This window comes from Carcharodon carcharias, chromosome 20 (genome assembly GCF_017639515.1).
Source record: "Carcharodon carcharias isolate sCarCar2 chromosome 20, sCarCar2.pri, whole genome shotgun sequence".
NCBI lineage: Eukaryota > Metazoa > Chordata > Chondrichthyes > Lamniformes > Lamnidae > Carcharodon > Carcharodon carcharias.
This window is the reverse complement of record NC_054486.1, coordinates 72,596,018-72,884,375: the sequence shown is the minus strand read 5'-3', so window position 1 is coordinate 72,884,375 and position 288,358 is coordinate 72,596,018. Positions and strand designations below refer to the sequence as shown.

The window sequence follows — 288,358 nt, the reverse complement described above, 5'->3', positions numbered from 1 at the left end:
ATCATGTGAATTTCGAACATTCCTGAAAAACGATGGGATCAAGCAAATTCTCATCTCGCCTTACCACCCATCCTCAAATGGTGAAGTGGAACACTTTGTACAGACATTCAAACCGCCATTTTGAAGGGGGGGAACACAAACAGATTGGAAGTTGAAGCTGAACAACTTTTTGATGATGTATCATAACACTCCACATTCAGCAACAGGCATATCTCCTGCTGAGCTGATGTTTGGAAGACGACTGCATACCAGAATGGATTTGCTGCGTCCAGATTTGAAAGGAAAGATTGGTTCAAGGCAACTTGATCAGAAAAGGTCACACAACACAAGTAAACCAGATTGTGGTTTTGATCTGGATCAGTCTGTTTGGATCTGAAATTACTATGGGACCAAAGTGGCTTCAAACGTCAAGGACCACTGACCTATGATGCTGAATCTTCCTGTGGAATCTAGAAGAGACACACTGACCAGATTAGAGAAGCCAAACCCAAGGAACCAAATTTCCAGGGATCTCCAGTCACAGTGGATGATTTCTGGGAAACATCTGCTCCAGTCGGTGAAACCCGATTTGATTCAATTGACAAACCTGTAGCACCTGTAGCTGCAACTGTTGAACCTGAACAGGAACAGGTGGAACAGCAGAACCTTCTATTTCTCATCAAACAAACTGAGATACCTAAGCCAACACTCCTCCCTAGGCCAAAGCAAATCTGCAAATCGCCTGACCAATTTGTTCCTGGCTAAAGGGGGAGGAGATGTGATGTTTGTGTTTAATGTTCATGCTTCTTTGTAAAAGGACATTTTAATTAAAAATTGTTATATAAAACCTGCCAGTAGGGTGTGCTAAGTCCTGGATGCATTGCCCTCTGGTGGAGAATAAAGAATAAAGGAACCTTCCGTCTTTCAAACGGGAAGTGGGAGTTCAGAAGCAGATAGCTGCGTGTGTATTCGTAATTGTTAAGAAGTGACAAAACACTTCACTGTCTCTTGCAACTCTACGTGATTTTTTGCCACATGTTGTTGCATCTCCAGCATGTGTGACATGGCTGTTTCCAGAGGCTCATCATCAGACTAAGACTCAGCAGGTGCTTGATCTCCAGCAGTCCTCGGAATGCCAGACCTGTCACTGCCACTGACTGCAGAGGAAATGTGTCAGTGAGGTGTTCCCCAAAATGTGACCCCTGAGCCTACTCTATAACTGGGACCCACCAGAGCATGTGGCCCTGAGCTGGTGGAGGGTGCAAGTGAATAAAGTGACATGTCTTCTTCTAATGGCTCCTCAGCTTCCTTGTCTGAGGTGGCCTGGGGCTGGGGCTCATGTTGGGTCTGGAGGTATGGCTGGACCTGCGGTGCCTGTAAGAGAGAGCAGATAGATTTAGCTCACGAACAGACTGATGACAGCATTGCAAGTCACTCACTCAGAATGTCAGGATGTGATCAACCCATACGTACTGGCTTGCTGGGAGAAGCCAATCTCATCTTCCCCACAGGAGCGATCTCTGTCCTCGCCCGCCAAGTTGGCTGCATTATCCTCAAATTTGGTTAGTTCCACAATGTCGTCCCGCCCTCCTCTAGTCTGGGATCTCTCCCCCTTGTTGTGGGTAAGCTTGGCCTGCATGAAGACAAATAGATGGAATGTGATGAGAAGAGATGGAGGAGAGGTTGGGAAGCATGCATGCCTGCCATGTGTGCTGAGCACTCCCCAGTAAGGGCTGAGGCTGGAGTTTGTGCAGCATGATAGATGAGATGCTGGTGATGTGAAAGTGCCTGAGAGACAATCAGTGGTGATGTGTCCTCTGTTAATATTGTGAGAGATGGCTGAGCAGTGTGATCCTTTGAGTGCATGATGCCATTATGAGAGTGTGAGATTGGAGTGAGCTGAATATTGATTTATCCTGGCAGAGCAGAGGAGATCATTCGCCCTCTTCCTACATTGGATGGCGTTTCTCGGGCGGATGCCTGATGCGCTGACCACCCTTGGTATCGCCTCCCAGTCCGGCAAGGTGAGGTCAGTGGGCTTCCTGGAGCTATATCTGGGGTAGAGAACATCTCGGTGTTGTCACACACCATTGATGAGCACCTCGAGGGAGTCATTATTGAACTTCGGGGCAGCTCTCTTCTTTGACACAGCCATCTGGAAACATCTTCTCCCTGGACTGGTCGGAGTGAGGTTGGCGTTTAAATATGGCGCCCGGACTTTATGGCGTCCATTAGGTGATTGCAGGAAGGATGAATCAGTTCCCGACCAGCCAATGATTCAGAGAGAAACTCACCTATGCATAATTAATTAGTTTCCAAGCGTGAAACTGGACTTTATTTCCCACCATGCCTCCCAGCGGGAAACACACCACGAAACTTACCTGCTGTGGTACTTATTTCAAAAATGGAAAATTCCACCCTATGCTGCCAAAGCAATGGTCACTCTGTAGAGTTTTGAGGGTAGTGGGAGCAAGCAGAAAAGTGTCCGCGTGAGGCTTCTTGCACATGGCTCCCATCACCTTGGTCAAAGAGCAATGTCTCCATATGCCTTCATGTACAAACAGAGAGGAACACCCATCTCCATTCTGGAGACTTAGTCCAGTGGTGGGCGGGAAAGTTGGTGTGATTCCTGCTGGGCAGCAGGGCAGGTGAACACGCTCAATCTTTTGCTTTTCAGCTCATTAATTATGCATCACCGAGAAGCTTGGCGAATCTCATGCTCGCCTCGCTGTTACAGCATGAGGTCGAAGGTACTGGCACCATATTTAAAGGACGTCATACAGATATTCACTCCTTGCAGGCCAGGAGCTCCACACTCTCCTACAGTTGGCCTTCTAAGGTATCCCTTACCTGGAAGTGGTGCAGTGGGAATGCCATGTCTAGACAGAGGCTAGGTGAAGGGCTTAGTGCTAACCTGCTGGCTTTCAGATGGAGGGAAACCTGTAAAAGACACGTACACTAAATTTATCATTTAAATTCATTCATACATCCACTGAGACATCAATGACACAGGCTGCAGGCAAGCCTGCCTTGGTAATGGCTCTCATCCACATGAGGAGAAGGTGGGCCAGTCACTGGTTGACACAGGATCATAAGGAGCAAAGCCTGAGCAGCAAGAGGCAGTGGGGCCTCTATAAGGTCAAGGGGCTGGTGAACATGGACCACTGCAATGGTGAGGATTGGCTCAATGTATCGCCTGCCAGCAGTGCTCTTATCTAGAGATGAGCGAAAGGCAATGCTGGACATGCCCTAGTATGTCCCAAAATGTGGTTGCTCACATCTGTGAGCTTCTCCAATATAAGCTGCAGCTGTAAGGACTCTGTAGTGCGGAGCTCCTGGCCTACAGTGAGTGAATGCCTGTTCGACGTCCTTTAAATATGGTGCCAGGACTTCGGCCCCAAGAAGTAATGATGGGGTGGGCATGAGATTCGCTGAGCTCCTTGGTGATGCATAATTAATGAGCTGGAAAGCAGAAGATCGAGCGTGTTCACCCGCCCTGCTGCCCAGTGGGAATCATGCCAACTTTCCCACCTGCCACCAGACTTAGTCTCCAGAATGGAAAATTCCACCCTCCATTACTGCATTTGAAAATGTTGACCAAGTATTTTTAGAAATCCATAAGACCATAAGACGTAGGAGCAGAAGTAGACCAATCAGCACATCGAGTCTGCTCCGCCATTCACTGGGATCATGACTGATCCGATAATCCTCAACTCCATTTTCCTGCCTTTTCCCCATAACCCCTGATTATGATTAAAAATCTGTCTACCTCAGCCTTGAATATAATTAACGACCCAGCCTCTACAGCCCTCTGCGGTAAAGAATTGACTACCCTCTGAGAGAAGAAATTCCTCCTCATCTCGGTCTTAAATGGGCGACCCCTTACTCTTAGATTATGCCCTCTGGTCTTAGACTCTCCCACAAGGGGAAACAACCTCTCAGCATCTCATCTCATGCTAACAAAGCTTCCCACCACCCTTTCCTTCCTGCTTGTCCTTTCGAAAAGTCACATACCCCTGAATATTTAGTTCCCAGCTTTGATCTCCTTGTAACCACATCTCTGTAATGGCTATAAGATCATACCCATTAACCCCTATTTGTCTTTAACAGCACTTTCCAACCTAACATCACCATACGTCTCAGTTTCTAGTTTTTATGTGGAGAATTTTGGAATATTTTGGAGAATACTCTCCAACAACATTCAAGAAGCTCAACACCTTCCAAAACAAAGCAGCTTGAAAGACCAGCACCCCATTCACCACAGTAAACATTCATTTCCACCACCGCCAAGCAACACAGGCAGTTTGTATCATGTATGAGGTGCACTGCAGTGATTCAACAAGCCTCCTTTAAAAACACATTCCAAACCTGCAACCTCTACCACCTAGGAGGGCAGCAAATGCATGGGAACAGCACTTCCTGCAAATCCCTTCCAAACCACACACCATTTTGACTTGGAGCTACATTGCTATTCCTCCACTGTCGCCGGATCAAAATCCTGGAACTCCCTCCCAAGCAGCGCTGCAGATGTACCTACACCACATGGACTGCAGCAGTTGAAGAAGGAAGTTCATCATCACTTTTTCAAGGGCATTAAAGGATGGGAAATAAATGCTGGCCCAGCCAGCAATGCTTACATGCCATGAATTCATTTTTTTAAAAGGGAGATTGTTGAAACAAAAAACCAAAGATTGGGGCCAGTTAAAGAGAAATATTGATTGGAGGGCAAAAATTAACAGAGAAATTTAACGATAGAGAAGCGTAGAAAATAGATGAAGATATTTTCCAGGCATAGAAAGTTGGCGTGTGACCAAAACAAACATTTGAAGACTGAAGCTCAGACTAAAGAGATAGATTTGGAAAGAGATGGATGAACAGTAGGGTTACCAACTGTGATTAAATGTATTCCTGCAGGTTTTGTCACGTGACTTGCCCTCACAGTCCAGCCAAAATATCCATCCTTGTGGCATTTTGCCTTCTTATGCCAACTGGAAAGCAAGAAGACTCGTTACCCAATTGGATGAGGCTTGATTGTCAGCCAAACAGCCAATTTTTATATCTGGTAGAGAGATGTTCAAAGGAAATGACAAAAAAAATCCTTTTTAATGTCCCAGTGATTTTTCTCCAGGGTTGTCCAGTGTCCTGAAGATTGATCTTCAAGTCCAGGAGGCACCAAGCCAATCCTGGAGGTTTGGAACCCTAGTGAACAGATAGATACAGCCAAACAGATAAAGAGGTTATTGCATAGAAAAAGTATTTGTGAAACAAACAGAAAGGGCCTGCAGCAAGAAGCAAACAAATCAACTGACAAAGGTCAAGGCACAGACAGAAAGGCTACAGGGGACATGCAAAAATAATCTAGCAGAATACTACAATCAAGGCACAGAAAGGAAAACCAAGGAACACATAAATATACATCCAAATATATGGGTATCTAGGTAACTATCGGCAGAGATATGAAGCACAATAACAAGCAAATTTACAAAGATCCAGAGAAGATCTAGTCACAAGCGAAAACACAAAGTGAGACAAAGAGTCAAATTTTAACCCATGCAAAACCCATCCACTTGCAGAGTTAAAATCAGGCCCAATAACAGAGTACAACATACAAGAATCAAGGAACTTTCACATATCGGAGAAAAAATTTCAAACAGAATGGAAATTTTCCAGAAGAGGTACAGAACTCACAACAACATAATAAGGATGACACGAATGTCAGGTCAGTGAGGGACTCAGTGGGCTGAGTTTTTGTTCTTCGGTTCCAATCCCAACATTGGGAGGAAATGCGGGAATGGGAGCCCACAAATGCCAGTGCCAGCACCCAGAGGATGATTTGAGGAGGCAGCTAAGTAAGTTGCTGCTTCCAGAAGGCCCCCTGTGAAGAATTTTCAAAAAGTTAAAATAAAAAGTGCCCACAGTTGCCACACCATCACTGTAGGAAGGGGATTAACTTTATTGATGAAGCACTGCAACTCCCCCACCCCCAGCCTGCTGCCAAAAGGCCACCCCCATTCATCATCCACTCATCAGCCTCAGTGGGTGGCCCACATGCCAACCTGAAAATTCTAGTCACAGTGGTCTTAATAGGCCCTTTGATTGGGTTAAATGGCTACCTGTAGGTCATGAACAAGCAACAATCACCACTTTCTCCACCTCCGATGACCCCCACCCTCCACTCCCACTCCCCAAAGCAGTCTGGTCCAAAAAGGCCCAGAGGTGGGAAAATGCTGGCAAACTGGCACACCAGCTGGTAGTGGGAAATTGCTGGTCTGCCTGCCTCTGGTCTCCTCTCTGCAGCTGAATGAATATTCAGCCCAGTGAGTAAAGCCATGGGAGACCAACGGTGTAACATTGAAATCAGTAAGTGTTATCACCTGCCTTCATTTTTATAAATTGTGTCCATGCGCCCATTACATGCATAATCCCCAGCAACGCAAATGAATGCCACTCTAATAAGGTTCTCCCATTCAGAATAGCCACCACATTCAATCAGCCTCTTCCTGAGATCCCCACCACCATAGGTGGCACTCTTCAGACAATTCATTTCACTTCATGTGATATCCAGAAATGGTTGAAGGGACTGGATACAGTAAAAGCTATGGGCCTTGACAACATTCCAGCTACAGCATTGAAGACTTGTGCTCCATAACTAGCCATACTCTTAGACAAGCTGTTCCAGTACAACTACAACAGTGGAATTTATCCAACAGAAAACTACCATTATGTCGTGTCCTCAAAAAGCACAAAGCTAACTCGGCCAATTACTGCCTAACAATTTCCTTTCAATCATCAGCAAAATAATGGAAGGTGTCATTCACAGTGCTATCAAATCGCACTTATTCAGCAGCAATCTGTTCATTGATGGATTTCACCAGGCCTATTCAGCACCAGACCTCATTATAGTATTGGTCCAAAGATAAAGAAAGGAGCTGAATTTCAGAGGTGAGGTGAGAGTGACTGCCTTTGATGTCAAGGTAGAAGTTGACCAAATGTGGCACCAAGGTATCCTAACAAAATTGAAGTCAATGAGAAACAGGGGAAACTCTCCATTGGCTGGAGTCACATTCAGCACAAAGGAAGATGGTTATGGTTGTTAAGGGGCCAATCATTTCAGCCTCAAGATGTCACTGCAGGAGTTCCTCAGGGTAGTGTCCTAGGTCCAATGATCTTCAGCTGCTTCATCAATGAACTGTCCATCAATATAATGTCAGAAGGACAGATATTCACTGATGATTGCACAACATTCAGTACCATTCGCAACTCCTCAATTACTGAAGCAGTCAGTGCCCCCTGCAGCAAGATGGGGGACAATATTCAGACTTGGGCTGATATGTGGCAAATAACTTTCATGCCACACAAGTGTCAGCCAATGATCATCTCCAACAAGACAGAATCTAACCATCTCCCCATAACATTCAATGGCATTAGCATCACTGAATCCCCCACTGTCAACATCTTGGCATTGCCATTGACTAGAAATTGAACTGGAACAGCCATATAAACACTGTGGTTGCAAGAGTAGATCAGAGGCTGGGAATTGTGCAGCAACTCACCTCCTTAACCGCCCCCCCCTCCCCCCCACCCAAAGCCTGTCCATCATCTACAAAGCAAAATTCAGGAATGGAATGGAATGCTCTTCAATTCCCTGATTGAGCGCAACTCCAACAACACTCAAGAAGCTCGATATCATCTAAGACAAAGCAGCATATTTGATTGGCATCCCATCCACCACCGTAAACCTTCACTCCCTCCACCAATGACACACAGTGTCAACAGTCTTTACCAACTACAAAATGCACTGCAGCAAATTGCCAAGGTTTCTTCTACAGCACCTTCCAATTGTGCGATCTCTAACACCTAGAAGGGCAAGGGCAACTGATGCATGGGAACACATCCACCTGCAAGTTCCCCTCCAAGTCACTCACCCTCATGACTTGGAAAAATATTACTGTTCCTTCACTGTCATTGGGTTAAAATCCTAAAACTGTCTAAAAGCACTATGGGTGTACTTATACCACATGGACAGCAGTGGTTCAAGAAGGCAGCTCACTACCACCTTCTCAAAGGCAATTAGGGTTGGGTAATAAATATTGGCCTTGGAACACCCACACCCCAAGAACGAATAAAATAAAGCCTTAATAATAATAATATAAAAACAAAAAACTGCGGATGTTGGAAATCCAAAACAAAAACAGAATTACCTGTAAAAACTCAGCAGGTCTGGCAGCATCGGCGGAGAAGAAAAGAGTTGACGTTTCGAGTCCTTATGACCCTTCGACAGAACTAGGTGAATCCAAGGAAGGGGTGAAATATAAGCTGGTTTAAGATGTGTGTCTGTGTGGGGCGGGTGGGTTGGGTGGGGGGAGAGAAGTGGATATATATATCACCAACTTCAACACCTGTGTTCTTTTGTTCTGTTGTCTGTGACATCTTTTGATGATCTGCTTCTATCACTGCTTGCTTGTCCCTGCACCACCCCCCTTACTTCTCTCCCCCCACCCAACCCACCCCCCCCCCCCCACCCCCAACACACACACCTTAAACCAGTTTATATTTCACCCCTTCCTTGGATTCACCTAGTTCTGTCGAAGGGTCATGAGGACTCGAAACGTCAACTCTTTTCTTCTCCGCCGATGCTGCCAGACCTGCTGAGTTTTTACAGGTAATTCTGTTTTTGTTTTAAAATAAAGCCTTGTTCAGTCAAATAAACCCTTGACAAAGGCAAAATATCATGGATGCTGGAAATCTTAAATAAAATTTAAAAATGCTAGAAATACTCAGCAGGTCAGACAAGCATCTGTGGAGAGAGAAAAGAGTTAACGTTTCACATCTATGCCCTCATCAGGACATAAGCCTGTGACATTATGGTGGTTGGATCGTATATGCCCAGGGATCCACAATTCTGCCTACCAGGTGCCTGGGAAGGGGTCAGAAATCTCTGTTCCGTTCCAACTCTGATGCTACGTTGCTCTGTTTCATTTCAACCTTTATTTGCATTGGTATTTTAAAATATGTTTAACCTTTGAAAAAAAAATTCCGGCCTCAGTACTTTCTGCCTTCCCGCTCCTTCCACTTATCCCATGTTCCACTCCCGCTTAAGCCCACTGTTGAGCCTTTATGTCCGCAGCCCCCTGCCGCTTTGCCCTCCACAACCTTCCCACGGTATCCGCCCTTTAATTTGCAGCACCCAGCGATCTGCGGTCGCCAGCCAGGGTTCAATGCAGCAAATTTCAATACGGGAACGTGCGCTGGCCGCAGCGATAGGTAAGGAGCTGACGAGCTGCTAGGCTCGGATAAGGGAGATTGAGGGGAATGAGGAGAGGAGGGAGGAAGTCGAGGAACATATTTGCATATTAGCGGGTACAGACTGGTCTTAGGCGAGTGAATATGGACAGAGGGCAGGATTTGGGATCTTTGTGGGGTTTTAGGAAAACCTTGATTGGCAAAAGAAACAACTGCGGTAAAAAAAGGAAGGGGGGGGGCGAGGTCGCAGATTTCAGGGAATTAAACGGAGGCGGATGTTGCAAATTTAAGGAGGATGGGTGAGAGCTAAAAACGTGCTGGACGGAACCAGAAGGTTCTGGAGCGTCAGACAAACCTTAAGAATTAGGGAGCAGCAAATGAGCAAACAAAAGTGATAGTAGCTAGACAGAAAACTTAAAACAGAATGGCCTAATCTTAAATTTAACTAAAAGGTTCTTGTCATTTTGGAGCAAACTAATATTATATTTTTAGTATAATTCTTGTAATCCACAACAATTTTCTCAATTGTCAAAAGGCAGGAATGCACCTTTTAAGATATATTGAAACATCAGGTAGAAGCTGCAAAGTGTTGGAATTCCCCAGATGGAGGTGGTCCCTGGAGGACCATGTTAAAGTCCAAAATACACACGCTGATTTCCTCATTCTGGTCCAGCGCACTCAAATCAATGTTCCTGTCTCACCACACGCCTGCCAATAATGAATAATGAAAGCTCATCTCATGATCAAATGTCACGCCAAGGTTGTGTCACACCTGGCTGCGATCCTGGCTCCGAATTTTAAAAAATATTTACAGCACCACCCTATGCCGAAGACCCTGTTTCTGCTCTGATCTCCACCCCCACCCCTCAATCCTTTTGTGCAAAAGCCTTCTAGAACATATCTACAACTCGTGACACTTTGAGCTGGAATAAAATAGCCCCAGTTCTCAACTATCATTCTCCACTACAACATTAAATTGATTTAAAAATATCCTCGTCTAATCCCCTGGTTCACCTCCATTTGATATTTGTTACTTGAAATTCCTGGTCCACTCCCACCTGTGTCATAAATAATCTAATAATATTCACAACTTTTGGTTCATTAATACATTTTGTTTCAACCATGTTGCACGTATTCCTTTTATTCTAATCCTGTTCAATTAGATTAATAGTTTGCCAGGAAAGCATATTTTATTGCCTGCCTTTATTTATTAATGAATATACAGGAAACCTTTTCAATAAAGTGCCCACTTATCTGCCTTAATAAATTCACACATAAACATTGGATTAAATGTCCAAACTAATTTTTATCATATGACCACTGTTTTAATGCAATTGATTAATTTAATTCATGGCTCAGTTGGCTGGATGGCTGGTGTGGATCAGATTGGTGCCAACTGCATGGAGTTTGATCCCCGTTCTGGTTGGACTGGACTCACCCCCTTGCCCTACTCATAGTGGAGATCGCTGTGCTGTGGGTCAGACTTGCCTTCAGGCAGAGAACTGAAGAAGATGAGACTTGTAATTGACAAGTTCTATTGAGTTAGTTTGGACCACTGTCACACCCCTCCCGCCAACCCACTCAGAGAATTTTCTGCTCCTCTGTGCCTGTTGAAGCAGTTACCTATCCTCACAACTCCCTTTGCGGAGGATTACCTATTCTTGTCTTGCTCCTATATCCTCAACAACAATAACTAATATAAAAGCAAAAAATTGCAGATGCTGGAAATCCAAAACAAAACCAAAAATAAAAATATGTGGAAAAACTCAGCAGGTCTGACAGCATCAACTAAATTTGTACAGCATCTTTAACATAATAAAATGTCCCAAGATGTTATGTGACCAAATATAACACTGAGCCACATAAGGAGACATTAGGGCAGAAGAACAAAAATTTGGTCAAAGAGGCAGTTTTTAAAGAGTGTCTTAAAGGAGGGAAGTGAGGTAGACAGCAAAGAAGGTGAGGGGTGGAATTCCAGAGCTTAGAGCCTGGGTAACTGATGGAGCAATAAAACATCTGGGATGCTGAAGAGGCCAATGTCAGAGGACCGCAGGTATCTTGGAGAGTTGTAGGTTCAGAGGAGATTACAGGGAGAGGGAGGATGAGCATTTTAAAATTGAAGTGTTGCTTAACTGGAAACCAGTGTAGATCAGTGAGAGAAAGGTGGGGGGAGTTATCGGGGGTGGTGGGATGAATGAATGGGATTTGGTGTGAGTTAGGATGGGATCAGCAGAATTTTAGATAGCCTCAAGTTTAGAGTGGGTAAAATGTGGGAGACTGACCAGGAGTGCATTAGAATTATAAAAACTGAAGGTAATAAAGGCATGGATGAGTTTTCAGCGGAAGGTGAGCTGAGGCAGGAGCGGAGTTGGACAATGTTACAGAGGTGGCCATGGTCGGTCTTAATGAAGTTGTGGATATCCAGTTGAAAGCTCATCTCATGATCAAATGTCGCACCAAGGTTGTGAACAGTTTGATTCAGCCTCAGACTGTTTTCAAGGAGAGGAATGGAGTTGGTGATTAAGGAGCGAAGTTTGTGGCAGGGACCATAGTCAACAGCTTCAGTCTTCCCAATATTTAATTAGAGGAAATTTCTGCTCATTCAGTATTGGATGTCAGACAAGCAATCTGATAATTTAGGGACACTGGAGGAGTCAAGAGAGGTAGAGCTGGGTGGCATCAGTGTACTAATGTGTTATCATATGATGTCACAGAGGGGTACTTGTAGATGAGGAATAGATCTCTGTGGAGATACCAGAGATTAAAGTGCCAGGGTGGAAAGGGAAACCATTGATGGTGATTCCCTAGCTGTGAATAAAACCAGTTGTGTGCAGTCCCCCCTAGCTGGACAATAGTGGTGAGGCATTGAAGGAGGATGATGGAATTAACTATGTCAAAGGCTGCTGACAGGCCAAGAAGGATGAGGAGATATAGTTTACTTTTGTCCCAGTCACATAGGTTTTTACTTGAGACTTTGATAAGTGCATTTTGGTACTGTTTTATGGGTGGATTGGAGGGATTCAAACAGTTCTGAGAAAGATAGGCATGGATTTGAGATGCGATGACACGTTCAAGGATTTTGAAAGGGTGTTGGAGTTGGGTGGTAGCTCGCAAGATCCAAGGAGTCAAGAGTTGTTTTGTTAAGCAAAGGGACGATGACAGCAGATCTGAAGAACAGAGGGACAACACCTGTAGATAGAGGATCATTAACAACATCAGCTAACATGGCAGCCAGGAAAGGAAGGAAGTTAGCTGATCAGTAGTTTTATAGAAATAGGATTGAGAGCAGGAGATGGGTCTCATGAACAAATGAGCTCAGAGAAGGTGTGAGAAGAGATAGGAGAGAAACTCAAGAAAGATACAAGTTCAAAGCTAGGGCAGAGGGAGTGCCTTATAGGAAGTTTGGCCTGGTAGGCTATGGGAAGGAAGGGAATTGTATACACAGTGGACCGGATAGTCACAATGTTGGTGACAAAGAAATTCATGAGCTCCTCAGACTTTTTGTTGGAGGTGAGGGTGCAGAAGACTGGGGAGAAGGTTTTAAGAAGATGGTTCAAAGTAGCAAAAAGAAGCCAAGATTTACCTTGGCATTCCAGGAGGCTCCTCGAATAGTAAGGAGCTGTTAAAGATGAAAGCACGACCTGACATTGCTTTATGTGATCCAACCATGTTTGACAGAGAATGGCTAATCAATTGTCCATCAGAACCAATCAAGTCTGTGTCCTTTACACTTAAGGGGATGGGGATGAGAGTCATATCCTCCTCATAGCCTCTCCCTCACCATTTCTCTCACCGGGTGGCTGGTGATAGAAATGATGTTCTTTGCAGTCTGGGGCCTAGGCACATCATTGAGTTGCTAACAGGGAGATTTATGCTGTATTTAGCCATGTTACACCTAATTGAAAATGTTTTATTTAGCATTGGATGTGTTAAATGGGAAAACATTTCATTCCCCACTGATATAAGTGCAAAAATTGTGTTAAAAATAATGATTTGATAGAAATATCATATTTAATTCTATATTTTTTGTCATAAATAATAAAGTATGTATCATCATTTTAAATTTAAAAACTCCAGATTACAGAAATGAAAAGATGTAGGAATGGTGTTAGATAGATGTTCAGCTGGTCACAGCTTCAGGATGTAATAAGCTTTTTATTTCTTCAGCCCAAATTCCGTAAATGAATAAATGTGTTTCTTATCTCCTGTTATTTCTTATTCTTTGATGTCAAATGTCAAAAGTACATTTTATTTGCATAGAATTGATTTGAAGATTTTTATTTAGACACAAGAGATGATACCATCAAATCCTAAGAAAAATTGGCCCTGAAATTACATTATGAGATACTAGCTCATAAAATGCATTTATTTGTAATTCTTCTCTGTTATTTTGGCTCAAGAGTTAACCTATTTGCAAAACAGTAGGTTATTGCTGACAATAAAATAATGGAGCGAGTAATTTTAGGCAAAAAACATTAAGCATTCACTCATTAATATAGCATAGCATAATTTCAGGGCTGTTACGCTTAACAATGTAAACCAAACAGGGTCAATAATCTAATGAAACACCTGAATATTATCAAATACTTGCAACATTAATTTAGAATAGGATCTTTCTTCAGTATTTTTGATCCACCTCACTATTTCTGTATAAAGAATGTCACAACAGCAGAAGGGTTGTTTTGTCAACCTTTGCCTGAAAATTGAATTCCAATCCACATTACTAAAAAGCCTACAGACCTTGTCAAATAACATTCCTGAACTCCAGCCTGGCAGGAGAATTATGCTCTGGCCACACAAAAGCTGCAATCGTCTTTGATTCACTGAGAGATTATTAACAATGGTCACTAGTTTAAGAGTGCAGAATCAGGACAAACCACTACTCTATCATATTGAATGAAAGTATTAATTTCAACAGTATATTATGGAGATTTACATTAGGATTTGGTATTTGAATAAGATTTAAAGGCTTTAAAAACAGACACTTTTGAAGTGCCAGTAGTATTTAGAAATGGTAGTAGTTCTACTGTAGCCACATTAATTACTTTGGCTTTATGGTGACATTCACAAATTTTATTCCATAGCTGAAGCAAATGTGGAGTTTGGCTGCTGAAGAACTGCTTTGGAAAACAGACACTTAATTCAGAGCTACTTGATTTTTCTCAAAAGAAAATTAAGTATTAAACATTCTGCATGACAAGAATTCTCATTGCGATCACAGTAGTGATGTTCATAATATAGGAGAAGGCATTTGTGGCTCTCAGAAAGCATCTGGTTGTCGCAGGGTGATGTTGCATAGTGGTGTTAAAAATAATTATTTGATAGAAATAGCATATTAAATTCTATTTCTATTTCTTGATCTTCTATTTTCATTCTTCTTCTCTTCACTGTGAAGTGAAATATAAAGAACAAGAGTCTTATTTGGAAGTATATGCCAATATCCGAATGAAAAGGCTCGACTAAAACAGTAAGACCTCTTGATACCAATTTTGTTTCCTTCTTTCCACTACTGAAGGCAGTATATCAGAAATCAGTAGTTTATTCATGAAGAGTACTTCAAGTACAGCCCTGCATCACTGTATCCCTCTAGTAACGCACTGCTTTGTGGTGTTCAGCAAAAAAGTAGCAAAAATTACTGCTGTACAAGAAATGCCATTGATTCGCACTGGAAACAGTACCAAGAAAATGGCAATTTAGCTGAATTTAAGCTGGGAAAAACTACACTAGGTACTTTTGGGTGAGATGGTGTGCAGTGGAAACATCACTGGACTAGCAATTCAGAGGCCCTGGCTAAGGTTCTGGGGACAAGGGCTCAAATTCCGTCATAGCATTCAATTAATAATCTGGAATTGAAAAACTAATTTCAGTAATAGTGACCATGAAACCATTGTCAACTGTCATAATCTGGTCCATGCATGTGCTTTAGGGAAGGAAATCTGCCGTCCTTATATGTCACTCACAGCAATATGGTTGACTCTTAACTTCCCTCTGAAATGGTGTGGCAAGACATTCAGTTCAAGGGCATTTGTGATGGGAAACAAATGCTGGCTTGGCCAGCGACACCCACATCCCATGAAAGAATAAATTTTAAAAACTTGGCAAGGGACAATTCATCACTCAACTGAACTGATTCACAAGGGAGTAGGCAGATGCCACTATCATGCTAGGGTTACCAGCTAAGGAAACTTACTTCTTTTTATAGCAACATAGGAAATAGGAGCAGGAGTAGGCCATTTGGTCCCTGCTCCGCCATTCAATTAGATCAAGGCTGGTCTTCTATCTCAATGCTATTTTCCTGCACTATCCCCATGAAATCTATCGATCCCTGTCTTGAAAATATTCAATGACTGAGCCTCCACAGCCCTCTGTGATAGAGAATTCCAAAGATTTACCACCCTCTGAATGGAGAAATTGCTCCTCATCTGAGTCCTAAATGGTCTACCCCATATTCTGAAACTGTGTCCCCTGGTTCTAGATGCTGTTCACATAAGAACAAATACTTTGCAATAACAGCATATAAGACAACCATGAATGACAACTATGTTAAATTAAAGTAAGCAAAAAATTCTTTATAAATCCTGAAAAAATGCAATATAACTAAGGCATTGGAAACAAGTTGAAGTTAGTATTTTCTAAACAATTTTTGACTGGTCTGTGGAGAAACATTGTACATTACTTTTTTCACATCATAATTACTTTTCTAAAATCCCAGTACAGTCATTTATTCAGTAAGTTTGAACTGTACAGACTAGGAAATCCCAAATTCAAACCCTAGTCTGTACTGAGTTACCAAATCTCCACTTAAGCATTGGTTAGGGCACTACAGTTGATTCCATATAATTGGTTAGGGTTCTTGCTCCTGATATACAAAGCAAAATGTGCTTGAAGTAAACAAGTGTAGCTGTTGAGTTAGGTCCATGTTGGATTCAGTTATGATAGCACCATCTGTAATACATGATTCACTCATGAATAATAGCATCCAAAAGCAAAAGCCTGCAGATGCTGAAAACCTAAAATTAAGATCAGAAAATGCTGGAAACACTCAGCAGTTCTGGCAGCATCTTTGGAGAGAGAAACAGAGTTAACATTTCGGGTCTGTTACCTTTCATTGGAAAATCAGAATAACAGCATGGGTGCAAGGTACTGAAATATGCCTGGGCTATGTAACTGTTTCTCAGCAAGTGTTAATTATCTTAGATAGGGTAAAGAAGGAAAAAATTCCTAACTTTAGAGGGAAAAAAGAACATTTTGAGATCACTGCTTCTATTCTATTATCACATGCTGCCTGTGAAATTGGATCAGGCTGTAGGTGGCTACCATTTGTTTGATCCACCCATTTTCAAGATCGTTGTGCTAATGAATATTCAAGAGTGCTGTTCTATTAAATTCACTAAAAAAAGGGTTTCTTTTTAATCAATATAAATGTTAATGGTATTCACAAATCCTTCATCAATATCAAAAAAGTAATGAAGTGTCTTACATTATGTGATCTCTACTTTCTGTAAGTTGTTTTCGACCCTAATTCCTTTGATCAACACATGCTGTACACCATCTGTGACTTAGAGATAGAGAAAGCGATTCTCCCTAGTAAATGCACAACAGGGCGATCTCATTGATGCACCTTATTTTAATGCAACTGTTGCAATGAGATTATTAAATTTGGCTCTTTCACAAGTTTCAATAATTGTAATTATTTTCAAAGCTAAAACAATTAACCACAACAGGATTGTTGTAGATTTAACTGCACATTTATTCTAACATATTCTTACACTGAAAAGTACTCAAGTTGGTATTCACAATGGTCCAAAATATAGTTACACCTGTTCACAATACAGAACTATTTCACAATTAGCTCAATTGAGAAGTTAAATAACAATAACATCCATATAGAAATATTTCAACTTTCAGATATATGAAGTCAAAAGTCTTTATCTTGAATTATAATACTTAGGATATTGATATTTATATATTTTCTCCACTTCTGAAAACACTGACTTGAGCTGGATTCCATCCTCACTCAACATCCACACATTTATTTTCCAGCGAAAATCAATGAATCATAATCAATGATGGAAACCTTGATTGATTTTTGTCCTATCTAGCCCAGACTAATGTTGTATGCCTATCATAGCCCTAGCTAAAATAAGCTAGCTCAGCATGAGAAATAGATCTTGAGACCTTCTTAATTTATAGGCTCAGTTTCACACTAAACTGTGTACTTACCAAGTAAGTTGCTATGACAGCAGAGTGTTATATTTTTGTTAGATGCAGATTGCAAAATTTTCAAAATCTCATTCTATTTATTAGTTGATATCCTTCTGGGTAGGTTAAGTTGTGCTATCAGGAAGGTTTAAGCTAATTCAGCAGGGGGTTGCGTACCAAGATGTAGTATTTAAAAGTAGAAATAAGATACATAGAGGACTGGGAGGGACAGATTTAGAAATAATAAAGATTGAGGTGGGATCATAGAAAATACAAAATTGTTTAATGTTAAGCTAGGAGTGCAAGTTTTTAAAAGCACAAAGTGTGATTAATAAGGTTGGGGGTCGGTTAGCTTATTTGGCTGGATGGCTAGTGTGTGGTGCAGAATGATGCCAACTGTGTAGGTTCAATCCCTGTTTCAGCTGTGGTAGTTCATGGAGGCCTGCCTCCTTGCCTTGTCTCATGCTTGATGTGCAGTGTTGCCCTTCAAGCTAAATATCTGCTTGTCTCTCTAACAGAGAGATGCCAATGGCCCCTCCTGGTGAGCTTCAGGAGTAAAGGGCCGCATGGGAATATGATGTAAGAGTGATAACTGAGACCTGATTCAAAAAAAAGGTAGGATTGGATGCTTAATATTCTTGGGTAAAACATATTTGAGAAAGATGGGGAAGTAAAAAAAGAGGGATAGCAGTTTTGATGGGGAAAAATATTTCAGTGCTAGAAAGAGAAAATATCCTTGAGGGGAACAAAAACAATCTATTTGGTTGGAGCTAAGAAACAATAAAGGAGCTATTATGCTCTTTGGTGAAGTTTATAGGCCAGTATATAGTGGGAAGGAGATTGAGGAGGAGAGTTGCCAAGAAATTACTAATAGGTGGAATATCTACAGAGGAGTGATAATGCTATAGTTTACCCGAACAAAAATAAAAATAGCTGGAAAAACTCAGCAGGTCTGACAGCATCTGTGGAGAAGAAGAGAGTTAATATTTCGAGTCCGTATGACTCTTCATCAGAACTAAAGAAAAATAGAAATGAGGTGAAATATAAGCTGTTAGAGGGGGATGGGACAGGTGGAGCTGGGTAGAGGGCCAGTGATAGGTGGAAGCAAAGAAGAGATTGCCAAAGATGTCATAGACAAAAGGACAAAGGAGTGTTGACAGTGGTGATATTAGCTAAAGGATATGCTAATGGTGACATTAAGGATGGAAAGCAGGACGAGCAAGTAACAGATGGCCCTAGTCGGGTAGGGGTAGGGGGAAGGGATCGGAATAGGCTGAAAGGTGGAGATAAACCAATGAATGGAAATAAATTTGAAAATAATAATAAAAATATTAGAAAAATATATTTTAAAAATATATAAATTATTAGGAAAAGGGGGATTGGAAAGTGGGTGGGGATGGAGGAGAGACTTCATGAACTGAAGTTGTTGAACTCGATGTTAAGTCCGGAAGGCTGTAAAGTGCCTAATCAGAAGATGAGGTGCTGTTCCTCCAGTTTGTGTTGAGCTTCACTGGAACATTGCAGCAGGCCAAGGACAGAGATGTGGGCATGAGAGCAGGGTGGTGTGTTGAAATGGCTAGCGACAGGAAGGTCAGGGTCATGCTTGCGGACAGACCGAAGGCATTCCGCAAAGCGGTCACCCAGTCTGCGTTGGTCTCTCCAATGTAGAGAAGACTGCATTGGGAGCAGCAAATGCAGTAGACTAAATTGAGGGAAGTGCAAATGAATTGCTGCTTCATTTGAAAGGGGTGTTTGGGCCCTTGGACGGTGAGGAGGGGGGGAGGTAAAGGGGCAGGTGTTGCACCTTCTGCGGTTGCATGGGAAGGTGCTGTAGGAGGGGATTGAGGTGTAGGGGGTGATGGAGGAGTGGACCAGGGTGTCCCGGAGGCAATGGTCCCCACAGAATGCTGCCAGGGAGGACAAAAGGAAGATGTGTTTGGTGGGGGCATCATGCTGGAGTTGGCGGAAATGGTGGAGGATGATCCTTTGAACGCAGAGGCTGGTGGGGTGATAAGTGAGGACAAGGGGGGCCCTATCATGGTTCTGGGAGGGAGAGGAAGGTGTGAGGGCGGATGTGTGGGAGATGGGCTGGACACGGTTGAGGGCCCTGTCAACCACCGTGGATGGAAAACCTCGGTTAAGAAAGAAGGAAGACATGTCAGGAGAAGTTTGGAAAGTGGCATCATCAGAACAGATGCGACAGAGGCAAAGGAACTGAGAGAATGGGATGGGGTCCTTACAGGAAGCAGGGTGTGAGGAGCTGTCGTCGAGGTAGCTATTGGATTCGGTAGGCTTGTAATGGATTTTGGTGAACAGTCTACCACCAGAAATTGAGACAGAGAGGTCAAGGAATGGAAGGAAGTGTCAGTGATGGACCATGTGAAAATGATGGAGGGGTAGAAATTGGAAGCAAAATTCATAAATTTTTCCAGGTCCAGACAAGAGCATGAAGCGGCACCAAAGCAGTCATCAATGTACCAGAGAAAGAGTTGTAGGAGGGGGCCTGAGTAGGACTGGAACAAGGAATGTTCCACATACTTCATAAAGAGACAGGCATAACTGGGGCCCATGTGGGTACCCATAGCCACACCTTTTATTTGGAGGAAGTGAGATGAATTTAAGGAGAAATTGTTCAGTGTGAGAACAAGTTCAGCCAGACGGAGGAGAGTGGTGGTGGATGGGGATTGTTCGGGCCTCTGTTCGAGGAAGAAGTGGAGAGCCCCCAGACCATCCTGGTGGGGGATGGAGGCGTAGTGGGATTGGATGTCCATGGTGAAGAGGAAGCGGTTGGGGCCAGGGAACTGGAAATTGTTGACATGATGTAGGGCATCAGAGGAATCGCGGATGTAGGTGGGAAGAGACTGGACAAGGGGAGAGAGAATGGAGTCAAGATAGCAAGAAATGAGTTCCGTGGGCAGGAACAGGCTGACACGATCGGTCTGCCGGGACAGTCCTGTTTGTGGATTTTGGGTAGGAGGTAGAAGCGGGCCATCTGAGGTTGGGAGACTATGAGGTTGGAAGCTGTGGAGGGAAGATCTCCAGAGGAGATGAGGTCAGTGACAGTCCTGGAAACAATGGCTTGATGTTCAGTGGTAGGGTCATGGTCCAGGGGGAGGTAGGAGGCAGTGTCTGCGAGTTGACGCTCAGCCTCTGCGAGGTAGAGGTCAGTGCGCTAGACAACAACAGCACCACCCTTGTCAGCGGGTTTGATGACAAAGTCAGGGTTGGACCTGAGAGAATGGAATGCAGCAAGTTCTAATAATTTATATATTTTTTTAATATATTTTTCTTTTCCCACCTATTTTATTTTCAAATTTATTTCCATCCATTGTTTTATCGCCACCTTTCGGCAGATTCCGATCCCTTCCCCCTACCCCATCCCCACTAGGGCCATCTGTCACTTGCTCATCCTGCTTTCCACCCTTAACGTCACCATTAGCATATCCTTTAGCTAATATCACCACCATCAACACCCCTTTGTCCTTTTGTCTATGACATCTTTGGCAATCTCTTCTTTGCCTTCACCTATCACTGGCCCTCTATCCAGTTCCACCTGTCCCACCCCCCTCTAACAGCTTGTATTTCACCTCATTTCTATTTTTCTTTAGTTGTGATGAAGAGTCATACGGACTCGAAATGTTAACTCTGTCTTCCTCTTCACAGATGCTGTCAGACCTTGCTGAGTTTTTCCAGCTATTTTTGTTTTTGTTTCAAGATTTCCAGCATCCGCAGTATTTTACTTTTATCTTAGTTTACCCTAATGTTGAATGGGACAGTGATAGTGTAAAGGCAGAGAAAGGGAGACATTTCTGAAGTGTCCAACATTCTATCGTCTTTTTCTGTGTTGTTTTCTGCCTTCCTCAACACATGCTGTACAATTTATTTGACTTAGAGACAAATTGATCACACATAGTAAATGCACAACAGTGGAATCTCATTGATGCACCTTATTCTAATGCAATTGTATCTAATACAATAAATTTATTAAACTTAGTTCTTTTGCAAATCTCAATAACTATATTTATTTTCAAAACAAAAACAATAAAACCCCAAAGGGGTTGTTGAAGGTTTAACTGCATATTCATTCGTATGTTCTTACAGTGAGAAGTACTCAAGTTGGTATTCATAATTTCGTTGATCAGTATGTTTTCTGCACAACAAGGAAGGAGGCATTGCTAAATCTAGTTCTGGGGAATTAAGTGAATCAAATAGAGAATGTTGCAGCTGGAGAGCACATCCAGAAAAGTGGTCGTAGTATCATAAGATTTTGATTAGTTAGGGAGAAGGACAAGAAACAACCTAGAATAAGAACACTTAACTGGAGGAGGTCTAATTTCAGCGAATTGAAGAAGGATCCTTTCAGGGAAAATTGGAGTATACTGGGATGCAGAATGTAGTGGAGTAATTGGAAACCTTTAAAGCAGTGCTTCCCATACTTTTTTCCCATTTTGATGCCTCAAACTTGATGGGATCCCAGAGTGAAAATTTAGGTGTACAAGAGCTGTTGAGTGGAGAGTGGCCTTTAGTTGTTGAGAGCAGCACCAAAATAAAATAAAACAAGTGGGTAGTAAATACTTAATACTGAAGTGCACACTATAGCTTTATACATATAAAAATCATGTTTTTAAACGTATCTGTTTTGTGAAAATGTTATCTTATTCACTGGGCCTAATGATACACATAGGTATACATGTTGCGACACAAATCTCAAAATCTGGCAATGTGGTTGATAGTGCACATCTAATCTCCAATGTGACACTTCTGAGACTGCTTGTGCAAAGCTTGTTCACTCCCCTAACTGCCCCTCCCCTCCCAGCGAACTGCGAGTCAGGAAAAATCAGGTGCACACAGGGCAGACACTGAGGCTGCCTATGCAAAATTTGTTCACCCCCCTCCCAGTGACCTGTGAGCTAGAAAAGAAAATTGGGTGCGCTTACAGGACTCACTGAGGCTGCCTGTGTGAAGCTTATTCACTCGCCTCGCTGCAAATTGCAAGCCAGAGAAAAAAATCAGGAGCATGTATCATGGGACCTCGGAACTGGTCTCAGGACATTCCTGACAGAGTCTCTGCTCCACGGCAGCCATTATGGCCTCGAAGCTCGCGGACCCAAAATCTCATCCCGTAGCCCCACTAGGGGTCGCGACCCATGGTTTGGGAACCTCTCCTTTAAAGAGCACACGATTCAGGTACAGTCTAGATATATTTCCACAAGGGGGAAAGGGAGGGTAATCAAAGCCAGAGCTTCCTAGATCATGAATGAGTTAGAGAGTAGAATGCAGCAGAAAATAGAAGCATAGGACAAATGTCAGCATGAAAATACAAGGCAGAATCAGGCTAAATATAAAAAATACAGAGACAAGTGAAAAAGGAATAGAATTGGAAGCTAACATAAATGGGAATTCAAAGGTGTTCTACCGACATATTAACAAGGGTTGTTAGAGGAGTGTTGGAGTCTATTAGGGACCAAAATAGAGATCAATTGATGGAGGCAGAAGGCATGGTTGAGATACTAGGTGAGTATTTTTCTTCTCTGTCTACCAAGGAAGAAGATATTTGCCAAAGCTATGGTAAATGCGAGGGTTGCAGGGATAATGGACGAGATAAAATTAGATAAAGAGGTACTAAAAAGGCTAGCAGTACTTAAATTGGATAGTTACCCAGTCCTGATGGGTTCATCTTAGGTTACTGAAGGAAGTAAAGAAATTGCAGAGATACCGGCCACACTTCTTAGATACAGGAATGCTGCCAAAGGACTCAAAGATTGCAATTGTTCAAGAGATGGAAACGGATAAACCTGGCAATTAAGGCCAGTCATTTTAACTCAAGTGGTGGAAAAGTGTTTAGAAATAATATTCCTGGAGAAAATCAACAGCCACTTAGACATAGGCAAATAAAGGAGAGCCCAGATAGGGGTGAAGAGCAGCAATGCCAACTGCTTTTTTCCCCTCCCTCAGCTAGAAACTAGGAAGCCAATATTGGTATTGCAGGTGAAACTAATTCAGCACAAGCCTGCTTTTAAATCTGGCACTTGCTGGTATTTATGGTGCATTAACACACATCCAGTACAAAAGCCCACTAAACCATTGGGAAGTCCATAGGTTATCTTTTTTAACAAGAGAATTGAGTTAACGGATCATGGAGAAAGCTATGTTGCAAAACTAGCCCATTTAAAATGTTAATTTTCATTTCAGTCTTTGTATCAATTTAATGTAAAATATGGGACTCTATTTCTTTATTTTGGAAACTTGATTAAAATTTAAATGGAAATAAAGAAATGTTAAGGAGAGCTGGTAGCTACACATTGAGGCACATCTAACAAACAGATCCATTTTAAAGTCGGTTTTTTTTGATGAATCTTAACTTCACCTTCAGCCTGTGTCACAAACTCTGTTCTGACCAGTTCTGATAAAAGGTGATTGATGTGAAACATTAACATTTTTTCTCTCTTCACAGATACTGTCTGAGTTGCTGAGTATTTCCAGTGTTTCTTCTATTTATTTTTTCTCCCTTAGCCCTGACAAAATCCACATTCCTGGTGACTGTCTCAGGCTGAATCACCGATTAAAATTTCAGTGTTTGGTTAGACCCTGAACTGGGTTTCTGAGCCCATATCTTCTCAATTGCAAAGACTTCCCACTTCCACAGAAAAAAACATCAGTTACCTCTGCCGTTACCTCAACCCATCCACCAGTAAAACCCTTATAAATGCCTTTATCATCTCCAGACTCAATTATTCCACTGGCAGGCTCCATTCTCCACCTTTCAGAAATTTCAGCGCATCTAAATTGCTGCAACTTGTATGTTGCACCAGATCCCACTTGTCCGAGACCCCATCTTCACTGACCTAATTGGATCCTGAAGATCCCACTCTCTCACATTTTCACTGGGGTTAAATGATTGAGCCATATGTTCTTAGGGTTCTGTTCTCTTGATAATCCAGTTGTTATGCAACGCAATATTTAAAAAAAGGCAATATTTATAGTTTCATATCGAAAAACCAATGACTACTAGAATTGCAATTTTTTTGGTGAGTATTGTCACCGTTTCAGGAAGTTCTTGCGCAGGCTCAGTTCCAAAATTGTTTCAAAAGCTACTATATTGGCTATCAGGATTATACTGGAGTCAGTATTTGATAAAGACATCTATTGTTGTTTCAAACTGCATCCTGTTGTTATACCATCAAGCACCCAATGCAGCAAGAAATACTGTGACAGTGTTTGCATTGAAATCAGTTTTTAAACAAACATTTTTTTAAAAAACACAGGCATAGGCAATAACTTATTGATGTCACTGAGGCACCAATCATGTCATTGTCCACTTATTGTTTACTGATCTGGTATTCCAATTCCAGGTTAATGAGTCTCCTTGAGCAAACTATAGTTGTGAATATACAATAGATAGCTTTGCTACATTTCCAGCTTTTGCCATAGTAGTACATAAAATACATCAAATATTACAAAACACGGACTTTAACATGTGCAGTTATCCACTGGATTCTAATTATAGACTTCAATGCAACCCCAAAACTAGTTACTCTGTTGGAAACACATCCTATTCCATATCTAAAAAGAACTTCTTGCAACTCACTGGTTTACAGTGGAACTCTAAACATGAAAGAACTTCACACTCGAGCTTTCAAAACCTTTGAATTCTTGTCTCAGTAGCCATAAACAACGAATATAACAGCTACCCTTGCACTCCCTAATTATTTTTCCTGAGAACAGGATCAAATGGTTAGTGAGATTAAGAGAAAATATACCAGAACAAGGTCAAATGATTCTTCCCACCAAAGTTTCATGTAATTATCATTTCAGGATGTAATATTTAATAACTTCGATCTTAGATTTTAAGTCTTCTTTCTGGAGGAATTGTTGAATATATTAACTTTATACAAAGCTGAGTTAAGGTCATTGTAGTACAATATCATTTTTATTTATCCATAGGTTGTAACAAGCCCCTGGGTTCAAACTCTCTATTCTCTTGATGAGGTATATATTCAATTCTAGTGTTTTATAAATCATAATATATATCTGGAGTCAACCCACCCTAGGTTTTCACTACATCTTTCCCAGTTTTGTCCTGTGGTGGAATTCTTAACATGGAAAAATATTTTGTTTTGTTGCATTGTCTCAGTTAGGTATCTTGTGATAGTGTATCAATTCCAAGAAGGGAAATTTTTATTGTTAAGGAAAGTCATGCTGGCTCTAAATGAGTCACTGATGCGGATAGGAAGAACATGTTTGCAATTTGGGTGATTTTTTTGCAAGAACACGTTTCTGGTTTTCTCAGGCCTGTGGTATTTCTTTTTACTGAACTGATTCCTTTTTACTGAACGAAGAGGCCAAATACCACAGCTTTATATTTCCTTTTGTTTACTGTTTGTGAAGAACTTGACTGCAAATATAATGCCTCTATTCAAGAAAGGGAAGACACAGAAAGTGAGAAACAATAGGCCAGTTAGTCTAACATCTATTATTGGAATCTGGAATCAATTTCTGGAATCCATGATGAAAGGTGAAGTAGCAGGACATTTAGAAAATCATAATATAATCAAGCAAAGTCAGCATGGTTTTATGAAAGGGAAATCACAGTCAACAAAATTTATTGGAATTTTTGAGGATGTCACAAGCAGGGTGGATAAAGTGGAACCAGTAGATGTAGTATACTTAGATTTCCAGGAGTTATTGCCATCCCTAATTGCCCTTGAGAAGGTGGTGGTAAGCTGCCTTCTAGAACCGATGCAGTCGATGTGTTGTAAAGCTCCCACAGTGCTGTTAGAAAGGGAGTTCCAGGATTTTGACTCAGCAACAGTGAATGAAGTAATGCTGAGGACCTCAGGAGGTGGCCATCCACTTGGCACTTCTGGCTGAAGATGACTGCAGAAGCTTCAGCCTTGCCTTTTGCAATGATATGCTGGGCTCCCCCATAATTGAGAATGGGGATAATTCTGGAGCCTCATCCCCCAGTTAATTGTTTGATTGCCCAACACCATTCATTACTGGATGTGGCAGGACTGCAGAGCTTAGATCTGATCCGTATTGGTTGTGGGATCACTTAGTTCTGTCTGTCACATGCTGCTTTTGCTGTATGGTATGCAAGTAGTCCTGTGTTGTAGCTTCATCAGGTTGACACCTCATTTTAGGTATGCTTGGTGATGCTCCTGGCATGCCCTCCTGCACTCTTCATTGAACCAGGCTTGATACCCCAGCTTGATGGTAATGGTTGAGTGGGGGATATCCCAGGCTATGAAGTTACAGATTGTGGTTGTATACAATGCTGCCGCTGCTGATGGCTCACAGCACCTCATGGATGCCCAGTTTTGAGTTGCTCAACCTGTTCAAAATCTATCCCATTTAGCACAATGGTAGTGCCACACAACATGATGGAGGGTATCCTCAATGTGAGGATGGACTTTGTCTCCACAAGGACTGTGTGGTGGTCACTCCTACCAATACTGTCATGGACAGATGCATCTGCAGCAGGCAGGTTGGTGAGGATGAAGTCAAGTATGTTTTTCCCTTTTGTTGGTTCCCTCACCATCTGCTGCAGACCCAGTCTAGTGGCTACGTCCTTTAGGACTCGCCCAGCTCGGTCAGTATTGGTGCTACTGAGCCACTCCTGCTGATGGACATTGAAGTCCCTCACTTGGAGTACATGCTGTGTCCTTGACACCCTCATTTCCTCCTTCAAGTGGTGTTCAACATGGAGGAGCACTGATTGATCAGCTGAGGGGGTGGGGGGGAGACAGTAGGTGGTAACCAGCAGGCTTGTTTACCCAAGTTTGACCTGATGCCATGAGACTTCATAGGGCCTGGAATCAATGTTATCAATGTTAAGGACTCCCAGGGCAACTCTGTGCAGCCAACTCTGGTGGGTCTGTACTGTTGGTGGGACAGGACATACCCAGGGATGGCAATGCTGGTGTCTGGGACATTGTCTGTCAGGTAATTCCGTGAGTACGAGTATGTCAGGCTGTTGCTCTACTAGACTGTGGGACAGCTCTCCCAACTTTGGCACAAGCTCCCAGATGGTAGTGAGGAGAACTTTGCCAGTTTGACAGGGCTGGGTGGTCCTTTGTTGTTTCTGGTGCCTAGGTTAATGCCAGGTGGTCCATTCAGTTTCATTCCTTTTGGACTTCACAGTGGTTTGCTAGGCCATTTCAGAGGGCAGTTAAGAGCCAACCACATTTTTCTGGGTCTGGAGTCACATGTAGGCCTGGCCACGTTAAGGACAGCAGATTTCCTTCCCTAAAGGACATTAGTGAACCAGATGGGTTTTTACGACAGTTGATAATGGTTTTGTGGTCACCATTAGGCTGGCTTTTAATTCCAGATGTATTAATTGAATTTAAATTCCACCAGCTGCCATGGGAGAATTTGAACCTGTGTCCCCAGAGCTTTGGCCTGAGCCTCTGGATTACTTGTCCAGTGACATTACACTACGCCACCTCTGTAATAATGAAATAGTATGGTCATCTGTTGTGGAGAGTAATGAAGATGGGACTGCCAGAAAGAAAAGAGGAAGGCCTAAGGCCAGTTGGAAAGAAGTGGTGGTGAGAGACTTAAATGCAGTGGGACTGGAAAATGACAGGAGGAGGTGGACAGGAGAAGAGTAATCGAGCAGCATTGTGGCAACCCCAAGTACAATGGGAAAATCTCAACGAGTGACTGTTTTCATTGGGGGGGGGTGCAGTTCGGGACATCAAAACCATCCCAACCTCTGTTTCCCAACCCCACAGGGAATATCCAACCCAAAGAGTCTCCGAAGTGATATGGATAAGTGAGTGTGCAAAAATTTGGCAGCTGGAGTATAATGTGCCAAGGAACTGTGAGGTTTAATTCATTTCAATATGAAGAATAGAAAAGGAAAATATTATTTAAATGGAGCAAGACTACAGAATGTTGCAGTACAGAGGGATTTGGGTGTCCTTATACATGAAACACAAAAGGTTAGCATGCAGGTATAGCCAGTAATTTGGAAGGCAAATAATTTGTTGGCCTTTATCACAAGGGAATAGAGTACAGTATAAAAGTAGGGAAGTCTTGTGACAACTGTACAGGCTGTTGGTGAGACCACACCAAGAATACTGCATAGTTTTGGTATCCTTATTTAAGGAGTGATATACCTGCATTGCAGGCAGTACAGAAAAATTCATTTGGTTGATTCCAGGAATGAAGGGGTTGTCTTATGAGGAAATGTTGAGTAGGTTGGGCCTATACTCGTTACAGCTTAGAAGAATAAGTGGTGATCTTCTTGAAACATAAGATGCTGAGGGAGTTTGACAGAGGAGGTGCTGAAAGGATGCTTCTCCTGGTGGGGGTATCTAGAACTAGGGGGGTGTCTCCCATTTAAGATGGAGATGAAGAGAGATTTCTTCTCAGAGAGGCGTTAATCTTTGAAATTTTCTGTCCCATAGAGCTATGGAGGCTGAGTCATTGAATATATAGGGGGGGTCAAGGGTAATGGGCCAGGCAGGAAAGTGAGGTTGCGGCCAAGATCAGATTAGCCATGATCTTATCAAGTGGTGCAGCTAGCTCGAGGAGCACCTGCTTTTTCTTATGTTTATTGAACAAAAATATCCACCAAATCTGCCTACTCAAGTCATTAAACTTAAATGTAATTTATTATATGTTAAATATTTTGGGACATTTTTGTGACATGACAAACTGCAACATAAATATAGATATATCTTTCATTCAAACACTACCTATAATTTTGTTTAATTGTAAAATAAGGGGCTATGGTATTACTGCGTTATCTCCACAAAGCAAGAGACTTGTAAATCCTCTAGACCATGTGAATGAGCTCCTTCAATTCCACATTATATCTTTTACAAGAGTATTGAAACATCAAGGGTGGGGGAGTTGGGAGCTGGTCTATTTCCATTAAAAACAGGTAAATCATTCAAGTTTATCATTTTGATCTACTCTGATTCTTTCAATTCTGCCACTGAGCATTTATATCAATCATTTAGTGAATTATTCTCTAGTTTTATCCTATTTAATACAATAATTGTTCCGGAAACCTTTTCACGATTTTTGTTCCTTTAGCACCATAAAAGGATAATATCCTGTATTACCATTGTGAGACATTCATCCATGTTATTATTGCCTTTAATGAATAATTTTATACTATTTTCAACAAAAAAGGGAAAAGTAAAAACATCTGCACATACAACTTTCGTGATTTTTTTTCCTGAGAAACTTTTTTTTTAATCTAGGCCTTTTTTTCTTTTCTTTTCCAATTTGTTTTAAAAACATCTTGCTCCTAAACTCAGTAACTCTTACAGAGGTGACACTTCATCAACTTCTGGTGTCTTATCTTCTGATGAAGAGCCATACGGACTCGAAATGTTAATTGTGTTCCTCTCCACAAATGCTGTCAGACCTGCTGAGTTTTTCCAGCTATTTTTGTTTTTGTTTCTGGCGTCTTAACCGTGGCCATTCTTCATACATGATCTTGGGTAGTGATTATCCCTAGACTATTTGACTGTGTAGAATATTACTACTAAGCGTGGCCCTTTCCTCATGCGATGACACTTAAATACAGTTTACAACTTGGATTAATAAACAAAATCTGCTGTCAACAATGTACAATACACTCTTAAAATATTATCAGAGTCTTAGTGGACAACCAGGTCCAATCAATATGGGGCAGTATTCAACAAAGGTAATAGGATTCATAATAGGTAATAGATTGAGTTCAACATCTTCAGATCATGAACTCTCTCCTCCATCCAGATCCCCTTTCCGATCCCCCTTTTTTCTAATAATTTATATATTTTCAAAATATATTTTTCTTTTCCCACCTATTTCTATTATTATTATTAAATTTATTTCCATCCATTGTTTTATCGCCACCTTTTAGCCTATTTCGATCCCTTCCCCCTACCCACCCTACCCCCACTAGGGCCATCTGTCACATGCTTGTCCTGCTTTCTACCCTTAATATCACCATTAACACATCCTTTAGCTAATATCATCACCATCAACACCCCTTTGTCCTTTTGTCTATGACATCTTTGGCAATCTCTTCTTTGCCTCCACCTATCATTGGTCCTCTATCCAGCTCCACCTGTCCCACCTCCCTCAAACAGCTTATATTTTACCTCTTTTCTATTTTTCTTTAGTTCTGAGGAAGAGTCATATGGACTCGAAACGTTAACTCTGTCTTCCTCTCCACAGATGCTGTCAGACCTGCTGAGTTTTTCCAAATATTTTTGTTTTTGTTTCAGATTTCCAGCATCCACAGTATTTTGTTTTTATATTTATATAAAGGTAATGGCATGTTGTGCTCCATAGCAAAATAAACATTCATAAACACATACCAAAACAGCATATCAGTCAGTGGAATCTTTGATTAAACTGTACAATGCTCTGCTCAGACCATATCTGGAAAATGCCTCTGCTCTGGTCACCATGGCATAAGGTTAGCATTCTGGGTCGAAGTCCTAATCAAAGAATCGAATACATAATTTGACCACATTGCTGCACTTTTCAGGCTTTCAGATCAAATATTAAAATGAGGCCCTATACCCCTTCCCAAGGGGATCTAAAAGATCACATGGCTCTATTTGGACAGCAAGGGTTCTTTTGACGTTCTGGCCAGTTATTTATCTCTCAAACAGAGCTCATCGATCTCGTTGTTATTGTGCACAGAAGTGACCGCTGTGTTTCCCTTTATAACAGCAGAGGCTACATTTTAAGAGGACTTCATCAGCCGTGAGGTGTTTTATGACATTCTTGAGATTGTGAAAGGCGCTGTGTAAATGCAGGATCTATCTTCAGTATTAAATCAATGTCTTTCTCCCTTGGGCTATGTATTTCGCCGTCATAAAAGGACGAAGTCGAAATTAACGTAGTCTATATATCTTTGAAGCTGCTTATGTAACTGTACTAGAAACTCGTCCATGCCGCAGCCAATTCTTCTAGAAACTTGAACTGACCCATTTCACCCAACATTAATAAGAGACAATAGCCCTCAATTTCGCAACCTCTCTCACACACATGATGCAATCATCATTCAGGCACTCAACCCTGGCACTGCTCAGCCAATTGAAACGAGTCTCCGCTATCGCGAGGTCGCCTCCTCCTCCTTCACGAGCTTCCCCCTCTCAACCTAACTTGAGAACTGTGCGTGATGACGTCATTATGAATGACTGGCCGCCGGGACCACGCAGAACAAAAGCCCCAACGGCGGTTTTCCAATGAGAAAGCCAGTAGCCGCGCAACGGCCAATGGCAGCGGGGACGAGGGGCGGGCCCTGGTTGTCCCATCAAGTTAGGCTGAGCTGTAACTAACTGGCGTCGGTACAGAAAGGCGTTTTTTTTGGTTTGTGGGGTAAACGTCGTGGAGGTGAGCGTGGGGATGGGAGCGGAGCTGGAGGATGAGCTCGTTAAACAATTTACTGGGGCCGAATGACATGAACTAACGCGGCAATTAAGGGCGTTTAGGATTCACGTTGACTTTGTGATTTTTTTTTCTCGCCCACAGATTCCCGCAAACGAGGGCGGCTCGCTCCACCGACGGGCTTTTTATTTGTTGCGCACAGAAGGTGTTCGGCGTCTCGGCACCGTGACGTGCCGTCCAGTAGTTCACCATATCCAAGAGCGATTAGGCTTGTGTTTATGTCTTTGTTTTGTGAAAACGGTAAGGTTTCGAGCTGTGTGAATAGGGAGGGATGGCGGTTGGTGACTGCGAGATGCTGGAAGAGCTGGACGCGAGGTTCTCAAAATGGCGCCCTGCGGCCCGGCTGGGACAGAGCGCGGTGGTGGCGGCGGCTCCCTCCCTCTGTCCGTGTGACGCACTCTGCGCCACTCAGCCTGACTACTCCCAGCTCATTACAGGAGAGAGCGGCGGGCTTCTTCTCGAGTGCCGCAATCTCGCCGCCTCTTTTCTCCCCCCACCTCCCCGTCTGAACCTCCGTTATTGGGCGGCTGCTTCGAGCAGTCGGTTTCGGAGAGCGGAATATTTTTCGCTGCCCTGCAATGCGAGGAGTGCGCATGGCGGCGCTGGGCAGTGACTCACGTGTTGCGGAGGCTGTGTTGCTGCATCAGGCAATGACTCAGCGTTCGGCCGCCACCTCCCTTTTTCTTCAACCACCCCCACCCCTCTTCCCCTCACGAAAATGCCACCTGGCCGACCACGTTTAATGTGGTAAAAGGCTGATTCCGCCGTCGGCTCAAGTATTCCTCTTTATCGGCTATTATCTAAATTTATAAATATGAAGCGTAACGGGCTTTTACTTAGCAACTTTGGAATTTGACTGAAGTGAGCACTTGTGCTTTTGCGCTGTGATTTTTTTTTAATCCCTTTGAATCCTGGTAAATGCCATGTGGCTAATTTTATAATAAAAATCTAGGTGTTCGGGGAGGTTACAACTTCTCTCTTCTCCCTCCCTCTCTTCTCTCTTTCCACCACCCGCCCCCCCCCCCCCCCCCCCCCATGCATGTTAGTTAGGGATATCAATTCATTTTAAAACTAAGATTTATTTTGCTTTCTGACTTAAAGAAACAAAATCTGCTAAAGTTATTTGGTCTCTTAGAATAGTGAATGCCTTTTTAATGTATATTCGTACTCTGGCAAATGTTGTAATCCTTAGATATTCATTTGTGAAGGGTGTATTATAGGCAGTACATGCAACTTATGTACTACCAACCTAATCTTTCCCTCTCTCTCTCTTTCAATTACAGAGCTGTTGCGCAGCCGTTGGCACCTGTGTCGGGGAAACCTAACCAACAAGTGGGGAACTTGCAGCCTAAGTGGCGCAAACTTTTTCATGTCAGAGACCGAGTACACTTGCAATTGTTTATGTCATCCATTCTTCTTCAGACAGAAGATACCAAAAAATTCCATTCAAAGATCTTTTCACTTTACTCATAAATCTAATAGTAAACCAGAATGGCTGTCAACGTCAACCGCAGTGTTTCTGACCAATTCTATCGGTACAAAATGCCCCGTCTGATTGCTAAGGTAAGAGTGATTGGAAGTGTTGGGAGTTGGTTTTAATTTTAGATCTTCATTGTAAACTAAAATGTGATTTCTTTTCCCTCAGGTCGAGGGCAAAGGGAATGGAATAAAGACAGTAATAGTCAACATGGTTGATGTTGCCAAGGCGCTTAATCGGCCTCCAACGTGTAAGTATATTTAAGGTATAACCATCTGTTCTAGAATTCCAGCTTGTTCCAAAGTAGTCCATCTCTAATCTGAGACCTTGCAGATCAAGAAAATTGACAATAACAGAATTGTATTAATAGATATGTAGAAGAGCCCATGGTTATTCAAATCTTAGCTAACATTAGATTCTTATTAGTTTTTGTGCCTTTTTTTAACCAGTCACCTAGTTCATTTCGAAGTTGCCATTACAAATCTAATCTCCAACCATAAAGTGGATTGTGCACTGTCTTCCCTTTTCTCTGCTTTACTAAATGTAGTCAGGTGGTTGGACTGTGCCACCTATTGGTTGTTTTAAGTAATGAAAGCAAAAATTGAAGGACTGCGATAAGCTGGAGAGTGTAGACAAACTGTCGAAGTTATTCCATATACAGTAATGGTTGAAAACTGCCACATAGCTGTTGCTTACGGAGTTGCACCTTTCGAGTTTCCCATTGATCTGTCCTTGGATCAAAAATTGTATTTTTTTTAAGGCTTTTTCAATCAGCTGAAACCATTTTTTTTCCCCATTCTTGGCTTGTGCACATTGCTGGAAAGACCAGTATTTATTGTCCATCCCTAACTGCCCTTGAGCTGGTGGTGGTGATCCACCTATTGAGTGGCTTGGTAGGCTGTTTGAGGGTAATTAGGAGTCAACCATGTTTTTGGATCTGGATCGCACGTAGGCCAGACAGAGCATTGGTAAACCAGATCCAATGTAGTATCATGACAACTTGCTATTTTCATGACCATTATTAATAAAACCAGCTTTTTAAATATTTTGCACTAGTACTGAAATTTTTAGATCTGAGTATTTTGTAATCACATTTGATGCGTATGCTGAATATTTGGCTATCCATTGTATAGGTTAATGCAGAGGTGTTCCTCAGCTGTGGAGCACTTGCTTTAAAGCATTTTAAACCCTTTATTGCATCACTACTCCAGGCACTGATTTTATTTGCCATTGTTCCAGCATTAAGCATACCATTCAAAATATCTGGGGCCTGCAAACCAAACAGAAACCTGCACAATGAGATCTAGACTTTAATGGCTGTATTGCTGGGGATGTGAGGGCAACTTGTCCAGTTGTTTCAATTTAGATTGCCTTTATTCTAGTAGTAGGTTTCATGCATGAGGTAAACTGCAATTTAAAATGAATTGTTTCCAATCCCTCAGACCTCTTATCTTTCTACAAATGATTTAATTCTGGTTGCTGCTCACCCTCTAGCATGAGGTGCACAAGTTAGTTATACCACTCTTGCCTTGGCTGGGGTTGAGGCCACTTTTATGTTCTAAGGTTTGAAAGCTTGAATTTTGTTGTAATGCTGCCTTGTGTTTAAAGTTTGTTCTTACTTGCATTTAAAACCTTATGTAGATCCCACCAAGTTTTTTGGTTGTGAGCTGGGAGCTCAGACCCAGTTTGATTCAAAGAATGACCGTTATATTGTGAATGGATCTCATGAGGCGAATAAGCTGCAAGACATGTTGGATGGATTCATTAGGAAATTTGTCCTTTGTAATGAGTGTGAGAATCCTGAAACTGACCTGGTGAGTATGCAATAAGAATGAAATCCTATTGGTTAGCACAGAACTTGATGTTTTAAAGCAGTGAAAGTTTCATGAGTTGGTTGTATCCATTCTCCCAGTTTCTCAGTCTGTCTCATCTAATGATGCAACCTTCCACACCAGCACTTCTGATATCTTCCTCAGTTGAGGATTCCTACTGTCGCCAGTGGGGTACCTCCACTGTGATCATTTCATGTACTTCTGCTCTTGCTCTCATTTTTGCTAGCTCCAGTGTGATGCCACCACCAAGCAGATCTTCTCCCCCTCTCTCTCTCTCTCTCTCTCTCTCTCTCTCTCTCTTTCTCCCCCCTGGCCCCTTCAGCATTCCAAAGGGACTATTCCTTTTTGACACCCTGGTTCACCTCTAACAACCCATCCCTTCCCAAACATGAGGCAATACCTGTCCCCTCACCATCGAAAGCTTTAAGCACTTGTTCCAAACATTAGTATACTGTATTTGCTGTTCGTGGTTCTCTACATTGGAGTCCAAACGTTGACTAGATAACAGTTTTGCACAACACCCCTGTTCAGTCTGAGAGAATGATCCTTAGCTTCCTGTTGCTAGTCATAATTCTTTCACCTTGTTCTCCGCTCTGACATTTCTGGCCACAGTCAACTACAGTGCTCCAATGAAGCTCAACTCGATCTTGAGCAATACCTTTTTTGTCTCTATTCTACAGCCTTCTGGACTCGAGTTCAGCAACATTAGATCATTGTCTCTGTCTTGACTTTCTTTTATCCCTTTGCATTCAGATGGTTGCTATATACCATCCACACCTCACCTGGACACAACCTTTGTTCCTTTACTTTGGATTTTGCATCGTGAAATCTTGGTTAATCTGTGCTCCTCTATATTGCAGACCATCCCGTTTTGTTCTTTCTGCCCCTTTCCTCCCACTTCTACTGGTTTAAACTCTTACAAGGGTCATTGGCTCGAGCATCTCCAGAATTTATCTGTTTTATTTCACATTTTCAGCATCTGCAGTATTTTGTTTTTGCGTTTACTTGTAAGTAGGCTACATACGCTCCATGCTTACCCAATTTTCCTCCATTCAAGAAGTTGATATTTGCTGCGTCAAACCCTTGAACAAAGAATTGCATCAAAATTATAACATGGTTATTTTCAATTTTTAGCATGTCAATCCAAAGAAACAAACCATTGGTATTTCTTGTAAAGCCTGTGGATACCGAGGCATGCTTGACACGCGTCACAAGCTCTGCACATTCATTCTTAAAAATCCACCTGGTAAGTAAACAAGAATTAAGTGCAAATCCTGATCCAGATTTTGATTTAAAATATTTGATCTCTGGATTTATCACCTCCAGAAAATGGAGACAGTGGTTCAGCCAAGAAAGAAAAGGAAAAGAGGAACAAGAAGGGCAAAGACAAGGAGAATGGATCAGTATCTAATTCAGAATCATCCACCCACAATGAGTTTGATGCTCCAGAGGCAGTGGTAATTAAATTTTATTTTACTAAGTAAAGAATTATGGAACATTTACAGCATAAGGAGGCCATTCAGGCTGTCAAATCTGTGCCAGCTTTGCAAGACTAATTTAGTGAGTCCTACTCTAAGGCAGGCCTGCAAATGTTCCTCTTCAGATGCTTGTCCAATTCAGTTTTTAAAGCTGAGATTTTGAATCTGGCTCCCACACTTGAGCAGTGCAGTCTAGATCCTTATCACTTCCTCAACCTGCCCTGTTACAATTAAAGATTTGTGCAGATACATACCCAGGTCTCTGTTTCTGCACCACCTTTAAAGTTGTAAATATCACTGCACTTCTCTGCATTAAATTTTTCTTTTGTCATGTATGTGCACATAGCACCAACTAGTCTAGTAGCAGTTTCTTTCAACTTTTGTATCATGACCTTGCATGGGTGGGAGATTGCTAAACTGGCTGTTAAATTCCCAACATTAAGTTGGGGATATGCCCCAATCAAATTCTTGCATTCATTCTAGTATGCTGTTTAAACAACCTAGTTTAACAGTAATTCCAACACTTGAACACAAGTTTCTGGAATAAGAATTTAATAACCTTCTCTCTCAGGATGGTGGTGATGATGATGAAGACTGGTGTGAAGAAACCACAGAGGAAGCCCAAAGGCGTCGAATGGGTGAAATTAGTGAGCATGCTAAAAATTTGACACTCAGCGATGACCTGGGGAAACCTTTGGAGGAAAGAGTTAACTTATTCTACAATTTTGTCAAGGTATTAGTTATCTCCTGTGCATGGATTGTAAGGTACTTTTTGTTTCTGAATTTATTTGAGGGTTGCATTTTTCTGAGCAATTTACCTTTTGGCAGCACTCCAAACTAGTGATCTCTACCATCTAGAAGAATTAGGGCAGCAAACGTGGACACCACTTGTAAGTTTTCCTACCAAGTCTGTCTCCATCTTTCAATGCTGGGTGAAATCCTGGAGCCCTCCTTAACAGCATTATGGGTGTACCTACACCACATGGACTGCAGAGGTCCAAGGTGGCTTGCCACCTTCTCAGGGCAGTTTACAAATGGGCAATAAATGCTGGCTTTGCCATTGACAGTTGCATTCCATAAATTTAAAAACTTGAATTTTAGGAAGTCACTTGACCTGCAGCATCCATTTCACTTCTAGTAATGTGGCTACTATTACATGGTTAATGTCAGTGTATTAGCCCAGTTTTTTTGGTCAGCAGTGAAGTGCTTCTGGAAGTTACCCACAAACATCTAGCAATCTGCGTAGCATGGATTTCACCATCACATTAATTTGAATCTGGAGTCCATTTGCAATGGAGAATTTCCTCGGCCATCAAACCAGGGAGTAACGACACTGGTAGAAACTGAAATTTCAAACTGTAATAACTTAAATTCTTACTGTAATATTTGACACTAAAATTAATTTCCAGGTTGAGGTTCTTCAGTGGTATTTAAACCTTAAATCTTGTTGATCCCCCTCCTTGACCAGATGTGGCTTTTTCAGGAGTGGAGTTCTGTGTAGCATAGGTGGGCATTCTTGTTTTACAATTTATTTCCATCTGCAGAGACTAAAAGAGGAGCTGCAAGAGCAGTTTCTGGTTTCAACATTTTACCAGTTATGCAGATTCCAGAAGTTGTCATAAACTGCAGAATAACCAATAGTCATGGAATCATTATAGGATGTACTATGCTAGTGTTTCTAAACCTACCCAGTTTCAACCAATGATAAAAGCTACTTGCTATGGTGAATTGGCTATAAATTATGGTTTCTATAGATTTCAACACCAAAGCAGAAATCAAGCAGTTTGTGTTGAGTTTTTTTAGTCTTCCACATCTGGAAAACATTTGAAATGTTGAACAATTCTCAAATGTAATGGGCAACTTTGTCTAGGAGGTATGTGCTGACTGTCTTATTTTGTTGCAGCAAAAGAAAGAAGAGGGCATGATTGACTCTGCTGATAAAGACCTTCGATCAGAAGCTGAAAGGCTGGATGTAATAGCTATGGGCCCCCTCATATTGAGCGAGCTGCTTTTTGATGAGAACATAAGAGAACAAATCAGGAAATATAAACGGCACTTCCTGCGTGTAAGTGGTTTTCCCTCTAAAACTGAACTAACAATGTTGCTTTATAGTTTAATCGTGCATGACAAACTCTGCTTTCCATTAATAGTTCTGCCATGGTAATAAAAAGGCTCAAAAGTATTTACTTGGTGGCTTTGAGTGTCTGGTGAGAATACATCGGGATCAACTGCTGCCCAGAGTTCCACACGTCCTGAAGGAGCTGTATGATGCTGATCTCCTCGAAGAAGAGGTCATCCTTGCTTGGGCTGAAAAAGTAAGTTGTGCAAATGTTTGGAATTTTAAATTGCTGCTTCAATTTTGGTTAAATATAATTTCAAGTGCTGGGGACAAAGATGCTATTGCTCAATTAGGAATAGATTTCCTATCTGAAACTGAGCCATTGTAGAAAAGAGATACTTTGCAAAGATTCTTGGGATTTGCTGGATGACAAGCATTCTTTTTGTTTTTCATTTGGGCTCCTAGCTTTGTCTTTAGTTGTAAACTGCTTGCTACTTAAATTCATCCTTGTCAATACATATTGGCTATTGCTTGTGAATTTCTGTAGTTTTAGTTTGTTGTGCTGATCAGAATTTAATTTGAATCAATCATACACAGGTATCTAAGAAGTATGTCCCAAAGGAACTTGCCAAAGAGATACATGCAAAGGCAGTTCCATTTATTAAGTGGTTAAAAGAAGCTGAAGAGGAATCTGAAGAGGAGGATGAGGAGGAAGCTGATGCAGATAAGGAGGTGGAGGTAATTATTTAGAATTTGCCTTAATGTTCATAAGTTGCATGAGAATCAACAGCTAACTTGTGTAGACTCTTGAACACTAACTTGGAAGTTGGAATACAGTTGGCAAATCTAAACTTCTAGTCCCAGCACATCCATCAGTAGCATGAGTAATTGCATTAATTTGCAACCACTTTCACAAGTTGGCTTAGGCAACTCTGCCCTTAACTGTAAAATGTCCCATATTTCTAATAGCTTCTGTACATTGAATTTATGTATAATTTTTTTACAGGTGGTTTATGACAGCTCTGCAAGAGAACTGAAAGTGGAAACTGTGAAGCCCATTAAGACAAAAGAGGAAGAAGATATAGATATTGATGCTATTTGATATATTGCTTACAGGGGGAAAAATTCACCTTTAGCTATCTTGCAGTGGAGAAGTCACAGTAATGAAGAAATATTCCTGTATTGCAACTGCTGAATTCAGTCTCTGCTATTCAAATTCTACAATGATATTGCTCTAGTGACACTTCACTACCAGCACCTACCAATTATGAACTCTTTAAGACAGTATGTCCCAAGTCTAAGTGGTAGAATTGGTCCTGCTAATCTAACAGTTGTCTGTATCACTTTTTCTCATTGCTATTGGGTAACATTTCTGCATTTACTGCACATTTATACAGGGATGTAAATTACAAATTAAAGGGGTTTGTGTTCTGTATTCTATCACCTGGGTTTTTATTCAGTGCATAATTGTAACTTGCCAATGATTAATTTCAGGATTTTTTTACTCCCTTACAATGTAAATGGTTCATGTTGATAAGGCTGCCTCAACAAATGCCTAACCATATGTAAGACTATATTAATAGGCTATTTGATTAGAGGGCATTGTAACTGAACTTAATGCCCAATGATTAAAAACTAGGTAGCAAAGTCAGTTACTTAAAATTGAAAAACTGATCTGTGCATTATTGGTAAAACAGACTTGGATGTTGGGTGAATGATTTGTTTAGCAGAGCGGTGTTCTATTTGTGCCACCATGTCCATATACCATGATCTGTTCAGGCCACATTTGTGTAACTAGCCACAAACTTCAAGTCAGCCAGCAAGTGGAGTTAAAACCTGATCAAGTAGGTTATCTAATATAAACAATAGAAATTCATTTTTTTGTAGTGTAACAGCTGGTACTGATGGACATAATGTAATGAAGGTCTCAAACTTTAGGTGGGATTGCTTTTCTGTGGCATAGGAATTAGGTGTTTTGCAGTTACTTGGAATCAAAAGTATAAGTATATAGCTTAAATGCACTTTGATTCTGTGGTCCTTTTCATTTCCAGTTGTTTTGTTCCTAACCACCTCATAGCATGGTAGTTATTAAATCAGTTAATTGTCCCAATGATTTTAGATCTGCCTTGGGCAATGTACTGATTTTGCATTTTGAATTGCAATTGTATTTTTGAATAAGACCTCAATTTTAACCAAAACAGCTTGGAAATCTATCTTCTTGGAGCTGTCTCATTGCTGTGAAGCCTTATGTAACTTTATAAACTGATGCAAGGAACTCAAGTGTTGATTATTTGTTTCTCTGTGCTTAGAACTAAATCCAACTTGATTTGGGGTATAGCATTGATGTAACATGGTGGCAAAAACTGGGAGAGGAGAAAAAATAGATTGAGATCGAGAGGCTGACTTCAAATGCTACTTTTTGATCTGCAGATGGAAGATTGTGCGTCCTCCTTAGTTAAATGTAATACTCTGGCTACTGGAATGTGGATGATGGCAAAAACAAACTCATGAATTTGTTTAATCTACTTGTGTTGTAAGGTTAGATGTTCACTACCCAGCCAAAGATATCAACTAGAACCAGTGGTCCCACAACTGATCTCTTCAGCAACTACTGAGAGAGATCTTTGGGAGTAGGAACTTAGGTTCAAGATTGGTCTATCCTACTGAGTCATACATTGGTCAGTTTCTTTGTGGCTGTACATTAGCTTTTAATGTGATTTTAAATCTATCCTATCCAACTTGGAAGGCTATCTCAATTTCCAAGAGCAATTCCGCTCTTTCCCAATTTGGATGCAGGAGTGCTGTGAGTTGTGGGTGTGTAAGCAGAGTCCAAATAAGGAATCAAGTTACACTGCAAGCTATACTAAAGCCTTTTAAATTGCCATGTTGCCTTTTCAAAGGTACCAAATCCTCTACCTTAGTCTTTTTTGAAAAAGCAGTTTTTTTTCATTGGCTTCCAGGCTCTGTGAAAAAACTCTTTACTGTGAACATATGTATCATTAAGGACCTTAATCAGATTTTGCTCCTTTGCTTGTCCTGCTGATGAACATTTTCACTAAGTTGGAATTGTCAACTACAAGGACTTGCTTCTTTGAATATTTGATCTTAGCATAGCAAAGTAAACATGCACCAAAACATGGTCACTATAGCCTTGGCCTAGACAATTATCCATCTGACAAGAATTAATCTTGTCGTGTTAGGGACTGTAGTAAGCCCTTAGTTTGAGGATGTTATTTTGTAGTGAAACCTGACACACAATGGCTTTAAATTTCAGATATAAATGTTGCTGAATATCTACAGCCTGGTCTTGACATATGTTGAGCCATCCTTGACTTTGGGTCATCAGAATTTCAGATGAATCATAGAGCATTTGAGTGCAGAACCAGCCAAAATTCGATCAATTTTCAATTATCTTCTAATTTTCATGTAGAAAAATATTGCATGTAAATAAAGTTAGCTTTGGTTTCATGAGTCACATGTAATGTCATTTTTTATCTTGAGAGATTTCCATAAAGACAAGTACACCACCTTTTTCCATTTCACTACACGTGAGCATCTTCCTCCTCTGTGCTGTGCTGCCCACCCACCCACAACCAGGGACAGATGCATATTAGTTGCTATGTCTGTTATATAGTATAGATCGTGGAACTCATTTTAAATGCCAATAGAAGTCATGGCCTTAATCTAAGCAAAGCTGCCTGGATTGTCTGCTACCTGCAGCTGGTAATTTCTGATTTACATCTATACATGAAACTTGTAATTGTCTTACTGTAGGCAAGATCACCATGAATAATGACTTGGATGCTTAAATCCTAATCTTTGCTGTTTGTAGCTATGTGGTTCCATATTTATACCTCCCATTTTTATCCTACAAGGTTGCTGTCAGAACAACTGTAGGAACAGAAGTAGACCATTTGACTCCCTGATACTGTTTTATCAAATTTGACTGGCTAAGTTGTATTTACTTGATGTTTATCCATCTTTTCACCATATCCTATTATACCCTTGCCTAACAAATTATTGATAGTTTCTTTAATCTAGCTTCTTACAGCCTTTTGGTGGGGGGGAGAAAGAGCTCTATCCAATTTCCTCCAGAGAAAATGACGTCTTTGCATGAGCTATGTTGAACCCTTTTACCATTTTTTAATGCTTTTATTAGCTCCTCCCATATTCTGTTCCACGACCTGTCTTTGCAATTTAACCTTTTTAAACATCCTATCATTCTAAATCTACACTTTTGAGGCTTTTTTCTGAAATCTCATTCCCAGAAGCGACAGCATTGGAATCTGTTGAAGGCTCCACTTTATATAGACTTTGATTTTTGCACTCTTCTATGCTTTGATTTTTTTTGTGCACGTGATACCCAAATCTTTTGTTCCTTGGCTCAATATCTAACTTTTTAAAAGTTTCATCCAAAGTGAGTGACCTCACTTGCCCCATGTTAATCTCCATCTGCCACAGTGAGGTCCTACTTATCCCTTTGTAATTTCTTGCTCCTGCCTACATAATTGACCTGTGCCTCTTTAGTATCACCTGCACAATCTGAATTTGCATCCAAGTCAACATGAAAAGTTGTAGCCCCAGTACAAATGAACAACACTACTTGTCATATCTTGCCAGTTAGATTTATAATGTCTGAAATTGACAATGGATTATCAAACTATATGCCTAATTCTGTGCTTCAATTTTGAGGATCTTGTGAAAGCTTGATTATACATGTCTAAAAATTTAAATAACTAACTTAAGATTAGCCAAACGTAAGCTATCCATGGTTACTTATTTTCTTAGTTTTCCTTTGTACCATTGAAATTTTGTCCCCTCTGGTGTGAAACAAGATGCAAAACACTCGTAAGCCTGACATTTTCTCATCCATTAGTCTAGGCTATATCTTGCATGCAGCCACATTTCACTTTATCCTTAACATTTTAAAATTGTGTTAATACTTGCATGTTGCTTTCATATTTCTTGTTGTGCCTCATTTCCTTTATTACAATGTCACTTTTAAAACTTGCTGGATTTCCTTTTAGCCTGATGTCTTTTACCTTGTTAAAAACATTGGTACTTGAGTACATATAGTGAAGACATTATGGGTGTATATTGGTTTGGATTTATACCAAAAACTTTGCTTTTCACTGTAGGTTTATCCATCAATAGTTCAACTCCATTTACACTGATTTGTTTCTCTTGCCTTTGAAGCATGCCTTAAATTTAAAACCTTGGTCTACAACACTTCAGTTGTGGTCACGTTGTAAGTTATTCCCTTGCTGACAGATTGAGATCTAAGTTTGCTTCGTTACTTACTAAATTAAGTGTGGCCTTGTCTCTTGCCGGTTTGAAACATTGTTCTGGAATACACTTAAGAAATTTTGTTACCCATCTAATTTGAGCTTCCCATTATAGCCACTTCTTTTTGCCACAGTTTCCACTACCTGATCACCCATGTTGAAATCCATTTTTTTATTGCAGCAATGCTGTTTTTAATCTATTTCTATTTCCCTAGTTTTCCTGTCCTTACTATTGCAGCCAATTTTTTTTTAAATCTCCAATTGTGCTTTTATTATAGTTAGCTTCTAATAACTACTACATCATATCCTTTAGCCTAAGTTTGCTTCTGCCTAGTACACTAATTCATCTGAGAAATAGAACACACAAGGTTTGATGTGATTGTCCCCATCCTACCCATGAATCCTGAGTGTAGTTCTTAGTTTTGGAAATTGTCACTGGCTATTGCTGTGTGCAAAAAGTTTTTAACAATACAAGATCCCAAAACTGCAATGCAATAAGTAAATATTTAATATTGGTGGAAGGATAAACGTTAGACAAGTCACCAAGAGAACACTTTGAAAAGTGCCATGGAATCTGAATTTCCAGTTTTCATGTTTGTGTGCCCTTTTATCACAGCCAGATACTGTTACCACTATGATTGTTTCCACAAAAGGCAAAAGCTCAACTTGTCATTGTGCTGGTTTTGTGTTTATATTGTATCACATACTTTTGAGTGTTTCACACGTTTTACCCATTGACTACAGTAAACTGGATGAGCTGTTAATTTATTTGTTTTCCTTCGAAGTCTACCTTCAAACCCTGGTTTGTGACTCTCCCTCCCCCTCAAACATCAAGTTTAATTAAAAACAAAAAAACTGCGGATGCTGGAAATCCAAAACAAAAACAGAATTACCTGGAAAAACTCAGCAGGTCTGGCAGCATCGGCGGAGAAGAAAAGAGTTGACGTTTCGAGTCCTCATGAGGACTCATGTTCTGTCGAAGGGTCATGAGGACTCGAAATGTCAACTCTTCTCCGCCGATGCTGCCAGACCTGCTGAGTTTTTCCAGGTAATTCTGTTTTTGTCAAGTTTAATTATATGGTTACACTTCCCAGCATCTTCCATCACTGAGTAATGAACCAAAATTAATCTAGCAATCGGTGCACCTAGTATAGCCTCAAATAAGAGTAGGTGTAGACAATAGGGTGCCCAAAGCCTCCCTCAGCATTCAGTAGAATTGTGGCTGATCATTCCACTTTCCCACCCACTCAGATTTTTGGTGTCTTGGAATCGAAGGATACGTCAGCCATAAATACAATAAGCAATAGAGCATCCACAAATCTGTGGGGTAGATAATTCCAAAGATTCTCAAACTCCTGCGTGGTGGTGGTGGTGGGTGGTTGGGGGGGTGGGGGGGTGGAATTCTCATCATTCCTCATCTCTATCCTAAACACCCCTTATCTTGAGAGTGTGCCTGTGTTCTAAACTTCCCCATCTGGGGGCAAAACTACTTGTTGACACAAGCTCCTTTAGCACATCTTGTATGTTTTAATGAGATCACCTCATTCTTCTGTATTCCAGACAAAATAGTACCAATTTTCTAGGCGCCTCATCATCAGACAACCCTTTCAGCCTAAGGATCAATCTAGTGAACCTTTGCTGTATTTCCTCCAAGTTAAATACATTTTTCCTTGGATAAAGAGATCACAACTCAGCACAGTTTTTTGCCATCTCAAAGTGACCTCTCCAGACAGTTTATCAGGTATTTTGTTTATACTGGTGGATGATTCTCAGTTAAGTAGATCTATAATATAAAAATGAATTGTACATACATATAGCAGCATTATTCTATTTTGAAATCCTGGTGACTTCTGTATGCTTTATCTTCAGATCATATCTGATCAAGGGGAGGCACCGGGGTTGACTGAAGGAGCAACTGTTTTATTTGAATCATATATTTACAGCAGGTACGGTAGCAAATGAGGAAGAGACGAGGGCTCCAACTACATTGGACAACTCTCAGATTCACCATCTCGACACTGCTTCACTTTATTCTAGCTCACTAAATCAGTGCAGAAACACATCAGTGGACTTTGTGCCACCCATTCTACATGTGAAACAATCAGATGAGCACTGCACAGATGTGCAGGAGGAAGGAACAGTGATAGCAGCTGCAGCCACTTCCTCTTGGAGAAGCAAGGAGACACTGATTCTCAGCACCATGCAGATGGTGAACATCGAATGGCGTCAGCAAAGCAGCAGTTGGCTTCAGCAGCAGTGTCAAATGTGTGAACATCTGTCAAATTTTCCAGAGGCAGTGAAGTCCCATGTGCAAATGATAGAGGTGTCCATCCATGCCATAAGTGTTGCCAATTCTCTGACTTGTAAGTGCATTGCGTCCTCTATTGAGTAAGTGGCAACACTTATGGAGAGATACATGGAGTTTGGCACCGTGGATGCAGGGGCTGCAGATCTCTATAGCATAGCCCCATCCATGAGATCTCTGGAGCTACCCAACTAGAGGGGAACATGTGCAATTGCAGCAAGACTTCTTTACTCTAATTCCCTTGCATGCTATCTTTGTTTTCTGTATGAGTACATCCAAGTCTGAGTATCACCATATCACCAATTAGAAGTTTAATGGCTTTTAAAAATAACCACTTTCCCACATACTCCATTAGCATAGTGGGTGTATACCTATATCATCTAAAATGCAGCAGCTCAGGAAGGTGGCTCACCTTTCTGTTCAAGGGCTATTGGGGATGAGCAATGAATGCTGATACCATCCCTCAGTCTCCTTAGTACCCCCAAAATCATCAGCTGACCTCTGCACTGAGAATTTCAAAGATTCACAGCTTCTTGAGTGAAGAAATTTCTTCTCCTCTGCCCTAAATGGCTTTATTCTGAGACTGTGGCCATGTGTTCTAGATTTACCAGCCAGGGGAAATATTTTCTTAGCGTCTACCCCCTCAACTCCTTAGGAACTTTTATGTTTCAATTAGATCTCTTCTCATTCTTCTAAACTCCAGGCGATTATAGGCCTGGTCTACTCAGTCCTAATAAGATAATCTTCTCATTACTGTAATCTATCTAGTGAACCCTTATTGCACTAACACTAGGCAATTATTAATCCATCCTTGGGTAAAAAGACTAAAACTGCACACAACTCAAGTGTGGCCTCACCAGTGCCCTGCATAATTATAGTAAGACTGCTTTATTCCTATACTCAATACATTAGTGACAAAAGCTAATAGATCTGCCTTCCTAATTAACTGTGCCCACATGTTACCTGTGATTCGTGTACAAGGATATCCAGGACCCTCTGAATGCAAATATTCCCCAGCCTCTCTCCAAACAAAAAATATTCTATTTGTATTGTTCCTACCAAAGTGAATAACTTCAACTTTGCTATATTACATTTCATCTGCCATGTTTTTGCCCACTCACCCAACCTCCCTCTGCAACCCCTCAGTATCCTCTTCACCACTTACTTTCCCCAGATTCACAACAATGTGGTTGACTCTTAACTTCCCTCTAAGATGGCCTGGCAAGCCTCTTAGTTCAAGGGCAATGAGGGATGGACAACAAATGCTGGCCTTGCCAGTGATGCCCATGGAAGAAAAAAAATTGTTTCGTCAGCAAGCATGATGATCAGTCCAGCAAACTTTATCAGTCCCCTAACTGGAGGGGAGGAAAGAGATGTCAAAGCAGGAAGAGGTCAGCCACTCAAAATGACACTATCACTTCCAGATGGAATCTGATGGCACAACTTCAGCACCGCTTCAGCTGCTGCCATTTCATCAGTAATTCCCAATTTTCTAGTTCATCACCAATCCTCGGTGCTGTCAGATTAACACTGCTCACAGAAAAAGCCCACATTCTAGAAAGATAGACAAAGCACTAACCACATTCTCAATCAGTCTTCATCCATCAATGAAGAGGCAATCAACAAGGCTTTCATCAACTGCCCTCATGTTGATCCTCCCATCCTGGTAGAAATGATGACTAGCAGCTAAACTGCTAGAGCTGATGATATCCCAGCTGAGCTCTGCAAGGTTGGAGGTCAATGCCTGTTCAAGAAGCTCACCAAACTCAGTCAACTTGCTTCCACAAGAATACAAAGATATCTTGGTTGTCTAACTGTACACATGGAAAAAAAACTGAACAATCATAGCGGAATCTCACTCCTTTCCAGTGTCAGTAAAATCTTCACCAGAATCTTTCTGAACCACTTACTGTAACCAGGATCTGATGCCAGAATCTGCACTTTCAGAAAAGATCAAGGAACCACTGATATGATGTTTGTAGTTAACTCCAGGAGAAATGCCAAGAACCATGTTTGTTGACCTGATCAAGCAAGGCTTTTGACACAGTTGGCTGTGAAGGCCTTTGGAAGGGAATGGGGAAATTTGGTTGTCTGAGAAATTCATCACAATGGTTCGATAGTTCCATGACAGCATGCTCACGTGTTCTGGATGATGGTGAGTCATCTGACTCATTCTCAGCCACTAATGAAGTTAAACAGGACTGCATGCTAGTACCAATCCTCCATGTTTTTCTCCACTATGCTCTCCAATGCCTTCCCTGATGGTGATGCTGGCATCAAAATCAGATATCATGTGGACAGAAAGCTGCTCAACCTGAGACAACTCCAGGCAAAGATCAGGGTCTCCAAGGACATTGGCAATTTCATGTTTGCCAATGACTGTGCACTAGCTGCTGGTTCAGAGCTGCTCCCCAATTCATGTGACAACTTTGGCTCTAGGCAGCACAAAGAAAACTGAAGTAATGTACCAGCCTGCTCCAGGAAAGCCCTATCTCAAACCAAGGTTTCAGTCCATGACCAGAATCTGTCAGCAGTGAATAAGTTCACTTATTTCAGCAACACACTCTGATAACCTGTTGATGATGTTGATGATGAAATGCATGTAAGAATTGCTAAAGCAAGTGTATCCTTTGACAGACTTTGAACATCAGCCTGGGAACAAACAGGACTAAGTCTGCCTACCATATTAACAGTTCATAGAACAATTCTCCTCTACAAATGTGAGACTTGGATTGTGTACTGCATCATACCAAGAAGCTCAACGATTTTCACTTGAAGAAGATCAGATGGCAGGTCAAAATATGAGATACTGAGGTGCTCACCCAAGCTGCCATGCCAAACATCCACATGATAATGAGACAATCACAACTGAGCAGAACTGGTCATGTAGTCAGAATGCCTGACACTCACTTATCAAAGCAAATCGTCTTTGGAGAGCTTGAGACTGGGTGCTCATGGTGGTCAAAAGAAGCACTACAAAGACACTCCTGAAGCCTTCACTTAGAAGTTTGATATCGATTTCAAGTCCTGGGAGAAGCTCGCCCAGGATCACTGCACCTGGTGCAACCAAATTTTAAAAACGTATGGTTTCCTTTGAAACCAACTGCATATCAGAGGCAGAGAGAAAATCCCAAGCCAGCAACTCGTCCAAATCTCAAATTATCTGCAGTATCCTGTACTATTTGCAGTAAAACCTTCTGGGCATAGATCAGCCTTAGCAGTCACCTATGTACCCACTGGAACTCTACCAAACACATGGGTGATGGACATGGTCATCTTGGCCTCAATGTGACAAACAAGAACTCTCTCATGCAAATACACTTATTACAGTTCCAGCCCGCAGAAATCCAACTACGAGGAAGGAGTTAAAGAATCATAATGGTTTTCACTGATGTATAGAGAGCACTAGTGAGATTAAGGGAAAGGGAATGTGCCATTCCTCCATAAAGAGTAGAGTTAACTGCTTTGGCTCAGGTGTCTAGGGACTAAATGTCAAGGATCCAGTCTTTAAATGATCAATGATTAGGGCATTGATTTTGTGTAGAGCCAGTACAGATGGTTTCCAGGCAATTAGTTGAGATGATGAATAAGTGAGAGGACTCCACTACCTGCATCTGCAAAACATTGCGTGAAATTGCACAGGATCTGCAGAACACGTTGGAGACATTAATGGTCCTGGAGATTTCTGAGTTCCAGAGTAGAAGCTAACAGTGCTGTCACAAATGCTTTGAACAGGACACTTCTAACAAGCTTCCAAAACCTACAGGGACTATTTTATCTGTGACAACACTAAACAGTGGTATCTTGAGAATTTCTGTCCAGTTAAGATTGGGCTGTAAGGAGCGATTCTGCATCTCACTGTTTCTCTAAAGACATCATACCAACCTCTCCAATGCATGCATATGAAGGAATTTCAGACGTAGGCACCCCTTTGCCATCTCGAGAGGCGGCTTAAAAGTGATCCCTTTGGAACAGCTGATTCACTGAAACATGGATATTTTCCAAGAAAACCACTGCTCAATCTCTTTGCTAGTTCTTTGAAGAGCTTTCTGAATGTGGACGCTAACTTACTTGCTCTAACTCAATAAATACTTTTATTCAGTTGTAAGTAAGTTGAATAGATTTTCTGGCATCTTTGGGTGAATGTTGATTCAGAAATAAACATGATTTTGATTTCATTTTCATATATACTTGCAGCTTTTGGAAGTAGCACGATGATGGGGGAACCTTTAGGCATCTGTCTCGAAGAAATTGACAGAAGTCTTGGACAGGGAGTGACTTTTTGAGTGTTGGGAGAAAACATACAGATACAAAGCGATTTTATTTGTCATGTCAACTTTTATTTGTATAATACAAACCAAATGCTGGAAATACTCAGTAGGTCCGGCAGCATCTGTGAAGAGAAAGAGTTAATGTTTCAGACTGATGACCCCTTATCAGAACTCATTAAAATTTATTTGTAGAAGCAGTTGAGTGCTTCCTTCTCTGGCTGCTGGCTGTCCTGATCTATGTTCCCTCCTTCCTGTAAGCCCTCCTCAGGCTGTGGGGAAGGGCAAGCCTCACACCTCCCCCTGCTCCATCTTCATCTTCATCATCATCCTCCTTCAGCTGCAGGAAACAGAAAGCCTTTCTTCAGTGTGATGTATGCATCAAGTAATCATGATTACGGAGACTCTAAATGCCATACAACATAAAATGAATAAGCAGGAAAAGACCAGCTGGTCCGTTGAGCCTAGTTTGGAGTGTCACAATTCTACCCACCAGCACACACATCCAGCTACTCAAATTAGTAATCTAATCCGGGAAAAGAGCTGTCCAACATGTAACCTAGCCCTACTGTTACATTGCATATTCAATTGACCTCTGATCGACCCTAACCCATCTAGGTAAAGTAGCCTCTTAAAGAACATTTTTGTATACCTCTTATGAAATCATTCTGAAGTCTATGCATTTCCAATGGGAATCTTGGCCAGTTCTTCCCCCTGTAATTCAGCTCCACCAATACCTGTTTACCTCCAGCCAGTTCTCCTGCTTTGCTTTTTCCATTGCATACTCAGTGGCCTATTCCCTAGTGCCTAGATTTCTACCTCTGCTAGTCATCTTTCACCTATTATTGGCCACCAATACTCTCCTGTCTGTCAATATGTGTTCTTGATCCCCATCCTGGCCGGTCAACTTCAGACCTTTATGTGGGACTATCATTACTCCCTGTTGAGCCTCCCAAAAACTCATTGCAACATATTCTCAAGTAAGGTTTAGGAAAGTCCATTCAAACAGAATGCTCAACGCTAGAGTGGTCAGAGCAAGACTCTCATAATCCATCCCAGTTTAATACAAATCACCATCGAATCATAAATATTCAGCATGGAGAGAGGCTATTTGGCCCTCAAATCTGTGCAGGCTCTTTCCCACTCCCCTGCTTTTCCCCATATCTCTTAACTTTCTCTCCTTTAAGTCTATCCATTTCCCTCTTGAAGGATACTATTGAACCTGTATCTATCACCGTGTCAGGCAGTGCATTCCAAATCCTAACCACTCAGTGGGTAAAAAGATTTTCCTCATGTTGCTTCTGCTTCATTTGCCAGACCCCTTAAATCTGTGCCCTCTTGTTATTGACCCTTTCACCACAGGAAACAGTTTCTCTTTACTCTATTTAAACCCTTCATGATTTTAAACAGCTCCAGCTCTGTCAAATCTCTTCTGAGCCTTCTCTGCTTTAAGGAGAACATTCCCAACTTCTCCTGTCTCCCCTCATTTCATTACCCTCATGAAATCCCTTATTTCTAGAACTGTAGTAGTAAATCTCTTTGATAGCCTCTCCAAAGCCTTCACATCCTTCCTAAAGTGCAATGCCCAGAATTGGATGCAATACACCAGCTGGGCCTGAACTAATGTTCTAACTTTTTGACTTATGTACTCTAGGCCATTATTTATAAAGCCTAGGATCCTCGTTTGTAATGTGACAATTCCATACCCTCCTAATATATAGGGTCAATTGTCTCAGAATAATTTTTCTCAATAGTTGCTGTTTTTTTCTCCTAAAATATCATCTAAAGTATCATAAAACCTGTTAATGTTTTTAAGAAGCTTTGGCAGAATTTTACTGGGCTGAAGCTGGGGGCCCGGTTCCTTGGTGCATCCCACCACCGACCAGCTTCAGGAGATACACGTGGAAGGATGGATCAGTGGCACACTCCTCAGAGGCGGTCAGGGAATAAAGGTTGTTAAACAGCCAATTGTCAGATACTCTTATATTTTTTTCTGATTTTACAAATGACACACAAGATACTCTGAGGCTCCGAGTCATACCTACTCGAAGGAAACGAGATCTGAGCAGCAGTTGAGTTATGCAGGAATTAGCAGCAATACTATGAAGCTGTCTGCAGGCTGTATCACGAAGAAGAGACATGATTGGAGGCATTGCAGAGTGTTGGGCCATAGTGAAGAGCTGCTGGTGCAAATTTGTCTCTCAGGACCACAGCAGCCACTGGAGGCAGGACAATGTTCTGAAAGCGTCAGGGTCATCACAGTGGAGGCATCATTTGGTTATGGGATCAATGCTTTTAGACTTTGACTCCTCCAGTAAGGTGGACAGTGGCACATGGAGCACCTGTGCAGGAACCAGGGGAGCTCCAGCAGGTTGGGGAAGTCATTGGAAGTGGAGGAGGAGAGTGCATGGGGGAAAAAGCCTTATGGATGCAGAAGGTGGTATCCAACTCAAGACAGCCAGAAGCTCAGCTTCATGGAGATGTCACAGTGCAAATGTCTATGAAGACCAAGGCTCTCTAGGCTGTTGGTGGCTGAGCTCTGGAGTTGATGCCCAAGCTCTGGAGTTGATGCCTGTTGTGTTAAGTGAGGTTGGCACTCAACATTTTCACCTATGGCTTATACCAGGGATTGTTTGGAGATCTATGTGGTATCTCTCAGTCAGTGGCCCATCACTGCATAAAGGAGGTTGCTGATGCCATGTACCATCAGGTTGAAGTATATCAAGTTGCAACCAGTCAGGCCGAGAGGGCAGTTGGCTTCAGGGCCACAGCTGGATTTCCTCAGGTACAGACAGTCATTGGTTGCACATAGCTATCAAGGCTCCCTCAGAGCAGCCAAGCACCTTGGCAAACAGGGAAGGGTTCCATTCCCTCTATGTTCAAGTGGTCTGCAACCACTAAGCAGATCATGCAGTTTGTGCAAGTTTTCCAGAAAGCTGCCACAACTATTGGACAGTTCCAATTGTCTAGGCCACCTTAGTAGCAGAATTGGTGGGCATTCACTGAACACGTGACTTCTGACCCCTGTACGCAACCCCAACACACAGACAGAGGATATGTACAACTGTTACCGTATGACTACAGGGGCCATCATCAGATGCCTCGATAGATTTGGGGGAGCCCTGCAATATGCAACATCAAGGGTATCCTGAACCATTGTCATCTGCATTGTACAACTGGTGCTCCAGAGAGGAGTAGAGTTGGAGCCAGAGAAAGATACTGAGTGACAGCATCCTCAGTAGAGGATGAGCATGAGACACCTCAAGGGAGTACTAGCCAGTGAAGATGGTGCTCTGAGGTCCAGCTCACTTTGCAGTGACATGCAAGGCAGGAAGACTCATGACTCTGTGATCAGCAGACATTTCACATGAGAACAAGTGCAAGGGCAATCAAACCAAGAAGTTCTCTCCCAGAGGCAGCCTTGCTGACCTTTCATAAGAGGCCTTTACCATCTGTCTGTATCCGTCAATACTGTATGGCAAGATCTTCTGTCAACCGTTCATGTATTTAATTCTACATCTGGGCACAGCAAACTTGTGCACAAAAATAACTACACATGTCATTATACATTGAATGTCAAAACCTTTAAATGTTAAATATTAATGCCTTCTGCATTTAACAAATTATCACCCAGTGAAACCTTAAATGCTAATCCATGCATTTAGGCGCTTGTTACAGTAACTTCCATGGGGTGCTCTCCAAGTGCCTGAAGTTGATGAGAGTGCAGTTTTCATGTTATGGTGTGTCCTTTGGGTGCCTGAACCCTACTGGGGCCCAGAATGTTTGGGGCCACTTATATCTGTGCAGGGGCTGCCTCAGTTATTAGACCAGCATGCAGTTTGGTGTCACTATCAAAGAGACCGAGAATCCACCTTCAATGATTTAAGCACTTTGAGGGGATTCCCCATTGCCTTAAGCCTGCCCCACATCTACCTTTTCATCTCCACATGTTCCCCTCTAGTTGGGTGGCTCCAGAGATCTCATGGATGGGGCTATGCTATAGAGATCTGCACCCCCCTGTATCCACGGTGCCAAATTCCATGTATCTCTCCATAAGTGTTGCCACTTACTCAATAGAGGACGCAATGCACTTACATGTCAGAGAATTGGCAGCACTTATGGCATGGATGGACACCTCTATCATTTGCACATGGGACTTCACTGCCTCTGGAAAATTTGACAGATGTTCACACATTTGACACTGCTGCTGAAGCCAACTGCTGCTTTGCTGACGCCATTCAAGGTTCACCATCTGCGGGGTGCTGAGAATCACTGTGTGTCTTCTTGCTTCTCCAAGAGGAAGTGGCTGCAGCTGCCATTATCACTGTTCCTTCCTCCTGCGCATCTGTGCAGTGCTCACCTGATTGTTTCACATGTAGAATGGGTGGCACAAAGTCCACTGATGTGAGTGTTTCTGCACTGATTTAGTGTGCACTAGTCTAAAGTGAAACAGTGTCTTGAGATGGTGGTGCATCTGTGAGCTTTCCAATGTAGTTGGAGCCCTCGTCTCTTCCTCATTTGCTACCGTACCTGCTGTAAATACATGATTCAAATGAAACAGCTGCTCCTTCAGTCAACCCCAGTGCCTCCCCTTGATCAGATATCATCTGAAGATAGAGTATACAGAAGTCACCAGGATTTCAAAATAGAATAATGCTGCTATATGTATGTACAATTTATTTTTATATTATAGATCTACTTGACTGAGAAGCATCCAACAGTACAATTAAACAAAATACTTGATAAACTGTGTCTGGAGAGGGCACTTTGAGACGGCAAAAAACAGGATGTTAAAGTGACTGATTTTGGGAGCAATTTGAAGTGGTAAAATAAAGAACATTACACATCAAAGTGTTGTATCCTAAGTAGAATATTTATGAAATTATTTGATACCATTTGCTAAATAATTCAAGTGACAACACTAATATACGCACAAGTATTTATACTTTGTCAAATCTGCACCGAACTTTACACAGGTTTTAGTAAGCATTTGTCAATGTTGTTGTAGAACAGCAGTGTAACCAAGATCAAAAGAGGTCCAGCTCTTTAACAAAAAAACAGCAGTAAGGAAGATCATAAGATACTTAGTGATGAAGAAAGCCATTTTAGTTTGACCATCCAGACTACTTTACCCTTCCTTCCGCCCTCATTTCTGCATTCTAGAGTTTTCACCTCTACTACTCTGTCTGAAAATCAATTCCAAATGTTGATCTCTGAAGAAGAGTCATTCAGACTTGAAACATTAACTCTGTTTCTCTCTCCACAGATGCTGCCAGACCTGCTGAGTTTTTCCAGCATTTTCTGTTTTTATTTCAGATTTCCAGCATCTGCAATATTTTGATTTTATTTAAATGTTGATCACTCTGTTTTACATAATAGGATACTACATAAGATCCAAACCCATGTTAGTTGGAGTCTCCAATGCCTAATGGCATGAAGCCACCCATTTCTTGCATTGCAAGATAATTTTAAAAGTACTGGGTAATTTGTTGCAAATGCACGCAATAGTCAGATACATTTTTAATTTCTACCTCCATGTCTTGGCAGAACTGTTGCGCAGCACCAGCAATAAGTATCACATTAAGTCAATAAAACAAAAGTAATAATAAATTCTATAATTTTTATACAGAAAATAATACTTTGTTACAGGTAGTCTGTAGAAGTGAAAAGTTTGAGACCCTTAATTTAGAATCATGTTTAAAGCATTCAAATTTGCAACAATACCAAATTGGAAGCAGTGGCAAATGGTGAATATCAAGGCGTACAAATTCTAAAGGATCTTGACAAGCTTGATCAGTGGATGAAGAAACGGCAGTGCCAATTTAAAAAGGACAATTTAATGTTCTGAGATTTGGCAGAGAGAACGTTGTGCTAAATATTAATTTACTTGCGGTATTGGTGCAGGACAACAACTTATGTTTGTATAGTGCCTTTAACATAATAAAATGCTCCAAGGTGCTTCACAGGACATTATCAGCCGTGTTCTCCAGCTGTTAAAAAAGCAAACAGAATTTTGGGATGCATAGCAAGGGGTATACATGTCAATCCATAGAGGTAATTTTTTAACGTTATTTAGACCTGGCGAGGGCACATTTCAAGTACTCCATGCCGTTTTGCTCTCTCTACTTCATAAAGTATATTCAGTTTTGGGAAGGGCTACACAGTTGATTCCAGAACTTGAGGGAATACAGTAATGTACGAAGAAAGACTGAGTACTTTGGGTTTTTTCTCTCTTGAAAAGTGATGACTGATATAAGATGAAGGATCATCCACCTGAAACATTAACTCTGTTTCTCTCCATAGATGCTGCCTGACCTGCTGAATATTTCCAGCACTTTGTTTTTATTTCAGATTTCCAGCATCTACAGTATTTTGCTTTTGTATTACGCAAACCAAGGTTGTAATTCCTGTAAGTTATAAGGTTAAGGGGTAATTAGATTGAAGTTTTCAAGGTATTTGTTCTTTGTATTAAGGGGAACAAATTAAATAGAAAGAAACTATTTCTGCTGATTGTAGCGGTAGGACGATGGGCGTAGTCTAAACATTAGAGCCAGATGTTTCAGGTGTGAAATTAGAAAACATTTCTGCACACAAAAGATGATGAAATTTGGAATTCTCTTCAAGAAATAGCAACTGATGCGAGATCAATTGTTAATTTGAAATTTAAGATTGATTGATTTTTGTTAACCAAAGATATTAAGAGATTATAAGTTATATTGCTGATTAGCCATGATCTCATTGAATGGCACAACATGCTTTAAGGGTTAAATGACCTACTCCTGCTCCTACATTCCTAAAATTGTGGCTGAATCTTCAAAGTCAAAACAGGCATATTTCGCCAGTTAGTCATCCAAAGGTAAAAATCAACCTCAAGGGACTTGGGCACCATGAGATTCTTAGGCAATAGCGTAACCTCTCCAGGGGAGGGGCAGTGATAAGATATCTTAAGTTAAATTACGTTCAAATATGCATTTACGATGGTTGCTTGAGGCTCATTTTGAATTCAGATAGTATATTTTCAATTTGCCATCCAGGCATAAAACTGGTGATGCAGGGATCATTTTCCCATTGAAATGAGACTTGCGTAGTTTCTATAACAGGCGGTATTTCTGCGATGCCAGTTTTGATTCCAAACTGTAAGTTGAAAACCTAACCTATTTCCCCTCATAGTGCAAGTTTTGACAGCACTTGGCCAGGCCATTAGATGGAGCACTTCCTAGTAGAGAGCTGTAGTTCAACTCCAATTGTACTCGGCACAGAAAGCAAGATCAGATTTTTGTTGCATTGTTGGAACAGTTTACAGAACTGCAAGTGTTCACAGCCCACACACAAGATAGATACAAATAAAGGTGATTTTAGCAAATTTGTTCAGAATTTTAAAAACTTATATTCCTCTATTGTATCAAATTACCTCTTGAATAAACAAATTTTTCATCTCGGCTTTCATACCAATATGTATTATGACATATTGGTATATGTACCAACATAATATTCCAAAGGGGCAACCTTAACCATGCACATTCAGCACAAACAGGGCAGGCAGACAGTTAAAATTGTTAGGTGGTTTACCTAGTGACATTCCATTCCTTTATCGCAGTGTTCCATTTCAAACTGTTTTTCTGAGTAGGTGGGAAGGACATCTACCTACAGCTCCTACTTTAAAATATTCAGATTGGATGAAATTATTGGGAACCTGACTACTAGTTTATCTAGTACCCTGCGTGCGGAAGCCATTGCAGCCATTCTGCTAGGTGAATCTAGCGGGAAGTAGATTCGGTGGCAGTGGAAGCCCAAACAGGATGTTTTAAAACTTTTTTTTACACTTCCCTTGTGGAGTCAGGAGGAGTAGGATTTTCCACAAGGAAAGTTTGAGTCACTCCTGCCCCAGGATCCTTTGGTCCCCGGAGCAAGCCTCCTGCTGCCAGACAACTGCCATTTGCCAGTTTCAGACAGGCAACGAACTGAGGACATGCTGATGAAGCCCATGAGTTAAGATCACTTGTGCTTCTCTCTGCCAGGGTCAGAACAGTTTAGCACCTACTTTGATCTCTGCCTGCCTGATTGGAGTTTGTGTTGATACTTTAACAAAGAAGTTCTTCTGACACTTTGAAATCTTCTTGGCTGAGGCATGAAGCACCATGACAGCCAGTAATTCTGATTGCAAGAGCTAAAAGAATATTTTACACCATATTTAGTGGTTATGATCACTAACACTTTATTAAAAAAAACAATTTATTACGCCTCTCTCTTTTCTATGCTTAAATGTCAGGAGTAGGAAATGGAACCTATTTCCACTTTCGCAACTAATCAACATTTGCCAATCCCATCATGGGCTATGTGAAGGGTAAACTACCATTAGCTACTTGAATCCTGCAAGAGCAGCCCCATTCCATCAATGTGGTATTTTTGTTTCCTATGCCAGTCATCCTTATGATTGTTCAAAATAAACAATGGAGGGGATTTGTGAAGCATTGGTGGCCCCTTTAAAATAGTCAGTGAACACAGCACAGTACACCAGCAGATGCAAAACAGGCTAATGCGGTGTCAATTTTTAAAATGGGTGACAGTTCTTGGCAACTATGCACTCATCTGGATTGGTTCAATACAAGATAAAGTAATGTAATCAATTAGCAAGAGTAAATTTTGAGGTTGAATAAGCCTGCAAACAGCAATCAGGATTCAGAACTTGCCCCATAATCTTGATTTATTTTCAGCAACTGATAATCTAATTAGATAGTACACTGTTTCTAATCTTCCAAAAAGAATTTAAGAAAGTTCCATATGAAAGGTTATTAGTTATATTTAAGTTTCAAGTATTGGGAATTCAGGATAAATCTTGGAAATATATTTTTAAAAATTGGCCAAAGGGTAGTGAGCTGTGGGCACTAATTAATGAGTTGTGTAGCATGATGGGAAAGCTGAGAGAGCTGCTGGAATTAGTATTTTAGTCCCTATCGTCTTTCATTTAAATCAATGGCTTAGAACCAGAAACTCATTACAAATTGGTCAAATTTTCATAATACCAAAGTAGGAGACACAAATCTGGAACTGAACAAAACATAAATGGGTAGACAATGTTGGATTAAATATATTGCAGGCAAGTGCACAGAACACAAAAATGGACACTGTAAGTATCCATGAATGGTGTTGACATAATTAGGGATGAAGTTGAACAAGATCTAGCAATCTTAGTAAACTTAATGTCCAATATGTCTTTTTAAATCTTGTTTTGTGGGAAGGCTGCACTTATGATTCATATCTAGTTGCCATGAGAAGCCTGTGGTGGTTCTCCTTGAACTGTAGTCCTTGTGATGATGATGATGCTCTCTCAATGGTGTTAGGTAGGGAATGCCATGACATTGGCCTAGCAATAATGAAGGAATAGTGATACATGTCTAACCAAAACAAAGCAGAAAACAAAATATAGAATGGTGAATGATATAGCCCAAACAGTACAGTGAAAATCAGAAAGAGTTGTGCTCAAACTGTATATTTCTCTGATCAGGCTACACCTTTGGTACTTTTCTGGCTATCCTGCCAATGAGGCAGATATGCAAATACTGGAGGCAGCAATACCTTTGACACCTCCAGATACGCTCCATCGCTCCCTTTGCAGGCAGCCTCCCATCCTCTAAAACTTAAGCTCATCCAAAGCCCTGCTGCTACCCTTTTCTTATTCTACACTAAATTCCACTCACCCAGTACCCCTGACCTTGAGAGCTACATTATTTCCCAGTCACTCAAATGCTTCTAATTTAAAACTGTCATCCTCATCTTAAACCTCTTCATGGCCTCAACCCTCTCCATCTCTGTAACCTTTTCAAGTCCCACAACCTCCCCAAAACTTTCTCTTCTTCTGACTCTGATCCTTGGTGCACTCCCTCATCTCATGAGGCCCCGTGATCTCTCCTAGACCCCACCGCCTCTGATGCTTTAAGGCCTTCCTTAAGCGTAGCTCTTTGACCAAGGTTTTGATAACCACTCCTCTCATCTCTCCTTCTTTGTCTCGGTTTTCACTTTTAGCTGATTCAGCCTCTTGTGAAGCACTTGTGTCAAAGGCATCAAATAATTGCGATTTGTCAGAGGTAATACAAGGAAGAACATGCGTCAGACGACTGAGGCATGCGGACCAATTGGAGAAATATGGGTTTTTCAGCATTTAAAGGAACCAACCGAGAGGTGACCCAGATCTTACAGTGTAGGATTAAACGACTATTTCATACAGAAGGCTAATCTGACCCGATTCAGCGTGTCTAATCAATTTTGCTTAAATATAGTTGTCTGTTTATGAGTATTTTAGTGAGAATGCAACTGAGCTCTGTTGACTGAAAGGGACTTACACTCCGTCTCAACTTATTTTTGTAAAAATAAAAAACAAGCAGATACAAGCGTAGATGAAAGAAAGGCAGGAAGCGGAGCGATGACACGTATATTGTATATGGTTTCTGTGCTGGGGGCGCGGTGCGAGGGGACAGAAAAGGTAACCCAGCTTTGGAGAGTTTTCAAAATGTAGCCGCAATTCCACATCATTAGGCGAGTGTGTCCACATCTCTGAACCATTCAGCTGGTTCCAAACGGCCGGCGAGTTTAATAACGAGTTAGGCCGCCCCGCGGGGGCTGACGATGTCTGTCTCTCTGTGAATTCACCCACTTCTCCTGGAGGTTGTATGAGGGGGAGATGCTCTGGGTCGGTGCCAGGCTGTGTTCACTCGGTTAATTTGCCTGTCAGTGTGAGGTTTCCCCCTGACGCAGTGCGGCCCCGGCCTAGCCTCCTCCGCCCTCCGCCCTCTCCCCTGTCCCGGCCCAGCCTCCTCCGCCCTCTCCCCGGGCCCTCACCTGTCTCCCTGCCTGCCGTCCGCCTCCAGCCGCCCTTTCCGCTCCCGGCAGCCGGTCGGTGGGTGGGTAGGCGGCGGCTGACGCGTTTCCTGCCACTGCTCTGGGCTTGGCGAGCAGTCGGAGCGGGGCGGCCATTTTCACACGGACCCCCTCCTCCTCCTCCTCCCACCCCTCCCCACCCCCCTCCTCCTCCTCCTCCCACCCCTCCCCACCCCCCTCCTCCCTCCTCCCCTCAAACCCCCGGTTCGGCTTCCCTCCTCTCCGGCGGCCTGTGACATCGCTCCCTCCCTGCCCCGCGGTCTCCATGTTAGAGGGCGAGGAGCGGCGTCCGAAACGTCCAGTCTTTCGCGTCCGGAGCCCTCGGGGCCTGGAAGCTGTGCGGCGGTGGCGGCGGCGGCCGGTGAGCGCTGGCCGCTGAAGCCGGGCCTTGTTATTGAGGCTGTGGCAAAGTGAGTTACCGGGACGGTAGAGCTCGGCGATCGGCGGCGCCGGGAAGCAAATGCACTTGAATATCTCCTAAATCTCTTTGCACATTATCTAGATGTTGGAAAAATGTGGACGGATCTAAAGGATATTCGGCTTTACTAGGCGTGTAGACGCTGCTGGATGTCACTAGGTACGAGATAACTACAATCCGCCGGGCCCCGACTTCAGTTGCCAGCCCATTGCCTGTGAACATTTCGCCACTCATGTTCTGTGGAACCGAGTCTTCTACAATTATTTGGGCAACGGTGTTAAATTGAAACTAGGAGGAAAAGAAAACAAAATGTCTACTCGAACGCCATTACCAACAGTGAATGAACGCGAAACAGAGCATGTAAGTAATCTTCATTAGGGTGAAAGAGACCCAGGATGAGGGAACATGGAATATCGTACCCCCCCCCCCCCCCCTTAATTTGAGAGACTAAAAGCCCAACTTGGCCTTGATCACGGAATGAACTTGGGCCATGGTTTGCAAATGTTCTGCCGGTCAACTGGAACAGTTGGGCTCTTTTGAAAAGCTTTTCTGGAGGGGATTTGGGTGTCCAGTTTAACTCGTTCACATCCTGCTGATTTGTGCGCGTCTTTGCTTTCCACACCCCTCATTGTGTCAACATGGCAAAGGGTAGCTGACAGGTTTGGGGGGGAACATCGCGGAGATGTTAGATTTGACTGAATTCGTTGAGTGTCAAGCGAGCAGCTAGTTCACATTTACGGGATTGACAGTTAAAAAGAATTGAAAAGGAACCCGTTTATTTAAAACAGTGGCTCTTTATTATGCCTGTCATGGTTTCACATTAAGCCTATTTAAAAGGAATGTATTTATCAAGGAACAGTATAGTAGTTAAGAGCTAAACTTTTAAAGCCCTACAGTTTTTCTACTGGCCTTCATCTTTTAAAATAGGGTAGCTTGCCTGTTGCAACTAGTATGGCGATCAGAAGGTATTACAAAAACTTGGAGTTGTATACTTTCAGTGTAGTCCCTCATGGAATTGAAGATGATCTATTACTAATTACCATGCTGGAAGATTGATTTTAAAAACAAGTTCCACTGTTAATACAAAAGCTACTTTTATACACTGAAGATCATAGGGGACATTGAGTATGTTAGTGATCGGTTCCGTTGTTAGCGTAAACTAGTTTGGCATTTGTTATAACCAAGGAATTGAGTAAAGCATAATGGGTGTTTGTAATTGTCCGTTTCAAGTGCAAAAACATCCAAGAATGCAATTACAGGTTTTGTCCTTGCAAATTTATTTTGTCTGGAGAACATTGAGGCATATGATACAGAGGTGAAGAATTTCCATGTATGTATTCACATTCTCAAGACAAAGTGCTTCGCAGCCAATGAATTACTTATGAAATATAGCCACTTTGTTTTGTGGCAGGCAGTTTGCACACAGCAAGGCTCCACAAATATCAATGTGACTACATAGTGAGTTGTTGTGGAATGAATGTTTTGCAGGACATTGGGAACTCTCTTTGGAAAAAGTGGTCTCAAACCCACAACCCTGAATGAGAGGCAAGAGCTAAGCTAACTTAATGCCCATCATTGGTAGTAGTGGAGGTAATTTGAGATCACACATTTGCTGGTGCTGCTAGTGGTTTGGTTAATTTAAGGTGATGGTGTAAGGGGAGAGAAATAGGAATTTTGAAAAAAATAATCTCGTGTACCATTGAAGTCTGTTCTGAAAGAGTTTGCAGGAAAAAATCATTTTTTTGGCAGTGTTTTTCTATGCTGAGTATGTTTAGGATATGTATATTGTGTGTGTCTCTATTTTTATATACATAGCGGTTCAGCTTTTGAAGTGTAGTTACTTGTAATGTGGGGAATGTGCCAGCTGATTTGTCCCAACAAGGCCCTACCAACAGCAGTAAGGTAAATGATGAGCTAACCTGTTTTAGTAATGCTACTTGAGTGGTAAATGCTAGCTAGGACACTGGGAGATCTCCCCTTTTTAAGTTTTGTAAATTTTCACAGTTACACCCAAAGCTTTTGTCAAATATTCTTTATCTTTTAACTAATTTTATCTAAATATATCTGGATAGTAATATTAGGCTGTATCAATTCATCCAGTTAAGTGGCCTTTTTCAGCCTTCTGAGATGATGTTTTAGATTATCCACTGTATTACCCAGTAAGCTACTTGATGCGATTTTGAGTTACTTTGTCAGACTGAGGCTGTGCTCAGCATCACCTGGCAAAGAATAAAGATACAGGTTTTGATTTGTGAATTTGGCCAATTTATGGTAGCTCATGGGGAGACAGTGGTGGAGTGGTAATGTCACTAAACTAGTAATCCAGAAGCCCAGGCTAATGTCCTTGGGACATGGGTTCAAATCCACCAAGGCAGCTGATGATATTTCAATTCAATTCAATTAAAACTGGAGTTGAAAGCTAGTCTCACTAATGGTGACCATGGAACTATCATCATAAAAAACCCATCTGGTTCAGTAAGTCCTTGAGGGAAGGGAATCTGCCATCCTTACCTCATCTAGCCTCATTGTGACTCCAGACCCACAGCAAGGTGGTTAATTCCTAACTGCCCTTGAAATGGCCTAGCAAGTCACTCAGTTCAAGGAGAATTAGGCCTTGCCAATGGCACCTACATCCTATGAAAGATAAGTTTAGAAAACTGTACATATCTGTAAGCATGAGAGAGTTGGAGCAGGGGGAATAGCCTTATTGACAACTTTTTTTGCTGCCAAAGCATCACCTGCATCTGATACCATCTTTTTCCTCTATGCTGAAACTTCTTTGCAGACCCTGTTTATCTCCTTGCCATCCTTGCCCATCTCCATTTTCCACATTATAATTGATGCAAAACATAATGCCCCTCGTTGGCCAACGGTCATTATCCCAATCAATGCCATCGTTGTCATTTTTCTTATGACCCATCAAGTTGATTATAGGAAACTGTGGGCTTCTAAAATTCTCCATTGCCTTGACCCACGCTACCTTTACCAGTGAACTAATCCAATGTCAGCCAACTCCACATTCCACATTGACAGCTGCTTCTTGAGCCACAGGAATGCAGGAGCTCTTTCTCCCAGCTTCTGTCTTACTACATCTTTTAATGCTTTCTTAAGATTCTTCCCAGTACTTGTCCCTTGTTGTGTTTACTCATAGTCTGCCACCCAGGAAATGCTTTGAAGATTCTTCATACTAGGATTGCTAGAAATTTCTGGCAAAGATATTTCAGATTTAATTTAAAATAGCACACTGCAGAAATTTCAAATTTCTCCTTTCATGAAGAGCAGAACAAAAGCTTGACTAAAGAGATAATTTTATTTTTGGGCTAAGTTTGGGCTGAAAGGTATTGCTTTCAAGGTACATGTCAATAATGCAATAAGCGCTCACGTTTTTAATTCCTTAAATTCTTAAAACCTAGATTTCCGACTTGGGTTCCTTTTGACATTTCATTTTAAAATCCTGACGTTTTTAAACTAGTATCCTTGTTTTCCTCCCCATCAGCACACTTCTCATATGGATAGCCGCTCAGAAGTTTCATCTCGGTCAACCCGCTCGGTGGGAGCTCGATGCCGGAATTCAATTACGTCCTGCGCTGATGAGCAGCCGCACATAGGAAACTATAGGCTTCTAAAAACCATCGGCAAAGGAAATTTCGCCAAGGTGAAGCTGGCTAGACATATCCTCACTGGAAGAGAGGTAAGGTGGTCTGCAATGACCTAGTTCATTGATTTTTGTTTTGTATGTTGGACCTTCACTGGTTGAATTATTCCTTCTATTATAGTTTAGAATTTCTTCTTATTTTTAAGTTTTAACATTCTTTTTCCTGGCTCAATAGCAAATGCTTCTGAGCCCCTGCTGGTCTTAAGTCAACCTTTAGCAAATATGTACAAGCTGTCTTGGGTGCCTTTTTCTGTTTCCTCTTCTTGCTTATGAGGAAGTGCATACCTTTCACTAGGTGCCTCCCATTACGATGGAGTTGGGAAACTCACCATTTGAAATTAAGTATAAACCAGCCAAATACTGAAATATTTTCATTTATACTTTTTAAATAAACTGTAAGTTATGTGTGTATCTTCAGAAGGTGTTGATAGAGTATCCCCTAAACCTCTCATAAAATAGTTTAGTGAAAGAAAAATCTGCAGTTGAGCCTTTTTTAGACAGGTCACATATTCTGGACATCACCAAGAGTGCTTACTTTCACATCAATGACATTAGCTGCCATCATTTTCAACTCTCCTCCGTCTCAGATGAAACTCTCATCAGTCCCTTTGCCACCTCCAAATTCAGCTTCTCCAACATGTTCATTGACAGCCTCCAAATGTCATAAACTCCAATTTATCCATATTTCCACTCTGTGCCCTATCCTGCACTAAGCACCTATTGCCCTCATCTTTGTTCACCTTCACTGTCCCTATTATCTCCTCACACGTTAACCTGAAAATTGCCATACCTGTTTACAAAGTTCAGAGTACAGAAGCATAGTGGTTATGTTAATAAACTAGTAATACAGAAGCTAGAACTAATAGACCAGAGATATGGATTCAAATCCTACATTGGCAGGGGAATTTAAATTCAATTGTATTAAATAAATCTGGATATAAAGAGCTAGCATCTATAATGGTAACCATGAAACTTCTGGATTGTCATCAAAATTCATCTGATTCATTAATATCCTTTTAGGGAAGGAAATTTGCCAACCTCACCCAGTCTTGCTATATGTAACTCCAGACCCACAGCAATGTAATGTGGTTAAATTTTAGCTCCTCTGAAATGGTCCAACAAGCCACCCAATTGTTTTCAAGAAGGTAGTTGACCACCGCCTTTTCAAGGATAATTAGGAATGGGCAATAAATGCTGGCCTTGTCAGTATCCCATTATTCCCAAATATTCCATGATTGAATGCAAAAAAAAAACCCTTCAAAACCTTATCATACCTAACTTCTGGAAATTCTTTCCTAATCTTAGATACCGCTCACATCCTTCATACCTGTCGTACTGTTTATTCCCACCCTGAACTATCATCAGTTGTAGATCCTACAGCTTTCTTAGCCTGTGATCTAGAAATGCTCTCCATAAATACGTCTAACCTTGCTACCTTTTTCTCTAATGAAAACATTCTCCACCATCTATCCTCCTTTCCTAACACTTGCGTAGCTACTGCTTAGGGTTTGCTTATGTACCCCCTTATATGAACTATCTTTTATCAATAAAAATTGTTTTTTTTAACTGTATAAAATTTGTAGAACTAGCTGCAATGTTTAGTATGATTTATTTATAATCTACAGTACAGAAACAAGGCACTTAGTCCAACAACTTAATGGTAGTATCAATAAGTTCATTACAAAAGTCATGGTGTAAAAAGCCAATCGGTCCATCAAACTCGCCGCTTTAGCACATTACTCCCCAGTCATTTTATTTTGAGTAATCACAATGATTTTGCTACTCTTGCGTTACTGCAAAATTTCATTAACTCCACTGCCTGTACTATTCCTTCCTGGAATAGTAGTATGTTACACCACATAAGGAAGCCATCGGGACAGCGCTCGTTCTCTGCGCAAACTGTCTACCTATTTCCATTCGCCTGCCCTTTCGCATTCATTTTTTCTTTTTCAATATTTATCCACTCCTCTATTAAAAATTATAACACTGCATCAGTCACTCTGATTGGTAGGAAGTGCCATTTCCTAACAACACTTTGATATTGCATTACAATAGTCATTACACTGCAAAAATACTCCAGTGACTATTTGGGCCGCCCTGAGGTCTTGAAAGGTGTTAAATAAATGCAAGCTTTTCTTGCTTGCTTGCTTTCTTTTTGATGAGGGATAATTCTTTTTGAATTCTTTGTTTGTTATTTAATGCACACTGTTGTTAAATCCCTCCTGTCTGAAAAACATTCATTAACCATGATTGATTTATTCCAGCTATTTATCAATCTTTCAGTAACAAGTCCTACTTTGTGTACTTTGAAGTAATTGTCTAAATTTGGGGTCCCTCTTTTTCTTGGACGGCTTGGAATTAATGCAATGAGTAGTTGAGCTCTGCAGGTCAGGAAGATCCTAAGCTCAAGCTCTGGTCCTGGCTGAGTAGTTTGATTTCATCTGATTTGGTTATTGACCTCAGCACCCTTAGCTTTGGGAAGGGAGAATAGGGCAGGATTTCTGCTGCAGAAAATGTGTTTGTAGACATAATGTAAGATCATGATATATAATAAGAATAGGCTGTGCTGTGCCCATGTGTTTTATTTTTAAAAATTCTTTGATAGATGTGGGTGTCGCTGACTAGGCCAGCATTTATTACCTATCCCTAATACCCTAACAAGGCTCAGTGTTGAGGCCTAATATGTTAAAAGTGGCCACTGAACAATGTACAAGTATTTGAGAGTGTTTGCCTATGTTACTGTACTTTATTTCAGGAGATGGTGGGAGAAAATTAATTGAGATGACAATGTACTGATTTTATTAAGCTTACTGCCACCAGTACCAGCTTCCCTAATGTTTCCTCATAGGATGGGCTCCATGGTATATGAAAGATATTAAGACTTGGGTAGGTACAATACAGATTCAGTAGGATGCTGCATGCTATGAGGAAATACCAATTTAAGGAAGGACTTGGGGAAAATCGGACTTTTTTCATTAAAACAACAGATTATTAGATGATATTTATGATAGGATAGAAAGCTGGTTCCAGTAGATGATAAAAGTATGGGCTGTCGATTTAAAGAGATTTATGAAAAGAGGGCAGGAGAGCTCCTTCACAAATAATTGTAAGGCTGTGGGCTTCAATTCCTGGGTCAGTGGTTGAAGCATTCAAAATTACACTGGATAAGCAGATGAAGAAAAATGGGAACAGTGTGCGTAAATATGATATACAATTATCAGCTCATGTGGAGGATAAAAGTCACCAAGGATGGATGGGTTGGACCCAATGGCCTGTTGTGTGTGGTCACATTATGTATTTCAGTATTGCTGTTTCGTCATGCAATTACAGAACATTGTTCGTGATGTGGTAACCAAAGCTGTGTGTGATATTATGAGACTCTAACCAATACATTGCACAACCTTGGTGGAACTTCAATAAACTGATATTCTTTTGTTCTGGTGATTGGATCCTAGCATTCTTAAGTTCTTTGCCACTGATTATTTGACCCAGATGCAACACTCTAAATGTAGTTGTATTTAATTTTGTTGGCCCCATTTTGACCAAATGCATAACTAACTCCATTCCTTTTCCAAATCTTTATTTGCAACTATTTTTTTCCTGCAGCTTAGCACAATTTTGTATCAATGATAAAATATGCTTGTATACTATTTAAACTACCACCGCCATTAGCAACGACAGACCTAAATATCATCTTGGCACTGTATAGCTCAAAATGGCTCCTCTAGCGTTCACGTTCATGTTGTATCTTGGTTAAAATGCAAATGTTTATTAAACACTTTAAACCTGTATGTATGCAATATATTTCAAGACAGAAATTGAGACTGTATTGTTGTTGTACTCTGTTGATTCCCTATTAACAGAAACAGAAGTTGCATAACTCAAACATTAAATTAGATTTAAAAAATCAAGTTTTTATTCATTCCTAAATTTTGTTCTTCTAGGTTGCAATAAAAATTATCGACAAAACACAGCTGAACCCCACCAGTTTGCAAAAGGTAAGGAATTGTGGTTGTTTTGGAAGCACCTATTTTCTTTAAATTTCTTTTAAGGTCTATTTGTACTTCATTATTTTACTGTGGCTTGGTGTATGCTGTGAATATAGCTATATTTCAAAGCAAGCACGTACACAAGCCTGCTTGAAATAAACATTGGCAGACTTGTTTTGTGATGCATGTTTTTTTAAAAGAAAAAAACATTAAAAATCAAGAACCTAATGCCTCATAACGATTAATTATAGCATACAAGGTTGAAAAACATGGGTGTGTTTTGTGAGAAAGGAGAAAGTATATTCTAAAGGTTGAATGCTGTAAAGCATTTTGATTCATTGTTATATTGTCTGTGACACAGGTGATGAAAGAGTGTGTTTTAAAAAATTCGTTCACGGGATGTGAGCATTGATCGGAAGGCCAGTGTTTGTTGCCCATCCCTAATTGCCCTTCAGAAGGTGGTGCTGAGTCATCTCCTTGAACCAGTGCAGTTCATTTTGTGTAGGTACACTTGCTATGCTGTTAGGAAGGTAGTTCCAGGCTTTTGACCCAGTGACAGTGATGGAGCAGTGATATAGTTCCAATTCAGGACGATGTGGGTAGCTTGGAGGACAGCTGGCAGGTGGTGGTGTTCCATGTGTCTACTGCCCTTGTCCTTCTGGGTGATAGAGGTCATTGGTTTGAAAGGTGCTGTTGAAGGAGAATTGATAAGTTGCTGCCGTCCAGCTTGAAGATGGTACACACTGCTGCTACTGTGCATTCGTGATGAGGTGTTTAAAGTGGTGGGTGGGGTACCAATCAACTGGACTGCTTTGTCCAGGATGGCGTCAAGCTTCTCGAGTATTGTTAGTGCTGCAATCATCCAGGCAAGTGGAGAGTATTCCATCACACTTGTGCCTTGTAGATAGTTGGTAGGTTTTGTGGAGTCAGGTGGTGCATTATTGGCTGCAGAATTTCCAGCTGCTGAGCTGCTCTTGTCCCAATATTTATATGGCTGGTCAATAATAACACCCCCTTCACCCCTACCTCCCAACACCATGCTAATGGTGGAAAATTCATTGATGGTAATGCAATTGAACATCAAAGGGTAATGATTAGATTCTCTTGTTGGAGATGGCCATTGCCTGGCACGAATGTTGTTTTTCACTTATCAGCCCAAGCCTGAATGTTGTCCAGGTCTTGCAGCATGCAGGCACGGACTGCTTCAGTAGCTGAGAGTTGCAAATGGGACTGAACAGTGCAATCATCATCAGACATCCTACTTCTGATCCTATGTTGGACAGAAGGTCATTGATGAAATAGCTGAAGATAATTGGGGCCTGGGCCATTACCCTGAGTACTTAGGGCTAAGTTGATTGATCTCCAGCAACCACAATCATTTTCCTTTGTGCTGTGTCTGGCTAGGGATGCAGCTAGTCTTCAGTACTATAGCAGGGATGTTGTCAGGGTCCATAACTTTATTGCTGGATCTAGCGTGTTCAGCTGTTTCTTGATGTCACGTGGAGTGAATTGAATTGGCTGAAGACTGGCAATTGTGATGCTGGTATCTTCAAGAGGAGGCCAAGATGGATCATCCACTCGGCACTTCTGGCTGAAGATGGAAACAGATGCTTCAGCCTTTTCTTTATCATAGACATGCTGGATTCCATCATCACTGAGGATGTTGTGGAGCCTCCTCCAGTTAGTTGGTTAATTGTCCACCAGCTTTTGCCACTGGATGTGGAGCTTTAATCTGATCCGTTGTTTGTGGGATTGTTTATCTTTGTTTGTTCAGCATGCATGCTGAACAGGAGAAGCAGTATGTAGTCATGTGTTGTAGCTTCACCAGGTTGGCGTTTCATTTTTAGGTACCCTGATGCTGCTTCTAGCATGCTTTCCTGCATGCCTTATTTGTATGAGGGTTGAACCCCTGGCTTGATGCTAATTGTAAATTGAGAGATATGCCAAGCCTTGAAGTTACAGATTGTGGTTGAATACCATTCATCTGCTGTTGATTGCCCACAGTGCCTCAAGGGTGCCCGGTTTTGAGTTGCTAGATCTGTTCTGAATCTGTCCTATTTAGCACAGTGGTAGTGCTATAAGCAAGGCGTCATCAGAGATCGCCTACAACACTGGCAAGAAAAAAGGTACCAGCAGAGATCATCACGCACCGCCGGCAAGAACAAATTCATCTGCAGCAGTTGAGGTAGACTTTGCCTTTCCAGAATCGGCTTGTTCAGCCATCAAGAGAAGTGCAGCAGATGATACCATCTGACATCACCAAAGTTTTGAAGTTGCCATCATCTCACAGGTGGAAGGATGCTAATCAATGTTACACAATATACTGGGGAGATATCCTCAGTGTGAAGATGGAACATTGTCTTCATAAAGATTGTACAATGACCCTACCAATATTGTTGTGGGCTGATGCCTCCACAATAGGTCGATTGGTGAGGGCAGAGGTAGGTTTTTCTCTCTCATTGATTCTCTCACTATCTGCCTCATGTCCAGTCTGGCAGATCTGTCCCTCAGGACTCAGCCAGTTTAGTCAGTAGTGGCGCTACCAAGCCACTCTGGATATTAAAGTCCCCAACACAAGAGTACATTCTGTGTCTTTGCCACCCTCAGTGCTTCTTCCAAATGATGTTCAACATGGAGGGGTACAGATTCATCAGCAGAGGGAGGGTGATAGGAGGTAATCAGAAGAGGTTTCCTTGCCCATGTTTGACTTGATGGCATGAGACTTTTTGGGATCCATAGTCACTGTTGAGGACTTCCCAGGGCTACCCCCTCCGAACTGTATATCACTGTGCTGCCACCTCTGGTATGTCTTTCCTGATAGTGGCACAGGATATACCCAAGAACAGTGATAGAGGAGTCTGAGACATTGGCTGTAAGGTATGATTCGGTGAATATGACACTGTTAGGCTGTTGCTCTCCCAATTTTGGCACGTCCCCAGATGTTAATGAGGATGAGTTTGCAGGGTCAACTGGCCAGAGTGTGCTTAGGCCCTTTAAGGTGCTTTGGTCCATAATGTGGTCCAACCAGTTTTATTCTTCTTTGATTTTTCTGTCATGGTTTGATACAACTGAGTGTCCTGTTAGACCACTTCAGAGGGCAGTTAAGAGTCAACCACATTGCAGTGGATCAGGAGTCACATATAAGCTGGACCAGTCACCAGGATGGAAGATTTACTTTCCTAAAGGACTTAATGAACCAAATGGGTTTTTACAACAGTCTGATCACCATTACTGAGAGCTTTTTAATCCATTTTTATCAATTAAATTTAAATTCCACCAGTTACCTTGGTGGGATTCAATCCCATGGGCATAATTACATGGCCCCGTCGCAGTGAGCTATTTAAAAGTCCATTAACTTTGGCAGGACTATAAAATCCCGCCGGTGTAAAATTTCACCCCACATCTCCAGAGCATTAGTCTGAGTTTCTGGATTACTAAATCCAATAAATTTAACATCGTGCTACCTTTCCCACAATCACGACAAAATTGCTGAAGTTAGAGAGCAAACAGTGTTCTTACTAGGATAAATCCAATAATTCTGTTGTTTAGGTAGGACACATGGAAAAGATTTCATTGACGTCACACCTTCAAATGAAGTTTTTTTTTACTGTGACTAATAATGTGTGTAAATTGTGAAATAATTTGGTTTTGTTTTGTGTAATTATTAAGTATGTCAGTTCAGAACTTTATGTACTTCATTGCCTTCAGACTGGTACAAGGAGAATTGCAAGGCCTTGAAACCAAATTAAGTTTAGCCAATCATAGCACGGTACAGCACAGAAGGAGGCTATTCTTCACATCATAGCATCTCTTTAAAAGAGCTATCCAATTAGTCCCACACCCCTGTTCATTCCCCATAGCCCTGTATGTTTCCCTTTTCAAAGTTACTATTGAATCTGATTTCATCACGTTTTAAGTAAGAGAGCATTCCAGATCAAAATTTTGCATAAAAATATTTCCTTGTGTCATCTCTGGTTCTTTTGCAAGTCACCTTAAATTAGTGTACCCTGATTACTTTTTTTATTCATTCATAGAAACTAGGAGCAGGAGTCGGCCATTTGGCCCTTCGAGCCTGCTCCGCCATTCAATATGATCATGGCTGATCATCCAACTCAATAGCCAGCTCCTGCTTTCTCCCCATACCCTTTGATCCCTTTCGCCCCAAGAACTATATCTAACTCCTTCTTGAAAACATACAACTACTTTCTGTGGTAATAAATTCCACAGGCTCACCACTCTTTGGGTGAAGAAATTTCTCCTCATCTCAGTCCTAAATGGTCTACCCCATATCCTCAGACTCTGACCCCCTGGTTCTGGACTCCCCCACCATCGGGAACATCCTTCCTGCATCTACCCTGTCTAGTCCTGTTAGAATTTAATAGGTTTCTTTGAGATCCCCCCCTCATTCTTCTGAACTCCAGTGAATACAATCCCAATGAACTCAATCACTCCTCATATGTCAGTCCTGCCATCCCAGGAATCAGTCGGGTAAACCTTCGCTGCACTCCATCTATAGCAATTACATCCTTCCTCAGATAAGGAGACCACAACTGCACACAATATTCCGGGTGTGGTCTCACCAAGGCCCTGTATAATTGCAGCAAGACATCTCTTCCTGTACTCAAATCCTCTGGCTATGAAAGCCAACATACCATTTGCCTTCTTTACCCCCTGCTGCACCTGCATGCTTACCTTCAGCGACTGGTGTACAAGAACACCCAGGCCTCGTTGCACATTCCCCTCTCTCAATTTATAGCTATTCAGATAATAATCTGCCTTCCTGTTTTTGCTACCAAAATGGATAACCACATTTATCCACATTATACTGCATCTGCCATGCATTTGCCCACTCACTCAGCTTGAACAAATCACACTGAAGCATCTCTGCATCCTCCTCACAGCTCACTCTCCCACCCAGCTTTGTGTCATCTGCAAATTTGGAGATATTACATTTAATTCCCTCATCTAAATCATTAATATATATTGTGAATAACTGGGGTCCCAGCACCAATCCCTGCGGTACCCTATTAGTCACTGTCTGCCATTTGGAAAAAGACCTGTTTATTCCGACTCATTGTTTCCTGTCTGCCAGCCAGTTTTCTATCCATCTCAATACACTACCCCCAATCCCAAGTGCTTTAATTTTACATGCCAATCTCTTATGTGGGACTTTGTCTAAAGCCTTCTGAAAGTCCAAATAAACCACATCCACTGCTTCCCCTCATCAACTCCACTAGTTACATCCTCGAAAAATTCCAGTAGATTTGTCAAGCATGATTTCCCTTTCATAAATCCATGCTGACTCTGTCTGATTCTGCCCCTGTTTTCCAAGTGCTCAGCTATCAAATCTTTTATAATGGACCCTAGAATTTTCCCCAATACCCACGTCAGGCTGGTACTGGTCTATAATTCCCTGTTTTCTCTCTCCCTCCCTTTTTAAATAGTGGGATGTGGGCTTTGCTGGCTGGGTCAGCATTTATTGCCCATCCCTAGTTGCCCTTGAGAAGGTGGTGGTGAGCTGCCTTCTTGAACTGCTGCAGTCCACAGTGCGGTTAGGAAGGGAGTTCCAGGATTTTAACCCAGCAACAGTGAAGGAACGGCGATATGTTTCCAAGTCAGGATGGTGAGTGACTTGGAGGGGAACTTCCAGGTGGTAGTATTCCCCATCTATCTGTTGCCCTGCCCTTCTAAATGGTAGTGGTCGTGGGTTTGGAAGGTGCTGTCTAAGGAGCCTTGGTGAATTCCTGCAGTGCATCTTGTAGATGGCACATACTGCTGTTACTGTGCGTCATTGGTGGAGGGAGTGGGTGTGGTGCCAATCAAGCTGGCTGCTTTGTCCTGGATAGTGTCAAGCTTCTTGAGTGTTGTGGGAGCTGCACTCATCCAGGCAAGTAGGGAGTATTCCATCACACTCCTGACTTGTGCCGTGTAGATGGTGGACACCCTTTGGGGAGTCAGGAGTTGAGTCACTCAATGCGTGATTCCTAGCCTCTGACCTGCTCTTGTAGCCGCAGTATTTATATGGCTAGTCCAGTTCAGTTTCTGGTCAATGGTAACCTCTAGGATATTGATAATGGGGGATTCAGTGATGGTAATACAATTGAACATCAAGGGACGATGGTTGGATTCTCTCTTGTTGGAGATGTTCATTGCCTGACACTTGTGTGGTGTGAATGACACTTGCCACTTGTCAGCCCAAACCTGGATATTGTCCAGGTGTTGCTGCATTTGGACATGGACTGCTTCTGTATCTGAGCAGTCTCGAATTGTGCTAAACTTTGTGCTAACATCAGTGAACATCCTCACTTCTGACCTTATGATGGAAGGGAGATTGTTGATGAAGCAGCTGAAGATGGTTGGGCCAAGGACACTACACTGAGAAATTCCTGCAGTGATGTCCTGGAGCTGAGCTGACTGACTTCCAATAACCACAACCATCTTCTTTTGTGCTAGGTATGACTCCAACCAGCAGAGAGTTTTCCCCTTGATTCCCATTGACTCCAGTTTTGCTAGGGCTCCTTGATGTCAAATGTGGCCTGAATGTTAAGGGCAGTAATTCTCATCTCACCTCAGGAGTTCAGCTCTTTTGTCCATGTTTGAACCAAGGCTGTGATGAGGCTTGGAGCTGAGTGGTCCTGGCAGAAACCAAACTGGGCATCAGTGAGCAGGTTATTGCTAAACAAATGCCACTTGATAGCACTGTTGATGACCCCTTCCATTACTTTATTGATGATGGAGAGTAGAATGATGGGGCGGTAATTGGCCGGGTTGGATTTGTCCAGTTTTTTGTGTACAGGATATACCTGGGCAATTTTCCACATATCTGGGTAGATGCCAGTGTTGTAACTGTATTGGAACAGCTTGGCTAGGGCTGCGGCAAGTTCTGGAGCACATGTTTTCAGTATTACTGCCGGAATATTGTCAGGACCCATAGCCTTTGCAGTATACAGTGCCTTCAGCCATTTCTTGATATCACATGGAGTGAATCGAAATGGCTGAAAACTGGCATCTCTGGGGAGGCTGAGATGGATCATCCACTCGGCCCTTCTGGCTGAAGATTGTAACAAATGCTTCAGCCTTTTCTTTTGCACTGATGTGCTGGGCTCCTCCATCATTGAGAATGGGTATTTTCGTGGAGCTTCCTCCTCCAGTGAGTTGTTTAATTGTCCATCACCATTTACGACTAGATGTGGCAGGACTGCAGAGCTTAGATCTGATCCTTTGGTTGTGGGATTGCTTAGCTCTGTCTATTACTTGCTGCTTATGCTTGTTTGGTACACAAGTAGTCCTGTGTTCTAGCTTCAGCAGGTTGGCACCTCATTTTTAGGTATGCCTGATGCTGCTCCTGACATGCCCTCCTGCACTCGTCATTGAACCAAGGTTGAACCCCTGGTTTGGTGGTAATGGTAGAGTGGGGGATATGCCGGGCCATAAGGTTACAGATTGTGTTCGAGTTCAGTTCTGCTACTGCAGGTGGCCCACAGCGCTTCACGGATGCCAGTTTTAAGTTACTCGATCTGTTTGAAATCTATCCCGTTTAGCATGGTGGTAGTGCCACACAACATGATGGAGAGTATTCTCAATGTGAAGGTGAGACTTTGTCTCCACAAGGACTGTGCGGTGGTCACTCCTACTGATACTGTCGTGGACAGATGCATCTGCGGCAGGCAGGTTGGTAGGATGAGGTCAGGTATGTTTTTCCCTCTTGTTGGTTCCCTCACCACCTGCCACAGACCCAGTCTAGCAGCTATGTCCTTTAGGACCTTCCTGCCACTGGAAACAGTTTCTTCTTATTTACTGTATCAAAATCGTTCATGGTTCTGAACCTTTCAAATACCCTCTTGTTCTCCTTAGAGCTAAGAAGATTAACTCCACCTTCTCCAATCTTTCCATAACTGAAATCTTTCATCCATGGTGCCACTCTAGTCAATCTTTTCTGTTCCCCCTCTAAAACCTTGATCTGCAAAATGAAGTGTGGTGCTCAAAATTGAACTAACTACCTTAGCTGAGACCTAATTCTCTGACTCTATTAGTAAAGTCAAGGATCCTGTATTCATTTTTAGCAGCTTTCCCAGCTGTCCTGCCACCTTCAAACATTCTCTGTTCCTGCACCTCCTTTAAAATCGTATTGGTTGGTTTATATTTCCTTCTCTCATTCTTCTACACAAATGTATCACTTCACACTTTGCTGTGATAAATTTCATCTGCCGTGTGCCTGTCCATTTATTAACCTGTCTAGGTCCTCCTGAAGTCTGTTACTCTCTACATTGTTTATTACATTCCTGAATTTTGTGTCATCTGCAAAGTTCAAAATTATATCTTGTATATCCATGACAATATATATATATCAAAAAAAGTAATATGACACTTGCGCGTTGAGTTTCTGACAGGAAGAGTTAATGCTCTCCATTTTCAAGTTTTTATTGGCATTTCTATTTATTAAAAATAGAACGTACGCAAATGCACATCTTGAATGTTTACCTTGAACCTTTCGTTAGACAATTAAACAAAATGTCAATAAATAAAACCATAATTAGGAAGCTCATGTAAAAGACTGTAAATTATCCTGTTCTCTAATTTCTTTGACTTAATTTGTTAAAATCTTCATGTTTAACCAATGTACAGACCTTATGTTTTAAAAGTGAAAATTTTCAACAGCATTGAATGTTCAGAGATATTTAAAGCAGAAAATTGATGGAATTCTCAGAGGGTTTTGGACATTTGCCCACATTGCAAATACCATATCTTGGATATCATTGGGTGCAGGCAATTCTGCAAGGGTAAGGAGAACAGCCTGATGTTGTGGTACATATGTGAACCAATGACATAGTCAGAAAAGAGTTGAAGTCCTTAATGAAGGCTTGAAGTTTGATGAGAGGAGAGTTAGGGGGAGAAGGAATTGTTGGTTTCCTCTTTCTCACCTGACAGAAACTGGTTCTTGCTCTACTACAAGGAAAGGAGCTAGCTGTTTGGTGAATATCTGGTAAGTGGGCAAGTTCTATTTTATCCCTAAGGTTTAAAATAGTACACAATTTGACGGTAAAGTTAATAAAATATATAAGAAAGCATCATAAATAAGTGATTATAATTAAGTAATTATTTAAAACACATTAAGAATGGCAGAACATGTGATGTGCCAAGGCTGCAGCATGTGGGAGCTCCTGGATAACATTGTGATGCAGGGCAAACACGTCTGCAGTAAGTGTATGCAGCTTGAGGAACTTTGGCTCAGGGTCATTGAATTGAAGGCTGAGTTGTAGGCTCTGCAACACATCAGGGAAGGGGAAAGTTACCTGGATGCTTTATACCAGGAGGTATTCACACCATTTAGGGTAGGGTCTTCTGATTTGGCCAGTGGCCAGGGACAGGAGGGTGTGACTGCGAGTGAGGCAGGTAAGGGAACCCAGAGGGCAGGAGTGTGAGCCTTTGCAATTGTCCAACAGGTTTGAGGTTCTCTCAGTTTAATTGGATGAGAGTGGGGACTGCAGTGTGGATGAGCAAACTGACCATGGCACCATGGTACAGGAAACTATCCAAGGTGGTGGGGGGGAAGCAATAAGGAATGTTGTGGTAGTAGAGGACAGTATCGTAACGGGGATTGACATTGTTCTCTGTAGCAAAGAGCAAGAGTCCAGATGGCTTTGTTGCCTGCCCGGTGGCAGGGTTTGGGACATCTGCTCAGGGCTGGAGAAGAACTTGCAGTGGGAGGGGGAGGATCCAGTGGTCGTGGTCCATGTAGGTACCAACAACATAGGCAAGGTAAGGAAGGAGGCTCTGTGTCGTCAGTATGACACACTAGGCACCAAATTAAGAAGCAGAAGTTCAAAAGTAATAATTTCTGGATTGTTACCTGAGCCACATGCAACTTGACCTAGGACAAGTAAGATTAGAGAAATTGTGTGGCTCAAAGACGGGTATAGGAGAAGTGGGTTCCAGTTTGTGGGACACTGGCACCAATATTGAGGAAAGTGGGATCTGTACCGTTGGGACAGTCTACACCTGAACCGTACTGGGGCTGGTGTCCTCATGAGCCATCTAACTAGGGAAGTGGAGAGGGTTTTAAACTGAATAGTGGAGGCAAGGGATCAAATTTGGGAAGATGTGGTAAACCGAAGAAATAGAGACAAGGCAAGAGAGACAGGTAGTAATGTGGACAATGATAAACGGACTGTGACAGGAAGGGACAGAGAGCACAAATCTAAGAGTAAATCAGCAGATAAGGCTTGATGCTACAAAATTAATAAAGGCTTTGTATCTAAACACATGTAGCATTCGAAACAAAACAGAAGAACTGATAGCACAAATAGAAATAAATAAGTAAATAAGTACGATCTGATAGCCATTACAGAGACATGGCTGCAGGATGACATGGCTTAGGACCTCAATATTGAAGGGTATGTGATATTTAGGAAGGACAGGAAGTTAGGAAAAGGTGGAGGGCTGGCTGTTAATTAATGATACCACATTAGAGAGGGATGACTTGGGTTCAGGAAACCAGGATGTAGAAGTGGTTTGGGTTGAGATGAGGAATGATAAAAGCAAGAAGTCACTTGTGGGATAAAAACAGAAAATGCTAGAAAATCTCAGCAGGTCTGACAGCATCTGTGGAGAGAGAAACAGAGTTAATGTTTTGAGTCCGTATGACTCTTAAGAGCTAAAAAGAGCTTTAAGTCACTTGTGGGAGTGGTGTACAGGCCCCCTAATTGTAACTACACAGTAGGACAGAGTATAAAAGAAGACTTAATGAGAGCTTGCCAGAAAGGCACAGCAATAATCATTGGTGATTTTAATCTACATATAGACTGGAAAAATCAGATGGGCAAAGGTAGTGTAGATAAGGAGTTCATAGAATGTTTTTGGGATAGATTCATAGAACAGCACATTCTGGAGCCAACCAGAGAGCAGGCTATAATAGACCTGGTATTGTGCAACGAGATGGGATTAATTGATGACTTCCTAGTGAAGGCACCCCTAGGTAACAGCGATCGTAATATGATTGAATTTTACATTTATTTTGAGGGAGAAATGAGTGCGTCCAAGACTAGTATTTTAAACTTAAATAAGGGTAATTATGAGGGCATGAGAGCTAGCTAAAGTGAACTGACAAATGAGGTTAAGGGATATGTCAATAGAAGTTCAGTGACAGATATTTAAAGGGATATTTCAGAATACACAGAATATATACATTCCAATGAGAAATTAAAGTTCCAAGGGGAGGCCCCACCATCCGTGGTTAATTACAAAAGTTAAAGACAGTATCAAACTTAAAGAAAAAGCATATGATTATGCAAAGATAGGTGGCAGGTCAGAAGATTGGGAAGAATACAAAAAAACAGCAAATGATGACAAAGATTAATAAGGAGGGAAAAATTAGAGTATGAGAGAAAGCGAGCTAATAATGTAAAGATGGATCGTAAGAGTTTCTATAGATATTTAAATAAATTTAAAAAGAAACAAGGACCCCTTGTTTCAGCAGGAAACTACAGGCCAGTTAGCCTAACATCTGTCATAGGGAAAATGTTAGAAGCTATTATTAAAGAAGTGATAGCAGGGCACTTAGAAAAATTCAAGGCAATCAGGCAGAGTCAACATGGTTTTATAAAAGGGAATTCATGTTTAACCAATTTATTGGAGTTCTTTGAAGGACTCACAAGTGCTGTGGATATAGGTGGATGCACTGTAATTAGATTTCCAGAAGGCCTTTGATGAAGTGCCACATCAAAGATTATTGCGAAAATAAAAGCTCATGGTGTAGGGGGTAATATATTGGCATGGATAGAAGATTGGCTAGCTAATAGGAAGCAGATAGTTTCTGGTTGGCAGAATGTGACGTGTGGTGTGCTACAGGTATCAGTGTTGGGGCCTCAACTTTTTCCAATTTATATAAGTGACTTGGATGAAGGGACTGAAGGAATGGTTGTTAAATTTGCTGACGACACAAAGATAGGTAGGAAAGTAAATTGTGAAAAGGACGTACAGAGGCTACAAAGTGACATGGATAGATTAAGTGAGTGGGCAAAGATCTGGCAAATGGAGTATAATGTGGGAAAATGTGAAGTTGTTCATTTTGACAGGAAGAATAAAAAAGAAGCTTGTTATCCAAATGGTGAGAAATTGCAGAGCTCTGAGGTGCAGAGGGTTCTGGGTGTATTAGTGCATGATTCACAAAAGGTTAGTATGCAGGTACAGCAGATAATTAGGAAAACTAATAGAATGTTATCATTTACTGTGAGGGGAATTGATTACAAAAGTAGGGAGGTTTTACTTAAGTTGTACAGTGCATTGGTGAGACCACATCTAGAGTAGTGTACACAATACTGGTCTCCTTATTTAAAGGAAGATATAAATGTGTTAGAAGCAGTTTATAGAAGGTTTACTAGACTAATACCAGGAATGGTTGGGTTGTCCTATGAGGAAAGGCTGGACAGGTTAGGTTTGTATCCACTGGAACTTAGAAGGGTAAGAGGCGACTTAATTGAAACCTTTAAGATCCTGAGGGGTCTTGACAGGGTGGATGTGGAGAGGATGTTTCCTCTTGTGGGAGAATCTAGAACTAGGGGTCACTGTTTAAAGATAAGCGGTTGCTCATTTAAGACAGGGATGAAGAGAAATATTTTTTGCTGAGGGTTGAGTCTTTGGAACTCTCTTCCTCAAAAGGCAATGGAAGCAGAGCCTTTAAATATTTTTAAGGCAGAGCTAGATAGATTCTTGATTAACAAGGAGGGTGAAAGGTTATCGGGAGTATGGAGGAATGCGGAGTTGAGGTTACATTCAGATCAGCGATGATCATACTGAATGGCAGAGCAGGCTTGAGGGGCCAAGTGGCCCACTCCTAATTTGTGTGTTTGTATGATCTACATGGGGTGCTGCTGCTATAACACTTCAGATCTCAGCACTTGCCTTATCACACTACGCAGCTGAGTACTGTGCATTTGTTTGGCAAAGGTCATCACACCCATCTTGTGGGCGCTCAGCTGAATGCAACAATGTGCATCATAAATGGAACCCTCTGTTCACCACACCTCCTCTAGCTTTCTCTCTTCGCAAACATCATCCCACCGCACATCTGCCGACTGACGAAACCCACAAGCTGTTTGAATCCATCCATGCTGCACCTCACTTACCACTCTATGATGACATTTCAACCCACCTTCTGCCTGCCTTCCATCTCAGCGATCCTTACGGAACACCCTTCCTGAGCAAGATATGCCAGCAGACATTTGTTTAGATCAAGGAATGAGAAATGTGGGAAGCCACTAATGTTTTTTTTTATTAAACCCCTCCTATCGAATGGCAAACTTTGAACTACCATGGCGAGTCTGGTCCTTGCTAAACAGGTTCAGTACCGACCAAAGGCCCTGTGCAGTCAACCTCCACTGCTGGGGCCTCAGTGTAAACCCCTTGTGAATTTGTACAGCATTATTTGTGCCTTCTACTTACTGAGGAGTTTCTCCTCTTCAGACTAAATGGTGAACTAATCACCTTAAACTCCGCAAATGAGGTTATTGCTTGGCTTTGGGGGTTTACATTTGCTAAATAAATAAATTTCTCACTTGGAGTTGCATGAGTTTATAAGTTACAACCAGCATGTATTTGTTAATGTTAAGTTGTGCCTGACTAATGTAAGTTAGTCACTTGAAGGAACAGAGGGTAATCAGTAGATGTTCTATACAACAACACCAGTAAATTAGGGGGAGCTAAAGGACTTGCATCGTATCCTTATTTTCAAAATGGTCTTGTTTGTACATTAAACCAGATGAATCAAATATTCCTGCAGCATTCCTTTTCTCACTTTGACATGGGATCATGCTTAAATCTGGAGCCCTGCCAGCAGGATATAATTTTAGTTCATTTTCTGTTTATTAGGTTCCTTATTTCTTTGTCATTTCATGGCCTTTTACCATCAAAGAAGGGATGACCTAATCCTGGAATCTGCTGCACTGGCAGCCTGCACAGTGTGAGGTGACTGCTTTCAGGATGGAGCACTTGGAAGATCCCAGCCAAATTGTGGTGGATTAATGTCCTGCAGACCTTCTCTCTGTGCATTGCAGCTGCTAATGTTTGACGTGCTGGAGGTTGCTTAGGGGTTGCTGGCAGCTCATTGATACTGGATGTACTGGTGAATTAGGGCTGCCAGATCTGGTTTGATGCATTCCTGGAGATTTAACCACATGGCATCTATATAAGCTATATCTGTAGTGCCAGAGAAACCCCTTCAACCATGTGATAGAGCTGTGGAAGCATTTCATCCCAGAGATAAATGTCTCCATTACACAAGCTGTTTTTGCACCTGCTGCTACTTGCACTTACCCGCTTCTCTGCTGTTTTTAAACTGTAAATATAGTTTGTGCTTTGAAAGCTGGCCATTGTTTGCAATTTTTAAGCGTTGTGGTTTCAAGGGGCAGTTTGTATCCAATATAATGTAAGTTATTTGGAACTGTCAGTAAGTGCCTGTTGTTTTGCAAGGTTTGAATTTTTTTGATGGTGTCTACTTGTACAGGTTTCACTACATTGACTTTCAAAAACCATTTGAAAATGTACCACATAAAACATCTGGGAAAACAGAAGCATATGGTATTAAAAGGATGGTGGTAACTTGGGTACTTAATTGGCTAAGAGTAGAAAGCAGAAAGTAGTGGTGAAGAGATGTTTTTCTGATTGAAGTGAAGTATGTAATGGGGTCCCTAAGGATTCAGTATTAGGACATTACTTTTCTTGTTATGTAATTGTATTGGACTTGGGTAAAGAGGGTACCATTTTGATACAAAACTTGGCAACATAGTTAATGAGCAGAATAATAGACTTCAGGAGCACGTTGATAGACTGATGAAATGGGCAGATGCATAGCTAATGCAATTTAACGTGAATAAGTGTGAAGTGATACACTTTGGGAGGAACAGCATAAAGATGCAGTTTAATCTAAATGATGCTAATATTGAGGGGGGTGCAAAAGCAGAGGAACTTGGGTTGCATATTCAGAAACCTTTGAAGATGGCAAGGAAAGTTAATAAAGCTGTTGAGAAAGTATATGGGATACTTAACCTTGTAAACTGGGACATTGAACCCAAAGATAAGGGATCTTTAATGTCTAGTTAGTTCACAGCTGGATTATTTTCGACAGTTCTGGGCAGCATACATTTGGAAAGATGTCAAGGACCTGGAAAAGGTAGAATGGAGGTTTGTACAATTATACCAGAGATAATGGAGTTCAGATATATGGAAAGATTGGGGAAGCTGGGTTTGTTCTCCTTAGAGAAGGGAATGTAAAGGGGAGACCTAATAGAGGTATTCAAAATTGTGAGGGGTTTTAATAAAGTAGGGAGAAACTGTTTCCTTATCAACTGGCTCAGTGTTATGTAATGGCAAGTGGTATGCACCAGGCTGACTAAATCCCAGAGGGAAACTTGGCCACGCTATTGCAACGATTTTGCAATTTTTATTTATTACAAAAAGATTTCTGCATCGAAGTCAGAAATAACAAGTCCGCTACTGCCTTTAGAGATTTTAAATTAAAACATTTATTAACAGAAGAAATGAAAACTTAAGCGCACAAGATTTCCTTTACGCAGTTACATTTTGTTTTATAACAGTTCCCACAAGATTTATACTTAACTAGACTCCCAGCTGCACACAGGCAACAGTCCAAAATAGATTATTAATCTATAAAAAATCCTGCAAGATTAGCACAAGCACCCACTGTTGCTCTAAGGGAGGTATTTCACAGCTTCTCTCTCCCTCTCACTGGACAATGGACTCCTAAGGCTTCTAAAAACCCTTGCACTCTGGAACAAGAGGCTAGAGGCTGCTTCTTCACAAGCATGTTTCACACTGTCAAGAACTCACATGGCCACACCCTATACAAGCTTTCCATCTCCTTCTTTAAATATATTTCCCCCCTTTTGATCTGTAAATCCCATTGTTTCCACCTGACTTTGGAATTTATTTTTTCCAGAATATAAAACTCTTTTATGTTGTGATTATGGCCAGCACTTCTGGGAAAAATAAATGTAATAACTTTACAACGTTGTAAACATCTTACCATGTCCCTTTAAAAAGCCAACAACAACTTGTCCACTTGTCCAACAATGCAAATTCCATTTTAATTAGATAAAAGCAAAAAACTGCGGATGCTAGGAATCCAAAACAAAAATAAAAATACCTGGAAAAACTCAGCAAGTCTGGCATCATCTGCAGAGAGGAACACAGTTAACATTTTGAGTTCGTATGACTCTTCAACAGAACTAAGTAAAAATAGAAAAGAGGTGAAATATAAGCTGGTTTGGGGGTGGGGAGACAGGTGGAGCTGGATAGAGGGCTAGTGATAGCCAAAAGATGTCATAGACAAAAGGACAAAGAGCTTTGAAGGTGGTGATATTATCTAAGGAATGTGCTAATTAAGGGTAGAAAGCAGGACAAACAAGGTACAGATAGCCCTAGTGGGGATGGGGTGGGGTGAAGGGAAGAGATCGAAATAGGCTGAAAGGTAGAGGTAAAACAATGGATGGAAATATATTTAAAAATAATGGAAATAGGTGGGAAAAGAAAAATCTATATAAATTATTGGAAAAAAAAGGGGGGGATCGGAAAGGGGGTGGGGATGGAGGAGAAAGTTTATGATCTAAAATTGTTGAACTTAATATTCAGTCCGGAAGGCTGTAAAGTGCCTAGTCGGAAGATGAGGTGCTATTCCTCCAGTTTGCGTGGAGCTTCACTGGAACAATGCAGTAGGCCAAGGATGGACATGTGGGCATGAGAGCAGGGTGGAGTGTTGAAATGGCAAGCGATAGGGAGGTCTGGGTCATGCTTGTGGACAGACCGAAGGTGTTCCGCAAAGCAGTTACCCAGTCTGCGTTTGGTGTCTCCAATTTAGAGGAAACTGCTTTGGGAGCAGCGAAGGCCGTAGACTAAATTGAGGGAAGTGCAAGTGAAATGCTACTTCACTTGAAAGGAGCGTTTGGGCCCTTGGATGGTGAAGAGAGGGGAAGTAAAAGGGCAGGTGTTGCACCTTCTGCAGTTGCATGGGAAGGTGCCGTGGGAGGGGGTCGAGGTGTAGGGGGTGATGGAGGAGTGGACCAGGGTGTCCCAGAGGGAACGACCCCTGCAGAATGCCATCGGCGGGGGGGAGGGGGGGGTGGGGGGGTGAAGGGAAGATGTGTTTGGTGGTGGCATCATGCTGGTTGGCAGAAATGGCGGAAGATGATCCTTTGAATGCAGAGGCTGGTGGGGTGATAAGTGAGGACAAGGGGGACCCTATCATGTTTCTGGGAGGGAGAGGAAGGTGTGAGGGCTGGTGCGCAGGAGATGGGCCGGACACAGTTGAGGGCCCTGTCAACCACCATGGGTGGAAAACCTCAGTTAAGAAAGAAGGAAGACATGTCAGAGGAACGGTTTTTGAAAGTGGCATCATCAGAACAGATGCGACGGAGGCGAAGGAACTAAGAGAATGAGATGGAGTCCTTACAGGAAGCGGGGTGTGAGGAGCTGTAGTCAGGGGAGCTGTGGGAGTCGGTAGGCTTGTAATGAATATTGGTAGACAGTCTATCACCAGAAATTGAGACTGAGAGGTCAAGGAAGGGAAGGGACATGTCAGAGATGGACCATGTGAAAATGATGGAGGGGTGGAAATTGGAAGCAAAATTAATAAATTTTTCCAGGTCCAGACGAGAGCATGAAGCAGCTCCAAAGCAATCATCGATGTACTGGAGAAAGAGTTGTGGGAGGGGGCCTGAGTAGGAATGGGACAAGGAATGTTCCACATACCCCATAAAAAGACAGGCATAACTGGGGCCCATGCAGATACTTATAGCCACACCTTTTATTTGGATTAAGTGAGAGGAGTTTAAGGAGAAATTGTTCAGTGTGAGAACAAGTTCAGCCACACGGAGGAGAGTAGTTGTGGATGGGGATTGTTCGGGTCTCTGTTGAGGAAGAAGCGGAGAGCCATCAGACCATCCTGGTGGGGGATGGAGGTGTAGAGGGATTGGACGTCCATGGTGAAGAGGAGGTGGTTGGGGCCAGGGAACTGGAAAATATTAATATGATGTAGGGTGTCAGAGGAATCATGGATGTAGGTGGGAAGAGACTGGACAAAGGGAGAGAGAATGGAGTCAAGATAGCAAGAAATGAGTTCCACGGGGCAGGAACAGGCTGACATGATTGGAATGCCAGGACAGTCCTGTTTGTGGATTTTGGGTAGGAGGTAGAAGCGGGCCATCCGAGGTTGGGAGACTGAGGTTGGAAGCTGTGGAGGAAAGATCTCCAGAGGAGATGAGGTCAGTAATAGTCCTGGAAACAATGGCTTGATGTTCAGTGGTGGGGTCATGGTCCAGGGGGAGGTAGGAGGAAGTGTCTGCGAGTTGACGCTCAGCCTCTACGAGGTAAAGGTCAGTGTGCCAGACAACAACAGCACCACCCTTGTCAGCAGGTTTGATGACAAAGTCAGGTTGGACCTGAGAGAACGGAGTGCAGCAAGTTCAGAGAGAGACAGGTTAGAGTGGGTGAGAGGAGCAGAGAAATTGAGAACTAATGTCATGTCGATAGTCCTCAATGAAAAGATCAAGAGAAGGTAAGAATCCAGAGGGAGTGGTCCAGGTGGAGGGAGAATATTGGGGGCAGGTAAAAAGATCCGTTGAACGGGGAGAGGACTCCTGCCCAAAGAAATGAGCAAGGAGACGAAGGCGGCGGAAGAAGAGTTCAGCATCACGCTGAGCCCAAAATTAATTGAGGTGAGGACATAAGGGTATGAAACTAAGTCCTTTGCTGAGCACTGAACATTCAGCATCGGAGAGGGGCAGGTCAGGGGGTATGGTGAATACACGGCCAGGGCTGGGATTGGAAGATGGAATGGGGACAGAGGGACAGGCAGGGGTGGAGCGTCCTGGATGGGTGTTGGTGTCGATAAGTTGTTGGAGCATTTTAATTAGCTTGTCCATTAGCATTTCAAATACCTGGTTTTTACACTTAATCCCTTTGATGATTCAAACCTTGCAGTCTGATGTCTGCAGTTTACTTAAATTATTCACACACACACACACACACACACACACACACCTGCTTTAAAGTATCCCACAGTAACATCCTTTACACTTGGTGACCAGATGTGTGAAGGATTTAAAATATTTAGCAAAAGAACGAATGGGGCTATGAAAACACATTATTTGTCGCAGTGTTGTTTTGGCCTAGAATGCGCTACCTGAGAAGTGATGGAATCAGATTTTGTAGGAACTTTCGAAAAGGCAACTGGTATGTATCTGAAAATAACTAGTTTATGTGGCTATTGGGTTAAATAGCAAACTGGACTGGTCTTTCAAAGAGCTGGTACAGGCACAACAGGCCAAATGGCCCTCTAATGTGCTGTATGATTCTATGATTTAACTAGTATAATTAATGCAGTTAAGATAAAAGCAAAAAACTGCAGATGCTGGAAATCCAAAACAAAAGTAAAACTACCTGGAAAAACTCAGCAGGTCTGGCAGCATCTGCAGAGAGGAACACAGTTAACGTTTCGAGTCCGTATGACTCTTCAACAGAACTAAGTAAAAATCTATTTTTATTTTTGTAATGAATGCGGTTGCCTGTTTAATAATTTGATTAGAGAAAATATTGAATGAAATGAGTAAAATTATTCCATTTATATTTTTGTCCTTTGGGGTTCCTCATGGTAAGTCAAAGGATGTGCTGTTTTATACTGTTTTATAAAGACAGGAACGTCACATCATAAAAAGCATAAAGCATTATTTTGTTGCTGAAGTGCAATTGTGTATCCCTTTAATACTATAGTACCTTAATTATTAAGTAAACACTGATTAAATTCATTCAAAGATCCATTGCCCTTTATTCTAGTGCTGGGGACCCTAGCTTTGTTTATGTCAAACAAAGCATACAGACTTTGTAGTTCCAGTATTTTCTGTCCCTGGTGAGTTTATGTACATTACAAATGACTGCCTTTGTTTTTTTATGCTTTTTTAAAAAATCGTGACATAAATTTTGCAATAGATTGCATTGCATCTAAATTGCAGTAGATTCCATAATTTAAGTGTGCATATGTAAACTTGACCTAGATTTTGTGATCAATGGCAAAGGGGCGATGGTCTATGCTGGCCTCGAAGAAAGCTTCCCTTAAAGATTTAGTAGACCCTGAAGGGTTGATTTCCACTTTTTCATTATGGTGCCATCTATAGGGGATCTGTAATTCCCAGGAACAGTGATGTCATCCAGCTGCATAGATTGAAGAATTCTCACAAACGAGATCAGGAAGTAAAAGGTACTGATGGTCACTCACATTTTATTAATTTTACAGAGAGTAAAATAAAGATTGGGGCTTTCACATAGGGCTAAGGTAGAACCTGAAATGTCGTAAACTCTTAAAAATATATACATTTTTAAAAAATATATACATTTTTTAAAATCTCTGGAATTTTTATCATGGAATGGAGTGAATACACTCCAGACTTCTAAAATTAGCGTTTCTAGGCCAGAGAGGTTATTTAGAAGTTATTATCCAATTGAAGAATTCAGTTACACCTCATTCAAAAATGCTTAACGTTTTCAATGATTTTTACAAGGAGCACAATGCATAATAAGTTGAAGTTCACATCAAATCACTGAATGCTGATTTCATCTGCAAAAACCTAACAGTGCATCCTGTGGAGGAGCAGGGTATCACTGACAGCTGGTTCTGGATTTCTGCATTTAAGTCAACATGTGCAGCGCCAGAAGTTGCTGTCAGTTTTACACAGTAATGATGTGAAACACTGACAATTACATGTCATTACAACAGCAAATTTCATGCCTATTATATAGGTCTTAAAAAGAAGTCAGAACCAAATGGTTCAAATCCTGCCACTGTTTTTCTGAGCAATCAAATTGCTCGAAATTGTTTTTGGAACCTCTCATTCTGACAGCTTTCTTTTTACACAAGCTCATATATGCAGCGTTTAAATAAGGATTCTAACTTTAAGCTATAAAAGAAAATACATAGTCACACATTGCTTGATTAAACTTAACTATAAAATCATCTTTTGTGACTTTAAATAGCTTCGTTAACACTTATCAATTGCATTCTCAGAGCGATCACTGAGAGCTCAAATCTGGTACCATCTACATCTGCACTTGTAGTTCCCACCATGCTGAAGTATGAATTTTTTCATAATTTCCAAGCATAATTTAGTTACAACTTGAAATTTGTCTTTAACCAATCTGTAGTAGAATTTGAGCTTTTTTTCCTCTAAATGATTCAAAATCCAGATGGGGAATGAATTTCAAAATCTTTTTCAGATAAAGTTTTGCATTGACTATCAAGTGCTTAATTTTTACTTCAGAGCAAGAGAGCCGAGCTTCGAGAGGAATATAAGTGTTGGCCTCCATGCTTTCTTTTGTTTATAATGATTAAAATGCTAATTTTCAGAATTTCTTAATACAGATGTCAAAATCTGTCTTAGTTAAGCTGTAACTGTATTTAACTTTTTTAAAAAATGATTTGCAAACCAGCTGGGGTTTGTTTTATGCCATTTTCCCCTTCCTAACAGCATTGTGGATGTACCTACACCACATGGATTGCAGTGGTTCAAGAAGGCTGCTCACCATCACCACCACCTCAAGGGATGGGCCTAGCCAGTGATGTCCATGTCCTGTGAAAGAATTTTTTTAAAAAACTCTGTTACAAAGGATGTGAACATACATAAGGGTACATGTCCCTGGCAAACAAATTTGGAGATTATTTTTGAAGAATTTTGCCCAGAGTCGGTGAAACAGTTATTCAAGCATTTCGCATGAAAAGAATTATCTTTTACATAAGAGAAAAGGACATAAACACAAGAGCAGGACAAAGGGAATAATTAAAGTATTATGCCAAGAATTCAGAAACCATTTGTATCTGGAAAATATAATTTATGATGATGTGCAAACTTTTTGTCTAACTGCAGTGGGTAAGGTAAATAAGATTTATTTTCCAGGAACCCATCACTTCAAAATTATTCTCCAAATTCTTTGACCAGAGATGTGCACCCATATTCATGTCCACACTCTTCATAACATCATGAGTAATGCCATGGACATCACATAATAAAAAGATACCTCTTTTACTTATTGCCACATTTTTAGTGTTAAAAACAGAAAGCCAGTTATTTCATCACATGTTCTGATCTGTAGCCTGAATAACAATTAAACTCTTCATCTCACCCAGTCCTCTCTTAACATTAGTTGAACATTTGATCCTTAAAGCAACACACACTCCTTCACTCTAGCAGCTGAATAGAACATTACGTTGTATTAACAACCTGTCATTATAAAACAATGTATCATCAGATTTACCATGAGTAATGCCACAAGGAGGTTTGTTAGTATAATGTATTACAAATGGCAGATCTGCATGCACTTTTGCTGACCATATCTAAGGTGTGGTACGTTAGCATCATAATTTGTTATTGGGCTCAGAATTCATATTCTTAGAACAAATTAGAATACCAACTATAAGGGTTGATAAGTTAACAATTTAAAAAAGCAGAAACTGAACTTTGAATCATTTAAATTTTTTCAACCTTTTACTAGGGCAGATCAAAAGTCATAGCTGAGAAGGAACCAAACTCTCCCAATCAAAGGGTTTTTGATAGTCTTTGTCTGTCATTTACCACCTTAAGTTCAAATATAAATAAAGATCCTTTCAAAAACATGGTATATTGAATTTACGTTTTTAGTATTTTGGAATCTTTTCATTGTTTGTATTCCCTCCTCTCTGACAAGCCTATGGTTTTATTGTTTTCTTGCAGCTATCACCTACCGCACTGATCAGCAACCTTTTTTACCTGAACAGCCTTTTTTTAAAAAAACTGTCTAAAATAAAAACTATTGTGAGCCGCAAGATAAAAATTCAGCATAGTACCTGTATTGAATTTATGTATCAATATAAAAAAAATTAAAATAGACCTTACTCTGAATTATTGCTTTTTTTTTAACTTTTTAACTTAATTTTGTCAGCAAAGTCCTCTAAAATACATTCAGAATAATTTATAATCTCAGCTATAATCATAGTTGTCACAACTATAAAACATTTTCCTCCAACCAAAGGCATTAACTATAACTATGGTTTGGCTATACCATTTGAGTAGATTTATTTAGAGCTAAACATTTGAAGCCATAAAGTGGAGAACAATGATTAGCCTTTTATCCCCACAATAAAAACACGGCTCTTACTTTTCTTGACTTAACTGTTTTAGCATTTTTTCATGTTACTGTGATCCAACCTGGAGAAGTGTCTGGTGTAGTGGTAATGTCACTGGACTGGTACTCCATAGGACCAGGCTAATGTCCTGGGTATATAGGTTCAAATCCCACTATGGCAGCTGATGGAATTTAAATTTAATTAAAAAATCTGGAATTGAAAGCTAATCTCAGTAATGGAGTCCAAAAAACTATCGCTGATTGTTGCAAAATCCCATCTGGTTCACTAATGTCCTTTATGGAGGGAAACTGCCATCCTTACCTGGTCTGGCCAACATGTGACTCCAGATCCACAGTAATTGACTCTTAACTGCCCTCTGAAATGGCACTCAGTTCAAGAGCAATTAGGGATGGGCAATAAATGCTGACCTTACCAGCAATGTCCACGTCCCATGAAAGAACAAAAAAAAACTGGAAATTATTGAGAGCCACAAGTAGGTGTTAAAGAGCCACAGGTTGCAGACCCCTGACTTAGCAGTTTGTAGTTTGTACTATGCAGTTGGAGAACCTGTCACAATATGCTTATGTGGGGAAAAAACTGTCTCCTTTTTGCTCAAATTCACAATCAAATTCCCTATTTCCTTTTCATTGGCTACCTCTGCTACTTTGAACCCATTAAATTGTTCCCTCACTTCTCTTTTTGACGCCATGTTTCACTAACTTATTTGCTATAACCCACTCACTGCCCCCCACCCCACTCCATCTCTGTAGTTCCCTCTTGGATCTTTCTTGAGAGAAGTAAGAGAGCTGCAAACTGACGTTTACCTGACACACATCCATTCTCATCAGCTATTGCCAGATTTTGTTTTGGCTTCAAGCATTACCATCACTCTCTTCACTGAAAACTGCTCATTACTCCACCATCAACCCAGAGGACAAGGACAACCAATATTATTTTTTCTCCACACACTACCTTCTGAAACAATTTTCTCCATCCCTTTATCCACATCTCCAATCCATGCAAAAAATTCTTACATTTCTTTGTCTCTAAGACCCTCTTTATGCTGCCACTAATGCTATCCCCTTACTATTTCTTTCCCCTCCACTAAATACCATTTTGCTGACCTTAATCAGAGGTTTTCTTTTCTCCCACCTCTCCATGTCTTCCCCACACTCCTTTCCTGCATGAAAATCTCCACTTGCAATTTGATCCCTTTCCTATTCAACTGCTCAGCTTTTCCAGCTGAATGGAAACTATGGCAGAACCTTGCTTGGGCAGAGTTGTCATCCTCATGTCCCTTAATCACCATCATCACCCCAATCCTCAAAAAGACCCATACCCATCTCAGAACCTCCTTTTTCTCTCTCAAATCATCGAACCCTCAGTTACGTGCTCATCTATCATAAAATTCATTGTTTCAATCCTTTCAGTCCCATTTCCACCCTTCTTTATTGTGAGCTGGCCCTGGTCAAGTCTCTGATGACATTTTCAAGTGTGTTTCCTTACTTGATCTTTCTACAGTATTTGATCAGGCGGACAACCACACCTTTTTCAGTTACCTTTCCTTTATTGTCCAAAACTGCCTTTGTCTGATTCCATACCTACTTATCTGAATGTAGCATGCACATCTCCAGAAATTGCTTCAATTTCTACCCATGCACTATCACTTTAGAACCATCCAAGGATTGCTTCATCTGCCCTGAATCCATTTCTGTGCTACATCTTGCTCACCCATCGTACCTTTCTATTGTGCCATGAATCCTCATCTTCAAATCCCTCTAGAGTAGCACCCTATTTCTGCAACCTCATATCCCTCCTGCACTTTTCAATCTGTTGCCTGGCTTTTTAATTGTATTCTCCTTTTGCCTCATCATTGGTAGCAGAGGCTTCAACTGCTTTGGTCCTACTCTCTAAATATTTCTCCCCAAACCCCTGTGCCTTTCCATCCTCTTTCTCTTCCTTTTGAAAACCTCCTTCAAATCTACCTTTTTACATTCTCCTCGTCTCTCCTTCCATGGCTAAGTGTCTATTTTCCCCCATCTATCTCTGTTTGTCAAGCATCTGCAAGCATTTTTACATTAAAGATGCTATTTAGATGTAAGATGTTGATGTGGACAGGGCACACAGAGATGTGAGCACTCAGTTGTTTAATAATGATATATTCAAGAACCCTAGGGAGGTAGAAATTGGATGGTAATTGGAGAGGGGCCAAATTTGAGGAGAATGACTTATATACAAAGAGCCATTAATAATATTCGTAAGCTTTGGGATAATGAAATATAATTGTATATTTAGGTGCCAGATGAGATGATCGAGGGGTTGGAGGTGGTACTTATGGAGCTGTGACCTTGTTAAGATTGGAGGACGAAAAGGTTACAGTGCTGGGGGATTATGAGTACAGTGAGATGGAGTCAGGGACCCAGGATGTGAATGAGAGAGTTTATCACTGAGAAGAGTAGCCAGGGATTGTCCTTAGTCTCCAAGATGATCCTAGAGTGGTAGGAGAACTTGGTGGCAAAGAGAGAAAGTAGAGTATTGGTTGAGATGTCAGATCTGGTTGATGGATGACCAAGCCATGTGGGCCTTAAAGATGAGGGTGGAAACTATTTGGTGAATATTGAGGCTCAATGGAAAGAGGACATTGAAGGCAGGGAGTTTTTAGCAGGCCAACTGTGTGAATACATTGTGGTGAAACAAAGGTGAAGAAAATATTAGTGGATAGTGAGGTTTGATGTGCTTTTGAGTTGGGATTATCAGGCACTTAATTCTATGAATCATCGTTATTATGATTTCATTGGCTTTTTGTTTTGTAATTAGGACAGATAAGTCATAATAGTAGAAGGTACCACTCTGTGGGAAAAGAATAGATGTTGTAATGCAACTCCGTTGACACTCTACAGATATGCTTTCTATTAGTTGTGTTACAATCCCAGCTGATGTTACTACTGGACAGGTCATATCCCAGAGTGAAACCTGGCTTGATAAATCCTAACCTTTTAAAGAAACCATGGAGCTAAATTACTGAACAAATTCACAGGAGTCTGCTGATGAAACATTTATTGAATAGGAAAAATGAACAATGTTACACCAGACAAAAAGGTTGGAAAGATCTCGATATAAACACAAGAAAATGATTCAAATATTCACGATTCATTCACACCAGCTATGTCTTTACCAATACATGCAAATACTGAAAGATAAAACAATTTACCATATCTATCTTATACTCTAATATTCAGGATAATTATGTGGTACATGTGAACTAACTGGCGAATTGTGGTCAGACATAGCACACTCCAAAGTAAATGACAGGTGCGACCAAAGCAGATTTTATGGATTTCTCAACAACCGACACAGATGCTTGTCACACTGTGAGGCAACTGGTCTCACTGAAATTCTGCCTTTCTCTTGAGGTTTCCAAGCTCTACATTTGAAGAACTCACCTTGGAATTTTCTCCACAAGTCGCTTCCAACCAAGTGCTTCAAGTCACTTCAAAAAGAATCTACCTCCAGGGTTTCAATCTCATCTTCTGAGATTCCTTTCTCTTGGATCTCTGAGTGCACACTCGCTTCACCTTCCAAGCTCACTTTCGGATCCTTGGCCGTGCCTAGCAGAACACCAATGCTCCAAAAGGTTACCTGTGCCTTTATGGCCAGCACGGACTCACCAACCTTCGGCTTAGATCTTCAGGGCTTCCCTCAAGCCCACTTTGCTTCGAGTCTTTCCTTAACATGGAGCTCTTTTCTCTGCCCCTGCATTTATCTTGATTCAATGGGATCTTTCACTGATCCCTGTCTTTGTCCTTGCCTGGGACTTCTTTCTGTTCCACTCCCGGGTTTGGGACTTCTCCCTGTCACCCTCCCCATGTCCTGCACCCTGGGACACCTCTCAAATGGTGTTCCTTGTTCAGGTCACCTGATCTTTTTGCACTGTTTCACTTTTTTTTTCTTCTGCACATGTGCAGAGGGCCGAACCTCGGATGCATCTCATCCAGTCCAGGTGCCTTATCAACTCTTAAGTACAGACAGCTTATCCAATACCGCGACCTTATTAATTTTAAACCCTTCAAGTGTCTGAATAACCTCCTCTTTCACCATGTTCTGCGCAACATTCTATTCCTTGGTAAGGAGAGATGCAAAGTATTCATTCAATACCTCAGCTATGCCCCATGCGTAAATCCTCTTTTTGGTCCCTAATTGGCCCCACTTCTTTTACCACCCTTTTACTATTCATATACCTAAAGATAACTTTTGGATTTCCTCTTATATGCTACTAGTCCCTTTTCATACTCTCTCCTTGTTTCTCTTATGCTTTTCCATTTCCTCTCTGAACCTTCTACATTCTTTCTTGTTCACGGTGGTATTGTCCACAATCTGTCATAAGCAGACTTTCTCTTGTTCTTCTTAATCTCAATCTCTTTTGTCATCCAGAAAGCTCTGGATTTGTTTGTCCTGACTTTCCACTTCATGAAAATATACCTCTTCTGTGCCGGAACACACTTCTCTAAAGGCAATCCATTGTTCAGATGTTGTTTTGCCTTTTATTCCAGTTGATCTGGGCCAGATCCATTCTCACCCCAGTTAAATATTCTTACTCTGGTTTTTTCCTTGTCCTTTTCCACAACCAACTAAACCTTATGATACAATGATTGCTGTCCCCTAAACATTCCCCTACTGGTACTTGATCTACTTAGCCCACCTCATTTCCCAGAACCAGATCATGCAGTTGGACTGAAAACATACTGACGTAGAAAAATTTCTTAAACACCCTCTAGGAATTCTCGCCCCTCTCTGCCCTTTTCACTACTACTATCTCCGTCTATTTTCAGATAATTAAAGTCCCCATTAAAACTACTCTATAATTCTTGCACCTCTCTGTAATTTCCTTGCAAATTTGTTCCTCTACATCTTTCCCACTGGTTGGCGGCCTATAGTCTACACCAAACAAAGTAACTGCATCTTTTAGTGGACTTGCTTAATCTATGAATCGTATTAAAATCACGTTAACAGCTCATTTGTAAATACTGCTTAAACTTAAACTTTGCTAAAATTGCTAAGACTTCAATGACATACCCATGCTGCGATTTTACTGCCTCTCAAGGGTTCAATTCAACTTCACAATCTCAGACGTAATATCCTGTCTTCTCAGCATGCTAAGATTAACAGCATCAGGGATTTAAACCATAGGCTCTGTGGTATTTTATTCTTTTAAAGCAACTGTAATAAATTCCGATACTTTCCTTAGGTTTAAATTGGAGTCTCAGTTCGGGAACCACTGTTCTCAGCAGGCCTCGGAACTTCTGTGCATGTGCGGGCTGGGAAAGGGCCACACAGGCGCAGTTAGTTTTTTGTTACGTTCTTTAGGCTAAGATCTAGCCCTGTGCACTTGCGTGGAAGAAAATGAAGTAAAACAGCATGAAATGCAGGTCAGGTGACCTGAACAGGGAACACCATTTGAGAGAAGGTGTCCCAGGGAGCAGGACATGGGGAGGGTGACAGGGAGAAAGGATCTCTTTAAATCTCTTAAAACAAGACAGCATGGATATAAGGTAATTGGCAGAAGAAGCAATATTGACATGAGGAAAAACCTTTTCACACAAGTGATTAGGATGTAGAATGCACTGCCTGGGTGTGTGGTGGAGGCAAGTTCAATAGAGGCATTCAAGGGGGAATTGGATTCTTATCTGAAAAGGAAGAATGTGCAAGACTATGGGGAGAAGGCAAGGGAGTGGTAGTAGGTAAAATGCTCCTATGGAGAGCTGGCACAGACATGATGGGCTGAATGGCTGCCTTCTGTCCTGTAACAATTCTGAGAGTCTGTGATACAATTATTTAAAACTTTCTAACTCGCTTCTTTCTATTTTGATTGATTTTCAAAATGTTACATGTTAAAATTAGTGTTTCCAAAATTGGGTAGTTAGACATGGAAGCTGAATGCAGGAAGAAGACTATGAAAAGCAGTGGTGTAATTTGTGATTGAATATGTATCAAGTATATTTCTCATGTTGTTTTATTTCATATATAGATTTAATGAAAGACAGCTGGAGTGTGTATGCAGTTGGTAATACAGGTTCTAAAAGTACAGCCCACTGAGCAAAAATTGCATCAGCTGTTTAAAGCATGGATCTATTCTTCCCTTTCATTACTCCATAATGAATCACAAATAGTCGTCATTTAAAAGACCTAAATACTTTCAGACAGCATTTCAAACAGCCAAGTAGAGGAAATGACAGCTACATTGTTTACTTAAATCCAGCAAGGGTAGTTCATGCAACAAAATGTTTTCCTTTTGGGTAATTGCTTCATTGATAAGACTGAGCAAAAATTCCAAAATTAGATTGGCTTAATTAATTTTTACATATGTGCTCTGATTTTGGTACTACAAAATAGGTTTGAGAAGAACATAAATAGGAGCAGGAGTTGCCCACACTGCCCATTGAGCCTGCTCCGCAATTCAGTATGATCATGGCTGATTTGGGCTCTTTGAGCCATTTAATTTGATCATTTAATTTGATCCCTGCCCTTCACAGCTTATAACCCACGTCCTCATAACCTGCAGTTCTGTTTGTTTGAGGTGTTACTCTGGATTTAAATGTTCTGCAGGTGCTTTACATACCTCTATAATGTCCACCAAGGCTCTTTCGGAGGGTGAAGTGACTGGTTAATCCTCAGGCTGGATCAACCAAGTTGTTCTGTTTTGCACTGTTTGTCAAGCCTGAATGGAACAAATGTTTAAGCCAATTTACAGTCTCTGGCTGACATCAGCTAATTTAATGTAGCTTGGAGGATAGAGCCTAGTACTTTTCCATTCAGTGTATATCGTCTAGCCATTGCCTTATCAGCTGAACCTTGGGGCACAGGAAAGGAGGCGTTTATCTCTTTAGGCTAGGTGTGAACCACAATGCAAAAGGATTCACAGCCTTTCCCTTAATGCTTTTTAAATTTATTTTTTATAGTTTTATTGTTTCTCATTGCTAGGAAATTTCAGAAATTACCTAAGCTTAATTTATTGCTATGCACTAATGCACATCAGTTGCTGTCAGGCTCTAGCAACCCATTGACATATACATTTATAAGCTGCTCTTTTCATTCTGATGCTGAAAAACATGCCTAATATGGAGGAGTTATATCAGTCACACAGCTTTGAAATCTTAAGGTCTCTTCCATTTCCCCACTAACCTGGCTTTTGGAGTTGGTTTTTAACTAATGAAATGGCAATTTTTAAAAGTTGTTTTTACTTTCAAAGTAGATGGTAAGAGCAGGAAAGCAGAAAAAAAGGATGACAGTAACAAAAAGGCCAGGATAGAGTTTGTGGGTGTGTTAAATCTATCTATACATTAAAATTGGTACATGAATCATATGCTCCAATATAGAAATTGATAAACATTTCCTATCGGGTTTCCAATGCTGAAATGTCATTAGTTTGCTATCCCTACTTTTTGTAAAGCATATGTGTCCCTTCAGTAGGATGTTCCAGTGTAGAGAGAGCACCAACTGGTTGTCACGGATCTGTCACACAGTCCAGTTAAACTTGCGCATTAAGTGAAGCTTGAGATGCCGCCACATCTTTGCCTCACAATCACCATGGCACCATCAAAACCTCAATCTATCCAGACCATAGCCATGACTATACCCTCTCCACCTGTAAGGATTAAGTGCCACTGCTCATTCTAAGTCCTTTTTTAGCAAATGGATTTTTAGAAACACTAAATAATTGTAAGTTTGAGATTGGGTTCTAGCTGCCCTCCTTGATTCCTTGCTCCTGCTAACCAGAAATGGGGAACTTTTAAAAAATTAAACATAGTGTAAAAGAACAAATGTGATAGCTTGAACTGATTACACATCTGTTGCAGCTCTTGTTGGTTTTGAATTATGATCTACAAAATGTAGAAAATGTATTAAGTTGTGGGGCACAGACACCCATAGAGAATACATCCTAATTTAAATTCTTTTTACAAAGTTAAATTTTTGAAGCAAATTTAGTGTCTAATTTTAACCCTTATTACCTTTTGGATTTTGTTAATGGTTAACATTTATAAGTATTTTAATTACTGACACCATGTAAGACAAAGCAGACAACTTGCTCACACCCCATTCACTGCCTTAAACATTCATTCCCTCCACCTCCAGTGCACGGTGATAGCAGTGTAAACCATATACAAGATGCAGTGCCAAGCCTCCTTTGACAGCATTTTCCAATTCCACAACCGTTTCCACCTAGAAGGACAAGGGCAACAGACACTGGGAACACCACCGCCTGCAAGTTCCCCTCCAATCCACATGCCATCTTGACTTGGAGCTACATCACTGCTCCTTCACTGTCGCTGGATCAAAATCCTGGAACTCCTTCCCTAACAGCACTGTGGGTGTACCTACACCAGATTGACTGCAGCTATTCAAGACGGCAGCTCACCCCCACCACCTCGAGGGCAATTACTGATGAGTAACAAATGCTGGCTTTGCCAGCACTGCCCACACCCCATGAAAGAATTTTTAAAGACTGTGAAATGACAAGAGAGAGAGAGAAGACATAAGAACATAATAAATGGAAGGAGGTGTAGGCCATTCGGCCCCTCAAGCTATCCACACCATTCAATAAGATCATGGTTGATTTGATTGTGACCTCAACCACACTTTTCTGCCTGGCCCCCATAATTCTTGACAGCCTTGTAGATCAGAAATCTAGTTCAGTCTTGAATATGTTCAGTGATCCAGCTTCCAATGTTCCCTAGGGTAGAGCATTCCAAAGATTAACGATGCTCTGAGAGAAGATGTTCCTCTTCATCTCCTTCGTAAAGGGAAACCCCTTATTCTGAAACTGTACCCATTCATCCTAGATTCTTCCGCAAGGGGAATCATCCTCCCAGCATCTACCCTTTTAAAGGCCCTTCAGAATCTTATGTTTCAATAAGATCACCCCTCATTCTTAACTCCAATGAATATAGGTCCAACATGCTTGACCTTTCCTCATAAGACAGCCCTTCATCCCAGGAATCAATCCAGTGAACCTACTGTAACTGCATCCAAAGCAAGTATATTCCTCCTTTAAATAAGGAGGCCAAAAACTGTATGCAGTACTCTAGACGTGGTCTCACCAACAAATTTTAGCAAGTTGTACAGTTGTAGTAAGGCTTCCCTACTTTTATACTCCACCCCCTTGGAATAAAGGCAGTATTCCATTTGCTTTCCTAATTATATGCTGTACCTGTGTGCTAATATTTTGCAATACATGTTTGAGGACACCCAGATGCCCCTCTACTACATTCTGTAGTCTCTCTCCATTTAAATAATAATTTGCTTTGCTATTCTTCCTACCAAAGTGGATAACCTCACATTTTCCCACATCATATTCCATCTGCCAAGTTATTGCCCATTTACTTAACCAATCTCTATCCCTTTGCAAACTCCTTGTATCTTCGTCACAACTAGCTTTCCCACCTATTTTTGTATCATCAGCAAATTTGGCTACAATTGACTCAATCCCTTCATCCAAGTTATTAATATAGATCATAAATTGTTGAGGCCCCAGCACTGATCCCTTTGGCACCCCACTAGTTTCAGTTAGTCCATCTGAAAATTACCTATTTATCCCAATTCTCTGTTTCCAATCAGTAAGCCAGTACTCCATCCGTGCTAATATATTACCCCAACACCATGAGCTCTTATTCAGTAACTTTTTATATGACACCTTATCGAATGCCTTTTGCAAATCTAAATATACTGCATCAGCTGGTTCCCCTTCATCCACCTTGCATGTTACAACATCAAGAAGTTCTTTAAGAATCTTGTCAGACACAATTTCCCTTTTATAAAAACATGTTGACTACATTTGATTGTATTTTAATTTTCTAAATGTCCTCCTACTACTTTAGTAATAGATTGCAGCATTTTCCCAATGATAGATGTTAGGCTAACTCATCAAAAGTTTCCTGTTTTCTGTCTCCTATTTTTGAACTAGAGATATTATATTTGCATTAAAGCAAAATACTGCAGATGCTGGAAATCTGAAACTAAAACAGAAAATGCTGGAAAAACTCTGAAGGTCTGACAGCATCTGTAGAGAGAGAAATAGAGTTGATGTTTCGAGTCCATATGACCCTTCCTTAGAGCTCTGCTTTTGTTTCAGCTTCTTGAGTGTTGTTGGAGCTGCACTCATCTGGACAAATGGGATTAGATATCTGGTATTGGATGGAGGGGGAGATTTAGCTGCACTTTGGGGATTCGGCATTATGGCAGCATTAGAGTCGGGGCCTTGGTTTCGGCAGCAGAACTGTAAGGCTGTTGGAATTTGGTAGCTTGGGAGAACCAATCTCGTATCCATCCGGAGTTCCCAAGGCTCCTTAGACAGCAACTTCCAAACCCACTACTGCTACCACCTAAAAGGACAAGGGCAGCAGACAGATGGAACACCACCACCTGGAAGTTCCCCTCCAAGCCACTCACCATCCTGACTTGGAAATATATCACTGTTCCTTTGCTGTCACTGGGTCAAGATCCTGGAACTCCCTCCTTAACAGCACTGTGGGTGTACCTACACCATAGGACTACAGCGGTTCAAGAAGGCAGCTCACCACTACCTTCTTGAGGGCAATTAGGGATGGGCAATAAATACTGGCCTAGCCAGTGATGCTCTTATCCCATGAGTGAATAAAAAAAATTTTTAAGCTACATCTAGCATTTCAATGTACAATTTATTTTCTGCTTTAAAATTGCTTTCAAGTGGCACACTTTCTTCCTATAATACTTCGTTGATAGGGGCAACAGCATTTTTGATGAACTGAAGTTTATGGAGAATGTGGGTTAATCAAGTGTGTCTCAGTCTTAGGCAGTCCCTCAGGATCAAGGATGACTTGCTTTCACTCCAGTTTGATGGGTTCCGAGATGACTGATAAAGTCCAGTGTGCGACCTGCAGACTCTACCACATGCAGGGCAGATGTTGATCGAAGGGCTGGGTAGATGAATTGTTTGAAAGCTTGTGTGGTCTCTCCAACACCTCGGCTGCACCTCTGTACGTTCCCGACAAAGTGTCTCAATGTGTTTGGTGCCTTCCCAAATGAGCCTTCTTCATTTTGATTGGTCATAAGTCAGGGACACCCAGAAGCGGTGGAGACATTTGATCTCTTCACGGATGCTTTGAGGGCATGCCTTAAGCATCTCCACTGTCCTGGGAGTCTCCTGCCACGATCAAGTTCCAAGTAGAATAGTTGCCTCGGGAATCAGATGTCAGGCATACAAATGACATGTCCCATCCAGCAGAACTGGTTTTGAGTAAATAGTGCCTTGATGCTGGACATTTTGGCTTGCGAGAGGATGCTATTGTTGGACCGTCTTTCTTGCCACAGGATTTGAAGGATTTTTTAAGGGCCTTGCTGTCAGTTGTCCAAGTTTCTGAGGCATATAGGAGTGCGGGGATCACTGCTCCCCGGTAAACCTTGACCTTAGTCTCATGTTAGATCTCAGATAACCTTTTCCTAAGTCATCCAAAGGTTGAAATGGCACATTGCAGGCAATGATGAATGTCGTTGTTTATGTCTGCCATTGTCGAAACGAGGCTCCCAAGATAAGGAAAATGTCCATGTTTTCCAGGATCTCACCATGTATTGGATAGTGTTACGCAGATGGAAGTAGATGATCTTTATAATGTAGAGGATGTGTTTTAAAGGTCACCTGGGTTCATATAGGATGACTATGCTGCAAACTATCTGTGTAAATTTGAGACAGTGAAGGAGGGGGGCCAGAATTGGTTACAAGTATACAGAGATAATGATGGAAGCTGAACATAATGGTATTGTTCATTTGAGTGTTTAACTGGAGGAAATTGTTGCTTGTGCCATCTGATAACCAAGAGCACAATATACTACAGAAACCCTAGTGGAGTATAGAAAGTGCAGGAGTGATACTAGAATGGAAATTAGGAAAACAAAGAGAGGGCATGAAAAAATATTGACAAGCAAAATCAAGGAAAACCCAAAAATGTTTCATATATGCATAAAGAGAAAGAGCGTGACTAAGAAAAAAGTATGGGTGATTAGAGACCTAAAAAGTGGATGTGGAAGATGTGAGCGTGGTTTTTAATGAGTACATTGCATCCCTCTTCACAGAAGAGAGGGATGATGTTATTGTCGATGAGGAGGAAGAGGAGTGTGAAATATTGTATGATATAAACAAAAGGAGGGAAGAAATATTAAAGAGTGCTTAGCATCTTGTGTATAAATCACTAGACCTAGATGAAATGTAGCCTAGGCTGCTATGAGAAATAAGGGATGAAATAGCAGGGGCTCTGACCACCGCCATTTGTCAATCTTCGCTGGATACAGGCATGGTGCTGGAAAACTGCTAATTTTATCGTTATTCAAAAAGGCAGAAAGGGACCAAACATTTCTAGCCCGGTCAGCCTGACTTCAGTGGTAGGCAAATTATTGGAACAAATTCTGAGGGACAGTAAAAATTTAGAAAGGCTTCGATTAACCAAGGACAGTCAACATGAATTTGTTGAGGGAAGATCATGTCTGATTAACTTAGCTGAATTTTTTTGAGGAAGTAATGGGTAGGGTTGATGAGAGTAGCATTTGATCTAGACTACATGGATCTTAGCCAGACTTTTGACAAGGTCCCACATGGCAGACTGATCATAAAAGTCTGAGAGCCTGTGGGATCTAAGGACAGCTGGCAATTTGGAACCAAAATTGACTCATTAGGAACCATAGAGTAATGGTGGACAACTGTTTTTGTAACTGGAGGGCTGTTTTTAGTGGGGTTCCACAGGGGTCAGTACTAGGTTACTTACTTTTCATACTTACTGGAGTTTGAATGTTTGACAGCTCGAGACGGCCATTTTTTATTGGAGCCTCCTGACTTCAAGACCTACGATTATGCTGTTCTTGCACATGTAATATCAAACTACTAGGATAAGATAGTGCACGTGTGAGGCGAAGAACTCTGTCGTGCAGCTGGCTTACAAGAAAGCTGACTGCAAGTGAAAGATGCATTCAAGTCACTCTCAAAATCTAAGCTACTGTACAAGAGTAGCTATAACTGCCTATAAAATGGAATGGATCTGCATGGAGAAAGTGATATTAGTATTTTAAAGTTCAGCTCAGGTAAAAACGGATGGATAGTTCAGTCCTTGTATCCTCCCTAGCTTTTAGATGTTGTCGCAAATCATACTGTTGGCGATCTGAAGGCATGCTGCTTTGCTTCTTAGCTTGGAAATAAAGAATGATGTAGCATACTTTAAAAAGGAAGGGTGAAATTTTGGAAAACTTATGGAAAAAATTCAGAATTAAATTTTCTCTTGCGTTTCATATCCACCTTGAAAATAACACGCACAATCTGTTTCTTTAATGACTACGTTATGAAATGAGTGTTGGAATGTTTTAATTTCTATGAAAGAAACTGCAGTGTAGATTGAGTTGTGACTATTTGTGAAAACTAGTTGTGTAGAATGAATTACTTCCAAAATATATCAATGATGTAATGAGGTCATTGAGCAGGCACATGGTACTGCATTTTAAATTTGTATGTAATTTATTAATGACAGAATTAATTAAACTCAGTTTCTGATAGAAGCAGAGAAGGGAAGCACATGTACTTTATCAAGCCTTTTATTTCCCATGAACATCCCAAAGCATGTCACAGCCAATGAATTGGTTTTGAAGTATAGTTACTGTTCAAACGATAAAGAATGCAGCAGTCAATTTGCGTATGGTAAGGTCCCACAAATTGCGTTGAGACAAGTGACCAGATATTCACTTTATATGATAAAAACAAAAACAAAAAAACTGCGGATGCTGGAAATCCAAAACAAAAACAAAAACAGAATTACCTGGAAAAACTCAGCAGGTCTGGCAGCATCGGCGGAGAAGAAAAGAGTTGACGTTTCGAGTCCTCATGACCCTTCGACAGAAATTGAGTTCGAGTCCAAGAAAGAGTTGAAATATAAGCTGGTTTAAGGTGTGTGTGTGGGGGGCGAAGAGAGAGAGAGAGAGAGGTGGAGTGGGGGTGTGGTTGTAGGGACAAACAAGCAGTGATAGAAGCAGATCATCAAAAGATGTCAACAACAATAATACAAAAGAACACAAAGGTGTTAAAGTTAAAGTTGGTGATATTATCTAAACGAATGTGCTAATTAAGAATGGATGGTAGGGCACTCAAGGTATAGCTCACCCACACACACACCTTAAACCAGCTTATATTTCAACTCTTTCTTGGACTCGAACTCAAGTTCTGTCGAAGGGTCATGAGGACTCGAAACGTCAACTCTTTTCTTCTCCGCCGATGCTGCCAGACCTGCTGAGTTTTTCCAGGTAATTCTGTTTTTGTTTTTGATTCACTTTATGTGGTTTTGTTTGAAGGATAGTGGAACCAATTGGATAGCTCTTTAAAAGAGTCAGCATAGGCATGATGAGCCACATGGGTCGCTTTCTAAACTGTATGATTCTAATCTGTGACTAGGACTCTGGGAAAACTCCCCTTGTTCTCCAGATAGTGTTGTGGAATATTTTACACCCACCTGAGAGGGTAGACAAGGCCTCAGTTTAATGTCTCACTCAAAAGAAAGCAATTCCAACAATGCAGCAATTTTGACAGTGCAATAGTTTCTAGATTGGGGCTTGAATCCACATCTTTTTGACTTAGCTGAGATTGCTACCACTGAGCCAAAGTTGAAAAGTATGTGCAAATTATGCCTCTTATTTGCATACTATTTAATTGCAAACAAACTTTACTAAACGCTGTAATGCAAATTTTGATATTACAATATTCTAAAATTACTTTGAATTTTTTTTCCAAATTTTTGAAGTAATAGCTTGTTTGGAGAAAAGCTATTGTAGAAGTTTCACTGATAGAAGGTGATCATTTGCTCATCAACATTAGGTCTGATTCAAAGCTACGTATCCTTTCTAATCCCAATCCTTTCCCTGTATGTTTGCCAACTGGTTGAATTTATTAATGGGGTAGTTGAAGTTACTATAAACAAAAATATTTCACAGTATACTGGAAGATGTGTTATGTTGACTTAGCATCTATGCAATTGAGACAGCTGGTGGTCTTTTTTTCTACTGGCTGTTAATAATTATCAAAGTATGTCCACCATTGCCCATTACTTGGGTAGATGGAAACTTTGTTTTAGAGAGGATATTTTCTCTGTTGGGCTCCTACGATTGTTCTTTGATAATTTACAGGAACTATAGCAATAACTACATAAAACCTAAAGTAAAACAGGTATTTCAATTGCCAATTCCCTTATGAATTAGTGGCCTCACTAGGTGCAGTAGCATTATATTGGCTTGATACTTATTCTGACTTGTTTCAAACACCTACGCTTTGATTAATGTTTACAACTGCGGTATCACTTCAGATATTGTAAAGTTTATAGCACGAGTTGCCTGACGGTTCATTTATTAAATGCAGTTTCTACTGGGAATACAAACCAAGATGATTCCTTGTTCAATTTTTAGCCTCTGCTAAATTGGTTGACCTTGGCCGGTAGGAATACTATATTTGGGCTGGCATGCCTGAGTCAAAATGTGTGCCCCTCCCCATTGCTGTCCAATAATCACAGGTGAAGCCTGTGTGGCTATCAGGTGTGGACAGTTTAGGCATGGTTTTTTGCCTCCTGTTGGATTGTCTGCCAGTAGTCATTGTTTAAGCATCTGCACAAAGGATGACTTGAAAAGCATCTCAGGAGGAGTCAAAATGCTTTAGGACAGAGCAGGATAAGGAAGAAAATTGACAAAAGTAAAGAAGAATAATATATGCGATGACACTTGCATTTATATGGTGTCTTGAATGTAGAAGACCATTCCAAGGGGTAAAAATAGTACAGGTAGTAATCTTCAACCATTACTTATTTTGTAATGCCATGCCTACTGAATTGATGGTAGAGCTGCTTTATGTCCAGAAACAATGTAGCTTTAAGTAAGCTTTCTTGCACACGGGTAGAGTTCTACTCATCAGGATCAGCTAACCAACATCTGTATAGAGCTATTTTTTAATCTTTGGAGACAGCAAATAGTCCAAGCAAGTCTTTGAAGAAGAAAGAACACATAGCATTTTTCACATCACCAGAGTGCTCAAAATTAGTTTTTGTTGTGCAGGCACAGTGGGCAACACAACAGCCATTTTGTGGCAGCACTGTCTCACAAATTGCACACTAATTTATCACCACATAACCTGTCTCTTTTGGTGTTGGATTGAGAGAAGGATGTTGTCCAGGATATCAGGCAGAATCCCTACTCTTTGAATAGCGAATGGTTTTCTTTGTGGCAACCTGACAAGTAAGGCAGCCCTCAGTTTAATATCTTCATCCAAAGGACTGTATTTCCAATAATGTACTCTTTAGTACTGCATTGAAGTGCCAGTCTATATTATGTGAGGCTCAAAGCCACACGTTCTGACTTTTGGAGGAAAGAGTTCTCACAAAAGGCCAAACCAAGAAATCACATGTTTGTTATTTTCTTGGGTCAATAACTTCAGCGGAAAAAATAAGTATTATCTGCACGTCACAAGGAATTTTCCCTCCTTCCCATATAATTTTGTCAATTTGGTACTCAGTATTTGAATTGAGAATACTTCAGATCTGAATTAGATTTCCTTTTGCAGGATCTTATTAAAAAATCTTACCATTGCCTGTTAATTAGGATTAAAGGTGTTTCATGATCTCCTCTTTCACCACACTTTCCCCAATTATCCAACCAAATAAGTACTTATAAGATCCTAGGTTAGAACATAATGGCTTCAAATAGCTGAGGAATTCTCTTGAATTGCTCTTAAAAGGGCAATGTTCTACTGTTTCATGGCAATTGCTATTATTTTCTTTCCTGTTGAAATGGTGCTCTACTCATTTGTATGTAAGATTTGAACCATGTCAAATGCAAGGAGGGCCTACATGTTGTTATGATCCCTATGGGGGGAACTGTAAACCAAATGATGAAATTACCAACAAGATTCCACTTTTTGTAGCTTTTACTTTAACACGAATGGGAACCAATGCAAATTTAAACATGAGTTAACAGGCAAATTCTACTTCAAATAAAAAGATAATATTCACTTTAAATAGTGGACACAACAAAGATATGTTTTACGCAACCACAATCACCCCATCACTCCCTGCATAAATGTGGCACTACGTAACTATGCAGTTCTACAGCATGCTGTTCATTATTCATGCACGGTAGGTCATGAGTTCTGTCAGACAATAACTTTTACCTCCAAATTTCATGGTTATGATTACTATCGGCAAGCTATCCACAGATCCTCTATCCCTTGGATAACAGCAGTCCTAATGGCGTAGTTTTCCATAATTCCTTTTCAACCAACCAGTAACAACCCGGTTCACAGTATGGCCACTTCTGGGAAAATTCACAGCTCTTCAGCATCTTCGAGCTATTTTCACAGCTTTCCAGCATTTTAGCAAGCTCACACGTTGCCTCCAAGAGCTCCTGTCTCCTTTTCTGCCATACAGAAAAGCTGATCTCTTCCCGAAAGTGAATAGCTTCTTCTCCTCACAAGAGTTTGGTGTCTCTCTGCTTTCTCTTTGTGTCTGCACCTGTGCCTTCACACTCCAGTTCCTCTGCTTGTAGTTCTCCTTTGTGTCAGCCACCCACATCACAGATCACAGTCTTTACAGTGCAGAAGGAAGCCATTAGGCCATCAAGCCTGCTCTGGCTCTCTGAAAGAGCATTCTACGTAGTCCTGCTCCCCTGTCTCACCGCTGTAACCTTGCACATTCTTTCTTTTCAGATAGCAATCTAATTCCCTTTTGAATACCTCAATAAAACCTGCTTCTACCACCCTCTCTGAGAGGTCGTTGCAGGCTCCAACCACCCTCTGATGAAAAAATTTTTCCTCACATCACATTTACTCCTTTTTCCAGCTATTTTTAAATCTGTGTCCTCTAGTTCTTGACGCTGTCTTGAGTGGGAACAGTTTCTCACTATTTACTCTGTCCATATGACTCAGGATCTTGAATACCTCTAAGAAGTCTTCTCTCAGCTTCCGTTTCTTTAAGGAAACCAGTCCCAACCCTTCCAATCTGTCCTCATAGCTACAGTTCTTTATCCCTGGAATCATTCATGAGAATCTCCTCTGTACTCTCTCTAATGCCTTCACATCCTTCCTCAAGTATGGCACCCAGAACTGGATGCTCTACTCCAGATGAGGCCTAACTAGTGTCATATACAAGTTCAACATGACTTCCTTATTCTTGTACTCAATGTCCCTATTAATAAAGCCTAAGATACTATATGCTTTATTAATTGCTCTCTCAATCTTCCCTGCCATTTTCAATGACCTATATACATATACACCAAGGTCCCTTTGTTCCTGCACCTCCTTTAGAGTTTCTCCCTTTATTTTATACTGTCTAACCATATTCTTCCTGCCAAAATGAATCACCTCACACTTCTCTGCAATGAACTTCATCTACCACTTGTCTGACCAATCCACCAACATGTCTATGTCCTTTTGAAATTCAAGACTATGCTCATCACAGTTGACAACATTTCCAATCTTTGTATCATTTGCAAATTTTGAAATCATGCCCTGAATATCACATAGGTCATTAATATATATATCAGGAAGTGCAAGGGCCCCAACACTGACCCTTGGGGAGCTCCACTACAAATATTCTTCCAATGTTAAAAACACCTATTTATCACTACTCTCTGTTTCCTGTCACTCAAGCTAATTTCTTATCCAAGTGCCTACTTTCCCTTTTATTCCATGAGCTAGAATTTTGCTCAAAAGTCTGTTGTGTGGTACTGCATCAAATGCCTTTTGAAAATCCATATAAACCACATCAACAGTGTTGCCCTTATCAACCTTCTCTGTCACCTCCTCAAAAAACTCCAAATTAGCTAAACATGATTTCCCCTTATTGAATCCATGCTGGCTTTCCTTAGTTATCCTGCACTTGTCTGACTGACTATTGATTTTGTCACAAACTATAGTTTCCAGAAGATTCCTTACCACTTCAAAATGACTGGCCTACAGTTGCTGGCTTTATCCTTGCCCCCTTTTTGAACAAGGATGGAATATTCACAATTCTCCAATCCTGGCACCACCTCTGTGTGTAAGGAAGACTGGAAGATTATCACTAGTGCCTCCTCAATTTCTACACTCACTTCCCTCTGTACCCTTGGATACATCTTTTCCGGTCCTGGTACCTTACCTGTGTTAAGTAAAGATAGCCTTTCTAACACCTCTTTCTGATTTGTAAATTTTTCTAGTGCACCAGTTACCTTCTCTCTCACCTTGGCCTGGGTAGCATCTTCTTCCTTTGTAAAGACAGATGCAAAGTGCTTGTTTAATACCTCCACTATTTCTCCTGCCTCTACGTGCAAGTCCCCTTTTTTTATCCCTAATGGATCCTACTCTTTCTTTTACCATCCAGTTATTATTTATATGCTTATAGAAGAACTTGGGATTCCCTTTTATGTTAGCTGCCAGTCTCTTTTCATGCTTTCTCCTTGCTTTCTCCTTGCTTTTCTTGTTAATTTTTTTCACGTCCCCTCTGGTCCTTCTATATTCAGCCTGATTCTGCATTGTATTTTCTACCTGACTACTTGTCGTACGAGCACTTCTTCCTTTTCACCTTCACCTTTATCTCTCTCACCATCCAGGGTGCTCTGGAATTATTTGTCCTACCTTTCCCTTTCAAAGGAATATACCTTGATATTGCCTGCAATGCTTTTTCTTTGAAGGTGTCCCATTGTTCAGCCACCATCTTTTCTGCCAACATTTGATTCCAACTCACTTGACTCTGATACATTCTCACCCCATCGAAGTTGGCTTCCCCCCAATTAATTATTCCTGCTCTGGATTGTCCCATGTCCTTTTCAATGGTGAGCCTGAACCTTATGATACAATAGTCACTGTCCCCTAAATGCTCTCCCACTGCTATTTGATCCACTTAGGCCAACTCATTCCCCAGAACCATGTCCAACAGTGCCTGACCTCTCGTTGGACAGGAAACATACTGTTACCAAAAATTATTTTGAACACATTCCAGGAACTTTTGTCCTTCTTGTCCCTTTGCACTATTCCTATCTATGTTTAAATAATTGATGTCCCCCCATTATAATTACTTCATAGTTCTTGCGCCTCTCTGTAATTTCTTTGCAAATTTGTTTCTCTACATTTCTTCCACCAAGTGGTGGTTGATATACTACACCAATTATGTTGTTGCACGTTTTTCATTCCTTACCTCTAGCCAGAGAGATTCTGTCCTTGACCCTTCAGGAGCATTCTCCAGTATTGTAATGCTATCTTTAATCAATACTGCCCTCCCCCCAACGCCCCTTTTCTTCGTTTCCTGTCTCTCCTAAGAACCTTTTACCCAGGAATATTTAATGTCTAGCGCTGCCCTTCTTTGAGCCAGTTGTCTGTTATAGCAATAATATCATTATTCCATTTGTCAACCTGTGCCTGTAGTTCACTGATCTTATTAACCACAATCCATGCATTGAAATATACGCACATTAACCCTTATTTACGCTTGTTTACTTTTCCCCCTTATTCTGGCCCCATCTAATGTCTGACTATTGCCTACTCCAATTCTATCAAACTCTCCAAGTATTCAATTTACCTTTATACTATTCTCTGATATATCACCCTTATCAGTTAATACTTCTCTACTTCCCACTGCTAGTTTTCCTCCTCACTGAATTTCCCCCCAGGTTCCCATCCCCTTGCCAATCTAGTTTAAACCCTCCCTAATAGCACTAGCAAACCTCCCCACAAGGACATTAGTCTCAGTCCTGTTAAGGTGTAACCCCCCCTTCTTGTACAGGTCACACCTGCCCTAGAACCGGTCTCAAATGCCTCAGAGATCTAAAGCCCTCTCTCCTACTCCACTTTTCCAGCCACATGTTGAGCTGCTCAATCTTCCTATTCTTATGCTCACAGCACATGGCACTGGGAATAATCCTGAGATTACTGGTCTTGAGGTCCTGCTTTTTAATTACCTTCATAATTACCTAAAATCTGCTTTCAGGACCTCACCCCTTTTCCTACCTATGTCATTGGTCCCAGTGTGGACCACAACCTCTGGCTGTTCACCCTCCCCCAAAAGAATGCCCTGCAGCTGCTCTGTGATATCTTTGACGCTGACACCAGGGAGTCAACATAAACATTCTGGAGTCATGTCTATGGATGCAGAAACTCCAGTCTGCTTCCCCAACTATGGAATCCTCTACCTCTGTAGCACTTCCACTCTTCCTCCTCCTCTCCTGTGTAGCTGAGCCACCTGAGGTGCCACAAACTTGCCTCTTACCACAGTCCTCTGAGGAACCATCTTGCTTACTGGTATCCAAAATGGAAAAACTATTAAAGAGAGGCTATCTGCCTGTTTCTCTTAAGTACTCTGATAGTCACCCATTTCCTCTCTGCCTGTGTACATATTAGTAGCGGTATGACCACCCCTCTAAATATGCTATCCACATAATCCTCAGCTTTGCAGATGCACCACAGTGACTCCAGCTGCCACACGAGTTCTGCAACCCGGAACTCAAGTTTCTGGAGGCTGGTGACACTTCCTGCAGATGTAGTCATCAAGGGCACTTTGTGTCTGCACAACTTCCCACATCCCACAGGATGCACCTTCCACATGGCCAAGTTGCTCTGGTATACCTTAAACTTTATATAAAGTGTTTCCTACAGTATGGTATAATACAATAACTCACCTGTAACTCACCAATCATCTCCTCTGTGCCGAGTCCGGAACAGCCTATACTTACCAACCAATCAACTTACGGGACTCCTGTGATGACACTTCTCGATTTTATCTGTAAATTCCCGGCTCTCGTTCTCCTGTGCTTTATGGCCTCCTGTGACATTCAATCAGCTTCTTCTCCTGTAGCAAAGTAAGAGCCAGCTACTGGAGGCTGAGGAAAGGTAGAAATGAAAGAAGCACCCCCTTCCCCTCTTCACCGAACTCCTTCATTCAACAAACCCCAACTTAAGCACTCTAATGCACCCACAGCAGCACTCCAGTGCAGAAATGACTTCCTTGCTAATGTCCTTTCTGGTGTTAGTGTTTCCAGGTCAAGGATTGCCTGGTCACATGGACCAGTATCTCTTCTTATCCAAGAAAGGCACAATTGATTCCTTAACAAAAGATGCAATCCTTTAAAAGTCCTTTTCAAATATTCTTGAAAGCAATTACAGATTCCACAACCTTTTAGAAAGGTTACAAATATTCCTTACTGCACTGTTTCCAGCGTCACAATGTACAGTAGGTAATCTAATGTGCTCATAAACATTGTGTTCCTCAGGCTATTGGTTTAAATTGGATCCCCTTTTTAATCCTGGCTCTGGGTGAGGAAAGATTAAGATGCAAATGAATTAAGTCCATAACTTGTAGCAGTGGATGTTTGCGAAGGAGCAATCCTAGAATAAAGTGTTATTATCTGTCCAATGAATTAATTCAGGTTGCAATCAACTCAACAAACACTATGTAAATTTGCCTTGATATGAATTTGTTTTGCTGCTTAAACAAACTGTTTTTGGCAACTATGTATAGGTTGTGAAATCAACTTCATTATTCAAAATAGAAAAGATAACGTTTCTGAAAAGTTTCATGTACATGGCTGGAACCTGCACAACTTATCTCCACTGATGAGTTATTTTAAGCTGCTAGCTAAATTTTTCTTTTGCCAATTTAAGTTAGATTCTCCGATGACAGTGACTACTCCAAAAGTACTTAGTAGGCTGTAAAGCACTTTGGGTTGAAAAGGTCATGAAAGTTCCTATAAACATATTAATTCTTTCTTAATTAGCTAATAAAACAGTACCAAACACTGGAATTTTATTTCAGGACACCTACTCTTTTAATAGGCCTTTTGTGTTCCTATTTTTGGTGGAAATACAGATTTTTGGTGAAAGTTCTCACTTATAATGATGTATACAACATTATATGTTAGGTTACCTGCTTTGCAAAAAGAAAGTACACATCATAGTTAAGTTCAGAATCTTCTGTAATAAATCAGTATCGTGCCAGTTATATAACTGTATAACAAAAGATGCTGGACCAGAAGTTACCGTAAGTGGTAAATGGGCAGTACCCACCACTCATTGGACTTAGCTCCTTTCCCTTTCATTTCTGTGCTTTTATAGAAACATAGAAACCAGGAGCAGGAGTAGGCCATTCGGCCCTTCAAGCCTTCTCCGCCATTCATTATAATCATGGCTGATCATACAACTCAATAGCCTGCTCCTGCTTTCTCCCCATACCCTTTGATCCCTTTCGCCCCCAAGAGCTATATCTAACTCCTTCTTGAAAACATACAATGTTTTGGTCTCAACTACTTTCTGTGGTAATGAATTCCACAGGCTCACCACTCTCTGGGTGAAGAAATTTCTCCTCATCTCAGTCCTAAATGGTCTACCCCATATCCTCAGACTGTGACCCCCTGGTTCTGGACTCCCCCACCATCAGGCACATCCTTCCTGCATCTACCTTGTCTAGTCCTGTTAGAATTTAATAGATTTCTATGAGATTCCCCCCTCATTCTTCTGAATTCTAGTAAATATAATCCTAATCAACTCAATCTCTCCTCTTATGTCAGTCCCGCCATCCCAGGAATCAGTCGGGTAAACCTTCGCTGCACTCCCTCTATTGCAAGAACATCCTTCCTCAGATAAGAAGACCAAATCACAATATTCCAGATGTGGTCTCACCAAGGCCCTGTATAATTGAAGCAAGATATCCCTGTTCCTGTACTCAGATCCTCTGGCTATGAAAGCCAACATACCATTTGCCTTCTTTACCGCCTGCTGCACCTGCATGCTTACCTTCAGCGACTGGTGCACAAGGACACCCAGGCCTCGTTGCATATTCCCCTCTCAATTTATAGCCATTCAGATAATAATCTGCCTTCCTGTTTTTGCTATCAAAATGGCTAACCTCACATTTATCCACATTATACTTCATCTGCCATGCATTTGCCCACTCACTCAGCTTGTCCAAATCACACTGAAGCATCTCTGCATCCTCCTCACAGCTCACCCTCCCATCCAGCTTTGTGTCATCTGCAAATTTGGAGATATTACCTTTAATTCCCTCATCTAAATCATTAATATATATTGTGAATAACTGGGGTCCCAGCACCAATCCCTGCAGTACCCCACTAGTCACTGCCTGCTAGTCAGAAAAAGACCCGTTTATTCCTACTCTTTGTTTCCTGTCTGCCAACCAGTTTTCTATCCATCTCAATACACTACCCCCAATCCCATGCGCTTTAATTTTACACACCAATCTCTTATGTGGGACTTTGTCGAAAGCCTTCTGAAGTCCAAATAAACCACATCCACTGCTTCCCCTCATCAACTCTACTAGTTACATCCTTGGAAAATTCCAGTAGATTTGTCAAGCATGATTTCTCTTTCGTAAATCCATGCTGACTCTGTCCGATTCTGCCACTGTTTTCCAAGTGCTCAGCTATTAAATCTTTTATAATGGACTCTAGAATTTTCCCCACTACTGACGTCAAGCTGACTGGTCTATAATTCCCTGTTTTCTCTCTCCCTTTTTAAATAGTGGGGTTACATTAGCTACCCTCCAATCTGTAGGAACTGTTCCAGTGTTTGTAGAATCTCGAAAGATGACCACCAATGCATCCACTATTTCAGGGCCGCTTTCTTAAGTACTCAGGGATGTAGATTATCAGGCCCCGGGGATTTATCGGCCTTCAATCCCATCAATTTCCCCAACACCATTTCCCTAACTTCCCTTACATGGCAATTTTTCACAAGTGAGACATTAAAAGGGTCTGCCTCCCTGTATACATCTGGGTGCTACTTGAAGAGGGCAAGAAACTGTGTATCTCCTTAACCAATTAAACTGAAGAATTGTTAATGGACAATGCAAGAGCCTAAACCAGGGTGTGTAGTAAGAATAGTGATTTTAGTGGCCCAGACGTTATGGTGGTAATGACAGTGAAGCTGTCAGAAATAGATATGCCCTAACTTTATGTGGTAAGTTTAGACTGTGGGTCGTAACTTCAGACTAGCGTCGGAAAGTACTGGCCCACAGGAATTAGAAGAAATACCTACTCATCTGGTCTTGAAAATTACGTTCCCACTTCTGTTTGCTAGAGCTGCTTGGGGACTGCATCAAAAGACTCCTCGTAGCGAAGTCAAACTCCAGTATATTCAAGGAGGTCACGCCCTGTTTTTTATGGCACTTTCTGCCGTAAAGCAGGTAAGTTTAAAGGGCCAGGAAAATTGACAAGCCATGGGGAATGCAAATGTCTATGGTAGGTAACTAGGATTTGGGGGGATGGGGATGTTGGAGGTCTTGGGGCGGAGGGGGATGTCGGAGGTCTTGGGGCGGAGGGGGATGTCGGAGGTCTTGGGGCGGAGGGGGATGTCGGAGGTCTTGGGGCGGAGGGGGATGTCGGAGGTCTTGGGGCGGAGGGGGATGTTGGAGGTCTTGGGGCGGCGGGGGATGTTGGAGGTCTTGGGGCTGTGGAAGACGTCAGAGGTCTCGGACGGGTGGGGGTCGGTGGGGGGCATTGGAGGTCTTGGGGCAGCGGGGGCGTTGGAGGACTTGAGGCGGTGGGGGGGGCGTCGGAGGTCTCGGACAGGTGGGGGGCGTCGGAGGTCTCGGACGGGTGGAGGGTGTTGGGGGGGCATCGGAGGTCTCGGGGCGGTGGTCTTGGTGGGGGTTGTCGGTGCCCTCAGTGGAGGTTGTCGGAGTTCTCGGGGGCGGGGTAGGTGGTGGTGTCGGAGGTCTTGAGCAAGGGGAGATGTGGGGTGTCGGGGGCGGGGGAAGTCCCGTGGAGGGGGTGGGCTTCGGGGCGTGGAGCAGTTTTTACGATAGTTGCTCAGAAGTTAGAAGAGTTTTTAATTCTTCTAATTTAGTTTCTGAGTACCTATTGGTGTAACCCCAGTGGAACCACCCAAAGTTTGCGATTTAAACCGGATGGTTCCTAGCGCAGCCCAGTTGTCCAGAAGAATTGTGCACTTCTGCCATGCAACCCTTCACAGATGAATTCCCCAGTGTTTCTTTGTGGTACCCCCCCCCCAAATCCAGTGCTGAGGAGCTTGGAAGTTACAGGCCTGTATCTATGATGCAAGTGGAGGAACTTTACACCATTCAATCAGTTTGACTGGGGAGCCAGACAGTGAAATTCCAGTTTTATGCTGCTCACAACGGAGCATCACATTTCTGACAGAATCTTCTGAATTTTTTGCTTTTAAAATGTCTTTCTACACTCACCTGAAGTTGCAGTCCTATTTGTGCATAAATGGCAAGTACCATTTTTGTAGTAAATTCTGCCTGCTGTCTTTGTGATCTCCACCTGGCCTGAAGTAACACTTTTTGTTTAGGCATTTTTGTAAGGGATGCACAGCAGTGATGGAGGGTAACAATGTAACTTGGGACTTCCTCAGTAGTTCAGCTTGTTAAACACATTGAATAGCTGAGTGAAACAGACCAGTGCCACCACACTGCTAAGTGAGTTGATCTTGCCTGCATTGTGGTAGTGATACTAAGATAGCTATTATAGATCTCTTTAGCTAGGGTTTCTTATTTTCAGAACAACACTGATACAATGGCACTGACTTAATTTAATTTTTGGCATCAGTGTTTGCATCATGCTCTGAGACCATTAAGGGAGAAAGAAAGTTGAGGAGGAGCGATTTGAATTAAAAAAATTACATTTCCTCATCCCTCAACAATTATACCCTCTTCTTCCCTTCATCCCACAGCACTACGAATTTGTAAAATGTAAGTTCAGACAAATCTCACTAGTTCAGGATTCCTCACAGCGACAAAAGCAGTAGGGAAGAATTTGGAGCAATGCCCCAAAAGCAGTGAGAGTCACTATTTTGAATCAACCTGAAGCCGCCCAGCCCCAGAATAGTTTACCAGCTAGGTGCAAATCCGTATTTAATAACAAAACTGTCAATAATTATGTTTGCTCAATGTGTAGTCATCTAGCCAAAGGCTGTCACAGATCTTGTTTTTCAAAGACTTTGATGCATCCAACAGTGAAAGGTACTCATATATTTAAAATCAGAGAACAACAACTGATTTAGAAATGTGTAGTGTCAAAGCCAAACTGAAGCTTGGTTTACAAACCTTAAAACACTTCCACATGTAGTGGACAAATGCATGTCTGAATTTTGTAGTAACTTTTTTTTGCAATTTGTTTTTAAGATTTATTAGATATGTGCCAATTTGATTAAATTGTACTGGTTAAAGTAACTGTCTTAAGGAGCTATGTTTAAAACTACAGGACATCAGTATGAATGAGCATTTCTAGAATTTAAGTTGTAGAAAATCCTCTTCGTAAGAGAGATGTGACAATTATGTTTATAAAACCAAACAATAGTGTATATTGACTGGCATGATCTGCACAATAGTTCTTTGGAGTCATGATCCCAAAGGGCGTTGCCTCTTGCGAGGCACTTGAGTAAGGACCCAGGTCTTTGTCGTTAATGAACTGCAGTTAAGAATATTTTAAAATGAGGTGTCAATCTTTTGATCTTAAAATCCTCATTGTGCCTGGTACAATTGCAAAGTTATATAAAAAAAAAACTACAATTGCAACAAAAAATATTTTGCACTGTTTGCATTGCCCTTAGCCCTTGAAGTTCATTTTTAAAACTTACCCACTTATCACTATTCTTTATACTCCAGGGAGTATAGGAACAGCAGCAATGGGTTGTAATTGTACAATGCATTTTTTTAACACAAATTCCTTTTTGGCACAGTTATAGGGGTATCTCTTTCCCAATTAGATGGCTATAATTGTGCTTTCTTTAGTTAGATGTATTTTGTTATGTTTTGATCAAACTACAACTTAAGAGAAAGGTGTGGTATTTCAGTCATGAGAATGAGCAACATTCAGAAAAAAATTAGCTGTTCAGTGCTCTTCTTTCCAACAGGATTTCCATTTGTCTCTTCTACCTTGTTCGCCTTTGCTTTCTATTTCCCTTCTCATGTTTGATCAGATATCTGGAAAAAAAAATCCACTTCCACAGCGGGTTCTGATGAAAGGCCACGACCTGAAACATTAACTTTGTTTCTCTCCACAGATGCTGCATAACCTGCTGAGTTCTCCCAGCATTTTTTTTTATTTCAGCTGTTCTGTGTGACCTGACTGAGCAAGATGTATGACAAGGAGTAGTATTCAAGAACAAAATGAGAGGGTGGGGAAAGTATGTTCTTGTCTATGGAGTTTAAATTTAAACTACACCTGTGCATTGAGCCCTTTGTAACTCTTTCGAGTACAAACCCGCTTCCATCTGTTTCAGATGAAGTTATATTGCTTCATAGTTTGCCATTGTGAGATTTGAACTCTTGATCTTGGGGTTACAAGCCCAGTACCATAACTGATGTTTCATCAGTCGTACCCACTCTTTGTAATTTTTCTTCAGTCAATGCTCATTTTCAAGAAATTATCTTTAAACAAAGTCCAGACAGATCACAATAAGTGACTAAACTCAACCGTTCTGATTTGTATCATTTTATCATGCAAACTACACCTTGTACAAGCACTTTAACTCCCCTTTTAGCATAAACAAAAAAAAACACTGGAAATTTCCAGTAATTTAGTTAGCATCTGGAAAGAAAGATAGGTTAATGTTCCAGTGGGGCCCTTCAATAGCCCCTTCTCAAATGTTAAACTATAATTCTAGTTCCAGTACTAACTGTTTGCTGCGAAGTTGCAGCATTCTCTAACTCTGGCTTTAAATTTTCAGCATTCAAGCATTCTTTAGCTGTGCAATCAATAAATTATTGCATTTAAATGTCAATGTAGACCAGAGCTTCTCAATCAGAGGCCTGTGGCCCACTAGGGATGTACACAAGTATTTTAGATGGTCCACCAGCAGCTTCCTGTCCCCACTGTGCAGACAGTTTAAAATAAATTTTAGTACCAATTCCTGAAGGTTATAGCATTCAGGGTGCAGTTTTCCAGCCCTCGGTCACTGATTGACATTTGTGCGGTAACACTTTAGACCCGGGCACCGCACAGGAGCTGAGGAACTGGAAGCCACAACTTAGTCCCAGAGCCTCATGGTCATAGGTCTAGTGATGTGTTGTCAAGGAGATAGTGTCCAGTCTCATTGGGCACCTTCCACTCAGCTTGTTAACAATGGACAAGAGATGAAACAGGGACTGTTGATACGATAGGTTTCGTCAGCACTCATCAGCTCCAGTGACAGCCTACCCACCTCAGAATGACAGGTTTTTTTTAATTCATTCATGGGATGTGGGCTTCGCTGGCTGGACCAGCATTTATTGCCCATCCTGAGTTACCCTTGAGAAGGTGGTGGTGAGCTGCCTTCTTGAACTATTGCAGTCCATGTAGTGTAGGTACACCCACAGTGCTGTTAGGAAGGGAGTTCCAGGATTTTGACCCAGCAACAGTGAAGGAATGGCGATATAATTCCAAGTCAGGATCGTGAATGACTTGGGGGGAACTTCGAGGTGGTGGTGTTGTTCCCATTTATCTGACGCCCTTGTCTTTCTAGATGGTAGTGGTCGTGGGTTTGGAAGGTGCTGTCAAAGAAGCCTGCAGTGCATCTTGTAAATGGTACACACCACTGGTACTGTGCGTCAGAGGCGGAGGGAGTGAATGTTTGTGGACGTGGTGCCCGTCAAACTGGCTGCTTTGTCCTGGACGGTGTCAAGCTTCTTGGGTGTTGTGGGAGCTGCAGTCATCCAGGCAAGTGAGGAGTATTCCATCACACTCTTGACTTGTGCCTTGTAGATGGTGCACAGGCTTTGGGGAGTCAAGAGGTGAGTTACTCGTTGCAGGATTCCTAGCCTCTGACCTGCTCTTGTAGCCACAGTATTTATATGGTTCTTCCAGTTCAGTTTCTGGTCAATGGTAACCCCCCAGGATGTTGATAGTGGGGGATTCAGTGATGGTAATGCCATTGAACGTCAAGGGGTGATGGTTGGATTCTCTCTTGTTGGAGATGGTCACTGCTTGGCACTTTTGTGGCGTGAATGTTACTTGCCACTTGTCAGCCGAAGCCTGAATATTGTCCAGGTCTTGTTGCATTTGGACATCGACTGCTTGGTTGGGCTTAGGGCATTACCCTGAGGATCTCCTGCAGTGATGTCCTAGAGCTGTGATGACTGACCTCCAACAACCACAACGACCTTCCTTTGTGGTAGGTATGACTCCAACCAGCAGAGAGTTTTCCCCCTGAATCCCATTTACTCCAGTTTTGCTAGGGCTCCTTGATGCCACATTCAGTCAAATGCTACCTTGATGTCAAGGGCAGTCACACTCACCTCACTTCAGGAGTTGAGCTCTTTTGTCCATATTTGAACCAAGGCTGTAATGCGGTTAGGAGCTGAGTGGTCCTGGCGGAACCCAAACTGATCGTCAGTGAGCAGGTTATTGCTAAGCAAGTGCCGCTTGATAGCACTGTTGATGACCCGTTCCATTACTTTACTGATGATGGAGAGCAGACTGATGGGGCGGTAATTGGCTGGGTTGGATTTGTCTTGCTTTTTGTGTACAGGACATTCTGTGCAATTTTCCACATAGCCAGGCAGGTGCCAGTTTTGTAACTGTACAGAACAGCTTGGCTAGGGGCGTAGCAAGTTCTGGAGCACAATTGTTCAGTACTATTGCCGGAATGTTGTCATGGCCCATAGCCTTTGCTCTTTCCAGTGCCTTCAGCCGGTTCTTGATATCACACGAAGTGAATTGAATTGGCTGAAAACTGGCCTCTGTGATGCTGGGGACCTCCAGAGGAAGCCGAGATGGATCATCCACTTGGCCCTTTTGGCTGAAGATTGTAGCAAATGCTTCAGCCTTATCTTTTGCACTGATGTGCTGGGTTTCTCCATCATTGAGGCTGGGGATATTTGTGGAGCCTTCTCCTCCAGTATGTTGTTTAATTGTCCACCGCCACTCACAACTGGATGTGGCAGGACTGCAGAGTTTTGATCTGCTCTGTTGGTTGTGGGATCGCTTAGCTCTGTCTATCACTTGCTGCTTATGCTGTTTGGCATGCAAACAGTAGTCCTGTGTTTTAGCTTCACCAGGTTGACACCTCATTTTTAGGTATGCCTGCTGTTGTTCCTGCATGCGCTCCTGCACTCTTCATTGAACCAGGATTGACCCCCTGGCTTGATGGTCAGCTAACTTGTGCATAACCAAGCCAGGATGAACATTGAACCTGACATGCATGTTTGCTTTTGAAATTACCTTCATGTCTTGACAGAATTGTGGCTTAGCATCAACTTCACATTAAGTAAGGAAAAGGAAATATATCTATTTAATTGAGTGACCAAACTTAATGCAGTACAGTTTCTTGTGTTTAATTATAATTACCCCACCATTGTTGGCCGTGCTTTCAGCTACCTAGGCCCCATTCTCTGAAATTCCCTCCCTATACCTCTCCACTCCTCTCCCTTGCTTTCTTCATTTAAGACAGTTCTTGAAACATACCTCTGGACCAAGGTTTTGGTCATTTGATGTAGTATCTCCTCATGTGGCTTTGTTTTATAATGCTCCTTGAAGAGCCTTGGGATATTGTTGTGTTGTGTTACAGGGTGAATGGCATTTTTATAACACAGGAGGGGGACCTCAGAAGCAAGAAGTTGAGAGTCTGTGGCTTAGATAACACCCTTAAACTCGTAATGCATTTATTAAATGAAAATTCCAATTACAGTTTAAATGTTAAAGTTGTTTTTTGCTACTTTACAAATTGGCCTTGAAAATTAACTAATGCAGACTTCAGAAAATACTGCTGATCATAGATTTGTTGCCATACAGAGGTGTTGAGTGGAAGCATTGTCATGGCAGGTGGATGGAAGAAATCTTCAAAGTTAATGAAGAGCTTCAGCTCTTCATTAACTTTGAAGTCCGCTGTTAGAGTTGGAAAGAGAGCGCCCTTAACGGCCAGGAAAGGTGTCTGCTATGCTGGGCAAAATAAATTTCAGTTGTTTATAAACCTGATGGTCTCTTTTTAGCTAGCAGTTATAAGTTTTGATTAACAGTTGCACACTGCAAGTAAATAATGTCCAGTGTTAACAGTCTGAATTTCGCAAGATTCTTCATGTGATTAAGATAATTTCATTGAGTTGCACATTTAATTCTGTAGAGTACATCTTCACAAGAATAACAATATAAGGAGAAAACAACAATTTATACCAAATGAGAAGAGTGCTGATTGGTTGGCAAGTGGATTCTGATTGGTAGAGGCATTGCCATGGAGAATACAACAGCGATGGTGACTGACAGTTAACTGCCAAGCATTGTTTGAAATTTAAACCAGGCAGCTTGACCCTCATTGGTCAAGGTATTGCCCTGAGTCAACAAATGGCTGTCACTTATTTTGTTTAGCTGAAACAGGCACATGTGTGGACATGTTATTTTTGCCAGCAAAGAAGAGGGTCCTGTGTATTAATATATGTAGATTTCAGTACATGTAAATATGCCACGCGGTGAGCCCGACAGACAATCTTAAATTGGTTGTCAGTGTAACCCTTAGCACGCTGAGGATTAGTTAACTAACGTTGCCCAATTGCGGAATCACATCTAATGTTGGACACTCATTTGAGTTTTGCAAGCACAGGCTGGCTGGGTATGGTCTGTTCTCTGCCTGTTGCGAACAGTGGAAGGGACCTGCTATTTGATATGATCCGCCAGTCTTGGGGACATACAGCCTACGAATCTAGCATCACACTGGTACTGAAATTCATATACCACACTTCTCATTTGTGTGATAGGCAGAATGTCTTTTTGGCATGTTGGCAGTATTCTGTTAGTGGCGAATTCCACTCGTGTCGCTACTGCATTGTAGCGGCGTGAAACAGCTAGCTTCACCTTCGCTCAAATTTTTTAAGATATTGCCCCACCAGGATAACCTGAGGTAAACTGGGCACTTTTCAGTGTGTCCACGTATGTATGGGCTGCCCAAGACACACAAAAGTGATGTTCATTTGCGCCCTATCTTATCTTTGACTGGTTCTGCACAACATGAATTGGCCAAATAGTTGGGCAAATTGTTACAGCCAGTTTTGAGCAAGTTTTCCACGTATAATGTGAAGGATTCCTTCACATTTGCGAAGGCCACACATGACTTGCATTTCGATAGCAATGCTGCTATCGTCCATGTGTTTATTTGATATTTTTAGCCTATTCACCGATGTTCCACTTAAGGAAGCCATAGATATTTGCGCTGTAGTACTATATCATGGTGATCTAGACCCGCCACCATTGCGTGAATCAGTATTTATTGAGTTTATGAACGCAGCAACTTGCGCAGTTGATTTCAGTTTTAATGACACTATGTATGCCCAAATAGATGGTGTCGCCATGGGATCCCCTCTAGTTCCAGCTTTCATAAAAACCTTTGTTGGTCCATGAGAAATGTGTCTTCGACTGAATGACACCTAACTTCCTACCTTCTCACATCTCCAATATGTGAATGATACGTTTGCTTTATTTAAATCTGCAGCACATGTAATAATTTCCTTACATGTCTTAATGGGCTCCATCCTACGCTTAAATTCACCTTTGTAATGGAGCAGTCAAATGACCTCCTCTTCCTTGAGTTGGGCGCGCAGTGTGGTGTATTTGCATTTACTGGAATCTACATATATTAATATACTGGGCCCTGTTATTTATAGACAGAAAGAATACGTACATACATAGTGCCTCTTTCAGCTGAACAAAATAAGTGACAGCCATTCGCTGACTCATTTCTCAGGGGAATGCCTTGACCATTGAGGGTCAAGCTGCCTGGTTTAAATTTCAAACGGTGCTTGACAGTTAACTTCAGTCACCATCACATTCTCCATGGCAATGCCTCTACCAATTAGAGTCCACTTGCCAACCAATCAGCACTCTCTTCTCATACAGTATAAATTGTTCTTTCCCCCTTACATTGGTATTGTGAAGTATCTTGATGAGTGCAAGACGAAAAGCTTCGACATGTCTCTTTTTACAGCAATACTCAAGTTCTGTACTGCCAAACGACTATAAAGTATATCTGTGAGATGCAGAGTATTCAAGTGGGCGAAACCATTCTATCATTTTTGCTATCAATCACATGATGTTGATTTTGCCGAGCACACAAACCCAGTGCTTATATTCAATTTCCTGTCCTGTAATGGGGAAACATTAACCTTTTTTGTCAGTTACAGTTTTGGGTCTTGGGTTTGTTTTAACATTCTATGTTCTGAATATGTAAATAAATTCTTTATCCATGGTGCTTGAGTGACTTCAGAGATTCGTGTTGTTGATTCAGAAAAATTTAATATGTACATATACATTATTGTTCTCTGCATTTAATGGCTCTCTGAAAATTTGATTGGAATGTGAAATATTATGCCAGCATTGAATTATTGCAATCTGGATGGATCAAGCATAAATTCTGCTGAGGTGTAGCAGAAATTAGTGAATCATCTGTGTGTATGTATAAACTCTGAAGCCTAAGCTGATGCCTCATTAATTGTGTTCACTTTGTTTAAAGAAAATGGTGATCAGTTTGAAGTTCTTCAGTGGTGAGGCAAATTAGGACAGTGCTGGATGTTTGTATCTTTTGCATTCTATTGCTAAGAATGCTAAAATGAAAGGAGCACATTAAAGCAAGCAAAAGTGGATGGTTGAAAACATTATTTAACACTGGGTTGCAGTTGCTATACAAAAGGATTATAATCTTTGGTTAGAGCTGCCAAAGTTAATTTTAAACTTGACCAAGAAAGGTACTTGGCAAACCCTAAAGATACAAGAATAGAATTTGTTATGATATATGAATCATCTGCACAACCAGTCACTTGATCCTTGCATTGACATTCAAGTAGAGGAGGTTTATTTTGGATGACAATCAGTAGCAGAAATCCTAGTTATGATCTTCCACCAGCTTTTTTTATTCATTTATGGGACATGGGCATCGCCGGCAAAGTTTATTGCTGCTTTCTATTGGCCCTTGAGGAGGTAGTGATGAGCGTCTTCTCGAACCACTGTCAGCCACGTGATTTTGGTACAGCCACAGTTCTGTTAGGGAGGGAGTTTGGGGTTTTGGCCCAGGAATAGTGATATATTTCCAAGTCTGGTGAGTTGCTGTAGTGCACCTGGTAGATGGTGCATGCTGCAGCCATGGTGCACCGGTGGCAGAGAATGTGAATGTTTAAGCTGGTGGGTGGCGTGCCAGTCAAGCAGCTAACTTCGTCCTGAATGATGTCAAGGTTCTTAAATGTTATTGGAGCTGCTTGGCGAAGGTTTGTTAACTAAGTACAGGCTTCAACTCAAACCTGCGCTCTGTGTTCAGTATGCCTCAGTGCCACATCCAGTGGTGAACTTATACCTTTAACAGAATCTTCCAGCCCTTCAGTTAACTGCGTGGCCTCCTACAGTAACAGAATCAAAACAGCCACCAAGGCAGAGCTCATGTTTCACAAAGTTTGTGAATAGCCTGACTGGATGAACCCATCAATTGACCTTGACATCTTATTGCTAACTCTACATGTAGTTAAAGGACTATTCATTTTATTCAAAATATATGCTACTGTTGGCAACTTCCTAAGCTTTTTTTTATTAGTTTATGGGATGGGGGCGTTGCTGGCTAGGCCAACATTTATTGCCATTTCCTTGAGAACTGAGTAGCTTGCTGTGCCATTTCAGAGGTGAGTTAAAAGTCAACTACGTTGCTGTGGGACTGGAGTCACATGCATGCCAGATCACGTAAGGACAGCAGATTTCCTTCCTTCCCTAAAGGACATTAGTGAACGAGATAGGTTTTTATGACAATTGACTATGGTCATATTAGAGAGATTTTTTTTTATTGAATTCAATTCCACTATCTAACATGATGGGATTTGAACCCAGGTCCTCAGAGCATGACCCTGGGTCCCTGGATTATTAGTCTGGTGACAATACCACTACGCCACCGCCTCCCCGGTAGTAGTAGCGCAAATACCTCAAATGATGTAAGAACACTAAACTAAAATGGTGTCAGTAAAGTACATGGTTTACATTAGAAGCCTCTTCAAAATTGCATAGTTGAATCGATGTACATTCTGATAATTAAACATAATTACAAGCTCCAAAAAATTGACACGGTTTTGAGGAAAAAGTTGGTTTAATTAGATCAAATCTAGAATATTCTTGAAACTATTTGCAACTTTGTAACTTGAATGATTTAAGAGCAGTGACTTTTCTACTTTTTAGCAGTCAGTTGCTTTATTAATCTTTATTCATACTTGGGATGTGGTCATCACTGGCAAAGCCAGCATTTATTGTTCAACTTTAGTTTGCCTTGAGAACCTTCCTGAATTGCTGCAGGATGGCCAAGGTGCTCCCACAATGATGTTTGTTGGGGAGTTCCTGGATTTCAACACAGTGGCAATGAAGAAGCAGTGTTACAAGTCTAAATCAGGAAGGTGTGTGAGTGAGGGAGACTTGAAGGAGGTAATGATGTTCACAATCAGTGGCTGGCCTTGTCCTTCTAATTGGTGAAGGTTATAAGTTTATGGTGGTGCTGAAGAAACTTTGGTGAGTCACTGCAGTGCGTGGTATGCAGATGTTGGAAGGACTGAATGTTTAAGTCGTTAGACCTGGTGATGACCAATTGCTTTGCTTTGCCCTGGATAATATTGAGCTTCTTGAGAGTTGTTAGTTGTTGAAGCTGTACCCACCCAGGAAAGTGGGGAGCTTTCAATTGGATTCCTGATTTGTGTCAAAACCTTCTATAACCTTATAAACTTGTATTAAATTTGCTCTTAGCCTTCCAGATCTGCTCCTGTGGAAGTAGTGTCAGTATTTCAGCACAACTTTTTGGGTCCAGATGGTCACCACTTGCACCTGGGTTTGAACCTCCACTGCCTGTCTGATGACAGAAAGCCTTTTCATTGATTACCCTGCTATCACATTTTTGTTAGCAACCCTTCAATACTTATTTTTAATAATTCCATTTTGCTTAAAAATACTTCACTCAAACTTCCATTAGTGCACTTAGTTAATCTGAAATTACAACTTTTCAAAGGGCACTTTTTTTTGCATTATTTTGCCAAAATACAGAATGCTATATTCCTATAAAAAGTTTTGGATTAGCAAGTCATGAAAGAATCACAAAGTTTATTTTTTCAAATGATAAAATCCTGTAAAGTTAGCAGTAAAATGATCTTAGTATTAACTCTGTTTTGGCACTAATTACAGATGAGATGCAGAGTGAATGTGACAGCACCATGCAGCTGCTTGAATTCTTTGAAGTAATAATCTGGTGTACTTAATATATCTACAGGTCCCCTGTAATGGTTTAGGCAGGTGGCAGAGACTAACATAGTCCTATGAACTGGTGTTTAAATTAACGTATAGACTGTGCGCTTACAAGTTAGAATGAGATACCGTTTCAGTGTAACTGAAGATTTACATGATCCTAATTGGTAATTGTAAGAAAGCTGGATGTTTTATTTTTGTATGTGGATGGAACTATTTACTGCATATTGTGATGGCCCATGTACCTTTGGGGAAAAATCTGCAGTTTATATTGGGGTATTGGTCCCTTTAAGAACTATTTATCTCTGAAGATGATTTCTTGTTTTAAAAAAAAACTTGCTTAGTGTGACCAAAATACTAGTTCATGATATGTGGCTAGGCCATTTATTGCCCAACCCAAACTGCCCTTGAGAAGGTGGTAGTTAGCCACCTTCTTGAACTGCTGCAGTCCATGTGGCTGTTAGGAAGGGAGTTCCATGATTTTGACCCAGGAACAGTAAAGGAATGGTGATACGACTCGGGAGCAGGAGTAGACCACTTGGCCCTTCGTGCCTGCTCCGCCATTAAATAAGATCATGGCTGACCTGATTTCAACCTCAATTCCACATTCCCACCTATCCCTGATAACCTTTCACCCCCTTGCTTATCAAGAATCTATCTACCTCTGCCTCAAAAAATATGCAAAGGTTCTGCACCACCGTCTTTTTGAGGACGAGCGTTCCAAAGACTCACTACCCTCTGAGAGAAAAAATTTCTCCTCACCTCTGTCCTAACTGGGCAACCCCTTATTTTTAAAACAGTGGCTGGCCCCTGGTACTAGATTCTCACCGAGGAAACATCATCTCCACATTGACCCTGTCAAGACCCCTTAGGATCTTATATGTTTCAATCATGTCACTTCTTCCTCTTCTAAACTCCAGCGATACAAGTCTAACCTGTTCAACCTTTTTTGTTAAGACAGCCCACCCATTCCTGGTATTAGTTTAGTAAACCTGTCAATGCATTTACATTCTTCCTTAAATAAGGAGACCAATACAATACACAGTACTCCAGATGTGGTCTCATCAATGCCCTGTATAACTGAAGCATAACCTCCCTACTTTTGTATTCAATTCTCCTTGCAATAAATGATAACATTCTATTAGTTTTCCTAATTACCAGCTGTGCCTGCATACTAGCCTTTTGTGATTCATGCACTAGGACGCCTAGATCCCTTTGCATCTCAGGGCTCTGCAATCTCTCACCATTAAGGTAACATGCTTCTTTTTATATTTTCTGCCAAAATGAACAATTTCACACTTTCCCACATGATACTCCATTTGCTAGGTCTTTGCCCACACTCTTAACCTATCCATATCCCTTTGTGCCCTCTTCACATCTTACTATCCTACCTATCTTTGTGTCATCAGCAAATTTAGCAACCATACCTTTGGCCCCTTGATCTAAGTCAGTTATATAAATTGTAAAAAGTTGAGGGCACTCCACATGTTACAGCTTGCAAACTAGAAAAAGATCCATTTATACCTACCCTTTGTTTTCTGTTAGCGAGCCAATCTTCTATCCATGCCTATATGTTACCCCCTACACCATGAGCTTTTATTTTCCGCAAAAGCTTTTGATGTGGCATCTTATCAAATGCCTTCTGGAAATCCAAATACAATATCCACAGTATATGTTACTACTTCAAAGAACTCTAATAAATTTGTTAAACATGATTTCCCTTTCACAAAACCATGTTGACTCTGCTTGATTATCCTGAAGTTTTCCAAGTGCCCTGCTATAACGTCTTTAATAATAGCTTCGAACATTTTTCCCTCTGACAGATGTTAGGCTAACTGGCTTGTAGTTTCTGCTTTTTGTCTCTCTCCCCTTTTGAATAAAGGAATTACATTTGCTATTTTCCAATCTAATGGAACTTTCCCCAGATGTAGGAAGTTTTGGAAAATTAAAACCAGTGCATCAATTATCTCACGAGCCAATCTTTTAAGACTCTAGGATAATGTCCATCAGGACTCAGGGACTTAATAGCACGCAGCTCCAACAATTTGCTTGCACCACATCCCTGGTGATTGTAATTTTCCTGAGTTCCTCCCTTTCGTAATTTACAGCTATTTCTTGGATGTTACTTGTATCCTCTATAGTGAAGACCAGTGCAAAATATCTCTTCAATTCATCTGCTATCTCCTTATTTTCCATTATTAGTTCCCCAGACTCACTTTCTATAGGACCAATGCTCACATTGTTAACCCTTTTCTTTTTTAATTCACTATAGAAACTTACTATCTGTCTTTATATTTCTAGCTAGCTTTCTCTCATACTCTAATTTTTCCTTCCTTATCAATAATTTGATCATTCTTTGCTGTTTTTTATATTCTGTCCAATCTTCTGATCTGTCACCCAAGTTTGCGCAATTATATAGTTTTTCTTTAAGTTTGATACTATCTTTATCTGTTTTAATTAAATATGGATGATGGGTCCTCCCCTTGGAATTTTTCTTTTGCATTGGAATGTATCTATTCTATGTATTAGAAAATACCCCTTTAAATGTCCGCCGCTGCATCTTTATTGACCTATCCCTTAATCTAATTTGCCAGTTCACTTTAACTAGCTCTACTTTCATACTCTCATAATTGTCCTTATTTAAGTTTAAAATACTAGTCTTAGTGATATAGTTCCAAATCAGGATAATGTGTAGGTTGGAAGGGAACTTGCAGACAGCGGTGTTCCCATGCATCTGCTGCCCTTGCCATTCTGGGTGGTAGAAGTCATGGGTTTAGAAGGTGCTGTTGAAAGAACCTTGGTGTTTTGCTGCAGTGCATCTGCCACTGTGCATCTGTGTTGGAGGAAGTGAATGTTGAAGGAGGTGCCAGTCAAGCGGGTTGCTTTGTCCTTGTTGGTGTCAAGTTTCTTGAGTGTTGTTGGAACTGCACTCATCCAGGCAAGTGGAGAGTATTCCATCTCACTCCTGATTTATGCTTTGTAGACGGCCATCAGGCTTTGGGGAGTCAGGTGGTGAGTTACTTGCTGCAGAATTCCCAGCTTCTGACCTGCTCTTGTAGCTGCAACATTTATATGGCTGGTCCAGTTCATTTTCTGATCAAAGGTAACCCCAGGATGTTGATTTTTTAAAAAAGGTAAACAAGAGGTTAATTACAGTGATTTTCAACCAGTTTAGTGTAGAACAAGCTGGCTGCAGGCAACATCTCTTTCAAGCGGAATTCAATTGAAATTTTGTGTACTGACCAAAGGGTTTAAACCCTTTGATAGTTGAAGGACTGTACTGAAAGTGAGTTGGACTTCTTGGTTAGCCACGCTGGGGAGAGAGTGAGAGAGTTCCTAGGTGCAAGACTTCAGAGTTAAAAACATTAACATTTGGGAAGTCACCACTTGACTTCACAGAGCCTGTCGACTATCCTCAAAGAATAAGCCAGGAGTATGATGGAATACTTTCCACTTGACAGGATGAGTGCATTTCCAACAACACTCAAGCTCGACACCATCCAGGCAAAGTAGCCTGCTTGATTGGCATCCCATCCACCATCTTCAACTCTGAAGAAGAGTCAAAACATTAACACTCTTTCTCTCTCCACAGATGCTGGCTAAGTTTGCAGACGATACAAAGATAGGTGGAGGGACAGGTAGTATTGAGGAGGCAGGAAGCTGCAGAAGGATTTGGACAGGTTAGGAGAATGGGCAAAGAAGTGGCAGATGGAATACAACGTGGGGAACTGTGAAGTCATGCACTTTGGTCGGAAGAATAGAAGCATAGACTATTTTCTAAATGGGGAGAGAATTCAGAAATCTGGAGTGCAAAGGGACTTGGGAGTCCTAGTCCAGGATTCTCTTAAGGTTAACTTGCAGGTTGAGTCGGTAGTTAGGAAGGCAAATGCAATGTTAGCATTTATTTCGAAAGGACTAGAATATAAAAACAGAGATGTGCTGCTGAGGCTTTATAAGACTCTGGTCAGACCACATTTAGAATATTGTGAGCAATTTTGGGCCCCGTATCTCAGGAAGGATGTGCTGGCCCTGGCGAGGGTCCAGAGGAGGTTCACGAGAATGATCCTAGGAATGAAAGGCTTAACATATGAGGAACGTTTGAGGACTCTGGGTCTATACGCGATGGAGTTTAGAAGGATGAGGGGGGATCTGATTGAAACTTACAGAATACTGAAAGGCCTGGATAGAGTGGACGTGGGGAAGATGTTTCCATTAGTAGGAGAGACTAGGACCGGAGGGCACAGCCTCAGAGTAAAGGGAAGACCTTTTAGAACAGAGATGAGGAGAAACTTCTTTAGCCAGAGAGTGGTGAATCTATGGAATTCATTGCCACAGAAGGCTTTGGAGGCCAGGTCATTGAGTGTATTTAAGAACGAGATAGGTAGGTTCTTGATTGGTAAGGGGGTCAAAGGTTATGAGGAGAATGTGGGAGAATGAGGTTGAGAAACTTGTCAGCCATGATTGAATGGTGGAGCAGACTCGATGGGCCAAATGGCCTAATTCTGCTCCTGTGTCTTATGGTCTTATGCTGCCAGACCTGCTAAGTTTTTCCAGCAGCTTCTATTTTTATTTTAGATTTCCAGCCCCCGCAGTATTTTGCATTTATATTAAAGAACATTAGAACCAGGAGAGTTCTGACCTGAGGTCGCTATGCTTAATGACCCTTGTGTTGAACTTGGCGTCCACTATCATAGGATGATTGGAGGAGATTTGAAGGGATAACCTTATGAGCAATAAGCAGATGGCCCAAGATATCTCAACCCTTATACAAATCTTTGAAACAGTACTCAGATCAAGTGGCCAGTCCTCCAATTTCTGGCGAGGATTTGACTTGGGTATTTTGGAGATGTAAGCCAAATGGGTATAGAAGGAAATTTGAGTTAAGTTCAGTTTAAAGTATAAGCAACTTGTATTTGTTATACTTTTAATATCTTTAATGTAACTGACTATTTAAGATGGCGTCTAACTATTAATATTCATGTTCCTTGATTTTTGTACAGTAAAATTATTTTGTTTTAAATAGTGAACCTTATGTCTTCATTCTTTTAGTAGATACCTAGGCTCTTGGATTTCCAAAAAAAAAGAATCACTGGCCTCTACCAAGATCATAACAATACAAGCATTATTTTTTATTTGTTCACAGAATGTGGTGCTGCTAGCAAGGGCAACATTTATTGCTTATTCCTGATTGCACTTGAAAATGTTCAGGTGAGCTGCATTCTTGAACCATTACATTCTGCGTGGTGTCAGTACACCCACAGTTCTGTTAGGCAGTGAGTTCAAGGATTTTGACCCAGTGATACTGAAGGAGCGGCGATAAATTTCAAATTGGTGTGAGACTTGGAGGGAAGCACAGGCGGAGATGTTTTCATGTGCATGCTTCTTGTTGTTGTTCTAGACAGTAAAGGTTGTGGATTTGGAAGGTGCTGTTGGAGAAGCCTTGGTAAGTTGCTGCAGTCTGTCATGTAGATGATGCACACAGTAGCCAGGGTGCCCCCCTGGTGGAGGGAATGAATGTTTAAGGTGGTGGATTGGGTACCATTCAAGCAGGCTGCTTGACTTGCTTGACCTAGATGGTGTCAAGTTTCTTGAATGTTGGAGCTGCACTTATCCAGGCAAGTGGAGAGTACTCTATCACATTCCTGACTTGTGCCTTATTGATGGTAGAAAGTCTTTGGTGAATCAGGAGGCGAGTTACTCAAAGCAGAACACCCCTCCTTTATACATCTCTTGCAACCACATTATTTTTTTGTCTCATTCAGTGTGGCTTCTGGTCAGTTGTGACTCCCAGGATGTTGATGGTGGGGTATTCAATTATGATAATCCTATTTAATGTCATGAGGAGGTGGTTAGACTCTGTCTTGTTAGAGAAGGTCATTATCTGGCACTTGTATGCCATTTATCAGCCCAAGCCTGAATTTTGTCCAGGGCTTGCTGTATTCAAATATGGCCTGTTTCATTATTTGAGGAATTGTGAATGGGGCTGAACACCACAATCACCAGCAAACATCCCCACTTTTAACTTTATGTTGGGGGGAAGGTCATTAATGAAGCAGCTGAAGATGCTTGGGTCTCGGACTGCCCTGCAGCAATGTTCTGGGCTGAAATAATTAGCCTCCAACAACCACACTAATCTTCCTTTGTGCTAGCTATGACTCCAGCCAGTGGAGAGTTTTCCCCTTGATTCATGTTGACTTCAATTTTGCTAGGGCTCCTTGAGCTCCATATACGGTCAAATGCTGCCTTGGTGCCAAGGTAACTGTTTTCTCCTGTTTGGACCAAGGCTTTAATGAGGTCTGAAGCAAAGTAGACCTGGCAGAACCCAAACTGAGTGGCAGGTTATTTCTGAGTAAATGCCACTTGATAACAGTGTTGACAATATCTTCCTTCACTTTGCTGATGATTGCGAATAAACTTGTGGGTGGTAATTGGCCAGATTGGATTTGTCCTGATTTTTGTGAACAGCAAATACCTGGGCAATTTTTCACATTATCATGTAGAAGCTGTAGCTGGCACATTAGAACCTCTTTAAATTTCTGCTTATATGCTTCTGAAGCCAGTTTCTGAGTTACAGTGATAGGCCACTTTGATATTTTCCTGCTCCAGGTATATGGAACAGCATGTATAATGACATTTATATTGGTTCAGACCAAAATATTAATATTCTTAAATCTTGTTTAAATTAGGAAATCCACAAATGGTTTCCTAATTCCCACTGCTTCCAAAAAAAATGTGCTTCTGTATGCCCTATAATGGGAGAGGTGAAACAAAAGTCTCCAATTTCCTGGAGAGGGACACAAATCTGAAAGAGTTTCTCTCCCTGTCAGAAGCCCCCTACCCATCGTAGGCATACTATAACAGCATTGACAGATGTCTGGGCACACATTATTGGCCTGGTACTTTTGAATGCTGCCTAGGGAGACATTGAACAAAATGTTGACAGGGTTATCATAATGTATAATATGACTGTCTCATTGTTCTCCGTATAACATCTTAAGCTTGGCATTAAACAGCCCAGCAAGTATTCTGATCTATTATTATTTCTTCTTTCTGGCATTCAAATTTTCCTTTCTATTTGCTGAATGTCATATATGAATTGCATTTAGTGGTTATCACTATTAGGTCTGTCACATTAGGATTATGATCAAAAGGCTCATTGATAATGCCTTACATTTGCTTTTTATGCTGAACCATGGTTTCAATCAAACTTCAATGACTACATGGCGCAGCAATGTGTTGGTTTTAATTATAACACTCCCATAAATATTCGCTACAGTTACTTTGTAAAAGATATTGCGCATCATTCAGTCAATTAATATGAATGGTTTTAACTATACAAGACTAAGATTGCAGCTGAAGTGTTCCAGTTTGCTACATTATGCCTACAGTGACCTTAATTTCATAATGATTCCAGTATAATTGAGGAAAAACTTCATGTTAGGATCTGCAGAACATTCTGTCACTGGAGAAGACCCACCCTGAAATGGTTTCTGTTTTAACCTTTAGTGAACTATGCTTCTTAATCCAAAACCTTGGCCATATTGTTATTGGCTGATTGTTCTGCGTATCTAAAGTGAGCTGGCAATTTACACTTACAGTTGTAGATCAACTACCATATACTGTATTGCTCATTATTTTTCCTGTGCTTTTTTGTCACTCTTTTCTCTACTTTGTATGCAGTATTGAAAGATTTTCAATAGTTTCTTTGTTACATTTAAGTTTATTGCATATTAAAATTACTGTTACAAATAAACTGCATTTACTTGGTCTCTTGTTTCGTTTGGATCTCAGGAGCTGCCGGTGTTGTGTCGATTGAGTTTTGGGGGTTGTAGGGTGGGAGTTGAGGGGTGGTGGGTGGAAGGAAAACAATGCACAAGAGGCTCAAGTTAAATAAATTGACAGCTACTGAGTGGGAGATTCACAGGACTTGAAGAGGTTCCACAGATAGGGTGAGGCAAGTCTATAAAGGGATATAAGCACAAGACTTATAAATAAGACATGTTGGGGTCAAGGATCCAAATGGAGGTTCATGAGATTGGGAGCGATGGGGAGCAGGGGGAGGTTAGAAATAGGCAGCAAAGCTTATGGAGGTTGGAGAATGGGAGGCCAGCCAGGAGCACTGGAATAGCCAACTCTGGAAGTGTCTGATGAATCTGGAATTTATATTCGGTTCCTAGAAGCATTATCATTCTCAGAATGCAGTGTTTTAGTAAGTTCTGGTGAAACTAACAATAGGGGAGGAGCTTGATAATTCGTACTCAATTTCTTCCTACTTCTGGTGAAAGAACTCTATTAAAAGTACCTGAGCTTAGTACTGTCCTCATCCAAACTGACTTGAGCATCCTACCAGCAGAGGTTGGTAAGTAGCAATAAGGAGTAGGAGCCTTAGCTAATTTTCTCTGCCATAACCCAGGACACCAAAACTAATTGTAATGCCCTTCATTACAATTGGCTTCAGGCTGAGATTTGCTAATCCAGCATAAAACAGAGATCAAAGAGTTACTTCCTGACCAACATGACTCAATTACTGTAGCTGCTATGCCAGCCACCTGAGCCATCAGCGATTATTATTTTTCATTTTTATTGAAAAATAAAAGGTGGCACATTTAGAGGACTTTTTGATGCTTTATTTTTGCAAAAAATACACTTTATTTATAAAATGTCTAAAGAACGTTACAAAACATTTCAAAATGGTCCTTGCAGAAAGTGCAATGATATTCAGATTTTCTACATAGATCATGTTGCATTCTGAGGTGCTTCAATAGAATTGTAATACATGTATGTAATATTTACTGTGTGCATTCAATGTTAGTCATACAGCCCAAGGGGTCCTATACAATTTGCAGCTTCTTGGTGCGTTATGGCTGAAAGGCCTTAGAAGCAACCTTTCCCCATTGTGCTTCTGCATCAGCTGCCCCATGCTTGAGTGCATCCCTCAGCATGTGGTCCTGGATCTTGGAATGTGCCAATCTGCAACACTCGGTTGGGAGAACTCGTTGCACTAAAAGACCCAACACACTTCGGGTAGACCAAAGAGCGTCATTCACCAAGTTGATGATCCTCCAGCTACAGTTAATGTCTCAGTGTGTGACCCTGAGAAAAGCCCATAGAGCACAGAGTCCTGTGTCACAGAAATGCTCAGGATAAACCTCAACGAAAGCCACTGCATCTCTCTCCGGACCTTGTTTGCAAAGGCATATTCCAGAAGAAGGTGAACAACGGCCTCTTCCCCACCGCAGACACCTCGAGGGCAACTTGCAGGGGGGGTAACACTCCAGGCATGAGGAAGGATCTGATGGAGAGGACCCTTCTCAGCACCAGCCAAGCCATGTCTTGGTGCTTGTTTGTGAAAATTCAGGCAATGAGGCATTCTGCCAAATGACTTTGACAATCTGCTGAGGGAACCATCTGACAGGATCCACCATCTCCTTTTTATGCAGGGCCTCTAGGACATTACATGCAGACCATTGCCTGTGGACTTGCGGTCAAAGGTGTTTCTCTGCATAAACTTTTCCATGAGGGATAGGTGGTACGGCACAGCCCAGCTACTTGGAATGTTCCGCTGCAGTGAGGCCAGATCCATCCTCTGCAGCACTGGGGACAGAGAGAACCTCAGCAGTGACACTTGGTGTTTGTATACAGAGGATCTGTGCACAACTTGATACAGCCACAAACAAAGGTGGCCATTAGGTGGAGGGCACTATTGGGTGCATTTTTTCCCCCTTTATCAAAGGTTTGTGCATTGTGCCCCTGCGAACATGGTCCATTTTTGACATCCAGATAAAGCAGAGGATGGCTCAGCTGATTGCCACAGCGCAGGAGTGAGGAATGGGCCAGACCTCCTGCACATACAGTAACACCATGAGTGCCTCACACCTGATGACCAGTTTCTTGCCTACAATGGAAAGGAAGCATCGCTCCCACTTGTCCGTTTTTTTGTCTGACCATAGGTACTCGCTCCTTCTGGTTTCTAGCACATGCCCTGGTCCCTCCAAACCATATCAGCAGCACTTTCAGGCAATCTGACCTGATGTTAAAGGGGACAAAGAATCAATCAGCCCAGTGCCCAAAGAACATGGCCTCGCTGTTGCCACGATTAACTTGGCCCCCAAGGCGAGTTCGAACTGGTCACAGATGCTCATTATTCTGCGCACCGACAGCGGATCCGAGCAGTAGACGGTGATGTCATCCATGTACAGAAAGGCTTTGACTTGAATGCCTCCACTGCCTGAATTTGTCACTCTTCTTATGCTTGAATCCTTCTTGATAGACTCAGTAAAGGGGTTCTATGCAGCACACAAACAGGACAGGAGAGAGAGGCAGTCCAGAGTTAATTTGGAAAACTTTCTGATTTTTAAGATTTCTCCTTCTCCCCATACAACCTTTTACAAAACAACTAACAAGAACATTGACTCCTACCACAATTAGTTAAGTTTGAGTGACTGACCGTTTAAAAGCTTGTTTGCTTTAACTGTTTGCCAAACTTCAAAATAACTTGAAATTGTTTTCACTCTGTTGAATTAAATGTTTCAGTACAGGTATGTGGTTTTCACACTGCTGGTCCGTGCTGTTTCATCAGTTCAAATTGTACTACAGTAACACCATGTACACAAAGATGAGTCAAATACTACATTTTCCACAGAAATTGAAAATATCCCAATATCTTTTGAAATAGACCACTTCATATATATTTTTAAATCTATAATTAACCAGTGATCTTTGCAGTGAGCCTGAGAAAAATATAAAAACAAAGTGATGGACAAACTCAGCAAATCTGACCGTATCTGTAGAGAGAGAAACAGAGTTAATGTTTTGAGTCCAATATGACTTCTTTGGAACTGAAGAAGATACAGACTTTTTAGAGTAATTTGTGAATTAATGTGGATTTATAAAATTTCTAGACGGGCCATTTTGGAATGAGTACAGCAGCAGGGAGAAAGTCCAAAACATAATGTGACAAGTGTCCAATCAAAAACCTGCTGAACTGTTAAATGTGTCCAAACTGTAGTATGATATAATAAAGCTTTTCATTTAAATACTAACTTATGATCCAAAAATATATATTGTGTATGTTTGCATCAGTATTTATTGAGCTTTATTTGACACTGTTGAATTATTTGTTAGATTTCACATATAGTATTATTACATTTGGTTGTAGTGCGAGGACAAGACTTGCTGCACAACAGCTACAAAAACTCAGGATTTTCACATTGCATTCTGTAAGTTAATAAAAAACTAAAACTTAAGTTGCCAAAACTAGCATTAGTCACATTTACAATTGAATAATTTCTGATTGTTGACCTGTTGATCCATGCTGAATTTGACCCTTTGAGTAAATTGTACTATATTAAATTACACATTGAGGAGAGATTGGAATTGTATCCTCTTGGTTTGGACCTAGTTTGAATGCTGCACAATTAAAGATTGATTATCTGTTCCATCTCTGCCGCTTTATTTTTTCTAGCAAACAGAAAGATGATGTTTCGAATCCTGTTTATCACCATAAACATAGTTTTTTAAATAAAAGTAAATTAAAGCCTAACTTCATGTTATACTTGGGAATTTTGTGAATGTAGTCACTATGAAAGCTTGTCCCTTAAACCATTTTGATTGAAACAAAAATACATTCAGTTGGCAGTGACTATTTTGGCGACCAAGGCTTGTTTTATTCTTTTGCAGGATGTGCGTGTTGCTGGCTAGACCAGCATTTATTGCCCATCCCTAATTGACTTTGAGAAGAAGGCGAACTGCTGCCTTGAACCGCTGCAGTCCTTGTGGTGTAGGTACACCCACAATGCTTTTCAGAAGGGAGTTCCAGGATTTTGATGCAGGCGGGACTGCAGAGCATAAATCTGAACCATTGATTGTGGGTTCACTTAGCTCTGTTTATTGCATGCTGTTTACACTGTTTGTCATGCATATAGTCATGTGTTGTAGCTTCACTAGGTTGACACTCATTTTTAGGTATACCAGGTGCTGCTCCAGGCATGCCCTCCTGCATTCTTCATTGAACCAGGTTTGATCTCCTGGCTTGATGATAATGGTAGTATTGGGGTATAAGCTGGGCCATTAGGTTTATAGATTGTGGTTGAATACAATTCTACTGTTGCTGATGGCCCACAACGCCTCATGGATGTCCAGTTTTAAATTGCGCTATCTGTTCGAAATCTAACTACTTTAGCACAGTGGAGGTGCCACACAACATGATGGAGGGTATGTTCAATGAGTGGTCGAGACTCCGTCTCCACAAGGTGGTCACTCCTGCCAATGCCATCATGTATAGATGCACCTGCGACAGGTAGATTGGTGAGGACAAGGTCAAGTAAGTTTTTCTCTTTTGTTGGCTCCCTCACCACCTGCCGCAGACCCAGCCTAGCAGCTGTCTCCTTTAGGGCTTGGCCAGCTCGACCAGTAGTGGTGCTACCGAGCCATTATTGGTGATGGACATTGAAACACCCCACCCAGAATACATTCTCTGCCCTTGTTATCTTCATTACTTCTCCCAAGTAGTGTTCAGCATGGAGGAGCACTGAATCATTAGCTGAAGGTGGGGGAGGGGGAAGGGGGGGTGTTATGAAAATATAATAATTTTCATAATATTATTGCGATTTATTGTAAAAGTAGGTTAATAGTGGGGCTTGGATAGTTTCTCTGTGTGTGTGGGATTTAATTGAATTGGAGACAGCTGGCCTGAAGGCTTTGAGTTATCAGAAAGAAACTAGGTTTGAAATGCTAAATACGTAAACATGGCTGAAGTTTTAGAATGTGTGGTGTTAGGAAAGTTTGCATTTTTAGATAAGTTAGGTTAGTTTGAATTTCAAAAAGATGATAAGATGCTACACCTAGCTAGAAGAAGCCAAGCCAAACAGTGTGTTTATTTTTCCCAAATGTTACTGTTAAAATTATTACTATGAAAAGATTTATGTTAGGAGAAAGGTAAAGTTCAAAAGACATATCGGAATAATGGAATTTGCATTAAAAGGGAGAAACATGTACAAAGGAGATGAGATTATGTGTAAGAACATATGGCATTCCAAGATGTAACACAAGTGTGAAAAGCCTCCAGCCTCTGTGCATCAAGTTGTTGCCTACAGGAACCAAGCTGAGAAAACTCGTTTTGAATATCACTATCCAGGGTATTGTGTTGCTTTGCCTGGGTCTATTTAAATCTATTTATTTTTACTATTGCCTTAACGGAGGAATAACTGGGAGCCCGATTAACTAGGGGTTTTAGGAGTTATTGTAGTAGTAATTTGTAGCCCTATGTATGTGCTTGAAATAATTTCTTTTGTTAATAAATGTTTAATTTAGTTTTCTAAAAACCTCTGAAAGTCATGGGAAGTCATATTACTTCTGGATTCAGGGCATGCATCTTGAAATAAAATACAAATTATAAAACAGTTGTGACCGCGTGATCAGGTTTCCCTTGCGGACTTGATCTGCCTGGCACACATCATCTGCCATGTCATAATGGTGAGGGCGGGGGACTGGGCATTAGGCAGTAATCAGTAATCCTTGCCTATGTTGGACCTGTGTGTCATGAGACTTCAATGTTGAGCACTCCCAGGGCAACTCCCTCCTGATTGTATACCACTGCTGCCACCTCTGGTAGGTCTGTCCTGCTGGTAGGACTGGGATGATGATGTCTGGGACATTGTCTATAATGTATGATTCTGTGAGTATGACTAGCTCTCCCAATTTTAGGATAAGTCCCCAAATGTAAGGAGGGCTTTGCAAGGTTGACAGGGCTGAGTGTGCAGTTGTAATTTCCAGTTCCTGTGTCAATGCCGGGTGGTCCTTTAGGTATCATTCCTTTTTTGGCTTTTCTGTAGTGGTTTGATACAACTGAGTGGCTTGCTAGACCATTTCAGGGAATATTTAAGAACTGGAGAAACTGGAGTTACGTGGAGGTAAGGATGGCAGATTTCCTTCTCTAATGGACATTAGTGCCAGATTTTGGAATTGAATTTAAATCCCACCAGCTGCTGTGGTGGGATTTGAATCCATGTCCCCAGAGTATTAGCCCGGGCCTCTGGGTTGCTAGCACAGTGACTTTATCCCTAGCCCACCACTCCTTCCCCAATCCCATTTCCATTTTCTGTCCATTTTCTGCAAGATCCCTTCATTCCTCTTCCCTTCAACCATCTATCTAACCTGTTAAAAGTTGGCAGGATCTGCACGTCAATCTCTAACTCGGGTAGTGCATTCCACAGCCCCACAACTGTGTGTGTCATGTGTGTGCAATGCATTCTGTCCTGAATTTCTTTCATGCCTTGTCCTAAACTTCTAAACCACAAGAAACTCTCTATCGACCAAGTCCATTCCATCGTAACTTTAAACATCAATGAAATCATTCTTTAATTTCCTCTATTCTATCAAGAGTAGCCCAGTTCTTCAAGCCTTTTTTCTGGAAATGTATTTCAAGCCTTTTTTCTTTTTGCGTGTTAGAGAATCTTTATTGTATCATCTTGATTGTCTTAATATCCTTTCTATAGTCCAGAGCCCAAAACCTGTACACGTTACTCCAACTCTGGTGTTGTTAAGGTTTTATATGGATTCATTGTATAGAATATAAAAGTTGGGATGCACTTTGATACAAAAATCAGTATTCCTTTATTTCCAGGACCTTATCCACTTTGCTTTTGAGGCCTTATGAATCTGAACTACCAAATCCTTCTGCTCTTCCATATTTCCTAGCATTTCCCCATTTAGAGCATAAATATTACTTGTTTTTTTGTACCAAAGCATAACACCTTGCTGATATTGACTTCCATTCACCATTTTTTTGCCATTCCATCAATATTCCTTTGCAGCTTCCTTTGACCCTTAGAATTATTTACTGTTACCCATATTATTGTATCCTATTTAAAATCACTCAAGCCACTAAAGCAGAAACATGGGTGTGCAATTATAATAAACAAATTCAACTGAAATATTCACTGCTAAAGGAAGATTATAATTTTGTAATTCATGCAAAATAGGTTGTGACCTTCACAAGGCTCCACATGTAGCAGAATGAAAATGTTGACTAGTACAAATGCAGACTTCAATGATGCAGATAATAGTATATGAAGTATGAAGTAAAAAATTACATTGAAATATTCTTTGTAGTAACATAAAAGGAATAGAGAAATTTAAATAAGCGGGTGAGTCCAATAGATAATAGCTTTGAAAAAGCAAGAAGGCTGTGAGTAGGGCTGTTTGATTTTCAATGAAGTTTAAAGAGTAGCCCAACACTTATAGCATCTGAGGCAATTATTACACAAATTGAATATTTGCATGTTTTCAGGTGAAGTGTTTGTTAATTGGTAATTCTAACCAAGACAGCTGGTGATAGATCCTAATTGAAATTGCATAAGTACTATGTAATGTGTAGAGACAAGGACAGAGGTGGGCACAGGTTTAATACATTTGATGTATTTTGCAACAGAAGTATTGCAAAGAATTGGTTCGCTCAGCATTTTCAGGAATTATATTGCACATAGTTTTAAACATAGCCCAATACTGCAGCGATATAAAGTGAACAAAAAATTACATACAAAGATCTAATTTGGAATAATTTAACTTCTATTAATTAACTGGCATAGTGAAAAATTGTGAAGTTTGTAATTACACTGTCATATCTTCAATATTTAAAATATTGCAGCAATGACTAGCTAAAGACACTTTAAAATGCATACAGATTATTTTGTTTTTCTATTCCATCCTTCCAGAATTTAAAAGTGAACTGCAACTGTTAGTATCCATTTTAGTAGGAATGATTTGAATGAAGTTTTAGTATACAAAGATTCAAAGTATTTTGTTTTTTTGCATTATACTCTCAAGTATCAAGATATTGCTACATAAAGGCAGGAGTTGGGAGAGAGGTCTGAATTATTAGTTTATATCACAATTTAACATCTTTTATACTAACAAGATTCTCCAAATTTCTTATTTTCCAATATTATTACCAATCCTAGACCAAGATGACAGACAAAGATGTCTGTTGGGAGACTGATTACAAACAATTTGACCACATAGTGCCAAGCTTGAAATACAACCAGAAAATGCTGATAATACTTAGCAGATCAGGCTATGTATGTGGAGAGAAAAACAGAGTTAATATTTCAAGTTGATGACTTTTTGTTAGAATTAGAAATGGTTAGAGATGTAACAGCTTTTAAGCAAGTACAGAGGCAGGGAAAGGTTGGGCCTGTGATAGCGTGGAAGGTTGGCAAGATTAAATGACAGAAGGGACAATGGTGCAAGGCAAAAGGAGATATTAACAGGACAAGTAAAGAAACAAAAGATTAATCTAGAGGAGGTGACAGTAGGAATAGTAGAATCATTGCTGAAGGCCACTGTTTGAAAAAAATTAGTTAATGGGTTATAATCTGAAATTATTAAACTGAGTATTGACTCTGAAATGCTGTGAAGTGCCTGATCGAAAAATAAGGTACTGTTCCTCAAGTTTACGTTTATCTTCTTTGGAACAGTGTAGGGGTCCAAGAAAATTGAAGAAAAATGCAAAGAACAATGCCAACTGCTGTATAAGGCCTTTTTTGACCTTTCAGAAACTATTCATTCTGTCAAACATGAAGGCTTATGGAATATCCTCCTCAAATTTGGCTGTCCTCAAATTTGTCACCATCCTCCACCTACACCACAATGGCATACAAGCCGTATCCTCCCCAACGTAACCACCGAGACCCTACCTCAGTGAAGACTGAGGTCAAACAAGGCTGTGTCATCGCCCCACCCCTCTTCCTCTTCCTCACTGCAATACTGCGCATCACCTCCAAACTACCGACAGACCATGGAGATAATTTGCAGAATAGATAGGAAACTGTTCAACCTATGCTGGTTTTAATCCAAAACCAAAGTCGCTTCATTCTGTCATTGAGCTTCACTATGCAGATGGCTCTTGCATGTGCACTCCTTCAGAAACTGAGCTCCAGGTCATTGCCGACTCCTTCTCCGAAGCCTATGAGAAAATGGACCTTTCACTGAATACCCAGAAAAATAAGGTCAACCAGCTCCCACAGCAAAACATATCCCCTCCCCCGCCATCAATTAAGATCAGCAACAAGAGCCTGGAAAATGTGGATCATTTTCCAAATCTTGGAAGTCTCCTCTTGACAAAGGCAGACATAGATGATGACCTTCTTCTTTGCCTCCAATGTGCCAGCTTAGCCTTTAGCCAACTCGGGAATAGTGTATTTGAGGACCAGGATCTTAAACCCGAGACTAAAGTTGTGGTTTATCGGGCAGCAGTGATCCCTGCGCTTCTACATGCTTTGGAGACTTGGACAACCTACAGCAGGCACTTCAAAGCACTGGAGAAATACCATCAACGGTGCCCTCGCAAGATCTTCCAAATATGGTGGAATGAAAGGTGATCCGACAGCAGCGTCTTCTCCCAAGCCAACATGCCCAGCATTGAGGCCTATTCCTGCACCTTGTTCGTATGAGGCACTAATCACTGACCAGCTCCACTGGGCAGGACATGTCATTTGTATGGCTGACACCAGACTCCCGAAGAAGCAGCTGTACTGGGGACTTGGTTGCGGCAGGAAACTCCCAGCAGGACAGCAGAAATGCTTAAGGGATGCCCTCAAAGCATCCGTGATGAGATCAAACATCCCCGCCGACTCCTGGGAGTCTCTGGCCTGTGACCGACCAAAATGGAGTGGATTCATTTGGGAAAACACTGAGCACATCGAGAGATTTTGTCAGGAACATGCAAAGTTGAAGCATCTGAGAGAGTGCACAAATCTCTAAACAATTCATCTACCTGACCCTTTGAGCATGACCTGCCCCATACATAGCAGAGTCTGCAGATCGCACATTGGACTTATCAGCCATCTCAGAATCCATTGAACCGGAGTGGAAGCAAGTCATCCATGATCCCGAGGGGCTACCTAAGAAGAGGAGCCAGAGGACAGAGGTCAGAACGGGAGTTAGATGGAGAATTAAAATGACAGACCAGCAGAAACTCGAGTTTACATTTGAGGATTGAATGAAGGTTTCAAAGTCTAGCTTTATCCTGACCCCGCCCAACGCCTGCCTTTTCCAGCAGGGATCATTGTGTTAGTGTTTGGAAATGCTATTGGAAATTGGTAAATCGATTGGAATTATTTCTTCCCCCTTTTTACATTCTCTTCCCCCACCCCCTGCTCACCCTACTCTCATACATAGGGGTTCTGTGCAAACTGTAGAACATCTATTAATGCTGTAGTTGAGATCAGCTAGATCAGGACCGATTGGAATTTAAGTTGGGACTTTTAGTTTGAATAGCTCAGTTACTTGCTACCTTTACCCAATTCTGGCATCAGGCTTTGCTATGTTCAATTTGTTGTTTGTAGCTCTTCAAGGATTAAAAAATGAACAGTAATGCAAAAGGTGTGAGTTGATTTTGAATTTTCTGAAAGAAAAAACCCTTCTCGAGTAGCCTGGTAATGGTAGACACAGGGCTTCAATGGGTGGGTGCTAGAAATAGTGCAGCCGGATGGCATGCTGATTCTCTGGTTTTACCCACCCCAGGCTATTTTCACAGAGGCAGGATGGGATAAGGAGTAGAGCTAGCACTCACTTACCGCACCACCCCCCCCCCCCCCCCCACACACACACACACACACACACACACACACACACACACACACACACACACACACACAACCACCCGCACAAGGCGAGAAGCGACTTTGCTCGTTAAGGGCCTATTGAGCCCAATTAAATGAGGTCAGCTGGGATTGACATCTCAACATCATAGGTCAGGCTGTAAAGCCATTTTTGATCTAAATTCAAAAGCGATAGAGAAGGCACCTCTGTTTTGAAGTGTTCTCTCTCATACTTAACCTGCCATGCCAGCCTGCTGCTCCTTTTTAAGCTGGAAGACGCCTAGCCCACCAGCTTCAAAAGCCTGGTTGCCATCCTCAATTAGCTACTCTGGGGAAAATCACATTGAATGACTATATTCTATAATGTGCACATTTCAGTCTGATGATGGGGTTCAGATGTCCGCAGGGAAAATCCTGCCCTTGGTGTTGGGGAATTGGCAGTGGGTATCTTCCATTTTTATCCTGTTTAGGTATAATGTGCCATTGTGTTGACTTTTATTGATCAACATGCTCCTTGCATGTTGAAACTTCACTAAGCTACTAACTACATTTAATAAATTGTGTTCAGCAATAATTTGTATTGAGGTTAATATAAAAAATATAACATCAAATGAAAAAATATTTTCTATTGGAATATTAAACTCTCTAGATGATTACTGTATCCTAAAATTGGATAGATACTATTGGATTGTTTTTCATAGAAATAACCTAGATTCATATTGCACTTTTCACATCCTCCAAAATTCCAAAGTATATCACAGCTAGATAATTATGTCTAACATGCAGTCACTCTTGTTTTGAAGATTTTATATATATTTATTAGAATTTTTCAATTGAAGGTTATGTGTATCTTAAAGCCATGAAGTATTAAACCTTTGCTGAATTTGCTTTGTGACAACACTCACCTTTATTAAATTGACCCTTTTTATGTTTAAAAGTGAGAGAATTAGTTCCATACAAAATCTCTTGACCTGCTGTACACTTAACTCTTCTGTGTAGTTAACAGGAGCAAATTTAATCCTGTATGGATACGTGTGATGTTAATCAACTGGCTCTATTTCACCAACCTTCCTTGTTTCACAGCACTATATTTGGGCAGTTGGTCAATCCATAGTATGTATGTTCATCCCTCTGGCTCAAGCAGCCCATTTTTAGAATTAAATTGATCAAAATTTAAAAATCAGTTTCAAAAAATACTTTAACAAAATCGGAAAATGCTGGAAAAACTCAGCAGGTCTAACAGCGTCCGTGGAGAGAAAAACAGTTAATATTTCGAGTCCGTGTGACTTCAGAGCTAAAGAGAAATAAAAATGTGATGAAATTTACACTGTTTAAGGGGAGTGGAGCAGGTGAAGCTGGATTGAAGGCCGATAGGTGGGGACAAAGGAGAGATTGACAAAGATGTCATGAACAAAAGGACAAAGGGGATGTTAATGGTAGTGATATGGGCTAAAGGAGGTGCTGATAGTGGCATTAAGGTAAGAAAGCAGAATATGATAATAGCAGGACAAGGGTAAGCACTCTGGAAAGAACAACATGAACAAGTGACAGATGGCCCTTGTGGGGCTGGGTGGGAGGAGGGCATTGTGGTGGGAAAAAAGTTCAAAAATAGATTAAAAGGAGGGGATAAAACAAATGAATAGAAGTGAAAATAAATAAAAATAAGTTGATTAAAAATTAAGAAATAAAAATGAATATTGAAGAAAGGAGTGAGAATGGAGGAGAGAGTTCATGGACTGAAGTTGTTGAACTCAAAGTTAAGTCCGGAAGGCTGTAAAGTGCCTAATCGGAAGATGAAGTGCTATACCTCCAGTTTGCTTTGGGCTTCACTGGAACATTGTAGCAGGCCAAGGATGGTCATGTGGACATGAGAGCAGGATGGTTTGTTGAAATGGCAAGCGACAGGAAGGTCTGAGTTATGCTTGTGGACAGACCAAAGGTATTCTGCAAAGCGGTTACCCAGTCTATGTTTGGTCTCTCCAATGTAAAGGAGACCACATTGGGAGCAGTGAATGCAGTAGACCAAATTGAAGGAGGCGCAAATCAAGTGTTGCTTCACCTGAAAGGAATGTTTGGGCTCTTGGACAGTGAGGAGAGAGGAGGTAATGGGGCAGGTGTTGCACTTACTGCGATTGCATGGGAAGGTGCCATGGGAGGGGGATGAGGTGTTGGGGTGATGGAGGAGTGGACCAGTGTGCCCCAGAGGGAATGGCCCCTACAGAATGCGGGTGGGGGGGTGGGGGGGGGTGGTAAAGGGAAGATATGTGTTTGGTGGTGGCATTATATTGTAGTTAGCAGAAATGGCGGAAGATGATCCTTTGAATGCGGAGGCTGGTGGGGTGAAAAGTGAGGACAAGGGGGCCCCTAGAAGGTGTGAGGGCAGAGGCGCGGGAGATGGGTTGGACATGATTGAGGGCCCTGTCAACCACAGTTGGTTGGTCAAAAAATATTTTGTTGATTTTAAAATGGATAATACATACCTTTAATTCACTGGAGTGGGCAGAATATTTGCTTCACAAAAAATTAAATAAAATATAATTTGAAAGTATATAATATCCCTCTCCACCTCCCAAACCATCCAACAGCCCTAACACTGAAAGTCAGGGAGTTGGGCATCTCTGGTGCCCAGCATTGCTTAGGTCATAAATGAGCTAATAAATAAGCTGTTCAATGTATTTCTGTCATACACATTGAATTATAACACATCGAAACATTTGTACGCAGGCGAATTAAGACTTGCCCATGGGAGCATCAGAATCTTTGACTGTTCAAACTGGGATGAAACCCTGCAGGATTTGAGTTCCACTCCAAATGCTGGTGCCTCGCTGCCGCTGCACTGTAAAATTGTCCTCAGAATCTTCGGAGTTCCAGTACTAATGTTTTTGGCTCTGCTTTCAATTTGTCTCATTATCTCTGATGCTGATAATGTCAGTGCTAAACCAAGTTTATTCTTGTCAAAAACTGTGATCTTATAAGGTGATTTGTAAAAAAATTGCCTGTGTGAATCTGATTTAAAATTTCCAAGAATAAAATTATTATTTATTTTTGATTCAGGAAGCATATATAGTCACTATATCATATTGGTGTATTTCCAGTGGTTTCTTTTTTGCTTAAGTATAATTTCATATTTCAGTTTTTCATGTACTCCATGCAAACTAGCATCTACCTTCCTTATCTAATTATTCCCCAGCCCAACAATTTTGAGTACTAATTTGGACTAAAATTGTAGTCTAAATAGTTTGATCATTTGTTGAATTAGAATGGATCTTTATTGATCCTATTCATATTGCAGTAGATGGATGCAGATTCTGCAAATGAAAAATATTCTGCTGATGCCCAAATTAATTTTAAATGTGCTTTACTGTACTTGAGTTGGGGGTAGTTTCTGCGGAAGTCTAGCTTAACCTCGTGCAGATATTTCTAGCCACAAAGGCCTTTCAGTTTGTTTCAAAATGCTATTTTCCTTTTTTGCTGAACTTTGTTTGGCATATAGATATTTGGAATTTAAGTTACTAGATCATAATGCTATGCTCCTAATTCTGAACATTTGAAAGCTACTTAAAGTTCCTGTAGTGCTGTTTTTATCACTTTTTAACAAAGAGCAAATTACAACCATTGCACTTTTTGACATGATTTACTTAAAGCAGCGGTAATGTCTAAAATATAAATTTAGGCTTAATTATGCATGGTTTAACTATTCAACCTCGGTATGTCTGTATAAAGTGTTTACTTTTCCTCTGAAGGTGCTTTTAATCTATATTCTTCACTCAATTATATTATCCTAATTAAAAATGTGTTTAAAAGTGTTTAGAAACCTTGTCTGGGCTTCACTGAGGCAACACATTGGTAATGCAAGTCACAGAACAAAGCTGTGGTACAGCAACATTCTTTAACCACAACCTCCACCCTTTCTGTTAATCTTGATATTTCCTCCACATTCGCAGTTGCAGTTTATTCTAATTCTAAATAGCTTGGGTACTGTTCGTTAATAATTCCTAATCAATTTTAATGATAAAAGATTTCTATGTATAAAAGAATGTGTTGGATGTTTAACTTTAAGCTGTAGAAGTTAATTTTAACCACTCTGGGAAATTTACCTGGAACTGCATGTGAGCCTAAAATGATAGCTTTAAATAATTAAGCTTTTTGAGTCTTAACCCAAAACCCACAACTTTCTGGTTAAGTCCAGAGACCAACTGTTGCAGGTCTGTTTTGTTCGATTAGTTTTTAATCAGTGTATATGTCGGCATTTTTACATTTGGCACCATTATGGCTTAGGCCTCACAATGTTTGCTACATTTACATTGCGGAAACTGGACCCCTTAAACAGATAGTAGAATTGTAGACCAATGAAAATGTTGCAGCAAGAGGGAAAATATTTCAATTTTTCCACTCTCTGATAGTCAAATCCAAATTTCATCACTGTTGGCTGATTTATGAAGTTGTACTAATTAGAGTTGGGATGAGGTCTGTAGCTGTCAACCATCCTATATTCCTGTTAGAGAAAAGCCCTTGGAGGGGGTGGATTATGTATGCCAGTAAAATTCTCAGTCCAACTATGCCACAGGTTGGAGTACTGTGTAGTTTTGGAGATCTCATTGTACAGAGGATATTACTACCATGGAAAACGTGCACTGTTGATTCATTAGGATCATAGAAGGCATGTGATGATACAATTGTAATGGAACTTGGAAAAATTAGGACTTACATTCACTTTAACAGAAATGGTTAAGATAGGATCTATTAAGACAACAACAACTTGCATTTATAAAGCACCTTTAATGTCGCAAGTAATCTCAAGGCAATGCACAGGAGTATTATAGAACAAAATAAGACACTGAGCCACAGGAGATATTAAGACAGGGAAGAGGTAGGTTTTAAGAAGTGTGTTAAAGGAGCAGAGAGAGGTGCAGAGGCAGACAGATGTGGAGGAGGACTGCTGGAGTCTTTGAGGCCCAGGCAGCTGAAGACAGAGCAGCCAGTTGTGGTGCAGTTAAAATTGGGGATGCACAAGGGGCCAGAATTGAAGTAGGGCAGAGATTTCTGAGGATTGTAGGCTGGAGGAGGGTTCAGACTATGGAGGAGTCTGAAAACAAGGATGTGAAATTTAAATCAATATTGCTTGACTGGAATTCAGGAGCAGGTCAGCAAACAGAGGGTTGATGGGTGAATTGGACGGTGCTAGTAAGTATGCAGGTAGCAGAGTTTTGGATGAGTTCAAGTTTATGAAGGGAGGAAGATGAGAGGTTCACTAGGAGAGCACTGGGATGGTCAAGTCTAGAAGTCACAGAGGCATAGATGAGGCCTTCAACAGCAGATTACTTGAGGCATGGACAGGGAAGAGCAATGTTACGAAAGTGGAAGTAGGCAGTCCTGATGATGGAGCAGGTATATGATTGTTACCTCATCTTGGGGTCAGGTAGGAAGTTGAGGTTGCAAACAGTCTAGTTCAGCCACAGTGACCAGGGTGAGTGATGGAGTTGGTGGCTAAGGAACAAAGTTTGTGGCGTGACCTGAAGTCAATAGCTTCAATCTTTCCAAGTCCAGTTGGTAGAAATTTCTACTTGTCCAGGACTGGCTGCAAGACAAACAGTGATAAATCAGAATGGAGGGATTAAGGGAGGTGATGGTGGTCAGCTAGAGTAGGGTAAGCCAGCCTACATGTACAACCTGATGTGTGATTGGATGATGTGCTGAGGGAGTCGCTCGCTGGCTTGGAAGGTGTTTTTGAAGGAGGCTTGGCAAGTTACTGCAGTACACTTTGGATATGGTACACACTGATGCCTCTGTGCCCCAGTAATGGAGGGAGTGAATGTCTAAGGTGGTGGGTGGGGTGTCAGTCGAACTGGCTGCTTTGTCCTGGACTGTATTAAGCTTCTTGAGATTTGTTGAAACTGCATTCATCCAGGCAAGTGGAGAATATTCTATCATGTACCTGACTTGTGCCTTGTAGATGGTAGACAGGCTTTGGGGAATCAGATGTTGAGTCACTTACCATAGAGTTCCCAGCCTCTGACCTACTCTTGTAGCCACAGTATTTGTGTGGCTGGTCCAGTTCAGTGTCTGGTCAATGGTATTCCCAAGGATATTGATGGTGGAGTATTTGGTAAAGGTAATGCTGTTGATGTCAAAGGGAAATGATTAGATTTTCTCTTCTTGGAAATGGTCATTGCCTGACATTTGTGAGGCACAAATGTTACTTGCCACTTTTCAGCTCAAGCCTAAATGTTGCCCAGGTCTTGCTGCCTGTAGACATGGACTACTTCGGTATCTTGAGGAGTTGAGAGTGGTACTGAACACAATGCATTCATCAGCAAATATCCCCATTTCTGACCTTATAATGGAGAGTGGATCATTGATGAAGCAGCTGAAGATGGCTGAGCCCAGGAGACCACCCTGAAGAACTCCTGCCGTGCTGTCCTAGGGCTGAGATGATTGGCGCCCGACAACCATGTTTGGTGCTGCTCCTGGCATGTTTTCCATTATTCCAGGGTTAAACCCCTGGTTTGATGCTAATGGTTGCGTGAGGGATGAGTTGAACCCTAAGTCTTACAGATTGTGATTGAATACAGTTCTGCTGCTGCTGGTAGCCCAGTGCCCCATGGATGCCCAATTTTGAGCTATTAGCTTCCAGTACACGCAATTGTGCCACATTGTGAGCCTGACAATCTTAAATTGGCTGTCAGTGTAATTCAGCTTATCGGCAACCTTGTAAATAGGGCCCGAGTCATTTGTTCACCGTGCAATCTTGATGCTGAAATAGGGCACATCAAAGGCATCCTGCGGGATAATGACTGCTGATCAGATCATTTCGCACTGTATATCACACAAACTCATGAATGGGCTTAAGGCTGTCACTTTCAGCCCTGAAAAGTGCCCAGTCTACCTCAGATTACCTTGGAAGGGCAAGGTATCTCAAAAATTTGAGCAACAGGTGAAGCTAGCTGTTTCACACTGCTACTATGCAGAGCAACATGAGTGGTATTTGCCACTAACAGGATGCTGCCATCAAGCCAAAAAGACGTTCTGCCTATCTCACAAATGAGTAATGTGGTAAATGAATTTCAGTGCTTGGTGTGATGCTAGGTATGTAGGCCATATGTCCCAAAGTCTGCCGTATCATATCGAGCAGCATGTTCCTTCCACTGTTCGCAACAGTCGAGGTACAGACCATACGTGACCAGCCCATGCTTTCAAAACTCTAAACACGGTATCCAACATTAGATGTGATTCCGCAATTGGACGTTATTTACTAAATAATCCTGTGTACTAAAAATGATGTTGGCAACCAATTTAAGATTGTCAGTCAGGCTTGCAGTGTGGCGCATTTCCGTATACCAGAAGCTACAGATATTAATACACAGGACCCTGTTCTTTGCAGACAGAAAGAACATGTGTACACATTCTGCCTGTGATGCCTTGACCAATCAGGGCCAAACAATGCTTGGCAGTTAACTGTCAGTCACCATCACTGGTGCATTCTCCATTGCATTGCCTCCACCAATCAAAGTCTACTTGCAACCAATAAGCACACTCTTCTCAGGCAGTATAAATTGTTGTTTTCCCCTATATTGGTATTCTTGCAAATTATCCTAATGAGTGCAAGATGAAAAGCTTCGACATGTCTCATTTTTCAGCAATATTTAGATCTATGGGACTGTTGTGTAAAACACTGTGAAAGCAGGGCCAGCCTTCAGTGTGACAGCAGTCAAATTGCTGTTGAAACTTTCTTGGGGAATCTAGTGACACAGGGAATGCAAACTGAAGAATTTGGATTTGTTTAGTTGGTAAATGGAAGTTTTTCATGAAACAGTTGAGAGACAGTGCTGCATGGCTGCCAATTAGGGCTGAAATTGTGGCAAGCTGAGGCATTGGAGCAACATCCAAATGTGTTCAGCCTTTATCTTGATAGAAATGTTGAATCAAGCATTGAAAAGAGTAGGCTTCTTTTGGTGTAAAATGAGTGACATTAGGTAGTTTACCATGAGCCAAAGGCCTATTAAAGGTCCAAACGCTATGTTCAGAAACGCCATGGGACAGAGTGTAAACAAGGCACGAGTCAGAGTGCAGAGGCCAATACATAGAGATTTGTTGATTCTTCTCGTTCCCTGACACTCTTCCTACACAACATCAACCATGGTTTAGTTGGTAGCACTCTCAGTTCTAAGTTAAAAAGTTCTAGGTTAATCCAGGGCTTGAGTACAAAAATCAAGGCAAACACACCACTGAGGGAGAGCTGCACTGTCAATTTTGAATGAGACATTAAACTGAGGCCCCATCTGCCTGCTTTGGTGGATGTAAAAGATCCCATGGCACTATTTCAAATAAGAGCAGAGGAGTTATCCTAGGTGTCCTGGCCAGTATTTATTCCTCCATCAAAATCACAAAAACAGATTAGCTGGTCATTATCACATTACTTTTTGTGGAAGTTTGCTGAGCGCATATTAGCTGCCACATTTCCTATATTACAGCAATGACTACACTTCAAAAGTACTCCATAGCTGTGAAGCACTTTGAGAAGTCTGGTGGTTGAGAGAAGTGCTATATAAATGCAAGTCTTTCTTTCTTTTATATAAATTCTGATAAATAGAAACAGTTTACTCTTGAAGAAATGTTTTTTTTAATAAACTGGAGAACACTATCAGAAACAGAACTTTTTTTCCAAAAAATTTCTTTATTCATAACGTTTGTAAATGCACATGTCAAAACATTTCAAATTGAATATTACAGTGCAATAAAATTCACCTTTTCTCCATACAGCATGTTCCACTCTGTGGTACCTCAATACAATTGCAATACTCTTGATATTTACAATATATATTCCACGTCAAGCACCAATATACATTCCATGTCATGGTCCAAGGGCAAAACATTTCAAATTAAGAAATACAGAAAGTGCAATAGAATTCAAGTTTTCTCCATAAAGCATATCCCACTTGAGGTGTTTCCATACAATTTCAATACTTTGGATATTCATATTATACATTCCATGTCAGGCATACAGCCTAAGGAATTCTACGCAGTTTCCAGCCCCTCAGTGTACAATAGCTGAAAGACCTTAGATAGTGGCCTTCATTCAGTGCACCTCAGTGGTGGCTGCCCCAAGCTTTTGTGTGTTTCTCAGCACATAGTCCCGGACTTCGGAATATGCCTGTCTGCAACAGTCATTCAAGGGTCACTCTTGTACTGGCAGACCAGCAAGTTTCTGGCAGACCAAAGAGCATCTTTTACTGAATTGATGATCCTCCAGCCACTGTTGTTGTTTATCTCAGTGTGCGTCTTTGGGAACAGCCCATTGAGCAGAGTCCTGCGTCACGGAGCTGCTCAGGTTGAACCTCGACAAAAACACCTCGTTTCTCTCCAGACCGTCTTTGCAAAGGCACATTCCAGAAACACATACTTCACGTAATAGATTGTCACCACCCTTTGAGAGTGTATGCAGCAGGCTTGCTTTGATGAACAGTTGGATTGCAAAACCCTTTTGAAGTTTTTCTCCTGACTCTGGCTGTGTCTGCATTGGCCCTGATTGCTGACAGTTTAAAACCTCAAACCTGTTTTCAAAAGATTGCATATTTGTTTTATTAATATTGCATATATTTTGTATCATGTGGTGAATATGGTGACTTGATTGCCTCAAGTTTGGCAAGCAATTAAATCCTATTGGACAACACTGATCCATGCTACTTGCTGGGTACAAAAATCAAGGTTGACACATTACTGAGGGGGAGCTGCACTGTCAGTGGCGTTGTCTTTTGAATGAGACATTCAACCAAGACCAAACTGACTCAAAGGCAAAGAGAAAAATTCTATCCCTTTATGTCACACAAAAAGGTAAGCAATGATTTGCTGAGCTCTACCACGTGTGAGTTTTGTTTCTTGCAAATATTTAGCTCATTTTTTTAACTATCTCCCGTAGCTCTCCCAGTCATTAGTGTTCACCTTTTTCCTTTTCAGCGTTTGAAACAAAATAGGTTAAACATAATCAAAATCTTCTTTAAAGGAAAAAAAGTACAAAAATAACGGTGACATTCTTCAATGGTACATCCCCAAAATAAATGGGTAACTTGAAAATTCAACAATACTGAAAATGCTGGTCAAGCTGAAACAAATATGAAATCCAATAGTGTAATTGCATCACCTACATATTGCACAATGCAGTTCCTGTTTCACACTATCAGAGTTTTTAATACTGTGGTTGTCTTGAGGAAAAAATTTTTAAACAGGGGGAATAGAGGCTGCTGTTCCAGTTGTGTAAGTGCGTCAATGAAAAAGTCGTTTACACAGTTTCTGTAAAGAGTTTTATTGTTGAGTGGATTCTGCTGTTTCCAGTGAAAATTCTTAATTCTGTTAACACTGCATTTACCAGTTCATAGTCATTACTGAGTCATGTTCTTTACGGAATGCGTGTACTTTTAAACACTAACCATGGCTGTATGTTATTTAAAGCGAAGGTTAGAATTTTACTCCTAGCAAGGTTCTGCCTCAGATTTTCAGTCTTGTTCTAATAAAATCCCTCTAGTCTTATAATGTAAAATCTGCATTTTATGTCTCAGGACAGACCTCCTAATTTGCAGTTGACTTGTATTAATTTTACATGCAGGGTGTCTCCACTGCTGGTTTCTGCACTGACTTGACTAGTGCATGTGCACTATATCTCGTAAATGTGCACAGTTATTCCCATAGCAGGAGTGAAAAGAAGTTTCCCAGTTTTCCTCAAACATAATACACGTGTCCAGCAGAAATTTTAACTAAGATAACCTTTTAATATTTAAAACGCTTGCTTCTGAGCAGAACATTTTACTGAATTGTTGCGTTAAATGATTGTTACTAAAATCAGAAGGGAGAATACGCCAGCATACATAATATACCAATAATTTTTGAGGGGAAGGAGATTTGCCGGCTAGAATTATTTTACAGTGCTGGGGAGCAGAGAAACTAACCCTTGTCATGGATCTTCATGCTGATTGTGAATTCAAAATATGTAATTTTTCAGGGTTTAAAAATTCCAAAATGTTTACAAAATGTAACCCATGATGGAACTGAGTCTGGTATCAGCTTGGTATCTTAAGTGGGGGAAAACTGATGGATGGATGGGTCTCCAGTGCCAAAGGACAAATCAAGGCACGTGGTTGGAATACCTAGTGTAGCGTGTTCAGACACTGATAATATGATGTACATAAGCAAGTTCAAGTCTTCAAAATTAAAAAACATTGTAATAACTACTTATGCAGCTCCAACAACACTCAGGAAAGATGCCATCATCCAGGACAAAGCAGCCAACTTGATTGGCACCAGATCTATCACGTTAAACATTCACTCCCTCCATTCAGGCGCACAGTGACAGCAGTGTGTACTACCTACAAGATGCCACTGCAGCAACTCACTGAGCCTTCTTCGATAACATCTTCCAAACCCACGACCTCTACCATCTAGAACCATAAGGGCAACAGATACATGGAAACACCACCAGCTGCAAGTTCCCATTCTACCCACACATCGTAGTTCCATCGCTATCCCTTCACTGTCACTGAGTCATAATTCTGGAACTCCCTCCCTCAGCTTGACCAGCATTCTCAGTATTGTTGAATTTTCAAGTTACCCATTTATTTTGGGGATGTACCATTGAAGAATGTCACCGATACTTTTGAACTTCTTTTCCTTTAAAGAAGAATTTGATTATGTTTAATCTATTTTGTTTTAAACGCTGAAAAGGAAAAAGGTGAACACTAATGACTGGGAGAGCTATGGGGGATAGTTTAAAAAAATGAGCTGAACATTTTCAAGAAACAAAATTCACGTGGTAGAGCTCAGCAAATCATTGCTTAGCATTTTGTGTGACATAAAGGGATAGAATTTTCTCTGCCTTTGAGTCAGTTTGGTCTCGGTTTAATGTCTCATTCAAAAGACAACGCCACCGACAGTGCAGCTCTCCCTCAGTAGTGTGTCAACCAAATCCCTCCCTAACAGCACTGTAGGTGTAAGTGCACCACATGGACTGCAGCAGTTTAAGAAGGCAGCTCACCACCACCTTCTCAAAGGAAATTATAGATGGTGGTTTTTAAGCAAGGTCTTGAAGGAGGAGAAGTAGGTGGAATGATGTGAAGAGTTTATGATAGGAATTCCAAAGTAAAGGACCTAGAAGGGATGGTTGGTCAAAGGGTCAGGAGTGAGGTGGAGGATGGATGTGTAACACTGATAAAGGTTACTCAGATAGGGAGGGATAAGGCCTTGAAGAAATGTATTCATGGGGCTGATCATCATAAATTGGCAATCAGGGACCAAGAGCCAATATAGGACAGCAAGGTATCCTATCCAGTACCATTTCATGTCCACTTCTCATGGACACGAAATGGTGCTGGGTAGGATATGGTCAGCATAGTTTTGGATGAACTAAGTTTATAATATGGAGGATGGAAGGCTAGCCAGGAGAATATTGGAATAGTTAAGTCTGGAGTTGACTAAAGCATAGACTAGGATTTCACTGTTAGATGAGGTAGGGCAGAGGCAGGCGATATTTTATAGAGGTGGAAGTTTAAGCAATTAAACAACTAACAAGGAGACTTCATGAACATCCCCATTCTTAATGACAGCATAAGTGGAAAACAAAGGCTGAAGTGTTTGCAGCCACCTTCAGCCAGAAGTCCCAAGTGGACGATCCCTTTTGCCTCCTCCTGAGGTCGCCCAAGATCGGTTTTCAGCCAATTTGGTTCACTCGACATGATATGAGGAAACTGTTGAATGCACTGGATACAGCAAAGACAATGAATGGGTCCCAACAACATCCCAGCTGTAGTGCTGAAGACCTTTCAGACTCCTGATCTAGCCATGCTCCTAGACAGCTGTTCTACTTAGCATCTGCTGAACAAAGGGGAAAATTGCCCAGGTATGCTCTGTCCACAAAAAAACAGGACAAATCCAATCTGGCTAATTACAGCTCCATCAATCTACTCCCAATCATCAGCAGAGTAAAGGAAGGTGTTGTTGGCAGCACTATTAAGCAGCACTTACTAGTAACCTACTCAGTAATGTGCAATTTGGGTCCTTTAGGACTATTCACCTCAGATCTCACCACAGCCTTGGTCAAACAGGGACATAAGAGTTGAATTCAAGAGGTGCAGTGAGATGAGTGTGACTGCCCTTGAAATCAAGGCATTTGACTGAGTGTAGTATCAAGGAGCCTGAGTGAAATTCAAATAAATGGGAATCAGAAGGAGACAGCACAAGGATAGAGATAGAAAGCTATAGTCCAATAGCACACCTTTGGGTTATGATTATTGAAAATAGCAGGCCAAGGGGAAGCGATAATGTACATTGCTTTTTACTTAAATTGAATAAACTCAGTAAGATTTTATATACCATTTAAACAAATAATCAAATGTACTTCATCTCCTCCCCTTGGCCTGCTATTTTCAAAATCATAATAGACAGGTAGTGGAGCAAGAAAGCTTAATGTGTTTCAAGAAGGAATTATAGAAGCCGTTACCAGCAAATGGGATTCAAGCTTATTAGAAATGTACCAAGGGAGACTTTGAGTCAGTAGGTGAGATAAACCAAAGGTTGTCATCTGTCCTACACTGTTAACATGTTACTATGTGTAACTCCAAATGCTGATCAGCAACAGTGGTATTATTTCCCTGACAATGCAAGTTACAGAGAGACAACAGGCCTACTATTCCACCGGCTATTGTATCTAGCCTAAGTAAGCCTCTCAGAACCATAAGACATTGGTTTATCAATGCTACATTTTATAAATGACCACAGCTGTTGAACTTTAGATTTAATTAATAAAATCTGGAATTGAAACCTAACCTCGGTAATGGTAGCCATAAAACTATCATTATAGTTGTAAAAACCAACTGCTTCACTAATGTCCACATCCTTATCTGGCCTACGTGTGTCCCCAGACTCTCAGTAATGTGGTTGACGCTTAACTGCCTTCTGACATGACTTAGCAAGCCATTCAGTTCAAGGACAATTAGGTATGGGCAGCAAATGCTGGCCTTTCCAGTAGTGCCCACATCCCATGAAATAATAAATGAAACAAAATATTTGGACATTCTAAATGGCATCAAAGCACAAGTAGAAATGGTGCTGAACTTATGCTTTAAATTCTCCCTTATTTGAGACACTGCCATTTGAAACACTAATCTTAGACTTGCACATTGAAACTAACCAGGGAACAGACTGTTTTAGATCTGGTAATGTGTAATGAGACAGGATTAATTAATGATCTCAGAGTAAAGGATCCTCTAGGGATGAGTGATCATAACATGATAGAATTTCACCTCCAGTTTGAGTATTGGAAACTGGTCTGAAACTAGTGGCTTAGACTTAAAGGCAATTGGCATGAAGACAGAGTTGGCTAAAGTGGACTGCGAAAATAGATCAAAAGGTATGGCGGTTGGTAAGCAGTGGGAGATATTTAATGATTCTCAACAAATTTATATTCCATTGAGAAAGACTCTATGAGAAGGATGAACCTGCATGATTGAGTAAGGAAGTTAAGAAGGTAACACATCGAAAGAAAAGGCATCGTGATGTTTAGTGGTAGGCCAGATGATTGAGAACATTTTAGAAACCAGCAAAGGATGACTAAACAAAAATAGAGTTAAAATAGATTGAGACTAAACTAGAAATAAATATAAAAACAGAGTATGAGCTTGTATAAGTATATGAAATGGAAGACAATAGCTAAAGTAAACATTAGGTAGAATTTTACAGTCTTGTTGTGGTGGAGGTGGGACTGTAAAATGCGGCGAGCCATTCAAAGGCCCGTTGACTTTGGCGGGACTGTAAAATCCCGCCGGTGTAAAATTCTGCCCATTGGCCCCTTAGAGGATGTGATTGGGAATTAATGGGAAACAAGAAAATGGCAGAAATTTTGAATAAATATTTTGTAACTTGCTTGATGGTAAAGAGATGAAAAACATTAGCATAATAGAAAATTGGGGGCAAAAGGGATGGAGGAACTTAGAGCAAAAGTACTAGGCAAACTAATTGGGTTAAAGGCTGACAAGTCTCCTGGAGCTGTCGGCCTGCATCCTAGAGTCTTAAACGAAGCAGCTGTAGCAATAGTGGCTGCGTTGATTATAATCTTCCAAAATTTACTAGATTCAGTAAAGGTCCCAGTGGATTGGAAACTGCAAATGTAACGCCACTATCCAAGAAAGGCAGGAGACAGAAAGCCGGAAACTATAGGCCAGTTAGCCTAACATCTGTCATTAAGAAACTGCAGGAATCCATTATTAATGAAATAGTAGCAGGACATATAGAAAATCATGATACAGTCTAGCAGAATCAACATGGCCTAATGAAAGGAATATCGTGTTTGACGAATTTATTTTTAGAGTTCTTTGAGGATGTAAAAAACAGAGCGGATAAAGGGGAAATGGTAGATGTAGTGTGCTTGGATTTCCAAAAGGCATTTGACAGGTGTTGCATAAAAGGCTACTACACAAGATAAGAGCTTATGATGTTGGGGGTAATATATTGCCATGGATAGAGGATTGGCTATCTAACAGGAAACAGGACAAATAGGTCATTTTCAGGTCAGCAAACTGTAACTAGTGGAATAACAAAGAGATCAGTGCTGGGGCTCAACTATTTATGATCTACATTAATGACTTGGATGAAAGAACCGAGTATATCCTAGTCGAATTTGCTGATGATACAAAGTTAGGTAAGAAAGCAAGTTGTGAGGACACAAGGTGTCTGGTCTGAAAGGGACCTAGATAGGTAAGTGAGTGGGCAAAAATTTAACAATATCCACTTTTGCTTTTGTATTCTTTTTACTAAATATTATTTAAACGAAGTGAGACTACAGAATGCTGCAGTATAGAGGGATCTGGGTGTCCTCTTACACATAATGTTAGAATGCAAGTACATCAAGTAATTAGGAAGACAAATGGTATATTGGCCTTAATTGCAAGGGAGATGAAGTATAGAAACCTTGCTACAACTGTACAGGACATTGATGAGATCACGCCTACAGCATTGAGCACACATTTGGTCTCCTTATTTAAGGAGGGATATATTTGCATTGAAGGCAGTTCAGATAAAATTCACTAGGTTGATTGCTGGAATGAAGGGATTGCCTCATGAAGAAAGGTTGAGCAGATTCTGCCTGTACTCATTGGAGTTTAGAAAAATGAGAGGTGATCTTCTTGACACATATGATTCTGAGGGGACTTGACAGTAGAAACTGAGAGAATGTTCCCCCTCATTGGAGAATCTAGAGCAAGAGGGCACAGTTTCAGAACAAGGGGTTGTCATTTAAGACCAAGATGAGGAGGACTTTCTCCCCTTAGAGAGTCAAGAGTCTTTAGAATGCTCTGGCAGACTGGGTCATTGAATATATTCAAGGCGGAAATAGACAGATTCTTGAACAATAGAGGACTCTAGGGTTATTGGGAACAGGCAGGAAAGTGGAGTTGAGGCCAAGCTCAGATCAGCCATGATCTTACTGAATGGCAGAGCAGACTCGAGGGGCTGTATGGCCTACTCCTTCTATTACCTATGTTGTTATTATTAATTAATAAGTAAGTATTTAAAGTTTACCATTAAGTAGCTCCCTTTGATTTGTTTTAGTAATGTGCAACAAACTACTTTGACTCATTAAAAGGCATAGACCTCAATGTTCAAACGTGTTTTTAGTGTTATAAACCAATTCCTATCAAATCAGGGCATTCTGACTTCATTACCCAACTTCAAAAAATGCAATTGATTGCCAAAACTTTTTTAAAAAACTATTTATAAATTAAGAATTGCAGTAACTGACGAGCATAAAAAGGCACACACTCAAAACCTTAAAGATTGAAATGTTTTAAGCTGTGATCAAATGTTTCAATGCTTACACTTTTGGCACATTATTTTACCATTTATAAGTTAGTGGTGGGAAGCTGTGAATAGTATCAATTGTCCTTTATTCTATTCAACTTACTTAATTGGTCACTTTGATTCAATGTTGTGTTTAGCTTGAAAACCTGAACCAGCCTGACAATATGTTGGAACAAAATTCGATTGCTGATCTTCGAATTGAAGTTCATTGTAGTTGAGCTTGGATTTGAGGAGTTGGGTTAAGCACCCCAGTTCCCGTTTCCTTCCTCCTGTCAGCTGGATTGTTGAGTGCATTCTGTCACATCAACTAGGGTAATTGACTATACTTTCACAGAATCACACAGTGCAGAAGAGGCCTTTTGGCCTATCAAGTCTGCACCGACAAGTGAGAAACATCTTACCTATCTACCTAATCCCATTTACCAGCACTTGGCCTATAGTCTTGAATGTTATGACGTGCCAAGTGCTCATCCAGGTACTTTTTAAAGGATGGGAGGCAACCCGCTTCCACCACCCTCCCAGGCAGGGCATTCCTGACCGTCACCATCCTCTGGGTACAAAGGTTTTGCTTCACATCCCCCCTAAACCTCCTGCCCCTCATCTTGAATTTGTGTCCCCTCGTGACTGACCCCTCAACCAAGGGGAACAGCTGCTCCCTATCCACCCTGTCCATGCCCCTCATAATCTTGTACACCTCGATCAGGTCACCCCTTAGTTTTCTCTGCTCCAACAAAAACAACCCAAGCCTATCCAACCTCTCTTCATAACTTAAATGTTTCATCCCAGGCAACATCCTAGTGAATCTCCTATGCACCCCCTCGTGCAATCACATCCTTCCTATAGTGTGGTGACCAGAACTGCACACAGTACTCCAGCTGTGGCCTCACCAAGGTTCTATACAACTCCAACATGACCTCCCTACTTTTGTAATCAATACCTCGATTGATAAAGGCAAGTGTCCCGTATGCCTTTTTCACCACCCTACTAACATGCCCCTCTGGCTTCAGAGATCTATGGACACATATGCCAAGGTCCCTTTGTTCCTCAGAACTTCCTAGTGCCATGCCATTCATTGAATACTTCCTTGTCAAATTATTCCTTCCAAAGTGTATCACCTCACACTTTTCATGGTTAAATTCCATCTGCCACTTATCTACCCATTTGACCATCCCGTCTATACCTTCCTGTAGCCCAAGACACTCAACCTTACTGTTAACCACCCGGCCAATCTTTGTGTCATCCGCAAACTTACTAAGCCTACCCCCACATTGTCCTCTATGTCGTTTATATAAATAACGAATAATAGGGCACTAGCACAGATCCCTGTGATACGCCACTGGACACTGGCTTCCAGTCACTAAAGCAGCCTTCTGTCATCACCCTCTGTTTCCTACAACTAAACCAATTTTGAATCCACCTTTTCAAATTACCCTGTATTCCATGTGCATTTACTTTCTTTATAAGCTTCCCATGTGGGACCTTGTCAAAGGTTTTGCTGAAATCCACATAAATTACATCAACTGCACTACCCTCATCTACACACCTGGTCACCTCCTCAAAAAATTCTTACAAATTTGTTAGGCATGACCTCCCTCTGACAAAGCCATGCTGACTATCCCTGATCAAACCTTGCCTTTCCAAGTGGGGATAGATTCTCTCCTTTAGAATTTTCTCCAATAGTCTCCCCACCACTGACACGAGACTCACTGGCCTGTAGTTCCCTGGCTTATCTCTACAACCCTTCTTAAATAGCGGAACCACATTAGCTGTTTTCTAGTCCTCTGGCACCTCCCCCGTGGTCAGAGAGGAATTAAAAATTTGGGTCAGAGCCCCTGCAATCTCCTCCTTTGCCTCCCTCAGCAGTCTGGGACACAAATCATCCGGACCTGGAGATTTGTCCACTTTTAAGCCTGCCAACACCTCCAATACCTTTACAGCCTTCCGGACTGAATATTGAGTTCAACAATTTCAGATCATGAACTCTCTCCTCCATCCCCACCCCCTTTCCGATCCCCCTTTTTTCCAATAATTTATATAGATTTTTCGTTTCCCACCTATTTCCGTTATTTTTAAATGTATTTCCATCCATTGTTTTATCTCTACCTTTTAGCCTATTTCGATCCCTTCCCCCACCACCCCACCCCCACTAGGGCTATCTGTACCTTGCTCATCCTGCTTTCTACCCTTAATGTCACCTATTATCACATTCCTTAGATAATATCACCACCTTCAACACCTCTTTGTCCTTTTGTCTATGACATATTTTCGTTATCTCCAGCTATCACTGGCCCTCTATCCAGCTCTACCTGTCCCCCCCCACCATCCCAAACCAGCTTATATTTCACCTCTTTTCTATTTTTCCTTAGTTCTGTTGAAGAGTCATACGGACTCAAAACATTAACTGTGTTCCTCTCCACAGATGCTGTCAGACCTGCTGAGTTTTTCCAGGTACTTTTGTTTTTGTTTTGGATTTCCAATATCCGCAGCTTTTTGCTTTTATCTTTGCTTTTACCTCCAATACCTTGTCACTCCCCATATTAATTTGCTCAAGAACCTCGCAGTCTCTCTCCCTGAGTTCCATACCTTCATCCTCATTCTCTTGGGTGAAGACGGATGTGAAGCGTTCATTCAACACTCTAGCGATGTCCTCTGGCTCCACCCATAGGTTGCCCCCTTGGTCCCTAATGGGCCCGCTCTTTCCCTGGTTATCCTCTTCTCATTGATGTACTTATGGAATATCTTGGGATTTTCCCTACTTTTACCAGCCAGAGCTCTCTCATATCCCCTCTTTGCTCTCCGAAATGCTTTCTTAACCTCCACCCTGCACTTTCTGTACTTGACTAATGCATCTGCAAATTTGCTCCCCTTATACCTGCTAAAAGCCTCTCTTTTCCTCCTCATCGTATCCTGAATATCTCTGGTCATCCATGGTTCTCTGGGCTTGTTACTCCTTCCTATCACCCTAGAGGGAACATGTTGAGTCTGTACCCTCCCCATTTCCTTTCTGAATGCCCCCCACTGCTCTTCTGTAGATTTCCCAACAAGTGGCTGTTCCCAGTCAACCTTGGCGAGATTCTGCTTTATTTTACTAAAATCCACTCTCCCCCAGTCCAAAACATTTTTTTGCAACTTGTCTATTTCTTTGTCCATAATAAGCTGAAATTGTACCATGTTATGGTCACTATCACTAAAATGCTCCCCCACCACCGCCTCAGCCACCTGTATGGCTTCATTCCCCAGAATTAGGTGCAGCACAGCGCCTTCCCTTTCAAAGTAAATGGTATGACACATCCGACAATGAAGTATCCAAACCTCCTTATGGCTGTTATTTTCTTTCTAACTTGCTACAAACAATTGGAAACGTACTTATGAGCATATGTGTACTTGTGAGTATACATGTACAGGACTTGATAATGCAGGGTATCAATTATTTCATTATGATGTGTTTGATTATACTCTGGGCTCCAAATATTCATTGGCATAACAAGACAAATTTCAAAGGCGACATCAACTAAATTCGGCAGCAAAACAATCCAGGGATTGGAAACATTGGAACCTCAATCACTTCACAAAAGTATGCAAAAATAGTGTTAACCTGGGAGTTTAGTTTTGAAACGTCATTATAACTGCCATTTAAAGCCTAGCTATCTTGTCTGGCTTTTCTTCTAGAAACAGCAATGGTTAAGTTAAAGCTCACTAATGCGTGATTCCTGAAAACTAGAAATACACAACAACTCAGCAGCATCTGAAAAATCATGATAAGGCTTCAGGTGTAGACACTCGGTACTTTCTATTATTCCCATTGTTTATATAAATTTTTTTTTGACCTGCTAATCCAATTACAAATTGTCAAGTGATATTAGTCTTCTAATTTCCCTATTTGCACCATGCATTTGCCAGCTAAATTGAACTCCAATCTTCTGTAAAGACAGTTGAATAAGGAACTGAGATTGGTGGGGTTCTGTGATCCCCATGCATATTCACACTTAAGGTGAATAGTACAAGGTATGAAATGCATGGGGGGTTAAGGAGCTTTCAGCCAATAGAGAGCAGTAGCTTTTTGACATCTTGTACCATTCAGAACTAGTACACCAGGCATTAGTTTAAATGTCCCCACTTACAATGGGGAAACTAGGGAAGGTAAGATAGAGAAAAAAAGAAATGGCTAGAGAAAAACTCCAGAGCAGGCCCTAAATTCCGTAGCAATTCAGTTGATGTAGAGTCACTGTGTGGGCTAATGAAGGTAGTGCACTAGATGATGTGAAGACATTTTAAAAAGTATCACATAACAGATTTACTCGTAAAATAGAAACACATGGTATTAAAACGATGGTGGCACATTGCATGTCACATATTTGGCTAAGGGATAGAAAGCAGAGAATAGTAATAACAGATATTTATCAGAGCAAAGAGAAGTATGCAATGTGGTCCTCCAGTGATTGAGATTAGGATAAGTGTTTTTCTTGTTTTAACTAAATCAGCTGAACTTGGGTTTACAGAGTACAATTTTGAAGTTTGTGGTTGATACAAAAGCTGGCAATGTAGTAAATAGCGAAGAGAGTGGTAGCAACCTTGAGGAGGACATAGACTGGTAAAAATGGGTAAACTTGTGACAGATAAAGTTTAATGCAGATAAGTATGAAGTGGTGTACTTGGAGAGGCTGTGTAATCTAAATGGTGCTATTTGGGGGAAATGCAAGAGTAGTGAGACCTGGGGCACATAAATCACGAATCATTGAAAGCAGCAGGGAAATTCAATAAGGTGGTTAAGAATGTGTATGGAATATTTGGCTTTGTAAATTGAGACATTGAAGACAAACTTTAGAAAGGCCTTGAAGAAAATACTGCAGAGGTTTACCAGGATAATACTAGGAATAAGGGACTTCAATTGTCTGGAGAGATTGGCAAAGCTGTGCTTATTCTCCTTAGAGCAGAGAAGGTTAAGGAGGATCTAATCGAGGTATTCAAAATTATGAGGGATTTTGATAAGCCAGCAGGGAGAAATTGTTTCCTCAGGCATGTGGATCAGTAATCAAAGACCATAGGTTTAAAATAATTGGCAAAAGAACTGAATGGAAATGAGATTTTTTTTTCCACAGTAAATGTTTATGTGATCTGAATGGAACATACTACTTGAAAATGTAGTGGAAGCAGTTTCCAAAAGAAATTTCTAGAGATATTGGGGCATGACCTTGAAGAGAACTAATTTATAGGGTTATTGTGGGAAAAAGCCAGATTATAGGACAAAATTGGACAGCCATTTCAAAGAGCTGGCACAGGCATTTCTGGCTGAATGTCCTCCTATGCTTTAAGATTCCATGAATCACAGAACTGAAGTCGCTGATTATACAGTACTGCATCACTGGGTTTCTCCCTGCTATATAAATTCTAGAGCTCCCTCCAGTGGCAGAAAACCCTTACAGCAGCAAGTTTTTTGTTTTACTTTAGATGCACTCTACAGGTACAGTACATATACAGACTTCAAAAATAGTTGTAGACCTAGGAATTTTCCAGTTGCATTTCTGCTGCTCTGCCATTAGAGTTCCACAAAGTAGCCCAACTGGCAAAAAATTGTCACTGGCTATAATTGTGGCAGCCTTGGAATTTGGAACAATTGTTTGCATTAAATTTGATGTGCCATTATTTTGGTCACTAACCCAATATCCAGCTTATTTTGTAGTTTCTGATTTGCCTCCCCTGAATCACTACCTTTCCCAGTTGATGCCACCTGAAAATTTAACCTCTTTATATTGAGTTTCTGAATCCAAGACATTTACGTAAATTAGAAATGATGGTTGAATGGGGCATTTCACGCGATGCTTCCTCCTATCCTGACGTAATTCCTCTAATAAGTACTTAGCATTTTCTATACTTCAGCCAATTTCTTCTGCATTCCCATATTTTACCCTGAATTGCCACAGCTTTGAATGTAATTAATAACCTTTTGACAAATGCCTTGTGTGAATGGATTAGTGACCTGAGGGATGTACATTTTGTTAAGATGAAATGTCCTCCAGGGTAATTTGACTTGTTGAGCGACCTTCGTGAGAAATGGCAGGGCATTGCAACATGTACATTGCCACCAATAAAACATTAACTCTTGCCTGTGTATACATTGTACTAGGATGCATAAAATATACGTCCATGAACTGATTCTGGATGACACTGTGCCTTGGGAGAAATCATGTTCCCCAAAAATTGTCATGGTTCAACTTGAGTGGAACTATAAGAAATTAAAGTTTGTACACTATTATCACAATCATCCTATGACTAAGAAATTTTATTCAACTGTATTGGAGGATTTTATTTTTCTTCAGTGGCTGTCTAATTTGGTACAGTGGCGTCATGCTTTGCAGGAGTCATCCCAACCTGCCTTCATATACCCCGACACAACAGGCTAGCAGTATGAAGGTTTAGAAGCATCTTGCTTTCTTTCAGCAACTACTTAGGTTTGGGGAAGAGGTATGGGAGGGAGAGAGAGGGATTTTCACTGGGAGAGGTGAGTAACAAAATTGAACTGGCTCCACTGTAGCATTAAAGCTGCAACAATGCATCCTTCTATATTGCATTACAAGTTATAAAATCAAATGATCAAAGAGGGCTATATTAAGGACTCAAAGCTCATTAGTAAAATATGCTCTTCTAAACACAGTTTATTTTTTCTTGCAGCTTTTCAGGGAAGTAAGAATAATGAAATGTTTGAACCATCCAAATATAGGTAAGTCCTTTTCTTTCCATGATTTTGAGGGCTAAATTGAGCATAAAACAATTTTCTCCTGTTGAGACATTCTTTCTTAAAGTGGTGGGCAAACCTACTTTGCCTCAAATCTGCTGAGCTGATATTCTCTGCTCTAACTCTAATGGGCTAGTATTCTCTGGTGTAGCTATGATAAGCTAATATACTCTGCCCTGTGTCTAAGGTAGAATTCTTGAATAGGCATATAACTGTTCAACAAGGATTTATGGTTTCATCTAGTGTCACTCCTGTCCAATCCCAGAAAGAAATATGCTCATTAAACTCAGAAGATAAACCATTTGGGTAGTTTCCCTGATGTGCATGCACTCTTATTAGTACTGTAATCGAGAGAAACTTTTCTTTTTAATAAGTTTTCCTAGAATATTAGTTGATGAGCGAGCCATTCTGCATCCATTAATGTCAACACATTCTAAACTCAGTGGCCCAAATCCAATCCTGCACTAAATCCCACTCGCCCATCCACTTCATCCTCACTAATCTATACTAGCTTCCTGATTTACAAACATTGAATTTTAAATCCTTGTCACCTTTAAGCCTCTCCACAACATCATGGGCTGGATCTTCTGGAAAAATAAGTGTTAACCACACATTTTGTTGCTAATATGCAAATCGGCCAACAAAGTCATGGTATTAAGTGATATGTCATGTGTTGCAACTTCTAGAATTTGCTGGTTTATATATGTTGCTCCACCATTTGCTTTGCACAACTGGAATCTTGTCCTTGGCCCCCCTGTTATTTGTAAAATTTGCTGGATTTGCACATTAATTGCCCTTTAAACCTGCTGCAGAATGCTAACTCTGGTTGTGTGTAACAGTGTAAGTGCCTTTTTAATGATGTGATGATATTACAGTGTCAGTCAATTTCCCTGGCCTAGGAATTGAGCAATTTAAATGGTTGAGTCTCATTCCTTCAAGTGGTAAATTATTCTTAGAGATTTTAAAAGTGTCAAATATTAAATTTTATTATTTTCATTTTTATCTGTCTCCTCACTATCTCAATCCAATCTTTTTTTCCTTATTATGTCTCTATCCCTCTATTTCCCTTTCTTTACCTGAGTTGAGTAATTCATCTTGCTTGGTTAGTCCTGCCCTTTTCTCAATCCTTACCTCTTTGATTAAGGAGATACTGTTGATCTTGCCATTGGGTACAGTCATAGGTACCCTATTGTCCTCACTGAGCCAGTACCAGCTTGTACTTCCAGCAAGTTACATTGCAAATGTTTTTTGAGATGAAGGATCCAGCAGAATCTGACCCCTCGTCTGTAACCTACACGTGCTTTGTGTCCCTTCCTACACCTTTCAGTCCACTGACTTTGGCCTTCTGTGCATTCACTCCTCCCTTCTAATCCATCAATGCTAACAGAGGTCAGCCACCTTGACCTTAATTTTTGGGGCTCCTTCCTTATACACCTCTGCTTCTCTTGTTCCCTCCAATTTTGAAATATTCTTTAAAACCTACCGACCAAAGTTTTGGTCACCCTGACTTGGCAACCTTTCAATCCTCTCAGTGACTGAATGATTTGCCCACACACCCTTAGCATGCACGTAAAAATGTATATTTTTAGAAGGTGTCTGTGGAAACTTATGCCTGCCTGTTGCACTGCTTTGAGGGAGAAAAGAAAATAGGGGGTGGGGACAGGATGTGATGGAATGAAATTAATCCAGTTACAAGAATTTGTTTTTTTTATATGTGAACTTGTAATCAGGCCAAGGTGCTAAACATTGTAATATGTTGGCTATGACAGCTGCACTCTGAAATTTACTTTGCTTTTTCGTCTTATCAAACGAGTGGAATTGTATGAATGCGTCCCATAATAAAATGCAGCAGAAATTCCTTAATGGCTAGATTGTTAAAATAGTACAAAAGGAAGGATATACATTTCATTAATGTTAGCATTTTCTGTGCATGAATTTCTGTAAGCAATATCAATTGTGGCTCAATGGGTAGTACTCCTGCCTCTGATTCAGGAGATTGTGGATTCAAGTCCCATTTCAGAGCACAAAAATCTAAGCCAACACTACAGCATAGAACTGTGCTGTTTGAGATGCCGTTTTTTGGATGAGACGTTAAACCGTGGTCCCGTCTGCTCTCTCAGGTGGACGTAAAATTCCCATGACACTATTTCGAAGAGCAGGGGAGTAGGTCTTGGCCAACATTTAACCCTCATTCAACATCACTCAAACAGATTATCTAGACCAGGCTTGTCCAACCCGCGACCTGTGGGCTGCACCACTCACCTGTGTGTGTGATCCCCAGAATGATTGTTGAAAAACGGTAAGACGACTCAGTGCATTTGAAGATTTCTTCAAGGGCCTGCTCCTCCAATCACAGCCTGTGTTTCTCCCGTGTTTGCCGTTGATAACCTCAATAGTGAGCCTATCAGCATCAAATATGGGAGTGAACAGGCTGTGATGGGAGGAGCAATGTACAACAGCAACTGCAAGCATTTGAAGATAGGGACAGACTTTGGACCACACGTTCATCATGCTTTCCCGTGGCTGCCGGTGCTCTGGCCCAGCTGTGGTCGCTTTTCCCCCTGCTGTGGTCGCTTTCCTTAGGCTGCAGTTGCTTCCCCCCGGCTGCGACCACTTTTCTTCTGCTGGGGCTCTGTCCCGGCTGCTTTCCCCCGGCTGCCGGTGTTCTGCCCCAGCTGTTTCCCCCCGCTACTCCCCGTGTCACATCAGTTCTCCTCCATGTTCCCCTGGTTCCCCCCTACATATCCCGGCTCTCGGCCCTCCCCTCGGCAGCCACCCGCGTTCAGGTGCCGCTAGGCCTCAGGCCTCACTTCAGCTCTCATTGCACCTACCTCCACCCAAAGTCTATTTCATGAGTCGTGGTGAATAAGTGAGGATGAGTGAGAGTATGGGGGTGGGTGGGGTGGGTGAGTGTGCGCACACAAGAGAGAGGGTGAGGGCCCCTGAGAGAGAGGGTGAGCACATGCATCCATGACAGAGGGGGTGAGCGCATGCGTGAGTGTGTGTGAGAGAGAGGGTAGTGATAGGGAGGGGAGAATATGTGTGTCTGGCTCACTCCTAGTCGCAGGATTCTCATTCACCCCCACCCTCACACCCCAACAGGCACTCCAACAGTGCTTGAGGGTGAGTGATTGAGTATCCTGAGACTCAGAGTTAGTCAGACACACACACTCTCACCCTTTCGCAATTGAATGGTCATTTTTATTTATTGCTCATTTTTAATTAATTATTTATTGTCGTGATTTTTTTGCTCAGCAAGTTGTTTCTAATCATACCTCGGCTTTTTTTTAAAATTCATGTTTAATGTTGTGCCAAACCTCAACTTTCTGAAATTTGCTCATCAGCCCCCAAGTGTGGGAAGAATTGAAATGTGCCCCACCCTGTGAGAAAAGGTTGGGCAAGCATGATCTAAACATTATCACATTGCTGGAGCTTGCTATGCGCAAATTGGCTGCCAAATGGTACATTACAAAGGCAAGAGAACATCAAAAATACCACATTGACTGTAAAGCATTTGGGATGCTTGGGCATTGTGAAAGACCCTGTATAAATGCAAACCTTTCTTTGTTTGTCCAGCCTGGTTCGAAACAAAAAAAAAATCATGCCGCTCTCCTATTCCTCACACGTCCAGGTGATGAAGATAACTAATAACTCTGGACCCCATGAAGTCCTATGGCATCAGGTCAAACATGGGCAAGGAAATCTCCTGCTGACTACCACGTGCCGCCTTCTCTCAGCTGATGAAGCAGTATTCCTTCATGTTGATCACCAATTGGAAGAAGCACTGAGGATAGCAAGGGTGCCGAATGTACTCTGGGTGGTGGACTTCAAAGTCTATCACTAAGAGTGGCTAGGTAGCACCCTACTGACTGAGCTGCCCGAGTCCTAAAAGACATAGCTGCTAGACTGGGTCTACGGCAGGTGGTGAGGGAACCAAGAGGGAAAAACATACTTGACCTCATCTTCACCAACCTGTCTGCTGCAGATGCATCTGTCCGTGACAGTATTGGTAGGAGTGACCATCGCACAGCCGTTTTGGAGACCAGGTCCCGCCTTCACATTGTGGATACTCTTCATCGTGTTGTGTGGCACTACCACCTTGCTAAATGGGATAGATCTCAAACAAATCTAGCAACTCAAGAGTGGGCATCCATGAGGCACTGTGAGCCATCAGTAGCAGCAGAATTGTACTCGAACACAATCTGTAACCTCATGGCCCAGCATATCCCCTACTTTACCATTACCATCAATCCTTGTTCAATGAAGAGTGCAGGAGAGCATGCCAGGAGCATCAACAGGCATACCTAAAAATGAGGTGACAGCTTGGTCAAGCTATAACACAGGACCACATGTGTGCCAAACAGCATAAGCAGCAAGTGATAGGGCTAAGCAATCCCACAACCAGTGGATCAAATCTAAGCTCTGCAAACCTACCAGTCGTGAATGGTGGTGGACAATTAAACAACTCATTGGAGGAGGAGGTTCCACAAATATTCCCATCCCCACTGATGGAGGAGCCCAGCACAAAAGATAAGACTGAAGCATTTGCTACAATCTTCAGCCAGAAGTGCTAAGTGGATGATCCATTTCAGCCTCCTCCAAGGTCCCCAGCATTAGAGATGCCAGTCTTCAGCCGGTTTGATTCATTCACATGATGTCAAGAAATGGCTGAAGCCACTGGATACTGCAAAGGCTATGGGACCTGACAACATTCCGGCAATAGTACTGAAGACTTGTGCTCCAGAATTTGCTGCACCCCTAGCCAAGCTGTTCCAGTACAGCTACAACACTGGCATCTACCTGGCTATGTGGAAAATTGCCCAGGTATGTCCTGTATACAAAAAGCAGGACAAATCCAACCCAGCCAATTATCACCCCATCAATCTACTCTCGATCATCAGTAAAGTAATGGAAGGGGTTGTCAGCAGTGCTATCAAGTGGCACTCGCTTAGCAATAACCTGCTCACTGAACCAGTTTGGGTTCTGCCAGGGACACTCAGCTCCTGACCTCATTACAGCCTTGGTTCAAGGATGGACAGATGAGCTGAACTCCCGAAGTGAGGTGAGAGTGACTGCCATTGACTTAAAGGCAGCATTCGACTGAGGGTGGCATCAAGGAGCCCTAACAAAACTGGAGTCAGTGGGAATCAGGGGGAAAACTCTCCGCTGGTTGGAGTCATACCTAGCACAAAGGAAGATGGATGTGGTTGTTGGAGGTCAGTCATCTCAGCTCTAGGACATCACTGCAGGAGTTCCTCAGGGTACTGTCCTCAACCCAGCCATCTTCAGCTGCTTTATCAATGACTTTCCTTCCACCATGAGGTCAGAGTGGGGATCTTCGCTGATGATTGCACAATGTTCAGCACCATTCACGACTCCTCAGATACTGAAGCAGTCCATGTCCAAATGCAGCAAGGCTTGGACAATATCCAGTGGCAAGTAACATTTTCTCCACACAATTGTTAGGCAATGACCATGTCCAACAAGAGAGAATCCAACCATCGCCCCATGATGTTCAATGGCATTACCATCACTGAATCCCCCACTATCAACATCCTGGGGGTTACCATTGACCAGAAACTTAACTGGACTAGCCATATAAATACTGTGGCTACAAAAGCAGGCTAGAGACTAGAAATCGTATGACGAGTAACTCACCACCTAACTCTCCAAAGCCTGTGCAACATTTACAAAGCACAAGACAGGAGTGTGATGGAATACTCCCCACTTGCCTGGATGAGTGCAGCTCCCACAAGACTCAAGAAGCTTGACAGCATCCAGGACAATGCAGCCCACTTGATTGGCACCTCATCCACAAACATTCAGTCCCTCCAACACCGACACACAGTAGCAGCAGTGAGTACCATCTACAAGATGCACTGCAGGAATTCACCAAGGCTCCTTCGACAGCACCTTCCAAACCCATGAGCACTCCCATCTAGAAGGACAAGGGCAGCGATAGATGGGAACATCACCACCTGGAAGCTCCCCTCCAAGTCACTCACCACCCTGACTTGGAAATATATCGCCGTCTGTTCCCTGTTGCTCGAACTCCCTTCCTAACAGCACTGTGGATGTACCTACACCAAATGGACTGCAGCGGTTCAAGAAGGCAGCACATCACCACCTTCTCAAGGTCAACTAGGGATGGGCAATAAATGCTGGCCCAGCCAGAAAAGCCCACATCCCATGAATGAATAAAAAAAATACCAGACAATTGAGAGCCATGGCTGATCTATTAGCGGTTTCCTGAGAACAAGACACTTTCCTATTGTGATAGGTGTTCTTTGTCTTTTCAGGTGTAGCAGGCTGCTTGAGAGGTACTTTATATCTGTGTTTGAGGTCTGTTCACTCAGTTTAACCATATGCAGTGAGGACAGTGTAAGCCTTAACATATTTCTCATATAATTGTTCATCAAAAGACTTTGGTCTCAAAAAATTAATTCTGCAGTAAAGAAAATACTTACAAATTATTATTTTATTTGGTGATTATGCTTATTATAAGAACATAAGAAATAGGAGCAAGAGTAGGCCATTCTGCCCCTCAAGCCTGCTGTGCCATTCAGTACAATCATGGTTGATCATGTACTACAACTCTATTTTCCTGCCTGCTCCCCATATCCTTTGATTCCCTGAGAGATCAAAAATATATTGATCGCAGTCTTGAACATTCTCAAAGACAGAACACCCACAACCCCCTGGGGTAACATCAGAAAATCAATAGGAGCAGGAGAAAACCAAATAACCCATCGAGCCTGCTTCACCATTCAAAATGATCATAGCTGATCTTAGACCACTTTCCCACGTGTAACCATATCCCTTGATTCCCTGAGAGACTAAAATTCTGTCTCTCTCAGCCTTAAATATATTTATTGATGGTGTATCCACAACCCTCTGGGGTGGACAATTCCAAAGATTCACAACCCTCTCAATGAAGAAATTTTACCTCATCTCAGTCTTAAATGATCGACCCCTTATCCTGGAACTATGGCCCCCCACCCCCTGAAAGTTCTAGAATCCCCAGCAAGGGAAACGCCTGTGTCTACCCTGTCAAACCCCTTCAGAATCTTAATGTTTCAATGAGATCACCTCTAATTCTTTTAAACTCCAGAGAAGATGATCTCAATGTACTCAGCCTCATCCCAAGAATCAATCTAGTGATCTTTCTCTTGCCTTTGTGGTGATCTTGCATCTATCTGAGAAGTCAGGAGGAACAATGGACAACGATTCCCTTTCCAGCACATACCCATTGGTTTATCATGCGCTCTTGTGTCACAGTATCCCATATTCTTCATGCATACTTGTCACTGGGGACTAACTTTCATAATGATATTGAGTAAAGGGTATTGGGGAAATCACCTGAGTTGCAACATTTTTTTCAAATCAGTGTATCAAATTTCTGATTATCAAAGCATTTTCACAAACTATAAAATAGATTGGTATCCTCACTTATTTTGCTTTTAAAATCTACCTAGTCTCCACTGGCCATTCAAGTAGCAATCACAGTGCTTACAGAATATCGAAGAGAACCTTTCAAGGTTAGTTATGTTGGCATTGCAGTATAGATGATGTATATGGCACTGAAAATCACAGGGAATGTGTCATAAGCCATGGGGTAATTTGGTTTTTAAAATTTCCGTAAATCCTAACCTAAGTTAACTGTATAACAGAAGTATCGCAAGTGGTTCAGAATTGTTTTTAAAGTCAGGAAATTCAATAGTGTGGCAAAAGCGCATTTAATGAATTTATTTCATCCCATTTTGTGCAGAAGTAACTCAAATTATATCTTGCACATATAAATATCCATTCATGATATCCACCTTCCATCTTCAGCACAATGCCATTGACCCAAGCAGAGATTGACCTCCTATTTTAAATGCATATGTGACTGTGAACTTTTGTACTGACACAAACTGATTCCAGTCTCTGGAGTTATGTAAAATGTGGAAAGTGTGTTAAATGTGAACAGTAGAACTTCCACCAGATATTTCTTTTGTGCTCTACACTATGGGGCAGTCTTGTAATAAGCCTTTGTTTCCTCCAAACTGAAGTATAACATACGAATTAGGAGGAGGAGTAGGCCACTCGGCCCTTCAACCCTGCTTCACAATTCAATAATATCATGGCTGATCTGATTGTAATCTCACTTCACATTCCTGCCTGTCCTCCGATGATCTTTCACCCCCTTGTTTATCAAGAATCTAACTAGCTCTACCTTAAAAATATTCAAAGACCCTGCTTCTACTGCTTTTTGAGGAAGAGAGTTACAAAGACTCACTCTGAGAGTGAAAATCTCTCCTCATCTCTGTCTTAAATGAGCGACCCCTTACTTTTAAATCGTGACCCCTAGTTCTAGATTCTGCCACAAGAGGAAATATCCTCTCCACGTCCACCCTGTCAAGACCCCTCAGGATCTTAAAATCTTAAAGGTTTCAATCAAGTTGCCTCTTACTCTTCTAAATTCCAGTGGATACAAGCCTAAGCTGTCCAACAGTTCCTAATAAGACAACCCAGCCATTCCTGGTATTAGTCTAGTAAATCTTCACCATATACACACAGTATCTGATCATTTACATTGTCCAGGATAACCAGATGCCTTTGTTACTGTAATTCATTCACTGTGGAACTGGCTTTGTTCAAGGCACTGTTGTGCCTTGTTGAAGTGTTGTTGAAGTGTAAATGGTTAATTTGTGAAAGTATATGTACATAGCATTAATTGGTATTCATCTAGCATCTTGTGTTTCATTTAAAATTAGGTTTGGAGTCATAATTCAATATTTGCATTAAAATACAAATGGAACAAGGCAATTTCCTGTTTTAAAAATGATATATTTTAGTTGCTATGATTCTTTTCTAGATCTGTGATCAATCAGTCTTTCAAATAAGATTTATCTCAGCAGGGTGGTTTGAAACATGAAGTGACGCTTGTGTACTAAGGGATACTTATCTGGATTTGAGGTTGAAAGAAAATACAATTTTGACAACGTACTTTTAGTTCATTTCTAAGTATTTTATTCTTTAAAAATCAGTCACATTTGCAGTCACCATTCACTTCCTGAACCTGCTGGTAATTTTAAATTTGGACCACATGTTCTCCTTACCTGCTTTAGAACTTAACATTCTATAGCATGTTTGATGTTTTTGCAAGATTGAGGGAGAATGAGACTAGAACAAACTGTCCACAGTTAGAATGGCACCAAACTTAAATTAATAACTAAATCTGTTCACTTCATGGCCATATGCTTTGATATTTTTCTTTTTGTCAGATTTGTTTTAAAAAATAACATTTTCAGTACACAACTTAACCATTTTGACAACTTAACCGTTGCCCCTTTTTTTCCTAGATACCTCCAGTATGTTATTCAGAAAAAACATTTTTTATTATTGACAACTAGCACCATCTTTCTTGCCATATAATATTTCTGCATGACATAAAATTTGGTATACTTGTTCAAGCAAAATAATATTCTGGATGTATTTTCCAAATTGAGAAACCGAATTCCATCATAAATGAACCAAAGCTTAAATTAAAATTGATTGTTTTTTTTGTCTGTGTTTGGCTTGTTCATACACTTACCAGTCTATTATTAGTACATAGTAATGAATGTTTGTAAGAAGGGCACGCAGTCTGAGTGGTAATGGTGGAGAGGATGTAGGCTGACTGAGGAATTATGATTTGAATACCAAGTGCAGGTGCCCATGTTATTTTGTGATCTATAATTCAGAATAACTTCTATGTACATTGTTAGACTCTGTAAAAGCAATTTAGGTTATAACTTTATAAGTGAATTTTAGGTAATGTATTTGAACCTCACATCTCTAATTTAAAATCATTTTGCTGAGCTAAACTACATTTTCTAAAACAACAACAGAATTACCTGGAAAAACTCAGCAGGTCTGGCAGCATTGGCGGAGAAGAAAAGAGTTGACGTTTCGAGTCCTCATGACCCTTCAACAGAACTGAGCGAATATTAGGAGGGGGTGAAATATAAGCTGGTTTAAGGTCGAGGGGTGCGGGAGAGAATGGCGGGCAGTGTGGTTGTAGGGACAAGCAAGCAGTGATAGGAGCAGATAATCAAAAGATGTCACACACAAAAGAACAAAGAGGTGTTGAAGGTGGTGATATTATCTAAACGAATGTGCTAATTAAGAATGGATGGCAGGACACTCAAGGTACAGCTCTAGTGGGGTTGGGGTGGAAAGGCTAACAGGGCATAAAAGATACAGATTTAAAAATAATGGAAATAGGTGGGAAAAGAAAAATCTATATAAGTTATTGGAAAAAACAAAAGGAAGGAGGAAGAAACGGAAAGGGGGTGGGGATGGAGGAGGGAGTTCAAGATCTAAAGTTGTTGAATTCAATATTCAGTCCGGAAGGCTGTAAAGTGCCCAGTTGGAAGATGAGGTGCTGTTCCTCCAGTTTGTGTTGGGCTTCACTGGAACAATGCAGCAACCCAAGGACAGAAGTGGGCAAGAGAGCAGGGTGGAGTGTTAAAATGGCAAGTGACACGGAGATTTGGGTCATTCTTGCGGACAGACCACAGGTGTTCTGCAAAGCGGTTGCCCAGTTTACGTTTGGTCACTCCAATGTAGAGGAGACCGCATTGGGAGCAACGAATGCAGTAGACTAAGTTAGGGGAAATGCAAGTGAAATGCTGCTTCACTTGAAAGGAGTGTGTGGGCCCTTGGACAGTGAGGAGAGAGGAAGTGAAGGGGCAGGTGTTGCATCTTTTGCGTGGGCATGGGGAGGTGGGGGTTGAGGAGTAGGGGGTGATGGAGGAGTGGACCAGGGTGTCCCGGAGGAAACGATCCCTACGGAATGCCACCGGGGGGGGGGGTGAAGGGAAGATGTGTTTGGTGGTGGCATCATGCTGGAGTTGGCGGAAATGGCGGAGGATGATCCTTTGAATGCGGAGGCTGGTGGGGTGATAAGTGAGGACAAGGGGGACCCTATCATGTTTCTGGGAGGGAGGAGATGGCGTGGGGGCGGATGCACGGGTGATGGGCCGGACACGGTTGAGGGCCCTGTCAACCACCGTGGGTGGAAAACCTCAGTTAAGGAAGAAGGAGGGCATGTCAGAGGTACTGTTTTTGAAGGTAGCATCATCGGAACAGATGCGACGGAAGCGAAGGAACTGAGAGTATGGGATGGAGTCCTTACAGGAAGCGGGGTGTGAGGAGCTGTAGTCGAGGTAGCTGTGGTTGTCGGTAGGCTTGTAATGGATATTGGTGGACAGTCTATCGCCAGAAATTGAGACAGAGAGGTCAAGGAAGGTAAGGGAAGTGTCAGAGATGGACCATGTGAAAATGATGGAGGGGTGGAGATTGGAAGCAAAATTAATAAATTTTTCAGGAATTTTGCTTCCAATCTCCACCCCTCCATATTTTCACATGGTCCATCTCTGATACTTCCCTTCCCTTCCTTGACCTCTCTATCTCAATTTCTGGCGATAGATTGTCCACCAATATCCATTACAAGCCTACTGACTCCCACAGCTACCTCGACTACAGCTCCTCACACCCTGTTTCCTGTAAGGACTCCATCCCATTCTCTCAATTCCTTCGCCTCCGTCGCATCTGTTCCGATGATGCTACCTTCAAAAACAGTTCCTCTGACATGTCCTCCTTCTTCCTTAACTGAGGTTTTCCACCCACGGTCGTTGACAGGGCCCACAACTGTGTCCGGCCCATCTCCTGCGCATCTGCCCTCATGCCTTCTCCTCCCTCCCAGAAACATGACAGGGTGCCCCTTGTCCTCACTTATCACCCCACCAGCCTCCGCATTCAAAGGATCATCCTCCGCCATTTCCGCCAACGCCAATATGATGTCACCACCAAACACATCGGCCCTTCACCCCCCCCCCCCCCACCCCGGCGGCATTCCATAGGGATCGTTCCCTCTGGGACACCCTGGTCCACTCCTCCATCACCCCCTACTCCTCAACCCCCACCTATGGCACCTCCCCATGCCCACGCAAAAGATGCAACACCTGCCCCTTCACTTCCTCTCTCCTCACCGTCCAAGGGCCCAAACACTCCTTTCAAGTGAAGCAGCATTTCACTTGCATTTCCCTCAACTTAGTCTACTGTATTCGTTGCTCCCAATGTGGTCTCCTCTACATAGGAGAGACCAAACGTAAACTGGGCGACTGCTTTGCAGAACACCTGCGGTCTGTCCGCAAGAAAGACCCAAACCTCCATGTCACTGGCCATTTTAACACTCCACCCTGCTCTCTTGCCCACATGTCTGTCCTTGGGTTGCTGCATTGTTCCAGTGAAGCCCAACGCAAATTGGAGGAACAGCACCTCATCTTCCGACTAGGCACCTTACAGCCTTCCGGACTGAATATTGAATTCAACAACTTTCGATCTTGAACTCCCTCCTCCATCCCTACCCCCTTTCCATTTCTTCCCCCTTCCTTTTGTTTTTTCCAATAATTTATATAGATTTTTCTTTTCCCACTTATTTCCATTATTTTTAAATCTATATCTTTTATGCCCTGTTAGCCTTTCCACCCCACCCCCACTAGAGCTGTACCTTGAGTGTCCTGCCATCCATTCTTAATTAGCACATTCGTTTAGATAATATCACCACCTTCAACACCTCTTTGTTCTTTTGTGTGTGACATCTTTTGATTATCTGCTCCAATCACTGCTTGCTTGTCCCTACAACCACCACCCCCCCATTCTCTCCCGCACCCCCCGCCCACCTTAAACCAGCTTATATTTCACCCCTCTCCTAATATTCACTCAGTTCTGTTGAAGGGTCATGAGGACTCGAAACGTCAACTTTTCTTCTCCGCCGATGCTGCCAGACCTACTGAGATTTTCTAGGTAATTCTGTTTTTGTTTTGGATTTCCAGCATCCGCAGTTTTTTGTTTTTATCACTACATTTTCTATACATTTATCACATACTGGCTTAGTATGACACAATTGTTGTAATGTGGTGCTCAGAAATATCGATTCTTCTTTCATGAGATGAGAAACAAATTGGGGGCTTTGCAGTAACCTTGTTGCCTTTTCCCATGCATTTTGAATCCTTCCCTACTGTTCTTATTTGCTTTCCTGGTACTTGTGATCTGTGGGTAGCAATAGTGAACTTCATACATATTTTGATTCATCTGATTCACGTTCAAGCCAGCTTTTGTTATGCAAGTGACCCTCTTAAACTATAAACAGATGAAGTGAAACCACTCCAATATATTGTCAGCTATTTTTTAAATCCACAAAGGCATTTTGTTTCCTGTCCCATGGTAGCCGGTATTTTTGGGACACCTCTCTAGCTTTATTATCTAAGCAAAAGTTGGTGGCAGATACCAGGCCATCTTCATTTAATTTGCATAGAAGTGAACTGTCCAACTGAATTTCTTTGATCTTAACCATATTTATTCTGATTATCAACAACGATTCTATACCTGACCTGAAGGGGAACTGGTTAACTAATATGGATTATAAATCATCTAGCCACCTTGCTTTTCCACTTGTTTAATATAGGTTTCCTCCTCCTTCACTTTGTCTCCCTTTATCCCTTGTACTCTCTATTTTTCTCTCTCTCTCTCTTTCTCTCTGATGCTTTACAGGCTACTCTTTTTTAACTATTAGGATTAACAATTATGCGATCTGATCAAGCTAATTTGAATGCCAAAAGATACCGTAGAATTTTAAAGCTTCGAAGTAGGTTCTGCCTGTTGTGTCTGTTCCAGATCTTTGAAAGAACTATCCACTTAGTTTCTTCCACTGAAAGCTTTTAAATATTTATTTTTAGGCTATTTAATCACTTAGCTTTTAAAAGCAATTACGGATTTTGCTTCCAGCCATGCTTCTGGTAGGACATTCCATGCCACAGAAACCCTTTATGAAAGAAAAAAAATTCTCTTTCCTTTTTTTAACTGGTCGATTTTAACTCTATACCCTCTAGTTACTGATTCATAGGCAAGTGGAAATGGGTTTCTCTATTTACCATGTTAAAATATTTAATTTTTAATACCTATACCAGGTGGTCTCTAACCATTAGAGATTTAATGAAAAGAGCCCCTATTTCTCTTGCCTTTCCTTTATAACTAAAGTAATTCATTGCATTGCCTTAGTGAATATCTTCTGTATCAATTCATTGCTTTGACATCTTTTCCAAAACATACTGTTCAAAACAAGCCAAATAACAATTTAATTTTAGAAATCTAAACAGTTTTAGAATAATGGATAATGTTTGAGCATGTTCAAGAGATAAAAGCCACATTATGCAGCTTGGTGCCAAATAGACTTGAAAGAATTAAAGTTCATTATATGTCCTAGCACTTGACAATTTTGGCACTGGGAAGCAGCAATAAAAATGTAGTTTTGAATTGTTTTGGTTTACTTTGGCTAAGTTTCTATTTAATCACATTGTTTTCTATTTACTGAATTAAAAGGAATAGGCTCCCCCAATACTTTAGGTAGTCTAGACAGCGAGCAGCTGAGCAAGCCCAGAAATGCCAAGTTTTATCCATAGTGTATACAGATTTAATTGGTCTCACCTGAGCTACTGGTAGTTTCTCTACAATTGTCTTCACCGCTCTTTGAGTAAAGAGGAAATTCAACCATGGTTCCCACTCTTCATTATTGTGCAGGGCTTCTATTGGGTATTGTATTGGGTTTGGCTGTGATGAATTCTATAAATATGCCAACATTTTCTGTCTACGCCCACAAATTAAAGATGGCCACTTGGGTGAGGGGATAGAAGACAACCATATTCCAGCAAGGAGCCGATGCCGTCAGAAGTTAGAGAGAGGACAAAATGTGGGAAAGGGGAAAATAAGTTGTTTTTAACATCGAACAAAATGTGCTGTTTTGCTGACATAATTTAAAATTGGCACTTTTTTAAAAAATGCATTGTTTATTCATAAATAAGCTGAAATTGAGTTCTCTGTTAATGTAGTTGAAATATCTTTCATAAATGTGTTGAATTTGATATTTATCTCTGCTTATCAATATGCCAGTTTTTCATTTTTGTTTTCCAGTGAAATTATTTGAAGTTATTGAAACAGAGAAGACACTCTATTTAGTGATGGAATATGCAAGTGGAGGTAAGAAGAAATCAACTCCAAAAAATATTGTCCAGTTTTATTTTGATGAAGATTTGGTATTTTTCTGAATTTCATGAGAAATAATATTTGTTTTAGTATGCCTAACCTTCTTAATGGGTATCGTAGAGTGAATTATGTTTTGGAGTGTATTGATTATTCTGTCAGCAGCCTGGTGCAACTTCCTTCAAACAGCAGTGAGATGAATAATCAGTTGATCTGATGGTAAAAACAGAAATGCTGGAGACACTCAGCAGGTCTGGCAGTTTCTGTAGAGAGAGAGAGAAAAACAGTTAACCTTTCAGAACAAAAACAAAAATACCTGGAAAAACTCAGCAGGTCTGACAGCATCTGTGGAGAGGGGATACAATTGACGTTTCGAGTCCGTGCCAAAGGCAGTGGTAATGGGACAATTAAGGAAACAAAAGATGTGTCTAGAGTAGGTGTGACCGCAAGGTTAAAGAATTGAGAAAGAAACGGGGGTGGGGGGGTAAATAAGCCATTGAAAAGATGCAAAAAATAGGAGGCAGAGGTTATGATCTAAAATTGTTGAGCTCAATGTTGACTCCAGAAGGTGCTCAATTGAAAGACGAGATGCTGTTCCTTGAGCTTGTGTTGAGTCTCATTGGAACACTCTAAGAGGTTAAGTACAGATAGATCAGAGCAGGAGCAAGGTAGAGAATTAAAATTACAGCTCAGAGTCATGCTTGCAGACAGAATGAAGGTGTTCCACAAAGCGATCACCAGTCCGCGTTTAATCTCCCTAACGTAAAGGAGACCACATTTTATGCAGCGAATACAGTATACTAAATTGAAAGAAGTACAAGAACATCGCTCTGGAAGGAGCGTTTGGGGCTTTGGACAGTGAGAAGGGGGGAGGTGAAAGGGCAGATGTTGCATCTCCTGCACTTGCACGGAAAGATATCCTATCAACCAATATTCACTATAAGTCCACTGACTCCCACAGCAACCTTGATTGCACTTCCTCACAGAGCTCTTATAGGAAGTCAGGAGTATGATGGAATACTCTCCATTCGTCTGGATGAGCACAGCTCCAACAACACTGAAGAAGCTGGACATCATCCAAGACAAAGCAGCCCACTTGATTAGCACCCCATCCACCACCTTCAACATTTACTCCCTTCACCACCCACCCAGTGTGTCCCATATACAAGATGTACTGCAGCAATTCATCAAGCCTCCTTTGACCGAACCTTCCAAACCCACAACCTCTAGCACCTAGAAGGACAAAGGTAGTAAGCATGGGAACACCATCAGCTGCAAATTCTCCTCCAAGCCACACAACATCCTGACTTGGAACTATATCACCATTCCTTCACTGTCACTGGACAAAATCCTGGAACTCCCTTCCTAACAGCATTGAGGATGTACCTAAACCACTGGGACTGCAGCAGTTCAAAAAGGCGGCTCACCACCACCTTTTCAAGTGCAATTGGGGATGGACAACAGATGCTGACCTAGCCAGCGATGCCCTTATCCCGTGAAATAAATTTTTAACAATTTCTAACTTTTCCCAGTTTTGATGAAAGGTCATAGACCTGAAATATTATCTTTCATTCTCTCTCAACAGATGCTGTCGGACCTCAATATTTCCATCATTTTCTGTTTTTATTTCAGATTTCCAGTATCCCCAGCATTTTGCTTTTTTTTGATGGTTTTCATTTTCATTGAGTAAGGTGTATTGGCCTAATTACCAGGAAAACACCTGTGAATGGTGCTACACTATCTTTGATGCACCCTGAATCATCAGAAAAGACAGAATTTCAGTGCTTTGTTCAAAGGACATTAGCTCCTGGAATGCAGGACTCCCACACTGCTCTGTTGGAGTGTCAGTTTGGATTACGCACACCAGTCCTGGTGCATGTTTGAATAAACAACCTTCTGTTTAAGAGACACCAGTGTTATTAGTTGAGCTAAAAAGACAATGATGCCAAGAAGGTGGTGAAAATGAACAATATTTGTTACCTTAATGGTTTATGCTAAATTGGCAAGACTGCTGGGAGTGGATGTAATTTACCCTAGTCTCTTCAGGATAAAATAGGGTGAAATGGACCAGAATTTCCCGGTTATTATAATTTAACCATTTTGAAATGCTTGGGTATTTGTGGACTGTAGATATGCTGCAATTATTTTATGTGTCAAAGAGGTTACCAACATTCGCTACATAATAAAAGAGCACCTGGGCATGAAGTTGGAAAACTTCAGATGCTTTAGACATCACATTCAGGTAGGAAACTGAGAATCCCTTCTCTTTCTAGAAGAATATCTAATTTCCTCTTTAACCCATTTATACTGTTTGCTTCAGTGGCTTTACCTGAGCATTTATTCTGAAAATCTATTTGTCTTGTTTTTTTTAAAATTTTGCTTGATTTCTTTTGTTCTTCCACCTCCAGTCTTTAATTTGTATTCCCCTGGTATTTGAACCATTGTATCCTCCTGGTATTTGAACCATTTGCCAAACCAGTCTTCAATTTGATTGCCCTGAAATTTATTTCACACACACAACACACCCAGTTTCTTCAATCTTCCCTTAGAACTTGGATACAAATGATATTGGATGTTCATCTGTATACACTATCAAGGATATCATTACCTTTCTTATGCTTAGGTGAAAAGAATGGTTCAACAATTCTGAAAACATGCTGATCAAGGCCTTCTACAGCAACAATGCAGCTTTTTTCTGATTTGTATTCCATCATTCCACTAATGCGGTCAGAATTATATCTATCTTTTATGGTTTAGCCAAGTGCTGAGTTGATAGTTTCGTAGATTTATCCAGTGACCTGTAAAACTTTTTCGTCTGTTGCCATCATTGCATGACTGCTCCATTGAACATCTATTCTTTCTTTTCATTTTTTGTTTCTATGCTAACTATTTTGAATTGCCTCTGCTATCAACCATCTTATTGATTTATAAGATTCAAACTCTTCTGAATCTGGTTGTATTATTCTTCTTTATTTCATCTGCGTGCCATTTTATTCTCTAGAAACTATAATAATTGGATGTTCGATACATATACAGGAGTCCGTAAAGGAAGTGTGCTTGTCTTTTCCAACAGTTGGCCAAATAGGCTTAAAAATTACTTTGCTGGCAAAGCTATACATTAAATTGTAGTTTACTTTCCATGGAGGATGTATAATTGTTAAATCACTGCGGAAAATGTGGGAAAAAAATGATAGTTGGATAGAATATTAAATATTAAGAAAATTATTGGCTGCTAACTGTGACACATTATATAGCTTGGCTACCTTTGGTTCTAGATAGTTAGTTAATTGGTTTAGCGGTTACACTGGCACAACTGAGGAAGGAAAACAGAGTGAGCAAATTAGTAAATGTTGGGAGTCCTTCAAAATTTGCTAAACTTGCCACCATTTGCAGTTTTGGTTTCCCACAAAGCCTATATCCATCCAGTGAAATTCTAAAACACCATTGGCAGGATGTAGAGAAAACTTAACTCATTTTTAATTTGTCACATCCACTCTTTGAGATTAACAACGTCATGAACTATGATTGCTAGAGCATGTATTGCAGTGTGACAAATCTGTGACTTGGCCATGAGAACTCTAGTATAATTTCCCAAGTCACTTCTGATCTTAGCAACCACTAGATTTGAGAGACATTGAGGTCCTTATTGTACTTGCTTTGATCTAACTTTTGTTCACAGTATTACAGTATATTTTACGGTGCAAAAGGAGGCCATTCGGCTCATCAAGTCTGCACTGGCTCTCTGAAAGAGCATTTTACCTAGTCCCACTCCACTGCCTTATCCCCGTAACCTTGCACATTCTCTCTATCCAGGTAGCAATCCAATTCCTTTTTGAATATCTCAATCAAACCTGCCTCCATCACCCTTTTAGGTAGCCTGTTCCAGACTCCAACCACCGTCTGGGTGAAAAAGTTTTTCCTCACATCACAGGTACTCCTTTTGCCAATTATTTTGAACCTGTGCCTTCGAGTTCTTGGTGTTCTCTTGAGTGGGAACAATTTCTCACTATTTACCTTGTCCATACCCTTCAAAATCTTCAATACCTCTATCAAGCCTCCTCTCAGCCTTCTTTTCTCCAAGGAAAGAGTCTCAACCTCTCCAGTCTATCCTCACAACTACAGTTCTTTATCGTTGGAATTAGTCTTGTGAATCTCCTATCTACTTTCTTCAATGCCTTCATATACTTTCTCAAGTATGGTGCCCAGAACTGGATGCAGTACTCCAGATGAGGCTTGACTAGTGTCTTATACAAGTTCAACATGACCTCCTTATTCTTGTACTCAATGCCCCTATTAATAAAGCCTAAGATACTATATGCTTTATTAATTGCTCTCTCAACCTGTTCTGCCATCTTCAATGACCTATGTACGTATACACCGATGTCCCTCTGTTCCTGCACCTTCTTTAAAGGCTCTCCCTTTATTTTATACTGTCTCACCATATTTTTTCTGTCAAAATGAATAACCTCACACTTCTCTGCATTGAATTTCATCTGCCACTTGTCTGCCCAATCCACCAACATGCCTGTGTCCTTTTTAAGTTCAAGACTATCCCCATCACAGTTGACAGTGTTTCCAATTTTCATATCATCTGCAAATTTGAAATCATGCCCTGAACACCACAGTCTATGTCATTAATATATGTCAAGAAGAACAAGGTCTCAACACTGACCTCTGGGAACTCCATTACATGCCTTCCTCCAATCTGAAAAACAACCATTTATTACTACTCTGTTTCCTGTCACTCAGCCAATTTCTTATCCAAGTGCCTACTTTCCTTTTTATTCCATGACCTAGAATTTTGCTCACAAGTCTGTTGTGCTATATGAAATGCCTTTTGAAAATCCACATACACCATATCAACAGCATTTCCCTTCTCAACCTTCTTTGTTACCTCCTCAAAAAATTCCAAGTTAGTTAAACATGATTTCTCCTTAATGAATACATGCTGGCTTTCCTTAATTATTCTGTATATGTCTAAGTGACTATTGATTTTATCCCATTGCTGTGCACCTAATATATCAAGCGGAGGAGAAAAGCTGATGCCGTCACAAAGCATTGTAACAGTTTCAGTTGGGAGATCATCTTCAGTCCATCTTGCTCACCGAACCATTGTATTCTCTTGATGCTTTTCGAATAACATTGAATATCGTCCTCAACAAGAATCTGTCTAGTTTCTTTCTGAAATCTGCTAAGTTTTCTTGTTTCGTCACATCAGTTAGTAATCTGTTCCACATAATTAATGGACTTTTAGTAATATAAAGTTCTCTCTGAATTTCCTATCTTCTTTGTTCTTAATTTATAAATATGATCTCGTGTTTGATTTCTGTAAACAAGAATGTTTACTTGGATCCAATTTGTCCAAACTTTATATTTTTCTATCCTATCCCCTCTTCATCTTCTCTGGTGTGCATTATAGCCTTGAAACAAACAATGATAAGTCATTCAGTCTGCACCAGGTGCCAGTCCCGCAGTAGGATCCTAAACTTGAATCAGCACTGCTGAAAGAAAAAGTAGCCATACCTAGTCACTATCTAATGATCTTGTGAGTGTTTGTTTTAGCAGACTCAGTTAGAGTGGCACCCGCACTCAAGTAGGCTGCAGGCATACAGGTTTATAAATGCAGAATAGACATTTGAGTGAGACATTGAAGGCAAACTTCTGGCAATGCAAGTATAGTTAAATATAGGTCTGTGCCTTCAGGAGAAGAGAAAAATGTTACATGTAGACCACTCAATATAATGGTTGAGAAAAATCTGAATTTTAAAAGAATTTAGAAGCCAGGTACTTGTGCAGGGAGATCGTGGCCTAGAATCTCCAGACGGTTGTACCCCGGAAGTACCCCCACAAGATGTGCTGGGGGACCCCCCTGAAGTCTCCACACACTGACTATGCAGGGAATGCTTGGGAAGTTTAGACATCTGAGGGGTAATTCCCCTGCATCTGGAACCCTTCGAAACTTTTGAGATTGATTGAGTCGGAGACTTCGGATGGTTCCAACTCACTTACTAGAATAGTTACCCAGGAAAAGTTAGAAGAATTAAAACAAGTTGTAACTCCTGGGTAACTATACTACTGACTCCCCACTGGACCCCTCCAACAACCCCTGATTACCCCACATATCACCTGACTACCTCCCCCCCTCCCCCACACAGACACACACACACACACACACACACACACAAAGGGGGCATGGCTTGGCTTCCCCCAATGCTCCTACACCACGAAAGAAGGACTCCCAGAACAGGTACACATTTCTGAGGAGGCCCGATTTGGAAGTCCAGATTAGAAATGCAGATCTCCAGTGTAGCGTAAGTAAATAGGATCGGAGAGCAACCCGATGGTGTTTGCCACTCCTCAGAAGATTCGACCCCATAGAAGACCAAACCTATGCACATTTATAGTTTGAGTAATGAGGTCAGCCATGCTTGTTGGCTCCTACTATCCTATTCCACCTTAAAAATTCCATTATTTTATCTTAATGTTGATACAAGATATAAACTTTGATTGTGAAGATTCCTATTCTCCCTGTAGCAAGATGATCTAAAATCTAGAAGCATTATTTCATCACTAATACTCTGCTGACTGTTAATGCACTGTCTGTCAACCAGTGTTCCATCTTAGGGAGAAGAAGTAAATTAATACATTTCTGCGCAGTTGAATTATGCATGTTCTTGTCTATCTCTAAAATTTCCAAATATGACAAAGGTGAACCATATTTTAAGGGGTGGAGTTATTTTTACATTTAGGTCCATAACTATTATAACATTATTAGTTTAGCAATAATTTTATGTTCCATATGAGAAAAGAACCAGAGTTAATTTTAGAATGCATCCTTAAAGCACAGGAATTCTGAGTCAAGGTGATAGTAAACATTTTGATTAGTGCCAGAAAATGCTGACGCTATCCAAAGGCTGACCTTCAGTCTGTTTGTTCAGTTTGAAATTTAAAAACTATGTAATCCACTCTATTATTGAAGTGGAATTTCTTATTGTGCACGAAACTTGAGGGCATGGTAGCATAGTGGTTACATAATTCAGAGGCTTGAACAAATAATCCAGAGACATGAGTTCAGATCCCATCATTGTATCTGGGGAAATTAAATTCGATACGTTAAATAAATATGAAATTCTCATCCTAGGTGATTCCAACCTCCAAATCAATTTTCATGTTCTCTCGCCTCTGAGTTTGCAGCCTTCCTGTTCTTCCATAATCCCACCCTCCATGTAAACTCCCCACCCTGTATTCTTGTCCACCTATTTGATCTTTCCATCTTGTGTGGCCTCAATACCATTAAAACCATTGTCCTCCCTCACATAGTCTATTTTTCTCACCTTGCCCATTGTCCTGGCATCGCTGTCATTTCCACTTCCTCAAATCCAAGGGATGCATACTTAAACGGAAAAGACAGGCGTCTGGTTTAGCCATTCACCACCAGATCTGGCTGGAACACATTAAGCACTATCGTGCCCTGCTCTCATCTGCAAAAACTGCTTGCTGTTCCACTATCATCCTCGAACCCAAAGATAACCCCCAGCTTCTGTTCTCTACTGCAAACCATTTTCTTAAGCCCTTCTCCTTTGTCTCCTCCACCTTCATCTCCAGCAACAAGCATGAGGAGCTCATGGATTTCTTTGCCGCCAAGATTGAGACAACCCGATCAGCAGTCTTTGCCACTTTCCTCCCTTCGAAACTTCTGAGCCAAACTTCCTCTAAAGCTCCCCCTGCCCTAGCTCTAAACATATCCTGTTCATGCCTACTCTGAGCTCATTTTGTTCAAGAGACCCACCATCTCCTCTTTCCACTAACCTATTGACCACCTAATTTCCCTTCCTGCCTCCTCTGTTAGCTCACACTACTAAAGATTGCCTCTTCTCAGGTTCTGCCCCTCTCCTTCAAATCTGCCATTATCACCTCTCTCAAAAAAAACAACCCTTGACTCCTCTGCCCTTGCAATTTACGGCCCCAGCTCCAACCTCTCTTTCCTCTCCAAAGTCCTTGAACATGTTGCTTCCCAAACTTGGGTCCATCTTTCTCAGAACTCCATTTTTAATCTCTAGTCTCCTTTCCGCACATGCTGTGGTACTGAAACAGCTCTTATCAAAGCCACAAATGACATCCTATGTGTCTGTGATAAAGGCAGCTGACCTCCCTTCATCCTTCTTAATCTTTTTGAAGCCTTTGAGACAGTTGACTATGCTATCCTCCTTCAACACCTCACCAACGTTATCAAGCTAGGTGGATCTGCCTGGTTCCATCCTTATCTGTTTAATTGTAGCCAGAGATTCACCATCAATGGCTTCCCTTCTCATTCCACATAGTTCCTTGGGGAATATCAGAGGTAACTATCATTGACCCCCATCCTATTCCTCACCTACGTGCTGTCACTTGGTGACATTATCTGAAAACACATCAGTTTCCGTCTGTGCTGACAACACCTAGCTTTACCTCACTATCATCTTTCTCCACAGTCTCCAAATTGTCAGACTGCTTGTCTGATATTCAGTACTGGATGAACAGAAATTTTCTTTAATCAAATATTAAGACTTCAGTCCTTGCCACAAATTCTGCTCCCTCACCACTGACTCCATGCTTCTCCCTGTCAATTTCGTGGCTGAACCAGACAGTTCACAACCTCTACTTCCTACCCTCTGTAAACTTGAGTCTAATTTTCATGCTTTGTCCTCAACTGTTTCTCTAAATATATCTGATGTGAAAGTACAGTAAGTTCTGTTATTTAAAACTTATGATTTTAATGACATAAGTTATCTGAAGATAGTCAGGACACCCAATAAACAATTAACAGAATTTGGCTTTGAGCTTTCTTTTATTGATAGTAACAAGGGCTTAGAAAATTTTAACCCCAATTTAAATCTTTCATTCTCTCATGCTCTCTTTGGCAGCCTTTCATTTCTGCACACCTCTTCTCATGCCCCTGCAAACAGTCAGCCTCTAGAGGTCACAACCATTGGTTGAGTGTATTTCAGTTGCCAGTGTTGATGTCTGCCATCTTCATATCTCTCCTGCAGATGTCCTTGTAGCAGAGGGGTGGACCGTACAATTGGTTTTTTAGTATACAGCCACCATTCATCCATTGAACATGGCCAAGACAGCGCAGATGTCATTAGCCTAGCAATGAGTGTGTGTTGATGGAATTAGCATGCTGCAGAACCACTGAGTTGATGACCTTGTCCTGCCAAGAGATGCTGAGACCATGATCTGAGACCATGAAGATGAAAAATGTTCAGCCTTTTCTCCTGTCTAGCATACCATTTACGTTGTCCACATTTCACTACTGTAAAGGAGTGCACTAAGAACGTAGGCTTAGTAGACTCGCTGTTTGGTGTTCTCAGTCAGGCTGCTGTTATTCCACATTCTTGTTACTCAGCTTGGACATAACAGCTGCAACTTTTGCAATGCATTTGTTGATTTTGGCATCAAGTGACAGGTGATTGTGGAGCCTAGATATGTGAAGCTACCAACAAACACATTGCCATACTGCCGTCAATCAGCATTAACAGTGTCCCGGAGTGTGACATTTGTCTTCCTGATGCTGATCATCAAACCAAACTCTTTACAGGGATGAGCAAGTCTGTCCATTTGCTGCTGTAAGTGTTCCTTGGTATGGAAGGCTGGTGCGGCATCATCGGCATGGAGCAATTCTCAATGAGAACTTGGAGCACTTTGTCATAGATCTCAAGTGGACAAGGCTGAACATCTTGCCTTCAGTTCTGGAAAGTAGACACCCTCTGTAGATGAAGTAAAGGCATATGACAGCAGCAAAGAGAAGAATATGCCAAAGACTCTCAGCCCCAGAATACAACCTTCTTTGACCCCACTATGGCTCACAAAGGATTTTGCTGTTGCTCTGTCATTTCTGATCTTACCCTTCATGTTATCATGGAAAGAGGATACCACACTGAGTCGCTTTGGAGGGGAGCCAATTTTCTCCTGCAGCTTAAATAGACCACCTCTGTCCTTGTGGTAAATGTCTTGAGATCGATGAAGACAATATTTTGTGGCCACCTTTGTTCACAGCTTTCTCTTTCAGCTGCCAGACTGAGAAAATCATGTCAATTGTGATTCTTCCAGTTTTGAAACTACACTGGGATTCGGAATAGATGCATTCAGCCAAGATCTACAGTCTGACAAGGACAACATGGGCAAATTGTTTTCCCATGATGCTTAGCAGGAAGATGCTTCTATAGTTCTTGCAATCGCCATCGTTCTTGTACAGGTTCACAATTTTTGCACTACGCATATCCTGGGGCACTTCCCCCTTCCTCCAGCAGCGACAGAGAAGTTTGTGCAGATGATGCAGGAATGCCAGCTTCCCATTCAGGCAATATAACATCAGCACCTGGAGCTTTGCCACTGGCAAGTGAGTTGATCCCTTTGTGACGCTTCTCTGTGAGTTCAATATCCAGCTGTTCCATGACAGGCAGACTCTCAGTGGTGCCTTGAACTTCCTTGATGACTATGTCCTCCCTACAGTACAATTCAAGGTAGTGTTCCATCCATCTCTTCAAATGTTTATTGCAGTCTGTGATGACCTCCCCTGCCTTTGTTCTTAATGGAGGTGTTTCCTTTGCTGATGTACCTGTTGTCTTTTTGATTCTGTCATACATGCCCTTAGCATTCCCTGTGTTGAAGGACATATGGATATTTTGGCAAGTTGTCACCAGTAGTCATTGGTGCAGCTCTTAGTGCATTCAGAGCCTTCTCTCAAATCTCTCTTGTAATTGAGAGCAGATTGCTTGGTTTCAATGACTGATTCCACTACAATAATGTTAATCTTGAACCAGTCAGCTGTTGCTTCTCATATATTGAGAGTGTGGTATTGCAAACCGTGTCTCAAAGTATGTTCCATTTTGCCTCTGCATTTTTTGTTGGAATGCCAAAGAACGCCTTTTCAATTGAGTCAGAGGACTGTTGGTTTTTATCTGGGTAGGCAGTAAGGCAGACATTGAATGAAAAAGCTTCAAGGGTTGCTTCCTAACCGTAGTGCACACCAGGGAGTGATTTGTATCGCAGTCAGTACTGTTTTAGCTGCGAGTGTTGAGAATGCTGTTGAGAGTGTCAGATCTAGTGATGAATAGGTCCAGCTAGTGCCAATACCCTAATCTGTGGCATAGTTTGTTCTGAAAGAAAGTGTTAATTACACAAAGCTCATGATAGTAGCAAAGCTCAAGTGGTCTCTGTCCATTCTCGTTTACCTTTCCCAAGCCATGAAGCCTGAGGTGGGAGGGCCATGCCTCATGGTCTACACTCACCCTAGGGTTGAAATTCCCCAGTAGGAAAAGATGTTCTGACTTAGGGACCTGTTGATAACAGTGTAAAGCTCCTTGTAGTACTGATCTTTCACTTCTGTAGTGGAACACAGCATTGGAGCATACAAACTTATGAGGTTAATGGGCCGTGTTTGAGCAAAGAGGCAAATAGAGAGACCGGGTTAAGAGAAGGTCAGGAGAACGGAGTAAGGGGACACACTGAGGAAACTGAGTGAGACATAGACAGAGTGTGCAGTTGGGAATTTGGTTCACGTGGTAAATTCTGGTAGGTTGTTTTCTCAAGTTTAAATTTAGGAATCAAGCTCTGAAATAGAACTTTCAACTTTCAAGTGAATTAAACAGCCTTGTTAAACAGGAAGCTGCATGGCAGCGGCAGTTATCTGACAATTAACTGAAAGTAGTTGGCTCAATAGGCATTAATTACTGTAGTAGGAAGCTAAGCTAGCTAGTGACTCATCAGAGGCTCTATATAAGTAGATAGATTCTTCAAACCGCACGGAGTAAGGGAATGCTTGGAGAGGAGACTATGCCAGAGTGAGATGTAGACACTGTGCGTAGTTGGGAATTTGGTTCAGTTGTGAATTCGTGCACAGGGAGAAAGACGTACATCTTTTTCTACTTTTTTCAGCTTCCAGTAATTGGTGAGTTTTTTCCCTTTGTCTCCAAACTAGGAGAGTGTAACTTTCTATTACTTTAGCTATGTAAATTATTAACTAATTGAATAAATAAAGTTGGACAGAACTGGCAGGATTGGTGGTGAGCCATGACTGCAGCATGTGGAAATTTAGAATGCACTGCAATTATGGACAACCATATCTGCAGTAAGTGCCTGCAATTTGCACAACTTCGGCTTAGAGTTTTGACCTGGAGTCTGAGTTGCAGGTATTGCGGGACACTGGGGAGGGGGAGACCTGGACACTTCATTTCAGGAGGCAGTCACATCTCTCAGCTTAGGCAGAACTTTAGAGTTTGTCAATAGTCAGGAACAGAAGGGTGTGACTACAAGTCAGAGGCAGGTATGGTGAGTCAGCATGTAGTGATGGAGGACCCTCAGGCCCTGACATTTTTCAACAGGTACAAGGTGCTTTCTACCTATGTGGATGAGGAAACAGACTGCAAGTTGGATGAGCAAACTGGCCTTGGCATCATGGTGAAGGATGTTATTCAAGTTGGGGGAGCAAAGACAAATGTGGTAGTGATGGCAGACCATATTGTCGAAGGATGTATGTTCTCTGCAGCCATGACCGGGAGCTCTGAAGATTGTGTTGCCTGCCCGGTGGCAGGGTTAAGGACATCTCGTAGTTGTAGAGAGCTTGAAGTGGAAGGGGGAGGATCCAGTTGTCATAATCCATGTGGGAACCAACAGCATAAGCAGAACTAGGAATTATGTTCTGCAAGGAAAATTTGAGGAGTTAGGGTTCAAATTTAAACACAGAACATCTGGTCCCAGCCCAGCTCAAGTACAGTCCATCCCAATGGAATAGCTCAATCTTCCCTGAGTACTGATGCCAGTGCCCCATGAATAGAAGCCCCTTCTTCCCATACCACTCTTTGAGCCACATGTTGAATTCTGTAATCTGCTTGACCCTCTGCCAGTCGGTGCATGGCTCAGGTAACATGACTAATCTGTTTATGTTTTGAATTCCACATTCCCAGTAACCTTTGATTCCCTTGCCTAACAAGAATCCAACTACCTATGCTTTAAGAATATTCAATTTCCCTGCCTCCACCGCCTTCTGAGGCAGAGAATTCCAAAGTTGCACAACATTCTGAGAAAAGAAAATTCTCCTCATCTCTGACCTAAAAGGGCGACCCCTAATTTTAAAACAGCACCCCCTAGTCCTGCACTCACCCACAACATGAAACATCCTTTCCACGTCCACCTTGTCAAGACCATTCAGGATATTACATACTTCAATCATGTCACCCCTCAATCTTCTAACCTCCAGTGGAAACAAGCCCAGTCTGTCCAACCTTAACTCATATGACAACCTGCTATTCCAGGTATCAATCTGGTAAACCTCCTCTGAACCGCCTCCAACGCATTTAGATCCTTCCTTAAATAAGGAGACCTAAACTGCATGCAGTATTTGAGATGTGGTCTCACTAATGCCCTGTATACTGAAGCATAACATTCTTGCTTTTATGTTCAATTCCTCTTGTAATAAAGGATAGCATTCCAATAGCCTGATTAGTTAGTTGCTGTAACTCTTTCGAGTACAAACCCGTTTCCATCTGTTTCAGATGAAGTTACATTGTTTCATAGTTTGCCATTGCGAGATTTGAACTCTTGATCTTGGGGTTACAAACCCAGTACCATAACCACTTGGCTATTTAGGCCAAGCTAAATTAGTTGCTGTACCTGCATGCTTACTTTTTGTGACTCATGCACTAGAATACCTAGATACCTCTGCACCTCGGAGTTCTGCAGCTGTTCTCAGTTTAAATAATGCTCTGCTTTTTTATTCTTCCTGCCAAAGTGAACAACTTCACATTTTCCCACATAACGCTCCATCTACCAAATTTTTGCTCATTCAGTCCATCTTTTTCTTGTCTGCAGCCTCCGTATGTCTCACAGCATGCTTTCCTACCTATCTTTGTCATCTGCAAAGTTAGCTACCATGCCTTTGTTCCCCTCATCTAAGTAATTGATATAAATTGCAAAAAGTTGACGCCCAGCAAAGACCCCTGCGGGACTCCACTCGTCACATCCTGCAATCAGAAAAAGACCCATTTATGCCTACTCTGTTTTCTGACAACCAACCAATCTACTGTCCATGTTAATACATGACCCCCTACACTATGAGCTTTTATTTTTTGTAATGACATTTGACATGGAACCTTATCAAATGCCTTTTGGAAATCCAAGTACAGTGCGTCTACAGATTCCCTCTTATCCACAGCACTTGTTACTTCTTCAGTAAATTGGTTAAACATTATTTCCCTTTCACAAAACCCATGCTGATTCTTCCTAATTACTTTGAGTTTTTCTAAGTGCTCAGCTATAACCTCCTTAATGATCAGTTCTAACACCTTCCGCATGATAGGAATCAAGCTAACTGCCCTATAGTTTCCTGTTTTCTGCCCCCCTTCTTAAATAGAGGGGTTATCTTTGCTGCTTTCCAGTCTGATGGAACCTTTCCAGAATCCAGCAGTTTTTGGAAAATTAACACCAGTGCATCTACTACCTCATTTAGTACTTCTTTTAAGACCCTAGGATGAAGGCCATCAGGACCCAGAGACTTGTAAGCCCACAGTTCCATCAGTTTGCTCAGTACTGCTTCCCTAGTGATTGTAATTTCACCAGGTTCCTCTCTCCCTTCCACCTCTTGATTTACAGCTGCTACTGGAATGTTTTTGTATCTTCTATAGTTATACCATTAGACAGAGCATTAAACAAAAAAAAATGGTGCTTGTAACAAAGGCAGTGTAATAATTGTTGGGGGCTTTAATCTTCATATAGACTGGGACAATCAAATTGGCAAGAGTGGTCTAGAAGATGGGTTTGTGGAATGTTTTTGTGATAGTTTCTTGGAGAAATACGTTGTAGGACAAACTAGGAATAAAGCCATTTAAGATCAAGTATAATGTCACAGTAAAAGATCCACTGGGAAATAGTGATCATAATACCATTGAATTCCATGCTAAGTTTGAAAATTATGTACTTCAATCACAAACAAGAATCTTAAACTTAAAGCCAATTACACAGTATGAGAAGATAACTGGCTAAGGTTAATTGGGTAAATAGGAAAAAAGGTATGAAGGTAATTGAACAGTAGAAAACATCGAAAGAAACAATTCAAAATGTTCAACAAAAATGCATTCCATTGAAATACAAAAACTGAGTGACAAAGACCCATCCATTGTTCACTCAGGAAGTTAAGGATAGTATTAGATTAAAAGAAGAGGCTTACAATGTTGCAAAGAAACAGTAGCAAGCCCGAGGATTCGGACTGTTTTAGAAACCAGCAAAGGGCCACCAAAAAGTTGATAAAAAGGGGATAAATAGAATGAGAGTAAACTAGCCAGAAATATGAAGACATACTGTAATAACTTCTATAAGTTTATAAAAAAGAAGAGAACAGATAAAGTAAACATTGGTTCCTTCAAAGCAGAGACAAAAGAAATTATCATGGGGAAGGAGGAAATGGCAGAGACATCGAACAAACATTTTGTGTCTGTCTTCACAATAGAATACACAAGTTTCAGACCAGAAATAGACGGTAATCTAGGGGCTCAAAAGCGTGAGGCAATTAAGGAAATTAATATAAGCAGAAAAGAAGATTTGGAGAAATTTAAGGGACTAAAATCTGACAAATCCCCAGTACCTCATGGCCTACACTATAGGGTTCTAAGAACAATAGCTGCCAAAATAATGAATGCATGAGCAATGATTTTCCAAAATTCCTTACATTCAGAAACGGTCCCATCAAATTGGAAGTTGGCAAATGTTGCACCGCTTTTCAAGAAAGGAGGGAGAGAGAAAACAGAAATACAGGCCAATTAACCTAAAATCAGCTGTTGGGAAACTTTTTTATACATTAATGGGGTTTTGGCGTCGCTGGCTAGGCCAGTATTTATTGCCCATCCCTAATTGCCCTTGAGAAGGTGGTGAATGAGCTGCCTTCTTGAACTGCTGCAGTCCGTGTGGTGTAGAAAAATGCTGGAACCTATTGTTAAGGAAGTCTTAACAATGCACTTAGAAAAGTGTAGTACGATTAGAACAAGTCAACATCTTTTACTAAAGAGAAATCCTGTTTGGCAAATTTATTAGACTTGTTTGAGGATGTAACCAGTAGGTAGGTAAAGGGGAATCTGTAGATGTAGCATACCTGGATTTCCAAAAAGCATTCGATAAGCTGCTGCACAAAAGATTAATAGGCAAGATAAGGGCTCATGGAGTTGGGGGTAATATGTTAGCATGGATAGAGGATTAGCTAATGGATAGAAAGCAGAAAGTGGGTATATATGGAACTTTTTAAAGTTGGCAGGCAGTGAGACAGAGTCAATATGGTTTGTGAAAGGGAAATCATGTTTAACCAATTTATTGGAGTTCTTTGAGGGAGTCACATGTTCTGTGGATAAAGGGGAATCGGCAGATGTACAGTACTTAGATTTCTAAATGGCATTTGATAAGGCGCCACATCAAAGGTTATTGCAGAAAATAAAAGCTCATGGTGTAGGGGGTAACATATTAGCATGGATAGAAGATTGGCTAGCTAACAGGAAACAGAGAGTAGCCATAAATGAGTATTTTTCTGCTTGGTGGAATGTAATGAGTGGTGTATAGGGATCAGTGCTGGGCCTCAACTTTTTACAATTTATGCAAATGACTTGGATGGAGGAATGGTTGCCAAGTTTGCTAACGACACAAAGATAGTTAAGAAAGTAAGTTGTGAAGAGGACATAAAGAGGCTACGAAGTGACATAGGTTATGTGATTGTGCAAAGTTTTGGCAAATGGAGTATAATGTGGGCAAATGTAAAATTGTCCATTTTGGCAGGAAGAATAAAAAAGAAGCATATTATCTAAATGGTGATAAGTTGCAGAGCTCTTAGATTCAGAGGGACTTTGTGCATGAATCACAAAAGATTATTATGCAGGTGCAGCAAGTAATTGGGAAAGCTCATAGAATGTTATTGTTTATTATGTGGGGAATTGATTACAAAAGTTGGAAAGTTATGCTTCAGTTATTCAGGGAACTGGTGAGACCACGTCTGGAGTATTGTGTACAGTTTTAGCCTCCTTATTTAAGGAAGGACGTAAATGTATTAGAAACAGTTCAGAGAAGGTTTACTAGACTAATACCAGGAATGAGTGTAGCCATAAATGAGTATTTTTCTGCTTGGTGGAATGTAATGAGTGGTGTATCCAGTGGAGTTTAGAAGAGTAAGAGGCGACTTGATTGAAATCTTCAAGATCCTGAGGGGTCTTGACAGAGTCGCTGTGGAGAGGATGTTTCCTCTTATGGGAGAATCTAGAACTTGGGTCACAGTTTAAAAATAAGTGGTCACTCATTTAAGACAGTGATGAGGGGAATTTTTTTTCTCTGAGGGTTGAGAGTCTTTGAAGCTCTCTTCCTCAAAAGGCAGTAGAAGCAGAGTCTGCGAATATTTTTAAAGTCGAGCTAGATAGATTCTTGATAAACAAGGGGGCGAAAGATTGATGGGGGTAGGCAGGTATTTGGAGTGGAGGTTACAATCAGATCAGCCATGATCTTATTGAGTGGCAGAGCAGCTCGAAGAGCCTAGTAGCCTACCCCTGCCCTAATTCGTATGTTCGTATGTGCCGCAAGGACCAGTGCTGTGGCCTGGGCTATTTACAATAATATTAATGACTTAGATGAAGAGACAGAGAGTAATATATATAAATTTTCTGGTGATACCAAACAAAGTGGAAAGGTGACCTGTGGGGAGAGCACAAAGGAGAGGCTGCAAAATGATACAGAATGAAGTGAGTGGCCAACTAGATGACAGATGGAGTATAATATAGGGAACTGTGAAGATATTCACTTTGGTCATAAGGATTGAAAAGCAGAATATTTTTAAAAGGTGTGAAACTTTTAAATGTTGACATCAAAGAGTCTTGGATGCGCTTGTACAAGGAACATAGTGAATTAGCATTGCAGTAAACATTTAGGAAGGCAGTTGGCATGTTGGCCTTTATTGCAAGGGGATTGGATTACTGGAATAAAATAGCTTTGCTACAGTTGCACAGGGTTTTGGTGAGACCACTTCTGGAATACTGTGCGCAGCTTTGGTCTCCACTTTTAAGAAAGGATATACTTGCATTGAAGATGGTACAGCGAAGGTTCACTAAATTATTCCCTGGGATAGGGGGGTTGACCTATGATGAGATACAGAGCGTATTAGGCTTTTATCCTCTGGAGTTTAGGAGAATGCAAGGCGACCTCATTGAAACCTACAAAATTCTGAAGGAGCTTGATAGTGTAGACATTGAGGTTGTTTCCGCTGGTGGGAGAATCGAAAACATGGAGACACAGTCTCCGAATAAAGGGCTGATCATTTAGGACTGAGATGAGGAGAAAATTAATTCCCTCAGAGAGTGGTGAATCTTTGGAATTCTCTACTCTAGAAGGTTGTGCATGTTCCATTGTTGAATGCTATTAAGGCTGGGATAGATAGATGTTTGGTCTCAGGGATTAAGGGATACATGGAACAGGCGGGAAAATGAAGTTAAAGCCCAAGATCAGCCATGATCATATTGAATGCCAGGGCAGGCTCGATGGGCCATATGGTCTACTACTAATCCTATTTCTTGTGTTCTTGGGTTCTGAACCATTTGTGGGGAGTTCTGTCATCGAGAGCAGCAGGTTCCTCACTGAAGCCTACACCCTGCTCACCTATGTCCTCTGAACTCATCCCCTGCCAGATGAATGTGTAATGTTTTTCTTTCGGCAATCCACTCCCAGCAAACCTTGCCTCTTGTAGGAAAGCTGTGTCAAATGTTCAGCCTATCAAGTTCCATGTCAATCACAGTTGTCATATGTGCATTGTTAACCATCTGCAAAATGTCTGTCAATCCTGTGCACATGGCCCTGCTGATCTAAGAGTTTACACCTTCTTTCTTTTCATAGTACAGAACTTGAATATTTTTGAAAAAGGGCACAAGTTGTCGAAGCTTTTCATCTTGCACTCATCAGGACAATTGTAAGAATACCAAATTATAAAGGGAACAACAATTTATACTGCATGAGAAGAGAGTGCTGATTGGTTGGCAAATGGACTCTGATTGGTAGAGGCATTGCCATGGAGAATGCAACAGTTAGCTGATAATTGACAGTTAACTGCCAAGATTTGTTTAAATTCAAACCAGGCAGGTTAACTCTGATTGGCCAAGGCATTACCCTGGGGAATCAACCAGGGAATGGCTGTCACCTATTTTGTTTAATTGAAAAAGGTGCAATGTGTGTACATGTTCTTTCTGTCTGCAAAGGCTAGGGCCCTGTGTATTAATATATGTAGCTTCTAGCACACATATGTGGGCCATACTGTGAGCCCATTTGATAATCTTAAACAGGTTGACAGTGTAATGCTTAGCACCTTCAAGATTATTTAGCAAATGTTATCGAATCGCGTAATCACATCTAATGTTGGACACTTTGTTTTGAATTTTGCAAGCATGATCTGGTTGGGGATGGTCAGTACTTTCCCTGTTGCGAACATTCAAAGGAACCTGCTGTTTTATATGATCCACCAGTCTCTGCGACGTATGGCCTACATACCTAGCATCGCACTAGCACTGAAATTCATATACCACGTTACTAATTTGTATGATAGGCAGAACGTCTTCTTGGCAGCATCCTGTTAGTGGCAAGTACCACTCATGTTGCTACTCTTGTTGTTCCCTTTACAACTTGGTATTTTTGCAGTTTTCCTGATGAGCGCAAGACAAAAAGCTTTGAAAATGTGTCTTTTTTCAGCAATACTTAAATTCTTTATTTTCGTTTGTTTTGTTTGTCTGGTGCGATTAATTTGGTCCACTTGTTGAGCAGAGACTCTAAGCTCCATGTGCGCATTGAAGTAGATGGACCATGGTGGGTCAACACCTTATTAGTAGGGGGCTTCCCAACTTGAGGTGGTTGATGGCTGACCAGTGGGACATAATGCCCCCTCCCTCATCAAAGACAACCCATAGCACCTGTTCTCTACCTCAGTCAAGTTGGGCTTATTGTTCATTTCTGCTGTCTCAATGTTGTGTTAATGCTGTACAGCAGTGGAGACCCTGGGCTGCCCAAATGTCATAACCTCCCTGGTTAAATCCAAAGGAATACAGAGCACTAGGCTTGGCACCGCCTTGCTTGCAGGAGTTGCCAGAAAGATGAAATATTTAGACATCAGTCCATCTTTGGACTCCACTCCAGATTTTTTTGTCAGGGCTTACTCCCTTAGCCTTCACCTCTCCTAAGGTATCCACATGGCAGCTATTAGCCCCTAGCTGGAAGTTTGGTTCATGAGCGCCAGGGCATGACCACATACCCATGGGCCTGCACACTGCATGTCTGGGGGCCAAACCTCCTCCAAATTCCTCAGAAGCTTTAGCCTAGGGCCAGTTCCCATGTGTCACTGCGAGGGGGTGCCTGCAGATGACTTGCAGTTGGAGAGGCTGACAGGGAGAGACTTAAACATTTGGCTCTTTTTGCATTGCTGCTAGCCAGTGATGTAGACTGAAAATGAGAAACACACCGGCACACAAAAACGGGAAGCATACTAACTCTCTTCACTCATACACTAGACACATCACATCAACCTGTTGAACACATTTCATGTACTAGAATTGAAGTTACAGTGTATCTTTAGTTCAAAACTGATAGCCAGTGAAGCTTATAAGAGATCAAACTACATAGCATGTTGTCTCTTCTGAGATCACAACACTGTTCTTGTAGTTTATTTTTTTTAAAAGCTTCTAGAAAAATTGCTTTGACACCATGTGTGCTCATAGAATATAATTTGCCTTCTCAATAATTTAATATTTCAAGGAGTTAACTTCATTTGCGCTTTCTTTCCGACATGGTTTCCTTTAGAGGACCTTGTTTGTAACTACGCATGTGTTTGTGTCTATTTTTCTTTCCAGCAATAACTTTGCATTAACAATTTGCTGCTATGCTTGCAATATAGCTATTTCTATGACCATTAGCTGTGATGCCCTTGCATCTCTTGGGGGTATGTTACCAAGTCTTCATTATTCATAATCAGTTTGCTGAGCACTATTGTTTTTGCAGCTACTTGCAGAGATGCTGATGATAAGAGGAATATTCCATCTCTTGAAGTGATTAGGTTAATGTGCAGTGGATTTTGTTTCACACCGCAACCAGTTATGAACAACTCCTTGTTCTTGTATGGCACATTGATGCAATCCAGTGTCCTTGTTCCTCGCAGTTATTTGCCATTGCATTGTTCATTTGACAACTTCACATCAACGTTACAATTCTGGAACTTATCCCGGTTTCTCAAATATGTAAGAGTTTGGCAGCATGCATACAAAGCACCTATTTCCTGTTGTAAAGAGGTCAGTTTGAAGCTGTATTACATGTGTTTTGCAAATTTAATTTCTCAATTTATGATGATTGATATATTGCTTTAAGATTGCTTCTCAAGTATAACTAATAGCCCCAGATATAGCATTCATATAACTTTTGTTAATTCAAGGCTGCAATTTTCTTTTATGGTTCCAACAATGTTTGAACCACAATCCTAAATTAGAGCATCTTCTACTGTAAGAGTATTTGATTTTTCACATCAATCATTCTTGTTATTTATCAGACAGATAATTTAGTGTAGAATAATGGGGCAGTCCACACAATGGACTAATGCACACAATGAATTTATTGGATTTGGGTCCAACTTTATCCAGTTCTCTTTGGCTGTATTTGAATTCAGAAATGAAAGGACAATATTCCTAACTCACCATACTGCTCATTTGTATCTCTTTACCATGTACCATCGTAGCAGAGCATCTCCAGCAATGGCTTCCCTTCCAGGCCTCACATCATTAGCCCTGGAGTCTTCAAAGGACCCATTCATTATCCATCCAATTCTCTTCCTCATCTATAAGCTGGCCCTAGGTGATATTATATGCAGATATAAGGTCAGTTTCCACAGCCAAGCAGTTCTCTCTCGTCCACTTCCCTCGAACCCTCCACAGTTCTTTCAGGCCATTTGCCCAACATACAATTTTAGATGATCTGCAGTTTCCTCCTGTTAAACATTGTCTTTGGCCACCCCCCCCCCCCCAACAAACTTCTTATCCTTGTCACTGATTCCATCCTCCTCGCTAACCAGTGTCTCAGGTCAAAACCTCAGTGGACGGAATTTTGTGGCCCCAGCGCAGCAGGGGTGGGACTGTAAAATGCAGCAAATCATTCAAAAGTCCACTGACTTCGGTGGGACTGGAAAATCCTATCGGCAGGAGGGGCAGTAAAGTTCCACCCTGTGTCTTGATCAACTCTGAGCTGAGCTTCTGACTTCATATCTTTTCCATCTTCCTACTTCCACCACTAGCATCAACTGCTTCCACCCCTGCCCTGCCTTAGTCTGTCTGGTGCTGAAGCTTTCATCCATGCCTTTGCCACCTCCAGGTTTAACTATTTCAATGGTGGTCTGATCAGTCTCTGATACTCTATAAATTGGTACACACATCTTGTGCAGCAAGTTCTGCTCAACTATCACTCCTGTCCTTGCTCACCTATATAGGGTCCTGGTCCCCTAAAACCTCCAATATAAAAGTTGTAGCCTTGTTTTTTAATCACTCCATTGTCTTACATCTCTTTATCTCAGTAACTGCAAACAACTCCACCCTCCCCCCACCAGAACTTTCCATTCCTCCAACTTTGAGCTCCTGTATTGCCGCTTCCTTTTGCCTTACTGTTGGCAACCATGCCTTCAGTCAACTTGGTTCCACACTCTAGAATTTTCTCCCTTGAATCCTACGTGTCTCTGCCCTCTCTTTCCCCCTTAAAATTCACTTGTTTGACCAAACTTTGTGTCAGCTCTTCTCATATCTTTGTTTGGCTTGGTGCTCATTTTCTTTCTGTTTGCATCTCCGTGAAATACTTTTGAATGTTATTTCTATGTTGAATATGGTATATAAGTCTTGGTTCTTGACATGATATTTTATATAGTATCTGTACACATTAACTAATTGATACCACTTATTGGTGTTATGACCCCAGCTGGTGTTACTGCTGGACAAGTCAAATCCCAGGTTGGAACCTGGCTTGATAGATCCTAACTTTTATTTTGTTGTTTAGTAGGGTAGCTACTGAACAGAGTCACAGGAGTCTGCTGGTGAACTTTAATAAAAGAAAACATATATTAAACAAGAAAAAGTGGACTATATTACACGACTCCTTCACCCCAACTATACCTTTATAGATATATATATACAAATTCATAAGATAACACAAGTTACAAATCTTACCTTATACTCTAATGTTCACAATAAGTATATAGTCCTTGTAAACCAATAGATGAACTGCAGTCGGACATCACATTCCAAAACCGAGTTTTTATGGATTTCTCATCAACCCTCCAGATGTTTTGCACACTGTGAGCCAGCCAGCCAGTCTCACTGAAACCCTACTTTTCTCACAAACGCTTCCAGTCTCCATGTTTGAAGAACTCACTTTGGGATTCTCTCCCAAATGATGCTTCCAATCGGACGTCTTCCACAAGGATTCACCCCCAAGGTTTTAAACTCTCCTTCTGATGTTCCTTTTCTCTGGATCTTCACCTTCCACACGCACACACTCAGATATTCGACTGTCCCAGGCAGAACACCACTGCTTCAAAGGCCCGTAGTAAGGAGTCACCAAACTTCAGCTGTTTCGTCAGATCTGGCTTCTCACAAGCCCATGTTGTTCCAAGTCTGCTCCCTGCAGCTCTGTCTCTTTAATTCTGACCCTTTTTCTCTGCTCTTTACTCTTCACCTAATAGGACCTGTTTCTGATTCCTATCCTTGTTCCTTGATTTAACTGTCTTCCTGAGACCTCTTTCTGTCCCACTGCCTGGATTTTGGGACTTTCTCCTTTTCTTTAGGATCTGCTCCGTGCAGCTCCAGACCTGCCTCTTCTGGCACTTTCTGCAGAATGGCATTCACTTCTAGGTCACCTGACCGTCTTTTCCCACAGTTTTAACTTTCTTCCTCTTCTTTCCCTTCTGTGCAAGTTTGCAGGAGCACTTTCCATCTAAAAAATATTTTTAAAAACGAACTGTGCATGTGGGCAGGGCCATTTACCGGCTTGACAATGAGAAAACAGACCAACTGCGCACGTGCAGCCATTCCCCAGCCGGCACCAGCACAGAAACCAAAAATTCTAAAAGAAATGATCTGTGCATGTACGGCCTTTTCAGAGCTGGTGCATGCGCAGAGACTGCTGGGGCCCACTGGAAACTGTGGTTCTCAGCCTCTGAGGGCCCGATCTCAATTTTGAAAGGTAAGTTCAAGCCGTCGTCATCTTGGGTTCATCATGTTGGTCCTATTTTGTGATCTTCAAAGGCAAGTATGTTAACACTGATAAACAGAGTACTTTACCAATTCAGCATTGAGCACTTTCAGTTTTGGCACAGTCCAGCTTGCTGCACCAGTGCCACTCCTTCTACACTGTGCCTTAAATTCAATCTGACTAGAGTATCTGTTACTGCTGCATGTACCATGCACCATGCCTTATACCGATCTTGTTTTTCCTCCTATTCTTGGCACAGATCTCACTTTTGTTGGGCTGTAAGAAAACTGTTCAAGGTCTTTTGTGATCTTTCTGAAGTAGTAGTCTCATTTTTTGTATTTCCTTATCATCGATTTAATGTCTAGAGTTATCAGTGTCAATCTAATATTAGCGCTGAAATACTTCAAATTTACCATCTTGTTCTGTTGAAATAGCATTCTGATTGAATTGAAACATGTCGTCTTATTCTCATACAAGCCCTCAAGGTCTGTACATCCTAGCTTGTTTTTTTCAGCCGGAAATTTATGTAACAGATAAGCAATGAGAAATAAGTCTGTCCTCAGTACAGTCTTTCATATTTGCTGAAGTTCACCCCCCATGTATAAAATTCTCTTAATTTCTTCCTGTGAAGGCTCAGTTCCCTTTTGGCTGCCTCAGCTGTAAAAGACAGGTTTTTGTCAAGTAGAAAATAATCACATGATCTTGTGAAAGACGAGGAGTGTCACCAGTAATTATCTTGTTGAATAAGGACACTTCATTTTGAGTATCTCCCCCTTACCTCATCTCCTCTTCCCAAATGTGAAACGGTCTGGTACATCTAGCACATGTAAGTCAAACTAAATAAGGCCAACATCGACTATTTGAAAAAAAACACTAAATTGGTTTTCAGCCAATTAGGGAGCTCGTAAATTCTTTGTATCTCTAAGCTAGATGGTGGCTCAATAACATTTGAGGATAAAGTATAACTTTTATATTTAAGAAATCTTAATTAAATGATAAAGTATATAATTATTTAAGAAATAGAAAATAATAGATAAAATGGTGAATGCAATTATTTTTACTTTATATTTGGCATAAGAGCATGGTAGCAAGACCTGGATTTTATTACCCATCCCTAATTGCCCTCGAGAAGGCAGTGAGCTGTCTTGAATTGCTCCAGTTCATGCGATGACGAATCCCTCATGGTGTTGTTCGGTAGGGAATTCCAGGATTTTGACCCAGCCATAATGAAGGAACAACAAAATATGTCCAAGTCAGGGTGGTATTTCTTGAAGTGGGACTTTGAAATGATAGTGTTCCTACCTACTGCCCTTGTCCTTCAAGCTGATAAATTATGAACATATAACCCAGTAAAAAACACTGTTCCTGATATCTGAGTAACATTAGTGTAACAGTAACAGGTGATTTCAACCCTGCGATGTTAAGCTGAAATTTAATTTAAAAAAAGTTCAATCTGCACAAAATTCCCTGTAGGTGCAGTTATAAAGATTAAATACGCACACTGGGTAGAATCTTGTGCCCTCTCCCTTGGTGTGTTTGGTGGCGGGGACATTTAATAGGGTGGGAGGTGGGGTCCTCAACACTTTTCAACTTCCACCCTGATTAGGTCCATGGCAGGAAGGCCCTGGACAGCCTTCCTACTCCCTGCCAATTGAGGCTCTTAGGTGCATCATTAATGTCCACTGAAGGGCCTCACCCCTCCATTGCTGGTATTAACTTAGCAATGGGCAGGGGCTTGGCATGCAGGGAACACAACAAGCAAACCTGTTGGGGTCCCTTTTTCTTTTTATTCATTCACAGGATGTGGGCTTTGCTGGCTAGGCCAGAATTTACTGCCCACCGTTAGTTGCCCGTGAAAAGGTTGCTGTGAGCTGTCTTCTTGAACTGCTGCAGTCCATGTGGTGTAGGTACACCCACAGTGCTGTTAGGAAGGGAGTTCCAGGATTTTGACCTTGTTACAGTGAAGGAACGGCAATATATTTCCAGGTCAGGATCGTGAGTGACTTGGAGGGGAACTTCCAGGTGGTGATGTTCCCTTTTTTCTGCTGCCCTTGTCCTTCTAGATGGAAGTGGTCATTGGTTTGAAAGATGCTGTCCAAGGAGCCTTGGTGAATTCCTGCAGTGCGTCTTGTAGATGGTACTCACTGCTGCTACTGTGTGTCAGTGGCGGAGGGACTGAATGTTTGTGGATTTGGTGCCAATCAAGTGGGCTTCATTGTCCTGGATGCTGTCAATCTTCTTGAGTCTTGTGGGAGCTGCACTCATCCAGGCAAGTGGGGAGTATCCCATCACACTCTTGACTTGGGCCTTGTAGATGGTGGACAGGCTTTGGGGAGTCAGGAGGTGAGTTAGTTGTTGCACGATTCCTAGCCTATGACCTGTTCTTGTAGCCACAGTATTTATATGGCTAGTCCAGTTAAGTTTTTGGTCAATGGTAACCCCCAGGATGTTGATAGTGGGGGATTCAGTGATGGTAATGCCATTGAACATCAAGCGGCAATGGTTGGATTCTCTCTTGTTGGAGATAGTCATTGCCTGACACTTGTGTGGCGCAAATGTTACATACCACTTGTCAACCCAAGCCTGGATATTGTCCAAGCCTTGCTGCATTTGGACATGGACTGCTTCAGTATCTGAGGAATCACGAATGCTGTTGAACATTGTGCAATCATCAGTGAACATCCCCACTTCTGACCTTATGATGGAAGGAAGGTCATTGATGAAGCAGCTGAAGATGGTTGGACCGAGGACAGTACCCTTGTGGAGGTTGGGGCTCCTCTGTTCAAACGCACTCATTGCCTTATCAAGGGACCCGGCCAGGGTAGGTGTTGGCATTGAGAGCCACTCCCTCTTCCCTTGCTGGCGACCACCCTTCCTCATGACCACACCCCCTCTTCCCTCCCGCCCCCTCACTCACCTCTGGCCTGGGATCCAGCGACAATTCTAGGCCTTAGATGAGTCTCGTACTGGCAGCAATGATTGGTTCCATGTGTAGCACTGCCGTTCAGTAGGACTGCCAGCCTCTGACTTGTTAGCATCTAATACATTCTGTTGATGGATGTTATACAACTAGTAGCTTAAGGTCATAAGGTGATGTTTTGGGTATTGATTAGTTAATTATACTCAGATGTGTATATAAAGAAAGATCAGCCAGCATTGTGGGGATGGTGTTGGAATAGAGAACTAAGTTGTGTGGTGAGCAATAAATAGCCTCAACCAAAGCATCCTAGTCTCAGTGGCTTCTTCACAACCAGGCTGGGGAATTCTCTGACATTGGTAGCAGAGGATGATTGCCTGAAATTGAAAATTGGAGACTAAGATTTACTTCCAGACAGAAGGTTAGAATTAGAGATTTTTTTTGAGACTCTTCAAAGGATGATGACTGAAACTCCTTCCCCAACATCTACAAAGTGAGTGTTGGTCCTCTGGAGAGTGAAAATGGGGAGTTAATAGTAGATATTAAGGAAATGCAGATGAAATTAACAAATATTTTGCTTCTGTCTTCATTATAGAGGATACAAAAAACGTTCCAGCAATAGTGATAAAGCAGGAAATGGAAGGAAAAGAGGAACTTAGTGAAATTGCAATCATTAGGGAAGCGGTACTGAGCAAGCTACGGGCTGACAAGTCACCAGGTCCTGATGGACTTCATCCTAGGGTCTTAAAAGATGTGGCAAATGAGGTAGCAGATGCGTTGATTTTAATTTTCCAAAATTCGCTAGATTTTGGAAAGGTTCCATCAGACTGGAAAGTAGCAAATATAGGTATCTTCAAGAAGGGAGGGAGGCAGAAAACAGGAAACTATAGGCCAAATAGCTTGATGTCTGTTGTGTGGAAAGTGTTAGAATCGATCATTAAGAAGGTTATAGCTGGGCATTTAGAAAAGCTCCAGGTAATTGGGAAGAGTCAACATGGTTTTGTGAAAGGGAAATCATGTTTAACCAATTTATTGAAGTTCTTTGAAGGAGCAACATGCACTGTGGATAAAGGGGAGCCTGTAGACGTACTGGACTTGGATTTCCAGAAAGCATTTGATCTGGTGCCACATTAAAGGTTATTGTGGAAAATAAAAGCTTATGCTGTAGAGGGTAACATATTAGCATAGATAGAAGATTGGTTGTCTGGCAGACAACAGAAAGTATACATAAATGGGTCTTTTTCTGATTGGCAGGATGTGATGAGTGGAGTCCTGCAGGGGTCTGTGCTGGGTTGTCAACTTTTTACAATTTGTCTAAATGACTTGGATGAGGGAAGCGAAGGCATGGTAGCTAAATTTGTAGATGACACAAATATAGGGAGGAAAGTATGCTGTGAAGAGGACATGAGGTTGCAAATGGATATGGATATGTTGAGTGAGTGGGCAGAAATTTGGCAGATGGAGCATAATGTGGGAAAATGTGAAGTTGAGGTGGGGGTCATTGAATATTTTTAAGGTGGAGGTAGATAGATTCTTGTTAAATGGGAATGTGGAAATCGAATCACAAACCGATCAGCCATGATCTTGTTGAACGACGGAGCCAGCTCAAGGGGCCGATTGGCCTACTTCTCCTATTTCATATGTTCATAAGTAACTGAGCACCCAGGAAATTAGAGTAGACACCTCAACAGCAGGAAAAGTAAGTTTGAGAATGTAAATCCATTGACGTCAAATCAACATTTTTGCAAGGGGAACAGTTTCAAGGAGAGGTATTCTTGTTAGTTGGGAATGTGGATGGGAATCATTCTCCAAAAGAAGCTAGAGATCTAGAGAGGAAATTATGGAAGCTGAACATGTGTGTTTACAGCCTAAATGATGCATCCAGGGTATGGTATTTTTCAGTTAAGTCCGACCTGCTCAAGGTTGGTTGTCCTCAGCTAAAAGTAGATCCAGCAATGTTTTATTGGAACTGTGAAGGAAAACTAGCAGACATTTTCTTAATGCATGTAGATGATTTCCTCTGAGGGGTGGCGAGGAATCTGAGACTTTTGAGAAATTTGCGATAGGTAGAGTTATAAAGGAATTCAAAATTGGAAGTCGGACTTCTGGAGCTTTTGAGTATATAGAGTTGGACATTAGGCAGATTAAGTTGGAAATAAGAGATAAAAACAAAAAAACTGCGGATGCTGGAAATCCAAAACAAAAACAGAATTACCTGGAAAAACTCAGCAGGTCTGGCAGCATCGGCGGAGAAGAAAAGAGTTGACGTTTCGAGTCCTCATGACCCTTCGACAGAACGTCGAAGGGTCATGAGGACTCGAAACGTCAACTCTTTTCTTCTCCGCCGATGCTGCCAGACCTGCTGAGTTTTTCCAGGTAATTCTGTTTAAGTTGGAAATAACCCTGACTCAAAAGTCTTACCCAGAGAACGTTAATACAATTCCGATAAATCGGGCTAGGTCCTCATAAAAGAAAGACTCTACAACCAAGGAAGAAACAGATCACTTAAGAAGCTTAATTGGGCGATTAAACTTGTTATGCAAATAAATGGGCCAGAAGGTGCTATGACGTATTAAAATCGAGTACAATATTGAAATATGCTACTGTTGGGGAAGTGCTAAAAGCAAATGAGACACTGAAATTCAAAACTAAAATGGGTCGACGCAAGTCACCAGTTGTTGGATTGTTTCACAAAAAGAACTGCTTGTCCAAGTAAATTGTTGGATATCCTTGAAAAAGGAGCCTTGTGTTGAAATGGATTATGAGAACACGCAAATTTTTATGTTGTAGCCTTAATAATTTTTTTGTTTTCAAGACATTATGGGTATGTTAAAGATTGTATAATAAGATAACTTTTTATCATTTTGTATTTTATCTTATGAATAGTTTTTGTTTGCATATCAATTTAATTTAAAGAAAATAGGGGAACCTGTTAGTATCTAATAGGTTCTGTTGATGAATATTAAATAACTAATACATTAAGTGAACAGGTGTTGGGTATTCTGAAACAAAAACAAAAATTACTGGAAAAACTCAGCAGGTCTGACAGCATCTGTGGAGAGAAAGACAGAGTTAACGTTTCGAGTCCGTATGACTCTTCTTTAGAACTGAAGGTGTTGGGTATTGATTAGTTAATTATGCTCAGGTGTGTATATAAAGAAGAGTCAGCCAGCACTGTGGTGTTGGACTGGAGAAGTAAACTCTGTGGTGAGCAAGAAATAGTCTCTACCAAAGCATCTTAGCCTCAGTGTCTTCTTCACAACCAAGCTGGGGAATTCTCTGACATGGTTGGCAGCTCTCAGTGGGCAGGACTTCTGCCCGTGGGGCCCTTGATCCCTGGCCTGTGAAGTGCCTAGGTGGAACATGGTGCAGTGGGCCTTCCAAAAAGAGGCAACGCAAGGCACCCACCAGTTCTCCATTGAGCAGCCTCATCGTCTCCACAAGATTCTGGCCACTGTCTCTTGATTGGAGTAGCCAGATTAATTTTTAAAAACAATGCTGCAATTTCTATCAGAGGATGGCTGTGTATTACACCTTATTTTTTATCAAAATAACATAAATCATAAAATTGTTAAATACCCAGTTAATTGTTTGGACTTTATTCTGTTTACAGGAGAGGTGTTTGATTACTTGGTTGCTCATGGAAGAATGAAGGAAAAGGAGGCGAGAGCTAAATTCAGGCAGGTATGTACTCCCACATTTTTTTTTGAATGTTTGCATAGAAAATTGAATAGTAAAACCAAAGATTATTTTGAAAGAATTTGGTTCTAAGGATTTGAATAAACTCTGGTAAAATAAAGGAAAATCCAAAGTTATTTTACAAGTACATTAAGAGTAAGAAGATAACTAGGGAATGAATAGGGCCCATTAAGGACCATAGTGGTAATTTGTGTGTGGAGCCGAAAGATGGAGGTAGGGTTCTAAATGAATGCTTTGTGTCGGTGTTCACAAGTGAGAGGGACGACGTGGGTATGCAAATCAGGCAGAAGGACTGTGATATAATTAAATAAATTAGCATAGAAAGGGAGGAGGTTTTAAGTGGTCTGGCAGGCTTAAATGTAGATAAATTTCCAGGCCCGGATGAAATGTATCCCAGGCTGTTGAGTGCTCCAAGGGAGGAGATAGGGGTGCTGGCAATTTCAATACCTCTCTGGCCACAGGAGAGGTGCCAGAGGACTGGAGGACAGCCAATACGGTACCATTATTCAAGAAGGGAGGAAGGGATAAACCAGGGAACTACAGGCCAGTCAGTCTAACCTCAGTGGTACAGAAACTAATGGAAACAATTCTGAGGGTCAGAATTAATCTACACTTGGAGAGGCAGGGATTAATCAAGTCAGCATGGTTTTGTTAAGGGGAGGTCAAGTCTGACCAATTTGATTGAATTTTTCAAAGAGGTGACCAGGTGTGTAGATGAGGGCAATGCATCTGATGTAGTCTACTTGGACTTCAGCAAGGCATTTGATAAGGTCCCACATGGGAGACTGATAACGAAGGTAAGAGCCCATGGGATCCAAGTCAATTTGGCAAATTGGATCCAAAATTGGCTGAGTGGCAGGAAGCAGAGGGTGATGGTTGAGGGGTGTTTTTGTGGCTGGATGCCTGTGTCCAGTGGGATTCCACAAAAATTGGTGTTGGGTCCCTTGCTGTTTGTGGTATACATAAACAATTTAGACTTGAATGTAGGAGGATTGATCAGTGTGTTCGCAGATGACACGAAAATTGGTGGGGTGGTAAATAGTGAGGGGAATAACCTTAGATTACAGGAGGGTATAGATGGGCTGGTCAGATGGGGTGATCAGTGGCAAATGGAATTAAATCTGGATAAGTGTGAGGTGATGCACTTGGGCAGGACAAACAGGGCATGGGAATACACGATGAATGGTAGGACCTGGGAAGAACCAAGGATCAGAGGGACCTTGGTGTGCATGTCAACTGGTCCCTTAAGGTAGCGGGACAGGTAGATAAGGTGATTAAGCAGGCATATGGGATAATTTATTAGCTGAGGCATAGAATATAAGAGCAGGGAGATTGTGTTGGAACTGTATAAAACGCTGGTTAGGCCACAGCTAGATTATTGCGTGCAACTCTGGAATCCACATTATAAGAAGGATGTAAATGCGCTAGAGAGAGTGCAGAGGAGATTTACCAGGATATTGCCTGGGCTGGAGAGTTTTAGTTATGATGAGAGATTGGATAGACTGGGGTTATTTTCCCTGGAGCAGAGGAGATTGAAGGGGGACATGATTGAGGTGTATAAAATTATGAGGGGCATAGATAGGGTAGACAGGAAGGAACTTTTCCCCCTGGTGAAGCGATCAATAACCAGGGGGCATAAATTTAAGGTAAGGGGCAGGAGGTTTAGAGGGGATGTGAGGAAGAATTTTTTCACCCAGAGGGTGGTGGGAATCTGGAACTCGCTGCCTGAAAGGGTGGTAGAGGCAGAAACCCTCATAACATTTAAGAAGTATTTGGATGTGCACTTGCGATGCCATGGCATACAAGGCCTAGTGCTGGAAAATGGGATTAGAATAGGTAGGTACTTGTTTGACCGGTGTAGACTTGATGGGCCGAAGGGCCTATTTCTGTGCTGTAGACCTCTATGACTCTATGTGCAAAGTATATGAACAAAGAAACAATAAATATGCTGCTTATCTTTAGCTTTTGATCTAGATTTCAAAATTTAGGCTACCAGCTTAGTTCTGAGTGCACCTAAAAGGTGAATGGGGTTACATTTAGCAAAGTACAGTACTTGGCCTAAAATTAGAACTGCAAAGGCAAATTTTAAGTGCAAGCAGGAAATTGGTGGCACATATTCTTTAATCTGCTACTTAATTTTGGCATGTAGTCTGCAAATTAAAATATATTGGAGTTGATTGCATTCTTTTTTTCACACTTGAACATTATTAGAATGGTAATACCTTACAGAAAAGAAGACAGTTCTTGATTATTCTAATATAACTAGAGCATAGAATAAAATATTGACTATAAATAACTTCAACAGTTTTCATTTGTGAGACACATAGGATTTGTGACCTTACCATTTAATTTTATTTGCATATTAATTATGAGCACAAAAGTGAATAATTCCCGTTTTTAATTAAATTGTAGAATTAAAGTGAGGATGAATAATAAACTCCTCTTGACCTGCTTATATCCAACCATTTTGATCAGAAGGCTAACTAAAAAAGTAAGATTGGATTCTTAAAATCCTGGAAATACTCAGATCAGACAGCATCTGTGAAGAAGGCAGACATTTCAGGTGTGAGCTCTTAATGAAAACATTCTTTTGAAGGGTCCAAATTTGGAACATCAGCTTGTCTGTTCTCTATACAGAGACTGCCTGTCCTGATTATTGTTTCCAGCTATTTTATTTTGTTTTGGTTCAGATTTCCAGCATCTGCTGTTGTTTAGTCTAAGGTTCAGTTCTTCTATCTGTAAAAAGGTTTCTTTTCAATTTTTTTTGAAAAGATGAATGAGACTGTTTTGGGCATCTGCTTTCCTTAAGACATATGCAGCAACAATTGAAAGAAAGAATGTTCTATCCTGTACATTAGTAATACCTGTGAAAAGAGCACCAAAGGTGGAATGTAAGGTAAAAAATGGTGCATGCAGAACACTGTTCTGGCTTAGGTAGTGTATAGCCATCCAGTCTGTTCAAAATTAATTACAGTATACTAAACATAGGTTATAACCTCTGGATTATTTTTAAAAATGAAGAAAAGGAGGGGACTTCAAAATAGTTCTTCATAATAGTTGATAATTGTATTAACTTTTGTTCAATTCGTTCATTCGCTCATTGATGTCACCTTCCTCCCAGAAGATTGACTGCCTTGGATCTCCACTTCTGTCTATCCTGTCATAAAAACAAAAATAGCTGGAAAAACTTAGCAGGTCTGACAGCATCTGTGGAGAGGAATACAGTTAACGTTTCGAGACCGTATGACTCTTCATCAGAACTATGGAAATATAGAAATGAGGTGAAATATAAGCTGGTTGACGGGGTTGGGACAGATAGAGCTGGATAGAGGGCCAGTGATAGGTGAAGGCAATGAAGAGATTGCCAAAAATGTCATTGTCAAAAGGACAAAGGGGTGTTGATGGTGATGATATTAGCTAAGGAATGTGCTAATGGTGACATTGAGGGTAGAAAGCAGGATGAGCAAGTGACCGTCCTAGTGGGGGTGGGGTGGGGGGAAGGGATCGAAATAGGCTAAAAGGTGGAGATAAAACAATAGATGGGAATACATTTAAAAATAATGGAAATAGGTGGGAACAGAAAAATATATTTTAAAAGTTATAAATTATTGGAAAAAGGGGAATCAGAAAGGTGGAGGAGAGAGTTCATCATCTGAAGTTGTTGAACTCAATGTTAAGTCCGGAAGGCTGTAAAGTGCCTAGTTGGAAGATGAGGTGCTGTTCCTCCAGTTTGGGTTGAGCTTCACTGGAACATTGCAGCAGGCCAAGGACGGACATGTGGGCATGAGAGCAGGGTGGTGTGTTGAAATGACAAGTGACACAGAGATGCGGGTCATGCTTGCGGACAGACCGAAGGTGTTCCACAAAGCGGTCACCCAGTCTGCGTTTGGTCTCTCCAATGTAGAGGAGACCGCATCGGGAGCAGCGAATGCAGTAGACTAAATTGAGGGAAGTGCAAGTCAAGTGCTGCTTCAGTTGAAAGGTGCATTTGGGCCCTTGGACGGTGAGGAGAGGGGAAGTAAAGGGGCAGGTGTTGCATCTTCTGCGGTTGCATGGGAAGGTGCCGTGGGAGGAGGTTGAGGTGTAGGGGGTGATGGAGGAGTGGACCAGGGTGTCCCAGACGGAACGATCCCTGCAGAATGCCTCCAGGGAAGGTGAAGGGAAGATTTGTTTGGTAGTGGCATCATGCTGGAAATGGCGGAGGATGATCCTTTGAATGCGGAGGCTGGTGAGGTGATAAGTGAGGACAAGGGGGACCTTATCATGGTTCTGGGAGGGAGAGGAAGATGTGAGGGCAGATGCGTGGGAGATGGGCCGGACACGGTTGAGGGCCCTGTCATTCACCGTGGGTGGAAAACCTCGGTTAGGGAAGAAGGAAGACATGTCTGAGGAACTGTTTTGGAAAGTGGCATCATCAGAACAGATGTGACAGAGGCCAGGGAACTGAGAGAATGGAATGGAGTCCTTACAGGAAGCGGGGTGTGAGGAGCGGAAGTCGAGGTAGCTGTGGGAGTCGGTAGGCTTGTAATGAATATTGCTGGACATTCTATCACCAGAAATTGAGACAGAGAGGTCAAGGAAGGGAAGTGTCAGTGATGGACCATGTGACAATGATGGAGGGATGGAAATTGGAAGCAAAATTAATAAATTTTCCCAGATCCAGACAAGAGCATGAAGCGGCATTGAACCAGTCATCGATGTACCGGTGAAAGAGTTATGGAAGGGGGCCGGAGTAGGACTGGAACAAGGAATGTTCCACATACCCCATAAAGAGACAGGCATAACTGGAGCCCATGCGGGTACCCATAGCCACACCTTTTATTTGGAGGAATTCAGACGAATTTAAGGAAAATTTGTTCAGTGAGAGAACAAGTTGAGCCAGACAGAGGAGAGTAGTGGTGGATGGGGATTGTTCGAGCCTCTGTTCGAGGAAGAAGCGGAGAGCCCTCAGACCATCCTGGTGGGGGATGGAGGTGTAGAGGGATTAGACTTCTATGATGAAGAGGAGGCAGTTGGGGCCAGGGAACTGGAAATTGTTGATATGATGTAGGGCGTCAGAGGAATCATGGATGTAGGTGGGAAGAGACTGGACAAGGGGAGAAAGAATGGAGTCAAGATAGCAAGAAATGAGTTCCATGGGGCAGTAACAGGCTGACATGATCGGTCTGCTGCGACAGTCCTGTTTGTGGATTATGGGTAGGAGGTAGAAGCAGGTCGTCCAAGGTTGGGCGACTATGAGGTTGGAAGCTGTGGAGGGAAGATCTCCAGAGGAGATGAGGTCAGTGACAGCCCTGGAAACAATCGCTTGATGTTCAGTGGTGGGGTCATGGCCCAGGGGTGGGGGGGTAGGAGGAAGTGTCTGCGAGTTGACGCTCAGCCTCTGCGAGGTAGAGGTCTGTGCGCTAGACAACAACAGCACCACCCTTGTCAGTGGGTTTGATGACAAAGTCAGGTTTGGACCTGAGAGAACGGAATGCGGCAAGTTCAGAAAGAGACAGGTTAGAGTGGGTGAGAGGAGCAGAGAAATTGAGACGACTGATGTCACGCCGACAGTTCTCAATGAAAAGATCAAGGGCAGGTAAGAATCCAGAGGGAGGGGTCCAGGTGAAGGGAGAATATTGGAGACGGGTAAAGGGATCCGTTGAACTGGGAAAGGACTCCTGCCCAAAGAAGTGAGCACGGAAACGAAGGTGGCGGAAGAAGAAGGCAGCTTTTATCTGTCTATCCTGTGCTGCCCTTACACATTGCCCATAGGTCAGCTGCATCCAATCCATTAAATCTGTCATCCATTTCCTCCTCTGCTTCCCTCTCCTTCATTTTCCGTCAAACTTTCCTTCCAAAAATTGCCTGTCTACTGTCTGCTCTTATGAAATGACCAAAATATCGTACCTTTCCCTCTCTGACAATTTGCACTAATTTCCTCTTTTCTCCAACCGTTTCAGTTCTTCCGCATTACACTTTCTCTCTGTGGAGGAAGTTCAGAACATCCTCTGTCCACATCTTGAATGCATTCAGCTCATCAATAGACTATTTCTTTGTTGCCCATATCTACGAGACATCTTTGATTAAGTTTGTGTATAAAGTAAACATATCTTAAGTATTTTGAATGCAAGGTGCATCAATAATGATAGTGCTCCCTCAATTCCATTCCCTTCCTGGCCACAGTCTCAAGTTAGTCCAGACTGTTGGAAACCTCACTATAGTATTCATTTCTATGTCCTCTTGATCACTAAGATCTCCTGCTTCCACCTCTATAACATCAGCTGGTTCCACCCCTGTCTTAGCCCATGTGCTGCTGAAACCCTCATCCAGGCCTTTGTCATATCCAGTTCCAGATATTAAAAACAAAAACAGAATTACCTGGAAAAACTCAGCAGGTCTGGCAGCATCAGCGGAGAAGAAAAGCGTTGACGTTTCAAGTCCTCATGACCCTTCAACAGAACAGATTTTTCTTTACAAGGAGAGGGAAATATAAGCTGGTTTAAGGTGGGAGGGGGAGAAGTGGAGGGGGGGGTGTTGTTGTAGGGACAAGCAAGCAGTGATAGGAGCAGATAATCAAAAAATGTCACAGACAAAAGAACAAAACACAGGTTGGTGATATTATCTAAACGAATGTGCTAATTAAGAATGGATGGTAGGGCACTCAAGGTATAGCTCTAGTGGGGCTGGGGGAGCATAAGAGATTTAAAAATAATGGAAATAGGTGGGAAAAGAAAAATCTATATAACTTATTGGGAAAAAAAAACAAAAGGAAGGGGGAAGAAACCGAAAGAGGATGGAGGAGGGAACTCAAGACCTAAAGTTGTTGAATTCAATATTCAATCCAAAAGGCTGTAAAGTGCCTAGTCGGAAGATGAGGTGCTGTTCCTCCAGTTTGTGTTGGGCTTCACTGGAACAATGCAGCAGGCCAAGACATGTGGGCAAGAGAGCAGGGTGGAGTGTTAAAATGGCAAGCGACAGGGAGGTTCGGGTCATTCTTGCGGACAGACCGCAAGTATTCTGCAAAGCGGTCGCCCAGTTTACGTTTGGACTTTCCTATGTAGAGGAGACCGCATTGGGAGCAACGAATACAGTAGACTAAGTTGGGGGAAATGCAAGTGAAATGCTGCTTCACTTGAAAGGAGTGTTTGGGCCCTTGGACAGTGAGGAGAAAGGAAGTGAAGGGGAAGGTGTTACATCTTTTGCGTGGGCATGGGGAGGTGCCATAGGTGGGGGTTGAGGAGTAGGGGGTCATGGAGGAGTGGACCAGGGTGCCCCAGAGGAAACGATCCCTACGGAATGCCGACAGGGGGGGGTGAAGGGAAGATGTGTTTGGTGGTGGCATCATGCTGGAGTTGGCGGAAATGGCAGAGGATGATCCTTTGAATGCGGAGGCTGGTGGGGTGATAAGTGAGGACAAGGGGGACCCTATCATGTTTCTGGGAGGGAGGAGAAGGCGTGAGGGCGGATGCGCGGGAGATGGGCCGGACACGGTTGAGGGCTCTGCCAGCGACCGTGGGTGGAAAACCTCGGTTAAGGAAGAAGGAGGACATGTCAGAGGAACTGTTTTTGAAGTTAGCATCATCGGAACAGATGCAACGGAGGCGAAGGAACTGAGAGAATGGGATGGAGTCCTTACAGGAAGCGGGGTGTGAGGAGCTGTAGCTTCCTGTAAGGACTCCATCCCATTCTCTCAGTTCCTTCGCCTCCGTTGCATCTGTTCTGATGTTGCTACCTTCAAAAACAGTTCCTCTGACATGTCCTTCTTCCTTAACCGAGGTTTTCCACCCACGGTCGTTGACAGGGCCCTCAACCGTGTCCGGCCCATCTCCCGCGCATCCGCCCTCACGCCTTCTCCTCCCTCCCAGAAACATGATAGGGTCCCCCTTGTCCTCACTTATCACCCCACTAGCCTCCGCATTCAAAGGATCATCCTCTGCCATTTCCGCCAACTCCAGCATGATGCCACCACCAAACACATCTTCCCTTCACCCCCGCCATCGGCATTCCGTAGGGATCGTTCCCACCGGGACACCCTGGTCCACTCCTCCATCACCCCCTACTCCTCAACCCCCACCTATGGCACCTCCCCATGCCCACGCAAAAGATGTAACACCTTCCCCTTCACTTCCTCTCTCCTCACCGTCCAAGGGCCCACACACTCCTTTCAAGTGAAGCAGCATTTCACTTGCATTTCCCCCAACTTAGTCTACTGTACTCGTTGCTCCCAATGTGGTCTCCTCTACGTTGGAGAGACCAAACGTAAACTGGGCGACTGCTTTGCAGAACACCTGCGGTCTGTCCGCAAGAATGACGCAAACCTCCCTGTCGCTTGCCATTTTAACACTCCACCCTGCTCTCTTGCCCACATGTCTGTCCTTGGCCTGCTGCATTGTTCCAGTGAAGCCCAACGCAAACTGGAGGAACAGCACCTCATTTTCCGACTAGGCACTTTACAGCCTTCTGGACTGAATATTGAATTCAACAACTTTAGGTCTTGAGCTCCTTCCTCCATCCCCACCCCCTTTCTGTTTCTTCCCCCTTCCTTTTGTTTTTTTTTCCAATAATTTATATAGATTTTTCTTTTCCCACCTATTTCCATTATTTTTAAACCTTTTATGCTCCCCCACCCCCACTAGAGCTATACCTTGAGTGCCCTACCATCCATTCTTAATTAGCACATTCGTTTAGATAATATCACCAACTTCAACACCTCTGTGTTCTTTTGTCTGTGACATCTTTTGATGATCTGCTCCTATCACTGCTTGCTTGTCCCTACAACAACACCCCCCCGCCTCCACTTCAAACACCCCCGCCCCCACCTTAAACCAGCTTATATTTCCCTCTCCTTGTAAAGAAAAATCAGTTCTGTTGAAGGGTCATGAGGACTCGAAACGTCAACTCTTTTCTTCTCCGCCGATGCTGCCAGACCTGCTGAGTTTTTCCAGGTAATTCTGTTTTTGTTTTGGATTTCCAGCATCCGCAGTTTTTTGTTTTTATCCAGATATTAAAGTTTTCTACTAGCTGGCCTCTCATCTGATATGTTCTATAAATTTTAGCATACCCAAAATTCTGCTCATATCCTGCCTCACTCACCCATCACCCTGTTTATATTACAAAGGCAAAATATTGCAGATGCTGGAAATCTGAAATAAGAACAGAAAATGCTGAAATAGTCAGCTCTGGCAGCATCTGTGGAGAGAGAAGTAAAGTTACCATTCCAAGTCGATGACCTTTCATCAGAACTCTTTCTTGTGAAAGGGAGTAGGGTGGGAAAAAGAACAAAAGGGCAAGGCCTGTTTAAGGGTCGAAGGCAGGGGAGATTAATTGACAAAAGAGTTGATGGTGTAAGGCCAAAGGGTGGTAACAGGACAAGTAAAGAAACAAAAGATGTGCCTAGAGGAGATTGAATGGCTGCCATCTAATAGCAAAAAAAGGAAAATAAGAGTGAGAAATAAGAGGAAAAAGAACAGAACAAGCAAAGAGAAAAGAAACAAAATGGGAGCAGGCTTATGATCTAAAATTGTTGAATTCAATGTTGAGTCTGAGGGGCTGTAGAGTTGAAAGATGAGGTGCTGTTCCTCACTTGCATTGAGCTTCATGGGAACACTGCAGGAAGTCGAGGTCAAAAAAATCAGAATGGGAGCAAGGTGGAGAATTAAAATGATGATTAAAAGAAACTTTGCACATTGAATAGAGATTCCACAAAGCAGTCACACAATCTGTGTTTGATCTCGCCAGTATAGAGGAGTCCACATTGTTAGCGTGGAATACAGTACATTAAATTGAAAGAAGTGCAAATGACAGTTTCACCTGGCAGGAGTGTTTGGGGCCTTGGATGGTGGGAAGGGAGAAGTTAAAAAGGCAAGAGCTACATCTCCTGTGCTTGCAAGGAAGGGTTTCCTGGGAATGGAGGGGCTGTTGGGGGTGACTGAGGATTGGACCAGAGTATCTTGGAGGGAATGGTCCCTTTGTTCCCTCCTCTAGTCATATAAACACTCTTCCTCTAACTCTGGCCTTTTATGCAAGAGCCCTAGCAAAATTGAAGTCAGTTGGAAACTGGGAAAACTCTCCATTGGTTAGTGTCATTCCTAGCCCAAAGGAACATGCTTGTGGTTTTTGGAGGCCAATCATCTCTGTCCAGGTCATCGCTGCAGGAATTCCTCAGGGCGGCATCTGAGGCAAAACCATTTTCAGCTGCTTCATCAATGATCTTGCCTCCGTCATAAAGTTAGAAGTGAGGATGTTGGTTGATGATTGCATAGTGTTCAGTACCATTTGCAACTCCTCGGATACTGAAGCAGTCCATGTCCACATGTCACAAGAGCTGACGCCACACAAGTGCCTGACAATGGCCATCTCTAACAAACGAAAATCTAGCCATCTCCCCTTCACATTCAACAATATTACCATCACTGCATCCCTCACCATCAATATCCTAGGAGTTACCATTGACCAGAGACTTAACTGGACCAGCCATATAAATACTGTGGCTACAAGAGCAGATCAGAGGCTTGAAATTCTGTGGTGATTAAGTCACCTCCTGATTCCTCAAAGCCTGTCCATCATCTACAGGCACATGAGGGGTGCAATGCAGTACTTTCAGTTTGCTTGGATGAGTGTAGCTCCAACAACACTCAAGAAGCACAACACCATCCAGGTTAAAGCAACCCGCTTGATCGGCACCCCATCCACCACCTTAAACATTCACTCCCTCCACCACAGGCGCACAGTGGCAGTAGTGCTTCCCATCTACAAGATGCACTGGAGCAACTTGCCAAGCCTCCTTCCACAGCACCTTGACCTCTACCACTGAGAAGAACAAGGGCAGCATGGGAACGCCACTACCTGCAAATTCCTCTCTGTGTCAAAATCATGGAAATCCCTTCCTTAACAGCACTGTGGGTGTAACTATACATGTGGACTGCAGCGGTTTAGGAAGGTGGCTCCACATCACTTTCTCAAGGGTACTTGAATATGTGTAACAGTGCTGGCCTTACCAGCAATGTTCACATCCCATGAATGAAAAAAAACCCTCCCTTTGGTCCCATCTTTGTGTTGGTATGTTAGCTGTGCTTTTAGGTGACTAGGCCCCCAAGCTCTGGAATTCCCTGCTTAAACTTTTCAATCTCTTCACTTCCCTCTTTTTTAAGACCTTCCTCAAAACCCACCTCTTTGACTGTTGTTAGCCTTCTCTCCAAATATTCCCTTCTCTAGTTCAACATCCATTTTTGCCTGGTTACATGCCTTAAGCTGTCTTTCTACATGAATGGGACTTACAAGAGGTTGTTGAGTGTCAAGCATGTCAAATGCAGCAGAGAGGATGAGAAGGTACCAAAAGTGAAAATTGCAATTTAATGGGATGCTGTTTTTAACTGAACAGTGCAATCAGTGCTGAGCAGCATAGAATCCAGAATAGAGGATCTGGAATAAAAAGAGGAAGCAACATATTTTCAAGATGTAACATAGTGGAGTAATTCAGAGGTTAGGCAATAGCTGGAGAAATTGGTGAGATGAAGGCTGTTTCTTTTGATATGGAGATGGTAATGGTAGTTTTGGAGGTGGACAATGCCAGAGGATAGAGACACGTCAGATTCAGCAAGCAGTGGACTGAGTAATTCAAATTGGGTGGCCATGAACTGGGACTAAAGAGAATTGAAAGAGCAGGTAGGGTAAGATGTGTGTTTAGGGCTGTTAGGTATGTGACAGAGTGTTATGACACAGCAGTTGGTAAAGCTGAATTATTCAAAATTCCCAGAGGGAAACTTTAAACAACTGTCGTAACCTATATTTTGAAGTAGTATGTTTGAGATGCAGCTCTAAATTCAGGAATCAGATCACCAGTTCTCAAGAGGTTTTTTTATTAAACTAAATGAAACATTTTATTAAGTTACAACACATTAAACTCATACACATGGCTACAAATTACAACTATCATAACTTTTAACAAATTCCCAAACTAATCTCCATTAAGACAACAGCAACCTATAGACTTTAAGCAGACACCAAGCAGTCACCTTACAAATTCAAAATGAGAATCCTTTCATTTTGGTTCCTCTGCAGACACAGTGGTAGGCTTACAGGCTTTGACCTTACATTGCCTCTCTTCTGCACACACAAAACTGCTATCAGTTTTACCCAGCACATCTCATTGAATGTAAATTCTCAATTGTATCACCAGCCCCTTTTTGAACTCCACCTCTTCTAACAATAAAACCCCTTTCATAGTACCAATTTTATTGGTAATATAAATGGCTTGGTTTCTGCTAGCTAGGTGCCAGATTCCACTCCCCTTCTTGAATGCTCTATTCAACAAAATGCAAAAGCACCGCTACTTCTCTGTTTACATCTCAAAACTAATATACAGCAAAGTACTCAGACTAGCTGGCTTTAGTCCAATTAAGACACACCCACAGACTAAACCTCTATTTTAAAAGAAAAATAATTCCATTAATATACATTAATAGCTTCATGACACAGAATGATGTGGTTGCTGACTCAGTTGGATAAAAATGAAGGAGAATTTGGAGTTGTCAGAAGAGGAAGTAGGAGTTATTTGGATGGCTTTAACTTTGGACACAGAAGTACATCAGTGTCTTTCACTTCAAGTCCAAGGGGCAGAAGACAAAGGAGCTGGAGAAAAAGAAATTGGTATTATTTTTTGTGGTGAAAACGCCACTATTAAAGCAGATCAGTTAGAATAAATCAATTTCCTTAGCCTTCATTTGCGCCAAGTAGCACGTGTTTGCCCACTGCCTCTACTCTGTATCACTTTGCTCTAATCAGTAAATCTTTGCTAGCAATGTCACTTTAGCACAATAGTAGTACATCAATGTGCTACAATACTTTGTAAAAATACATTGCTCTGTGTCCAGTACAATTTTCTATTTACACCCAGATTTGCTCATTGTATTTAGTTTTATTTATCTAAATATTTACTTGAATCTTTGTTTCTGCCAAATTCAGTGTATATAGAACTACATTTAGATTATTCTCTGCATCCTGTTTTTCTCCATGGCTCTTCTGTGACCTTTTAGTCTACCTGCTGAGAGAATGAAAACACCTTTGAACACTTTATATAATACTATCGAGGTCTAAAGGTCACAAAATGATCTATTGTATAGTTAAATAAAGGGATAGATGAGCTTTGCTGCTGGACATCAGTAGTCTTTCGTAGCTGTTACATATTTTTTTCTGTTCTTTTATTTCTGTTATTTGAAATTCTACTTTTTTGTACTTTTATGATTCTGTTCTCCCATTTCCAGACCCTAAGGTTTTTATACATTGCACTCCTTAATCTAAAAGAAACTAATTCAAAAGATCAATAGTTTACAGTTCAAACCTATATTTAGAAATGTGAATATCTACTACTTAGCAGGAGTTCTTGGCGTGACTTGACAAAATATCAGTTTGATTAGATATGGAAGAGTGTGACAGACAGAAGTAACTGAACATTTTCTTTTAAATTTTGGTCAGAATTTTACCACAGAGTTTGGGACCCCAGCATCAGGCCAGAAAGCGGGTCTTGAGCCTGCATTCGCTGGCAGTGGGATCAGATCAGCAATTTTACTACAGATAGCCCCCTAAATGGCCATCTCCTGGTATGCCACCAAATTCAGCACAGCAGCTGGGCTCCTGATGCTTCTGGCCCAGTCGGAGACACAGAAGCTGTGAAGCCTCAGCAGCATCACCGAGGGAGGTGAGTGCTGTTGCAGCAGGTAGGAAACCTCAGGGGCATCTCAAAATGGAGACTTCCTCTGGCAGGTATGTAAAAATTAAAATTTAGGGAGTCAAGAACTATAGACCCTGGTGGATGGAGAGGCAACCCATCCTGACGGCCCATTGGGCCATGGAGATGGCCTTCCCAGTCCCTGGGCCTCCTCCTGGAGCCATGGAACCTTCTTGACACTAGCAAAATGCCAGCAGCCACGTAGAAAGGCCCTTAATGGGGCCTTTAATTATTCAAATCAGCCGCCTACCTCATTGGAATGGACATCCAATCCATCTCACAGCTCGCTGCTGGGAAACTTTTCTGGAAACAAGACCACATCAGGGAGCAGTCTAGACGTAGCTTACTGCTACTTTACTGGCCCACCTTGCCTCAGTTTCTGCCACCTGGGAGCCAGTAAAATTCAGTCCATTGTGTTTGAAGTAGAAAGGATCATAATTTGCATGTATTGTGAAGCTTTCTGTTAAATAGATAGGTGAAAGGATCTTGAAGGGTTACAGCACCTGGTATCACTAACCAGTTGGTTTTCATTTGTAACAGATAGTGTCTGCAGTGCAGTACTGTCATCAAAAGCAAATTGTACACCGAGATCTTAAGGTAAGTCCTCCTTCATTCATATGCAAAGTGGTCAGCTTGTTGTAAATCACTAGCTAAAATGCTATTAGTTTTTTGTATTTTAAAGTGTAAAATGAAGCTTTCATACCTTTTTTGGCTCTAATTCATATTTGAAGGTGATATTGAATTTGTGTTTTATGTGCATAAAAATTTTGGGAAAAGTTTATCAAAGTTCCAGCATCTTCCTACCTTTTGACCTTTTGTGCCCTTTTCCAAAGACATAAGCAATCCTTGAGCTCTGAATGAAGCTATTGAGAAATTTACACCCACCTGCAGAATTTATGCCTAATATAGTGTGTGCATTCCTTCTCTCCAGAAGACATATCCCCTTTGCCCAGGGCCAGAGAAATCTGGTGTAGGTTAATAGAACCATGTTTTAAGGAGTCCAAAGTATCTCACCAGCCCATCTTATCAGAGCTGCTTTCCTCTGCCTGTCAGCTAGACCATAAGCCAAGTTTGGCTTGCAAAGTTATCTGGAATTGAGTGTGGAATCTCAGCCCTAAGTGACAGATCTACTCCTTGAAGTCCCATTAGTGATCCATCATCAACCAATCAGCTAATCAAACATCAACAGTGCTCTGGAGTACTGAAAGCCTGCCTATTTTGGGTATCAAATTATCAACTCTGCCACAGAAGGTTGGCTCCTTTTGAGTTTCCTTTGCCAGGTGTGATATTTTAGTGACCTCAATCCCAAAGAGATCTTTCTCTTCATAAAGAATAGATTCTACTCAAAAGCCTGAATCTTCTGTCACCAAATCACATTTTCGCCAAGTTCCAATGTGCCTTGTCTCTATCTAGAAAAGATACGTTCAGTTAACTCATTTAACTGTTACACCACAAATCAGCTGATGTTCAATTAAACAGGAATTTGATTCTGCCCTCAGCTGTGGTTTTTGAATATTGTTCTGCTACAATAAATAATGTTGAGGATTAAGAAAGATGCAGTGTTCACTTCACTCAGTATTACACTCTGTCAGATGTTATCCAATATTTTTTATCCAGGAGATTTGACAGTGGTGTCTCTGAGGGTGCTTTTCTAGTGACAGAAGGGGAAACTGCCTCAGGATGGAGACATTCTCTGGCGTTTCTTCTTTTATTCAATTCTAATATCAGTATTACCTGTGAAATTATTTTAAACTAAAATGTTTCCTCCCTCCCCAGCATAATACTTACTGTTCCCTTTAAAAAGACTGAAGAAATATATTTTGCATGTAGTTTCCTTTGATTTGTATCTTCTTCTTCAACTTAACATTAAGATCAATGTGTTGTATATTTTTATTTCACCTTTAGCTGCTAAGAAACAAAGCTACTATAGTTAATCTTTTGTTAAAGTAGTTTAATGTATTGGAAACGATGAGCAGGATTTTCCGCACCTGCCCGCTGCCAGGATCTTCCGGTCCCGCCACAAGCTAATGGACTTCTGGCTGGGGCGCCGCCTCATCCACAGCGGGTCCTACCTGCAACGGGGCAGGAAAATCCTGGCTAATGGCTGATATTTCAAACTTAGCATTTATATGAATGTTTTTAATTTATAGTTTGATCATTTGCTTTTTTCTTAAACCTAGGCTGAAAATCTACTGCTTGATGCAGATATGAACATTAAAATAGCAGATTTTGGCTTCAGCAATGAGTTTACAGTTGGCAATAAACTGGACACATTCTGTGGGAGTCCACCATATGCTGCTCCAGAACTCTTCCAAGGGAAGAAATATGATGGGCCTGAAGTAGATGTTTGGAGTTTAGGTGTTATACTTTACACATTAGTCAGTGGTTCATTGCCATTTGATGGGCAGAACTTGAAGGTAATTCACGGGTTTTTTTTTTAATTTAAAAGCTCTAACATTATGAAGTAAGTGACGTCATAGTGATTTTTTCAAATTTGTTTTACTGCCTAACTTTGTGTAATGCACTTGAAACTGTTCACATGAAACAAAAACTTCTGGAATCACTTGGTTATCAACAGTTAGATCTTCACTTTCTAGCCATTTGTACTTCTCCTATTGTCAGTAACAAGACAAACCACAGTAATAAATTGACGGAAACATAAGTGACTCAATTATATTATTGCATTGTGACTTTCTGCATAAACTTTGTTTTAAATAATAACAAATATTGCAAAATTTCCAGTTATCACTATCAGTCTTTGTTTACTACATGCTTGTTTAGTATCTTTTAGATAAGAATTTTTCTCTTAGTTTTAAGCAATATGCAGGTAAACACATAGTGTTGGAAATACTCAGGTCTGGCAGCATCTGTGGAGAGAGAAACAGAGTTAACATTTTGAGTTGAATATTACTCCTCTTCAGACCTGAAAGAGGGTACGAATGTGAAAGATTTTATGCCGTTGAAAGGTGCAAGGGGATGAAAGAATGAAAGGGAAGGTCTGGGATAGGTTAGAGGACAGGAGAGATTAAATGACAAAGGTGCCATGGAACGAAAAGTAAAGGGAGTGGCAATGGTTGTAGTGAAGAGACAAAGCATTTGTCCAGAGTGAGTGTGGATAGCTGAATAATGAACAGCTCTGTCCAAAAGCAAATACATGAAAAACCAGATTTAAACTGGAACATGGCAAATAGACATAATCAAAATGGGGGATAGAATTCTTGGTCTGAAATTGTTGAACTCAGTATTGAGTCCAGAAGGCTGTAAGGTGCCTAATCGGAAGATGAGATGCGGTTCCTCAAGTTTGCATTGAGCTGCACAGGAATACTGCAGGAGACCGAAACTGGAGCATGAGAGCAAGCTGGTGAATTAAAATAGCAAGCAACCAGAAGCTCAGGGGTCATACTAGCAGTTGGAGCAGAGGTGTTCCGCAAGTGGTCACCCAATCTGCGTTTGATCTCCCTAATGTAGAGGAGACCATATTATGAGCAGCAAATGCAGTAGACTAAATTGAAAGAAGTACAAGTAAGTTGCTGCTTTGCCTGGAAAGAGTGCTTAGGGCCTTGAACTGTGAGGAGAGAGAAGGTAAAAGGCCAGGCGTTACACCTCCTGAGATTACCTGCATATAGGTAAACAATTGACAGAGAAATACAATCAATAATAACATTGCCATTTCTGTGGTTCAGATTTTGGCTGTAGTAATGAGGGTAAAGGGAGATCTTGTAGTGCAGTGGTAACATCCTTATCTTTGGGCCAGAAGCTTCGCGTTCAAGTCTCACGGCAGGACTTCATGGCCACGGAAGGTGTGTTCATCATGTGGCCAGACTGGTTGATTATCAGCCTGTAAATCCTTTCAATACACCTGATGGCAGGCAGTAAGAGCGGGAGAGTTTCCTGGTCAGCCAGGCTGCAGAAGGCCACAGCAAACCATTGCAATACTTTGCCAAGCATAATTGTGGACCAATCCAATGGAAGTCCGTGGTCACCAGTGCCCTCTGAAGGCACGGTACCTGAAGGAGGAAGAGGAATGCTGACAAACCTGTCAGCATTCACTGCCAATACTCCCTAAAACTGACAGTCCTGGAGTCTGCGCATGCAGAATTAAGCAGGGAAATCCAGAAGGTCCTATCGGTGATTCTGCACTCCTCCGTAGCTTGCATTGTTGAAGACCCCATAGGATGAAATTAAATATAAATCAATGAACTGACAAGAACTTGGCCTTCTACACTATTAGTTTCGCTGTAAATATCCTTGGAAAAAGTTGGATCTTGTGGCATGAGGTATGGCTGTTTTTAACGGCATATTATGTTCATAATTACTGCTAAGGAACCTCTTTGGCCCTGAAAGTTTAAATTTACATTTATAGAATATCAAATTTTGTCATGATAAAATTTCCACATCTTTACAATATATATTTTTTAAAATTTGTTTTTGATATCCCAGGTTCTATCTTAATCCCATATGTACGTCCTAATCATTTATTTCATTATCTGAAATTTAATTAAAAGTGAAGGATAATCAGTGCATTTTACTACAATAAAAAGAGAAAATGCTGGCAGTATTCAGCAGGTCTGGAGACACCTGTGGAAAGAGAAACAATTAACATTTCAGGTCATTAGGACTGGAAAAAGTTAAAGATGTAATAGGTTTTAAGCAAATACAGAGGCACGGAAAATGGGGAAGGAGCAAAGAATAAAAGAGAAGGTCTGTGATAGGGTGGAAGGCAGGAGAGATTAAATGCCATAAAGATGATGGTACAAGGCAAAAAATGTAGATGGTCATGAGAAAAGCAAAAAACCAAAAGTGCCTGTTGCCGGTACAAATTGAAAAAGCTGAATAATTAGCAGCAAAAACAGATGAACACACACAAAAAAAAATTTGGGGCAGAGGTTATCATCTAAAATTTCTGATCTCAATGTTGAATCCGGAAGGCTATAAAGTGGCTAATCCAAAGATGAACATTTGTCAAGCTTGTGGTGAACTTCATTGTAATAGTGTAAGAGAAAGGCATGGCTTTGTAAGTGAGTTTTGAGAGAATACTGATCAAGCACAAGAAGGGAAACAGAAAGCAATGAAGGTGAATGATGTAACAGACAAAATCTGGCCCTTTGCATTGACTGCAGTATTTAATAATTTGGGCATGATGAATAGCATCTTGAGAATGCACTACATTATGTAAGGAGCTATTTTAAACAAGGCCAGCGTATTAAACGACATAGCTTTTCTATTATTTGTATTTAAAGCAAAATATTTAATTTTGCTGTGTAACACAACGGGCATTAGTCATGGAGGAATAAGCTTGTTTAACTGTGATGTTATATATACCTTTACTGGGTGTTTCTGTGTCACCTTTTCTCATTAGTACACTTTGCAAATGCACATACTGTAAAATACAGGCACAGCATCTTTTCAAAAACATTTATTACCCTGTTTACGCAGGTAAATTTTTACGAGAGGAAATCTGATATGGATTGTAGTCTGGAGCAATTTTCCCTTTAAAATCTCCTTGGTGTGCATTGTCTATTTTCTCAATGCATGATATCTTCAAAGTTCTTTGCATGGCCTTATTGGCACATGGAACTCACCAAGGCTTCTTAGACAGCATCTTCCAAACCAACGACCACTATCATCTAGAAGGACAAGGGTAGCAGGCACATGGGAACACCACCACCTGGAAGTTCTCCAAGCCACACACCATCCTGACTTGGAAATATATTGTCGTTCCTTCACTGTTGCTGGGATAAAATCCTGGAACTCCCTACCTAACAGCACTGTGGGTATACCTACACCACATGGACTGCAGCAGTTCAAGAAGGCAGCTCAACATCTTCTCAAGGGTAATTAGTAATGGGCAATAAATGCTGGCCTAGTCAGCGATGCCTACATCCCATCAATGAATAAAAAATGGTCAAAAGAGGGACTGACATTGTTTCTGTGAGCTGTGCTTCATCCTCTTTTGAATGACTTACCTGATGTTCTGGAGTATCTAAAAGACAGTCAACACAGTCAGCTGTCAGTAAAAACAAGCAGCAGTTTTATTCAGTGCACATGGGAAATGCCCTTTCGGAATGCTCTAAAAGGCAATTCAAAGTTACATAGTTTCTGTAGGTTATATATACCATTTTTGGGATACCTCATCATCATTAACTCACAAGGTCTAGTTCATTACATCTGTAATTGCAAATTAGTTTACAACACAAACACAAAATGACCTGTTCTTCAGCACAAATAATTTCCACATTTATTCCTGAACATGAACTTCGCTTATTCTACCCTGACGTTTTACTGCAGTGCCTAGTCATCTGCATATCTTAGCTTGACCCTGAGGTCAAGTAATCAGTTTATTATGGAATAACTCATAACTTATTCATAAACTTATTTTATCCTGACCCAAAGGTCACATTCTTTTAGCTTATCATGGACTGACCCATAGGCTATTCAACAACTTCCTGGCCGATTCATGTTCCCTACCATATCCATTCTAGTCTTTTTACTGTAGACACTTTTAAAACTTATATCCACAACTTGGTCAAGCCTGCATGATCCCATGATGCATCCTGATATGCCACTTCACCAGATATGGATGTTTGCTGCCGATTTGGTTAATATTGGCACAGTACTTCAGGTGGTGTTACAGTAACTCCTGGGTTTAGAATTGTTTTAGTCAACAGTCATTGGTGTATTCTGATCCATTGCTACTTCTGGCACTTCTTCACAAGGGTGATTAATGTTTTTATTTGTTCTACATTAGTGCATTTTCGCCTGATCGCAAATAGAATTGTATAGTTGATGAAACTCCTAGTTCTTTTTGAGGACAGTATTGTATGACTATCATAGAAGTTTACAGCACAAAAGAAAGGCCATTTGGCTCATTTTGTCCATCCTCGATCTGGCGTGAGCAATCCAAAATCCCATTGCCTTGAACACTCCTCACAGCCCTGTATCTTCAATTGTTTGCTTATAGTTCCTTTAAACAATGTAGTGGTCTTTATCTCAACTGCTTTCTGTAGCAAAGCATTCCCTGCTTTATGTTTTTAAAAAAAATTATCCCAAACCCTCTTCACTTCATTAGAGCTTATTTTAAATGGTGTCTTATTTACTGTCCTCAGCACAGGCTTTGATTACTTGCAAAAAGGTTCAAAGCAAGAGTTTAAGGAAAACAATCTTATTGTATGTTTCAAAGAAATTTGATTGCATGGACTCCGGTGTCAAACTTTGTTGCATTGAATTTTGTTCTAATAGTAAAGCAACAATACACATGTCAATGGATAATTAATATGTGTATGTTTATTTATTTAACTTTTCCTTTAAATTCTATGTTGCTGGAGATGGCTGATGACATGATGTTCTGCTGAATGCTCAGCCTAGAAAGATGCAACATATGATCCCTAGACAGTATTGAGGTGATCTTGGTGCCTTTAGAGAAAAATTCCAAATTCAAGTAATATATCATAACATAATTTATACTTCAGAGGCATTTGGAGTCTTTATTAAAGCAAGAGCTAGTTACAATGTCCAGTAAGATGTTAATTATCTTGAATTTTGCATTAAAGGAACTAAGGGAAAGGGTGCTCAGAGGGAAATACCGGATTCCTTTTTACATGTCTACAGACTGTGAAAACCTCCTTAAACGTTTTCTGGTGCTCAATCCTTCTAAAAGAGGCACACTAGAGGTAAGAAACCCTGATTGCATTACTTTGTTCCACTGGAATAATAAAATTTTATCATACCACTATTTAGATATGTGTTCATAAAAACACAATAAGATGAAACATTGACAAAAATTTCAAAAAATCTGTGAAACAGCTAGCCTTTTCTCAAATACACAGATTATAATGGGGTAAATAGGTAATTACTGAAAACATTGCGGTTTTATTCCTTGCCTTTTGTACAGTTCTAGCCATAAAGGTTTTAAAAAATATAAGGGTAGCCAAGTAGGCAAACATTTTCTGTTACACACATCTTGCAATATTCATATAGGGAAAGGATGCATTTAGTAAGCTACAGGGTAGCCGCCCTCTTTTTTAAAAAAAAGTCTTCATTTTCATGCGTGCTTAAAACCAGTAGGAGAGATACAGACACAAAAGTGTCAAAGTAGAATGCCCGATCCCTACTGGTGAAAGCGATTAGAGTGAGGGTAAGCAGCAGAGAAAGAATATAAGTATTAAATGCCGTTAGTCAGCAAACCCACTGCACTACAAAGTAGCCCTACAATTATGGTAAGATTGAACTTCCCTATAAGTACAGAAGTAAAGTTTCAGCATTTTAACTTTAAAAAAAAAAACGATTTCTACAAAGTAATCTATACACACCTTTATTGCTAGAGAATTTTTTTCAAGGGAGAGTGTTGCTTATTTTCATGTGTGATCACAGATTTTGAAACTATAAGAAATTCAAATGATTATTTGTCATGTAACTATATTAAAATAAGCTTTAGAAGGTTAATTCCCCATAGATGAGACAGCAATGTGCTTTGCAGGGAAAGAAATGTTCAATTTTGAGAAATTGCCGATGAATTAATTTGTATGCTTTCTCATTAACTCAATTTTGAACCTATTTTTACTAGAATTTGATATCTCCTGGTGCTTGGAACACTATTCAAATTTGATCAATGACAACTTCTGAGTCAATAATAAGTTTGCATGTTACCAAACTTGAAAATACAGTCATAATCGTTTATTTACTATACACTTAATTGCAGTTTCTATTTCGGATACGCTACTGGCGGTGACCGATAATCCTCAACTTCACTTTCCTGCCTTTTCCCCATGACCCTTGATTCCCTTACTGATTAAAAATCTGTCTTATCTCAGCCTTGAATATACTTAATGTCCCAGCCTCCACAGCCCTCTGCGGTAAATAATTCCACGGAAGAAATTCTTCCTCATCTCTGTCTTAAATGGGCAACCCCTCACTCTGAGATTATGCCCTCTGGTCCTAGACTCTCCCAGAAGGGCAAACAGCCTCTCAGCATCCACCCTGTCAAGCCCTCTAAGAATCTTATATGTTTCAATAAAGTCACCTCTCATTCTTCTAAACTCCAGTGAGTACAAGCCCAACCTACTCAACCTCTCCTCATAAGAAAATCTCTCCATACCCAGAATCAACCTAGTGAACCTTTTCTGGACTGCCTCTAATGCTAGTGTATCTTTCCTTAGATAAGGGGACCAAAACTGTTCACAGTATTCTAGGTGTGATCTAACTAGTGCCTTGTATATTTTTAGCAAACCTTCCCTATTTTTATACTCCATTCACTTTGAAATAAAAAGGCCAACATTTACCTTCCTCATTACCTGCTGAACTTGTACGCTAGCTTTTTGTGATTCATGCACGAGGAGCCCCAAATCCCCCTGTTCTGCAGCTTTCTGCAGTCTTTCTCCATTTAAATAATATTCAGCTCCTCTATTCTCCCTGCCAAAGTGCATAACCTCACATTTTCCCACATAATCAGTTTGCCAAGTTTTTGTGCACTCATTTAACCTGTCTATATCCCTCTGTTGACTTTGTGTCATCCTCACCACTCACCTTCCCACCTATTTTTGTGTCATCCACAAACTTGGCGATAGTACATTCACTTCCCTCATCCAAGTCAATATATATTGGTTGCCATCCTGAAGATGCCCCCCTTATCCCAACTCTGTCTTCTATTAGTGAGCCAATCCTCTATCCATGCTAATATACCAACCCCCAATGCCATGGGCTCTTATCTTTTTAAGTAGCCTTATTTGCGGTACCTTGTCAAACGCCTCTTGGAAATCCAAATATATTACATCTACTGGTTCTCCTTCATCTATCCTGCTTGTTACCTCCTAAAATAATTCTAATAAATTTGTCAGGCATGATTTCCCCTTCATGAAGCCATGCTGACTCTGCTTGATTATAATAGGCATTTCTAAATGCTCTGCTATTACATCCTTTATAACAGACTCTTACATTTTCCCAATGACAGATGTTAAGCTAACTGGCCTATAGTTACCTGTTTTTTTTTGTCTCCCTCCCTTTTTGAATAAGGGTGTTACATTGGCAGTTTTCCAATCCTCTGGGACTTTTCCAGAATCAAAGGATTCTTGGAAGATCGCTACCAGCGCGTCCATTATCTCTGTAGCTACTTCTTTTAATATCCTAGGATGCAACCCATTGGCCTTTAGCCCCATCAGTTTCCCTAACACTTTTTCTCTAGTGATAGTTATTGTACTTATTTTCTCCCTGCCTTTTGCCCCTTGATTATTTTGTATTTTTGGAATGCTATTATTGTCTTCTACCGTGAAGACTGATGCAAAGTATTTATTCAACTCCATTGCCATTTCCTGGTTCCCCATTATTATTTCCAAGCCTCATTCTCTAAAGGGCCTATGTTCACTTTGGCCTCTCTTTTACTTTTTATACATTTAAAGAAGCTCTTAGAGTGAATTTTTATATTGCTTGCTAGTTTACCCTCAAAGTTTATTTTCTCCCTCTTTATTGTTTTTTTGTCACCTTTTGTTGGTTCTTAAAACTTTTCCAGTCCTCTGGCTTACCACTAACCTTTGCCATATTGTACGTTTTCTCTTTCAATTTGATACTATTCTTAACTTCCTTGGTTAACCATGGTTGGTTTACCCCCTTCCTACTATCCTTCTCCCTCACAGGGATATATCTTTGTTGTGAGTCATGAACTATTTTCTTAAACGTCTGCCTTGTTCAACAACCGTCTTTTCTGCTAAACTCCTTTCCCAGTTCACTCCAGCCAACTTTGCCCTAATTTCCTTTTAATTACCTTATTTATGTTTAGCGCAGTTGTTTCCAACCCAGGTTTCTCACTCTCAAACTAAATGCTAAATTCTACCATGTTATGGTCACTGTTTCCCAGGGGATCTTTTACTCTGAGATCATTTATTAAACCTGCCTCATTACACATTACCAAATCCAAAAAAGCCTGATCCCTGGTTGAATCCACAACATGTTGTTCTAGGAAGGTGTCCTGAATACACTATATGAATTCTTGCTTGTGGCTACCTCTGCCAATTTGATTTTCCCAATCTACATGAAGATTAAAATCACTCCTGATTAATATACTGCCTTTTTTACATGCCCTCATTATCTTCTGATTTATTCTCTGTCCTACAGTATAGCCACTGTTAGGAGGCTTATAGACTACTCCCACCAGTGTCTTCTTCCCCTTGTTATTTTAGCTGTTATTTTTGGTTGGGGAGATGTTATGGATAATGCATTTTGTAACAACCTAATGGATAATTTGTTGACCAAGCACAAATAATTTAAAATACATCACTGCCACCCCATTTGTTAAAGCTGAAAACTGTAATCCTGCCAAAAATGCAATAAGATGGAATTGAATTGATGAGCACTTTCGCTGATGAAGCAAAGATCTTCAGTTTTACAGCATTTCTGATCAATACTTTTCACTGAAGTCTAAAGTTTGCTTTCTATTTAAAAAGATACTTAGTTGGCCTTGTCAAACAATGCAGCTAATTGTATACTGTGCCTAAGAAATCCATTTCTAATATGCTACAGAATTTTACATTTTGTTTCAGATCTATCCTTATATGTGTGAAACATAAAGAGAAAACTTTGTGTATTAACCTCATAATCATTGATGTTTGATAATTTCTACAATTGGAATTGCTCTATTTTTCTTCCTCATTTTTCTCTGACCTTCTCTACCTTTATCTGTAAACTACAGAACCAATGTTAAAATAACTTGCCTCATTTTCCTTTACTGTTGTGATAAGTACCTACATTGCACATTGTATCTTTGTGTGATAACACACCCAAGGTTCCTGCTTAGGAAATTCTGGAAACAAACTCTGTAACACTAAAACAATTATATGTGAAATTCTGGTTCAAAACTTATGCAATCATCAAAGATTACTGGCCACTAAGTAAAAGTTAATTCCAATCCATGTTGTCTCTTTTCTAACTTAGTTATCCCTTTTTAAGGACCCGGATGAAAATAATTTCAAAATGCAGAAAAGAAAGGTTGAGAAAGCAACAGTCATAATACAAGAAGAGATAAAGATAACATAAACATGCATGGAACAGAAAAGGCTTTAGGAAATAATAGTAAGCTACATGATAAGATAAAGCAGGAATAGTTTTTTAAAAAACAAAGTAATTTGCCCCTGTAGCAACGTACAGAGCAACAGAAGCAAATGGGCAGAATTAAAAACAGTAAATAAAAGTGGGGTAACTGATGTAATTGTGATATTGGAAACATTGCTAAATGCTGGATAGGATTGGCAGTTAAATGTTGCAGGCTGTAATGTATTATGGAATCTTAGGATGGGAAGAAGGGGTGGTGAGTTTGCTATATTATTCAGAACAACAAAAGTAAAGTATTCTAGAGACATAAGTAACAACAGAAGAATTAAAGTAAGGATATTGTCTCTAAGGCATGAGCAAGATAAACTTAGAAGAGTTGATGCTGAAATCCAAGAATACTGTGTAGAGACTTTGCCTCAGTTTTAAGAGGTGAATAAAGAACAAATGATTATTGTAGAAGCTGTCAAGAGGGATGTTATCACTGTTAAGATTGAAAGAAAAGTGATAGTAGACAAACTAGCCAAATGTAAGGAGGACAAATGCCAAGTCAAGGTGGATTACATTCATGGATACTTGAAGTAAACTAGGGAGAGATTAGCAGAAGCACTGGTAACAATATATTAAAAAGTCAGTAGAGAAGGAAATCGTGCTGGAGAAGAGGGACAACAAAAATGTAATTCCTATTTTCAGTGAGTAAAAACTAATGCAGGGAAATGTGGAATAGTTATCATATTGCTTCGGTAGAAAGATAGAATTTGATTGTCTTCAGAAAGGGAGTAAAAACAAATGCAGGGAAATGTGGAAATGCATTGGTGGAAATATAATCAAATTCTTGCTAAGGGATGAAATAACAACACTTCCATAACTTTAAAAAAATGGATTTCTAACAGGAAGGTCATGTTTACTAAATTTATTGAATTTTATGAAGAAATTAGAGTAGACAAGGGTAATGTAGTGAATGTGGATTTCATGGATTTCAAAGGTTTTCATTAAGGTACTATATGGGATTCATAACATCCAGGCATGTAAAGTCATGGACTAGGCAGTCAGGACATGTGGAGTCAGGGACAAGTTGCAGAACAAACTGAAAGATGGCTACATCACAGAAAATGCTAAAAAGTCAAAGGAAGTTTCTCAAACTTGTAGAAAGTGGTTAATAGTGTCCATAGGAATCCATATATAACAACTGTTGTTTATTGCGTCCTGAATAATTTGGATTTGGGCATTAGAGATGCAATGTCAATATTTGCAATGATATCACTTTGGGGGCTGGAGCATGGAAGACTACATCAAAATATAGTAATGAGTAAGCAGGATAGTAAAATGGCCAGATAAGTTGCTATTGAAATTCAGTATAGTGAAGTATGAGTGAATGCATTTTGTTTGTATAAATAAGGTCACTTATTCCATTGGAAGATATGAAATTAAATGAGTCAGAGGAGCAAGGATATTTGTGAATACATTGCTAAAGAGTACTGTACACAGTTTTAGGATATTGAAACACTGGAGAAATTGCAGAAAAGATTTCCAATGGTATTAGCAGAAATGAGAGGCTATAACTATCAGAAAAGTTTGAGCAGGCCGGGGCTCTTTTTTCTGAAAGAGAGAGGACCAAGAGGAGATCTGATAAAGGCATTTAAAAATAGTCCAGATCAAAGGGCATAATTATGATGGCCATTAACAAATCAAATAGAGTTTAGAAGTAATTATACAGATTGGTGCAAATGTGGGACTCGAAGTGGTTGAGGCATATAGCATTGACATAATTAAGCGGAGACCTGGTACATACATGAGGGACAAAGGATTACAGTATATGGGGACAGGGAGCAAAGACATAGAGTTATAGAAAGCTCATGTGAAGTATAAACAGAGCTATAGACCAGTTGGGCCAAACTGTCTGTATCTGTGCAACAATTTTAGGTATGTGTGTAAAATTATGGTTTGTTCTAATGTAATGCAACTGAGATGAGCACTATATTAGCATACATAGCAAACTACTGCTGAAGCATCATGCCTATAGCTGTTGGCATTAGAACGTCCTTCTGTTTGAGAAGCTATCTGATGATTATGCAGATAAGCAAGCTGAGCAATTTGACTGAGATGATCCATGCTGGGGGCAGAGAGAGCAGGACAATGAGTTTCAATAACCAACGACATGGAGGAAAGATCAGGGTTCATATTCCTGTTGATGACTATCCAGTGACTTCTTTGAAAAGTATGCTCACATGGATTTCAGATGAGGACAAGTTTATGCCAAGCTGTATTGCCACTCATCTCCTTGATCAGGTAGCCAGCTGAAACTCAACGTCTAGACTCACAGGCAATGAATATCTCTTTTGCTAATGTACTGCAACTAGTGCATATGAAACCAAAACTTAACGTGAATCATTGCTTTCACTCACAATGAGGAGAAATGATTGGAAAGCAACAATCAATCGCTATGTGTGTTTCAGATGAGCAGTAGCAACCATGGGTCAACTTTAGTTCTATGTTCCTTCACACAGGTACATCACTGAGATCTCTTTCAATCTTGTTAAATTGAATTTAATCTTTATTCTTTTGATGCTAGCAAATCATGAAGGATCGATGGATTAACGCAGGTCATGATGACGATGAGCTTAGACCTTTTGTAGAACCAGATTTGGATATCGCAGATTCCAAGAGAATAGGTAAGTGTGAATCAATTGCTGTGCTGAGTTTGTTATTCGCCTTATTGTAGCACTGAAGGAATATTCCAGGTTAAAGTTTCAAATTTCACTAAACTATTATATACAGTTAAAACAGAAGATCCCCACTTAAATCAGAGGTATTCAGCATAGTGGACACCCAAACTTCCCATTTAGTGAAGGTCTCCCCATTGTAGAGGAACCACGTCATCAGCAATGAATACATTGCATTAAATTGAAAGAAGTGCAAGTAATTGCTATTTCGCTTGCCTTTGCTGGACACCTTGGTTAAGTTTGCAAGCATAGCCCTGAGCTTCTGGCTGCTTGCTATCTTAATTTACCTTTCCTCATTCTGACCTCTCTGCCTCCAGCCTTCTACACTGTTCCAATGAAGTTCAACAAAGTTCAAGGAACAGGACTTCATCTTTTGATTAGAAACTTTACAACTTCCAGACTGTACATTGGTTATAATCTGAAGTTATTGAAATCATTGCTGCCTTTGTTTTTGGACAGCTGGTGCTGGTAATGCCCCTGTTAATGCCACTTACAGCTTCTCTAGATCCATCTTGTGTTTCTTTAGTTGTCTCATTACTACCCACTTTTGCCTTGCTGCTTCATCTCTTTTGTCTTTTAAATCACTGCCTATCACAATCTCTCCCCTTCATTCTTGCATCCACTCTTTCCCACTTCTTACCTAGTGCAGCGCCAGGGAAAAACTGCTAAATCTGTAACTTTTCCCAGTTCTGTTAAAAGGTCATTGGCCTGAAAAGTGAACTTTGTTTCTATTTCCACAGATGCTGACTAATGCTAAATATCTCCATCATTCTCTGTTTAATTTCAGATTTCCAGCATTCACAGTATTTTGTTTTTTTTAAAACTGGATACTATAGTTTGTTCTTGTCACAATGTTTGCATCATGTGATGAGAAGCAATTTAGACAAGACAGGATAAATGGCAGCGCATAACTTATGCGCTTTATGCACTGTTTAAAAACAAAATCTAGAATTAAAAGTCTAATGATGACCATGAAACCATTGTCGATTGCCGTAAAAACCCATCTGGTTTACCAATGTCCTTTAGGGAAGGAAATCTGCTGTCCTTACCTGGTCTGGCCTACATGTGATCCAAGCCCACAGCAATGTGGTTGACTCTTAAATGCCCTCTGAATTAGCCTAGCAAGATTCTCAGTTCTCAAGGGCTATTGGGGATGGGCAATAAGTGCTGGTCCTGCCAGCGATGCCCACACCCCTTGAACATTTTTAAAAAGAACACAAAATGTAACGTAGGACTCTGCAAACTAAACAGCATTAATTATTGTAATAGATTTGAATTGTGAAATGGCAACCTATTTCATTCCTTTTAGCCATCACCATCTAAAGGCTTTTCTTACTATAACAGTATACAGACCATATCATGGTATATTCCAATCCATTTCTCATATTTTAGTATTGAAATATTGTATGAGTTTATAATTTTTAATATACTTGTATAGAATCATAGAAAGGTCACAGCACAGAAGAAAGCCATTTGGCGTGTCATGACCATGCCAACTCCCTACAGGGGCAGCTCAGCCTAGTTCCTCTCAGCCGCTTTTTCTCCATAGTCCAACATATTCTCTTTTGAAGGCTTCTATTGAATCTACCTTCCCCCACGCTTTCAGATAGTATATTACAGATCCTAACCACTCACTGGGTAAAAATATTTTTCCTGCTGTCCCATTTGCTCTTTTCACATCCACCTTAAATCCAAGTCCTCTGGTTCCCGATCCTTCCGTCAACAGGAACAGTTTCTCCCTATCTACTCTGTCCAGACCACTCATAATTTTGAACACCTCTATCAGATCTCCTCTTAATCTTCACTTCTCTAAGGAAAACAGCCCCAGCTTCTCGAATCCATCCGCATAACTGAAATTCTGCATCCCTGGAAATATTCTCGTGAATCTTTTCTGCACCGTCTCTAATTCCTTCATATCCTTCCTGAAGTGTGGTGCCCAGAACTGGACACGGTAATCCTGTTGACCCAAACCTCTGTTTTATACAGGTTTAACTTTGTTGCTTTTTTTTTACACAATTCCTCTATTTATAAAACCCAGAATCCCTTTTGCTTTATTAACCATTTTCTCAACCTGCCTTGCCACCTTCAATGATTTGTGCACATATACCCCCAAGTCCCTCTGCTCCTGCATCCCCTTTAGAATTGTAGCCTTTAGTTTATATTACCTCTCCTCCTAATACCAAAATAGATCACTTCACACTTCTCTGCATTAAATTTCATTTCTCATTTGCCCGACCATTCCACCAACCTGCCCATGTGCTCTTGGAGTTTATCACTATCCTCTTCACAGTTTGTGATACTTCCAAGTTTTATGCCATCTGCAAATTTTGAGATTATGCCCTGTCTACCCATGTATGGGTCTTAGAATAGAATCGTAGAAAATTTATGGCACAGCAGGAGGCCACTTGGCCCATCGTGTCCGGGCCAGCCCGAAAAACCGAACCACCCAGCCTAACCCCACTTTCTAGCATTTGGTCCATAGCTCTGCAAGTTATAGCACTTCAGGTGCATATCCAGGCACTTTTTAAATGAGGTGAGGCTTTCTGCCTCTATCACCCTTTCAGGCAGTGAGCTCCAGACCCCTACCAACCTCTGGGTGAAAATCTCTTTCCTCACCTCCCCTCTAATCCTGCTGTGAATCACTTTAAATTTATGCCTCCCCCCTAGTCACTGAGCTCGCTGCTAAAGTAAATAGGCCCTTCCCATCCACTCCATCCAGGCCCCTCACAATTTTGTGCATCTTAATCAAATTTCCCCTCAGCCTCTTCTGTTCCAAGGAGAACACCCCAGCCTATCCAATGTTTCCTCATAGCTTTTTTTTTTAATTTATTTACGGATGTGGGCATCGCTGGCTAGGCCAGCATTTATTGCCCATCCCTGATTGCCCTTGAGAAGGTATCAGTGAGCTGCCATCTTGAACTGTTGCAGTCTCTGTGGTGTAGGTACACCCACAGTGCTATTAGGGAGAGAGTTCCAGGATTTTGACCCAGCGACAGTGAAGGAACGGTGATACATTTCCAAGTCAGGATTGTGAGAGGCTTGGATGGGAATTTCCAGGTGGTGGTGGTGTTCCCATCTATCTGCTGCCCTTGTCCTTCTAGATGGTAGTGCTGTCGAAGGAGACTTGGTAAATTCCTGCAGTGCATCTTGTAGATGGTACACACTGCTGCCACAGTGCGTCAGTGATGGAGGAAGTGAATGTGGATGGGGTGCCAATCAAGTGGGCTTCTTTGTCCTGGATGGTGTCTAGGTTCTTGAGTGTTGTTGGAGCTGTAATCGTCCAGGCAAGTGGAGAGTATTTCATCACGCTCTTGACTTGTGCCTTGTAGATGGTGGACAGGCTCTGGGGAGCCAGGAGGTGAGTTACTCGCCACAGGATTCCTAGCCTCTGATCTGCTCTTGTAGCCGCAGTATTTATATGACTAGTCCCGTTTAGTTTCTGGTCCGTGGTAAGCCCCCAGGATGTTGATAGTGGGGGATTCAGCGATTGTAATGCCATTGGATGTCAAGGGACAATGGTTGGATTCACTCTTGTTGGAGATGGTCATTGCCTGGCACTTGTGTGGCACAAATGCTACTTGCTACTTGTCAGTCGAAGCCTGAATATTGTCCAGGTCTGACTGCATTTGGGCATGGACTGCTTCAGTATCTGAGCAGTCGCTGCAATTTTCCAGTCCTCGCAGCATCCTCATAAATCTCCGCTGTACCCTCTCTAGTGCAGTTATATCCCTTCTATGATGACATGACCAAAACTGCACATAATACTCAAATTGTGGCTTAACTAATGTCTAATATAGCTCCAGCATAACCTCCCTGCTCTTATGCCTGAGCTGGTAAAGGAAAGGATTTCATATGCCTTCTTAACCACCTTATCAACCTGTCCTGCTACCTTCAGGGACCTGTGGCCATTCACTCCAAGGTCCCTCACTTCCTCTGCACCTCTCCTTATCATTCCATTTACTGTGTATTCCTTGCCTGTTTGACCTCCCCAAATGCATCACCTCACAGGGTTGAATTCCATTGTCACTTTTCTACCCACCTGACCAGTCCATTGTTATCTTCCTACAGTCTACAATGTCTCCTCAATCAACCACATGGCCAATTTTTGTATCGTCTGCAAACTTCTTGATCATGCCCACTAAATTGAAGTCCAAATCATTAATATATACACCACAAGAAGCAGGGGACCTAGTAATGACCCCTCCACTGAAACAGCCTTCCAGTCGCAAAATCATCCATCAACCATTACGCTTTGTTTCCTGCCACTGAGCCAATTTATATCCAGATTGCTACATTCCCGTGGATCCCATGGGCTTTTATTTTTTAACAAGCCTGCCATGTGGGACCTTGTCAAAAGCCTTGCTAAAATCTATGTAAACTGCATTAACTGTATTACCCTTATAAATCCTCCTTGTTATTTCCTCAAAAAATTCAATCAAATTAGTCAGACACCACCTTCCCTTAACAAATCCATGCTAACTTCCCTTGATTACTCAATGCCTTTCTAAATGCCTTTCTATCCTGTCTCTAATAATTGAACACAATAATTTGCCCACCACCGAGGTTAGATTGGCCTGTAATTATTCGGTCTATCCTTCATTCCCTTTTTAAACAAAGGTACAACATTAGCAGACCTCCAATCCTCCAGCACCACACTTGCATCCAATGATGATTGGAAAATGATGGTCAGACCCTCCACAATTTCCTCCCTGGCTTCTTTTAACAGCCTGGTAACATTTCATCCAGCCCTGGGTGTTTATCCACTTTCAAGGACACTAATCCCCCTTAATACTTCCTCTCTCCCTATGTTTATCACATCTAATATTTCACACTCCTTAACTACAATGTCTGCATTGCCCCTTTTTTTATGAAGACAGACTCAAAGTATTCATTAAGAACCATAACCACATCTTCCATTTCCACACATAGGTTACCTTTTTTCACTTTTATGAGCCCTTCTCTTTCCTTAGTTATCTTCTTACTCTTAATAAATTGATAAAACATCTTTGAGCTCACCTTGATTTTGTTTGCCAATATTCTTTCATGCCTTCTCTGCTTTCCTGATTTCCTTTTTGATTTCACCCCTGCACTTTCTACTACTTTCAGCTTTCTGTAGTATTGAGTTCTTGGTGTCTGACATAGCTTTCCTTTTCTGCCTTATCTTACCCTGTAAGCTCCTTAATACCCAGGAAGCTCTATATTTGGTCAGCCCACTCTTTTTCTTTGTGGGAACCTGTTTACTTTGATTCCCTTGAATCTCCCCTTTGAATGCGTCCCACTAAGTAGCTATTTCCAGTGCACTTTTGCTAAATCATTTCTCAGCTTAATATAATTGGCCTTAACCGAATTTAGAACTTTAACCCCAGTTCTATCTTTGTCCTTTTCCATAATTATGTTAAAACTAACTGAATTATGATAACAACTACTAAAATGCTCTCCTACTGCCACTCCTTCCACCTGCCCAGCTTCATTTCCTAAAACTAAGTCCAGAATCCCGCCCTCTCTTGTTGGACTTGCTACATACTGGCCAGAAAAGTTCTCCTGAATGCACCTTAAGAATTCTGTTCCCTCCATTCCTTTCGCTCTAAAACTAATAGTTAATATTGAGATAGTTAAAATCCCCTACTATTACTGCCCTATTGTTTTTGCACTTCCCAGAGTGCATATTTACTCTTCTATCTCCCTCTGACTGTCTGGGGTCTATAGTACACTCCCAATAGTGTGAATGTCCCTTTTTTGTTCCTAAGCTCAATCTACATGGCCTCAGTTGATGATCCTTCTAATATACCATCCACATAACAGCTGTAATTGCTTCTCTAACCAAAATTGCCAACCCTTTTTATCCCTCCCTCTCTCTCTGTCTCTCTCTCTCATCTGAAAACCCTGTAACCAGGAACGTTGAGCTGTCATTTCTGTCCCTTTTTAAGCCATATTTTATAGTCATTAATATAGATCATGAAAAGCAGGGATCCTAATAATCCACAAGGCAAGGTGGTGGCGTGGCACTTATGTCGGTGGGCTAGCAATCCAGAGGCCTAGGCTAATGCTTTGGGAACATTGGCTCAAATCTCATCATGACAGCTGGTGTATAAATTATATAATAATTATAATTTCAATTCATTCATAAATCTGGAAATAAAAGCCGGTAATGGTGATCATTAAACTATTGTCGAAAAAGCTCATCTGGTTCACTAATGTCCTTTAGGGAAGGAAATCTGCTGTCCTTCCCTGCTCTGGCCGAGATATGACTCCAGACCCAAAGCAATGTGGCTGACTCTTAAATGCCTTCTGAAATAGCCTAGCAAGCCACTCAGTTGTACCAAGCCACTCCAAAGTTGAAAAGGAATTAAACCAGACAGACAACCCAGCATCGACCAAAGCAATAAAAACGACAACGGCACACCCAGCCCTGTCAACCCTGCTAGCATCTAATTTCTGGGGGCTTCTACCAAAATTGGGAGAGCTGTCCCACAGACTAGTCAAGCAACTGCTTTACATAGTCGTACTCCCTGAATCATACCTTACAGACAATGTCCCAGATACCACCATCACCATCCCACCAGCGGGACAGACCCACCAGAGGTGGCGGCAAAGTGATATACATTCAGGAGGGAGTGGCCCTAAAAGTCCTCAACATTGTGTCTGGACCAGTGAAGTCTCTTGACATCAGATCAAACATAGGCAAGAAAACCTCCTGCTAATAACTGCCCACCCTCAGCTGTTGAATCAGTACTCCTCCATGTTGAACACCAATTGGAAGAAGCACTGAGGGTGACAAGGGCATAGAATGTACTCTGAAATGAGGTCTTCAATGCCTATCACCAAAAGTGGCTTGGTAGTACCATTCTTGACCGAGCTGGCCAAGTCCTGAAGGATGATACTGCTAGACTGGGCCTGCAGCAGGTGGTGAGGGAACCAACAAGAGGGAAAAACCTATTGATCTCATCTTCACCAGTCTACCTGTCTAGATGCATTTGTCCTTAACAGTTTGGTAGGAGTGAGCACCTCACAGTCCTTGTGGAGACAAGGTTCCGTCTTCACATTGAGGATTCTATCCATCATGTTGTATGGCACTACCACCTTGCTAAATGGGATAGATTTAGAACAGATTAACAACTCAAAATTGGGCATCCATGAGACGAGGTGGGCCATTAGCAGCAGCAGAATTGTATTCAATCACAATCGGTAACCTCATGGCCCAGCTTATCCCACACTCTAGCATTACCGTCAACCCTGGTTCGATGAAGAATTCAGAGAGTATGCCAATAGTAGCACTAGGCATACCTAAATATGAGGTGCCAACCTGGCAAAGTTTCTACACAAGACTATTTGCATGCCAAAAAGGAGAAGCATCATGCGGTAGACAGAGCTAAGTGATTCCACAACCAACGGATCAGATATAAGCTCTGCAGTACTGCCACATCTCGACGTGAATGATGGTGGACAATTTAACAATGGGAGGAGGGGTCTCTACAAGTTCTCAATGAGAGGGGAGCAAGGACATCAGTGCAAAAGATAAGGCTGAAACATTTGCAACAATCTTCAGCTAGGAGTGCTGAGTGGATGATCCATTTTGGCCACCTCCTAAGGCCCCCAGCATCACAGATGCCACTCTTCAGTCAATTTGATTCACTCCATGTAATATCAAGAAATGGCTGAAGGCACCAGCGATCGCAAAGGCTATGGGCCCTGACAACATTCCAGCAATATTACTGAAGAGCTATGCTCAAGAACTGGTCACGCCCCTGGTGCAGCTGCTGCAGTACAGCTGCTGCAGTACAGCTACAACACTGGCATCTACCCGGCAATGTGGAAAATTGCCCAGGTATGTCTTGTCCACAAAAATCAGGAGAAATCCAACCCAGCCAATTACCGCCCCATCAGTCTACTCTCAATCATCAGCAAAGTGATGGTGTCATCGACAGTACTATCAAGCGGCACCTACACAACAATAACCTGCTCACTAACGCTCAGTTTGGGTTCAGCCAGGGCCACTCAACTCCTGACCTCATTACAGCCTTGGTTTAAACTTGAGCTGAACTTAAGAGTTGCAAGGGACTGTCCTTGACATCAAGGCAGCATTTGATCAAGTGTGGCATCAAGGACCCCTAGCAAAACTGAAATCAATGAGAAGCAAGGCAAAATCTCCACAAGTTGGAAACATATGTAGCACAAAGGAAGGTGATTGTGGTTGTTGGAGGTCAGTCCCAGGACAGTTATTTGCTGCAAAATTTTCAGCCTCTGACCTGCTCTTGTAGCCACAGTATTTATATGGCTGGTCCAGTTAAGCTTCTGGCCAATGGTAATGCCCAGAATGTTGATGATAGGAGATTCAGTGATGATAATGCCCTTAAATGTCAAAGGAGATGGTTAGATTATCTCTTCTTGGGAATAGTCATTGCCTGGCACTTGTGTGGAGCAAATATTACTTACCATTTATCAGCCCGTGCCGGAATGCTCAGTCCCAGGACATCACTACAAGAGTCCCTCAGGGTAGTTTCCTCGGCCCAACCATCTTCAGCTGCTTCATCAATGACCTTCCCTTCATCATAAGGTCAGAAGTGGGTATGTTCGCTGATGATTGCACAATGTTCAGCACTATTCATGGCTCCTCATACTGAAGCAGTCCGCATCCATATGCAACAAGACCTGGTCAACATTCCAGCTCGGGCTGATAAATGGTAAGTAATATTTGCGCCACACAAGTGCCAGACAATGACTATCCCCAAGAAGAGATAATCTAACTATCTTCCCTTGACATTCAATGGCATTACCATCACTGAATCTCCTACTATCAACATTCTAGGCATTACCATTGGCCAGAGGCTTAACTGGACCAGCCACATAAATATTGTGGCTACAAGAGCAGGTCAGAGGCTGGAAATTCTGCAGCAAATAACTCAGCTCCTGAGTCCCCACAGCCTGTCTGCCATCTACAAAGTACAAGTCAGGAGTGTGATGAAATACTCTCCACTTGCCTGGATGAGTGCAGCTCCAACAACATTCAAGAAATTCGACACCATTCAGGACAAAGCCATTAATTGGCACCCCATCCACCACTTTCAATATTCACTCCCTTCACCACCACCGCACAGTGGCAACAATGTACATCATTTACAAAATGCACTGCAGCAACTCACCCATGGTCCTTCGACAGCATCTTCCAAACCTGCAGTCTCTACCACCTAGAAGAACAACGGCAGCAGTTGCATGGGAACTCCACCACCTGCAAGTTCCCATCCAAGCCATACACCATCCTTCACAGTTTTTGAGTCAAAATCCTGGAGTTCTCTTCCCAGTAGCACTGTGGGTGTACCTACGCCTCATGGACTGTAGCGTTTCAAGAAGGCAGCTCACCACCACCTTCTCCAGGACAGTTAAGGTTGGGCAACTAATGCTGGCCTAGCCAGCTATGTTCACATCCCATGAAGGAATAAATAAAAAAAAACCATCCCCTTGGAATCCCATTATATACCTTCCTCCAGTCTGAAAAACAACCATTCGCCACTACTCCATTTCTTGTCACTTAGCCAATTCCATATTCATGCTGCTACTGCCCCTTTTATTCCATAAGCTCTAAGCCTATTATGATGCATTTTATCAAATGCCTTTTGAAAGGCCGTATGCACCACATTAACTGCATTACCTTCATCAACCCTTTCTGTTACCTCATCAAAAATCTCAAACAACTTAGTTAAACTTGATTTTTCCTTAATAAATCCATGCTGGCTTACCTTAATTAATCCACATTTGATGAAACAACTTAATTTTTGACCCGGATTTTCATTTCTAAAGGCTTTCCCACCACAATATTAAATTGACTGGCCTGTAGTTGCTGGGCTTACCCTCGCATCCTTTTTTGAACAAGGGTGTAACATTTGAAAATCTCCAGTCCTCTGGCACCATCCCTATATCTAAGGAGAGCTGGAAGATCATGGCCAGTGCCTTCGTAATTTCCACTCAATATCCTTGGATACATCCCATCCAGTCCTGTGATTTAACAACTTTAAGTACAGCTAATATCTCCTCTAATTGCTCCTCTTCATCAACTTTTAGCCCATGCAGTGTCTCAACTACCTCTACTTTGACTAAGATTTGGGCAGCATTTTCTTCTTTTGTAAAGACAGATGTAGTGTACCCATCTAGTGCTTCAGCCATGCCCCTTGCCTCCAAGTGTAAATTCCCTTTTTGGTCCTTAATTAACCCCACTACTCCTTTTACCACCCTTTTCCTATTTTTGTGTCCACAGAAGACTTTTGGATTCCCCTTTATGTTAACATAAATGTTAGTATATTTTGCAGTTTTTCTCATCAACTGAACAGGGAGCTACTTAAATACATTTATGAAATGTTTTTGTAATGTAGATAGTAAATAAGATAAAGAAATCAGTACTATAGTTTTAATATATGCTTAACCTACCTTTTCATAACTGTTTGCATTTAAAGCGAATTTAAATATTCATTATATTGATTGTCTTTTGTATATTCTGAGTTTCAGGTTAAGTTATAACTCGTATTTGCATTCTAATTTGAATTTTTTTTGTTTTTGTACTATTCAAAGTGAGAGATTTCAAAGCAAAGAAGCAGAAGACTTCTAGTTTTCATACAATCATCTAATGTTACAGAAAGAAAAAAGACCATCCATCAAATATGGCCTTACTTTTTTCTCTACATGAGCCATCTAGTCCAATGTTGTCATTAAGCACTTCGAAGTTAGGCGTAGCATTAGATAGATATAAAATAAGGCTCCCCTTACAAAATATATCTTAAGCTCAACCTCAGAGATAGTTTTATTTATACAAGTATGAGTTTTCTACTTCTAGTAACAGCTAATCTTTTGATCATAATCAGTGAAGCTGCTAATTTGTGCCAAATTGAGCAGCAATGTGTATGATCCTTACAATCAGCTGATATATTTTTATGCTTTCATGATTAGCCTACCTCAGACCTTGGTCCTAATGACAGCTGGGCAGCATACTAAACCACAATATCACATAGTTGTCCTTAAGTAATGGTTTGTTCTTCTGTGGAAGCTATAAGTGGGTTTAGGAAGAGAAAGAAAGTGCAAAAGATTCATATTTATCGATTTAGAAGATTATTAGCAACCTTCAAAAGGGAATATGTGGTGCAAGGATAAGATTACATTTGAAAGAATATATTGGAAGATAACATACTCGATCAGGTAACAGTTAGGACTAGTCTGTTTGAAAACTACTGATCTCTATTTTACAGATATAATGGTTGGAATGGGTTATAGCCGAGAGGAAATCCAGGAATCCCTTGCCAAAATGAAATATGATGATATAACTGCAACATACTTGTTGCTGGGTCGAAAGTCCAATGAGGTAAGAAAGAAAGAAGAATAAGCTTGCATTTGTATAGCCTCTTTCACAACTTCAGAACTTCCCAAAGTACTTTGTGACTAATGTAGTATTTTCAAAGTAGTTACTGTTGCAATGTAGGGAAATGTAACTGCCAATGTGCACACACAAATGCCTCAAAAACATTAACGAGATAAATTGCCAGATAATCTGCTTTTAGTGGTGGTCATTGAGGAACAAATATCAAATAGAACAACAGCTTGCTCAGACCACCTCCTCGTGATTAATATCATTGGATCTTTTAAGTCCTACCTGAGAGAGCTACAGTAACTTGGTTTAATGTCTTATTCGAAAGACAGTAGCTATGACAATGCAACACTTCCTCAATACTACATGGAAGTATCAGCCTACATTATGTGCTCAAAGCTCTGGAGTGGGACTTGAACCCACAACCATCTGACTCGAATGTAAGGATGCTATCACTGAGCCAAGCCAATCCCTTTACAACCAATAATGACCAAAATAACATTGATTGCCCTACATTTTCTATTTACCTGACTTTACAGTGTAAATTTCTCCTATATTCTGAGCTCTCCAGAATCTATGCACCTTTGCTGCCTAGAAAGCAGCCAGCTGCTAAGATATGATGTGTTGCATTGGCAGGATAACCTAATTTGCCCAACTAATTTCCATTCCACATTGAAAATGCAACTGCTTTAGGTACCCTCCAGTTTAACACAGCTAAGATTAGAAACTGGGAAGAGTGAAGGATTGAATCCGTACCTTTCTGTTTGAGTCACATTGTCTCCTTGCCACATTTACTGTAGCGGTTCAAGAAGGTGGCTCATCACTGCCTTCTCAGGGACAGTTAGGGAATAGCAACAAACACTGGCTTTGTCAGCAATGGTCAAATCCCATGAACAGTTAACAAAAAGATGGGGGAGGGGTAAATAACTAGCATTTTTTGCTTCCAGATCACTTAATTTTAAGAATTGGAATAGTTAATTCCATTGAAGAAATCTGGGGTAGGCTATGATTCAAAATAACTCAAAATGGCATCGTAGTTGTTGTCCTATATTTACCATCCACTAGCTTAAATCATGTCTCCTTGTCCTACTAACCTTTTCCATAACTGTCTTGTCCCTCGAAGACCACCTCTCAGGTGCTTACATTCCAGGCTGCAATACCCAAGTCTCTTCTCATAATTTCAGCCCTTTGACAATGGGGTTCAGCCTCAGGGCTCTTCCCTGTGCTGCCTCTAACACTTGAAAATCACTCTTGTGCCTTGGCAACTAGAACTGGTTGCAGTCCTCAACATGTAGTCTAGCCAGTACATATTCAGTTTGGTCATACTATTTCTGTCTTGTATCCTCCTGTGTTACTATGTAGCCTAACATTCTATTTGCATTGTTGATGGCTGTTCCAATTGATTCAATGTACACATTCATGGAGTACATATGTGGCTTATTCTTCTCCTTATTTTCAATACTTTACACATGTCTGCATTCAATTTGATCTGCCAGTGTGTGTTCTATTCATATATTTTATACAACTCATTCTGTAACTTCTGAACTCCCTGAATTCACTGCTCTTGCTGGTTTGATATCAGCTGTAAACTTGACTGTTTTGCTTTTGTTTCCTGAATCCAAGTCATTTATATAAATTCAAACAGTAGTGATGACTGCATCAAGCCCTAGGGCACCTCATTCAGCACTCCTTTCGTTCCCCCCACCCCCCAATCCTGACAAGCACGAGTTACATCCTATCTGGTCAGCTAATTTCTTACCTACTTTTAGGGTTTACCCTGATTCCCTACAACTTTCAGTTTAACTAATTGTCTTTTATATGGAACTTAGTCAAATGTCTTTTGACAGTCAAGGTATATGATAAGTCTAGGGTTTCCCACAGTCCATATTTGTTCAAAATTATCACCTCTAATCAAAATTACTTCTGAGCACTCTGAATAGCATGTTTGGAATAGAAATGTTCCATTTCCTGTTCTTAGTTCAAAACCAGTTCGGAAATAAATTATTCCAACACTTGTTGATGTAAATAATTGATTTCATGTTAGTGTTTATCTCTGGCACTGTTTTCATGCTTTAGCTTTAATGTTTATTATACAGAAACTGTTTGCAACATAATTTTGCTTGACCAAATATTGTAGAGATTAAATTCCATTACTTTACTAAATTTGAGCCGTTGGTGTTACAGGGGTTTTTGAAAATCCAGCATAATTAACAGATCTTAGCTTGTTCAGTGGAATTGCTACAGTGCATGTTACTGGGGTTATTTTGTTTATAGAAAGGGGTTTTTGGAAATCTGCTGTTAGGATAAGGTTTGATTTGACAACCCCCATTGAAAAAAATTCATGTCAGATGATATTCCTCACACCATGATGGTAATTCTTCATGTGAAATAGTTCTGTGGATTTTTTTAAACTAGTAAATGGGGCTTAATAAATCCTGACTGCATTTTCATTCATAATTATGATGTGCATGCACTTATGCGGTTGTAGATTGCGGGGTATGAATTTAATGCACTAAACTGAAACTTAGTTTTGTCATTTTAATACTTTAAAGGTGTTTATGATTGCTTCTCAACTAAATTTGCTTCATTACCCTCTCAGTTGGAAGTCAGTGATTCAAGCTCCAGCAGTAACCTTTCCTTAGCTAAGATCAGGCCAAGCAGTGACCTCAATAATAGTACTGGACAATCTCCTTCTCATCATAAGGTCCAAAGAAGTATATCAGCCAATCAAAAGCAACGACGATACAGTGATCATGGTGAGTGCTCAGAATCATCCATTTTTAACTTTCTAAGGAAACTGGATTGTTCTACTTTATGATAAATTAGATATTTTCTTTTATTTCTTCTGAACTGTAGCCACAGAAAGCATATTGCATACATGTGGACTAGACTATTTCCTTAAACTTAAAGGGCAGAATTTTACACCAGCAGGATTTTATGGCCCCACCAAAGTCAGTGGACTTCTGAACGGTTTGCCACATTTTATGGCCCCGCCCTGCCGCGACAGGGCTGAAAAATTCCATCCAAAGATTCCACCATCATAAAAGCTAGATGATTGTGGTGAATGTACTCATTTCATTGAGAAAGATCTGCAAATTAGATTATTACCAAAGCCTTGTGATTAATATACATTCAACATCACATACACAATAAATTTAATAAATTCTGAGCAAGATAATTGATGTAACTAATTATAGATTGTGAAGGATATAACCGGAAAATACATCTTTGTTTATCAAAGCTGGACCCTCGATTCCACCAGTGGTATCCTATCCAAAAAGAAGTCAAACTAGCACTGCAGATAGTGACTTAAAGGAGGAAGTTCAGTCAAGGAAATCTAGCACCACTGCTGTTGGAGGAAGAGGAATTACTCCTTCCAGCCCTAAATTGGGAAGTGCTAACAACCCTAACAAAGCAGAGATTCCTGATCGCAAAAAGAGTTCTGTTGTGACTAGTGTAAGTATGCTGGATACCAATTCTACATTTAAAATGTGTTAGTCACTGATTTGCAGTATTGTATAAAGAAGGAAGGAAGAACGAACTTCTGTGTATAAATTGGATTTCATAACCACAGGATGTCCTGAGTGTTTCACAGCCAATTATAAGTACCTTTGGAGAACAATCACTTGTAATGAAATAAATAATCAGATAATCTGTTTTGGTGATGTTGCTTGAGAGATAAATGTTGACTAGAATATCAGAGTAATGCCTTGCTCTCTTTCAAAATGTTCTGTGGTATCTTTTATATTCAAGTGAGAGGGAAAGCAGACCCTCAGTTTAATGTCTCATCTGAATGGCAACACTTCTCGAAGTACAGCGTACTGCAGTCCTCAGTACTACACTTAAGTGTCTACGATGTGTTCAAGTCTGGGGAGTGCTTTTTAAAACCCACAACCTCCTGATTCACAGGCAAGAGTGCTATCACCGAGCCTAAGCTTAAACATTATTGCAGGTTATACGATATACAAACATTTTTAATGAGATATTGTCTAGCAATGGGCAGTGATTGCAAAGGGTCACGTATCTGAATTCCAGCCTGCACAATTAATGCCCAGTGCTTTTGTCAAGGAAGATTTGCCAGTTTTATGCCAAATTGCTAGATCAAGTGTTTGGTGGAGAGCTTCAGTATTTGCTGGGAGAAGTCCAGCTCCTTTTTGTTAATTACTGAATGTTGCTGCTGCTGTTGAGGTTTGCATTTCAGATTGTACACAATCCTAGTAGAAGCATAAAAGGAGATATTACATTATAAAATCAACAGAGAAGCAGCTTTGAATAATTTTGAAGAAATCAATGCTTATTTATCTGTTATCAGAATAACACGGTGTCTGGAGGAATGACCCGACGGAATACATATGTATGCAGTGAAAGAACAAACGTTGATAGGCACTCAGTATTACAGAATGGAAAGGAAAATAGGTAATTATTTAGAGTCAAAGATGTTTTATAATGGTGCAGAATTCACTTTAATTTAGATGAATTGTTCTAATATAATATCCAAATGCAACTGTGTTGCAATGATGGAACCTCATGTATGATATGTTTCTATATATCTCTTGTATTAGATCTTTTCACATGCTGAAATAGCATTATTGCCTATAAATTACATTGGACATAGTACTGAAATAACTGTAGAGTATGTTATTGTTTTGCAGTTTTAAACTGCTTTTCTTTTTCTGTCTTCTCTGTTGTTTTAATTTAAAAGGTAAAATCGCAGCTAACTTCTTAAACAGCATGGTGTTTGCTTTCTTTTAATTTGCACTTGTTCAACATTGTGCTCCATGTTGTATTCTGTCTGCTTCTGCCTCTATCTCAACCACACTTCATCACAGCCTGACAGAAATGTCTGCTTGTGCGACTAGTTCTGCGTCTGCATATGCATCTCCTCCTGCATCTACATCCGCTTCTACTACATCTTCCACTTCTGCCCGATTGCGACATCAGAAGTCAATGTCCATGTCAGGCTCAGGGTATGCTACCAAGATGATGCCTGCAATAGACAATGAAGCAGATAACTTCCAGCCTAAGTAAGCAAAGGAGGATAATACATTAAAACTACCTGCTGATTTTTTTTACCTGTTCTATTTTTGTTTAATTTTTCTATATATATATATATATATATATTGGAATCTGTAAACAGTTGCATAGATTTAGCTGCAGTCTGGCTTCTGTGCCCATACTTACTCTGTCCTGAAATATTTATGTAAAATTATAGCCCCATTTGATTACAACCATGTTAACACATGACATGATTTGTTTCTAGGTTAAATTGATCATTTGAACCAATTCATCAGCATAACAAGCAGAGAATAAAACTGAACTAACTCAGTTATTAAAGTTACAGATCAGCAGTTCTGATTACTATTCATTAGGGCTATAATTCTAAGTACCATATAGATAATGGATAAGTGTGATAGTTCTCTCTTAACTCTTAAACTAAGGGAACTATCCATTTACTTTCAGTTGTGAGCAGTTCACACAAACTGTAATCTTAAGTAATCATTTTCTAGTTTCACTTCATTTCATACACAATTCTGATCATTGAAAAATGAAATTGGATGATTGCAGATAAAGTTTCCACTCCCAATAGGTTCCACAAGTATGATATTCTTGTCAATTTCAGTTAATAGAAAAGCTTTCAATATTTAATTAAACTGTTTGTGCTTATTTGCCAGAATTATACATTCTTGTGCAATTGTAAATTTGACTTTTCAATTTGATATTTACAGTGCTGTTACTCTTAACATTATTGTTATAATTGGTATTTTTATCTTATCCAAGTCAAATTTTCAACAGTAGGCAGCTTTGTCTGTTAACTTGTTTAAGTAGATACTTTTCCTGATGCACGTCAGCTGATAATAGCATTCTATTTCTCTAGAAATAACTTTTTGAGAACTAGTAGTGTATTGAGAGTATTTTTAATGCCTAATATGTTCTGCAACAATATTGGAGCTTTATGAGTTACAAAACACTGCTTCATTACAGTAATTGTTATGTTTTTTATAATATTTTCTTGTAGCACTGCACCAGGTCAAAGGACACCTGTGACCTCCACCCACAGTATCAGCAGCGCCACCACTCCCGACCGCATGCGTTTCCCCAGAGGAACTGCCAGTCGTAGCACTTTCCATGGTGGTCAGCTCAGAGAACGACGAAATGCTACATACAATGGACCACCTGCATCACCCACACTGTCTCATGATGCCACTCCTCTATCACAGACACGAAGCAGAGGTTCCACAAATCTCTTTAGTAAATTAACCTCAAAACTCACACGAAGGTAAGTGTAATTGTAAGAATTTGAATAAAGGTACAAGATGGCAATTTACATAAAATATATGTATTTGGCATTAAAAGAGCTTGTAAAAGTATTTGACAGGCATCCATTCCTATGTTTTAATATTTTGACAAATTTAGATTGAACTTTTAACCACAACTTGAACCTGTGCCTGCTGCTTAAAAGCAGTGCAAAAGAATTGTTACTGGTGTCATTCCAACACTATCTAATAGTGTTGGGTTTATATTCTGGGTGGCTGAAGTTGCCACTTTTATAGAATCGTTTATTGCATAATCTTGTTAGCAATAACCAAGGAACGTGCTATATAATAGTGCCTTTCATATTTTCAGGATGTCCGGAAATACCAATGAAGTATATCAAGAATGATCATTGTTTTTATGTAGGTAAAGGCAGCAGACGACTGCACACGGAAACGTTCCACAAACAACAATGAGATGACATAAGAGCATAAGAAATAGTAGCAGGTGTAGGCCATTTGGCCCCTCTGGCCTGCCCTGTCAGTCAGTGAGATCATAGCTGATCTGATGCGGCCTTAACTCCACTTTGCTGCCTATCCCCCATAACCCTTGACTCCCTTGTCAATTAAAAACCTGTCTAACTCCGCTTCGAACATATTCAGTGACCTGGCCTCCACTATTCACTGGGGAGAACATTTCAAACACTAACAACCCACTGAGGGAAGACATACCTCCCCATCTCTGCCTTAAATGGGAGACCCCTTATATTGAAACTGCACCCTCTATTTCTAGATTCCCTCAAGAGGGGAAACATTCAATGAGCATCTACCCTGTCAAGCCCCCTCAGAATCTTATAATGTTTGAATAAAATCACCTCTCATTCTTCTAAACTTCAATGAGTATAGGCCCAACTGCTCAACCTTTCCTCATAAGACTATCCTTTCATATCAGGAATCAGCCTAGCAAATCTTCTCTGAACTGCTTCCAATGCAAGTATGTCCCTATATTAATTAAGGTGACCAAAACTGCATTCAGTACTCTAGGTGTGGTCTCACCAATGCCATGTACAGCTGTAGTAAGACTTTCCTACCTTTATACTCCATCCCCATTGCAATAAACGCCAACATTCTTTTGCCTTAATTACCTACTGTACCTGCATGCTGACTTTTGTGATTCATGTGCAAGGACACTCAGGTCCCTCTGTACCGCAGCATTCTGCAGACTCTCTCCATTTAAATAATATTCTGCTTTTCCATTCTTCCTGCTAAAGTGGACAGCCTCACATTTTCCTACATTATACTCCATCTGCCAAATTTTTGCTCACTAACTTAACCTATCAATCTCTCTTTCCAAACTTTTTATATTCTCCTCACAACTTACTTTTCCTACAATCTTTGTATCGTCAGCAAATTTGGCTACAATACAGTCAGTCCCTTCATCCAAATCATTCATATAGATTGTAAATAATTGAAGCCCCAGCATAGATCCCTTCAGTGCTCCACAATTACAGCTTACCAACCTGAAAATGGCCCATTTATCCTGCCTCTCTCTTTCCTGTTAGTTAGCCAGTCCTCTGTCCATGCTAGTATATCACGCCCAACGCCATAAACTCTTACCTTGTGTAGTAACCTTTTATGGTGGCACCTTATCAATTGTCTTTTAGAAATCCAAATACACTCCATCAATGGTTTCTCTTTATCCACCTTGCTTGTTTCATCCTCAAAGAATTCTAGTAAATTTGTAAAATATTATTTCTCTTTCACACAACCATGTTGACTCTGCCTGATTGTATTATGATTCTCTAAATGTCCTGACCTCTTTAATAATGGATTCTAGCATTTTCCCAATGACAGACATTACTGTAACTGGCCTATAGTTTGCTACTTTCTGTCTCCCTCTTTTCTTGAATAGAATTATTACATTTGTGGTTTTCTAGTCCACTGAGACCTTTACAAAATCTAGGGAATTTTGGAAGATTACAACCAATGCATCCACTATCTGTGCAGCCACCTCAGCTGCCCCAGGATGAGGGCCATCAGGTTCACAGGATTTGTTAGCCTTAAGTCCCTTTAGAATTCTCATTACTTTTTATCTAGTGATACAAGTTGTTCTAAGTTCCCCCCTCCCTTCTGCTCTTTGATTTTCAACTACTCTTAGGATGCATTTTGTGTCTTCCATTGTGAAGACAGATACAAAATACTTGCTCAAAGCCTCTGCCATTTCCTCGTATCCCATCATTAATTCCTCAGTCTCTCATTCTAAGGGACTGTGCTCACTTTAGCTACTCTCCTCCTTTTTATAGACCTGCAGAAACTTTTACTGTCTATTTTAAAAATCTTGCTCATTTTTTCGCTTGTACTCCAATTTCTCTTTTTTAGTCACTCTTTATTGGTTTCTAAACCTTTGCAGATCATCTTCCCTACCACTAATCTTCACAACGTTGTGTGCCTTTTCTTTCAATTTGATACCACCCTTAACTTCCTAAGCTGGCCATGGATTGTGCATCGTTCTGGTGGAGTCTTTCTTAATGAAATATATCTTTGTTGAAAGTTATGGAATATCTCCTTAAATGTTTGCCTAGCATCTCTCTTATCTTATTTTTTAACTATTTTCCCAGTCCACTTTAGCCAACTCTGTCTTCATACCATTGTGATTGCCTTTGTTTAAATTTAAGACATTAGTTATGGACCCATATTTCTTATTCTCAACTAAATGTAAAATTCTAGAATGTTAAAATCACTCTTGCCTAGAGGAGCCTTTTACTAAGAGGTCCTTAATTAATCCTCATTCATTACACATTACCAGGTCCAAAATAGCCTGGTCCCTGGTAGCTTCCAGACCGTATTGTTCTAAGAAACTGTCCCAAATACACTCTATGAACTCATCCTCCAGGCTACCTTTGCCAATTTGATTTGTCTAATCGATGTGAAGATTAAAGTCACCCATGATTATTGCAGTACCTTGCCTGCAAGCCCAATTATTTCTTAATGTATATTCTCTGATTCTGTCCTACTGTGCAGCTACTATTAGAGGGGCTGTAAACTACTCCCACCAGTGACTTGTTTCCTTTGCTGTTTCTTATCTCCACCCAAACTGATTCCACATCTTGATCTTCTGAACCAAGATCATTCCTCACTATTGTACTGATCTCATCCTTTAATAACAGAGTTAGCCCACCTCCTCCTTTCCTCCTGTTCTTCCAACATGTCAAATACCAAATATTCAGGTTGAATATTCAGGTCCCAGCCTTGGCCACATTGCAACCACATTTCTGTAATTATTTCTATTAATGCTATCAATTCATCCTTCTTGTTACGAATGCTACGAGCATTCAGATAAAGAGCAGTTAATTCTGTTTTTTCACTGTTTTTACTTACTCTGACCCTATTTGCTGATTGTATTTGTACCCTCTGTGCCTTCCTGTCACACTTTGGTTATCATTACCTGTATCATTATCCTGCACTATTGCAATGTTCTTTCTCTTTAACTTTTCAAATCTCTCCACACATCGACCCCCCTCCCCGCTATTTAGTTTAAATGCCCTCTCTACATAAGAGAGTTAGTTTATTTTTGGCAGTGCTGATTGAAAAATAAATGCTGGCCAAAACACTGGGGGAGCTCCCTTGCTTTTTAGGTAGTACTATGGGATCCAGTATAGGTTTTGGTTCAAAATTTCCTCCTAAGGTGGGCACCTCCAACATTGCAACACTCCCTCAGCATTGCATTGAAATGTCAACCTAGAGTATGTGCTCAAGTTTGGGGAGATGGTGGTGTAGTGGCAACTGGACTCATTATCCAGCATCATGGTGGAGTGGCACAGGATTAGGAGTGTCCAGAGGCTCAGGCTAATGCTCTGAAGTTCACACCCCACCATGGCAGTTGGAGGAATTTAAATTCAATTAATAAATCTGGATAAAACTAGTCTCAGTAATGGTGACCATGACGATTATCAGCAATTGTCGTAAAAACCCATCTGGTTCACTAATGTCCTTTAGGGAAGGAATTCTGCCATCCTAACCCAATCTCGTTTGTATGTGGCTCCAGACCCACAGCAATGTAGTTAACTCTTAACTGCCTTCTGGAATGACCTCACAAGCCACTCAGTTCAAGGGGTCTTTGAATGGGCAACAGATGCTGGCCTTGCCAGCAATGCCCACATCCCATGAAAGAATAAAGAAAAAAAAAGTTCTTTGACTGGATATTTAACCTGCAACCTTCTGCATCAGGTGCAGGTGTGGTACTACTGGACTAAGCTGATAACTGCCAAGTTGCTGCTGTGATGCAGGAAGTTTTATAATGACTTTTAACATTATTAAAGAAAAAAATAGACTTGCATATATATAGTGCCTTTCGTGATCTCAGGACATCCCAAAGTGCTTCATAGCCAGTGAAGTACTTTTGAAGTGTAGTCACTATTATAATGTATTATTGTATTTAATTGCTGCAAACTGTAAAAAGTGTAATAACTTGAATGGGTGATTGGATAAAATATTTTTCAAGCTCTACATGGTGTTGTTTATAGGCATTTTAGTCTGCAAACACCTTGCTTATATGTGCCCAAACGTAAATTCAAAATCTGCTTTTGAATTCCAATTTGTTTCAACTCTCATTAATTTTTTTCTACTTGCTAGATTGCATATCTGTATTGTTAACAATTAATCAAATCTCCTGTCTTCCGCCATTTTATAGTAAGATTTTCTTGACAGGAAACCAATATCTGTGCATGAGCATGAGTTTACAGTATAATGTTTAAAAAGGAAGACCGTTTTCCATGAATCTTACCAGAGCATTCTTAACTATCCAACTAAAAAAAACTCAGAAGTAGATATTATTCTGTCTGGGGATATAATTTAAAGATAGAATAAATCAAACAAAATGATTTAGTGAAAAATGTAAGATTTTGCAAGATGCAGGTTATTTTGGATCTTTTCCTGATTGGAATGAGTTACCCCATATTACATTTTGAACCTCTTTTTTGAGGTAATATTTATTAAGATAGCAATTGCAGAAAGCTATATATGACTGATGCACATGGCCTTGCAGAACCACCTGGCAGATATATTGCAAGCAATGATAATAGTCTACTCTATATATGTTGGTATTTAATTCATGTGGCTATAAGATGGTGGACATATTTGAAACACTGCATCTTTCACCCATCACAGTTGTCCAGTCATATTATGTGCCATAAACTTAATCTGAGTTATTTATGGAAAATGCCTGAAGAAATGCATTTTAACAAATGGGATTGAGCTGGTCCTGACTGGTCTGTTGGGGCAGTCATACATTTCTACGTGACTGGAATGTGAATTTTAGTTGTAGCTAGGCCTTGTGTGCAATGCCACATTGCTATATCCTCTCATCATGCCATCTTTCTTATCCCTGCTGTTTGACTTAGGCATCAAACATGCAATTTTTTGTATAACATATGTTTGGGCTTTGTTTACATTTTTTGCTTCTCATTTTTTTTAATTTAGAAACATGTCTTTCAGGTTTTCCAAAAGGTAGGATTTAAAACATAATTGGCTTGATCTGCAATATCACCTGAAACCTGGTTTCACAACCTTGATAACTCAACGACTTCTTGCTTATATGAAAAAAGTTACCCATGGCTTACTTGGAAGATTATATACTATTAAATCATTAATAATGATGGAGAGTGCTCTAATCTGGTTGCTCTAAACATATCTACAGCTGAGCATGCTAACCACCTGCTGTTAAATGAGATTCATGATGATTAACTGAAGATTTGATGGAATAATTTTGCTTTTTTACTAATACTTATACACCAAGCATGAGTGGGATATATGTTAGTTTCCGTAATTGAAAAAAGGCATGCTGTAAAACAGCCATAGACTTTGAAAGTGGCATTTGTTTTGTAAACTGTGTTTGGCTCGCAAAGCAGATTCTGTGATTGCAATACTAAGGCCTCTTGCAGGAAGTGTGTTTTAGGATTCAAGTGATGCAGCAACATTTGGATTTCTCTGGCAAATGGAATAATTCTGTCTTCCAAATATCCTTCTCAGAACAGGGATGATTTACCATACCTTATGGAAAAGATTTGCAAGTTAGATTAAAGTGCTTTTCCCTTCTATGAAGGCATTTCTTTGGGTAGGACTCCATGTAACTCATGGTATACCTTTCTGAAATGAGAGACGATGTACAGTCTTCATGTGTCTCTGTGAAATCTTTTATGCCATCTGATCTATTTCTTTTCTCCTCAAGATTGGAATTTTAAACAACGTTTTAGTAAATTAGAAGGTGCAACCTTGAAAACATGCAGTATCCCAACTCAGGATTGACATCATGCCATATGAGAACATACTTTATAAAATTGTCATTACTACAGAAATTTTAAACTTTCTGGAGAAAATATTTGGTGAAGAAACATATTTTTATTTAAATGGTTACTAAAACATATCCTTTTGCTCAAGAACTAGCTTTGGGATTGCTGCCTTTCCCCAGGGTATCATTGTCCTGATTGTGTCAGGAAGATGATATGCTTTCGCTGGGCTACATTTTAATGGATTAATTTAAGTGGAAAAAGGACTTTGCAATAGGGACGATTTCTGCATTGCAGCAGGCTCGCTGTCTTTAGTACATGGGGCATCAAGCAGTCAAATTTATACTTTATAAAGGAGTTGCATTTTACTAGGGCTACTGTAATGTTCACTGGTTTAAATATTATGTAGCACATTGATCTAATAACATTGTTCAGAAGGATTACATATATTGCCTAAAAGCTGTAATACATGATTTTAAAAAAACTGCTGTGAAGTAGGTCATGTTTCACAATTGTAATGGAATTCTTTGAGGAGTTAACTGAATTGGTACACAAGGTGATTTCAGTTGCTATAAATTACTTGGACTTTGAGACATTTGATAAGATTCTAAATGTGAAATTTATAAGAAGGATAAGGCTCATTTAATTAATAGTAAATTGGCTGGTTGGATTGTAAACTGGATTATCAATAGAAAGTACAAGGTAGTAAAGATTCACAAATGCTCTAGATTAGATCCCAGGAGCTTGATTTTCAGTCACCCACAGGCGTGCTTTGGAAATAGCACTCTCAGATGGTGTTTCATTCTTCTCACACCTCTGGAACGCGCTGCTATTTTCAAAGCAACAGTCGGGTGGGGGGGCTGCGGTGTGGGTGGTGGAGGAGGAACTAGCAACCTGCACTCCTCCAATTAACAGCCTGTTAAGCTCCTTGAAAAGCTTGAAGGGCTGGGGTGGACAAGAATGCAATTTTCACATTGCAAATCGGAAAAGAACCATCTGGTGCACATTAGTACATAGCTGGCAGGATCAATGTGAGGAACCGTTAAGTAATGTTTCTGCTAAAGTAAAATTGTTTGGAAAAGGGGGGTTATTTGAACATAGCTCTAGTACCTCTTCATTGACTGTTGGCCACTTAGCTGTGCCTTGGGGCTGCTGTCTCCCTGATGTCCTGCCTGCTTTATTCTGCAAGACAACGGCAAACCCAATAATGACTGCCGCCTGCCTTTGAGAATTGCACTCTGAGTCAATTCCTACTTCCTGGCAGCACCACCGGGAGGCCCCCTGCCTCCAGCCCAATTCGTGAAGCTTTCTTTTAAAATAGTGTTGTTAGCGACATAGATACAGTGTGGGGTCAGGACTCAGAAATGATCTGGGCTGGGATTCCTGACCCCGGATTGAAAATGAAGCCCCAGGTGTGAGATTTATCGATGGAATTCTGCTGTGGTCTTTTCTGTGTCTACCGAATTTTAGAATTTGTAAAAAAGACACTGTGAATGTTGTTACCTGTGATGTTTCAGAAATTCGCTGTGACACAAAGTTATGTGGTCAGCTGATAGCTATATGATGAGTTAAAGAGTGGAATTTATTACACATAAGTATAAAGTTGTGGCCAGTACAAGACGAAATGTGAAGTGTGGAAACATGATCAGATACTTTCATTAGCAAAATTGGAAAGAAAAAGATTGGAGGTAGAATCTTCGGCTCAGCGAGTGGGGGTGGGCCCACTCATTGAGGTGTAAAATGACGCGAGGTGATGTTGGGTGTGCATCCCAATGTCACCACGCGCCATTCAGATTTTCAGTTCGGCAGGCACACAACCAACTCGGCTGCATGCCTGCTAAACTGTCAAAGGCTTATTAAGGCCATTTAACAATCAATTAAATCATTGACCTGAGCTGCCCGTCCAACTTTAAGGTTGGCAGGCAGGCGAAGAGCCCAGGCGGCTTTCGGATTTATCATGGAACCTCGTCCACGGGCGGGATGAGGTTTCATGAAGGTTTTTAAAGTGTTGGAAAAATTTTTATTAACATTAATGGACATGTCCCAGCTCATGTGAGAGTTTCACATGAGGGGACATGTCCTTAAAAAATTTTTCTCCTTTATTCAATGTTTTATACATGAAACTAATCTCCCTGAGGCAGCTTTGTGCTTCAGGGAGGTTTCTGTGCTCTTTCACGCACATGTGCAAAAGAGCATAGGCCCCAACTCAGCCTACTCCCCCCCGCCCACACAGGGGGTGCTCAGCGCTTCTGGGTGCGCATCACGCTGGGTGGGCCTTAATTGGCCACCCTTGTAAAATGGCGGTGCCCAGCTGATCGGGGGCACCGATCGGCTGCACACCTGCCCCCGCACAACCCTCCCGACGGGGAGAAAATTCCCCCCTGGGTTTAGGTCAGGTTTATTGACTAATATATCCAGTCACTATGAAGCAATTATCACAAAGATAAGCAGAGTTACAGGAATCATCTTCGGAACATTTAACTTAACCAGTTGCTCTGATTTTGTATAGACAGTTGTTGAAGATACATTTGGAATATTTATGAAATTCTGACACCAACATTGAAAAAGAGATTAATATATGAAAAATAAGTTAGGAAAGAGTGAGGAGGATGATTCTGGAAATTAGAACTTTTGAAATGATATTCAAAAATAGAAAGATGTAGGCATAGACAACAGAGATGCATACAAATTCATTGATTAACCACTTGTTTAAGAAAAACAATGTGACTAAATGACTGGTTAGCAATGGATTGAAGTTCCTAAGAAGTAATATATCTAAAAAAGATTAAATATTAACGCCATAGTTGCTGTGCAGCTGGACTGTGGAAACTTCATGCCGAGGATAAATAATCTAGGATACAAAGGAACAGCAAGAAAAAATAAAAAACCTGTTCCTAGGAGATAACATAGGTTGGAGCGAGCCAATGATGGTCTAGATTGTATACTGTACATGAAAAAAAAACATTGCTGGCTCTTTCTCATTCCACATATTATTCTATTTCATCAACTGTTTTTAAATGTTATTAAATTTGTCAGAGAGCTATTTCCTTTGATAATCTTTCCCTCTTGTAAAGTGATGGCCCAATTATTTGTACTTCTGAGGCCAAAAGTTGACCAAGTAGTGCACAAACAGGCAGTGTAAACATAGTGGTTGCCTGTTGAGGCAACAAGGTAGCTTTGTTGACGTTTCGAGTCCTCATGATCCTTCGACAGAACTTGAGTTCGAGTCCAAGAAAGAGTTGAAATATTTCAACTCTTTCTTGGACTCGAACTCAAGTTCTGTCGAAGGGTCATGAGGACTCGAAATGTCAACTCTTTTCTCCGCCGATGCTGCCAGACCTGCTGAGTTTTTCCAGGTAATTCTGTTTTTGTTTTGGATTTCCAGCATCCGCAGTTTTTTTGTTTTTGTATAAGGTAGCTTTGTTACTGAAATTTGGTACAACCCATCCTAGCCACTGAGGGAGTTACAGACCGATGGAATAAGAAAAAAAGAAATACTTGCATTTCAGTAGCGCTTTTCACAACTATCAGACATCTCAAAGTACTTTGCAGCCAATGGATTAATTTTTGGAGTGTAGTCACTGTTTTAATATGTAATATGCACATGGCAAGCTCCCACAAACAGCAGTGACCAGATAATATGCTCTTTTCTGATATTGATTGAAGGATAAATATTGGCCAGGACACTGGGAATAACTCCCCTGCCATTCTTCGAAATAGCGCCATGGGATCTTTTACATCCATCCAATAGGCAGATGGGGCTCTGGTTTAACATTCATCTGAAAGACTGTACTTCCAGCAGTGTAACACTCCCTCTGCACTGCAATGGAGTGTCAGCCTTGATTTTTGTGCTCATGCCCTGGAGAAGGAATTGAACTCAGAACCTTGTGATCCAGAGGCAAGAGTGGTACCAACTGAGCCACTGTTGACACTGAAGAAGGGAAGAGTGCTTTATTTAATGCCTTTCACATATTTAGGACATCCCAAAGTGCTTCGTAGACAATTAATTACTTTATTAGTGCAGTTGTGGTTGTTGTTGTAATTGTGGGCAAACACAGTATTCAATTTGCACATAGCAAGGTCTCAAACAATAAAATGAGACAAATGATCAGTTAGTTTGTGTAGGTGATAGTATTTGAGAAATATATGTTGGTAGGAACATCCCCAACCCACCCCTTCCCCCCCCCACCTGCTCCTCTATGTATAGCACCATGATTTTTTTTATCTCTACTTGCAAAGGTACAAAGAGCTTCAGTTTAACATATCATCTGAAATACAGCACTTACTTCACTGCAGCATCTTATTGCTGTGCTGAACTGTCACCCCAGATTATGTGCTCCAATTCCTGGAGTAGGGCTGGAACTCTCAGTTTGACCCAGAGGCAAAACTAATAGTTGCAAATAATAACTTGAAAGCAGTTCTACAAATCCAGACTTTTGCATGTACAGCTGCAAGTCAATCTAGCTGTTAGAGAGAAAAAAACCCTGCAGTACTACCAGAGAAGTTTCTTCAGCAGTGGATTTGCAGTCTAACACTTGAAAACCACTGTAGGAAGCAGACATCTAATTCAGATTGGCCAATAAATTCAGTTGGGCATCAAGAGCAAATTTCTGGCTGTATTTTGCTTTTAACAGTGATATGTGCATTTAAATTTTTCAAATGATTAAAAGGGTTAGAATTCTGCCAGCAGATTTGAAACAATTTTTGTGTTAAAGCATGGTTATTTTAACCCTGTCCTTTTCTTTTTCATTTGTTTTTGTTGAGTACACAGGCATTAAAATTCTTTGAATTTATATTCTTTTTCATCCATCCTAATCACCTATTAACACTATAAAATATCCAGATTTGAAAGGGATTTACAGACCAGTCAGAGGTACACTTCAGAACACTTTTTTGATTTTAATGGAAGAAATATCCAGAATGATATGTTGCTCAAATATTTGATGATATTTGTAAACTATTCAATCACTGCAAACTATTTCATTATCACTGACCAAAGGAAATACTGGAAGTTTCTTAGTTATCTGATGAAGTAAGCTCAGTAGCATTTTTCACAACTAATCATTGAGAATTAGGTATTATTTCCAATTAAGTTTATCAAAATCCTATGTACCTTATAGCTGATGACTAAACTCTTGTTCATGAGCACAAAGATTTCCTTGTGTTCCTATCCCCTGCACGTAAATTCATTTAGAACATCACAAATAACCTTCAAATTTTCAATGATTTTGTTAATTATACTTCCTAAGACAAAATAATGTGATTTTTCTTTAGAGTTAGGTTTGGTTGCATTCTTTGTTTTTAAAATGTGAGTTTTCAAGATTACTGATTTGATTTTTTTGTAGCATATAAAATTAAAAATTTATCTTAGTAATATAGAGCAGAACAATACATTTGAGAAGGATTGCATCAATGACTCTATCATTTCACATCAAGCATTTAAGCTAAACTAATCAATTGAAAGTCTCTCCTACTTAATGTAAGGATCCCAACTGAATAAGTTTTAACAATTGCCCAACACTACGCATAATTTGACTTCTGATTCAAAATGGCTTGTGAATGAAGTAAAAAAAAATGAAACTGATACAGATGATACTTTGAAAATGGGGTTAAGATACATCATTAAAAGGTTTGGAAGAGACGGCTCAACCCTGTATCTGGTCATGTTATAATTACAAATGCTTGAAATACTTAGTGCAAAAAGGAAATGTTTTGCTTTTGCTATGATTTTCATCCTTCACTTTGAACGCACAATTCTCTCGTTGTTCCCTCGCCCGTCCCCCAAAAAAATCAGATCTGTTGAATCGTTGTAATCTATAGGTTGCAAAACTTTGCCAGCCCTTTCTACTTCAAAATGAGTGATTCATTTTATTAACTATATAAAGTATACTTCATCCTGTCAAGTATGCAATAATTTTGTAGGCTTTCCCCATTCTTACTACAGGATCTTGAACAAATATATTGCATATAATATGTACCAAAATGATGAGTCAGCAATTTTTAATATTCATAAAATATAACTAAGATGTCTTTACAGTTTTTAATGACTTCGAACCACCTATCAACCTCCAAATCTGGATGATATCCTCTTTCAAAATACTGCTGTTGCTTATGACATTTAAATTTAAGTGACAAATAACATTTTATACCTTTCTGTAAATCATTTCATTAATTGTTCTTACACTGACAGAATTCAAAGTCTAAGTTGTTATGCCGGGGCCACCAGCTCTTCGAAGATAAAGTGATTTTAAGCTATTACTTTTTTAAAAATATATTAAAATGGGGGGGACTGCTGGTGATAAAACGCATTGGTGTAGTTCATTGAAGTCAGACACTCCAACACTTGACCACGCCTTTGTTTCTGAGGAGTAATCCAGAGAATGGGTTCAAATTCCACTGTGGCAGTTCAAGATTATTAATTCAGTTTTTTAAAAATGGGGAAAAGGCTGGTGGTAGTGAAAATGACCAAGCTGTCACATTGTCACAAAATCCAACTGGTTCACTAATGTCCTTTAGGAAGGACACCTGCCACCCTTACACATTCTAGTCTACATTTAAATCCAGTTCCATACTAACATGATTGACTTTTGAAGTGGCCTAGCAAGCCACTTAATTGTGTGTAACCACTATGTTCTCAGGGCAATTAAGGACGAGCAATAAATGCTGACCTTGTCAGCAGCTCCCGCATCCCAAGAATTTTTTTTTTAAATGTCCAGTGCAAGGTACTTTCCACAAGGAAGGAAAAATAATGAACTTGTATGACACTTTTCATATCCTCAAGATACTCCAAAGTGTTTCACAGCTTGTTGTCTTTATAAATTGCTACGTAGGCAAATTCAGGAGCCATATTACGCAAGGCAATGTCCCACAAGCAGCAGTGAGATAATTGACCAGTTAACCTGTTTTTTGGAGGTATTGGTTGTCCTCCCACCATTTCAAATGAGAGTGAGGCCGAGTTGGTAGAAGTTCTGAGTGAAATAAGAAAGAGTGGGAAAGTAATAACAATCATAGAGATGCGTGGAACTTGCAAAGTTCTGAGGTTTTCTATACAGATGAAAATAAAGGCTGTATCTTCATTCAGCACTTGACAGACATTGCATACATGTGAAATGCATTTCATGCTACCACAGCATTTGTCCTGAGATTCACTGTGAGTCAGTTGTATGGTTAATGTGAGTAGTTTGACACTACTGAGGAGGAATGTAGTTAAGTAGTTGTGTGCATCTTTGGTCAGTGATGAGGAAGTTAATTTAGTTTTTATTCTAATTTTGTTCTAAGTTGCTTCAACCATAGGTAACAAAGTGGGACCATCAGCACACAATGTGCTAACTTCTGTCAGACTGATTGATCTATATGTACAGTTTAATTCTCTAACATTTTTCCTCTTCTCAGGGTCACTATTGACCCATCAAAACGGCAGACTTCGAACAAATCAGTGCCCGCAAATACTCCTCAAGGATCAAAGACTGTTAGTAAGTCTTCAGCCTCTAAATCTTTCCTCCTTTTGACATTTATTTCTGAAATTCTTTTCTGACACACTTACAAAACCCTGTTTTATGTTTAGAATTCCTCTTCTCTTCCAGATCTCAGAATCAAAGGATTTTTCCACTGTCTATAAACATAAATATAGTAGTAAGTTACAGTTCTTCAGACATCATGTGATTCATACAGAATTGTTTTGGACAGAATTAAGAAATGTTTCAGGTTATGATAACAGTTAGATTTAATACATAATCAAGAAATTCCCGTTTGGATTTTTTTTTAATGAACTGGCGTTCTTCTTTGTTCACACCACTCAGGATGTGTTGAATGTTTCTCTGTTGAGAAACTGTTAGTTTCAATATGTTGCTTCTTAGCACATTTTAAAGACCATTTGGTTAGTCCAGAATGCAGACTAAAGGGATAGGAATGTGTTAGGCTATAATTGTAATAAGTTCAGTGCAGTTGAGTAATAAAACATTTGTTGCATAATTATTAAGGAAATGTTTCTGGAAGCATTGACTCTTAAATGTTAATTTAAGGAGTCTGTGCTTTTGGTTTATATGCAATTCTAACATGCACACAGTGGAAGTCTGGCCTTTATTTTATAGTTTGCTTTGGAATGAAAAATTAATATACTGTTGTTTCATTGTACTGTAATATATCAACTGACTTGAAGATTGTCAGCCCAAAATTAAGCAGCAATATCATGCATAAAACAATTAGCTGTGTGAATCCAAATACAGGGACTTCAATCTTTACAGCTCATATCAGATTTGCTTTCTATTGTGATTCAGATTTCTTAAATTCCCTGTGTTGTATTAGTGGTTATGTCATTGTGATTATCAATGAATTGTACATGTGAAATACACAGAAATAGTATCATTGAAGGAATTGTTTCAGACATTAGACTGAATAGGTAGGATGTTCTGAAATTGATTGCAGTAAGAATGATTTCTTTGTCTCTTAAATTGTTTTTGGACCTAAATTTAATGTTAAACTGCATTGCAGATTTATTGAGCCTGTAGGATTATCAGCAGTTGAGGCATTTTTATCTATGAGCCTGTGCATTCACTACAACATGTCCTTTTTTAAAATGCTAACATGCACATAAACCTAGTATAAAAACAGATAATGCTGGAAAAACTCAACAGGGAAACCTAATATTTATTTCAACTTCCCACTAAACATGAGTGACTAATAGTATTCATTTAAGATTAACTTTTAACCTGTTGAAAATGCATTTGAGTGCACAGTGAATGAACATATAGCAGGTTGGGTTAAATCTGAAAGTCAAATTTCACTTCAAAAATTCTACGCCATAATTTTAACCCATATTGTTTTAAAATCAAATTATCTATTTCTTCTTCCATCCCACATATGGCTAATTAATAATCGTATTACTGGGAACTTCTTGTCAGTATGTTCCATCTTGACCTCCATAGCTAAGTTTTGTCTGTTGCTTTATTGATAGAAAAAGTGGTGAAGATGTTAAAGAACATGGCCTGTAATTTCTCCTCTGACACAGATGAGAGAATTCCTGTTTCATTCTTTAAACCTGCTAATGGAATCTGTGACAAAGGCTTTGAAATGTGTAATTCTATTCAGCATTGTTAATTTCAGAGAGAAAGGATTTTGCCATTTGAAGAGCAATTTCAGTCACCCAGGGATTTAACAATTAACCTATTCATTGATTTGATAGCATTTTACACTTTAGTGGCCACTAAATGTCTGTGAGCATTCTGTACTGGTAGTGTATCTTTTAATTCTGATGAAATTTGAACACATTTTCCAATAAGTGTTTTGTTTACATTTTAATTTTATTAGGCTCCAAATTAAGTGTAATCAATCAAAAAGCACATAATTAGATTAAAATGATTAGACTTCTGCAGTTTCCTATTTTGTTTTTGCAGCTGGTTGTATTTAATATTAAGAATAATTGCAACATTTTATGCTGGAAGCAAATTTAAGCATTGTGCTTGAATGGAGAGAATTCTGTATGATAGGTGTTAATTGATGCACAGGAGATTATGTAAATCATTCTGCTGATCAGGTAGCAGGTTTATACCAACTTTTTCATTGTTATGGCAATGCAAGTTTAAGAATGTGTTAGTTGTAAATTAGATAATATAACAAATCTGCCATAATTGTTTAATTCCGAATGTGTACTATTGTGGTTTGCAGCAAGGTGTTATCCGAGAAGCATTGGGAGTATTGTATTTCTTGCTTAATTTCTGCTTAAATCTATAACCACTGAAATCCAAATATCAAAGGAAAATTTTATACTTGGTTTTGTTGTCAGCATGTTTTTATTCATTTGCATCTTTGTTCATTTTACACAAATTGTAATTATGTTTAAAATAGGGGGAGAGGTTGGAAATATAACAAGAAGGATAGTATGAAGCACCTCAAGTGGTGCATTAACTTGAAATCTGAGGCTCCTTTTTAGAGAAATTAGTTCCTGAATAATTAGTTTTTTGCATGAATTTTCAGCTTTGATTAGAACTGCTTGATTTCTGTGCTTTATCTTTATGTTCTCTTATCTTCTCTTGCACTTTGCTGTTACTGACCTTCAGTAAATTTCTAATTATTTTGTAGTTTTAAATTTTACAAATTATCGTTTGCAGTGATTGGAAGCTGTAGAACTATATGTTACTTCTGATGTGTCAACTTCCAAATTGTGCTCAAAGTTAATATGATAAATTTCTAGTAACTTATATGGACACGAAATCTATTAAAATAGATTAACTATACAAGACGCAAGAAGTAAAATGCAGCAAAAACAAAAATAACTGGAATAACTCAGCAGGTCTGACAGCATCTGCAGAGAGGAAGACAGTTAACATTTCGAGTCCATATGACTCTTCATCAGAACTAAAGACAAATAGAAATGAGGTGAAATATAAGCTGTTTGAGGGAGATGGAACAGGTAGAGCTGAATAGAGGGCCAGTGATAGATGGAGGCAAAGAAGAGATTGCCAAAGATGTCATAGACAAAAGGACAAAGGGATGTTGACGGTGGTGATATTAGCTAAAGGATGTGCTAATGGTGACATTAAGGGTAGAAAGCAGGACGCGCAACTACAATGCAGCCTTAGAGTAAACCAGAGTGCTTGTAACCTCCGTGACTATTCAACTCCAAACTCAGGATCCAACCCTATCTCCCCTCTATTACAATGACCACCCACTTTCAGCTCCATACCATAACCCAGTTCTGAAATAAAAACGCTAAAAAAACTCAACAGGCCTGACAGCATCTGTGGTGAGAAAGACAGAGTTAACATTTCGAGTCCGTATGACTTCTTCAGAGCTCGAAACGTAAGTTCTGTCTTTCTCACCACAGATGCTATGAGACCTGCTGACTTTCTCCAGCATTTTTTGTTTTTGTTTCAGATTTTCAGCATCCGCAGTACTTTGCCTTTATAACCCACTTCTGTCCCTATCTTACCCTCATCTCACGTCTTTGTCACTGCAGCCTCAAATACTCTAATGCTGCACTGGATGGCCTCCAATTTTCCACCCTCTGTAAACTGCAGTTGATCCAAACCTCTGCTGCTTATATCCTATTTACACCAAGTCATCCTTGACCATTTTCCCTGTGCAGCATTGGCTCCCAGTCTCCTGATGCCTTAAATTCAAAACTCTTATCCACATCCTTGCCTCTGCCTATCTCTATGATTTCCTTCCTCTGCCCACCATGTTCCCCCATCTCCCCCCTCCCCACTGCAAAATTCTCCATTTTTTGGCCTTGGAACTAGGGCATCTCTGTCTTCAACCCACCCCCTAACCACATCATTAGTAACCTGTTATCCCACTTTCTGGAATTCCTTCGACCTCTGTACCTCCATTAAAACCTCAAACAATTTGTTGGGCACCCCACATAACTTGTGCTTCTTCAGCTCAACTTACATTTTTCTATGTTACTAGATTTACTAGAAGTTACTAGATTTCTTGCAACACTGCTCACTGGTTTTATATAAATCTGACTCTTCCTTCTCCCTGATGCTAGTGATTAATACTCAGTACGTAATCACATGAAGTACAGTAAATCCCCGTTTTAAGTCTTTCTGCTTTAATATAATAGGCATACTGGGCCGTTATCTGCACTTAGCATTGGAACTTCCATTTTAGCAAGCGGTGGGGTCAACATAGCTTCGCGTGACCCGATTGGTGCCGTTTTAGAGTGGCCTCTCCCACTCCTGCCCCTCCCACTTGGCAACCCTCCTGCTCACTGCCTCTCCCAGTCTCCAACACCTCCCCCCCAACTCCCCAACCTTCCTGCCCTTTGTCTTTCTTGCCCCACAAATCTCCCACTCCCTGCCTCTCATGCTCCATGCCCCTCCCACTGGCTAACCTTCCCGCTGGCACACTCTCCCGCTTTCAACAATGATTCATGCGAAGGAAGCTGCAAGCGGGAGAGGCAACAAGCAGGAGGGTTGACAAGTGGGAGGGTCCCCGGGCGGGAGAAGTGGCAAATGGGAGATGAGTACTATTGAAAAAGTACTATTTCTGAAAAGGTCCTACAGAATGTAACTGCAGCTTTTACATTGATTGTAATGGGAAAATCTGATTCGCTTAACTTTGTTTCATTTAAAATTGCACTTTGCAGGAATGCAACTACAACGTTAAGCAAGGAATTAGGTACAGGTGTTTTTAGGCCAACATCCTCAACATTTATGTGATTACTTTCTTCCATCTTCCCTGCAAAGCACAAACATATTTACTTTCTCCTCATATCACACCAGTTACGTTTGTAGAAAGCAGTTCAGAAGGTTTTTCTTATTCCATGTGGCCTTTGCTGTATGAGCATATCATAAATAAATTACCAAATGACACTGTGCTTTTACCAAGGGTTTCATGCTAAAAGTGTGATTACGTGGATAGAATTTTCTGCCAGTCATGAGAAAAGGCATGTTTTCTGTCTGCATTACATGAACGATTCTTGGTTAGACCTAGTATGTAACAGCCTACATAACACAAGCTTAAGAATTTTCTTCTTTCTTTACTCACTTGTGCTTTCGGATTGCTTTCATTGAGGGTCCCAACTGAACCTGAGAGAAACGGCAGATTTGAGGGCTCAAGGTGAGAATGTGTATATATTTAGTAAATGTACCTCAGTGTAACCAAATATTTGCCTGCCAAAAATATGTGCAGCCTAGTTACTGGAAAACATAATTTCAGGAAATGTTGATACTTCCTTAGATAAAATTTTCATTGATATTTAATATGTAGTAATATATAATATTGTAAGTATAACATAAAGGTTTTCAACAAAGCCATCACTATTACAGTTCTACGAGTTGAAGGCTAGTCGAAGAATGAAATCTATTTGTAGATTTTAAATACTTTGTTAATCCAGGGCAATGCAAACAAAAACTGCAAACCAAAATTTGGGTCCCCTTTTATTCATTGAGAACCTAGATTCAAATTTGCTGTAGGTTGATCGGTAAAAGTTGTCTCCATCCAGTTGATGTCAGGTTCTACATCAAATTACTCAATTACAAGTGGGAAAGGCTCACTGTGCCAATATGCTCTTATAAGAGAAATGGAAATGTTTCAATAGTTGCAGGAGTGTTTGATCTTCTGCGGGTGAAGTTTAAAAACTGGTGTTTAAATTAAGAAAGGGAAACTGAATTCTACAGCTAACCCATGCTACACCTGGGAATGTTTGATGCTAACTATAGGTGTCAAAAAAGAGAAAATGTTTCATTTAAAACCCCTCACCTGAATGCTTTTTTAAAAAAAAAAGCTCCCGGATAGGTAAGATCATTGCATCAAGAGAGAAAAAGTACCCCCACATATACATTCTAAAATCCTTGTACAGAAAGTGGATTAAATTTGCCCTGAGAAGTAATAATGAGGTGAGATAGCTGCATGACAGGCCTACCCAATACCACAGCTGCAGAAACCTAGATTAAGCAGATATAATGAACAAGTCTGGTAAGTGGCATCGGGCTTGTATGGTTAGAACATCAACCTAGCTGATCTAACGTAGCAATAGGTCCTTCCATCATTCTGAAGGTGATTGTTTGTTCAATAGCTTCTGAAGAAATTAAAACCTGACATGACAGCTGCTTGACATTCTGACCTCAAAATGCAGTCATATTATCTGCAATTCTGTGCAGAAAAGAAGCAAGCAATCGCAATGCGTCCCCCAATTAGCAGTATACATTCATGCTCTGGACACCAAGATGTTGGCAAAACACACACTTTTGGTATTAAATTGTGCTGCTCACTGCTGTTTGGGAGCAGTTTGTGGTACTTGCTGTTTGCCTGCCGAGGACCGAATGCAGAATTTTGAGTTGTCTGATCACTAACAAGTCATCCTCTTGGAGGGTAATGGGGAATTTAAAGTGAGGTCTTGTTTGGCGATGGGAGACTGGAGCCTAATTAATCTTCTCTGGCAAACTTAGTAACCAATACCTGAATCAGGCTGGTCAGCCTTGCAACTCGGCAAGTGACCAGCAAACCTAGATCATCACTAGCACTTGGAGAGGTGGATTTGCCACAGGCACCTGAGGCACTTTGTACTCAGCTTCATTTAATTCTGCAAACCGAAACCTAACGGAGTAAGCGAAATGAACAGTGAGAAGTCAACCAGTGCTCTGCAAGCAAGGTACACAACTTTAGTCAGTTAAATTCTTGCACACTTGACTAATACCACCTTGCACATCAGTCTTACAGCCTTTGGTAAGTTGGGGCGAGTCCCTACAATGAGAGAGCGCACAATTTTAGTGGCAGCTCTACCTACCTTTGTCGATTTTTCAATCATTTAGTTTGGAGACTCTTAAATGTGGTTATGGTTTCTTTGCATGTTAGGTGGCTGGCTGATCAAAAAATTGTTTTGGAACTCAAATTATCAGGTTGAATTTTTTTTTAAATAACCCTTTTTTTATTGTTATTTGAATCTTAATGTAGATATTTCACAACATCTAACCTTACTTTTGTTTGAATATGTTTTATATGTAGCTTTGAACACAGCTCCACCTCATGGGCACAGCAGATTAATCAGCTGAGCACCAGATCAACACCATTTTTTGTTTTTAAAATGTATTTATAAATATTGCACTATATTTTTGAAGCGTTAAATATTTGGAAAGAATAGTTTTTAGATGTTGACTATTACAGCTCAACTGATGCTAAGCTGCATTCGATATATTTTTATATATAAATCTTAGATTTTAAATGAAAGATACATTTAACACAGATGTTGTGCTACACATGCAAGACTGAGATGGGCATCTGTAGCTTGCAGTCCGCAGTTTACTACACTTTGCGTTCCCACAAGAGAGCTCCACACCTATGTATTTCTACAGTTTAGTTCCTCAGGTAGTTCAGTTTTAATGTTAGGAGATGCAAGCAGCATTCACTTTCCCCCAGGAAAATCATACCAGGCTAAGTTTTATAAAGTTCCCAGTGTTACAACAAAAAGCTGATATTTTAAAACTTAGCATTGCATCATATTGGACTTTGATTTCACAGTGCAGAGCAAGACTGGCTTCTGGAAGTGGTCTTGCATCACTTAGCTTTTGTGCACTCAGATCACGGACTCTAGGATATACTACTACTTTGATTTTGATACTCATCCAAAAACTTTTTGCAACGATGTAAAAATGCAGCAGCCCAAAGATAACCATGTAAATTATGCTAAATTAACAAAGCAACACTTATGAAAATAAACTTTATTGTAATTATTTTAAGGGATGATATGTAGTATTCTTCTAGGTATATGAATATCACACTGCAGAGTTTAAGAAACTAACCCCAACACAGCTTGTATTTGGTGCATGCTTATTGACAGATTGCATGTATTTATAAAACAGAAGAAAGAAGTAGAAGCAGCACAATGTAATTCTATGTTCTAATGTTTGGGTTGCCCAAATTTTTTGTTTTCTGCAGTCGCAATGTATCTGGGGATCAAAAAGACGAAATCAAAGAAGCAAAGCCCCGTTCACTCCGATTTACCTGGAGTATGAAAACGACCAGCTCCATGGATCCCAATGACATGATGAGGGAGATCCGAAAGGTTCTTGATGCAAACAATTGTGATTATGAACAGCGCGAGCGTTTCTTGCTCTTCTGTGTCCATGGCGATGGGCATGCAGAAAACCTTGTCCAGTGGGAGATGGAGGTCTGCAAACTGCCAAGACTGTCACTTAATGGAGTTCGTTTTAAGCGAATATCAGGAACATCCATAGCTTTCAAAAACATTGCTTCCAAAATTGCCAATGAATTAAGGCTGTAAAATATGGTTAAGCTATAGTTTCTTAAGCAGCATTTCATGAGTGTTTTTTTCTGAACACTGGTGGAAATTTATTGAAGAAAATGTATAGGATAATGCTTATGCAATAACTTCTCGCAATTTCAGATCATGGCATTGTAAAACAATGGAAATTCACAAGCTGCTGAGGGGGTGGGGAAGTTGATCAAAGACTAGATTTTCTTTTTTTAAAAGTGCACTACAGCCAGTATCCTACTACCTGAACAGCTTGCCCCTTCATCTGAGTTACTTCAAACATTTGTAATTGGCTCAGAGTCAGTTACTTGTGAAACAAACTGAAAATTGTTTATCCTATGTAAGTATGATCCCTGTATTTAAAAAAAACTGTTCCAAAAAAACCCTTCTGATTAAAATGCTGTTAAATGGGAGACATGGGGATGCTCCTGTGCTTTCAAACCTGTATATCTTCCACTGTTAGTACTGATTCAGGTGCTTAGCTTTTCAAAGACAATGAATTGTAAGAAACAAATAAACTCATTTTCCATCAGTTGTGATTAATGGCCTTCAGACAGTGGAAGGTGTGTAACTATGGGCTAATTGTTTCTGTAAAACATATTATAAAACAAGAAATTCTACTAATGGAAGAAAATTTTCAGCTGTATTTAGGCCTGTGATTATAAAAATTACCTGTGTTAAGCCAAGGGTGCTGTGATTTGGAAATGATTTAAGTACTGTAGATCACAGATGCTAAACCACACTTAGGATTTCTCTATTGTAGAAAATATCACCATCTAAGACTGTTCCTTAATCAATTAGGGCATAAAACTATATGTTTATTGTTTTGGTTTCTTTACAGTAAAGCTTAGATTGGAAACAGTTTTGTTCGGCCGTACTTTATTTAGCTGTAATTATTGTTAATACAGAATACAGTCTGTCCTGCACACATACTAGCTGAGTAAAAATGTTTGAGTCTGTAATTTAACAATTGGGCACTATGGGACATTATTCATTTAAGTATGCGGTTTTTATGTTTTTTTTTCAAACTATCAGTACTGTCCTTTGGAATGTAAATAATGTAACTTAGTTTTGCGGACAGCATCATACTGTTATACAGTTTGTTTTTTCATTTTTTTAATGTTCTGTAATGAGCCAGGAGTTACAAAATCAATGTAAGTTGTCAACATTTAAGGTTCACAACTCTTCATTAAAGGAAAAGAAACTAAAATGTATTTCTGCAATGTCACATATCAATTTACTCACTGCAAAATATGCATGTAAGTATGCACACAAATATATGATCTCTACATCAGTGTATTAGTTGTATAAATTTTATTCCTTTTTTTTATTTTACACAAATGGTTCCATACATTGCTAACTAGCCCACTAGCAACTAAAACAAAGAATAACACAAATGTAATCACATAAATCGAAACTGGTGAAATGGAAGATCAAATCTTTTAATTTCAGTTTTCCCACTCGTTTTGGAAACCCTTGTTTGTTTTTCAAATGGTAGGAAATAAATTCTTCTAGACTTATAAAAAGCACATTACTTTTACAAATATTTTTGTAGTAAGGTCACCTCTTTAGTTTTATATTATAATTCTAAAGATACAGTTTTTTTTCAATTAGAATAGTAGCTTGGTTGGCGTGGAATTTTTCTGTGAAATTATACAATTTTTAATACTTTTGTTTTCTCACAGCTGGAAACCATTACAGCTAGATGCCATTAACCCTCCAATAATTTGGATCAATACACCTGGTTTTCATATTTGTCTAGTTGCACAGTGGAGTGCAAACAGCTGAAACAAGATCCTTCAGAACACAAATGAATTTTCTCAATTATCAAAGGCCACATCCATATCTCTATCATTATCCTGCAGTAAATTATCTCTTCATTTGCATTCAGTACAAAAGGAATGCAAAGTATGAACAATGGATCCAAACTGAAGATGATTTGCAGCAAGAATCCGGGCCAGCTAATCAGCTTGCTTAGCGCCATTCCCCTAGACCAACTTGAATTTTGCCAATGTATTTGTAGAGGCTGTCACCTCATAAACCTAAGTGATAGCAGCCACCAAGTTCATAAAACAACATAGGAACCACCAATACAAAAGCAAAATATTGCAGATGCTGAAAATCTGAAATCAGAACAAAACATGCTGGACAATTTAGCAGGTGAGGCAGCATCTGTGGGGAGAAACAGAGTTAATGTTTCAGGTCCATGACTGTGTTCGCTGTTCGCAATGTGGTCTCTTCTACTTTGGGGTGACCAAATGCAGACTGGGTGACTGCTTTGCAGAACCCCTCAGTTCATTGCACAGGCATGACCCCGAGCTTCCAGTTCCGGAAAGATCGGTGGGAGCAAGGTGGACTGA

At 40.8% G+C, this 288,358-nt stretch overlaps 2 protein-coding genes and 1 long non-coding RNA gene across 13 annotated transcripts; 2 read left to right on the top strand and 1 right to left on the bottom strand.

Annotated features, from left to right (window-relative positions):
- Positions 1 to 31,639: 31,639 nt before the first annotated feature.
- Positions 31,640 to 42,150, top strand: eif5 (eukaryotic translation initiation factor 5). 2 transcript variants are annotated; one of them, XM_041215245.1, is made up of 12 exons: positions 31,640 to 31,779; positions 31,918 to 32,073; positions 33,117 to 33,396; positions 33,479 to 33,560; positions 34,952 to 35,124; positions 36,277 to 36,388; positions 36,469 to 36,599; positions 37,192 to 37,353; positions 38,524 to 38,685; positions 38,771 to 38,935; positions 39,277 to 39,417; positions 39,686 to 42,150. In XM_041215245.1, the coding sequence occupies exons 3-12, from the start codon at positions 33,325 to 33,327 to the stop codon at positions 39,779 to 39,781; spliced, it is 1,296 nt and encodes a 431-aa protein (XP_041071179.1). In that variant the 5' UTR covers positions 31,640 to 31,779; positions 31,918 to 32,073; positions 33,117 to 33,324; the 3' UTR covers positions 39,782 to 42,150. The 2 variants fall into 2 exon arrangements, with proteins under 2 accessions (XP_041071179.1, XP_041071180.1); XM_041215246.1 differs by lacking the exons at positions 31,640 to 31,779; positions 31,918 to 32,073 and adding an exon at positions 32,677 to 32,694.
- A 13,992-nt stretch (positions 42,151 to 56,142) lies between these two features.
- Positions 56,143 to 61,526, bottom strand: LOC121292216. Its single transcript, XR_005946217.1, has 2 exons — positions 61,374 to 61,526; positions 56,143 to 56,527 (listed from the first exon to the last, which is right to left on the bottom strand). It is a non-coding gene; the product is annotated as an uncharacterized LOC121292216 (long non-coding RNA).
- mark3a (MAP/microtubule affinity-regulating kinase 3a) lies at positions 60,598 to 287,212 on the top strand. Of its 10 annotated transcripts, none has more exons than XM_041213916.1 (19): positions 60,598 to 60,716; positions 61,915 to 62,190; positions 65,327 to 65,521; positions 69,430 to 69,483; positions 171,937 to 171,985; positions 186,998 to 187,063; positions 217,852 to 217,922; positions 232,186 to 232,242; positions 233,826 to 234,062; positions 239,196 to 239,315; positions 246,251 to 246,350; positions 257,633 to 257,745; positions 260,348 to 260,504; positions 260,990 to 261,204; positions 262,061 to 262,164; positions 263,765 to 264,025; positions 269,478 to 269,504; positions 282,800 to 282,844; positions 285,662 to 287,212. In XM_041213916.1, the coding sequence occupies exons 2-19, from the start codon at positions 62,140 to 62,142 to the stop codon at positions 286,005 to 286,007; spliced, it is 2,268 nt and encodes a 755-aa protein (XP_041069850.1). In that variant the 5' UTR covers positions 60,598 to 60,716; positions 61,915 to 62,139; the 3' UTR covers positions 286,008 to 287,212. The 10 variants fall into 10 exon arrangements, 9 of the variants coding, with proteins under 9 accessions (XP_041069850.1, XP_041069848.1, XP_041069847.1 ...); XM_041213914.1 differs by lacking the exon at positions 60,598 to 60,716 and adding an exon at positions 60,809 to 61,017; XM_041213913.1 differs by lacking the exon at positions 60,598 to 60,716 and adding an exon at positions 61,589 to 61,822.
- The last annotated feature ends 1,146 nt before the right edge of the window (positions 287,213 to 288,358 follow it).

Excerpts from the sequence above, each read along its gene's own strand:
- eif5 (XM_041215245.1), top strand. The coding sequence starts at position 33,325 with ATGGCTGTCAACGTCAACCGCAGTGTTTCTGACCAATTCTATCGGTAC. Across the intron at positions 35,125-36,276 it reads AGAATCCTGAAACTGACCTG|CATGTCAATCCAAAGAAACA; the intron begins GTGAGTATGCAA and ends TTCAATTTTTAG. Across the intron at positions 37,354-38,523 it reads TATTCTACAATTTTGTCAAG|CAAAAGAAAGAAGAGGGCAT; the intron begins GTATTAGTTATC and ends ATTTTGTTGCAG.
- mark3a (XM_041213921.1), top strand. The coding sequence starts at position 62,140 with ATGTCTACTCGAACGCCATTACCAACAGTGAATGAACGCGAAACAGAG. Across the intron at positions 171,986-186,997 it reads TTTGAACCATCCAAATATAG|TGAAATTATTTGAAGTTATT; the intron begins GTAAGTCCTTTT and ends TTTGTTTTCCAG. Across the intron at positions 262,165-262,577 it reads CAGAATGGAAAGGAAAATAG|CCTGACAGAAATGTCTGCTT; the intron begins GTAATTATTTAG and ends ACTTCATCACAG.